Source organism: Homo sapiens, chromosome 12 (assembly GCF_000001405.40).
Source record: "Homo sapiens chromosome 12, GRCh38.p14 Primary Assembly".
Taxonomy (NCBI): Eukaryota; Metazoa; Chordata; class Mammalia; order Primates; family Hominidae; genus Homo; species Homo sapiens.
In genome coordinates this window covers 8,663,383-8,906,557 of record NC_000012.12, presented here as the reverse complement: position 1 = coordinate 8,906,557, position 243,175 = coordinate 8,663,383, and the positions used below count along the sequence as shown (strand labels likewise).

At 43.2% G+C, this 243,175-nt stretch overlaps 2 protein-coding genes, 2 long non-coding RNA genes and 2 pseudogenes across 54 annotated transcripts, besides 21 other annotated features; 1 reads left to right on the top strand and 5 right to left on the bottom strand.

Moving 5' to 3' along the window:
• Nucleotides 926-1,582: an enhancer, noted in NCBI's record as "H3K27ac hESC enhancer chr12:9057572-9058228 (GRCh37/hg19 assembly coordinates)". NCBI's record gives its function as "activates a minimal SCP1, AML or CMV promoter by ChIP-STARR-seq in primed H9 embryonic stem cells {active_cell/tissue: H9 hESC(primed)}" and the evidence as "EXISTENCE:reporter gene assay evidence [ECO:0000049][PMID:30033119]".
• A2ML1 (alpha-2-macroglobulin like 1) lies at nt 19,099-83,937 on the bottom strand. Of its 9 annotated transcripts, none has more exons than XR_931275.2 (37): nt 83,845-83,937; nt 83,193-83,376; nt 82,676-82,838; nt 76,779-76,831; nt 71,876-71,896; nt 70,892-71,051; nt 70,219-70,303; nt 68,992-69,118; nt 68,108-68,222; nt 67,336-67,445; nt 65,022-65,189; nt 63,197-63,424; nt 61,056-61,116; nt 60,336-60,481; nt 58,860-59,048; nt 57,644-57,838; nt 56,799-56,889; nt 56,284-56,398; nt 54,546-54,774; nt 54,222-54,348; nt 52,309-52,430; nt 51,727-51,778; nt 50,966-51,049; nt 49,218-49,394; nt 48,970-49,051; nt 48,456-48,612; nt 45,603-45,677; nt 45,261-45,423; nt 42,550-42,764; nt 38,501-38,716; nt 38,201-38,328; nt 37,931-38,021; nt 37,355-37,423; nt 32,031-32,133; nt 31,546-31,587; nt 25,942-26,034; nt 19,099-20,051 (listed from the first exon to the last, which is right to left on the bottom strand). XR_931275.2 is itself a non-coding variant. In XM_011520566.3 (36 exons), the coding sequence occupies exons 1-35, from the start codon at nt 83,904-83,906 to the stop codon at nt 31,547-31,549; spliced, it is 4,404 nt and encodes a 1,467-aa protein (XP_011518868.1). In that variant the 5' UTR covers nt 83,907-83,937; the 3' UTR covers nt 29,771-30,500; nt 31,546. The 9 variants fall into 9 exon arrangements, 7 of the variants coding, with proteins under 7 accessions (XP_011518868.1, NP_653271.3, XP_047284343.1 ...); XR_001748594.2 differs by having other exon boundaries at nt 58,860-59,009; XM_011520566.3 differs by lacking the exons at nt 19,099-20,051; nt 25,942-26,034 and adding an exon at nt 29,771-30,500.
• Nucleotides 73,730-74,473: an enhancer, noted in NCBI's record as "H3K27ac-H3K4me1 hESC enhancer chr12:8984681-8985424 (GRCh37/hg19 assembly coordinates)". NCBI's record gives its function as "activates a minimal SCP1, AML or CMV promoter by ChIP-STARR-seq in primed H9 embryonic stem cells {active_cell/tissue: H9 hESC(primed)}" and the evidence as "EXISTENCE:reporter gene assay evidence [ECO:0000049][PMID:30033119]".
• Nucleotides 75,252-130,347, top strand: A2ML1-AS1 (A2ML1 antisense RNA 1). Its single transcript, NR_046715.1, has 2 exons — nt 75,252-75,896; nt 130,174-130,347. It is a non-coding gene; the product is annotated as an A2ML1 antisense RNA 1 (long non-coding RNA).
• Nucleotides 77,446-78,188: an enhancer, noted in NCBI's record as "H3K27ac-H3K4me1 hESC enhancer chr12:8980966-8981708 (GRCh37/hg19 assembly coordinates)". NCBI's record gives its function as "activates a minimal SCP1, AML or CMV promoter by ChIP-STARR-seq in primed H9 embryonic stem cells {active_cell/tissue: H9 hESC(primed)}" and the evidence as "EXISTENCE:reporter gene assay evidence [ECO:0000049][PMID:30033119]".
• Nucleotides 86,891-87,185: a silencer, noted in NCBI's record as "tiled region #8322; K562 Repressive non-DNase unmatched - State 23:Low". NCBI's record gives its function as "represses a minimal TATA promoter and a strong SV40 promoter by Sharpr-MPRA in K562 cells {active_cell/tissue: K562}" and the evidence as "EXISTENCE:reporter gene assay evidence [ECO:0000049][PMID:27701403]".
• Nucleotides 91,605-92,131: an enhancer, noted in NCBI's record as "H3K27ac hESC enhancer chr12:8967023-8967549 (GRCh37/hg19 assembly coordinates)". NCBI's record gives its function as "activates a minimal SCP1, AML or CMV promoter by ChIP-STARR-seq in primed H9 embryonic stem cells {active_cell/tissue: H9 hESC(primed)}" and the evidence as "EXISTENCE:reporter gene assay evidence [ECO:0000049][PMID:30033119]".
• Nucleotides 95,018-95,759: an enhancer, noted in NCBI's record as "H3K27ac-H3K4me1 hESC enhancer chr12:8963395-8964136 (GRCh37/hg19 assembly coordinates)". NCBI's record gives its function as "activates a minimal SCP1, AML or CMV promoter by ChIP-STARR-seq in naive H9 embryonic stem cells {active_cell/tissue: H9 hESC(naive)}" and the evidence as "EXISTENCE:reporter gene assay evidence [ECO:0000049][PMID:30033119]".
• Nucleotides 95,760-96,500: an enhancer, noted in NCBI's record as "OCT4-NANOG-H3K27ac-H3K4me1 hESC enhancer chr12:8962654-8963394 (GRCh37/hg19 assembly coordinates)". NCBI's record gives its function as "activates a minimal SCP1, AML or CMV promoter by ChIP-STARR-seq in naive H9 embryonic stem cells {active_cell/tissue: H9 hESC(naive)}" and the evidence as "EXISTENCE:reporter gene assay evidence [ECO:0000049][PMID:30033119]".
• Nucleotides 99,452-100,159: an enhancer, noted in NCBI's record as "H3K27ac hESC enhancer chr12:8958995-8959702 (GRCh37/hg19 assembly coordinates)". NCBI's record gives its function as "activates a minimal SCP1, AML or CMV promoter by ChIP-STARR-seq in primed H9 embryonic stem cells {active_cell/tissue: H9 hESC(primed)}" and the evidence as "EXISTENCE:reporter gene assay evidence [ECO:0000049][PMID:30033119]".
• Nucleotides 100,866-101,573: an enhancer, noted in NCBI's record as "NANOG-H3K27ac-H3K4me1 hESC enhancer chr12:8957581-8958288 (GRCh37/hg19 assembly coordinates)". NCBI's record gives its function as "activates a minimal SCP1, AML or CMV promoter by ChIP-STARR-seq in naive H9 embryonic stem cells {active_cell/tissue: H9 hESC(naive)}" and the evidence as "EXISTENCE:reporter gene assay evidence [ECO:0000049][PMID:30033119]".
• On the bottom strand, nt 108,309-118,305 carry LINC02972 (long intergenic non-protein coding RNA 2972). Its single transcript, NR_186118.1, has 3 exons — nt 117,798-118,305; nt 110,331-112,253; nt 108,309-108,760 (listed from the first exon to the last, which is right to left on the bottom strand). It is a non-coding gene; the product is annotated as a long intergenic non-protein coding RNA 2972 (long non-coding RNA).
• Nucleotides 110,586-111,196: an enhancer, noted in NCBI's record as "H3K27ac hESC enhancer chr12:8947958-8948568 (GRCh37/hg19 assembly coordinates)". NCBI's record gives its function as "activates a minimal SCP1, AML or CMV promoter by ChIP-STARR-seq in naive H9 embryonic stem cells {active_cell/tissue: H9 hESC(naive)}" and the evidence as "EXISTENCE:reporter gene assay evidence [ECO:0000049][PMID:30033119]".
• Nucleotides 115,900-116,577: an enhancer, noted in NCBI's record as "NANOG-H3K27ac hESC enhancer chr12:8942577-8943254 (GRCh37/hg19 assembly coordinates)". NCBI's record gives its function as "activates a minimal SCP1, AML or CMV promoter by ChIP-STARR-seq in primed H9 embryonic stem cells {active_cell/tissue: H9 hESC(primed)}" and the evidence as "EXISTENCE:reporter gene assay evidence [ECO:0000049][PMID:30033119]".
• Nucleotides 116,578-117,255: an enhancer, noted in NCBI's record as "NANOG-H3K27ac hESC enhancer chr12:8941899-8942576 (GRCh37/hg19 assembly coordinates)". NCBI's record gives its function as "activates a minimal SCP1, AML or CMV promoter by ChIP-STARR-seq in primed H9 embryonic stem cells {active_cell/tissue: H9 hESC(primed)}" and the evidence as "EXISTENCE:reporter gene assay evidence [ECO:0000049][PMID:30033119]".
• Nucleotides 117,334-117,873: an enhancer, noted in NCBI's record as "NANOG-H3K27ac-H3K4me1 hESC enhancer chr12:8941281-8941820 (GRCh37/hg19 assembly coordinates)". NCBI's record gives its function as "activates a minimal SCP1, AML or CMV promoter by ChIP-STARR-seq in naive H9 embryonic stem cells {active_cell/tissue: H9 hESC(naive)}" and the evidence as "EXISTENCE:reporter gene assay evidence [ECO:0000049][PMID:30033119]".
• Nucleotides 117,874-118,413: an enhancer, noted in NCBI's record as "NANOG-H3K27ac-H3K4me1 hESC enhancer chr12:8940741-8941280 (GRCh37/hg19 assembly coordinates)". NCBI's record gives its function as "activates a minimal SCP1, AML or CMV promoter by ChIP-STARR-seq in naive H9 embryonic stem cells {active_cell/tissue: H9 hESC(naive)}" and the evidence as "EXISTENCE:reporter gene assay evidence [ECO:0000049][PMID:30033119]".
• Nucleotides 118,414-118,953: an enhancer, noted in NCBI's record as "NANOG-H3K27ac-H3K4me1 hESC enhancer chr12:8940201-8940740 (GRCh37/hg19 assembly coordinates)". NCBI's record gives its function as "activates a minimal SCP1, AML or CMV promoter by ChIP-STARR-seq in naive H9 embryonic stem cells {active_cell/tissue: H9 hESC(naive)}" and the evidence as "EXISTENCE:reporter gene assay evidence [ECO:0000049][PMID:30033119]".
• On the bottom strand, nt 123,467-237,920 carry RIMKLB (ribosomal modification protein rimK like family member B). Of its 43 annotated transcripts, none has more exons than NR_147946.2 (10): nt 208,261-208,567; nt 205,944-206,773; nt 192,517-192,747; nt 156,466-156,696; nt 154,515-154,601; nt 152,465-152,668; nt 133,092-133,237; nt 128,756-128,968; nt 125,819-125,983; nt 123,467-123,646 (listed from the first exon to the last, which is right to left on the bottom strand). NR_147946.2 is itself a non-coding variant. In XM_047429196.1 (10 exons), exons 2-7 carry the CDS (start codon nt 192,689-192,691, stop codon nt 128,888-128,890), a joined length of 924 nt encoding a protein of 307 aa, XP_047285152.1. In that variant the 5' UTR covers nt 192,692-192,747; nt 224,740-224,958; the 3' UTR covers nt 123,467-123,646; nt 125,819-125,983; nt 126,446-126,523; nt 128,756-128,887. The 43 variants fall into 43 exon arrangements, 36 of the variants coding, with proteins under 36 accessions (XP_047285152.1, XP_047285139.1, XP_024304862.1 ...); NR_147948.2 differs by having other exon boundaries at nt 125,819-125,980; XM_047429196.1 differs by lacking the exons at nt 205,944-206,773; nt 208,261-208,567 and adding exons at nt 126,446-126,523; nt 224,740-224,958.
• Nucleotides 133,450-133,949: an enhancer, noted in NCBI's record as "H3K27ac hESC enhancer chr12:8925205-8925704 (GRCh37/hg19 assembly coordinates)". NCBI's record gives its function as "activates a minimal SCP1, AML or CMV promoter by ChIP-STARR-seq in primed H9 embryonic stem cells {active_cell/tissue: H9 hESC(primed)}" and the evidence as "EXISTENCE:reporter gene assay evidence [ECO:0000049][PMID:30033119]".
• Nucleotides 133,950-134,451: an enhancer, noted in NCBI's record as "H3K27ac hESC enhancer chr12:8924703-8925204 (GRCh37/hg19 assembly coordinates)". NCBI's record gives its function as "activates a minimal SCP1, AML or CMV promoter by ChIP-STARR-seq in primed H9 embryonic stem cells {active_cell/tissue: H9 hESC(primed)}" and the evidence as "EXISTENCE:reporter gene assay evidence [ECO:0000049][PMID:30033119]".
• RPSAP51 (ribosomal protein SA pseudogene 51) lies at nt 163,482-164,200 on the bottom strand (annotated as a pseudogene).
• Nucleotides 207,772-208,738: an enhancer, noted in NCBI's record as "H3K27ac hESC enhancer chr12:8850416-8851382 (GRCh37/hg19 assembly coordinates)". NCBI's record gives its function as "activates a minimal SCP1, AML or CMV promoter by ChIP-STARR-seq in naive H9 embryonic stem cells {active_cell/tissue: H9 hESC(naive)}" and the evidence as "EXISTENCE:reporter gene assay evidence [ECO:0000049][PMID:30033119]".
• Nucleotides 207,772-208,762: a biological region, named in NCBI's record as "H3K27ac hESC enhancer GRCh37_chr12:8850416-8851382".
• Nucleotides 207,963-208,132: a silencer, noted in NCBI's record as "silent region_4217". NCBI's record gives its function as "represses an Ori minimal core promoter by ATAC-STARR-seq in GM12878 lymphoblastoid cells {active_cell/tissue: GM12878}" and the evidence as "EXISTENCE:reporter gene assay evidence [ECO:0000049][PMID:35858748]".
• Nucleotides 208,663-208,762: a silencer, noted in NCBI's record as "silent region_4216". NCBI's record gives its function as "represses an Ori minimal core promoter by ATAC-STARR-seq in GM12878 lymphoblastoid cells {active_cell/tissue: GM12878}" and the evidence as "EXISTENCE:reporter gene assay evidence [ECO:0000049][PMID:35858748]".
• On the bottom strand, nt 226,641-227,944 carry LOC101060064 (Fanconi anemia core complex-associated protein 24-like; annotated as a pseudogene).

Below are 243,175 nucleotides of genomic sequence, written 5' to 3'. Positions count from 1 at the left end.
ACCCTGTCTCTACTAAAAATACAAAAAATTCAGCCAGGCGTAGTGGCGCATGCCTGTAGTCCCAGCTACTCAAGAGACAGAGGCAAGAGAATCGCTCAAACCTGGTAGGCGGAGGTTGCAGTGAGCCGAGATCACACCACTGCACTCCAGCCTGGGTGACTGAGCCAAATTCGGTCTCAGAAAAGAAAAAAAAAATTTTTTCACAGTTGTGATGCTGCTTGGCCCCAAAATTGTTTAGAATCTGAAATTTACTGTCTAATCAGAAAGTGGGATGGCGTTGCATGTATCCAGGCTTTTGTGCTGCTGTTCTAAGCAGGGGGCCTGGTTAACATGTGACACCCTCCTTTGGTACTGTTTGGCCCCGGTGCTCCTTGAAGTCTAGGGAGGCTGGGAGGCTTTAGCCCTTCAATATCGAACTGCCATGGAGGCTGCTTTACCTGAAATTTTGGTTCAGAGCCGTCCTTGTATTTTCTATTAGGTTGAAGTAAAACCGCAAGCTTGTATTGCTATCTCGTGGCTAAGGTTCCAAGGTATTGGATCTTCGTTGATGTATGTGTATACATGTCTAGATGTGTTTATTTGTTTGTACACCTACTGTTATATGTTGTGTCTACCAAATTGGCTTATAAGTAAAAGTGCGCTCATAAATCAAGTAAATAAGTCTAAGCAATTTTCAAGTTCACGTGACTTAAAGTGTAACTTAACAAGCTAGCTTTAAAATTATTGGCAGAATAAAAATAGAAATGCCTTCAGAATTGTCCGCATACCTTCCACCGTTAACAGCGCCACTGCATTCCAGCCTGGATGACGGAGAGAGACTGTCTCAAGAAAAAAAGAAAAGACCCAAAGAGGCAATTGCTTGAACCTGGGAGGCAGAGGTTGCGGTGAGGCAGAGGTTGCGGTGAGTGAGATCGTGCCATTGCACTGCAGCCTGGGCAACAAGAGTGAAACTCCGTCTCAAAAAAAAAAAAAAGAAAGAAAGAAAGAAAGAAAAAAATACAAATTTATAAAAAACCAATTCACTATAACAACAACTTACACAGCATTTACATTATATTAGGTATAAGTGATCTAGAGATGATTTGAAGTATACAGGAGGGCCAGGTGCAGTGACTCATGCCTATAATCCCAGCACTTTGGGAGGCCAAGGCAGGTGGATTGCTTAAGGCCAGGAGTTCAAGACCAGCCTAGCCAACTGGTGAAACCCCGCCTCTACTAAAAATACAAAAATTAGCCAGGTGTGATAATGCACGCCTGCAATCCCAGCTACAGGCTGAGGCACAAGAATCACGGGAACCCAGGAAACAGAAGTTGCAGTGAGCCAAGATCACTCCACTGCAACCCAGCCTGGGTGACAGCAAGACCCTCTCTCAAAAAAAAATAAGATAAAAAAAATGTATACAGGAAGATGTGCATAACTTGTATGCAAATACTATGTCATTTTATATAAGAACATCCTCAGATTTTTGTATATGCAGGGGGTGGCAACTAGAACCAATACCCTGTGGATACCAAGGAACTACTGTATACCTTTTTACACAAAGAATTATAAATTATGGGGATGTGACAAAACAAAGGGGCTTGGTGTAATGGCAGTAAATTGTGGGACAGTGACTAGGAAATATAAAGGGGGAACCAGTGGAAGTTAAAGGTTATTTTAGTAAGACTATTTGCATAGATCTATTTCAGTGTCAGTTCCCTTTCTATGGTGATAAGAATGTTCTCTTCCTTGTACACAGAGGGCATGTTTCTCATGGAAAATTGTATGACCTGCTTTCAGGTAGAAAGGGAGAATCAGAGAGCTTTTCCTGCATCAGCTGTTTCTCCAGTGTCTTCAGCTCAAATGAATATGCCAAAACAACATATTTTGGGGTGGCATAATCTGAAGCCCTTTATTTATTTTTCAAAAAGCAGCAAGCAGCTGAACGTTCTCTGCTGCCTGAAGTTTAGCCGGTTGCCAACTGTATTAGTGCGCTGGCAACAGGGAAATTCATGTTGTCACAGGGTTGGACTAATCAATGGGTAAGTACTCAGGTATCATTTTGAGTGGCAGCATTTTAGTTCTGTAAAAGTGATATTAAAATATAATTTTCAAAAAGCTAGAATCATAACTCATGCAAATATAAAACGAACACGTCAAAGATTTTATACAACTTATTAATTAATGAAAGAATCTATAAGATATCAAAATCAGTTCAAAGTGCGTTTGAGAAGCATGGGTGTTTCTAGGCAATTTAACAAAGGAATGTTAGTGAGATTGCTGTATTGGATACAAAAGTGGTTAATGTCCTATAGGACCATGAAACATAACCTTCAGGATTATCCTTTCCACCACCAGACAGCAGCCAGTTGCAGCTATGAGTTAATCTCTGCCTCTTCTGACTTGTGAAGTGACTGAATTGATGGGAATCAATCAAAGACACAAGCCCAGTATTGAACTGAAAGAACACCTGGTAACCTCTTCCTTTTCCAACTTTCAGAGGATATCTGTGGCAACTGTAAATCTGACTAAGGAAACTGTTAGAGTTGCCAGAGTCCGAGAAAATGGATCACCCCATCAGTGCACTCTGCCTCAGTTCTTTTTCTTGACGACACTGGAGATAGCCAGTCATCACACCTTCAGCAAACCTGCTCCTCCCTTAGACTTCCCTGATTTGGAAAGTGGCAATCCCAATTGCCCAAGCAAAAAACGTTGAAGTCATTCTTGACTCTTCTCTTTAGATCACCCCCTACATCTGAGTCATCCATTTATTCAATATTCAACAAAAATACATTGAGGGCCTCCCCTAAGACAGTCACTTTTTTTTCTGTCATGGGTGGCCATCAGTAGACAAAACAGACAAAATGTTTACCCTCATGGAGTTCACATTGTAGTGGGGGAGAAAACAAACAAATCAGTAAAATCTAAAATCCATGGGAATTCGCATGATGAGAACTGCTATGGGAACATTTTTTTAATGGAAAAATGTCAGGAGAATTGGAAGATGGGGCTTAGAATTTTAACAGAGTGGTCAGGGAAGACTTCACAGAGAAAGTGGCATTTATGAAGAGATGTAAAGGGAACAAGAGAGGGGGCATGTGTGTATCTGCTCCAGGTGGAGGATTGTGTGCCCGGTGTGTTAGAACAGCAAGCAGAGTGTGCCTGGACCAGAGTGAGTGAGATGGTTTAGCTGTGTCCCCACCCAAATCTCAACTTGCATTGTATCTTCCAGAATTCCCACGTGTGGGCTGGGCGTGGTGGCTCAAACCTGTAATCCCAACACTTTGGGAGGCCAAAGTGGGTGGATCAACTGAGGTCAGGAGTTTGAGACCAGCCCAGCCAACATGGGGAAACCCCATCTCTACTAAAAATACCAAAAAAAAAAAAAAAAAAAAAAAATTAGCAGGGCGTGGTGACAGGTGCCTGTAATTCCAGCTACTCGGGAGGCTGAGGAAGGGGAATTGCTTGAACCCAGGAGGTGGAGGTTGCAGTGAACCAAGATTGCTCCAGCCTGGGCAACAAGAGCAAAACTCCGTTTCAAAAAAAAAAAAACAGAATTCCCACTTGTTGTGGGAGGGACACAAGGGGAAGTAATTGAATCACGGGGGCCCGTCTTTCCCATGATATTCTCGTGATAGTGAATAAGTCTCACAAGATCTGATGGGTTTATAAAGGGTTTCCGCTTTTGCTTCTTCCTCATTTTCTCTTCCACTGCCATATAAGGAGTGCCTTTTGCCTCTGGTCATGATTCTGTGGCCTCCCCAGCCATGTGAAACTGTAAGTCCAATTAAACTTCCTTTTCTTCCCAGTCTCAGGTATGTGTTTATCAGCAGCATGAAAACAGACTAATACAGTAAATTGATACCAATAGAATGGGGCATTGCTGAAAAAGATACCTGAAAATTTGGAAGTGACTTAGGAACTGGGTAACAAGCAGAGATTGGAACAGTTTGAAGGGCTCAGGAGAAGACAAGAAAATGTGGGAAAGTTTGGAACTTCCTAGAGACTTGAACGGCTTTGCCCAAAATGCTGATAGCGATATAGGCAATAAAATCCAGGCTGAGGCCGGATGCAGTGGCTCACGCCTGTAATCCCAGCACTTCGGGAGGCCCAGGTGGACAGATCACTGAGGTCGGGAGTTCAAGACCAGCCTGACCAACATGAAGAAACCCCGTCTCTACTAAAAATACAAAATTAGCTGGGCGTGGTGGCACATGCCTGTAATCCCAGCTACTTGGGAGGCTGAGGCAGGAGAATCACTTGAATCCAGGAGGCGGAGGTTGCGGTGAGCCAAGATCGTGCCATTTCACTCCAGCCTGGGCAACAAGAGTGAAACTCCATCTCAAAAAACAAAAAACAAAAAAAAAATCCATGCTGAAGTCGTCTCAGATGGAGATGAGGAACTTTTTGGGAACTGGAGCAAAGGTGATTCTTGTTATGTTTTAGCAAAGAGATGGGCAGCATTTTGCCCCTGCCCTAGAGATCTGTGGAATTTTGAACTTCAGAGAGATGATTTAGGGTATCTGACAGAAGAAATTTCTAAACAGCAAAGCATCCAAGAGGTGACTTGGGTGCACTTAAAGGCATTCAATTTTATAAGGGAAGCAGAGCATAAAAGTTTGGAAAATTTGCAGCCTGACTATGTGATAGAAAAGAAAAACCCAAGCCAGCTGCAGAAACTTGCATAAGTAGCAAGAAGCCTAATGTTAATCCCCAAGACCATGGGGAAAATGTCTCCAGGCCATGTCAGAGACCTTCACGGAAGTCCCTCCCATCACAGGTCCAGAGGCCCAGGAGGAAAAAGTGGTTTCGTGGGCCAGGTGCAGGGTCCCCATGCTGTGTGCAGTCTAGGGACTTGGTGCACTGTGTCCCAGCCACTCCAGCCATGGCTGAAAGGGGCCAACGTACAGCTCAGGCTGTGGCTTCAGAGGGTGGAACCCCCAAGCCTTGGCAGCTTCCATGTGGTGTTGAGCCTGCAGGTGCACAGAAGTCAAGAATTGAGGTTTGGGGGCCGGGCACAGTGGCTCACGCCTGTAATCCCAGTGCTTTGGGAGGCCGAGGCAGGCAGATCATGAGGTCAGGAGTTCGAGACCAGCCTGGCCAATATGGTGAAACCCTGTCTCTACTACAAATACAAAAATTAGCTGGGCGTGGTGGCACATGCCTGTAGTCCCAGCTACTCAGGAGGCTGAGACAGAAGAATCGCTTGAACCTGGGAGGCGGAGGTTGCAGTGAGCTGAGATCGCGCCACTGCACTCCAGCCTGGGTGATACAGCGACTCTCCATCTCGAAAAAAAAAAAAAAAGAATTGAGGTTTAGGAACCTCCGCCTAGATTTCAGAAGATGTATGGAAATGCCTGGATGCCCAGGCAAAAGTTTGCTGCAGGGGTGGGGCCCTCATGAAGAACCTCTGCTAGGGCAGTGCAGAAGGGAAATGTGGGGTTGGAGCCTCCACACAGTCCTTACTGGGACACCACCTAATGGAGCTATGAGAAGTGGGCCACCGTCCTCCAGACCCCAGAATGGTAGTTCCACTGACAGCTTGCACCAGGCACATGGAAAAGTTGCAGACACTCAATGCCAGCTCGTGAAAGCAGCCAGGAGGGAGGCTGTACCCTGCAAAGCCACAGGAGTAGAGCTGCCCAAGACCGTGAGAACCCACCTCTTGCATCAGCATGACCTGGATATGAGACCTGGAGTCAAAGGAGATCATTTGGGAGCTTTAAAATTTGACTGCTCTACTGGATTTCGGACTTGCATGGGCCCTGTAACTCCTTTGTTTTGGCCAATTTCTCCCATTTGGAATGGCTGTATTTACCCAATACCTGTATACCAGTTGTATCTAGAATGTAACTAGTTTGCTTTTGATTTTACAGGCTCATAGGCAGAAGGGACTTGCCTTGTCTTGGATGACACTTTGGACTGTGGACTTTGGGGTTAATGCTGAAATGAGGGCCGGGCGCGGTGGCTCATGCCTGTAATCCCAGCACTTTGGGAGGCCGAGGCGGGCGGATCACCTGAGGTCGGGAGTTCGAGACCAGCCTGACCAACGTGGAGAAACCCCGGCTCTACTAAAAATACAAAATTAGCCAGGCATGGTGGCACATGCCTGTAATCCCAGCTGCTAGGGAGGCTGAGGCAGGAGAATTGCTTGAACCTGGGAGGCGGAGGTTGCAGTGAGCCGAGATCGCGCCATTGCACTCCAGCTTGGGCAATAAGAGTGAAACTCCATCTCGAAAAAAAAAAGAAATGCTGAAATGAGTTAAGGCTTTGAGGGACTGTTGGGAAGGCATGATTGGTTTTGAAATGTGAGGACATGAGATTTGGAGGGGCCAGGGGCAGGATGATATGGGGTTTTGCTGTGTCCCCACCCAAATATCAACCTGAATTGTATCTCCCAGAATTCCCACGTGTTGTGGGAGGGACCCAGGGGGAGGTCATTGAATCATGGGGGCCCATCTTTCCCATGATATTCTGATGATGGTGAATAAGTCTCGTGAGATCTGATAGGTTTATCAAGGGGTTCTGCTTTTGCTTCTTCCTCATTTTTCTCTTCCACTGCCATGTAGGAAGTGCCTTTTGCCTCTCGTCATGATTCTGAGGCCTCCCCGGCCATGTGGAACTGTAAGTCCATTTAAACCTCTTTTTTCTTCCCAGTCTCAGGTATGTCTTTGTCGGCAGCATGAAAATGGGCGAATACAGTGAGCTAGGAATAGAGGAGCTGGAAGTAAGGTCAGAGTTATAACAAAGTGTGGGAGTGCCAGGGGAGAGGAGAACGGGGAGGAAGAGAGCAAATAACAATTATAAAAACTGACTTTAGCTTTGTTGGAGCTCAGAAAATGATACCCCAAAGTATGGCGCTTTGGCATGCTGAGTACTTTAGAGACTAAAAAGCCTCAGAAGCAAAGTCTCTGACCTTCTCCTGCCCTCCTGTCTCTCACCTCTCTTTCTCCCCTGAGGAGTCACAGAAACCATAATTCCTCTTCCCCAAGGTTGGTCAGAGAAACTAGAACTTCTCTCCCCACAAACAAGCCATAAAACCTAGAAAGGTCACTTTCTCTGTTGTCCATTGAAGACCCTCACTCCAGAAGGGTCCTGCCCCAAACCCAGGAGGAAAGAATGCTGCACAGAGAGGCCAAGAAGGATCTGAACAGAGAGACCTTGCTGGGTTTCCCCGCTTAGTCCATTACCATTAGATCATACCCTTTTGTCCAATCACATTCCTACACCGCTGCCCATTCTTCATCAGACCTAAGCACAGAGACACAGTGTTCTCTGGGTCTTTTGGTCTTCATTTCTGAAGACACTGGTGTCACCTAAAACTTTGATGAAGTACATTTGTTATGCTTTTCTCTTATTAACCTGTCTTTTATTATAGGAGTGCCAGCCACAACCCTTATGATGGGTGAGGAAATATATCACACTTTTTTACCCTTACAGCTTTTATTGCGACTGGGAACTGTTGGAAGGATTTGAATAGAGCAGTAATGTGGTTTGACTTACATTTTAACATCATCACTGTGGCTGCTGTGTTAAGAATAGGCCTGAGAGACAAGGATGGAAGCAAGTAAATGTTAGGAGGCTGTTGCAGTAGACCAGAGGAGTAACAATAGAAGTGGTGAGAAGTAGTTGGATTCGGAATATATTTTGAAGCGAGTCAACAGGATTTGGAGACACGGTGCATGTGGGATGTGAGAAAAAGAGAAAAAACAGGGTACCTCCAAAGTTTTTGGCCTAAGAATAAACTTTAGAGATTATCCTATAAGAGGATATCTAGAGCTATCATTTTTTTTTTTTTTTTGAGATGGAATTTCACTCTTGTCGCCCAGGCTGGAGTGCAATGGCGCAATCTCGGCTCACCACAACTCCCGCCTCCCAGGTTCAAGCGATTCTCCTGCCTCAGACTCCTGAGTAGCTGGGATTATGGGCATGCACCACCACGCCTGGCTAATTTTGTATTTTTAGGAGAGACAGGGTTTCACCATGTTGGCCAGGATGGTCTCAATCTCTTGACCTGGTCATCTGCCCACCTTGGTTTCCCAAAGTGCTGGGATTACAGGTGTGAGCCACCGCGCCCGGCGAGGCGGAGTCTTACTCTGTCACCCAGGCTGGAATGCCGTGGCATGATCTCGGCTCACTGCAACCTCTGCCTCCTGGGTTCAAGCAATTCCACTGCCTCCATCTCCTGAGTAGCTGGGATTACAGGCACGTGCTAGCCACCATGCCCGACTAATTTTGTATTTTTAGTAGAGACAGGGTTTCACCATGTTGGCCAGGCTGGTCTCAAACTCCTGACCTCAGTAGTAGAATAGGAGGCATATGGCCTCCCAAAGTGCTAGGATTACAGGCACGAGCCACTGCGCCTGGCCAGTGTTAGATGACTTATTGTGTAACCCTTAAAATTTTTATAGTTGTCTTTTTCTTTTAAAATTCTTATTTTTAAAAAATTCGTTTGGTTTTTTTTTTTTTTTGAGACAGGGTCTCGCCCTATTGTCCAGGGCGTGATCTCGGCTCACTGCAGCCTCTACCTCCCAAGTTCAAGCAATCCTCCCACCTCAGCATCCCTAGTAGTTGGGGTACAGGCATGCACCACCACACCTGGCTAATCTTTTTTTATTTTTTGTAGGGATAGGGTTTCACTATGTTGCCCAGGCTGGTCTTGAACTCCTGGGCTCAAGGGATCTTCCCAGGCTGGCCTCCCAAAGTGCTGGGATTACAGATGTGAGCCACCGCCTGGTCTCCATCTTGGTTCTAACCTCCAAGCTGCCCTTCTTAATCTCTGGGTGTAGGTTGAGCTAACTTTGGGAGGAACTTAGTTTATAGCTTAACTGTGTATGACTACTTGAGACTGAAAAACGACTTCTAAGCACTTAGTCTACTACAGGCAATGAGCAAGTTGTCAAACCTGCTCAGTAGTTCAGTTTCCTGCAGGAAAGTATATGCCACTCTGGCATAAGAATTATTTTGAGCTGAAAGCAATTCAGAAAAACCAAACACAGGACAAGCTCCCTACCCTCCCTATATGAAAAGAGGGCATATATTCTCCTTGTGCAGGCGACCGCCCCCTTTCCCATATCAGGAAGGGAAGAACAGCCCTTATTACCAGAGATGGAAATGGCAAGAGAGAGATGACGTAAGTGTCTACATGAATAAACCTTACTAACTAGCCCTAATCTCCCATTAGTATTTCCCATATATTTACCTCCCCACAATTTACTACCTCCTAGAACTAGAAAGTTAGAAACCCCCTTCCTTTGCCTTGTTACTTCTCTATAAATTTGTTGTCCTTCCTCTAAATGGCATAAAAACCCCCAAGCCTCGCTGCCTCTTCGGGGAGTTTCTCTTCTCTGTGGATCACCCCCACGTTTTGCCACATTAAACTTATAAAATAAAACCTGGGGCCGGGCATGGTGGCTCACATCTGTAATCCCAGCTCTTTGGGAGGCCGAGGCGGATGGATCACCTGAGGTCAGGAGTTAGGCCAACACAGCAAAACCCTAGGAGAGGAGAGGAAAAACCTTTTTCCTCCTCAGCAACCCTCTTTAGATATGACCAAGGAAGATCTTCCAGAGGGTGGAGTGATAGGCACAGAGAACACCAACTGGTGAACCCTTCCTGGGGGACAAACTGGGACCTGATTAGGAAATTCCTCATCCCTAGGGTAAGAAACCCTTTGCTCATTTGTCTAGAATTTCTACAGAATGCTTTGTATTTCCCTTTCCTAATGGGAGGGTTTTCCTGGCCCCATTCCACCATTGTACATTGGTGGGAGACGAGGCACAGATATCTTGTCTTTTTAGTTCGTACGTCTCCAGATCAAAACGGCCACGTCTGAACGTGGTGCAAGCACTGCCTCACATCATTCCCAAATATAGGGGCTATCACATATCACCTAGAGATTCTGAACTTTGAGCTTAATGCTGTAACTGGACAGGACTTGAGGGTTGTCTCTCTTTGTGGGGTATTTTGCATATGTAAAGGAGAGAGAAACTAATATGTATGGTGATAAATAGATAAAAGTGGGCTGGGCATGGTGGCTCACGCCTATAATCCCAGCACTTTGGGAGGCCAAGGTGGGTGGATCAATTGAGTTCAGGAGTTCAAGACCAGCCTGGTCAACGTGGTGAAACCTCGTCTCTACTAAAAATTCAAAAAAAAATTAGCTGGGCGTGGTGGCCTGCACCTGTAGTCCCAGCTACTCGGGAGGCTGAGGCACAAGATTCACTTGAACTCAGGAGGCAGAGGTTGCTGTGAGCCAAGATTGTGCCACTAGACTCCAGCCTGGATGACAGAACAAGAGTCTGTCTAAATATATAAATAAAACCTCTGAAAGATAATACAGAAAACTATCTTCATGACCTTGCAGTAAGGAAGGAGTTCTTAAGCAAGTCATAAAATATACTAACAATAAGGGAAAAGATTGTTGTTTTGAGCATTAAAGTTGAAAATATTTATTTATTAAGGCACCATTAAAAGGCAAGCTACAAATGTCAATCAAAACCACAATGAGATTCCTCCTTACACCAACGAGGATGTCTAGAATCAAAAAGAAAAACAATAACAAGTGTTGGTGAGGATGTGGATTAATCAGGACTGTTATATACTGCTGGTAGGAATTTAAAATGGAAGAATGGCTGTGGAAAACATTTTGAGTTTTGCTTTGTGGCAAGCCACAAAGTAGAAAAAAAAAAATTTGTGTAAGTCATGTAACCCAAAGAAGCTCATATCTAGAATATATAAGAACTCCTAGGCCAGGTGCAATGGCTCACGCCTGTAAACCCAGCATTTTGGGATGCCAAGGTGGGCAGATCACCTGAGGTTGGGAGTTTGGGACCAGCCTGGCCAACACAGGGAAACCCCATCTCTACTAAAAACACAAAAATTAGCCGGGTGTGGTGGCGCATGCCTGTAATACCAGCTACAGGCTGAGGCATGAGAATTGCTTGAACCCGGGAGGCAGAGGTTGCAGTGAGCTGAGATTGTACCACTGCACTCCAGCCTGGGTGACAGAGTCAGACTCTCTCTCAAAAAAAAAAAAAAAAAAAAAAAAAAAGAAAAGAAAGAAAGAAAAGAAAAAAAATCAGAGAACCCAAAAGAAAAATGGGCAAAGGACTCAAGCAAAATATGATATCCAAATAGTCAAAAATGTAGAAAAATCCCTCAACCTCATTAGTAATCAAATTAGGTAGAAGTGCAAATAAAAACATAATGAAATATAATACCATTACACATGTTCCAAATTAGCTGAAATTTTAAAATGTGATAGTGCCAAGAGTTAAAAGCATTTGACATTATCTAGTAAAATTTAAGATTCAACTATTTGTGACCCAGTCATCTCACTCTTATGAATGTGTGCTTGTGTCCACTTGGAGTCATGTACAAGGATGTTCCCAGCAGCAACTGTTTATCAGCAATAAAATGGCTACATTGTCATCTGTTCATACAATGCTAAAAATTCGACACTATAGTGAAAATAAATGAAGTATAGCTATAGGCAACAATATATATGAATCTCAAAAACCTAATTATTAAGTAATGGAAGCCCAGACAAAAGAATACATGCTGTCTGAAATACTTGTTCATTTATATCAAGTTCAAAGCCAGACAGAACTAAACTTCGATGTTTGGAAAGGCATACATGGGTATTATAACCAGAAAGTAAAGCAAAGAAGTTATTACTTTTAATGTCAATGTAGTAGTTTCCTCTGGGGGCTGGGAAGGGGGTTTGATTGGGAATTGGTACGTATGAGCTCTGGGTTGCTGGCAATCTATTTCTAGATCTAGGGAGTGGCTACACTCTTTATATTAACCTAAATTAATGTTTAAACACTCTTCCTTTAATAAATGGTTTTCTAAAGTAATCTAAAAAACCCAAAACAACAAAAAACTTCCCAGCAAGGAAAGCCAGAGTTAGAAATTGTGGCTGTGAGTGATAAATCTGCTGCTTAGCATAGACATTTGTGTAGGTCTCTTGTCTATTTGTTGACATTTTTGTGGTCACAATGGGAAAGAGAGAGAGCTAAGTAAATGTCATCCATTTCTATAGCATCTCTATGTTTTAAGATGAAGCTTTGTGGTTTGTAATGTATTTCCCCTAAAGGAAATAAAATTTTAAGAGTTAACATGAGAATTCAGAGAATCACCATTTGCAAAATTAATTTTTTAATATTAAAGTGTATATCAAAATAAAATACTTTAAATGTGCCCCTGATATATTTTTAAGTTGACATCTAAAATTTGACATCATAAGCTGGGCACAGTGGCTCACGCCTGTAATCCCAGCACTTTGGGAGGCCGAGGCAGGCGGATCAGGAGGTCAGGAGATCGAGACCATCCTGGCTAACATGGTGGAACCCTGTCTCTACTAAAAATACAAAAAAATTAGCTGGGCGTGGTGGTGTGCGCCTGTAATCCCAGCTACTCAGGAGGCTGAGGCAGGAGAATCTCCTGAACCCGGGAGGTGGAGGTTGCAGTGAGCTGATGAGCTGAGATCACACCATTGTACTCCAGCCTGGGCAACAAGAGTGAAACTCCATCTCAATAAATAAATAAATAAATAAAGTAATAATAATTTTAAAATAATTAAAATTTTTAGAAAGGAATTCTGCACTTTGGGTCTTATTTTCCTCATTTTTCAGTTGAAGAGACCTGATTGCATGATTTCTAAAGACATTTCCAATTCTAAGAAATTCTAATTCTATTTTCTGCCAATGATGGGCATTTCTTGAACTTTATCAAGAGTGCAGAAAATAGTCTTCACTCCATCTCCTGAGAACTAAAAAAGGTACAGGGTCTTGTCTCCCTAGGACCACTAACATGAGAGGCTCTCGCTGATGAGGGACTTTAGTCATAGGATGGATTCTTATGCATTTAGGATGGTGACTTCCTCACTTGGAAAGTCTATGTGTACATTCCTATTCAAAATATCTGGAAAGCTGGGCGCAGTGGCTCACGCTTGTAATCCCAGCACTTTGGGAGGCCGAGGCGGGCGGATCATGAGGTCAGGAGATCGAGACCACGGTGAAACCCCATCTCTACTAAAAATACAAAAAATTAGCCGGGCGTGGTGGCGGGTGACTGTAGTCCCAGCTACTTGGGAGGCTGAGGCAGGAGAATGGCGTGAACCCAGGAGGCGGAGCTTGCAGTGAGCCGATATTGCGCCCCTGCACCCCAGACTGGGGGACAGAGTGAGACTCCGTCTCAAAAAAAAAAAAAAAAAAAAAAATCTGGAAAGCAGACCACAAGATGTACAGAACAAATGGCGGAACACAGAAACCAGAAACACGGAGAAAAGTAATCTCGGTTCCAGAGAAGGCATAGGCTATCTCCCCTTACAAGAACAATCCTCCCACACCGCACCCCTCACCTGTCTCATTCCTGCTTATTCTTCATCTTGCAACTTGAGTGTCACTTCTGGGAATTCTTAATTCAGCCCAAAGATTAGGTTAGGTTCCCACAACCTGACTGTGCTTTGTCACATTCATCCCCCTAATGAAGGGCAGGCAGTGTTGCTCTCCCTCACTAAGCTGCAAGCCTGGGAAGGGCAGGGAGTGTGGTTGTCACATTCATCCTGTTCACTACTCAGTGGGTGCCCAACAGATTCGCACTTAATGAAGGCCCCTCTGCTGGCCTTCAGATTTCAGTGCTTATGGAATAATTATTTCTGTCCCCTGCCACTCAGCCCTGTACTCTGCTTTGTGATGGAAAAGAGGAAACCAGGAATAAGAAAATGTGCCCCACAGATTTTGCCAAAACCATAATCTGTTAGATAAATTGCTGAGAGGGAAAACACTAGAATACCTCAAACGGTAATTCCATTCAACACAAAATACGTAAATATACGTACTTTGGGAAAGTACATCACATATCACCACAGAGCAAACGCTGTTGGATCGCCATTATTTAAGGAATATCTCATACTCAGTTTCTGGATTTCTGCAACAACTGGTAAAGGGGAAAATATCACATTTCTTAAATTTATACATGTATAGGCTGGGCACGGTGGCTCACACCTGTAATCCCAGCACTTTGGGAGGCCGAGAGGGGAGGATCACTTGAGGTCAGGAGTGTGAGACCAGCCTGGCCAACATGGTGAAACCCTGTCTCTACTAAAAATACAAAAAAGTTGTCTGGGCTTGGTGGTGGGAGCCTATAATCCCAACTACTTGGGAGGCTGAGATAGAAGAATCACTTGAACCTGGGAGGCGGAGGTTGCACTGAGCCGAGATCGTGCCACTGCACTCCAGCCTGGGTGACAGAGCAAGACTCTGTCTCAAAAAAAAATAAAAAGATAAAAATAATAATAAAAGAAATTTATACATGTATAGTTGAATAAGCACAGAATATCTCTGAAAAGATATACCAGAAACTGAGAATTAGCCAAGCCCCACCCACACACTTTACTGCCTACATTAGCTTGACTTTGCTATTCTACTGTCTTTACCAACAAGACTTTAGTATTTCAGGAAGCCCTTGCCCCAAAAATAAAAGCTGTAATGGGAATGGGTAATGGGTACAAAAAAATAGAATGAATAAAATGTAGTATTTGATAGCACAACAGAGTGACTCTAATCAATAATAATTTAGTGTGCATTTTAAAATAACTAAAAGTACAATTGTATTATTATTTTTTCTTGAAACAGAGTCTCACTCTGTCACCCAGGCTGGAGTGCAGTGGCTCAGTCTTGGCTCACTGCAACCTCTGCCTCCCAGGTTCAAGCAATTCTCCTGCCTCAGCCTCCTGAGTAGCTGGAATTACAGGCGCCCGCCACCACGCCCGCCTACTTTTTGTATGTTCAGCAGAGATGGGGTTTTGCCATGTTGGCCAGGCTGGTCTCCAACTCCTGACCTCAAGTGATCTACCCACTTCAGCCTCCCAAAAGTCCTGGGATTACAGGCGTGAGCCACTGTACCTGGCCTAATTGTATTGTTTGTAACACAAAGGATAAATGCTTGAGGTCATAGATATCCCATTTACCCGGATGTGATTATTACACATCACACGCCTGTATCAAAACATCTCATGTATCCCATATACCTACTCTGCACTCACAAAATGAAATTTTTAAAAACTTTTTATTTCCATAGGTTATTGGGGCACAGGTGGTATTTGGTTACATGAGTAAGTTCTTTAGTGGTGATTTGTGAGATTTTGGTGCACCCATCACCCGAGCAGTATACACTGAACCCAATTTGTAGTTTTTTATTCCTCTCTCCCTTCCCACCCTTTCCGCCCAAGTCCCCAAAGTCCTTTGTATCATACTTATGCCTTTAATTTTTTTTAACTGAAAAAACTTTTTAAAATAAAACTTTTAAATAATGTTATTGTTCATTTCAGGAATATCCAGACAACGTATTTTAAATTGCTTAGCTTTCCAGTACAGTTATCAAATGATTATTCATGCTCCAAAACTTTTTTAAGCCCTCACCTTGCTAAATCATGATCCGTACCCAAACTTAATCAGAGCCCTTCACTGAAAGACCCACCTTAATCCAACCTAGAACCTCATAAATATCCTCCCTTTGCCCTCCCCTCCCAGATGCTGCTCAAGTTTCCGCAAGGCGGTGTGCTCCCTTGCTAAGACATGAATAAACTCCAGCTTTGCCTATCTGTGAGATTTCGGGTGGTGTATTTCAGGGCGCTGACATTTGGCAAAAGTAATAGTATAGGTTACATCCGAGGAGGGAACTGAGAGAAGAAATGTGGAAGGTGTCTCTTAGGACCTTTGAATTTTTACGTGGGCGTGTATTGTCTATTCGAAAATAAATGCTAAAACAAAACAAAAAGTTTAAAAGCAGGACACCATTGTGTAATCTCCTTTCTGACCAGAAGGTGGCGCCTCCACCTTTCCTGGGGCTGGGGAAGGGGAAAGCTGTAGAGAGGGGAGAAAGGTCCCAGTGAAACAACAGGGGCCTACATTGAGAGTGGAAATTTTACCTCCTGGCAAGAAAGGTCCAGAATCTCTCTTCACAATAATAGCTAATATTTATTGAATATATATTAAATGCCAATTAAGATTTTTAAAACAGGCCGGGCACAGAGTCTCAAGCCTGTAATCCGAGGACTTTGGAAGGCTGCAGCCAGTGGACAGCTTAAGTCTAGGAGTTTGAGAAAAGCCTGGGCAACACGGTGAAACCCTGTCCCTATTTTTTAAAAATAAAAAATGAAAGATTTTAAAACAGCATTCTTCTTTTTTTCTTTTCTTTTTTTTTTTTTTTTGAGACGGAGTCTTGCTTTTTTACCTAGGCTGGAGTGCAGTGGCGTGATCTCAGCTCACTGCAACCCCCGCCTCCCAGGTTCAAGCAAATCTCCTGCCTCCCAAGTAGCTGAGATTACAGGTGTGCACCACCACTCCAGGCTAATTTTTATATTTTTAGTAGAGATGGGGTTTCATCATGTTGGCCAGACTGGTCTCGAACTCCTGAGCTCAAAGTGATCCACCTGCATCAGCCTCCCAAAGTGCTGGGATTACAGGCGTGAGCCACTGTGCCCAGGTTTAATACAGCATTCCTAAGGTAAAATTGGTATACAATAACAGCACATATTTAGTGTACAATCTGATGAATATTAACATGTATTCAACCATGAAACTATCACCATAATCAAGATAATGGAACATATCACCCCCAAAGCTTTCTTGTGCTAATTTGCAATCCCTCCCTTCCTCCCTATCAGTTTTAAGTACTTTACGTAGATAATTTTATCTTCACTACCACTCTTTGAGGTATTATCACTCCCATTTTACCAAGGAGGAAACTGAGGTATAGTTAGGCTAAATAAATTGCCCAAAGTCATTCAGCTAGCAAGATGTAGAGCTGTTATTTGAACACAGGCTGATTGACACTAGATACACACTACATCAGCAATTTTCAAACTGGAGTACATGTATCTCTGGGGTGTACAAAGCCTTTCCAACATGGACAGGGCTGAAATTTCCAGATTTTGACTTCCAGATGCAGTCTCCATCTTGACACTTCACCAAGAATGTTCTCTACGTGTCAAAGCATCTTCTTTCCCCTCTCCCTGCTCACTTTACAAAAGGTTACTGCAACTCTCATTCCTTCCATGGTATGCTGTTCTAGGGCACACACATACACACACACACACACATACCCCCTCTTGACCACCAAAGATAATTTGAAATATTGTCACTTTGTGTAGATAAAGTACTTTCATGAAAAATCTTTTTGGAAGTCAAGATTTATAATTCTTTCAACCAAATTAAAGGAGCATCTAATCAAGTTGAGTGCTGATAAATCAGTTTTTGATGAAAGATTATTATAAGGTTTTGGTATATAACTTGAAAGAGTTCACAAAATTCACTGGCATTGCTAAAGCTAAATGCCTTCTACTCTTATTTATATGAGTGAGATTTCTCAAATAATATACCTGAAGAAATTAAAAATTGGAATACAATTAATCTTGATTCTTGTCTCATTCTAGAAATAAGCAAATTATGGGCCAGGCATGGTGGCCCACACCTGTAATCCCGGCACTTTGGTGGGCAGATCACTTGAGGTCAGGAGTTCGAGACCAGCCTGGCCAACATGGTGAAACCCCATCTCTATTAAAAATACAAAAATTAGCCAGGCGTGGTGGCAGGCGCCTGTAGTCCCAGCTACTCAGGAGGCAGAGGCAGGAGAATCACTTGAACCCAGGAGGTGGAGGTGGCAGTGAGCTGAGATTGTGCCACTGCACTCCAGCCTGGGGGACAGAGTGAGACTCCATGTCAAAAAAAGAAAAAAAGAAATAAGCAATAATCATCTGTGAATGTATGCACTAATATATTATTGGATAATTGAAAAAAATCCCAACCACATTCATGTCATTAGAAAATGTGCTTCTAGTTTTTACTTTTTATTATGTGTAATATTTTTTGGCCAGGTGCAGTGGCTCATGCCTGTAATCCCAGCATTTTGGAAGGCAAGGCGGGAGGATCACTTGAGGTCAGGAGTTTGAGACCAGCCTGGCCAATGTAGTGAAACCCCCTCTCTGCTAAAAATACAAAAATTAACTGGGTGTGGTGGCACGCACCTGTAATCCCAACTACTAGAGAGGCTGAGGCAGGATAATTGCTTGAACCCCGGAGGCGGAGATTGCAGTGAGCCGAGATTACACCACTGCACTCCAACCTGGGCAACAGAGCAAGACTCCGTCTCAAAACAAAAGAAGTGATATTTTTTAACTTCTTATTTTAAAAATGTGTGCTGTTTTGATCCAATATGTCTAATTGTGATGTTAACTCAATCCACAAGAAGCCTTGAATATATTTGAGCCTTATAAAATAAAAATGTTTTGATATCTGAAGTTATAGACATATTTTTATGGCAGAAACTCTGATAAGATGATCAATAAAACTTTTAAGCATAAAAACATATTAAATAAAATTCTCTGATAAAAGTGGATGAAGGCTAGGCATGGTGGCTCACACCAGTAATTCCAGCACTTTGGGAGGCTGACATGGGATGATTGCTTGAGCCCAGGAGTTTGAGACCAGCCTGGGCAACATGGTGAAACCTTGTCTCTACAAAAAATGCAAAAATTAGCCTGGTGTGGTGGCAAACACCTGTAGTTTCAAGTACTCGGGAGTCTGAGGCAGGAGGATAGCTTGAGCCTGGGATGTTGAGGCTACACTGAGCCATGATTGCACCATTGCACTCCAGCGTGGGTGACAGAGACACTGTCTTAAAAAAAAAAAAATTAAATGTTGACCAAAAATATGCAAAAGAATGTATGCTTTTTAAAAATTATTTTAAAAAATTATTTTAGGAGGTAGGCAATAAAAAATGTTTGAGTCTATAGGTTTCCTTATGTTTGCGTCACAGAAAACACAATTATTATTTTTGATTGGTCAAACCAAAATCTCTTCAGGGATGTGTTATTGTAGTGGGAAATCAGAGACTGGAGAGACTAAGCGGAGTTCAGGAGGGAATATTTTAAGTGTACACTAGCTCAGCGGACATGCATCTTGAAAGTCTGAGCAGCAAACAAAGAAAATGAATGTCTTTTATGCACTTTGAGGTGGGAATTATATGATGCAGGAAGCTGGTTTACAAAAGCGAGAACAAAGCAGTTAATTATCAGGTGACATTCTTAGGACTCAGCTTACATCTTGGGAAAACATGTCTTGCGACTCATGCTTATCTATCTTGTGACTTTGCAGCTGCACAGCAAGAAAAACAGGAGCTTACAGAACTTACAAAATATGTGGGGGAGAGATATGGTTAATGCTTCACAGACCTTACAGAGGAGCAGTTAATATTCTTTCTTAACTCTTATTTCAGGGGGGCTACTTCATGTCTATTCTAGCATAACTTTAAACTGTAAATTTAATTTCTTTTAATTTTTCCACTTTATTATGAACTGAAATGTGTTCCCCAAAATTTATATGGGTTTTTTTGTTTTTTTTGTTTCGTTTTGTTTTGTTTGAGACAGGGTCTTGCTCTGTTGCCCAGGCTTGAGTGCTGCAGTGGCGTGATCTTGGCTCGACCTCCTGGGCTTAAGTGATCCTCCCACTTCAGCCCCCAAGTTTCTGAGACTACAGGTATGCACCACCACACCCAGTTAAATTTTTTTGTTTATTTATTTATATTTTTTTGTAGAGATGAGTCTCCCTGTGTTGCCCAGGCTGATCTCTAGCTCCTGGGCTCAAGCAATCCTCCTGCCTTGGCCTCCGAAAGTGCTGGGATTACAGGCATGAGCCACCACACCTGGCTTCCAAATGAGTATGTTGGAGCCATAACCCCCAATGTGACTGTATTTGGAGACAGGGCCTTTAAAGTGGTAATCAAGGTGAAATGCAGCCATAAGGGTGGCTAATCCAATGTGACTGATGTCTTCAGAAGAGGAAGAACACAGTTACAAATGCATAATCACAGAGGATAGGCCACTATGGGCAAAAGTCCAGAGCGGGCACAACTGGTAGCTATCAGTTGTTAACACTCCCAGGAAGTGAAGGAATAAATGCTTCTGTCTTGAAAGGGGGTGGTTCTGGGTGCCGTGCCACAGAGTCCACTATGCTGTCATTGTTCATGGACCACACAATTGTGTACTGAGATAATTTAAAAGAACCTAAGGAAAAAACCAAGACAATAAGCAAATTTAGCAAGGTTGCTGGATTCAAGGTCCAAATACAAAATAAATAGGAAATTAGATGTTATTACTGAAATTGTTTACATAACATCAAAAGAACCAACTGCCTAGGAATTAATTTAATATAAGATGTGCAACACCCACTACACTGAAAACTACAAAACACTGCTGAGAGAAATTGAGGATGGACTTAATACTTAAGGGATAGAGCATGTTCATAAATTAGAAACTTAATATTATAAAGATGTCAGTCATCTTCAACTCTATAGCTCCAAAGCAATCCTCCCAAATTCCCAGCAGGTTTTTTGAGGAAATTAACAAACTGATTTAAATTTATATGGAAATTCAAAATGCCAAGAATAGCTAGGGCTATCTTGAAGAAGAATCACAAAATCTAGAGGATTATACTACCCAAAATCAAGAACTATAATAAAACTATAGTGTGTGTGTGTGTGTGTGTGTGTGTGTGTGTGTGAGATATTGTTGAAGGATAGGCGAAGTAAACAATGAGACAAAACAGAATCCAGGAATAAACTCTCCCATGTATGGCTACCTTATTTATGATAAAAGCAACATGCTGTAATGTAGTGGGAAAAGGATGGTCTTTCAATAGATGATCTGAGCCATATTAAATATCCATGTAGGAAAACAAAGTCTCTTGACCTAGCTCATACCATGCGCAAAAAGCAATTTCAGATAAAATTAAAACAAAAACAGCTTTTAGCTGGGTGCAGTGGCTCACGCCTGTAATGTCAACCCTTTGGGAGGCCGAGGCAGGCAGATTGCTTGAGCTCAGGAGTTCGAGACCAGTCTGGGCAACATGCTGAAACCCCAACTCTATCAAAACAATACAAAAAATTAGCGGGGTGTGGTGGCATGTGCCTCCTGTGGTCCCAGCTATTCAGGAGGCTGAGGTGGGAGGATTGCTTGAGCCCGGGAAGCAGAAGTTGCAATGAGCTGAGATTGCACCACTGTACTCCAACCTGGGTGACAGAGTGAGAGAGTGAGACCCTGTTTTCTAAAAAAAATAAAATAAAATAAAAAGCTTTTATTTGAAAACATAAGGAAAGCATTTTTTGACCCTGAAGTAAAGATTTCTTTCTCTTTATTTTGATTTTGATTTTGTAGAGACAGCTGCCTTCAAACTCCTGGCCTCAAGTAATCCTCCCACCTCAACCTCCCAAAGTGCTAGGAATACAGATGTGAGCCACCACACCCAGGCAAGATTCTTAAATAGAATAATAAAATCACTCACTTGAACTATATTAAAATTAAGAACTTTTGTTCACCAAAAGACATTATTGAAAGAGTGAGAAGGCAACCCATAGACTGAAGAAGATATTTGCGGTACTGAAGTTTATTCTGAACTTTTTGCAAGTCTGAAAATCTCACAAAGTCCTCTGATCTAGACATATAAAGAATTTCACAAGCCAGCAATCCCATTACTGGATATATACCCAGAGGAATATAAATCATTCTACCATAAAGACACATGCATGCAAATGTTCATTGCAGCACTATTCACAATAGCAAAGATATGGAATCAACCTAAATGTCCATCAATGAGAGATTGGATAAAGAAAATGTGGTACATATAAACCACGGAATACTATGCAGCCATAAAAAGGAATGAGACCATGTTTTTCATGGGAACATGGATGAAGCTGGAGGCCATTATACTCAGCAAACTAATGCAGAAACAGAAAACCAAATCCCACCAGCCTGGCCAACATAGTGAAACCTCGTCTCTACTAAAAATACAAAAATTAGCCAGGCATGGTGGTGCATGGGCACGGTGGCACATGCCTGTTGTCCCAGCTACTTGGCAGCCTGAGACAGGAGAATCACTTGAACCCAAGAAGTGGAGGTTGCAGTGAGCCAAGATCGCGCTACTACACTCCAGCTTGGGCAACAGAGTGAGACTTCGTCTTAAAAAAAGAAAAAAAAGAAAAAGAAAACCAATTCCCACACATTCTCATTTATAAGTGGGAGCTAAATGGTAAGAACTTATGAACACAAAGAAGGGAAAAACAGACACTGGAGTCTACTCGACGGAGGATAGTAGGAGGAGGGAGAGGAGCAGAAAAGATAACTATTGGGTACTGGGCTTAATACCTAGGTGATGAAATAATCTGTACAACCAACCCCCGCGACACGTGTTTACCTATGTAACAAACCTGCACAGGTAGCCCCAAACCTCAAATAAAAGTTAAAAAAAAGGAAAATAGTTAAAAAAAAACAAAACAAAAAAAAACAAAAAATAAAAAAAAGAATTTCAAAAGAAAGTCAATCCAGAATCATAAACAAAAGCCTTGAACAGATCCTTTTTCATCAGAGGATATCCAACCACAATGAGATACCACTTCACACACACTAAGATGGCTAGAATTCAAAAAACAGGGCCAGGTGTGGTGGGTCACGCCTGTAATCCCAGCACTTTGGGAGGCCAAGGCAGGCAGATAACTTGAGGCCAGGAGTTCAAGACCAGCCTGATTAACATGGCGAAACCCTGCCTCTACTAAACATACAAAAATTAGCCAGGCGTGTTGGCGGGCGCCTGTAGTCTCAGCTACTGGGGAGGCTGAGGCGGGAGAATCGCTTGAACCTGGGAGGCAGAGGTTGCAGTGAGCCAAGATCGTGCCACTGCACTCCAGCCTGGGTGACAGAATGAGACTCTGTCTCAAAAATTAAAAATAAAAATAAAAAACAGGCCAGGTATGGTGGCTCAACCTATAATCCCAGCACTTTGGGAGGCCGAGGTGGGCAGATCACCTGAGGTCAGGAGTTTGAGACCAGCCTGACCAACATGGTGAAACACCGTCTCTAGTAAAAATACAAAAATTAGCCAGGCGTGGTGGTGGGCACCTGTAATCCCAGCTACTTGGGAGGCTGAGGCAGGAGAATCTCTTGAACCTGGGAGGTGGAGGTTGCAGTGAGCCAAGATCGTGCCATTGCACTCCAGCCTGGGCAACAAGAGTGAAACTCCATCTCAAAAAAAAAGAGAGAGAGAGAAGAAGAAGAAGGAAATACTTTCCAGGGACTTCCGGTTACTTTTTGTAGGCTGGAATTCTGCCACATGGCCAAACCTAACTGCAAGCGATTCTGAGAAGGTGACGATTTTAGTTGGGCACGTGGCTGCTCCAAATAAAATTGTACTTTTTGTCAGTGATAAAGAGAATAGATAATGGGGTGTGGTGGTGGGGAGTTGGAAGCACCCAGCACAGGGTCCAGCTTTCCAGAGATCTTACACTCTGATGGGGGAGATGGGAGGGTCAACAGAAAACAGGAACCCAGCTTGGTAAATCCTCCGCTGGAATCACAGGTGCTGTAGGAGCAAAGAGCTCTTAAGGAAGCCTTGCCAGAGTAGGAAACACACCTTGGAGGCCATTCCTTGAAGGACCAGTGGAAGTCCTCCAAGCAGAAGAGAGAAAAGCTTTTCAAGCATGATAGAAAGCATCTTTGAAAGTTATCGGAGATTTTAGTGGAAATTGGGAACCAAATGTTCCGTGTTCCTGAAGTGTGAGGGTCAAAGGCCGAAGATGGAGCTGGCGGGGAGGGGGCAGGAAGAAAATAGTCATGAAAGTCTGCTATGCCATGAACAGGAATAGAACTTTACCCCTAACAGCCCCTGAAGGGTTTTAAGCAAATGAATGTCATAATCAGATTAGGATTTTATTTTTTAAAAAGAATGAGATTGGGTCTTGCTATGTTGTCCAGGCTGGTCTTGAACTTCTGGGCTCAAGTGATCCTCCTTCCTCAACTTCCCAAAGTGCTGGGACTACAGGTGGGAGCCACTGCACCTGGCCCAGATTTTAAATAGCTGGCAGTACATCACCTGACACAATTCTAAGGGTTAGTTGAATAGAGGCAGCCTTGTGTATAGAGAATATGTAAAATAAAATAATAGACATAGGGGTGGAGGAATGTTCTGACATAGAAGGGGCAGCAACTGGGTTTTTGCAACAGTCTGGATGAGATATGATAAATATTTCAACAGGGCTACAGGAAGAAGGATAGAAAGTTCTCTGTGCTCCAAATGTGACATATTTTGCTTATTAAGGTAGGATTCTTAGAAAGAAAAAAAAGTAGGATTCTTTTCTGATACTGGTTCCTTTCCACTTCCTACCAAATCCTTGATGAAGGCGGGGATTCAAGGGGGAGGTAGGAGAAGGGAAAGCCTTCAAGAGGCCATTGTTATGGGAAGAAATATTGGTGAGATCCTGGGTTCTGAAGTCCCTTCTCTTCCTTTGCTGTTGAAATGTTGGCACTCCCTTTCAGTCTCTCCTCTTCTCATTTCCTGTTCCCTAGCTAGTCCTCAACACTCTTGGCTTCTCACTACTTATTTGCTGCTAACTGCCAGTCTTTATCTTCAGATTTCTTTCTTTAATGGTTGACATGACCCTTTATATCCCACTATCTCAACATCTTCACCATCAGGACTTACACATTCTCAAACTTTTTTCTTTTTTTTTTTTGAGACAGAGTCTCGCTCTGTCGCCCAGGCTGGAGTGCAGTGGCGCAATCTCGGCTCACTGCAAGCTCCACCTCCCAGGTTCACGCCATTCTCCTGCCTCAGCCTCCCGAGTAGCTGGGACTACAGGCACCCACCACCACACCCAGCTAATTTTTTGTATTTTTAGTACAGACGGGGTTTCACCGTGTTAGCCAGGATGGTCTCGATCTCCTGACCTCGTGATCCACCCGCCTCGGCCTCCCAAAGTGCTGTGATTACAGGTGTGAGCCACCACACCCAGCCACTCAAACTTAATGTAGTAAACTGAACACACTATTTTCTCTCTTTCTATATCTGTACCTGCATGGATGGCACCATCCACCCAGTTAAAAGGGATCAAAATATGCCAGTCCAAATTGTGCCACTTTGGCATAAGTAGGATTTTGTGCTGGAAGGCAATTAAGAAACACTTAAAAGCAGGATATAAATTTCCCCTTATGAAGGAAAGTGTCTCTCTCCCCCTCTCCCATATCAGGAGAAGGAGAATAACTTATATGACAAGAGACAGAAAGTCAGCACCAACTTGAATCTGCGTAAACAAATCTTACTAAAATGGTCATTATCTTCCATTAGTGCCTCCGATATATTTACCTTCCCATAACTTACTGCCCCAAATGCCCAGATCTCACTTCCTTGGTCTTGTTAATGTTTCCACAACTTGTCCTTTGTTAAAATGGCATATAAGCCCCCATTCCTCATTGCTTCTCTTATTTTCACTTCTTCCCTGTGAAGTTGTCACATGCTTGTGAAATAAGCCTTTCCCTTTCATCTGTCTTTTCTCGGTTTCATTTGCAGGCCCCGTATACTAAACCTAACAGGTAGAGGAAAAGGTTTTTCTCCTGTATGTAATCCACAGTCTAGAATTCTGGCAGTCTTCCCAGCCTCTTCCCTTACTCTCCTTTCTTGCATTCACTTAGTCTCTGACACTGGTGAACCACCTGAACCCTGTGCTTCTGTAAAACAGGTCAGTTAAGAAATTTACCCATCGTGTTGTTTTCCAAAACCCTCCAACCTTTTGTGTTCCAACAAAAAAGCTAACTGCAAAGAATCACTCTGCTCACACATATTCCATAAAAAGCCTCATCTCCATCCTTCATTATGGCTCCCATAAGATCCATGTATGACTCTTTTGTTTGCTGCCTCTATGAAACCTCAGGTCCCCTTCCTTTTCTCTGAGATGTTATTAATTAATGAACATGTGTTCTTGATTGCAATGGCCCGAATAAAACCACCTGTGTAATTGTCTGGTACGTTTTGTCTTTGATGTCAGTAAGTCTTCCTGATTCTATCAGCTAAGCTGAGTAGCTGCTGAGTGTCCCCTCCTCCCCCTCCCACTCCCCGTTCACCAGCTTTTACCTGGATAACTGTAGCAGTCTCCTAAATGGTTTCAAGGACTTCGGCTTTCTTCTTCTCCACCCCATTCTTCACATTACTGCTAGAATGATCTTTCTGAAAAGCAAGTCATTATCCAATCTCTGTTTCCCAGTCTAACTTTGAGGAGACACTACCCACGCCCCCACCCCGCCCCACACATACACACACATAATCCATGAGTACACTGAATTACTTGGGTGAAATACCGTGCTTTCTCCCCACCTCTTTTTTTTAGACAGTCTTGCTCTGTTGCCCAGGCTCCTGGAGTGCAGTGCTACAATCTCCGCTCACTGCAACCTCCACCTCTCAGATGCAAGCAATTCTCATGCCTCAGCCTCCCAATTAGCTGGGATTATAGGCACCTGCCACCACACTCGGCTGATTTTTTTGTATTTTTACTACAGACGAGGTTTCACCATATTGGCCAGGCTGGTCTCGAACTCCTGATCTCAGGTGATCTGCCTGCCTCGGCCTCCCAAGGTGCTGGGATTACAGGCATGAGCCACCACACCTGGCCTTCCGTAGCTTTTTGTGCTTTCTTCTATCATTTTTTTGGTCACACTGTATTATAACTGTTAATTTGTTTGTTTCCTTCCTCCCTCCACTAGTCTGTGAGCTTTTTGAGAAGAGAAACTTCATTTTATTTATCTTTGTATTCCCAGGCCTGGTGTAATACCTGACATATAATAAATGTATGTATCAGTATTTACTGTAAGTACTGTAATACCAAGTGTCACTTGAATGCTAAATGCCACCTAATCCTCACAATCACCTTCTCAAATATGCACAAATATTTATATTTCAATGAGTTGGACAATGTACATGTTCTCATTAACATCCTTTTATTCAGCGTAGTTGATAATTTAAGCATAAGAATATTCTTTTTATCCTATCTGAAATCCCAAAGATACAAGAATAAAGAGTTTTCCTAATCATTTAAGATGTATTCTGCCCGCATAACCTCTTAAGTCTTGAGGATCACCATTTCCTTTCGTTCCAAAAGAGGGGATGCTCTGGTAAGTGCTGCAGACCCAAAATGTACATGGGATGGAGCTTTTAGTGAGTGGAAGGGGCTTTCATGATCATGACTACCTTCTTTTTTTTTTTGGACACCAAGTCTCACTCTGTCCCCCAGGCTGGAGTGCAGTGGTGCAATCCCAGCTCACTGCAACCTCCGCCTCCCGGGTTCAAGCAATTCTCCTGCCTCAGCCTCCCGAGTAGCTGGGATTACAGGCGCATGCCACCACGCCCAGCTAATTTTGTATATTTAGTAGGGACAGGGTTTCACCATGTTAGCCAGGCTGATCTTGAATGCCCGATCTCTAGTGATCCGCCCGCCTAAGCCTCCAAAACTGCTGGGATTACAGGTGTGAGCTGCTGCACCTGACAACTACCTTCTTTTCTTTAGAGTTCCCTCTGCTCTCTTCCTTTGATACCCAAGAGGCAAGCTTGGGAATGACCTCCTTTGCATATCTTCCCCCATCTGCCCTCACTATAGGAACTCCTAGAAGGACCAGGACAGACACAAGGATGGAGGAGAAAGGTACAGAACAATTAATGCAACTGTGACCCTGGGCTTGGGGGAATATTCTCTTCAGTATACGCTTTTATTTATTTTATTTTATTCTATTTTTTTGAGACAAGGTCTCACCCTATCACCCAGGTTGGAGTGCAGTGGTGCAAACTAGGCTCACTGCAACCTCCTCCTCCTGGGTTCAAGCGATTCTCCCACCTCAGCCTCCGGAGTAGCTGGGACTACAGGAACACGCCACCATGCCTGGCTAATTTTTGTATTTTTGGTAGAGATGGAGTTTTGCCATGTTGCCTAGGTTGATCTCGAACTCAGAGCTCAAGCGATCCACCCACCTTGGACTACCAAAGTGCTGGGATTACAGGAGTGAGCCACCATGCCTGGCCTTTTCAATTTTAAATTCAGGAGATACATATGCAGGTTTAGATTCAGGGGGTAAATATGCAGGTTTTGTTACATGGGTATATTGCGTGATGCTGTGGTTTGAGTTAGTGATCCCGTTACCCAAATAGTGAACATAGTACCTGAATGTAGGTTTCAACTCTTGCCCTCTTTCCTCCCTTCTCCCTTTTGGAATCTCCAGTGTTTATTGTTTCTATCTTTGTGTCTATGTGTACAACAGGTTTAGCTCCCACTTAAAAGTTAGAACATGCAGTATTTGGTTTTCTGTTTCTGCATTAATTCACTTAGGATAATGGCCTCCAGCTGCATCCATGCTGCTGCAAAGGACATGATTACATTCTATTTATTTATTTATTTATTTAGATACGGAGTTTTGCTCTTGTCGCCCAGGCTGAAGTGCGATGGCATGATCTCGGCTCATTGCAACCTCCACCTCCCAGGTTCAAGCAATTCTCCTGCCTCAGCCTCCCCAGTAGCTGGGATTATAGGCACCTGCCACCACACCCTGCTAGGTTTTTGTATTTTTAGTAGAGATGGGTTTTGCCATGTTGGCCAGGTTGGTCTTGAAGTCCTGACCTCAGGTGATCCACCCACCTCGGCCTCCCAAAGTGCTGGGTTTACAGGTATGAGCCACCGCACTGGGCCGATTGCATTCTTTTTTATGGCTACATAGCATTCCATGGTATACATGGACCACATTTTCTTTATCCACTCTACCATTGATGAACATCTAGGCTGATTCCATGTCTTTGCTATTGTGAATAGTGCTGCGAAAAACATACAGGTGCATGTGTCCTTTTGGTAGAAAGATGTATTTCCTTTGTGTATATACCCAGTAGTGAGATTGCTGGGTTGAATGTTAATTCTATTTTTAATTCTTTGAGAAAACTCCAAACTGCTTTCCACAGTGGCTGAACTAATTTACCTTCCCACCAACAGTGTGTTAGCATTCCCTTTTCTCTGCTACCTCGCCAACATCTCTTATTTTCTGACTTTAATAATAGCCATTCTAACTAGTGTGGATGGTATCTCATTGTGGTTTTGATTTTGCATTTCTCTGATGATTAGTGATGGTTAGCATTTTTTCATATGTTTATTGGCCACTTGTACTCTTCTTTTGAGAAGTGTCTGCTCATGCCCCTTGCCCACGTTTTAATGGGATTATTTGTTTTTTTCTTGTTGATTTGTTTAAGTTCCTTATAGATTCTGGATATTAGTTCTTTGCTGGAGGCAGTTTGTTAATATTTTCTCCTATTCTTTAGGCTGTCTGTTTACTCTGTTGATAGTTTCTTTTGCTGTGCAGAAGCTCTTTAGTTTAAGTAGGTCCCATCTGTCATTTTTTATTTTTGTAGAATGTACTTATTTTCCCTGACTTTTCAGTCAGAATTTGCAATCAAGGGGAGCATAATGGATCCAGTGGATACCCAGGATAAAAGGGTGTAATTGCCTAGAGAATCTTTTCTGTTAAATATCATTCATCTTACTTCCCTTATCCCTTTGCCTCCAAACCTGTTTCCAAAACAAAAGCATTCCTCTGAGGAAGTGCTTGCACGGTGATAGGTGATAGATAGCCCATGTGGGGAGAGGTTGGGAGAATCATGCAGAAGAGAAACCGAGAGAGATGGAAACGGCATTCTGGCCAGCCACTTTTCTTGTAATCCATCACTGTTTGCCCTGCAGTAGCGGGCTGGTTGAGCAGAGCCCCATAATTAAAATTCTCTATTCTAACCTGTCCTCACATCTTTAAGATGATTCTTTGAGAAGTCTGGGTTAAAAGGTTTAAGGAAGAAACCAAACTGTGAGTTTTGGGGGAAAGGATGATCATCACCTTTAAAAGAACTTTTGGTTTCCAAAGAAATATGCATAGAACTAAATGCACAGATTTTCTTTTCCATTTTTATTTTTTTAGCCAATTTCCAAAGCCCTAAATCACATTTTCCCTTAGACTGAAACTCTAGAAAAACATTATTATTATTATTATTTATTATTTTTTGAGACAGGGTCTTGCCTCATTGCCCAGGCTGGAGTGCAGTGGCACAATCTCAGCTCACTGCAACCTCCACCTCCAGTGTTGAGGCGATTCTCCTGCCTTGGCCTTCCAAGGGGCTGCGATTACAGGCCCGTGCCACCACACCAGGCTAATCTTTGTATTGTTAGTAGAGACGGGTTTTACCATGTTGGCCAGGCTGGTCTTGAACTCCTGACCTCAAGTGATCCGCCCACCTCGCAATCCCAAAGTGCTGGGATTACAGGCGTGAGCCACCGCATCCGGCCTAGGAAGACATTCTTATCTTCTCTAGTTCACCCTCTACCACCGTCTCCTCTCTGGAGAGCCCCCTGAATGGCTAAATAAAACAGCTAAACCACCTTTCTTCCCCCTATGACCCTGCCCATGCAACGCCTCCTCTGAGTGATTGTTCCTATCCCATCTCCTTGCAAAGGTAGTAGAAAGTATTATAGCTGAGGTTCAGACATATTCATTTGTTACCCATATACTAGTCAGAGAAATTAAATTATTTGATTGAATGAGTTCTGCTTCAAGCGACAGAAGAATGTTCCACCCTCCAGTAAATGTCACAGAGGACTAATTGAGTTTCCAGCTCCTATCCTGAAAAGCGAACAATCAAACAAAAAATAGAAGACACTGTGATACTCAGAAGCTCATTACATACATAGAGGATACTTGACCTCTCTATATATATACAAAAAAATCTCACAAATGCACAGTTGGATTATTAATAGTGTTATCTCACAGGTGTAGAATCAGGTAACCTTTACTTTTGTCTTAGTATTTTCATATAACAAAGATGTATCATGTAAAAATATCAGGAAAAATCAATCCATTTTCAATCTGATAGAAAAAAGTATTGTTTTAATACCAAGCATTAGCTTTTTCTTCTGTAAACTATTTTCAAGAGTTTAGGACAGGCCGGGCACAGTGGCTTACACCTGTAATCCCAGCACTTTGGGAGGCTGAAGTAGGCGGATCACCTGAGGCCAGGAGTTTGAGACCAGCCTGACCAACATGGCGAAACCCCATCTCTATTAAAAATACAAAAAAAATTAGCTGGGCGTGATGGCACGTGCCTGTCATCCCAGCTACTCAGGAGGCTGAGGCACAAGAATCGCTTGAACTTGGGAGGCAGAGGCTGCAGTGAGCTGAGATCACGCCACTGCACTGCAGCCTGGGCAACAGAGCCAGATCCTGTTTAAAAAAAAAAAAAAAGTTTAAGACAAAAAAGGAAAGCTCACTTTCTATCAACAATAGCTTCCAAAAGACAATAACAGGGCTGAGTGTGGTGGCTCATGCTTGTAATCTCAGCACTTTGGGAGGCCGAGGTGGGCAGATCACCTGAAGTCAGGAGTTCGAGACCAGCCTGGTCAACATGGTGAAACTCTGTCTCTACTAAAAATACAAAAATTAGCCAGGCATCATGGTGGGCGCCTATAATCCCAGCAACTCAGGAGGCTGAGGCAGGAGAATCGCTTGAAGCTGGGAAGTGAGCCACTCAACCTCCGCCACTGCCCTCCAGCCTGGGCAACACCGCGAGACTCTATCTCAAAAAAAGACAATGACAGTAACTCGAAAAGAGGCTCCTCTTAACTTCTGCCACCCTAACCCATAACTCCACCCATTTCTCCGCTGGACTTACCTCATTCACAGGGATCAGAATACTGAATTGTTGCCTGTTCATCTGTGAAATGAAATAAGTCATATTATTACTTTGAGGGCCTCCTATATTCAGAGGGAAAATGCTTCAGAAAAGCTACTGCTTGAGCCCCTTCCAGAGAATCTCTACAGGTTATGAGCATATTCAGAATTACAAGAAAGTTTCAATCACTAATATTTGTACATTGTGACAAACTATTAATCATACCAAAAATAATAGAAATAGCCCTTTGAGAACAATGGTTCACATTGTTCTCCGATCACATAAAATGTCTCTAGTGTACGCAACTTAAAAATGGCACACAACTGAATTAAAATATTTTAGGAGATTAGATAATTTAATTATGTGCTACTTGGCTTGGGAAGGAGTATTTGTAAAATTAAGAGAGAAGCCATGAAGAATGAGGCAGAAGTAAGTTGGGAGATGCAGGTAAGATCTCAGATCTCATTTCAGCTCAGCCCTCTCACCTGGTAGGTAGTAGTCATAGACCTTGATGGTTGCTGGTTTCAAGTTGGTGACCAGCACACTTTGGCTGATGGTGAAGGTGTAAGTCTGAGTGTTCTTAATGAGCTGTGGGGAAGACAGATGAAACAGTACCTTAGAAGTAAAATGAAAATTACACTGTATGCAATGTGGAATAAAAGACCCTTGCTGTCTTCATGTAGATTTTCTGAAGCCCCGCCAGGCACGGTGGCTCATGCCTCTAATCCCAGCACTTTGGGAGGCCGAAGTGGGTGAATCACCAGAGGTCAGGAGTTCCAGACCAGCCTGGCCAACATGGTGAAACCCCATCTCTACTAAAAATACAAAAATTAGTCGGGCATGGTGGCTGGCACCTGTAATCCCAGCTACTCAGGAGGCTGAGGCAGAAGAATCGCTTGAACCTGGGAGGCAGATGTTGCAGTGAGCCGAGATGGCGCCACTGCACTCCAGCCTGGGCGACAGAGCGAGACTCCATCTCAAATTAAAAAAAAATTTTTTTTTTAATTAAAAAAAGATTCTCTGAAACCCTCTATGTACCGCTACTGCCCTATGAGTCTTAAAGACATTGCCTCCTGCTGACTTCCTGGCTCTTTCTTCTTAGGATCTTACAGCTCTCTGGCCCTCTTGTGAACTGGTTCCCTTTGTTCATGGTCCACCCTGACCCATGGCTTCTCCACTAAATTAGTCAAAGTGGCCAGAGAAACAGAGGCTTGCATTTTACTCCAACAGTTCTATGCCCCTTACTGGTTTGCTTTCTTCAATCTGGTCCCTGAGCAAATGATACCTCCTCAAAGAGGCTTTCCTTGAACACCTTATTTAAAAAGAGTCACATCCCTGGCCTGCCCCACCAGCACTCTTTATCCCCTTATGCTGCATAGCACTTATTACTACTGAAAAAAAATGTGTGTGTATACACATATACATGTAATTTTTAAAAACCTGAATATTGTTGTCTCTCCACTAGAATATCAGCACTCTTAGGCCAGGTATCATATCTATTGTTTTCATTGCTACGTCTCCATCACTTAGAAAAGTGACTGGCATATGTTGGTTGTTCAGTAAATATTTGTTGAATAAATTAGCAAATGGAGAATCTAAGGCAATTGTATAAGTTACTTTAATATAAAAAAATAAATCCTAGCTACTTGGGAAGCTGAGGTGGAAGGATCATTTGAACCCAGGAGGTGGAGATTATAGTGAGCCAAGATCGGGCCACTGAAGTCCAGCCTGGGCAACAGAGTGAGACCCTGTCTCAAAAAAAAAAAAAAATCGTATTATAAATTTAGATATAGCGCTATTAACGCCTAATTGGAAGGGATTTCCAAAGTTCTTCAGGTATAGTGCTTCTCAAAGTGTGGTCGAGGGACCTCCCCTACTCCAGGGATCCCCGAGATTGCATCAGAATATCTGAGAGGTCAGAATTATTTTTAGAATGATATTAAGACTTTTTTTTTCCACTCTCATTCTCTTACAAATATACAGGAGATTGTTTCCTTCTGGGGAAAGTGATTTAAAAAAATAAAAAACAAAACAAGTATACAGGAGAGTTATCAGAGGCTACTTTATGTGTAATATTGCAACGGTTTGAATGTAGGAGTAAATAGGAAAATTTCATTCTCTTTGATTAAGCCAGATATTAAAGCAAAAATGCAAAACAATGTCACCATTCTTATTTTTTTGTTTTGGAAAATAGTTATTTTCTTTTTCTTTTTCTTTTTTTTTTTTTTTGAGATGGAGTCTCACTCTGTTGCCCAGGCTAGAGTATAGTGGCATGATCTCGGCTCACCGCAACCTCTGCCTGCCAGGTTCAGGCGATTCTTCTGCCTCAGCCTCTCAAGTAGCTGGGACTACCGGCACGCACAACCATGCCCAGCTAATTTTTGTGTTTTCAGTAGAGATGGATGGGGTTTCACCATATTGGCCAGGTTGATCTCGAACTCCTGATCTCGTGATCCACCCGCCTCGGCCTCCCAAAGTGCTGGGATTACAGGCATGAGCCACCACGCCTGGCCAGAAAATAGTTATTTTCACAAAAATTTTATTTATATTAAGATGTAGTGAGTTTATTATCATTTTTAAATTAATTAATAAATATTTTAAGATTGTCTCAGTTTTAATTTCTAATATGATAAAGACCAATAGTTAAAACCCACTTCACCGAAAGCTGTTTGAGGTCCTCAGTAAATTAAGAGTATAAAGGGACACTGAAACAAAGAATTTTTAGAACCACTGTTCTTTTCTATCATTTGGTCACCATAATGAATTAAAGCAAATGACTAATATGAACCAAAAGAAAGCTGGGGTAGCAGTTTTTTTTTTTTTTTCTTTTTTCTGAGATGGAGTCTTGCACCGTTGCCCAGGCTGGAGTGCAGTGGCGCAATCTCGGCTCACTGCAAGCTCTGCCTCCCAGGTTCACGCCATTCTTGTGCCTCAGCCACCTGAGTAGCTGGGACTACAGGCTCCTGCCACCACGCCCAGCTAACTTTTTGTACCTTTAGTACAGACGGGGTTTCACTGTGTTAGCCAGGATGGTCTTGATCTCCTGACCTCATGATCTGCCCGTCTCAGCCTCCCAAAGTGCTGGGATTACAGGCATGAGCCACTGCGCCCGGCCAGGTAGCAGTTTTAATATCTGACTAAATGGCACCCAAGGCAAGGGAAAAAAATTGTGTGTGTGTGTGTGGCGGTGGGGGAGTGTAAGAATCTAAGGCAAAAGTAAATGATATAAATATATACACATATATAGTAATGGGGAAAGGATAGTATGTACTAATATAAGGAAAATTTAATAAGAAGATATGTTCATAACATATATATCTAATTATGTAGTCTCAAATATATCAGGAAACAATTGGCAGAAATGTATGGATAAATGGATAAATCAAATATCATAATTAGAGGCCAGGCGTGGTGGCTCACACCTATAACTCCAGCACTTTGGGAGGCCTAGGCAGGCAGATCACTTGAGGTCAGAAGTTCAAGACCAGCCTGGCCAACATGGTGAAACGCTGTCTCTACCAAAAAAATACTAAACAAACAAACAAAAACCATCATAATTGGATATTTTAACACATGCTTTTCAGAAATTGTTAAATCAAGCAGAAAAATAAGCAGAGTTATCAAACACATGAACAACAGAAATAATGATCTCAGACTTCTAGATCAGAATCCAAGCCCAAGAGAAAAGAAATAGATGTTCTTTTGGAGTGCACACTGAACACCTGCAAAAACAGATCATGGATTAGGTCATGGAAGAAACTTCAGCACATTCCAGGCAATCAGGATCATGAAGACTGTATTCTCAGACCATAATGCAACAAAATTAGACATCAGGAACAAAAGGATGGCTTTAAAAATTCCATGTGTTTCCCAACAAATTAAGAAATAGTTAGAACTGAATGACAGTAAAAACATTGCTTGTCTGAGATTGTGGGAGAGGGATGGCATGTACCTAGAGGGACGCTTATAGTGTAAGTTCATCAAAAAATAAGGAAGACTATATATGTGAATAAGGTCATCCTCTGGTGAAATTGATCAAGAACACAAGGGAGAAGACACACAGAAAAGAGGAAATAACCACAGATACAATGATTAGCACTGGCTTTTAGATCATTAGGCCTGTTAACTCAAATTAGAAGCCAACTGGCAGATTTGGCAGGACACACTGAGGAGCAGTTCATTGCAGTCTCAGGCATGGTGTCATGGAAATCAGACTCCCCAGGTTCTGCTCCCACCCTAGACACTGACAGATGGTATGACTTGGACAACCCACTCTCTCTCTCCAACTCTGTCTCCTTATGTCTAAGGAGGGTGGCTGTAAGACTTGAATAAGTCATGTATGAAAGCATCATAAACTTGGCAAAGTTTTAAACAGCAACATCATGATTACAGGGTAGTGCCAGATAAGCTAACCCGAGCTGTCTCAAAAGAAACTATACACAACTCGGCTGGGTGCGGTGGCTTACGCCTGTAATCCTAACACTTTGGGAGGCCGAGGTGGGTGGATCACGAGGTCAGGAGATCGAGACCATCCTGGCTAACACGGTGAAACCCTGTCTCTAGTAAAAATACAAAAAATTAGCCGGGCATGGTGGCGGGCGCATGTGGTCCCAGCTACTCGGGAGGCTGAGGCAGGAGAATGGCATGAACCCGGGAGGCAGAGCTTACAGTGAGCTGAGATTGTGCCACTGCACTCCAGCCTGGGTGACAGAGCGAGACTGCGTCTCAAAAAAAAAAGAAAAAAGAAACTATACACGGCTCACACAACATAAAAAACCCTGGCTCCCTGGAAGACAGGAAACACAGTTAGATGATGGGGTTGGTGGGTGGGCAGGGGGTTGGAAATGGATGTTACTAACAACAGTATGTTTTGATTTGGGATATTCTTGTCTTTTGGTTATATTCAATAAGGATAACTTTGTTCCTTGTGTGGAATGGAATATCATGAAAAGGAACATTGTAACAATCTTTAGAACATTGTTAGTCCTTGAGAACTTCTTGTTTTGTTAAAATGAAAGGTTACATACAATGTCTGATTAATATTAAGTAATATTAACATTATGTTAAAATGATAGGAATAGCTATAAAGTGATGAGGGCTTACTCTATACCAGGTACAGTTCTAAATATTTTTACATGTCTTAAATAATTTAGTTTTTTCTATAACTCTAAAAGAACTATTTTGACCCCTACCCACACACATTTTACAGCTAACTTTCAACAGCTTGTCCAGTTACTCAGTCAATGCTAGAACCAAGATCACAGCCCAGGCAGTCTGGCTTCAGAGCTTCTGCTATTAACCACTATAACATACTCTAGAGTTGCAATGTCACTTGTGGCTATTGAGCACTTGAAATGAGGTCAGTCAGAATTGAGATGCACTGACAGTGTAAAGTACATACTGGATTTCAAAGATGTGGTACAGAAAAAAAAAAAGAATGTAGATATCTCATTAATACGTCTGTATATTAATTGTATGGTAAAATGGAAATATTTGGGGTGTATAAGCTTGCATAAAATATACCGTTAAACTTAATTTCATCTGTTTCTATACTTTTTAAATGTGTCTACCAGAAATCTTCAAATGTCGTAAACGGCTCACATTATAGGTCTGTTGGACAGGGCTCCTCTAGAGGCACAATGGGGTGTTTTACGGTATACCAGCATGGAGGCAGAACTCATGGCATGGTGTGGACTCACTCCCAGGCCCCTCATCCCCATGTGTGTGACACCCGTATATACAGATTAGAAGGGAAGTCATGAAGATCCGTAAGCAATCCAGCTCTTTGATCTGGTTCCTGAATACCTACCTCATCCAAGTAAATGTTAAGTGTGTCAGTTCCAAATTCAACCTTCTTCACCAGGGGTTGCTGGAGAAGCTGAATAAGAGAGGGAGAAAAAAAAGATACTAAGAGCCAGAGCCTTCCCTGGGGTAGTCTTCCAAAGCTCTGCCATGATCAAGGAAACAATATATACTGTGGAAAAGGTAGGAAAAGGGAACCAAGACTATTACAAGTTGCATGTCATATATCTGCTACAACCTTGCAGCCCATTTAAATAATCCAATCATGAGTTTGTGTGTATGAATATATACATATATGCACACATATATGTACATACATGCACATATATACATGTATATATACCTACATATGTATACACACACATATATATAATCACATACTGTGTATATGGATGCCATATATATATATGAAAACTACTTTTCTTACAAGTGTACATACATATACATACATATATATGTATGTATATACATGCCTTGTGTGTGTGTGTGTATACACGCCATGATGCCCATTTTACCAGTTTTTTAAATTATAACGTTAGGTCCCCTCACAGCTAGATAAATGAAGAAAACAGAAGTAACTTACTAACTGATTGGTGCCCTCCATGGGACTGAACCCAGATAGCATCTTCACTTCCACAATAGCCATATTGGAAGAGCTACGGCTCCCCACATAACTGAGAGCAGGAAGAAGAAAACACATGTGAGCCTATTACTTCAGTGCACTCTGCATCCCCAACACACACACACACACACGTACACACACACATACACAGACACACACACACACAAGTGTCCCAGCTCAGCTCCTATGACCAGGTGCTCTGCCGGCCACCAGCACCCCAGCTTTAATCACCTGGTGTGAATAGTGAGAGTCAAGGATCGAGGTGAAGTCGGTTGCTCACATCTAGCTTTTCCTATTTCCACACTAAGACTAAAGGTCTTCATATTTGTGGGAGGGAGAATATTGTATCTCAACACCGTCTGGTAGGAAGAAATAGGTAGCCAAATCAGACTTGGAAAGAACTTTAAAGATTGTACAGTTCAAACTACTTTTCTTACAAGTGAGAAAGAAAGAGAGAGAGAAGGCCTAAGGGGAAGATGCTCTCCGACTCTCCTTCCCAATGTCCGCTCATTCTCATGGATCTCTACTTACCTGCACATAGACACAGCCCTGGCCTGAGGCCTCCAACGTGTACATTCCAGGGACATTGGGCAGGGTATCCTGCTGAAATACCAATCTGTTAACTGACTGTATGTTGAATGTGCGCTGGAAATTCTCAGTGGATTTTACAACCAGGTTGATCTCCTCAGATGGCATGTAGGCGGTAGTGGCATATTTGGCAAGAGCTTGGAGAGCAACTACAGTATCCTGAGGGAAACAACCAAACGTATACTTACCATTTTGTGAGCCATTGGAATTAACCTTGAACAACTCTATAACCCACACATCTGGTTGTTGTTAGTTGGCTTGGATGATGACTTCTTTAAGTATTTAGAGAACTATACCCACCTCCTCTGGAGAAGCTGGCCTAGAAATCACAGTAGCTTGCTTTTTTTTTTTTTCAGATGGAGTTTTGCTTTTGTTGCCCAGGCTGGAGTGCAATGGCACGATCTCAGCTCATTGCAACCTCCGCTTCCTGGGTTCAAGTGATTCTCCTCCCTAAGCCTCCCAAGTAGCTGGGATTACAGGCGTGTGCCACCACATCCGGCTAATTTTGTATTTTTAGTAGAGAAGGGGTTTCTCCATGTTGGTCAGGCTAGTCTTGAACTCCCAACCTCAGGTGGTCCGGCTGCCTTGGCCTCCCAAAATGCTGGGATGACAGGCATGAGCCACCATACCCAGCCAGTAGCATGCTTTTATAGAAAATCACCATCAACAAGGTACTACTGAACATCCACAGATTACTTGGTTAACCTAATCAATTCATGTTCAGAAACCAACAGTTTCAGAATGAGTTATTGCTAGAAGCAAGTGGATAATTGTTCAGTATATATTTTACAGCTTCCTTATTTGGGGGAGAAACAGTAGTAACTTGATAGCCCTAGAAATTGCAGTCTATGAAGTCATTTAACTGTGTAATGATCTTCTACATGACAGTTGGAAGGAGTATAAGGGACCCTAGGAAAGTCCTTCCCTGCAGGCTGGCTTCTTAGCCATTATACCATGTGACAATCTTTTATTTCTCTGGGAATAAGACAGATAAACTGTCACTAAGTGAGCATGGTACAGTGATATTTGAACTGTTTCATTCTGAAAACATAATTCATATAAATTACAAGGGGAAAGAAAAATGAATGAAGTGTTCAACAAAATTGTTATATCTCACTCGTGTAAAATATCTATTACAAAAAATATCTATTACAAAAAAAAACCCGATTTCTTCATCTCACAAATGAAAAATACATTCTTATTTCGACATTATCACTGTCCTACAAAACAGGAAGACAGGTCACCCACCCTGGTGAAGCTGTGAAGAAGTTCTATCTGTGCAGCTTCACCATCTACAAACAATTTTTGTTTACCTTTTGTGGACTGGAGCCAGGGAGGTTTTTTACTGCTTGAACATATGGAGACAATTCAAAGAAAGGGACCTCACTGTCAGCTGAAAAACCAGTGTGGGTAATATATGATATATGACTTCTTGTGATAGCCAAGGATTTCATTGAAAAAGGATTCTGACATATACCTGTCACTGAGAGTTGTAAACATTTCACCCACTGCTTTCCAAAAATATTATTATATATTATAATTATTCAGGACCGAGCAAGAAGGAGTATTTTGTGATCTTTGGCCAAGAATTTCCCTGAAACAGGGAGGCATAGTACCATATAATTTTTTTAAGTTTCAATTAAGTCATTACCATATTTAAACTTGGTGCTTTTTTTTTTTTTTTTTTTTTTTTTTTGAGATGGAGTCTTGCTCTGTCTCCCAGGCTGGAGTGCAGTGGCGCGATCTTGGCTCACTGCAAGCTCTGCCTCCTGGGTTCACGCCATTCTCCTGCCTCAGCCTCCCGAGTAGCTGGGACTACAGGCGCCCACCACTGTGCCCGGCTAATTTTTTGTATTTTTAGTAGAGATGGGGTTTCACCGTGGTCTCGATCTCCTGACCTCGTGATCCACCTGCCTCGGCCTCCCAAAGTGCTGGGATTACAGGCGTGAGCCACCACACCTGGCCTAAACTTGGTGCTTTTAACATTTTTACCAAACATGCAACCTATTAAAAGATGTTCATTCTTTCAGGTCTGATTTACATGTTATATCTTCAGTGAAATTGGCTAATTTCAACAAATCAGAATATAATCTTCATGAGAACAAGAAATATATTTTCTTAGTTATTTCTGTAGCCTCATCAAAGTGATTTGGACATGGTAGATATTTAATATTTTCAGAATACATAGATTAATGACTACTCTCTTCATTATAATCTAAAATAATTTTTTATGATTTGAGTTTATCATACAATTCTACCCCTCTGTTTTTTCCATACTGCCACACCACTCATTCAATTTCCCAATTTCCCCTTACCCCTAACCTAGATAAAGGAAACAGTCTCCTGATCTCTTCAAGTCCAATGTTTCTCCTCTCTAAATTATCTCACACACCAAGTGGCTGATTAATCTTTCTGAAACAAAGTTAAAATTGTTGTTGTTGTTGTTGTGTTGTTGTTGTTGAGACGGAGTTTTAACTCTTGTTGCCCAGGCTGGAGTGCAATGGCGCCATCTCGGCTCACCGCAACCTCTGCCTCCCGGGTTCAAGCGATTCTCCTGCCTCAGCCTCCCAGGTAGCTGGGATTACAGGCACCCGCCACCACGCCTGGCTAATTTTGTATTTTTAGTAGAGATGGGGTTTCTCCATGTTGGTCAGGCTGGTCTCGAACTCCCGACCTCAGGTGATCCGCCTGCCTCGGCCTCCCAAAGCACTGGGATTACAGGCATGAGCTGCTGTGTCCAGCCTAAAAAATTTTTGTTTGTTGTTGTTTTTGTTTGTTTTTGTTTATTGTTGTTGTTGACACAGAGTGCTGCTTTGTCACTCAGGCTGGAGTGCAGTGGCACGATCTCAGCTCACTGCAACCTCTGCCTTCCGGGTTCAAGCAATTCTTCTGCCTCAGCCTCCCGAGTAGCTGGGACTACAGGAACATGTCACCACATCCAGCTAATTTTTGTATCTTTAGTAGAGATGGGGCCACATCCAGCTAATTTTTGTATTTTAGTAGAGATGGGGTTTCACCATGTTGACCAGGCTGATCTTGAACTCCTGACCTCCAGTGATCCAACCGCCTCAGGCTGCCAAAGTGCTGGGATTATAGGCGTGAGTCACTGTGCCCGGCTAAGACTTTTCTTATCCCTCAAGCTGATATGAGCTTTCTCTCCCATTTTGAAATTCGATATGTTGTACCTTTTGCATGTTTCTTATATTATAAACCAGATCCTCTTTGTAATACATAGACTTTGTCCTCGCTTTTCTTCTAGACTGTAAACTTTTTAGAGTTCAGACTATATCTTATTAGCTTTCTAATACCTGCAATAGCAGAAGAAGGATAGAAGGATATGTGCCCATGAATCTTGGTGTTATCTTTACAGACCCCATAATGGTCTTCCTAGTTTATTAATATGTACATTTAGCCATAATTATATATATCCTACTTGCATGTAAAACATGGACCTCATGATGTTGCTTTTTTTTTTTTTTTTTTTTTGGAGACAGAGTTTCACTCTTGTCACCCAGACTGGAGTGCAATGGCATGATCTCAGCTCACTGCAACCTCTGCCTCCTGGGTTCAAGCGATTCTCCTGTCTCAGCCTCCTAAGTAGCTGGGATTACAGGCACCTGCCATCGCACCTGGCTAATTTTTGTATTTTTAGTAGAGATGGGGTTTCATCATGTTGGCCAGACTGGTCTCGAACTCCTGACCTCAGGTGATCCGCCTGCCTCGGCCTCTCAAAGTGCTGCGATGACAGGCATGAGCCACCATGCCCGGCCCCAATGTTTCACATTCAACAAAAAAAAAAAGAAAATTAAATACATCTGGTACTATTAATGTGCTCTTATAACCCATTTTATGAATACTTCCATATATTGTTCACAGGCTTTTCCTCTCTCTAAGCCCCTGGACCGAGAAGGCAAGGACAATATGTTTTCCTCTATCTCCACACAAGATCTAATTCTACCTGATAAGTGGCAGTGGGAGAACAGGCTGTTTACCTGAGTAGAAGAGAAGCCCCCATATGCATTGTGTTGCTTGGCCAACCAAGCCACTATGCTAGTGGCCTTCGCTATCTCCTTTTGAGTCAGGCTGGGCTTGGTAAGCTGGGCCAACAATGCATATGCTGTGAGTTCCACATCTACAGCCGCAGGCTCAGACCAAGGGCTGGCGTTCGATGATGGAGTAGGTTTCTGGCTCCAGTAAATGGATTCTCCTATGGAAAAAGAAACATAACTAGGATGTCCTTAGAAGGAACTGGCTTTCCCACATTCACTTTGTAAATGCAGCATCTTAGAGCAGAGTAAGTACCAACTGAGAATTAAACAGAGTAGAAAAAAAATTTCTTAGATTTAGCTGATTAATTGACCTTGATGTAAATGCAAGGATGCATGTGCGTGCCTGTGTGTAAAGCTAGAAGCATCGATAAATGTTCCTGCCTCCAGCAATTACATGAAAACCACCCTTGTTAATTTATCAGTTTTGATGCTAATGGAAATAGGTAAATAGAAGCTTCTTATAAGAATCTCTGTGTTTGGGGGCAATTTTTGTTTGCTTACAGTTTTATGAATTTTTCAGCATTTATTTCATTTAATCAAAGATTTAGGCCGGGTGCGGTGGCTCACACCTGTAATCCAGCACTTTGGGAGGCCGAGGCGGGTGGATCACCTGAGGTCGGGAGTTTGAGACCAGCCTGACCAACATGGAGAAACCCTAACTCTACTAAAAATACAAAATTAGCCAGGCGTGGTGGCGCGTGCCTCTAATCCCAGCTACTTGGGAGGCTGAGGCAGGAGAATCATTTGAACCCGGGAGGTGGAGGTTGCGGTGAACTGAGATCACGCCAATGCACTCCAACCTGGGCAACAAAACAAGAGCGAAACCCAGTCTCAAAAAAAAAAAAAAGATTTAACATTTTAAGTAGAATAAAAATGGCAGAGTATATGAAAGAATTCTGAGAAACCATGAAGAAATGCTAATGAGGCCAACTATATGAAACATGCTTAGAAGGCAGTCCAATAGAATGAGACCAAAAGAAACCTCTGTGACAGCCAAGATGACAGATAATGGATAACTTGAAGAAAAATAAATAAGAAATGAGAAGACTGTACGTTAGAAGACTAATTAAACAGAATTTTAGAGATAATAAGTAACCACAGAAGGGCAATCTAATTGGAAGAACGTAACAGGAAACGTGAGCTTGCAATACAAGATAATGGAAAAGAGATCATCACAATAAACCAATACACGGTGGAACAGGTGTATTTAACCCATTGTCTCGGACACACATTTCATGACTGGAGTTGCTTAGACACAAGAGAAAAAACTACCTGACCCCCTGTGAGAGGACAGCTCAGCCATGACGCTCATATAAATGAAGGCTGAGACTGCACTTCTGCCTGGAAGAATAATTTTAAATACACAGCCAGATAAATGAAATGCATTAAAATTTTATTTACAAGATCTGTCATACTTCAAATAGTATTCTAAATATATTTAAAGTGGTCCAGGCCAGGTGCAATGGCTCACGCTTGTAATTCAGCACTTTGGAAGACCAAGAGGGGCGGATCACTTGAGGTCAGGATTCTGAGACCAGCCTGGCCAACATGGTGAAACCCCCTCTCTACTAAAAATACAAAGATTAGCCAGTGTGGTGGCGGGCACCTGTAATCCCAGCTACTCGGGAGGCTGAGGCAGGAGAATCACTTGAACCCAGGAGGCAAAGGTTGCAGTGAGCCAAGATTGCACCACTGCACTCCAGCCTGGGTGACAGAGCAAGACACCGTCTCAAAAAAATAAAAAGTAAAATAAAAAATTTAAAAAATATTTAAAGTGGTCCTACATCAAAGCACTTTCAAAGATCTCCAAAAGGGTGATTCCACAATGCCAATATATTTTCCGACTAGCTTCTTCAATGTAGTTTCTCTTCACATTAAAAGTATAAAAATGTGGCCAGGCATGGTGGCTCACGCCTGTAATCCCAGCACTTTGGGAGGCCGAGGCAGGTGGATCACCTGAGGTCAAGAATTCGAGACCACCCTGGTCAACAGGGCGAAACCCCTTCTCTACTAAAAATACAAAAATTAGCTGTGCATGATGGCACACACCTGTAATCCCATCTACTCGGGAGGCTGAGGCAGGAGAGTTGCTTGATCCTGGGAGGCAGAGGTTGCAGTGAGCTGAGATCACGCCATTGCACTCCAGCTTGGGCAAGAAGAGAGAAACTCGGGCGTGGTGGCTCATGCCTGTAATACCAGCACTTTGGGAGGCCGAGGCGGGTGGATCATGAGGTCAGGAGATCGAGACCATCCTGGCTAACACGGTGAAACCCCGTCTCTACTAAAAATACAAAAAATTCGCCGGGCGTGGTGGTGGGCGCCTGTAGTCCCAGCTACTGGGGAGGCTGAGGCAGGAGAATGGCGTGAACCCGGGAGGCGGAACTTGGAGTGAGCCGAGATCACGCCACTGCACTCCAGCCTGGGCAACAGAGCAAGACTCCGTCTCAAAAAGAAAAGAAAAAAAAGTATAAAAATGCCCTTTGAGCACTTGCGTGTGTTTCTCACAAACCTCCCAACAATAATTTGATGACTTAATAACTGTTACTAAAATGAATCCTAGAGTACATGTGTGGGACAGAGGTTACTAGGGAGATTATAGATAACTCACAGCTTATGTTCACAATTTCAAAGAACTCTCAACAGGACCAACATACCTGAGATGATAGCCTGTTGATCTAACTGTTTAAGGAGAATGTTTCTGATGTCCATTTCCCCAGCCAGGGAGAAAATGTAAGCCAACAGGGCCTGTGTGTAGAGGTTGGTCGTGGAGGTGGCCGAATTCTTGAGACACCGTAGACCCTGACTCACCATTGGGTCCTAAAAAGTGAAGATGAAGACTATAACTTATAAGGCATTCCTTTAAAAATGGCAAGTAATCAGGAAATCATCTTATCCTTCTTGACCTTAAAAGGGTGACTAGAGACAAAGATGGGTGAATGTCTCTAGGAATACGCATGAGAAGGAGGGTATCAAGAGCAGGAGCCAGGAGAACTTACATCTACATCCTTTCCCATCTCCAGCAATGCAGCTGTGACATACGCAGTCAAGGAGACCTCATCATCAACACCACCCTAGAGGCAAACAGGGAGGCAGTGAGTCAGGGCAGCAGGCAGCAGCTGCAAGAATTATGTGCAGATTGCAAAACAGCCTCCCCTCTGAATAGATGAATAATTTTTAAAAAGAAAAAAGAAAAGAAAGCTCTTTTTTCCACAGGCTTTCTGCAGCTCCAAGCCTCCAGGACACACAAAGAGGGAACAGTTTGGACTTCATAACTGCACAGCCTTAAACAGCCTGCAGGAGGCAGCATGTGGACTTCAGCTGAGTGGGTATTTAAGAAACCCAAGAGAAGGAGTTAGGAAGGGTAAGAGCTTTAAAGAAGGGAGGAATAAGGAGAGAATCTGCCGCATCACCGCATCTGAGCCTCCTCACATGCAGCTCCCCTCAAGCAGCACAATACCCAGCCCTTCTCCAGCAGAGATTAGGTGAGACCTTCCCTGCTTATCGCCTTTCCCAGAAAGAGCTAAGCAAATTTTTAAAAATATCTACTCAAATTATTATCCTCATTCTATAAATAAGAAAACAAACACTTAACAAGATTAAATAGCTTGTGGTCACGCACAGTGGTTTATGCCTATTATCCCAGCTTGAGGCCAAGTCGGTGGGGAGGATCGCTTGAGCTCAGGAGTTTGAGGCCAGCCTGGGCAACACGGTAAAACCCCAACTCTACAAAACCTGCAAAAATTAGCCAGGTGTAGTGGCACGTGGATCCGTGGTCCCAGCTATTCAGGAAGCTAAAGTAGGAGGATCATCTGAGCCCGGGGAGGTCAAGGCTGCAGTGAGCCATGATCGTGCCACTGCACTTCAGCCTGGGTGACAGAGTGAGACCCTGTCTCAAAAAAATGAATAAGTAAATAAATAAAAAGATTAAATAGCTTGCTCACGGTTACATGGCTCATCTGCAGCAGGACTGGAATTTGAACCCAGGACATTTAACTCTGGAGCTCATGTGCCACACCACTAACCTTGGCTACACAGAGGATGGATTTCTCAATGGACTGGCCTGCTCTCAAAAGAAAGTAGGAAGAGGCTGGGCACGCATAGGTCACGCTTGTAATCCCAGCACTTTGGGAGGTCAAGGCGGGTGGATCACTTGAGGCCAGGAGTTCAAGACCAGCCTGGCCAAACATGGTGAAACCCCATCTCTACTAAAAATACAAAAAGTAGCCAGGCATGGTGGCACATGCCTGTAGTCCCAGCTGCTCAGGAGGCTGAGATCACTTGAACCCAGGAGGTAGAGGTTGCAGTGAGCTGGGATTGCGCAACTACACTCCAGCCTGTACAACAGAGTAAGACTCTTGTCTCAAGAAAAAAAGAAAAGAAAAAAAAGGGAAAGAAGGAAGAATACCTCTGAGATCTTGCTCTAGTCAAGTCCTTTATCTTAGTAGAGACAGGGTTTCAGACTGGTCTCTAATTCCTGACCTCATGATCCACTCGCCTCAGCCTCCCAGAATGCTGGGATTACAAGCATGAGCCACTGCGCCTGGCCCCCACGCATATTTCATACAGTGTATAAGAGAAGAAGAAGACAAAAACTTAGGGGAGACTAATAAGATCCTGCAGAGGAAGACTAATGAATCCTATAAATAGATTTTTTTTTTAACACTCAAGATTTTTAATCCTTGCCCTGGAATAGCAATGTAAGTGATCTCTCTAGAAAAGTTTATACAAGTCTTTCTTGCACTGAGTGTGTCCTGAATTGAACAAGTTATCCTGCAGGATCTACGCCTCGCCCTCTGCTTGGGACAGGTACAGACAAGGTAGTGAACAGAAGAAAGCAGTGCCTCTGGAGTGCAACTGCCTGGTTCAAATCTCAGTCCTGCCACTTATTAGCATGCACCTTGGGCAATTTACTTAGTCTCCATGGCTTAGTTTCTTCATCTGTAAAATGGGATTAATAATGGCATACCAATACCTAGCTCATTGATTTGTTGTAAACATGAAATAATATCAAATAAACCACGTGCCTAGAATAGTGCCCAATAGAGTAAACTTCTTACAAAAGACGTTGGGCTGCCTACTAGTCCTCACCACAGGAAATGGCTTTCCCAGATGGATTTGGTGACACAGTAAGAGGCCCAGAGATCTTTTAGTCCAGTAGTATCAAATTTCAGTGTGTATCAGAATAATCAGGAGGGCTTGTCAAAACACAAATTTCTGGCCCACCCTCCCAGAGTTTCTCATTCAGTAGGTGTGGGCTGGGAGTCAGAATCTGCGTTTCCAACAAGTTCCCATGTGATGCCAATGCTCCTGATCTGGGAACTATGCTTTGAGAACCATGTTCCAGTCCACATTCTCTTTTTCTTTTTGAGGCAGGGTCTCACTCGGTCACCCAGGTTGGGGTGCAGTGGTGCAATCACGGCTCACTGCAGGCTTGACCTCCTGGGTTCAAGTGATCCTCCAACCTCAACCACCCAAGTAGCTGGGACTACAGGCATGCACTAACAAGCCTGATTAATTTTTCATATTTTTTTTGTAGAGATGGGGTTTCACCATGTTGCCCAGGGTGGTCTCAAACTCCTGGGCCCAAACGATCTGCCCGCCTCGGCCTCCCAAAGTGCTGGGATTACAGGCATGAGCCACTGCACCCAGGCTTCATCTGTATTCTCATTCTACAGACATGAAAACTGAGGCCCAGACCAGCTAAGCATTTTGATCACGGTCACCCAGAGCCACAGTGGAGATCAGGAGAAAACTGATTCCCAGGCCAGTGCTCTTTTGCTTCTACTCGGTCAGAGGTGTGGGGTCCTTCGAGACAGTGGTTGGCTGCAGGCTCCTGGACAGATCCGCACCTTCATAGCTGTGTGAAGGAGATTTCCCACGTTGGCATAGCAGCCACTGGGGAGCTGGTTTCCTGCCATCCACTTGAGAGCATCCTGGATGTTCTTGGGATCAATGAAGATGAATTTCTGAGCTTGGCCAAAGCATTTTGTGACAAACGCTGTCAGCCTACATGGGTAAAGAGGAAAATATGGCATGAAGAGGAATTTCCAGGTGAGGGTGCAATCATTTCTTCATTTATTTGGGTGTATACTTCCAGAAGGGGAGCTGAGGGAACATATGCCATAGCAGGCCTAGAAAAGAGAGGCATTAATGGGCACCAATGAGGACAAGAACAGGGGAGGCACAAGCTCAGGAAGATCGAGGGACTTGACCATCCATGAGGGTGAAATAAACAGTATTAAAGAGGTAGAAGACTGAGTGCAAGAAGGAAAGGGGTTAAGGGGAGAGGTAGTGGAATAGTTCCAGAGGGCTCAGGAATTATGCTCTGGAGTACAGAACTCATTGGGAATTGGGTGATATTACCATGTGTTTCCATTTCCATCTCGCTCCCCAAAGGCACTGTATGAGCCATTGCTGTGTTTGTACATCAGCTCCTTCTGGTACCCTGGGAAGCCAAATGTGGTTTTAGATCACAGCGACAACTTCAGAAAACACCCCCATGCCGTTCAAGGATATGGGACACTTGAGGGGCTGGAATTCCCTGTATCATCAATCTGTCATAGGGCCTAGTGGAGGAGAGTGTTCAAGAAAGAAAGACTGAACCAACTTACCTATTTCCAGGAAACCCACTGCCCGAGACCTGATCTCCTCCGTCAGCAGCCCTGCCTTCTCCAGGTACTGCAAGACATAGATGATGGGAGCAAACAAGACCATGTTCTGCTCGCCACAGCCACTGGGCATCTGCACCAGACCATCCAGGTTCTGCAGGGCTGTGCCCATAATGTCTCCTGGGATCCAAAAGGAGAGAGAGAAGGTAGGGGTACAGAGAAGAAGGGACCCTCTAAGAGTTATCATCATTCACTGAACAAACACGTATTAGCTATCATTTAATAAGTACCTACTATGGGCCGGGCGTGGTGGCTCACGCCTGTAATTCCAGCAGTATGGGAGGCCGAGGAGGGTGGATCACCTGAGGTCAGGAGTTCGAGACCAGCCTGACCAACATGGACAAACCCTGTCTCTACTAAAAATACAAAAAAAAAAAAAAAAAAAGTACCTACTGTGTGTCCTGGGAAGACCACAGTAAATCAAACTCGGTCTCTACCCTCAAAAAAACTCACAGAGGAGCAAACCATTACAACACATTACAATTTTTATTCATTATAAACAATTTTAATACAGTACTACAATGTCATACTGGATATGTACGAGGTGCTAGGGGACACGGAGAGGCACATAAGCTATCTAAGAGAGTTCAGGGCTTTTAAGAAGACATGTCACTGAGCTGATGAGTGATGTGACAAAACTTATAACACTTAGGATCAATCTCTTAAGCTCCTCTACCACTGCATGTACGTTCCTCACCCTCCAAATCACCAAGTTTCTCTAAAACACAGTTCTGACACTCTTTTCCAAGTTGTCACTGACCCCTTCATATACTTCCCAAGCCAGTGAACCTGACATAAGTGACTCATTAACATCTGCATTGTAGCCAACAAGCTCAATTCAATCTATAAATGTGTCCTGAATGTCAACTATGTTGCAGGAACTGTACTAGGAACACAAAAGAAAAAGATGTGGCCCTTCCTCTTCAGGAGCCCCCAACACAGTGTGGAAGACAGATATAGACAGTGAACTCTAATACAATAAGATAAGTGCTATGTCAGACTTACGAATAAAATAGACAAAACAGAGACACTGTGACTGCAAAGGATCTCAATAGAGGGTGAGGGAGTAAAGAAAGAGCCTAACATTCATAGGGCTCCTACTACATGCTAGATATTGTGCTGGGGACTTTATATTGCATTTAATCTTTACACCAGTCTGAGAGGTAGGTTATTATCACTGTTTTACAGAAGAGGAAAGAAGGCCCAGAACTGTTCACTAACTTGTTCAGGGTCACATGGCTATTAAATGACAGGTTAGATATGATTTCTACGTTCATGCTTTTCAACCCACTTCCTCCCTTGCCCCAAACAGTAAGTGTGCTGCCTATTGTAAATATGGTTGTATCTTCCCTAAACTATACCCAAATTCCTCAGTTTTGAAAATGGTTGCTGCAAATATTCTGTTTTCCCTTCACCCAATTTATAGACTGTCTAAACCTAAAATCAAGCATCAGCGACCTTACCTTCTTCCTACCCTGACTCTCTTCCATTTTTAACTAGAGTACAAGTCTAATCCCATCTGTACTGTTGCCTACACTGTATTTCCCTCCTATATAAAATACGCTCTTTTTCCTTCATCACTTGTTATTAGTTACACTCTCCGGATAGGTCCGTATGTCCCGCCCCACTCCACACCTTTGCAGCCTCCATTCGCCTTTTCCTTTCTGAGTCAAGAATCTCTAACTGCTTACCCAGAACCGTAACATAAGCCTTGGTCGAGTCAGGAACAATGTCCACTGGGAGCTCCAGGGAGACAGATTCAGATGCCACCTTTCCTGTGAGATGCAGAAAAAAAGGTGACACAATAGAAGATGGGGAATGGCAGGGGTTCTCAAGACAAAATTTTAGAAGAACTTTCTATAATCCAGGGATTTCTGTACTCGGTGCTTTCTCTGGGATGCAGAAAGCACTGGGTACTATTCATAGTGATCTTGCTGAAAATAAATTCCACAGAGAGTCATCATCGTGCTGCACACTTTCTCTTCTTCCTCCTGCCTCCCAGTTAATCAGCCCCATGAGGAATGGCACTTCAGACTCTCCTATTCCTTCTGGTACTATGCATTCCTCCTTTTGCCTATGAAAATCTCCTGCTGCCGGGTGCAGTGGCTCACGCCTGTAATCCCAGCACTTTGGGAGGCCAAGGCAGGAGGATCACAAGGTCAGGAGTTCGAGACCAGCCTGGCCAATATGGTGAAACCCCATCTCTACTAAAAATACAAAAATTAGCCAGGCATGGTGGCATGTACCTGTAGTCCCAGCTACTCAGGAGACTAAGGCAGTAGAATCACTTGAACCCGGGAGGCAGAGGTTGCAATGAGCTGAAATCGTGCCACTGCAATCCAGCCTGGACGACGGAGCGAGACTCCGTCTCAAAAAAAAAAAAAAAATGAAAAGAAAATCTCCTGCCCTCTAAGGGAATTCTCACCACCAATCCTGCTCTGAGTCCACCCACCTTTTGGGCACAGCAATGAGCTGTGTGTCTTCTCCACCAGGACTCCCTCAGGCTGCGATGAAGAGAGACACAGATAAAAACAACAAAGATGAACATCAGGAGGGATGGCACTAAAGGAAAGGGAAGGGAGGCCCCTCGCTGTGCCCCCAGGGCTTCCCTCAGAACTGCAGACAAGAGCTTCTCACTGAAGCTCAGAAGAACTCTGCGTCAACCCAAGGATGGGCCCTTTCTGTAAAGTTCTTTCTGGGCAAGTGCTAGAGCCAAAGACACATTTAGGCAACTTCTAAGAGGCAAGATTGACAATGGGCTTCATGATGGGACGAAAAAGGCAGCTATTGATGAAGACAGACATTTTAATTAGGTAAACTAACATTTGTTGAGTGCCTATGAGGTGCCGGGTTTTAGGTGCTTTCATAGGCCGTGGGTGTGGATTAGGCAAATGTTCAAGGGGCCAGGGAAGGAGAAAGTTGAAGCTGCCTGGTTGGACTGGAGTATGGTTGCTGTGAGAGACTAACTCACAGCAAGACGAGATGCTGAGCATCCCTCGGTTGGTTGCTGTCTCTACCTCTGAAGAAAACTCACTTTGACGAGAACTGGCTTGATGAGCGTGTCACTTCGGCCCTTTTGGGGAACAAACCCCTTCTGGCCCCCACATGGTTCATTGCTGTCCAGAATCTTTGTACTAATAGTAAAGTTAATGTGACCTGAGAGAAAGAAGAAGGGAAGCCATTAGCCCTATTGCCAGAGGTACCAGTGAGGTCCATTCCCATTTGGATCAGCATTTCTGAAACTTTAATGGGGATCTTGCAACAGTGCAAACTCTGCTGCCATAGACCTGGGGTGGGGCCCATATTCTGCATTTCTAACAAGCTCCCAGGTGATGCCAGAGAGGCTAGTCCAGTGTGGTAGGTAACCTCTAAGGGCCCTCAGAGATCCCTGCATCCTGATATTTACATCCATTGAGTGTGAGCTGGATTGAGTGACTCGCTTCTGTTAAAGAGAACAGGGTGAAAGTAATGACTCTTCTGGGATTAGGTTACAAAAAAGACTGCAGCTTCCATCTTGGGTGCACCCCTTTTCTCAAACTGCTTGCTCTGGGGAAGACAGCTGTTGTGTGATGAGGCAGCCCAGCAGAGAGATTCATGTGATGAGATACTGAGTGAGGCCCCTAGCCAAAAGCTGAGGTCAAGAACTGTGTCCTTCAGTCTAGCAGCCTGTAAGGATCAGAGACTTTGGGATGAGCTTGAAAAATCAATCCTCTCCTAGTCGAGTCTTCAGATGAAACCAGAGTCCTGACTGACAGCTTGATTGCAACCTCATGAGATACCTTGAGCCAGAGGTACCCAGCTAAGCTGCACCCAGATTAATGACCCATAGAATCTGTTTGATAATGTTTGTCCTTTTATGACACTTAAGTTTTACAATAATTTGTCAAGCAACATGAGATAACTCATACATATGAAAATCAAACTTTGAGTTGCAAGGATTTAATCTATGAGTGACTGACATCCCATAGGGTTGGGGGTGAGGATTAAACAAGTTAAAGGTGCAGTGACTCATTCTTGTAATCCCAGTACTTTGGAAGGGTGAGGCGGGAGAATCACTTGAACCCAGGAGTTTGAGAACAGCCTGGGCAACAGAGCAAGACCGCTTCTCTGCCAACTGAATTAGCCAGGCATGGTGGTGGCATGAGCCTATAGTCCCAGCTACTCCGGAGGCCTAGGTGAGAGGATCGCTTGAGCCTGGGAGGTTGAGGCTGCAGTGAGCAATGACCACACCACTGTACTCCAGCTTAGGTGACAGAGTAAGATCTTGTCTCTCTAAAAAAAAATAAAAGGCCAGGCGCAGCGGCTCACGCCTGTAATCCCAGCACTTTGGGAGGCCGAGGCAGGCAGGTCACCTGAGGTCAGGAGTTTGAGACCAGCCTGGCCAACATGGCAAAACCCCACCTCTACTAAAAGTACAAAAATTAGCCGGGTAGGGTGGCACGCGACTGTAATCCTAGCTACTTGGGAGGCTTGGCAGGAGAATCACTTGAACCCAGGAGGTGGAGGTTGCAGTAAGCACAGATTGCACCACTGCACTCCAGCCTGCGCAACAGAGCGAGACTTCCTCTCAAAAATAAATAAATAAAATAAAAATTAATTAGTCAATCAATTTAATGAGTTAATATATGTAAAGCAGTTAGAATAGTGCCTGGCCCAGGGACTCTTATAGTAAGTCCTTGATTAGTTACATGACCATGTATTCCTTGTCCAGCTATAAATATTAAAAGCTCTCCCTTTCACACTCAAAATATTCCGGTTTGAACAAATTTGTTTGGTCACCTATCAAAGAGTGTTTGTGTATTGACTTATAACAGCCTTAGGAGGGAGAAAAATAGTGGAAAATGGAGGAGGAAGCAAAGCAGATGTGGCAGAGGAAAAGACTGAGTGCTCAGTCACTGGTCTTCTGCTGCTGGCTTTCCTCGCCCGTCTACCACTTCCCTCTCTTACCCAATTTGACAGCTGTGATGTTCCAGTGGTGGGTTTTTGCGTCATCAGCACAGAGACAACTGGAGGTCTGAGAATCTGCCCATGATTCTAGCTGGTACTCATGCGATTTAGCCAGGTCAGTCTGAACCTACGGAGGATGTTTAAGAGACAAAGGGTACAAACAAAGGAGGTAGTGCATAGAGGCCTGGGGAAACCTGGGGGCTGAGACGCCGACATCTCCTCTCTTTCCCAGGGAAAATTGGGATGCTTCCAATTTAGAGACAAACTTATGGGGGAGGTGTGATTCCAGGGCTGACACCTGATTCCTGTATCCCCAGCTCTCACCCTGATGCAATCCTTTAGGTAATTGAAGATGGTGGCAGTAAGACGAAAGGATTCCCCACGGACTACTGAGTAAGGGAGAGTCAGGTCAACAAAGAACGGCTTGAAAGCAGTTAGTCCAACAGTGGGTGAAAGCCCGAAGCCTCTTGACTGGGAAGTGCAGAAACTCATCGCCTTCCACTCGGTGATGGCGTCAGGAACTGTGACGTGGACCGCCTCCTTCCCCGAGTTACTGTGAAAACACAAGGACCAACATGAGGCAGAGGTAGCGTGGGGCAAGGAGAACATTTGTGAATTAAGCCACAAATTCGGTGGGGTGTGCTGGCTTACACTTGTAATCCCAGCTCTTTGAGAGGCTGAGGTGAGCAGATAGCTTCAGCCCAGCAGTTTGAGGCCAGCCTGGGAAACATAGCAAGACCCTATTTCTACCAAAAATTTAAAAATTAGCCAGGTGTGGTGGTGCATGCCTATAGTCCCAGCTACTTAGGAGGCTGAGGCAGGAGGATTGCTTGAGCCCAGGAGTTTGAGGCTGCAGTGAGCTATGATTGCACCACTGCACTCCAGCCTGGGTGACAGGGCAAGACCCTGTCCAAAAAAAAAAAGCTACAAATTCATCTGCAGAAGTAAAATTGTTATTGTTATTGTATGGGGAGAAGTAAAGAGGCAACTGAACAGGTGAGTCTCAGTGTGAGTGAGGCTGCACTCATACGGAGGAGGGGGACTATGGTGGGGAGTCGGGGTGGGCATCTCTGTGCAAGCACATCTGACAGAGAGGCTGGTGCCCTCTGAGTCTGAGGATGTGTGGTCTCAGGGCTTGTCAAAATGGATATGCAAGCAGTGAGCAAAAATTGATGTCAATATATACCTTTAAATGTGTGTGGTTCTGTAGTGAGAACACAGGGCCTGCAATGTGTGAGTGTGGAATTGTGTGGATTTGTTTTGAGTGGTTGTATATGAATGCATGAAGAATTCAGGTAGGCCGGGCGCAGTGGCTCACACCTGTAATCCCAACACTTTGGGAGGCCAAGGCGGGTGGATCACTTGAGGCCAGGAGTTCAAGACTAGCCTGGCCAACATAGCAAAACCCTGCCTCTACTAAAAATACAAAACTTAGCCAGGTGTGGTGGCATGTGCCTATAGTCCCAGCTACTTGGGAGGCTGAGGCACAAGAATTGCTTGAACCTAGGAGGTTGAGGCCTACAGTGAGCCAAAATCATGCCACTGCACTCCAGCCTGGGTGACAGAGCAAGACTCTGTCTTAAAAATAAAAAGAAAAAAAGAATTCCGGAAAATAAATAAATTCCCACACCCCATCAAGCTTTCTTTGCTTAAGATTTAGATCCATTAGGAATGCGTCTGATTCTGAGTTTTCTACAGGCTCTACATTGCAGAATCTTACTGTTTTTTTTCTGGGTTTGTTGTTGTCGTTGTCGTTGTTGATTTTGAGAAGGGTTTTGCTCTGTCACCCAAGCAGGAGTGAAGCAATGTGATCTTGCTTCACTGCAGCCTCCACCTCCCAGACTCAAGTGATCCTTCCACCTCAGCCTTCCAAGTAGGACACAACTACCATCTGGCTATTTTTTTAATTTCTTTTGTAGAGACAGAAGCTCATTATGTTGCCCAGGCTGGTCTTGAACTCCTGGTCTCAAGTGATCCTCCCTCCTAAGCCTCCCAAAGTGTTGGGATTACAGGCGTGAGCCATGCACCTGGCCCTTTACTGTACTTTTGAGTCATCACTTACCCAATAGGAAACAGATCCCAGAGCCAGGTCTCTGGGAAGTACTGGCGGACCTGAGAATCCTCTGCTTGATGTAAAGGAGTTGATGACTCAAAAGCCTCTGGATGACCACCGCCTGCTGATGAAATTGAGAATACGAAAACTTTAGGAAACAGGAGACTTCTTGTTGTGACATAAATTGGGATGGAGGGATTACTAGAAAGAAATTTAGAGGGAAGCAGAGAACATCCAGTCAGAGGCAAGGAGGAAGGACCAAAGAGGAACTAACTAGTCACAAAGGCCATCGAGGGAAGTGATAGCCAAGGAGGTTTGGCCGGGGAATGGATACATAAGCTTCAGGCTTCAAAAGCTCTCCCCAGAGAGAGAACACTTGGGAAACTGTCCTGCATCTGTGACCCACAACCCATTAGCATTCTCGGGCTAGAGGCTCAGTGCAAGAACAGGAGGCAAGAGGAAATCTGCAGAGTTCCAGGACTGTTAACATCTCAGAGAATCCACAGACCACAGAGGTGGCTTACCACCCATAGCAGTGCTGTATTCTGGAGATCTGTGACTGCAATCTACTGGCTTCTTGATTTTGGCATTGGACAGTATTTTCAGGCCCACGTCCTGATAGGCATCAGAGAAATAAGTATTAAGGTGGTCCCTTCCCCAACTACAAGGGCTACTGCCCAGGAATTCCACCATCAAAGAGTTGAAACAAAACATTCTTTTTGAATTAATGGTGAACCTGGGTGTTCTTACCTGAAACTCAGCCACTGAGGCTGGTTGGCTTCTGTTCCAGCTAGCATGAAAGGCTTTCAGTTAAACTTATTTCATCATTACATACATGTAATGGTTCTGCCAAATATTATTCGCTATGTCCTTACTATTTGACTTACGCTGTAAACATGCTGAGGGTAGGGACCATATCAGCGTACTCAATTCAACAAAAATACAATGAGCCTTATGAAGGGTCAGGCATTAGAGAGAATACAAAGATGAACAAGACCTAGTTCCTGACCTCAGGGACCTCCTGGTCAGACTTGGGTCACACAGCATCCCAAATCCTGCTCATAGAATAGGTGCAAATTATTTTTTATAATAATGATAAGAGACCTCTGGTCTACCTTCTCTAATTTTCCCTCCTGATTGATCTCATGGAAATCAGTGTTTGAGGACAACAAAAAGAGGAAGACTAGGTTGGACATCTTCTTCAAGCATAAGGGCCAACAGAGGCGACCTTACACGTCAGAAGCTTCTTTCAAGATTTTGTTCCCATCAGTGCCCATATGAGTCTCTCTGCTTTCTTAGATATGAACTTTCCTTTGCCCATTCCCACCACCATCTTTCCCATAAGAACAAAATGGGTAAGAAGACCTACCCGGAAAAAGCTGAAAAGGTCCGTGCCTTCAGAGAACGAGGGCCTCCAGATAATGGAACGCTGGCTCGAATGCCCTTGGGGCATTGGGTCAATGAGGGGCTGAGGAAAGTCCCATGGGCCAGACACTGGACACTGATCATACTCAGCCACTTGATAGGGGTAGTGACCATACCAGAATGGAAACATCCCATAGACCTGGGACAAGAGGGGGAGAGGAAATAAAGCATTGATATAGTGATATCAGTTGAGAAACTTCTCTCAGATTCTGGTGCTCAGTTCACTACTCCTGTATCATTTCTCTTTATTACTTCAGAATTATTTTTATATTCATTCTGTCATAATTACCTTTCTCACTGTCTAAAACTTTAACCTCTATCTCACCTATTTTTTCATAATCCTATCCCCTATTTCGTTCTCTTTCTTGTTTTTTTTTTGAGACGGAGTCTTGCTCTGTCGCCCAGATTGAAGTGCAGTGGGACGATCTCGGCTCACTGCAACCTCTGCCTCCCGGGTTCACGCAATTCTCCTGCCTCAGCCTCCTGAGTAGTTGGGATTACAGGCATGCGCCACCATGCCTGGCTAATTTTTGTATTTTTAGTAGAGACAGGGTTTCACCATGTTGGTCAGGCTGGTCTTGAACCCCAGACCTCAGGTGATCTGCCTGCCTTGGTCTCCTAAAGTTCTGGGATTACAGGCTCATTCTCTTTTCTTGTCTCTGCATTCATACTAACCATGCCTTTCTCTTATCCTTTCTTTTTTTGTTTTTGTTTTTTTTTTTTTGTTTTTGAGACAGAGTTTTGCTCTTGTTGCCCAGGCTGGAGGGCAATGATACAACCTCCGCCTCCCAGGTTCAAGTGATTCTCCTGCCTCAGCCTCCCCAGGATTACAGGCATGGGCCCATGCCCAGTTAATTTTTTTTTTTTTTTTCTGGATTTTTAGTAGAGACAGAGTTTCTCCATGTTGGTCAGGCTGGTCTCGAACTCCCGACCTCAGGTGATCTGCCAGCCTCGGCCTCACAAAGCACTGGGATTACAGGCGTGAGCCACCGTGCCCAGCCCTCTTACACTTTCTAACTTCATTTTCACACCAGCCTTTTTACCGCCTTATGGCAGTGCATTATTTCCCTAAGACTTTCTCTCCCCTGCCTGAAACCTACCTCTTAATTGTCTTCTCCATCAACTCCCTCCTCCCACTCTGTCAGCAGACAGTTACTCACAGAGCGGTTGCTCAGCTCTCTGTCTGGCCTAAGCAGTAAGACACTCTCATCCACCGCCCGGAGCGCACACAGGGATCCGGGAGCTGCCTGCAGCTGCAGCTCCACTTCTGCTCCTGGAAGCTGCTGGGAGGGGGAGAAGCCAAGGGAAACCTGGGGAAGGGAAAGGTATAACTTGGGGATCAGGTCAGCCTGGAAAGGAAGGGAAACAACATAATTTGGGTCATCAGCAAATATGCCCCAGCTATGACATCCAACCCATTCTTTCACTTTTGTACTTATCTTTCTTTGTAAAGTCTAGCTCTTCAGGACGTGTATGCCGTGATAGAGTTGGGAAACGTGAGCAGCACAGTAGAAGGATAGAGAAAGTTTAGAAGACAAAAAGTAGAGAGAACATGTGGAATAACTATATAGAACATGTGGCTTCCCAGTATGGCTTTTTTTTTTTTTTTTTTTAATAGAGACAGGGTCATGCCTGTAATCCCAGCACATTGGGAGGCCAAGGCAGGTGGATGACCTGAGGTCAGGAGTTCAAGACCAGCCTGGCTAACATGGTGAAACCCCGTCTCTACTAAAAATACAAAAAAAAAAAAAAAAAAAAAAGCCAGGCATGGTGGTGCATACTTGTAATCCCAGCTACTCGGGAGTCTGAGGCAAGAGAATCACTTGAACCCAGGAGGCAGAGGTTGCAGTGAGCCGAGATCGCACCATTGCACTCCAGCCTGGGCAACAAGAGGAAAGCTCTGTCTATAAAAAATAAAAAAAATAGACAGGGTCTCGCTCTGCAGCCTTGAACTCCTGGGCTCAAGCGATACACCTGCTTCAGCCTTCCGACTAGCTGGGACTACAGGTATGCATCACCACACTCAACTAATTTTTTTTTTTTTTTTTGAGACAGAGTCTCACTCTGTCACTCAGGCTGGAGTGTAATGGTGTGTTCTTTGCTCACTGCAACCTCCGTCTCCTGGGTTCATGCAATTCTCCTGCCTCAGCCTCCCAAGTAGCTGGGATTGCAGGCATCCACCACCATGCTTGGCTAATTTTTGTATTTTTAGTAGAGACACGGTTTCACCAGGCTGGTCTTGAACTCCTAGCATCAGGTGATCCACCCACCTCGGCCTCCCAAAGTGCTGCACACCCAGCTAATTAAAAATTTTTTTGTACAGACAGGATCTTGCTATGTTGTCCAGGCTGGTCTTGAACCCTTGACCTAAAGAAATCCCTCTGCCTTGGCCTCCCAAAGCACTGGGATTACAGGAGTGAGCCACTGCACCTCAGCCAGCATGACTTCTTAAAATAAAAAGTAGGAGAGAGATGGATTTCAACACAAACCCCAAACACTAAAGATATAAATATAATACAACATCCAACGTCAACACTATCTTCTTTCCCTGACTTGTCTTGTTTCCAACCGCAGCACACACAAGATCTTTCTCTATGCCCAACTTTTATCTTCACCCTTCTCCGCTATCATTTTACCTGATTGTCAAAGCACATCTCGACTGAGAACTGAATTTTGTCAGCTACAACACCTCCACTGGGAAAAATGGCATAGATCACCAGGGAAGGATCAGGGGCCAGTCTCGAAGTGAAGGTCAGTGAGAGAGAGAAGGAGGCTTTCAGTCCTGAAAGAGAAGAGGGAATATACAGGAAAATCAGAATGCACATTCACCTGCCAACGGCATCTAACCATATGTACTTTTCACTGAGCCAGTGCAGGCACCATGGTGCAAGTTACTTCTCATTTTTCTCTTCTCCTGTGATAACTGTTAGTGCTCCAATTCCATTACTTCTGTGGATAAGAATTTTTTTATTTTATTTTATTTTATTTTATTTATTTTTTTTTTTTTTTGAGACGGAGTCTCGCTCTGTCGCCCAGGCTGGAGCGCAGTGGCATGATCTCGGCTCACTGCAAGCTCCGCCTCCCGGGTTCACGCCATTCTCCTGCCTCAGCCTCCCGAGTAGCTGGGACTACAGGGGCCCGCCCCGACGTCCGGCTAATTTTTTTTTGTATTTTTAGTAGAGACGGGGTTTCACCATGTTAGCCAAGATGGTCTCGATCTCCCGACATCGTGATCCGCCCACCTCGGCCTCCCAAAGTGCTGGGATTACAGGCATGAGCCACCGCGCCTGGCCAAGAATTGTTTTCTGGAATTTAAAAATATCCTGTTTGCTTCCGGGAAAAGCATGTACACTCACCTTTCTTCTTAGAGTTCAGGTGTTTCTGCCCCTCCATCACCAAACTTCCTTTCCCTATTAACTAAAGAAGAAAAGAAAAGAATCAACTGCACAGAAGTTACAGTAATTTCACCTTGGACCAACTTCCAGAGCATCTCTGCATCCCTTCATGAGGAGAGGTTCCTTTCACAGTTCAGAGTCCGGGTCAATACCTCACCCAGCATCCACTAGCTTGACAAATGCAGGATGCTGCCAACGGGTCCTGGTGGCTCCTCCTGCAGTTGGAGGTCTGGCTGAGAACCACGCAGGTGGATGGGAGGAGTCTGACAGCATAGAAATTGTTCCTCACCATAGATAACTGTCTGCCATTTCTTGAAGATCTCCAAATTTTATTTTCTTATAATCTTTGTAACAGAAAGTCAGCGAAAATCTATCCTCATAAGTGTTTTTTAATTACAGCTCAATTTAAAATTCAGTGGAAATAATTTCATCCTAAACCACCCTGAGCCCTTCTGACATTGAACCCTCTAGAGGAGAAATCTCCTCTTCTAACTCCCCCTTCCCGTCCACTCTCACTTGAAACAGAACTCGGTGATCTTGTTTGCAAGCAGGCTCTCATCCCACGCTCCTGCAGGGCTCCAAGGTCGGTTCCTTGGACGCCTGCCCAGCATTAGCCATTCCACGTGGCTCGGCCCTAACTTCACTTTTGTCCTACACCTCCCCACACTTCGGTCCTGAAGACAGAGCCCGCTTTATCACTGGACTTGTTATTTTCCACCTATCTTTTCTCTTTTCGTTGTATTAGGATGATTTTTTTTTTTTCACTTAACGACAACACTGAAACCATGGAAGCTACTGCAATGATCCAGAGGGGAGAAAGTCTCTCATAGACTGACAGGAGGATAACGGAACAAAGAGGCTCCGAGCCATCAAACCTGAGGTTTCCATTCTACTTCCTGACTGTCACCAAGGTGACAGGAAAGCTGCTTATCCTTATACATTGCTTTCAGGCTACCAAGTTATGATTTTATTTCCCCAATGAGGCTGCTATCGATGTGAATTTAACCCCATATCATCTATTTGATAATATTGACCAATGGAACACAGAATGAAATGTATCCTGGCTGGGCTCGGTGGCTCATGCCTGCAGTCCCAGCACTTTGGGAGGCCAAGGTGGGCAGATCACCTGAGGTCAGGAGTTCAAGACCAGCCTGGCCAACATGGCGAAACCCTGTCTCATATAAATTAAAAAAAAAAAAAAAGTATCCTGAGTCCCATCCCTCCCCACTCTCCCTCCCAACCACCCAGCTGGTTTTGTTTTTGTTTTTGTTTTTTTTGGTCCTGGCCAGCACTATTTTCTCAGGTAATTCCTCATTTTATTTTCCCACACAATTTTCCTGTGTTCCTGCTCAGAATCTCTTTCTTCCCCCAATGTTTTCCATCTCTTACACCTATACTGGGCCATGCAGTATCTCATAGCCACATAGGAATATTGAATACTTGAGGCCGGGCGCGGTGGCTCATGCCTGTAATCCCAGCACTCTGGGAGACTGAGGCAGGTGGATCACGAGGTCAGGAGATCGAGACCATCCTAGTTAACATGGTGAAACCCCGTCTCTACTAAAAATACAAAAAAAATTAGCTGGGCGTGGTGGCGGGCGCCTGTAGTCCCAGCTACTTGGGAGGCTGAGACAGGAGAATGGCGTGAACCTGGGAGGTGGAGCTTGCAGTGAGCCAAGAACACACCACTGCACTCCAGCCTGGGCAACTGAGCGAGACTGTGTCTCAAAAAAAAAAAAAAAGAAAAAAAAAGGAATATTGAATACTTGAAATGTGCTCAGTCCAAACTGAGATACGCTTTAAGTGTAAAATACATACTGAGTTTCAAAGACACCGTTGAAACAAGAATGTAAAATATCTATTAAAACTTTTTATATGGCTTTCGTGTTAAAATGTTAATATTTTGGATATAATGGGTTAAATAAAAAATACATTTAAAATTAATGTCAACTGTTCTTTTACTTTTTTAGTGTGGCTTTAAAATTGTTTTTAATTAGATGTGCATCTGCAATTCAGATAGCCTAGGTGCACCCTCTGGCTGACTCTTCTCATTCTCTTTCCTTCCCAGCATACTCTCACCCGTCCCCGTTTCCCGGTCTCACATAGTAGGAGAAGCTGATCTCTTGGTCAGGGCTTGCATCGGCCGGGTCGATGTAATAATCCACCAGCACTTCCTGGGGCTGGCCACATTTCAAGGGGCCGTTTAGCCGGTGGATGCCAAGGAAGCTGCGGGTTGTGCTGTAGAAGGGTCGCAGGTGCAGGTAGGCATTTTGGTAGTAACGTGGCACTTGTTCCGGATTATATACTAAGTCTTCCATTTGAAACTTTCCCTGAGAATAAAAGAGAGAGAGAGAATTTTAGCATGTGCTCCAACCATGGAAACCCCACGGACTTGTTACGGTTTTCAAATAGAGCTCTTTCTCTCAAATCTTCACTGCCTGAGAATGGCATGTGGGTATTTCATTAGCGGTCCAGCCAAGGATGGATAAAGAATCCATAAACGTAGCTGTGTACAGCAATATTTTGGTATGTAGGAGAGCGACAGAAGGGCTGAATTATAGTTACTAAATGAGAGGAAATTGTGGGTGATGTATCTTCACAGATATTCCTGGGATAGATGAACGTGACTTAGATTATATAGAAATCAAAGATTATATTTCAGGGATAAGAAAACTAGGCACAGAAGACACTAAGATTGAAAAATAATTATTTCTGAGTAACTGAGTCATGCCTAGAGTAAAGAAATAGTCAAATTAGCCACAAGGCAAGTAGTATGTGTTTGCTTAAGTCCTGAGGTTGAACGATCTCATTAATGGCTCCAATTCCTCACACGCACCCCGCCCCCTCCGAGATCAGCATCCTTGAGCATGTGGTCTTCCAGTACCCTCCTAGTCTGTGCCCACTGTTCGATTTGTTGGGAAAGGGGTGTTAACATATGCAACAGGGGCCGGGCGCGGTGGCTCACGCCTGTAATCCCAGCACTTTGGGAGGCCAAGGCGGGCGGATCACGAGGTCAGGAGATCGAGACCATCCTGGCTAACACAGTGAAACCCCATCTCTACTAAAAAATACAAAAAATTAGCCGGGCGTGGTGGCAGGCGCCTGTAGTCCCAGCTACTCGGGGAGGCTGAGGCAGGAGAATGGCGTGAACCGGGGAGGCGGAGCTTGCAGTGAGCCGAGATCACGCCACTGCACTCCAGCCTGGGTGACAGAGTGAGACTCTGTCTCAAAAAAAAAAAAAAGAAAAAAACATATGCAATATACAGAGGTTTGGAAAAGCCCTGAACATCAGCTTTTGCACTTGCACCTCATCACTGCCATAAGAATATACCTGGGCTAGCTGGCTCCTGCATGAGAGGCATGCGGAGCAGCAGCTTATGGCCAGCCGATCTGCAGACAGTTCTGGAAATCGAAATCAGCAGAGCTGCCTGACTGAATGCCCCAGATGCACAAGCAGTGAATGCTTTCTGCTGCACGATACTGAAGTTTGTAGCTGTTTGATAAGAAGCATTGTTGTGGCAGTTGATAATTGATACTTATAAGTTATCTAGAATCTAGAGTTCTCTTGTTTGCTGTTTTTATTAAGTAATGAGGGGATGGGAAGGGGAAAGAGAAAGAAAAAGACTCTGAGTCACCTATTCCTCCCTGCTCTAACTTCATATATAGATAGGATCAGATAGAGATGGGGGTAAGTTAAAAGATGTATTAGTAGAAATAGTAGTTTTCATCCAAGTAAGGACTATTTATTTGATTGATATTAAAAACAGAAAGCATCTAAGGAAAACTTTTTGTCAACGGGAGAGCAGGACTTGTGAGTGAGAAAGATGTAATTCCAAGCAGAGGGGAGAATAGGAAACAGGAAAATTCTGAAGTTTTCCTTCAGGGAAGCCTTCCTTTCTAGGAAGCTGGTCCTCCGTCCATGCTTACCTCCAGAGAAACGTCTGTCCCATTCCAACCGGATGTCTCCAAGGTAAAGGGAGCTAGGCCATTGTTATCAGTAACCAGGGTCTGGTTGAAGGTTCCATTTGTGCCATAAATCACCAGAAACACTAGATGGTTCTTGAGGAAGGAGTCATCATGGCCCCTAACTCTTATCTGAAGGACAAAGATCATTACGGATTAGAATTAGGTTTGGAGTAAGCTTGAGTATGAGGTAAAGTGAAATATTAGGTTGGTGCAAACTAATTGTGGTTTTTGGCACTAAAAGTAATAACAGAATTTCTAAGAATACATTTCAGGAAAGAGTCCTGAAAAAGATAAATGTGATTCAAGCTTTTGAACTAGGATCTGTGAGGAACCGAAAAACAAACAGAAGTAACAGCCCAGAGCAGAGCTAGATTTGCCCGGTGGCTAATGAAGCTTCAGGGCTCTTCATATGCACAGGCTCCTTCAAAGGTTCTGCACGTTGTTTTGCTTTCTTTTTTCTTTCCTTCCTTCCTTCCTTCCTTCCGTCCTTCCTTCCTTCCTTCCTTCCTTCCTTCCTTCTTTCCTTCCTTCTTTCCTTCCTTCCTTCCTTCTTTCCTTCCTTTCTTCCTTCCTTTCTTTCTTTTTTTTTTTGAGATGGAGTCTCAGTCTGTCGCCCAGGCTGGAGTGCAGTGGGACGAGCTCAGCTCACTGCAACCTCTACCTCCTGGGTTCAAGCGATTCTCCTGCCTCAGCCTCCCAAGTAGTGGGACTATAGGCCCGTGCCACCATACCTGGCTAATTTTTGTATTTTTAGCAGGGACGGGTTTTCACCATGTTGGTCAGGCTGGTTTCGAACTCCTGACCTCGTGATTCGCCCGCCTCAGCCTCCCAAAGTGCTGAGATTACAGGCATGAGCCATTGTGCCCAGCCTATTTTGCTTTCTTTTTCTTAAAGCGAATCCCCTACCCTCCCAAACTGTGTAATCCTTAGGCTCTAAAAATAATTTGCACCCACCCTTGGTCTAGAGAAATGATAACTGAGGAATAAATGCATCTCTATGTGTGCAATATTATTGTGTGGACCAGCTGTACAAGAAGTAAAGAAAGATAAGCTGAACAAGAGAGAAATTCAGTTAGATATCAGAAAGAAAACACTAGCAAAGAAAATTTAATTATGTATTTATCTTTTTTTTTTTTTTTTGAGACAGTCTCGCTCTATCGCCCAGGCTGGAGTGCAGTGGCATGATCTTAGCTCACTGCACCCCCTGCCTCCTGTGTTCAAGCCATTCTCGTGCCTCAGACTCCCGAGTAGCTGGGATTATAGGCATGCGCCACCATGCCTGGCTAATTTTTGTATTTTTAGCAGAGACAAGTTTTCGCCATGTTGGCCAGGCTGGTCTCGAACTCTTGGCCTCAAGTGATCTGCCCACCTCAGCCTCCCAAAGTGCTAGGACTGCAGACGTGAGCCACCACGCCCTGCCGGAAATTTTAAAATCTCTAAAGAAAATTGCTAGTCAGGCACAGTGGCTCACTCCTGTAATCCCAGCACTTTGGGAGGCCCAGGTGGACGGATCACCTGAGGTCGGGAGTTCAAGACCAGCCTGACCAACATGGAGAAACCCCATCTCTACTAAAAATACAAAATTAGCCAGGCATGGGGACACATGTCTGTAATCCCAGCTACTCAGGAGGCTGAGACAGGAGAATCGCTTGAACCTGGGAGGTGGAGGTTGCGGTGAACAGAGATCGCGCCATTGCACTTCAGGCTGGGCAACAAGAGCGAGACTGTCTCAAAACAAAACAAAACAAAACAAAAACAGAAAGAAAAACAAAATTGCTTACAGAGCTATACATGGCTGTCAAGGAAAGTTTCATATTAACCTTGCCTAGATGCAGGAGACCAGGCTGGATGATTTCTCTAGAAACCCTGCAGCTCTTAAATATGAAGATTTAGACATTAGAAGATCAGCCCCTGGCATTAGAAAGACCCCTAAGGTGTCATTAATATTCAAGGCACTTCTTCTATGGGATTGGGGCAGCAGAGTACAGGGAGTGGAGAGTGTATACCCGGGAGGCAGGCTTCCTGGATTTGGTCATAGTTCCCATCTATTTGTGATCACCTTGGAAAAATCACTTAGCCTCTGTTGCCTGTCTCAGTATCCATAAAATGGGGCCAATACAGTGCCTGCCTCATTGCATTATTCTAAAGATTAAAATGAATACACATAAAGTACTTGGAACAGCACTAAGTTAGCTATGTGGCTATGGCTGCAGGAAGGAGGCAAAGTAGATGGTTATGCATTTTTTTGTCTATGCAGAGAAAAGTTTTAACATACCTTCCCACTGAAGGGGAAATTTGGATGGTAAAAATTGCTGGTGTCTTCAAAGGTCATTGATCCCATTTGTGGAGAAATGTAGATATTCTGAGTGGCATTGGCCTCCACACCTGCAGAGGGAAACCAGATGTATAAAGATCTAGGCACCTGATATTCTCATCTTCACGTTTAATGTCAAGTCTCTGAGAGAATGGTGGCAGAGGGATGAAGTTGAATGTATTTCTGGCCAAAGATCCAAACCAACCTCACCTCCCCAATCTTTTGGAGAAGTATGTAGTATTTCTTCTTTTTTTTTTTTTTTTTTTTTTAAGATGGAGTCTCGCTCTGTTGCCCAGGCTGGAGTGCAGTGGCACGATCTCGGCTCACTGCAAGCTCCACCTCCTGGGTTCACGCCATTCTCCTGCCTCAGCCTCCCCGAGTAGCTGGGACTACAGGCGCCCCCGTCACCATGCCCGGCTAATTTTTTGTATTTTTAGTAGAGACAGGGTTTCACCGTGTTAGCCAGGATGGTCTCGATCTCCTGACCTCGTGATCTGCCCGTCTCGGCCTCCCAAAGTGCTGGCATTACAGGCGTGAGCCACCATGCCCGGCCCGTAGTATTTCTTATAGATGGCAAGATGGGATCTGGTATTTCCCCTTGACTATGAACTAGGAACAAGGTACCATCCAAACACTCAAGAGGGTAGGTCTTGTATACTTGGAGTAAATCTGTCCCTGGGACCAGCCCTTTTTCTTTCTCTTTTCTTAATGAGCCAAGGAGCACCCTACTTACCTGTCCCTTCCTCCACAACAGTAGCCACAATATTGATTTGATGGCTGTACGCATATCCAATGAGGTCAAAGGTGGCCATGTCCACAGGTGCTGAGAAACATCCTGTTTTGTCAGTCTAGTGAGGTGATCAGAGACAGAGATAGAGAGCAGATGAGGAATCTAATCTCTACATCCATTTTATAATGTTCTGTAGAAGGAAATAATTTCTCATCTCCACACTTCAGTTTCTAATATAGAAAAACTCTCCTACAACATGAAGTATACACTTGCACATAGATAATCATGAAATGACTTTGAAGCTCCAAGATTTGGGAAAGGGAAAAAGAAATGCCTTCAAAACTGGAAAATTGTACCTTACTGGGGTTTAGGTCAATTTCTTGGTTCCAAGGCAGACTCTAAAACACTCCCTGTTTAGGATAAAGATCCCTGCTTTGTTCTTTGGAACTGGGATGATAATTCTGGGAAATGCTTTCTACTTTGGGCTGTTTAGCTCTTTTCTAGATTGTTGCTTCCTTACGCTTTAGGACATGTGGATACGTTCTTTTTTTTTTTTTTTTTTCGGTGGGGGAGGGGGACTGAGTGTTGCTCTGTCACCCACGCTGGAGTGCAGTGGCACCATCTCGGCTCATTGCAACCTCCGCCTCCCGGGTTCAAGTGATTCTCCTGTCTCAGCCTCCAAGTAGCTGGGATTTCAGGTGCACACCACCATGCCCAGCCAATTTTTTGAATTTTTAATAGAGACGGGGTTTCCCCATATTGGTCAGGCTGGTCTCAAACTCCTGACCTCGTGATCCGCCCATCTCGGCCTCCCAAAGTGCTGGGATGACAGGCGTGAGCCACCGTGCCTGGCCGATAGGTTCCTTTTTAACCTGTCATTTACTCACCTGTCCAGAGAGGTTCCTGCATTTGTCAGGAAGCTGTTCCCGTTCCACCTCTCGATACCAGTAAGTATTTGCCTTCTGACACACAGATACCTGCACTGCCCCTAGCATGGGCTTTCCATAGGTGTACCTAACCAAGAAAAGCATAAGGAGTCAGAGTTGGGAAATTCCACTTGAGATCCAACTCTTCCCTCAAACACCACTTCTTCCCTCTCACACTCCAGCCTCTGAAAGAAAGCTCTGACAATCTGGGCCAGTGCAGTGGCTCACGCCTGTAATCCCAGCACTTTGGGAGGCCGAGACAGGTGTATTACTTGAGGCCAGGGGTTCAAGACCAGCCTAGGCAACATGGCAAGATCCTGTCTCTACTAAAAATACAAAAATTTGCTGGGCATGGTGGCTCACACCTGTAATCCCAGCTTCTCCGGGAGGAAGAGGCAGGAGAATCGCTTGAACCTGGGAGACAGAGGTTGCAGTGAGCTGAGATCTCCCCACTGCACCCCAGCCTGCGTGACAGAGACTCTGTCTCAAAAAAAAGAAGAAAGCAAGCTCTGACAATCCTACCTTTCTCTAGCTCTCTTCCCCTTCCCTACTTTACTCAGAGTCTTAGAGTAGACCCACTTCCACAATTAGCACCATACTAAGGACGGAAACAGTATCTTTCTTTCTCCTGATCCATATTTATCTATGGGATTCAATATTGTGTCTTGTAAAGACTAAATCAATAATACTATCTGAGTGAGCAATGGAAAAAAACAGCAGAAACACAACTATAAAATATGTTCTTGGCTGGGCGCGGTGGCTCACGTCTGTAATCCAACACTTTGGGAGGCCAAGGTGGGCGGATCACCTGAGGTCAGGAGTCCGAGACCAGCCTGGCCAACACGGCGAAATCCCATCTCTACTAAAAATACAAACATTAGCCAGGCATGGTGGCGCGCGCCTGTGATCCCAGCTACTCTAGAGGTTGAGGCAGGAGAATCGCTTGAACCCATGAGGCGGAGGTTGCAGTGAGCCGAGATCACGTGATTGCACTCCAGCCTGGGAAACAAGAGTGAGACTTTGTCTCAAAAAAAAAAAAAAAAAAAGGTCTTGGATAAGCCATGACTCTGAATTACATAAAATGCCCCAAGTTTTGGCCCACCCATAATCCCACATCCCATGTCATCCCCTCATCATGTCTCTCGATGCATCTTTAATCTCCACCAGATCCCAAGCTTCTGCTCTTACCTACAACAAATTTTTACTAAGAAAGATTCCTGCACCGTTGATAACTCCTTGGGTTCCACCACTTCCACCTTAAACTTCGGCAGCACTGAAGAGAGTAAAAGGAGAAATGGAGAAAGCACTGGAGGAGGAATCAGTCAGACAGGCAGTGAGCAGAGGGGTATAAACAGTGAGAATTAAATTAATGGATCTAATGAAGGAGGCATTATTTAGGTAGCATGTTCCTGAAGTAATTAGCTGGTTCAGCATCGATTCAAAAATGAGTAAATAATCCTTTCCCAGAGTACATTTTACTCCACCTTTGCTGATTTTTTTTTTTTTTTTTTTTTTGAGACGGAGTCTTGCTCTGTCACCCAGGCTGGAGTGCAGTGGCGTGATGTCAGCTCACTGCAAGCTGCACCTCCCAGGTTCACGCCATTCTCCTGCCTCAGCCTCCCGAGTAGCTGAGACTACAGGCACCTGCCACCACGCCCGGCTAATTTTTTGTATTGTTAGTGGAGACAGGGTTTCACTGTGTTAGCCAGGGTGGTCTCGATCTCCTGACCTCATGATCTGCCCGCCTCGGCCTCCCAAAGTCCTGGGATTACAGGCGTGAGCCACTGCGCCCGGCTCCACCTTTGCTGATTTTAAGATGAGATTATGCCCAATACTTTGGCCTGTCCATTTCCCCACCTACCATATTCCTCCACACTGAAAGTACCAAAGGTCTTGCCCTCAGCCACTGCCACAGTGTAGGTGCCCAGCATTGCCTCTGGTGCCAGTTGGAAGGACAGGTCTACAATGCCTTGCTCAGGTACCACTTCCAGCCACTGTGCAATCCTGTTGCTATTTGGATCCTGTCCAATAGAGAAACTGCATGATGTGCCTGCCCGTTTGCTTCCCACTCTGCATTGCAAAAAGCAGGTAAAGAAGCAAAAGGCAGGTAAAAAACCCCACCCATTGTTCATGACCCCTGTGGTCTGTGTCCAGGAAGAGCAGCTCCCTGTGTTATTTATAACTTTCTTTATGGCGGAATGAGGTAAATATTTCTATAGATCCAGCCCCCATTTGGTAGGAAATCTTGTGGATTTTAATGATCAGACTGAGCCCTCTAAAGTGTTATCTCCAGTTTTAGAAAGTAGGACCCAGGATGTCATTTACAAAGAATGTTTACTCTGTTTCTGGTCACTATTAGGGGACAAGGCTGAGGAGATTGATTGTAAGATACCTAAAACATGGGTGATTTAATGGAAAAATGGAGAAGATATTGTGGAGAAATCACCTTCTAGAGCCTTTCCTTTAAAATACTTCTCACAGGTGTTTATGTTATCACGTACCTGTTGAGAATGCCTATGGCAAGGGCTATTACCTTACACTAAGGGGAGTATGGAACCAAGCCTGGTTAAGTCATCTGGGCACAGAGAAGTTAGGGGAATGAGAGAGCGGTGTAGTCATTACAGAGGCTGGTGTCCTTGTCTACTGAAATGTAGGTGTGAGAGACTAGGAGGGCAGAGGCAAGAAAGCAGGCACAGCTTAGGTGGATGTGGGCGCTCGGTGCTGGGCAGAGTCATGGGGCTCTGGGCCAAGATCTCAGAGTTGCTTCTGTCTTCAAGGTGTACCACCAAATTCTCATTCTTCCTCTTCCACAACTGACAGAGAAGAGAAAGAAACTTCCGCTTACCTGTAGTTCCACCATGGAGTACTGAAAAGGAAAACCAGATAATGCGGGTTAAAGAAGGTTGACAGCAATAAGAATAAGTTTGCTGAAAGCAAAAGTTCACAAAGAATTCTTCCTTTCCCTCTTGCCCATTTCTTCATTTCTTCCTTTCTAAATGGCTCTTTTGTGCCCTGAAAAGAATAACAATGGGGGCACAGACTTCTTGGGAGGGAAACAAGGCAGGAGGAGGGTAAGAGTGGGGGCAGGAATCTCAAAGGAATTGCCAGTCTCCAAAAGATTTGAAGAACTGGAGCGTCAGACCAGTCTCAGTACCCTGTGACTGAGCTCTTGCACAAGAAACATGCCCTAAAAGAAGTATTAGCACCAGGGGGTTCCTCAATGTTTAAACCTCTTCTTGGTAGCCAACCATCTCCTGGCTTCTTCCTTTACCATCTGAATGCTTGTGGGCAGGAAGCTTACTTTCAAGCATTGCAAATAATTATTTTTAAAATTGTTTGAAATAGTTCCATTGGAGAATCATGTATCACTTTCCTCAAGACAGTAGTTGCTAAATAGATGTGAAACCATTAAGTTTGTGAGGAACAGGTCATTGTGCTTGCAACTAGATGAGATTGAAAGCTGGAATTCAGTGAATAGCAGGAGAGGGGCTCAGAGAGACTGCAAAGGTATTCAAAAGAGAAGACCAGTTTGGATCTAACTTGGAAAGAAGAAAATGAAATCAAGACAGTCCTTGATTTTTTTATTCTTGGGCCAAGTGTCATGTGATGCCAACCAGTGAAGAAGCTGAACCACTAAATACAAATATCAGCCTTGATAGTAGGGATAATGGCAATTCTTCAAAAAAAGCAAAAAATAAGGAGATCTAAGGATCACGATGAGCTAGGACTTCCACAAACCTGGGCTATATAAACATCAGGAGGAGAATATCACTAAGATTGCTATAAATTTCCATAAAGTCAAAACAAAACAAAACAAACAAACACTTCTTTAGGCCAGACACGGTGGCTCACACCTGTAATCCCAGCACTTTGGGAGGCTGTGGCGGTTGGATCACCTGAGGTTAGGAGTTCAAGACCAGCCTGGCCAACATGGTGAAACCCCTCTCTACTAAAAATACAAAAATTAGCCGGACATGGTGGCACATGCCTGTAACCCCAGCTACTCCGGAGGCTGAGGCAGAAGAATCACTTGAACCCGGACAGTGGAGGTTGCTTGAGCCGGGATCATGCCACTGCACTCCAGCCTGGGTGACAAAGTAACTCAAAAACAAAATACAAAACAACAACAACAAAAAACACTTCGATAACAAAGTACTTTTCTCACACAGGGATCAAGAATCAGGAAAGACATCAGTTGGCCAGAAATAGGCTCTGGAAGAAAATAAGTGTTTCACTAGGAAAGTAGCATTGCTGAGGCCAGGCATGGTGGCTCACGCCCATAATCCCAGCACTTTGGGAGGCTGAGGTGGGCAGATCACCTGAGGTCAGGAGTTTGAGACCAGCCTGACCGACATGGTAAAACCACATTTCTACTAAAAATACAAAATTAGCCAGATGTGGTGGTACATTCCTGTAAACCCAACTACTTGGGAGGCTGAGGCGGGAGAATCCTTTGAACCCAGGAGGGGGAGGTTGCAGTGAGCTGAGATCCCGCTACTGCACTCCAACCTGGGCAACGCAGCGAAACTCCGTCTCAAAAAAAAAAAAGGAAAGTAGCATTTCCGACTGGAAGTTGCCTGGAGTTTCTGAATAACTGAGTATAGCAATCAAGTTAGACAGGGTCAGTTAATATCAGGCTTACTTTACTTGTTTGGGGATTAAATATTGTGCTGTGTAAATGAAACTGACTTTGCAAAATTAAAACTGAGGAAACGATGACAGTGAAAGAAATCAGACCTAACCAACGCTATCTTGCTTCTAAGCAGTTCCACTCCTCTCACCTTAGGTACCCTCACTACGCCCCCTCTCAGCAGGAAGAAGCCAGAACAATCGACAGCCTTTTCCCATCTTCCTAGCCCACACCTGAAGATTAAGGTGTTATAAAACCCAAAGGGAGGGACTGAAGCCGCCTTTGCAAAATTATAACTGAGGAAACTATGAAAGTGAAAGATGTCAGACCTAACCGACTCCATCTTGCTTCTAACTTGTAAGCTGTCCTTGTGGATTCCTGGGTGTAAGCCAGACTAACTTTGGGAAGGAATTCAGTTCATGGTTTGACTCTGAAACAAAATTGATAACAGCCCTTTCCCAAAAAGACCCCCTTCTTGCCCGGGGACCAGTCTGCCTTTGCAGGACTAACAAATTAGCTACAAGATTAGAAATTACACTTTAGGGGTCATGCAGCCTCTGACTCCAAGAGTCTGAACCTCTTCAAATTGCTCCTGGGGAGAACATCACTGTTGTAAAACCCAAGATCAGCGCCTGAGATGTTCTGCAGACCCTGCATTCAGTGGATCAGCTGACACCACCCAGACCAGTAATCTGGCTCAACCAGTTCTGCCATCCCACCCAGGAGGAGGAAAACAGCAAGAAAACCTCACTTTGACCATCTATGACTCCATCTCCAACCTGACCAATCAGCACTCCCCACTTCCCAAGCCCCTACCTGCCAAATTATCTTTAAAAACTCGATTTCCTGGCCAGGCGCGGTGGCTCACGCCTGTAATCCCAGCACTTTGGGAGGCCGAGGCGGGCGGATCACTTGAGGTCGGGAGTTCAAGAACAGCCTGACCAACATGAAGAAACCCCGTCTCTACTAAAAGTACCAAAATTAGCCGGGCGTGTTGGCGCATGCCTGTAATCCCAGCTACTTGGGAGGCTGAGGCAGGAGAATCACTTGAACCTGGGAGGCAGAGGTTGCGGCGAGCCGAGATCGCGCCATTGCACTCCAGCCTGGGCAACAAGAATGAAACTCCGTCTCAAAAAAAAACAAAAACAAAAACAAAAAAAAACTCGATTTCCAAATGCTCAGGGAGACTGATTTGAGTAACAGTAAAACTCCAGTCTCCCACACAGCCGGCTCTGGGTGAGTTACTCTTTCTTCATTGCAATTCCCCTGTCTCGATAAATCAACCCTGTCTAAGCAGCAGGCAAGGTGAACCCATTGGGTGGTTACATAAACACAATTTTTATCCTAGCTTTCTTGGTAAAATTCCTTTTGTTAATCTCAGTGTTTCAACTGAATTTGGAGGGAGAGTTTGGCTGGAGAAATAGAGTGGGGAGGAAGGAGTAATTTCACAAGAGAAAGAGCCTAACTGCAGAAAACAGAACACCTGGAAGTAATCCCGCTTCATTTGAATCGTAACAGGGGTAGTTAATGAGATCAACCCTGAGGGTAAGTGAGTCTAAAATAGTGCTGCTGCGGGCCACGCTTTGAACCCAGCACTTCCTTGTTGCAGCTCTAGAGAAAACAGTCTGTTAAGAAGTAAGCACTCAGGCCGGGTGCAGTGGCTCAGGCCTATAATCCCAACACTTTGGGAGACCAAAGCGAGAGAGGCCAGGAGCTCAAGACCGGCCTGCGCAACAAGGTGAGACCCCCGCCCCCCACAACTCTACAAAAAAATAAAATAATTAGCCAGGTGTGGTAGTGCACACCTGTGGTCCCAGCTACTGGGGAGACTGAGATGGGAAGATTACTTGAGCCCGGGGCAGGGTCAAAGCTGCAGTGAGCCATGACTGCCACTGCACTCCAGCCTAGGTGACAGAATGAGACCTTGTCTTAAAATGTTAAAAAAAAAAAAAAAAAGTAAGAAGTACTCAACGTTATACCTACCAAAGAAAAGCCATAGGTGATGGGAAGGAGGAAGTAAAAGGAAATCTATATTGGGAAAGAGAGTAGCGGGTAGGGCATTACCAATCATAACAAGCTAATAACTCCCCTGCACATAGGGAAAGGAAACAGCAGCTCTGAGAACACGGAGATGGAAAATGGAAATCATGCTTTCTCTATGTTTATCTCTAAAAGTTTCATTTGAATACACAGGCTGGGACAGACGGAAGAGGAAGAAAGCAGGGGTGTCCGGGAGGTAAGTGTCTCAGAAGCATGTAGAAATGACACATGCTCCAACTTGAAATCAAACCTGTGGTAAGGCTTATGATTCTAGGGATGGGGAGTCCAAGGAAAAATCAAATATTCGCAAAATGTTGCTACATTTTAAGCTTTGGCATGTATTTATTTAATGTTGCCCTAAGAGAATTACCTACTTTGTAAATTATTTTGCCTCATAGAAACAGAGTGGAAGCGGACATTCTCCTTTCTGCCTTAAAAAAAAAAATGCTTTTGTCAGTCCTGAAGAAAAGGTCTTGAAGTTTGCGAAAACTCTTAAAATGAAAGGGGGCTGAGCATGGTGGCTCTTGTCTGTAATCCCAGCACTTTGGGAGGCCGAGGTGGGTGGAACACTTGAGGTCAGGAGTTTGAGACCAGCTTGGCCAACATGATGTAACCCTGTTTTTACTAAAAATACAAAAATTAGCCAGGCGTGATGGTGCGCGCCTGTAATTCCAACTATTTGGGAGGCCGAGGCAGGAGAATTGCTTAAACCCAGGAGGCAGAGGTTGTAGTGAGCTGAGGTCACGCCATTGCACTCCAGCCTGGGCCACAGAGCGAGACTCTGTCTCTAAATAAACAAATAAATAAAATAAAATGACAAGGAGCATAACCATCTCTCAAGAACCTGATGAATGTGTAGATACTGAAGCTGAGAACTGGTTACCTCTGCTTGTTCCTAGGCTGATTTAGGCTAGCTCCCTGAAGCTCGCCCAGCACTTCCAGTCCCACGCACACAGCAGTCTCCAACCCAGAGGGCCTCGCCTTGCCACGCCCAGGCTGAGAGGACTTCCACCCTAGAGAATCTCTCATCCTTTTCCCTGTTCTCCCTGCGCCACTCCTTCTCCTCCTCCCAACTCACCTTGTCATTCACTGGAACGAAGTTGCTATCCATGGTGACAATGCGGAAATACACTGGAAAGGAACAGGCATCATTAGCAAAGGGGATGTTTCCTGGCTCAGAATTTTTTTTTTTTTTTTTTTTTTGATACAGGGTCTCACTCTGTCACCCAGGTTGGAGTGCAGTGGCACAACCGTGGCTCACTTCAGCCTCAAACTCCTGGGCTCAAGTGATTCTCCCACCCCAGCCTCCGGAGTAGCTGGGACCACAGGCAGGTGCCACCACACTTGGCTAATTTTTGTAGAGACAGGGTTTCACCATGTTGGCCAGGCTGGTCTATGAACTCCTGACCTCAGGTGATCCACCTGCCTTGGCCTCCCAAAGTGCTGGGATTATAGGCGTGAGCCACCGCGCTCCGCCTCCTGCTCAGAATCTTTCCTCTATCCCTCCTCCTTCCTCACACATGCTCTGAGTCAGCAAAACCCCAACAGGTTTTACTTTTTTACAAAACCTGCTCTGAGAGTAAGGTAAAGTCCAAACACAGGCCTGGAGCTCAGGAGGCAGAGCAAGAGGCAGAATAGAAGCCTCCATTGACCACCCTCCTCATCCCCCACAGTAACACCAAACTGAACAACTGCCCACGCAAAACAGCACTGTCATAAGAACCAAAAATCAGAAGAGTGATCACAGTGCCTGGTTTTAACTTTATATCACTGAAAGAGGCACTGAAGAGGGTAGAAAAGACACACTTGAATTGCTGATTCACCCCCTCCCCGCCATCCCCCAGCAGTGACTGTGGTACAGAGACAGAATCGATGAGCTTGAGGGCGGGAGAGCACAGTGACTGTGGGACTTGGCTTTAGAATGCAATGCTGCCCAATCACAGGGGAAAGCACACAGGGCAGAACTCAGCCAGTGCCCATGGAGGGAGCATTTAGACCAGCGTTAGCCAGGGGTGAACTGCCCATCCCAGCGGTTGGAAGCTGAGTTCCGATTAGCCCCTGGGGCTCTAAATACTCAGCAGTGATAGCTGGGCAGTACTTGTCGTGGGCCTTGGGTGAGACTCAGAGACATGCTGGCTTCCAGTGATTCAGCACATTCCCAGCTGTGGTGACTATGGGGAGAGACTCCTTCTACTTGAGAAAAGGAGAGGGAAGAGTCAAGGGGACTTTGTCTTGCAGCTTAGGTACCAGCTCAGCCACAGTGGGGTACAGCACCAAGCAGGCCCTTGGGGTCGCCAGTTATGGGCTGTGGCTCTTGGATGCCATTTCTGGACCTGCTGTTTGTCAGAGGAGAGCTCACTGCCCTGAAAAGAGAGTCCCAGGCCAGGCACCATTCACCACAAGCTGGTGAAAGGAGACTTTGGGCCTCGAGAGAATACTGGAAGTATCCAGGCAGTACTCCTGTGGGCCTGGAGTAGTGGTGGCCACAGAGAGAGACTCCTCTGTGAAAAGGGGAAGGAAGAGTGGGAAGGACTTTGTCTTATGGCTTGGGTGCCAACTCAGCTGCAGTAGAACAGAACACCAGGTAGATTCCTAAGGTTTCTGACTCCAGGCCCTGGCTCGCAGATTACATCTCTGGACCTTCCAGGGTCATGGGGAACTCACCACCCTGAAGGGGAGGACACAAGCCTGGCTGGCTTTGTCACCTGCTGACTGTAGAGCCCTAGGGCCTTGAGCAAACATGGGCAGTAGCCAGGTACTGGTTACCACAGGCCTTGGGTGAGACACAGTACGGTGCTGGCTTCAGATCTGACCCAGTGCAGTCCCAATGCTGGTGGCCACAGGGGTGCTTGTGTCACCCCTCTCTCCAGGCAGCTCAGCACAAAGAGAGAAACTCTGTTTGTTTTGGAGAAAGTAAGGGAAGAGAACAGGAGTCTCCTCCTGGTAATCTGGAATTCTTCCAGATCTTATCCAAGACCATCAAGGAGGTACCTCTATGAGCCTTCAAGAGCCACAGAGATACTGAGCATGGGGTCCTCCCTAATGCAGATGAACTGCAGAGTCCAAACACTTAGATTACGACACCCAAGTCCCTTCAAATACCTGGAAAGTCTGCCCAAGGAGGACAGGTACAAACAAGTCCAGAATGCCAAGACTACAATAAATACCTAACTCTTCAATGCCCAGACACCAATGAACATCCACATCAAGACCATGTTGGAAAAAATTACCTCACCAGATGAACTAAATAAGGCACCAGCAACCAATCTCCCAGAAACAAAGATAGTGATCTTTCAGATCGAGAATTCAAAATAGCTGTTTTGAGGAAACTCAACAAAATTTTAGATAACACAGAGAAAGAATTCAGAATCTTATCAGATAAATTTAACAAAGAGAAAAAAAAAGAGGTATTGACTTTAAAGAGGAGGTTGAGAGAGAAAATGAGATGGAAAGTTTATTCAAAGTGAAAATAACAGAGAACTTTCCAAACCTAGAGAAAGATATCAATATTATTATTATTTGAGACAGTCTCGCTCTGTTGCCCAGGCTGGAGTGCAGTAATGTGATCTTGGCTCATGTGACCTCCGCCTCCCTGGTTCAAGTGATTCTCCTGCCTCAGCCTCCCCAGTAGCTGGGATTACAGGCACAGGCCACCTTGCTTGGCTAATTTGGTATTTTTAGTAGAGACAGGGTTTTGCCATGTTGGCCAGGCTGGTCTCGAAATACTCATCTCAGGTGATTTGCCCACCTCAGCCTCCCAAAGTGCTGGGATTACAAGCATGAGCCACTGAGCCCAGCTGAGAAAGATATCAATATTAATTACAAGATTATAGAACACCAAGCAGATTTAGCCCAAATGAGTCTACCTCAAGACATTTAATAATCAAACTCCCAAACATCAAGGAATAAAAAACAAAAAAGAATCCTAAAAGTGCAAGAAGACAGACGTGGTGGCTTACGCGTGTAACCCCAGCACTTTGGGAGGCTGAGTGGGGAGGATAACTTGAGGTCAGGAGTTGGAGACCAGCCTGGCCAACATGGCGAAACTCCATCTCTACCAAAAATACAAAAATTAGCCAGGGGTGGTGGCGCTCACCTGTAAACCCAGCTACTCGGGAGGCTGAGGCAGGAGAATCACTTGAACCCAGGAGGCAGAGGCTGCAATGAGCAACCATTTATTGCATTCCAGCCTGCGCGGCAGAATGAGACTCCATCTCAAAAAACAAAAAAACAAAAACAAAAATTAGCTGGGCATGGTGGCGCATGCCTGTACTCCCAGCTACTTGGGATGCTGAAGCACAAGAATCACTTGAACCCAGGAGGCAGAGGTTGCAGTAAGCAGTGATCCCGCCACTGCACTCCACAGCCTGGGCAACAGAGGGAGACTCTGTCTCAAAAACAAAAAAAATTCAGTAACATTTCTATATGCCAACAGGGAACAATCTGAAAAAGAAATTAAGAAAGATAATTCCATTTACAATAGCTATAAATAATATAAAATACCTAGGAATAAACTTTACCAAAGAAGTGAAAGATCTCAACAATAAAAACTATAAAATACTGATGAAAGAAATTGAAGAGGACACACAAAAACATGAAAAGAGATTTCATGTTTCTGGATTGGAAGAATTGATATTGTTAAAATTCCGTACTACCTAAGGCAATCTACAGGTTCATTGCAATCCCTATCAGAATACTAATGACATTCTTCACAGAAATTCTACATCCTAAATCTTAGGACTTTTGTAAAAAAAATCATAAAATTTTTATGGAACCATAAAAGACCTAAAATAACCAAATCTATTCTGAACAAAAAGAACAAAGCTGGAAGAATCACATTACATGACTTCAAATTATACTGCAAAGCTATAGTAACCAAAACAGCATGGTACTGTCATAAAAACAAATACATAGACCAATGGAACAGAATAGAGAACCCAGAAACATGTCTAGGGTGAACTCATTTTTGACAAAGGTGACAAGTGTATACACTGGAGAAAGCACAGGCTCTTCAATAAATGGTTCTGGGAAAATTGGATATCCATATGCAGAAGAATGAAACTAGACCCTCATCTCTCTCCATATAGAAAAATCAAGTCAAAATGGATGAAAGATTTAAATCTAATACCTCAATCTATGAAACTATTATATATAAGAAAACTTTGGGGAAACTCTCCAGAACATTGGTCTGGGCAAAGATTTCTTGAGTAATACCCAAGGAGCACAAGAAACCAAAGCAAAAATGGACAAACAGGATCACATCAAGTTAAAAAGCTTCTGCACAGCAAAGGAAACAATCAACAAAGAGACAACCCACAGAATGAAAGAAAATATTTGCAAACTACCCATCTGACAAGGGATTAATAACCAGAATATATAAGGAGCTCAGACAGCTGTATAGGAAAACATCTAGTAATCAGATTAAAGAACGGGCAAAAAGATCTGAATAGACATTTCTCAAAAGAAGACATACAAATGGCAAACAGGTATATAAAAAAGGTGCTCAAATCATTGACTGTCAGAGAAATGTAAATCAAAACTACAATGAGATATTATCTCACCCCAGTTAAAATGGCTTTTTTCCAAAAGACAAACAATAATAAATGCTGGTGAGGATGTGGAGAAAAGAGAACCCTCATACACTGTTGGTGGGAATGTAAATTAGTACAACCACTATGGAGAACAGTTTGGAGGTTTCTGAAAAAAACTAAAAATAGAGCTTCCATATAATCCTGCAAGCCCACTGCTAAGTATATATACAAAAGAAAGGAAATCAGTATATCAAAGACTATCTGTGCTGCCATGTTTATGGCATCAGTATTCACAATAGCCAAGATATGGAAGCAACCTAAGTGTCTATGAACAGATGATAAAAAATGGATTAAAAAATGTGGTACACATACATAATGGAGTACTATTCAGCCATAAAAAAGAATGAGACCCCATCCTTTGCAACAGCCTGAATGGAACAGGAGGTCATTATGTTAAGTAAAATAAACCAGACACAGAAAGACAAACTTTCCATGTTCTCATTTATTTGTGGGAGCTAAAAATTAAAACAATTGAAGTCGTGGAGATAGAGAATAGAATAATAATTTTTAAGTGTGTGGAAAAAAATAAGGTAAAAGGAAAAAAATTTTTTTGAAAGAGAGAGAGAGAACAGAATGATGGTTACCAGATGCTGGGAAGGGTAATGGTGGGCAGGATGAGGGGTGGGGTGGGAATGGTTAATGGGTACAAAAATATATTTAGCTAGAATGAATAAGATCTAGGGATCTTGTAGTTTTTAGCACAAAGAGTGACTACAGTCAACAATAATTTATTGCACATTTAAAAATTACTAAGAGAGTATAATTGGATTGTTTGTAATACAAGGAAATGATAAATGCTTGAGGTGATGGATACACATGTACCCTGATGTAATGATTACACATTGTGTGTGTGTATAAAAATATCTCATCTACCCCATAAATATATATACACCAGCTATGTACCCACAAAAATTTTAAATAAAAAAATAAAAAAAACCCAAACATAGTTTCTTTTCAGGGTGCCTGACTTTGAAATCTCAGAATGAAGTGCCCCTGTAAGGACGAATGAACAAATACAAAAAAAAAAAAAAAAAAAAAAAAAAACCCCAGTAGCTCAAGCCAAATGCCCTCAGTGCTTTCTTAGCCATTTACAAGCAGTTTGTTGTAAGGCCCAGCAACCCAGTTATACTTGCCAAATTCTATTCCAGAAGAAATGTGTACTTTTGTTTTAGATACACAAACTCAGTAGCAACCCCCACCTACTTCTCTTGCTTGTGTAGCGCAGCATGTATTCAACACTTGCACTACTTAATCCCCCCAGATTTTCCTCTCCTCTGCACTCCTTTTTTTCCAAAGCCTACTGTCAAACCACAAATCCCCTCTTTACCCCTGTGCACAGCGGTTTCCCCAGGTTTTAGTCGAACCCCAAATATGTGACTCTTACCTTGCTGCCCTGGGGTGTAGAGAGGTTTGTCAGTCTGTACAAAGGTGCCGTTCCCCTGCCTCTGAATTAGAACCTTTTTCTTCTCCTCAAAGCTGATGTTATTTCCAACTCCCGACACCCGGATTGTGGCCACTTCTTCTGTGCCACCAGCAGGAGGTGGTACCTGACCAAGAAAGGGGACTTCTGGGGAGGGGTAAGGGATTGGGGGAACAGAATCAACTGGTCTCAACCCAACAGTGAGTTAAAGGAAAGAGCTGAGTTAGATGGGGGTAGCAAGGATAGAGACATAAAACAAATTACCACGAGGAAGAATTAAGGTCAGGAACTAAAGGGAGAAATCCTAGGTCGAGGAAACCGTGGGTGAGTTATAGCCGGGGATTGAGGTTAAGTTGAGAAAAAATAGGTTTAGAGGCCGTGGCAAAAGATAACAGAAATTATACTTAAAGTAGATTATAGTGAGCCTAGGGAGGAGAATAGGCAAGTAAGGGATTCGAGTGAGGGCTGAGTCTGTGCTTACAAGAAAGGAGATACAATGTAAGTGCCTCTTCTTCAGTCCAGAGTATTCTAGCAACTTCTGGGTCTTGTCCTTGGTCTCCAGAGTAACCGTGAATTTAACATCACTGTACCCAGGGCTCAGGTCCAAACAAACCTTCTGAACGGAGGGGAAATTTAGCCGGGCTGGTAATGTCACCAGGTAGTTTCTATTAAAGGAGCAGAAGGATTTCAGGGCAATAATGATTCATTCACTCGAAAAATCCAGCACTCTCCTAAGCGCTCAGCAAGTAGCAGTGAATTAGACAGACCAAGCCCCTGCCTTCCTTATGCACCTCATTTTCTACAAGAAGCAGAGGGGCAACGACTCAGTGCACAGTCTTCAACTTCCGCCATCAGGAGGCCCTCACCGAGCACACATGCCTAGAGCACCAAGGAGGAAATTAGGCCTATTTCAGAAAACAGGGCACATTTTAATATTTATCTTTTTTAAAGCTTCCTCTTCATGCGTCAGCCTCCCTCTCTGGGTAAAGGATCAGTGGAACCAAAGAAGAGAAAAAAGGAGGAGGAAATTAAGATAAACCAAAGTTGATCTCCCCATCTCCATATAAATGTTTGAGAAAGTTAGGCGAAGAAGCCGCTGCCCTAATAAACCAATTCTGACACCAAGCACTCACGGAAGTTCTTCTGCAATGGCTGGTGATAGGGCCAACATTCCTAGAAGGAGCTGAGCCCACATCTTTGTGGGTGAGACAGATTTTTCCAGGGTCAGGGGCAGAGATCGCTCCGCGTAGCTTTATATACTAATTCCAGGTAGGGTGTGCAGTGATGACTGATGCTATAGTCAGTCACCTCCTGGCACCTGGAACACAGGAGGACTGTGTTCCTCCTTCTGTAACCACCAGGTTAGGTGGTGGACCAGGGTAGGGCCACTATTCACTTCTTTAAAGTTGTTTCTGCCTGGAACATCCATACTGGTTCAGCCAGTTTTGGGGGAAAACCAGAGCTGAGTATTCATAATGGTAAAGCTCTCAGAACATATTTTGAACTCCTCCCTTTTTTTCTGGTCTCATTCCAATTCCTGTTCTCATTTAATGTCCTTATTTTCTTTTATTATTCAATTAAGGTGTAGTTGGGAACACGGGTATGAGAACAGTTTCAATAGAAAAGCAGTAAACTTGGCCGGTCACAGTGGCTCACGCCTGTAATCCCAGCACTTTGGGGGGTTGAGGTGGGCAGATCACCAGGTCAGGAGTTCAAGACCAGCCTGGCCAACATAGTGAAACCCTGTCTCTACTAAAAATACAAAGAAAAAAAAATCAGCTGGGCATAGTGGTGGGTGCCTATAGTCCCAGCTACTTGGGAGGCTGAGGCAGGAGAATCGCTTGAACCCGGGAGGTGGAGGTTGCAGTGAGCCGAGATCATGCCACTTTACTCCAGCGTGGGTGACACAACGAGACTCTGTCTCAAAAAAAAAAAAAATTAATACTACTCAGTATTGTTGTGACTGTATGGAAATAGGGACACACACAGTCCTAGAGAAAATAGAATGTGGATAACTTTCTCATGGCAATTTTGTAATACACACCAAAGCCTTTGAGATTTGCATATTCTTTCACTCAGCAACTCCTACTCTGGAAATGTTTCTTAATGAGGAAAAAAAGGACAGCATGCATGTATGCACAAGTGTAACACTGAGTTTTTTCACACTGTTCTTTCTTTTTTTTCTTTTCTTTATTTTTTATTTTTTTGAAGTAGAGTCTCACTTTATCACCCAGGCTGGAGTGCAGTGGCACAATCTCAGCCCACTGCAGCTTTGACCTCCTGGGCTCAAGCGATCCTCCCACCTCCACCTCCTGAGTAGCTGGGACCACAGGTAGGCACCAACACTCCTGGCTAATTGTTTTGTATTTTTAATAGAGACAGGGTTTCACCATGTTGCCCAGGCTAGTCTCGAACTCCTGAGCTCCAGGGACCACCTCAGCCTCCCAAAGTGCTGGGATTACAGGTATGAGCCACCGTGCCCAGCCCACAGTGTTCTTTATGATGGTAATACTTAGAAGTCACCTAAAATATAAATTAGTCTAAGTGCAGTGGCTCATGCCTATAATCCCAGCTTTTGGGAGTCAGAAGCTGGAGGATTGCTTGAGCCCAAGAGTTTGAGACCAGCCTGGGCAACATAGTGAGACCCCGTTTTGTAACCACCCAATGGATTCACCTTGCTTGCTGCCTAGACAGAGCCGATTTATCAAGACAGGGGAACTGCAATGGCAAAAGAGTAATTCACGCAGAGCCGGCTGTGTGGGAGACTGGAGTTTTATTATTACTTAAATCCTTGAGCCTTCGTGGATCAGAGTTTTTAAAGATAATTTGGCAGGTAGGGGCTTGGGAAGTGGGGAGTGCTGATTGCTCAGGTTGGAGATGGAATCATAGAGGGTCGAAGTTAGATTTTCTTAATGTCTTCTGTTCCTGGGTGAGATGGCAGAACTGGTTGGGCCAGATGACTGGTCTGTGTGGTGTCAGCTGATCCCATGGAGTGCAGGGCCTGCAAAATAACTCAATTACTGATCTTAGGTTTTACAGCAGTGATGTTATCCCCAGGAGCAATTTGGGGAGGTTCAGACTCTTGGAGCCAGAGGCTGCATGACCTCTAAACTGTAATTTCTTTTTTTTTTTTTTTGAGACAGAGTCTGGCTCTACCGCCCAGGCTGAAGTGCAATGGCGCGATCTCGGCTCACTGCAAGCTCCGCCTCCCGGGTTCACGCCATTCTCCTGCCTCAGCCTCCCGAGTAGCTGGGACTACAGGCGCCCGCCACCACGCCCGGCTAATTTTTTGTATTTTTAGTAGAGACGGGGTTTCACCGTGTCAGCCAGGATGGTCTCGATCTCCTGACCTCGTGATCCGCCCGCCTTGGCCTCCCAAAGTGCTGGGATTACAGGCGCGAGCCACTGCACCCGGCCTCTAAACTGTAATTTCTAATCTTGTAGCTAATCTGTTAGTCCTACAAAGGCAGACTGGACCCCGGGCAAGAAGGGGGTCTTTTTGGGAAAGGGCTGTTATCAATTTTGTTTCAGAGTCAAACCATGAACTGAATTCCTTCCCAAAGTTACTTCGGCCTATGCCCAGGAATAAACAAGGACAGCTTAAGGGTTAGAAGCAAGATAGAGTCGGTTAGGTCTGACTTCTTGCACTGTCATAATTTCCTGTTACAATTTTGCAAAGGCAGTTTCAGTCTGTATAAAACATTTCTTTAAAATTAGCTGAGTGTGGTGGTGCACGCCTGTAGTCCCAGCTACTCTGGAGGCTGAGATGGTAGGATTTGCTTGAGCCCAGGGGTTCAAGGCTGCAATGAGCCATGATAGCACCACTGCACTCCAGCCTGGGCAACAGTGAGAACTTGTCTCATAAAATAAAATAATAAAATAGATTAGCCAGGATGCTCTCTGGGACCAATGATCATCCTATATCAAACCAGCCTAAACAAAAAAGTGTTTTTGGTAACTGGAATGGATCCAACAGGAAGAATGAGCTTATGGAACCAGAGCACCTTGAAAAACTTGACAGCCCAGGAGTGGAGACGTGGTGCAGCCAGGGCCGACTCCTCCCAGTCCTTCTCTCTTGTGTACTTGTCTCTGATTGGTTCATTTTCTCCTACTGCACACAAGCTTTTCTTCAAGTCGTAGGGAGGACGGCAGCTGGGAGCCCTCAAGCCATATTCGTTCAGCTCCACGACCCCAACTGACAAAATTTTTCACCTATGTTATAGAAATTCCCGAAGAAGGACTGTGTTCCTCCCTCTCTCGCTGGCTCACCTCTGAATCAGTCACTGTAGTCAGGAGGGTATGATAGGCAGGGCCTGGGTCATTCTCCCACCTAAAGGCCAGGGTGATGGGGTACTGTGATTGGCCACCCCTTTAGAACCACAGGGAGTTGGGGAGGGGAAATTGTTCAAAGAAATCACTACAGTAGGAAAAGTGTTGGTGTAAAGAGCTGCAAACATAAAACATTAAGTCTATTACAATGCCCCATAAAGAGTTCGGTTGAATAAACTGTCATGTTAATATAAAGCAATACTCTGCTGCCATTAAAAATAATGTTTTCATGATAAGGGGAATTATTTGCAATGCTAATTGAAAGGGGTTGGGGCTGGTGCAGCGGCTCACACCTGTAATCCCAGCACTTTGGGAGGCCGATCCGTAGGAGCTCGAGACCAGCCTAGTCAACATGGCGAAACCCTGTCTCTCCCAAAAATACAAAAATTAGCCAGGCATGGTGGTGGGCGCCTATAATCTCAGCTACTCGGGAGGCTGAGGCAGGAAAATCACTTGAACTGGGGAGGTGGAGGCTGCAGTGAGCTGAGAGCATAACATTGCACTCCAGCCTGGGCAACAAGAGTGAAATTCCGTCTCAAAAAAAAAAAAAAAAAGAAAAGAAAGGGGTTGGGGAAAGTGATACAAAACGACATGTGGCAAGTTCCACTTTAACTTGGAATTTGAAAGGCTAGAAAGAGTGTGGCTTGGTGGCTCGAGCCTGTGATCTCAACACTTTGGGAAGGCAAGGTGGGAGGGTTGTTTGAGGCCAGGAGTTCGAGATCAACCTGGGCAGTATAGTAAGACCCCATCTCTACCAAAAAAAAAAATTAAAAGTTAGCTAGGTGTGGTGTCACATGCCCAGCTACTTGGGAGGCTGAGGCAGGAAGATCACTAGAGCCCAGGACTTCAAGTCTGCAGTGAGCCATGATTGTGCCACTGCACTCCAGCCTGGGCAACAGAGCAAGACCCTGTCTCTAAGAATAAAAAATAAAAATAAGCTGGAAAGTGCATTGCCCCCTCTCTGACAATATGAAAAAGCCAGACAAACTGCAAAATCACTTTTCTTAAACCAAAAGTTGAACCTAAATGCTGAGCTGGGCCGGGGGCGGTGGCTCACGTCTGTAATCCCAGCACTTTGGGAGGCTGAGGCAAGCAGATCACAAGGTCAGGAGTTCGAGACCCGCCTGGCCAATATGGTGAAACCCTGTCTTTACTAAAAATACAAAAAAATTAGCCAGGCATGGTGGTGCATGCCTGTAATCCCAGCTACTCGGGAGGCTGAGGCAGGAGAATTGCTTGAACCCAGGAGGTGGAGGTTGCAGTGAGCTGAGATCACGCCATTGCACTCCAGCCTGAGTGACAGAGCAAGACTCCATCACAAAACAAAACAAAAGAAAACAAAACAGCTGAGCTGAGGTTGCAGGTAAGCTAAGTAGCCTGAAATTCAAGGACATGCAATCCTCATGAGCAGAGACCAGATGGGTGGAGTGTCTCATCAGTGCCAGAGTATGGGAGGTATTTAGGCCATCATACAAGCATGCAAGAAGAAAGCAGCTACATTTTTCATAAATTGCTAGAGGCCTAGTGCAGACTAGAGTGACTATAAGGAGCCTCTGGGTGTCACAGAAGCAAGGAGGGCTTTACTTACCCACAGGCTCCTTTCCATGACCTCTACCAGGTGTTCACAGGAAATACTGGGGGCCAAGTGGGAGACTACAAAGAGCCCCCTCAGTACTATGGGCATCAAGGACCGTATTTGCTATCATTGCAGAAAAGGCCCCAGCTGCCCATGCTCCTCTCTCGAAAGCCTTAAGACCCTGGGGAGGACTGGCAAATACTGTTGCTCCCAGGGCACAGGTGTTACCAAGGGAAGAGCAGGGAGGACCCTAGTCCGAGGGAGGGACAAGGAGCAATTGTGAGCCCAGAGTTCTAAGCTAATACTTTTAGAGGTCTCCTGAAACTGAAGGAGGAGCACAAAAAAATCTTTCCCACCCAAGACCAGCCACAAATTCAAAGCAGGGTTTGGCAGCCTGGCATAAGGAGTGGGGCAGAAATACTCATCCCCCAGGGCCCAGGCATATAAACCTACCTAAGATAGAAGATGAAGAGGGCAACAGAGAAGCACCCTGTCCCCTCACCATTACCCGAGCAAGAGCACCAAGTAACTAAGCAGTCCGCCACTGGCAGAGGGCATGAACGTGCAGAGAGACGACCTCTGTGGGGTCTGCTGTGTGGTGTACAGAGGAGAACGAGAGCTGAGGGTGGGGCACAAACACTGAGAAATAGCCAGCACTCCAGATGCCACCCTAAGCATAAGGCATCACAAAAGGAATTTGAAGCCTATGATGTACCGAAAGTAAACTTGGCAATTACAAAACCTGCACAGTTCACCTTTTAACTAGATTAACTCAATCCACCAAGCTAACTGCCTGAGAAGAGGTGTGTCCATTTCTAGTCACAAATACTATTTATTTAAATCTCTCCTGTTCTACACAAGATGTTTGGCAATCAATGAAAAATTACAAGTTGTATCAAAAGAAGAAGAAGATGACAACAACATCCTGTGAAGATACAAAGTAATCAATGGAACCAGGCTCAGAGCTGCCCTCCATGTTATAATAAAAGAGAGAGACTTTAAAATGCCCAGGAGTCATATGTCAAAGGAGCTCATGAAAAAAAAAAAAGGACAACAGACATGAGGAGATGGTGTCAGGGGTGGATTTCAAAAGAAAGGTGGAAGTGATCGACTTCCTGAAATACTAAACATGACAGACTTTATAGAAGTTTCAAAAATAAGATATGCAATATCAGGCCAGGAACAGTAGCTGAAGCCTATTAATCCCAGCACTTTGGGAGGCCAAGGCAAAAAGATCACTTGAGCCCAGGAGTGTGAGACCAGCCTAGGTAACATAGTGAGGAGACTTTGTGTCTATGTAAGATAAAGACATTAGCTAGGTGTGGTGACTTATATCTGTAGTCCCAGCTACTTGGGAGGCTGAGGTGGGAGAATTACTTGAGCCCAGGAGGCCAAGGTCGCAAGCAAGCTGAGATCGCACCACTACACTCCAGCCTGGGCAACAGAACAAAATCCTGTCTCAAAAAAAAAAAAAAAAAAAAAAGAAAATGCTGTATCAGAGATGAGCAGCTCCTTCTTCAGGCTCATTAATAACCTTGACAATACGAATATAGCTGAGGAAATAATCGATTGCCTTGAAGTTAGGTCAATAGAAATTACCCAAACAAACACAACAAGAAAAAAGAGTGAAAATCATTTGAATTCTTTTCAAATAATTTGAATTTTTATAGCACTTGAATTATCTTCAAGTGCTATAAAACAATATCAAATGGCTTAGCATACATATTATCAGAATCTTAGAAGGAGAAACGAGAAAGAACAAGCAGAAGACATGTTTGAAGAGACAAGAAATGAGAATTTTCCAAAAATAATGAAACACATCAAAGAATAGATTCAAGAATTATAAACAATTTCTCCATGTTTCCCCTAATTCACACACACTAGGCACATACATACATGCACGCACCGTCTCTTGGTTAGGTTGTAAAATTGTGATGGTCTCTGGAGGCTCTGTTTGATTTGGACACAGGGAAAACCAGTATATTCAATTGAGTTTTGGGTCACTCTACCACTCTACATAAACTCCATAAACTTTTTTTTTTTGAGACAGGATCTCGCTCTGTCACCCACCCTGGAGTACGGTGGCGTGATCTCAGCTCACTGCAACTTCCACCTCCCAGGTTCAAGAGATTCTCCTGCCTCAGCCTCCTGAGTAGCAGGGATTACAGGTGCGCGCCACCATGCTGGGGTAATTTTTGTATTTTTAGTAGAGACAGGGTTTCACCATGGCCTCCCAAAGTGTTGGGATGACCGGCATGAGCCACTGCGGTCTTGTTTTCCTTGGTTCCCATCACTCTTCCTGCTAAGAGCAATCGCCCAGGTCTGTGAACACCCACTCCTCCGTAGATGGTGAGTGCCCCTCCAGCTAGAGCTGCTGACTCCCTTTACCACTTCCATCAGTCAAATCGGCCCACCAGTGATTTTTATCTCTTCTGATCCATTTTAAAATCTATTTAAATGCAGCTATCAGTCTGATAACCTGTCTGGAATTTGGTGGGAGGAAATGTCCAGGGTTTAATAATCTCCCAAAGTTAGGCTGCATAAAACCCTACTGTTGACATCTCATGTGGTGCATATGGGCGAAACGGAGCCGTGTGGAAGGCTATTCTGTAAAGGGGTTAGCGTGCTTGGATTTGCTCTGGGTATCAGAATCCTGACTTGAGACTTTTAGCTTAGATAGACACCATAATATGTTACTTCGAAGGCTTCTTACACTTGGACCTTTATTGTAAATAATAGAAGTATTTCTGGAGTAAGAATTACATCAATTATATATTATCATGTTATGCTACATATTAGGCATAACATATATATATATATATATATATATATATATATATATATATATATAGTTTTTGTTTGTTTTTTGAGACAGAGTTTCACTCTTGTTGCTCAGGCTGGAGTTCAATGGCACGATCTCAGCTCACGACAACCTCCGCCTCCTGGGTTCAAGTGATTATCCTGCCTCAGCCTCCCAAGTAGCTGGGATTACAGGCGCCCCCCCACCACCCCCGGCTAATTTTTTTTGTATTTTTAGTAGAGACAGGGTTTCACCATGTTGGTCAGGCTGGTCTCGAATTCCTGACATCAGGTAATCTATCCACCTCGGCCTCCCAAAGTGCTGGGATTACAGGTGTGAGACACCACGCCCGGCCTATAATATATATTTTTTAATTATTATCCAAGGGTGCTGACATAAATTTCCAATTTATTCGTGCCAAAAAATTAGTGATGATAACTGCCAATCAGTACAGCTAAAGAAAATGTTTTCATTCTGGTGTATTTGGAAGTCTTCTGTCTTTATATTATCCCAGCCTTCCTCACTCATTTCTGTGTATTTTATACTTTGTTTCACACCATTCTGCTCAAGGGTATTATTTTCGCATTTCCATATTATTTCTATTTTTCACAGGTAGTCTTTGGTCTTACATCTGTGAACATCTTCTTTGACTATTTTGCTTTTCCACGAAGGGCTTTCCAAAAACTATTAGCCCACTTTACTTGGTAACCTCCCAGGAGACAGCTTAGTCCTGTCTGCTAAGGGATGCTATTCTCAGCAAGTCAGTTTTCTGCTCTCCTCACTGCAAGGGAGGCCAGAGGAGAAGAGCCTGTTTCTGTTCCACCCAGGACTGTTGATTTGAGGTTCTACCTCCAGAGAGCATGGGGCTAATCAAACCAAGACACAACACTAAGGAAAAGAAAAGAAAGAACAAGCAGAAGCTGGGGCCACTCCTTGCTTGCCACTGTCTCCTCCCTCCTTCTTACTAATTATAGGCTTCACTCTGTTCCTTTTTCAAATGTATTCAAGTGAATATGCAATGTACCAAAGTTTGCATATGAATGCATCAGGGAAAATAAGGGTGCTACCCAACCCCACCCATGCTTAGACAGCACATAAACCAACATTTGGCTTCCTAAAGTCAGAAATGACAGAAAACTGAAAGTTCAAAGAGGGAAAAAAGAAACATGGAGATCACATGCTCAGATTATACCTAGGGGGAAAAACCTTTTTTTTCCAACAAATATTTATTGAACACTGCTATGGGATAAATTGTATCCCCCTCAAAATTTATATGTTGAAGTCCTAACTCCTAGGATCTCCGAGTGTGACTTAATTTGGAAATAGGGTCCAGCCTGCCCTGGAGATATTGGACTTGCCAGCCTCCACAATCATGTGAGCCAATTATAAATCTCTCAGGGTGTGGGGCAGGCCCTGCCCCACACCCTGAGAGATTTAAAAAATAATATATATAAACAAGCCGGGTGCAGTAGCTCACACCTGTAATCCCAGCACTTTTGGGAGGCCGAGGTGGGCGGATCACCTGAGGTTGGGAGTTTGAGACCAGCCTGACCAACATGGAGAAACCCCGTCTCTACTAAAAAAATACAAAATTAGCCGGGTGTGGTAGCACATGCCTGTAATCCCAGCTACTAGGGAGGCTGAGGCAGGAGAATCGCTTGAACCTGGGAGGCAGAGGTTGCAGTGAGCCGAGATCGTGCCACTACTCCAGCCTGGGCAACAAGAGCAAAACTCCATCTCAAAAAAAAATAAACAAGCAAAGTATATACATATATACAAACTATATACATACACATATATAGTTTGTTTCATGTGCGTCCGTGTGAAGAGACCACCAAACGGGATTTGTGTAAGCAATAAAGCTTTTAATCACCTGGGTGCAGGTGGGCTGAGTCCGAAAAGAGAGTCAGTGAAGGGAGATGGGGTGGGGTCGTTTTATAGGATTCGGGTAGGTAAAGGAAAATTACAGTCAAAGAGGGGTTGTTCTCTGGCGGGCAGAGTGGGGGTCACAAGGTGCTCAGTAGGGGAGCTTTTGAGCCAGGATGAGCCAGGAGAAGGAATTTCACAAGACAATGTCATCAGTTAAGGCAGGAACCGGCCATCTGGATGTGTACGTGCAGGCCACAGGAGATATGATGGCTTAGCTTGGGCTCAGAGGCCTGACAGCTTGTATATATATACATATATATAATACATAATATATGTATTATATAATTTATATAATACAAAATATGTGTATTATATAATGTATTATATAATACACATATATGTATTATATATGTATAATACATATATGTGTATTATATATGTATAATACACATCATATATAATATATATAATATTATATGACACATATATATAATATATGTGTATTATATATGTATATATAACACATATATAATGTATTATATAATACAATATATAATGTATTATACAATGTATTATATAATATATAGTGTATTATATAATACATATATAATGTATTACATAATACATATATAATGTATTATATATGTGTATTATATAATACATTATATATGTATTATGTAATGTATTATATAATACATAATATATACTACATATATAATACTATATACATATAATATTATACACATATATGTATATAGTTTGTATATGTGTATACAGTTTGCTTGTTTTTTATTGGAAGAAACCTGACTGTGCAAACCTTCAGCATGTTAGACACTATAGGAACCATATGTGAAGGTGTTTTCTTTGACTTCAAGGGAAACATTTCAGAACGTAAGATATTCACATATGAAAAGTCCAGTAACAAAATACTAAAGAAATGCTACTTAATAACATATGACTGAGTCCCTAATATGTGCTACTGATGATAAATATGACTCATTTTCAAAGACTATAAGCTGGGTTACAGTTGTCAGAAAAAGTTTAATGGCATGTAAATCAGCAAGCAACTGAGAAGTTTCAGGGACCCTCTTTCATCCAGATGTTTCTTATTCTTTATCCTTCTTACTCTTCTAACTTTAAATCCTTCTTACTCTTGTAACTTTAAATCTTTCAAAGAAACAGAAATCTCTCTTTCTTCTTTGAAGGACAGGGTCCTTCTCCCTTAGTCCTAGCCGTATCATTTCCTCTCTGAGACACTGCCTTGTCTATACTAAGCCATTTTTCTGATTTTTCTGAATTAGATGGTATTATTTTGGGGGATGGGAGAGAGGAGGAGAAGTAGTAGAACAGATGGAAGTGCTTCCTGTAAAGTATAAACTGTTTCAGAAAAAGAAATCTTTTTTTTTTTTAAATGAGACAGAGTCTCGCTGTGTCGCCCAGGCTGGAGTGCAGTGGCGGGATCTCAGCTCACTGCCAGCTCCGCCTCCCGGGTTTTCCTGCCTCAGCCTCCTGAGTAGCTGGGACTACAGGCGCCCGCCACTGCGCCCGGCTAATTTTTTGTATTTTTTAGTACAGACGGAGTTTCACCGTGTTAGCCAGGATGGTCTTGATCTCCTGACCTTGTGATCCGCCCTCCTGGGCCTCCCAAAGTGCTGGGATTACAGGCGTGAGCCACCGCACCCAGCCAGAAAAAGAAATCTATGAAAGGGTTGATGGGAGAAAGGAACAAAAGGTTTCCTTAAAATTCAGCAATATCTGGCACATAGTAAGCATTCAATACATTTTTGTTGACTGCCTTAAAAGAATAAGTGGGAAATAAATTTTTCAAAACTAGATATTTAGATAAAGCTACATAATATCACCAATCACTATCTTTTTCCTGTGGTAATAAGATGTTAGATTTACTAGACAAATATTTTATTTTATTTTTTTCTTTCTTTTTTTTTTTTCTTGAGACAGAGTCTTGCCCTGTCACCCAGGCTGGAGTGCAATGGCAAGATCTCAGCTCACTGCAACCTCCACCTCCCAGGTTCAAGCGATTCTCCTGCCTCAGCCTCTCAAGTACCTGGGATTACAATGGTTTAATCTCAGCTCACTGCAACCTCTGCCTCTTGGGTTCAAGCGATTCTCCTGCCTCAGCTTCCTGAGTAGCTGGGATTACAGGCGCACAACCACCATGCCTGGCTAATTTTGTATTTTTAATAGAGACAGGGTTTCTCCATGTTGGTCAGGCTGGTCTCGAACACCCGACCTCAGGTGATCTGTCTGCCTCGGCCTTCCAAAATGCTAGGATTACAGGTGTGAGCCACTGATCACGAGGTCAGGAGTTTGAGACCAGCCTGGCCAAGATGGTGAAACCCCGTCTCTACTAAAAAATACAAAAATTAGCTGGGCACGGTGCAGGCGCCTGTAATCCCAGCTACTCAGGAGGCTGAGGCAGGAGAATCATTTGAACCTGGGAGGCAGAGATTGCAGTGAGCCGAGATGGTGCCACTGCCCTCTAGTCTGGGCAACAGAGCAAGGCTCCGTCTCAAGAAAAAAAAAAAAGATAGGGATCAAGCGACTTGAACTATGAGAAGCAGGACCTGATATTAAGTTTAGCTTGAAATACTCCAAAAACATGATTTCAAAGGGCAAACATGTCGAACAGAAGAATTTCAGGAGTTTAGATGTGTACTTGGAAAATACTATTCCTTTCATGCGCGTCCGTGTGAAGAGACCACCAAACAGGCTTTGTGTGAGCAATAAAGCTTTTAATCACCTGGGTGCAGGTGGGCTGAGTCCGAAGAGAGTCAGCAAAGGGAGATAGGGGTGGGGCCGTTTTATAGGATTTGGGTAGGTAAAGGAAAATTACAGTCAAAGGGCAGTTGTTCTCTGGCGGGCAGAGTGGGGGTCACAAGGTGCTCAGTAGGGGAGCCTTTGAGCCAGGATGAGCCAGGAGAAGGAATTTCACAAGACAATGTCATCAGTTAAGGCAGGAACAGGCCATTTTCATTTCTTTTGTGGTGGAATGTCATCAGTTAAAGCAGGAACCCGTCATCTGGATGTGTACGTGCAGGCCACAGGGGATACGGTGGCTTAGCTTGGGCTCAGAGGCCTGACATTCCTGTCTTATATTAATAAGAAAAATAAAACGAAATAGTGGTAAAGTGTTGGGATGATGAAAATTTTGGATGAGGGTATGGAGAGATAATGGGCGATGTTTCTCAGGGCTGCTTCGTGCGGGATTGGGGCGGCGTGGGAACCTAAAGTGGGAGCGATTAAGCTGAAGGGAGATTTTGTGGTAAGGGGTGATATTGTGGGATTGTTAGAAGAAACATTTGTCATTTAGAATTATTGGTGATGGCCTGGATACAGTTTTGTATGAATTGAAAAACTAAATGGAATAAAAGAAGGAGAAAAACAGGTATTAAAGGACTAAGAATTGGGAGGACCTAGGACATCTCATTAGAGAGTGCCTAAGAAGGTTCAGCATAGCCTTGCCAGCAAAGATTATTTATTTACTTTAAGAGTTAAGAGTGGCGGTTTGGGGATAGCACCAGGAGATATCAGCTGTGATGGCTTGGAGAAACAGTGTAAACTGGCAGTGTAAACAAGAGCAGGGCATGTATGAGTAGTTGAGAACGCTGAATAAGAGTATGACTAGACAGAAGATAGTAGGGATGACAGGTTTTTGGGGGCACAGTCTAAGTTGGTCTGGTGTCTGGAAGGAGACTGGGGCCTAATAAAAAGGAGCGTCTATACAGGAGCTTAAATGGGCTGTACCTTGTAGCATTCTGAGGACAGGCCTGAATTCTGAGAAGCGAAAGTGGTAAAAGTATTGTCCAGTCCTTTTTGAGTTGGTGGCTGAGCTTCGTGAGGTGTGTTTTTAATAGACCATTAGTCTGTCACTGGATACTAAGAGCCTGAAAAAAGGCTTGGCTGATTTGACTAATAAAGGCTCGTCTGTTATCAGACTGTATTGAGGTGGGAAGGCTAAACTGAAGAATTATGTCTGACAGAAGGGAAGAAATGACTGTGGTGGCCTTCTCAGACCCTGTAGGAAAGGACTCTGCTTATCCAGTGAAAGTGTCTACCTAGACTAAGAGGCATTTTAGTTATCTTACTCGGGGCATGTTGAGTAAAGCTAATTTGCCAGTCCTGGGTGGGGGCAAATCCTTGAGCTTGATGTGTAGGGAAGGGAGGGGGCCTGAATAATCCCTGAGGAGTAGTAGAATAGCAGATGGAACACTGAGAAGTTATTTCTTTGAGGATAGATTTCCACAATGGAAAGGAAATGAGAGGTTCTAAGAGGCGGGCTAGTGGCTTGTACTATAGCATAGCCTGCCTTTGCTGGTGTGTGGCGATTAGGCCTGGTGGAACCGCCATCAATAAACTAAGTGTGATCAGGGTGAGAAACAGGGAAGAAGGAAATGTGGGGAAATGGGGTGAACGTCAGGTGGATCAGAGAGATGCAGTCATGGGGGTCAGGTGTGGTATCAGGAATAATGTGGGAGGCCGGACTGAAGTCCGGGCCAGGAACAATGGTAATTGTGGGACTTAACAAAGAGTAAGCACAGCTGAAGGAGCCCGGGAGCAGAAAGTATATGCGTCAGGTGTGGGTCAGAAAATAGATTTTGGAAATTATGAGAGCTGTAGAGAGTGAGTTGAGCATAGTTTGTGATTTTGAGGGCCTCTAAAAGTATTAAAGCAGCAGCAGCCGCTGCATGCAGACATGAGGGCTAGGCTAAAACAGTAAGGTCAAGTTGTTTGGACAGAAAGGCTACAGGGTGTGGTCCTGTCTCTTGTGTAAGAATTCTGACTGCGCTAACCATGCCTAGGAAGGAAAGGAGTTGTTGTTTTGTAAGGGATTGAAGTTTGGGAGATTAATCGGACATGATCAGCAGGGAGAGCACGTGTGTTTTTATGAGAATTATGCCGAGATAGGTAACAGATGAGGATGAAATTTGGGCTTGACTGAAGTAATGGGGGCTGTCTACTAAGCCTTGCAGCAGTACAGCCTAGGTAATTTGCTGAGCCTAATGGGTGTCAGGGTCAGTCTAAGTGAAAGCGAAGAGAGGCTGGGACGAGAGGTGCAGGGGAATAGTGAAAAAAGCATCTTTAAGATCAAGCACGGAACAGTGAGTTGTGGAGGAAGGTATTGAGGACAAAAGAGTGTACGGGTTGGGCAGCACAGGGTGGATAGGCAAAACAATTTGGCTGATAAGGCGCAGATCCTGAACTAATCTGTAAGACTTGTCCAGTTTTCGGACAGGTAAAATGGGGGAATTGTAAGGAGAGTTTATAGGTTTTAGAAGCCCATGCTGTAGCAGGCGAGTGATAACAGGCTTTAATCCTTTTAAAGCGTGCTGTGGGATGGGATATTGGCGTTGAGCGGGGTAAGGGTGATTAGGTTTTAATGAGATGGTAACGGCCATGTGATCGGTTGCCAGGGAAGTAGAGATGTCCCATACTTGTGGGTTAAGGTGGGGGGATATGAGAGGAAGACGCGAAGGAGGCTTTGGGTTGGGGAGAGGGGCAGCAATGAGATGTGGCTGTAGCCCAGGAATAGTCAGGGAAGCAGATAATTTGGTTAAAATATCTTGGCCTAATAAGGGAACTGGGCAGGTGGGGATAACTAAAAAAGAGTGCATAAGAGTGTTGTCCTAGTTGGCACCAGAGTGGGGGAGTTTTCAGGGGTTTAGAAGCCTGGCCGTCAATACCCACAACAGTTATGGAGGCAAGGGAAACAGGCCCTTGAAAAGAAGGTAATGTGGAGTGGGTAGCCTCCGTATTGACTAAGGGGACAGACTTAACTTCCACTGTGAGAGTTACCCGAAGCTCGGCATCCGTGATGGTCTACGGAGCTTCCGAGGCAATCGGGCAGCGTCAGTCTTCAGCTGCTAAGCCGAGAAGGAGTCAGTCAGACAGCCTTGGGCCAGAGTTCCAGGGGCTCTGGGAGCGGCTGCCAGGTGAGTTGAACAGTCTGATTTCCAATGGGGTCCTGCACAGATGGGACACGGCTTAGGAGGAATCCTGGGCTGCAGGCATTCCTTGGCCTGGTGGTCAGATTTCTGGCACTTGTACAAGCTCCTGCCGGAGGAGGTTCTGGAGGAATGCCTGGACACTGTGGTTCAGGCATTTGGAAGTTCTTGTGTGCTGGAGATGTGGCTGGGGTTTGTCTCACAGTGGAGGCAAAGAATTGCAACTTTTTTCTATTATTGTACACCTTGAAGGCAAGGTTAATTAAATCCTGTTGTGGGGTTTGAGGGCTGGAATTTAATTTTTGGAGTTTTATTTAATGTCGGGAGCAGATTGGGTAATAAAATGTATATTGAGAATAAGACGGCCTTTTGACCTTTTAGGGTCTAGGGCTGTAAAGCGTCTCAGGGTTGCTGCTGAACGAGCCATGAACTGGGCTGAGTTTTTATATTTGATGAAAAAGAGCCTAAACACTATCTGATTTGGGATAAAGAAAATGGCGCATTAACCTTGACTATATGCCTTTAGCTCCAGCCACCTTTTTAAGAGTAAATTTCTGGGCAGGTGGGGGAGGGCTAGTCATGGAACGAAACTGTAAGCCGGACCAGGTGTGAGGAGGGGAGGTGATAAAAGGATTATAGGGTGGAGGAGCAGAGGCTGAGCAAGAATTGGGACCTAGCTCGGCCTGGCGAGGAGCAGCCTGGGGAGGAAGGGAGAGGTCAGATGGGTCTGTAGAAAAGGAAGATTAGAAAGACTCAGCGACACTTGGGATTGGTACTGAGGGGACAGGCAGGAGGGAAAGAAGGAAGATTTGGGACAAGTTGCACTGGGCACAGAGACTAGGGAGGGACTGATGTGTAAAACAATGCCTGGTTGTCAGGCACCTCAGACCGTTTGCCCATTTTATGACAAGAATTATTTAGATCTTGCAGGATGGAAAAATTGAAAGTGCCGTTTTCCGGCTGTTTGGAACTACTATTGAGTTTGTATTGGGGTCAAGCAGCATTGCAGAAGAAAATAAGGCATTTAGGTTTTAGGTCAGGTGTGAGTTGAAGAGGTTTTAAGTCTTTGAGAACACAGGCCAAGGCAGAAGAAGGAGGAAAGGAGGGTGGAAGGTTGCCCATAGTGAAGGAAGCAAGCCTAGAGAAAAGGGAGAGTAGAGACATGGAGGGAAGGGGTTCGGGGGTTCTTACCTTCCAGAAAAGTGGGAAAGGGGTTGGGGCACAGATATAAGGGGTTGGGGCACAGAGATAAGAGGTTGGGGCATGGAAATAAGGGGTGGGGCACAGAGATAAGAGGTCGGGGCATGGAAATAAGGGGTTGGGGCACAGAGATAAGAGGTCGGGGCACGGAAATAAGGGATTGGGGCGCAGAGATATAAGAGGTTGGGCCACGGAAATAAGGGATTGGGGCGCAGAGATACAAGGTTGGGGTACTTGCCCCTCCTCTACAAAAGCGGGACTTGCCACTAAGAGTGAAGGAGAAGGGGTTGGGGGTTTCTTGCCCCCCAGAAAGGTGGAGAAGGGGTAGAGACACGGAGAGAAATGGTTGGGGTACTTGCCCCTTCCCCAGAAAAGCGGGACTTGCCGCTAAGGGTGAAGGACCAATGCAGGCGTCCCTCCTGCATTGACACCTCTGAAACGTGTGTAAATAATCAGAGAGGTGTCCCTGCAATGACTAAACACCAAGGGAAGGCTGCCTTCCCTAGTCCGTGACCGGCGCCGGAGTTTTGTGTCCATGGATAAAACGTGTCTCCTTTGTCTTTACCAGAAAATGAAAGGAATTGAAATTAAGAGAAGGGAGAGATTGAAGAGTGGAAAGGAGAAAGTGGTTGAGGGACAGTGAGAGAGGTTGGAGAAGAGAGTAAGAAGAGGCCGCTTACCCGATTTAAAATTGGTGAGATGTTCCTTGGGCTGCTTGGTCTGAGGACCTGAGGTCGTAGGTGGATCTTTTTCACAGAGCAAAGAGCAGGAGGACAGGGGATTGATCTCCCAAGGGAAGTCCCCGGATCTGAGTCACGGCACCAAATTTCATGCACGTCCATGTGAAGAGACCACCAAACAGGCTTTGTGTGAGCAATAAAGCTTTTAATCACCTGGGTGCAGGTGGGCTGAGTCCGAAAAGAGAGTCAGTGAAGGGAGATAGGGGTGGGGCCGTTTTATAGGATTTGGGTAGGTAAAGGAAAATTACTGTCAAAGGGGAGTTGTTCTCTGGCGGGCATAATGGGGGTCACAAGGTGCTCAGTAGGGGAGCTTTTGAGCCAGGGTGAGCCAGGAGAAGGAATTTCATAAGACAATGTTATCAGTTAAGGCAGGAACAGGCCATTTTCACTTCTTTTGTGGTGGAATGTCATCAGTTAAGGCAGGAACAAGCCACCTGGATGTGTAGGTCACAGGGGATATGATAGCTTAGCTTGGGCTCAGAGGCCTGACAGTTTGTATATATATACATATATATAATATATATAATACTATATACATATAATATTATACACATATATGTATATAGTTTGTATATGTGTATATAGTTTGCTTGTTTTTTTATCAGAAGAAACCTGACTGTGCAAACCTTCAGCATGTTAGACACTATAGGAACCATATGTGAAGGTGTTTTCTTTGACTTCAAGGGAAACATTTCAGAACGTAAGATATTCACATATGAAAAGTCCAGTAACAAAATACTAAAGAAATGCTACTTAATAACATATGACTGAGTCCCTAATATGTGCTACTGATGATAAATATGACTCATTTTCAAAGACTATAAGCTGGGTTACAGTTGTCAGAAAAAGTTTAATGGCATGTAAATCAGCAAGCAACTGAGAAGTTTCAGGGACCCTCTTTCATCCAGATGTTTCTTATGCTTTTATTCTTCTTACTCTTCTAACTTTAAATCCTCTGACTCTTCTAACTTTAAATCTTTCAAAGAAACAGAAATCTCTCTTTCTTCTTTGAAGGACAGGGTCCTTCTCCTTTAGTCCTAGCCATATCATTTCTTCTATGAGACACTGCCTTGTCTATACTAAGCCATTTTTCTGATTTTTCTGAATTAGATGGTATTATTTTGGGGGATGGGAGAGAGGAGGAGAAGTAGTAGAACAGATGGAAGTGCTTCCTGTAAAGTATAAAGTGTTTCAGAAAGAGAAATCTTTTTTTTTTTTTTAAATGAGACAGAGTCTCGCTGTGTCGCCCAGGCTGGAGTGCAGTGGCGCGATCTCAGCTCACTGAAAGCTCCGCCTCCCGGGTTCACGCCGTTCTCCTGCCTCAGCCTCCTGAGTAGCTGGGACTACAGGCGCCTGCTGCCACCCCCAGCTGATTTTTTTTTTTTTTTGTAGTAGAGATGGGGTTTCACCGTGTTACCCAGGATGGTCTCGATCTCCTGACCTCGTGATCTGCCCGCTTCGGCCTCCCAAAGTGCTGGGATTACAGGCATGAGCCACTGAGCCCGGCCCACAGTGGCTTTTTCAGCAAAATGTTCTTTTTCTTTTCTAGAAATCAGGATACATGGACACATGTTCTGCTATGCAGCTCTGTACTTTTTTAGGAAAACAAATAACTTGTGCTCTTCTGAAAATACCAAAAATACTAATTTCATATAATGTAGGGTTCTTTTGCAGGCTACTTGAAAATGTCTATGAAAGCACAGGAAACAGCATCACTTGATACTGACATAATGATGTATTATTGTTGTAGGTGTGATCTAAGTCCTGTGCTCCGTTTTTTAGGTTTTGCTATATCCTACAAATATTCTCTCCTGAATTTATCTTTTTGTTTTATTATTTAGTTTTTATTTCATAATCATAAACTTAACTCTGCAATCTGTTGGGAACAGGCCCCAAAATCTGGCCATAAAATGGCCCCAAAACTGGCCATAAACAAAATCTCTGCAGCGTCGTGACATGCTTGTGATGGCCTTGACACCCATGCTGGAAAGTCATCAGTTTACCAGGATGAGGGCAAGGAACACCTGGCCCACCCAGGGTGGAAAACCGTTTAAGGTATTCTTAAACCACTAACAATAGCATGAGAGATCTGTGCCTTAAGCATATGTTCACGCTGTGGATAACTAGCCAGGCTCATCCCTTTATTTCGGCCCATCCCTTCATTTTCCATGAGGAATACTTTTAGTAAATCTTATGACTGGCTTGCTGTCAATAAATATGTGGGTAAATCTCCGTTTAAGGCTCTTGGCTCTGAAGGCTGTGAGATCCCGGATTTCCCACTCCACACTCTATATTTCTGTGTGTGTGTGTCTTTAATTCCTCTAGCACCGTTGGGTTAGGGTCTCCACGACCAAGCTGGTCTCGGCAGCAATCCAGCTAGGCATGGATGGGAATAAGGAACATATGGAACCCAAAGGGAACTGCAGCGAGAGCACAAAGATTCTAGGATACTGCGACCAAATGTGGTGGAGGGTGCTTTCCAGAGCGGCAGAAGGAATGCTCCGGTGATTAAGATAAAAAAAAAAAGTCAAACTTTAATTAGAGTTGTCCACAGTCAGTGATCTTCTTGCTGGTCTTGCCATTCCTGGACCCAAAGTGCTCCATGGCCTAGGGTTATTAAAGACTATTGTGCAAATAATAGACTTGGTGGGTCTTACTTATTGCTTGACTTCATGGCAAATGCCCTTAACTGGGAAATCTGCTCTGGGGATAACATAATATGTTTATGTTATCAAGAGTTAGTTCTGTTCAACCCAGACTAGGAGCATTATATTTCATGCTTTCTGGCAGAGATGCTTTACATGAAGTGATCTAGAATTACTCTGCTTACACAAACACTGAATTTTTTTTTTTTTTTGAGACAGTTTTGCTCTTGTTGCCCAGGCTGGAGTGCAATGGCATGATCTCAGCTCACAGCAACCTCCGCCTCATAGGTTCAAGCGATTCTCCTGCCTCAGCCTCCTTAGTAGCTGGGATTACAGGTGCCCAACCATGCCCAGCTAATTTTTTGTATTTTTAGTAGAGACAGGGTTTTACTATGTTGGCCAGGCTGGTCTCGAACTCCTGACCTCAGGCGATCCACCTGCCTCGGCCTCCCAAAGTGCTGGGATTACAGGCATGAGCCACTGTGCCTGGCCCACATACACTGAATATATAAATATTTATGAAATATTTATGATCTGTGCCCAATAAATACATATTGTTTTTGACTGGCTGATCTTGGTGTGTATTTTCACTTGAATGGGTTTTCCTGTAGAATTAGGTATAAAGTGGGGAATATAATGAAATAAAAATTGCTTTGGAAATATTGAATTGGCAGACTTTATGCTTCCGTTATGATCTCATATTCTAATTATACCAAAAATGGATTTTGATTACAGTCCCCAAGTGTGTGTTCAAATATTCAATTGATTTTTATTGAACTGGTACAAATGACTTTTCTTTTTGATACGTTATACTCCCTAGACGTTAATTAGATTTGGCAATTCTTTAATCCTACTACATCCCTACGATGGTGCAACTATCCTTCACTAGATCTAGTGTCACTCAGGTCAATCCATAACTTCTACTGGTTTGTGAAAGCAAGGCATTATTATTATTATTATTATTATTATTATTATTATTATTATTTTATTATACTTTAAGTTCTAGGGTACATGTACACAATGTGCGGATTTGTTACATAGGTATACATGTGCCATGTTGGTTTGCTGCACCCATCAACTCGTCATTTACATTAGGTATTTCTCCTAATGCTATCCCTCCCCCAGCCAACCACCCCACAACAGGCCCCAGTGTGTGATGTTCCCCGCCCTGTATCCATGTGTTCTCATTGTTCAATTCCCACCTATGAGTGAGAACACATGGTGTTTGGTTTTCTGTCCTTGTGATAGTTTGGTTAGAATGATGGTTTCCAGCTTCATCCATGTCCCTGCAAGGGACATGAACTCATCCTTTTTCATGGCTGCATAGTAGTCCATGGTATATATGTGCCAAATTTTCTTTTTTTATTATTATACTTTCAGTTCTAGGGCACATGTGCACAACGTGCAGGTTTGTTACATGTGTACACATGTGCCATGTTGGTGTGCTGCACCCATTAACTCGTCATTTACATTAGGTATATCTCCTAATGCTATCCCTCCCCCCTTCCCCACCCCACGACAGGCCCCGGTGTGTGATGTTCCCCACCCTGTGCCCAAGTGTTCTCATTGTTCAATTCCCACCTATGAGTGAGAACATGCAGTGTTTGGTTTTCTGTCCTTGCAATAGTTTGCTGAGAATGATGGTTTCCAGCTTCATCCATGTCCCTACAAAGGACATGAACTCATCTTTTTATGGCTGCATAGTATTCCATGGTGTATATGTGCCACATTTTCTTAATCCATTCTATCATTGATGGACATTTGGATTGGTTCCAAGTCTTTGCTATTGTGAATAGTGCTGCAATAAACATATGCGTGCATGTGTCTTTATAGCCACATGATTTATAGTCCTTTGGGTACATGCCCAGTAATGGGATGGCTGGGTCAAATGGTATTTCTAGTTCTAGATCCTTGAGGAATCGTCACACTGTCTTCCACAATTGTTGAATTAGTTTACAGTCCCACCAACAGTGTAAAAGTGTTCCTATTTCTCCACATCCTCTCCAGCACCTGTTGTTTCCTGACTTTTTAATGATCGCCATTCTAACTGGTGTGAGATGGTATCTCATTGTGGTTTTGATTTGTATTTCTCTGATGACCAGTGATGATGAGCATTTTTTCATGTGTCTGTTGGCTGCATAAATGTCTTCCTTTGAGAACTGTCTGTTGATATCCTTTGCCCACTTTTTGATGGGGTTGTTTGATTTTTTCTTGTAAATTTGTTTAAGTTCTTTGTAGATTCTGGATATTAGCCCTTTGTCAGATGGGCTAATATCTGACATTATTATTGTAAACATTTTCTCTCATTCTGTAGGATGCCTGTTCACTCTGATGGTAGTTTCTTTTGCTGTGCAGAAGCTCTTTAGTTTAATTAGATCCCATTGGTTAATTTTGGCTTTTGTTGCCATTGTTTTTGGTGTTTTAGTCATGAAGTCCTTGCCCATGCCTATGGCCTGCATGTATTGCCTAGGTTTTCTTCGAGGGTTTTTATGGTTTTAGGTCTAATATTTAAGTCTTTAATCCATCTTGAATTAATTTTTGTACAAGGTGTAAGGAAAGGGTCCAGTTTCAGCTTTCTACGTATGGCTAGCCAGTTTTCCCAGCACCATTTATTAAATAGGGAATCCTTTCCCCATTTCTTGTTTTTGTCAGGTTTGTCAAAGATCAGACAGTCGTAGATGTGTGGTATTATTTCTGAGGACTCTATTCTGTTCCATTGGTCTATATCTCTGTTTTGGTGCCAGTACCATGCTGTTTTGGTTACTGTATCCTTGTAGTATAGTTTTAAATCACGTAGTGTGATGCCTCCAGCTTTGTTCTTTCAGCTTAGGATTGACTTGGCGATGTGGGCTCTTTTTTTGGTTCCATATGAACTTTAAAGTAGTTTTTTCCAATTCTGTGAAGAAAGTCACTGGTAGCTTGATGGGGATGACATTGAATCTATAAATTACCATGGGCAGTATGGCTGTGTTGCACAGGCTAGCCTCAAACTCCTGAACTCAAGTGACCCTCCTGTCTCAGCCTCGCAAATAGCTGGGACTATAGAAATATGCCACTGTGCCTGTCTCCTATTCTCTTTTCTTGTATTAGAATTTTGTGGCTGCATGTTACAAATGTAAGCAAAGGAGAAAAATCCATCAGGCATAGTGGCTCACATCTGTAATCCCAGTACTTTGGGAGACTGAGGTGGGAGGATTGCTTGAGGCCAGGAGTTTGAGATCAGTCTGGGCAACATAGCAAGACCCTACCTCTATAAAAATAAAATTTTCAAAATTAGCCACGTGTGGTGGTGCATGCCTATAGTCCCAGCTACTCAGGAAGGTGAAGCAGGAGAATCTCTTGAGCCCAGGAGGTTGAGGCTGCAGTGAGCTTTGATCACATCATTGCACTCTAGCCTGGGTGACAGAGTGAGACCCTGTCTCAAAAAATGGTGGCGGGGGAGGGGGGAGTGAGAATTTATTGGAAGAATACTGAGTTATTTCATTTAACTAAGCCAAGGAAATAAATTATTGTAGAAACAAATAATAAAATTTTATGTTGCTGTTTAAAAAATTGAGACAGCAGTATACCTGCTTGTATGGCAAGACAGTCAAGATGTAATGTTAAGTTAGGGAATACTGCTTATATCATGATCCCACTGGGTTAAGAAATGTTTATAAATGGATATACAAATTTTGGAAGTATATGCAAGTAAATATTAACAATGATTTCTGTAGGGAGTAAGGTCACCAGAACGGGAGGGGTGTCAGTGGATTTTACCTTCATTTATTCTCTTCTTGAGAACTATTTGTACATTGTGAGCTTTGACAGCCATAGAGGTATGCCACCCAGACCTCCCTTAAGAAAACCTGCTGTAAAATGGTGCAGCTGCTATGGAAAACAGCATGGAAGTTTCTCCAAAAATACAACTACGATATGATTCAGCAATACTACTTCTGGGTATTTATCAAAAAACAAACAAACAAACAAACAAATACACACACAAAACTTGAAATCGAGATCTTGGATGTCTGCCCTTCCGTGTTCATTTGCAGCACTATTCTTAGCCAAGGACTGGAAACAACCTAAAGTCTATTGACCAATGAATGGATTTAAAAAATGTAGTATATACACACATGGAATATTATTCAGCTTTAAAAAAGGAAATCCTGCAATATGCAACAACATAATGAACTTGAGGACATTATGCTAAGAGAATAAGCCAGTCCCAGAAGGATAAATACTCCATGACTCCACTTATATGAGGTCTCTAAAATACTCAAACTTATAGAAACAGAGAGTAGAATGGTGGTTGCAGGAAATGGGAAGTTGCTAATCAATGGATATAACATTTCAATTATGCAAGGTGAATTCTAGAGCTCTGCTATACAATATTGTGCCTGTAGATGACAATACTGCATTGTGCGCTTAAAATGCCATTGAGTAGAACTCATGTTAGGTGTTCTTGCCACAGTAAAACAATGTTAATGCATACATAATGAAAATTATTTTTTAATTCATGTCAAAGAAAAACAGAGAAGGAAGGAAAGAAGGAAGGAAGGAAGGCAGGCAGGCAGGCAGGCCTCTATGAGAAACATAGTTCCCTGGCCAGCCTCTAGCTGCTGTTTTTTTTGTGGGGGAGTGGGGATGGAGTCTCACTCTGTTGCCCAGGTTGAAGTGCAGTGGTACAATCTCAGCTCACTGCAACCTCTGCCTGCCAGGTTCAAGCGATTCTCCTGCTTCAGCCTCCTGAGTAGCTGGGGTTACAAGCATGAACCACCATGTTTGGCTAATTTTTTCTTTTTCTTTCTTTCTTTCTTTCTTTCTTTCTTTCTTTCTTTCTTTCTTTTTTTTTTGAGACAGATTCTTGCTCCGTAGCCCGAGCTAGAGTGCAGTGGTGCAATCTTGGCTCATTACAACCTCCGTCTCCCAGGTTCAAGTGATTCTCCTGCCTCAGCCTCCTGAGTAGCTGGGACTACAGTGGCGAGCCACCATGCCCAGCTAGTTTTTGTATTTTTAGTAGAGACGGGGTTTCACTGTGTTGGTCAGGCTGGTCTCGAACTCCTGACCTCAGGTGATCTGCCTGCATCGGCCTCCCAAAGTGCTGGGATTACAGGCATGAGCCACTGTGCCCGGCCACGCCTGGCTAATTTTTTGTATTTTTAGTAGAGAAAGGGTTTCACCATGTTGGCTAGTCTGGTTTCAAACTCCTGACCTCAAGTGATTTGCCTGCCTTGGGCTCTCAAAGTGCTAGGATTACAGGTGTGAGCCATCATGCCCAGCCAGCTGCCATTTTTGGATCCACCTCAGTTCTCACACTGAGGCCACTTTCTGGTTTACTTCCACTCAATGACTGCACACAGTAGGGGTACTAAGTGTGAGGTACATAATACACAGCCACTGATTTAGTAAATGCATTTTTTCCCCTACTTCTATCAGGAAAGAGACTAGAAATAGTTCACATCCATGTGGGACGACAATATTTACTCAGTTTTGCCCCAAGAATAATATTTGCTCCTTTGATGATAAAATGTGAATTATAGGCTGTTATAGTTTGGATATTTGTCCCCACCCACATCTCATGTTGAATTGTAATCCCCAGTGCTGAATGTGGGGCCTGCCCAGAGGTGTTTGGATCATGGGGGTGGATCCCTCATAGCTTGGTACTGTCTTTTCAGTTCTCTCGAGATCTAGTCATTTAAAAGTGTGTAGCATCTGCCCCCTGACCTTGTTCCTGCTTTCACCATGTGATGTGCCTGCTTCCCCTTTGCCTTCTGCCACGATTGGAAGTTTCCTGAGGCCTCCCCAGAAGCAGATGCTGCTATGCTTCCTGTACAGCCTGTAGAACCATGAGCCAATTAAACCTCTTTTCTTATAAATTACCCAGTCTCAGCTATTTCTGTATAGCAATCTAAGAGAAAATTGGCACCGGGGTGGGGAATTACTATAAAGATACCTGAAAATGTGGAAGTCATTTTGGAACTATGTAACAGGCAGAGGCTGAAAGAGTTTGGAAGGCTCAGAAAAAGACAGGAAGATGAGGGAAGGTTTAAAACTTCTTAGAGACTGGTTAAATTGTTGTGACCAAAATGCTGATAGTGATATGGACAGCGAGATCCAAGCTGCTGAGTCTCAGATGGAAATGATGAAGAAAGTTGGAGCTTACATTTAAAAGGGAAGCAGAATATAAAAGTTTGGAAATTTTGTAGTCTGCCCATGTGGCAAAGAAAGAAAAAGCTTTCTCAAAAGAGGGATACAAGCAGGCTGTGGAGCAACCACTTGCTAGAGATATTTGCGTAATTAAAAAGGAGTGAGGCCGGGCGCGGTGGTTCACCCCTGTAATCCCAGCACTTTGGGAGGCCGAGGCTGGCGGATCATGAGGTCAGGAGATAGCGACCATCCTGGCTAACACGGTGAAACCCCATCTCTACTAAAAATACAAAAAATTAACCAGGTTCAGTGGCGGGTGCCTGTAGTCCCAGCTACTCGGGAGTCTGGGGCAGGAGAATGGTATGAACCTGGGAGGCGGAGCTTGCAGTGAGCCGAGATCGCGCCACTGCACTCCGGCCTGGGCAAAAGAGCGAGACTCCGTCTAAAAAAAAAAGGAGCCAGTGCTAATGTGTCTGGAATTGGTGGGTTCTTGGTCACACTGACTTCAAGAATGAAACTGCGGACCCTTGCGGTGAGTGTTACAGCTCTTAAGGTGGTGTGTCTGGAGTTTGTTCCTTCTGATGTTCGGATGTGTTCGGAGTTTCTTCCTTCTGGTGGGTTCGTGGTCTCGCTGGCTCAGGAGTGAAGCTGCAGACCTTTGCGGTGAGTGTTACAGCTCTTAAGGCGGCACATCTGGAGTTGTTCGTTCCTCCCGGCGGGCTCGTGGTCTCGCTGGCTTCAGGAGTGAAGCTGCAGGCCTTCGTGGTGAGTGTTACAGCTCATAAAAGCAGCATGGACCCAAAGAGTGAGCAGTAGCAAGATTTATTGCAAAGAGCAAAAGAACAAAGCTTCCACAGTGTGGAAGGGGACCCAAGCGGGTTGCCACTGCTGGCTGGGGCAGCCTGGTTTCATTCTCTTATCTGGCCCCACCCACGTCCTGCTGATTGGTAGAGCCCAGTGGTCTGTTTTGACAGGGCGCTGATTGGTGCGTTTACAATCCCTGAGCTGGATACAAAGGTTCTCCACGTCCCCATCAGATTAGATACAGAGTATCCACACAAAGGTTCTCCAAGGCCCCACCAGAGCAGATAGATACAGAGTGTCCATTGGTGCACTCACAAACCCTGAGCTAGACACAGGGTGCTGATTGGTGTGTTTACAAACCTTGAGCTAGATACAGAGTGCCGATTGGTGTATTTACAATCCCTGAGCTAGACATAAAGGTTCTTCACGGCCCCACCAGAGCAGCTAGATACAGAGTGTCAATTGGTGCACTCACAAACCCTGAGCTAGACACAGGGTGCTGACTGGTGTGTTTACAAACCTTGAGCTAGATACAGAGTGCCGATTGGTGTATTTATGTCTAGCTCAGGGATTGTAAAGGTTCTCCAAAGCCCCACCAGATTCAGGAGCCCAGCTGGCTTCACCCGGTGAATCCCGCACCGGGGCTGCAGGTGGAGCTGCCTGCCAGTCCCCTGCGTGCGCCCGCACTCCTCAGCCCTTGGGTGGTCGATGGGACTGGGTGCCGTGGAGCAGGGGGTGGCGCTCGTCGAGGAGGCTCGGGCCGCACAGGAGCCCATGGAGGGGGTGTGGGAGGCTCAGGCATGGCGGGCTGCAGGTCCCAAGCCCTGCCCCATGGGAAGGCGGCTAAGGCCCGGTGAGAAATCGAGTGCAGCGCCGGTGGGCTGGCACTGCTGGGGGACCCAGTACACCCTTCACAGCTGCTGGCCCAGGTACTAAGCCCCTCACTGCCCGGGGCCGGCAGGGCCGGCTGGCTGCTCTGAGTGCAGGGCCCGCCAAGCCCACGCCCGCCCGGAACTCCAGCTGGCCCGCAAGCGCCGCACGCAGCCCCAGTTCCCGCTTGAGCCTCTCCCTCCACACCTCCCTGGAAGCTGAGGGAGCCGGCTCTGGCCTTGGCCAGCCCAGAAAGGGGCTCCCACAGTGCAGCGGTGGGCTGAAGCGCTCCTCAAGTGCCACCAAAGTGGGAGCCCGGGCAGAGGAGGTGCCAAGAGTGAGTGAGGGCTGAGGACTGCCAGCATGCTGTCACCTCTCAATCCCCCCTCTAAACAGGACACCCCAACTGCTGTTGGGAATTTGGCCGATGACCGCTCTAGCTACTTCCTGCTGGATGGGGTGAAGAAGGGGCCTTGCAGTTGTAGTGTCCTTCAGAGGGGAACTCTAGGCCAGGGGAAGTGCCAGTGGGTCGGTCCAGGGGCCCTTGGTAGAAGTTGTTAGTTGAACTCATTTTGGGTTCCATTTGTAAGCCCATCTGTAGCTTGATGGCCTTGATTCTAGAGGAAACAAATTTGACAAGAAGGTTAAAAATACAGGGCCTAAAGGCGAGTAACAGCAAGATGGCTACCACGGGACCTAGAAAGGGGAGAAGCCATGTTGCCCAACTCCAGAGGTTGGTATAAGAATTTGAAAGGCGTTGTCTGATTTCAGAAGCCTTTTCCTGTAAACGCTGGGCAGCATCTTGTACTATCCCTGACTGGTTAGTGTAAAAACAACACTCTTCCCCTAAGAAGGTGCAGAGTCCTCCTTTCTCAGCAGTGAGGAGGTCTAGGCCTCGGTAGTTTTGGAGAGTCACTGCTGCCAAAGAGTCTATTTGGGATTGTAAAGTAAGGATAGATTTCGTTATTTCTTGCAAACTGTCTGAGAGGCAGATATGGGTTGAAGATCCACATAAGTAGAATATGCCTTGGCTGGGTAGATAGACGTTTACCCCGGCTTTTAAAGGAATAGGGTACACTGTTTTTTCTTTACTACTTCCATCTCTTTTTCTCTCCTTGACTTTGTCTTTCTGTCTCTCTTTCACTCTGACTGCTTCTCTTTGTTTCTTACTCTCTGTCTCTTTCTTTGACTTCCTGTCTCTTCCTTCCTTTCTGCTGCCTCTGCCAGCTGCTTATGTTGCTGTTCTCCCCTCTCCTTCCCATTTTGATGGCTTTGTCAGTGTAAGATTCCCACCTCTTTGTGTTTTTGCATTGTGTGCAATAACTCTATAATTTCCTTGTGGTATTTAATGGGGGTTTCCCCAGAGGTTAGGAACTCCCTATTTCCATATTGCAGCATAGGCATGTAGGATTAGATAAGCATACTTGCTATCTGTATACACATTTATTCTTTTTCCCTTTCCCAGTTTTAAGGCTTGGGTAAGTGCCACTAGTTCTGCTAACTGGGTACTGATCCCTGGGGCAAGAGGCTTACTTTCAAGTATGGTTACATCACTAACTATGGCGTAACCTGCCCTTCGTGTCCCATTCTCCACAACTGAACTTCCATTGGTATATAGGTTAAGGTCAGGATTAGTTAAGGGGACTTCTAAGAGATCATCTCGGGCGGCATAAGTCTGGACTATAATTTGTTGGCAGTCATGCTCAATTGGTTCCCCATCCTCTGGGAGAAAAGTGGCAGGGTTGAGGGCCACACACATGTGTATTTGAAGCACCGGTCCCTCAAGGAGTAGTACCTGGTATCTAAGTAGGTGGTTGTCTGATAGCCATAAACTTCCTTTGGCACCTAGTATGCCATTTACATCATGAGTAGTCCAGACAGTGAGATGCTTTCCTTGTATTATTTTGATAGCCTCTGACGCTAAGACGGCCACTGCTGCAACTACCCTTAAACAGTGAGGCCAGCCTTTTGCTACTACATCAATTTCCTTACTTAGGTATGCCACTGGTTGTGGGGTTGTCCCACGAGTCTGAGTAAGGACTCCAAGAGCTATCCTGGCTCTCTCTGTGACGTATAAAGAGAAGTTCTGTCCTGTGGGAAGGCTTAAAGCTGGAGCTTGTACTAGGGCCGGCTTTAAGGTTTTGAAGGCTGTTTCTGCCTCTGGTTCCCATTCTACTAGATGAGTATTTGCCCTCTGGGTTTCCTTGATTGGAGTATAGAGGGGCCTGGCTATCTCACTGTATCCGGGGATCCATAGTTGGCAAAGCCGGTAATTCCAAGGAACCCCCTCAACTGTTTTAAAGTCTTAGGGTGAGAATAAGCCAGTATAGGCTGTATTTGTTCCTTGCTGAGGGCCCTGGTCCCTCTGGCTAAGATTAGGCCTAGATATTTGACCTGCTGTAGGGAAAGCTGGGCCTTCGACCTAGACACCTTGTACCTTTGATTAGCTAGAAAGTTCAAGAGGTCTAGAGTAGCCTGCTGGCATGAGGCTTCTGAACTGGTAGCGAAAAGTAAATCATCTGCATATTGAAGGACCAGAGTGCCTCGACTTGAGAAGTGGCCTAGATCTTGGGCCAGTGCCTGACCAAACAGATAAGGGCTATCCCTAAACCCTTGGGGCAAGACCATCCACGTAATTTGGGACGTGTGGTCTGTGGGATCCTCAAAAGCAAAGAGGAACTGGGAGTCAGAGTGCAGGGGAATACAGAAGAAGGCATCCTTGAGGTCCAGAACCATGAACCATTCTGCTTCCTCTGGTGTTTGAGAGAGCAGGGTATAGGGGTTGGGTACAACTGGATATAGTGGAACTACTGCCTCATTAATGAGTCTAAGATCTTGCACTAGTCTCCACTGACCGTTCGGTTTTTGTACTCCTAGAATTGGGGTGTTGCAGTGACTGCTGCATTTCCTTACTAAGCCTGGAGCTTTCAAATGTTTAACAATATTCTGTAATCCTTTATGAACTTCAGGCCTTAAGGGATATTGCCTTTGATAAGGAAAAGTGGTGGGATCTTTTAACTTGATTTGGACTGGGCAGGCATTTTTTTGCCCTTCCAAACTGTCCTTCTAATTCCCAGACTTCAGGGTTGATTCCCTCCTCATGTAGGGGACAACAAATGGGTAACTTGTTCCCCATATTCATGTAGATAATAGCTCCAGCCTTGGCTAATATATCCCTCCCTAATAAGGGTGTGGGACTTTCAGGCATAACAAGAAAGGCATGTGAAAAGAGCCAAGTCTCCCAATTACAACTGAGGAGGTGGGAGAAATACCTGGTTACAGGCTGTCCCAGGATTCCTCGGATGGTAACGGACCTTGAGGACAGTCGTCCAGGACAGGAGATTAACACTGAGAAGGCGGCGCCAGTGTCCAGGAGGAAGTCAATTTCCTGGCCCTCAATAGTTGAACATACCTGGGGATCAGTGAGGGTGATGACATGAGCTGGCACTTGCCCTGGGCCCCCTCAGTCCTGTTGTTGGATCATCTGGTTGGGGGCTTCTGACCCAGGGAACCTTCGTCCTCTGGGGCAGTGCACCTTCCAGTGATTGCCTCAGCATAGTGGACATGGACAAGGGGGCAGCTTGTTTCTCATTGGACAATCTTTTTTAAAGTGTCCTAGTAAACCACACTGATAACAAGCCCTACCAGGTGATTGGCCTGCTCCATTTTCTGTCCTCTCTGAACCACCAAGGTTTGCTTGTCTGAGGGCCATGACTAAGGCTGCAGCCTTTCTCTGATCTCGCTTTTCCTTTTGGGCCTGTTCCTCTTGGTCCCTATTATAGAACACTGAGGTTGCCAGGTTTAATAATGACTCTAGGTTTTGTTCAGGGCCCAGGGCTTGCTTTTGGAGCTTTCTCCTGATATCTGAGGCTGATTGGGTAATAAACTTATCTTTCAGAATCAATTGACCCTCGAGTGATTCGGGTGACAGGGGAGTATATTTTCTTAAGGCCTCTCGTAGCCACTCAAGGAAGGCAGGAGGATTTTCTTCTTTTCCCTGAGTTATGGTGGATATCATGGAATAATTCATGGGCTTTTTCTAATTCTCCTTAGTCCTTCTAGAACACAGGTCAACAGATGTTTACAACTCCAGTCCCCATGATCTGAGTCAAGGTCCCAGTGGGGATCCATACTGGGGATGGCTTGCTGACCGGTAGGGAATTTGTCCCTTTCTTCGGCTGTCATTCTATCATTTACTTGACTAAGATACCAGGTATCTCCAAGCTCTCGGGCTGCAGCTAAAGCCACATTCTTTTCCTTAAAGGCCAGGGTTTTATCTAACAGTAGCATGACATCTCTCCAAATGAGGTAAAAGGTTTGCCCTAGACCCTGTAGGAAATCTATGTACCTATCAGGATCATCTGAAAACTTCCCCAGGTCTGCCTTGACCTGCTTTAAATCAGAGAGGGAGAAGGGGACATGTAGCTGGGTTGGGCCAAATTCCCCTCCCCCTACAGCTTAAGGGGACATAACCGATAGCCTGGGGGTTTTTGTGGACCTTTGGAGATTTCTTTGCTTATTTCCTTCTGGGCAGGGGAGATTAGAGGAGGATTATCATTCATAGGAAGGGGAGCTATAGGGAGGCTAGGATATGGGGGTAAGCTGAAAGGTCCTCCTGTGGGATGTAAATTGCAAGCTTTGCATAGTTGTGTATTCACCTTCAATGAAAAGAAAGCTTGGACATAAGGTATTTCACTCCATTTGCCTTCCCTCTTACAGAAAAGGTCAAGCTGCAGGATAGTATTGTAATTTGTACTTCCCTCAGGTGGCCATTTTTCCTCATCAGAGAGAGAATATTGGGCCCAAGCCATAGTGCAGAAAAAAATGAGCCGCCTCTTTTTCAAGGTTTGTGGATCAAATTGGTCCCAATGGCTTAGGATGCATTTCAAGGGTGAGCCTGTTGATGCCTGAGTGTTTCCCATCTGAAAGACAAAACCGCCCACAGTTTTGGTTTGTTTCTCCCCCTGCCCAAGAACCCACAAAGGTCCCTGGACCCTGCTGATCGGAATAGTTGCGCTCACCGACGCAGCAGCAGAAACAACCCCTGCCCAAGAACCAGCAACAGTCCCAGGACCCTGCTGATCGGAATAGTTGCGCTCACCGATGCAGCAACAGAAACACTAGTTTTCCTCCCAGACCACATGGAGGACCAAGGAACGTTGGATTTAGTGGTCCTTACTGATGCAGTCTTGAAAACCTGCACCCTTGCCTGTCCTCCTAGACCACAAGGAGGACTGACCGAGAAAAATCGGATTTGGTGGCCCTTACCGACACATTCTCAAAAACCTGTCAGAGTCCTAAGCATTCTCCTGTCAGTATTGGTACTTTACCCCTTTCCTATAAAGATGTTATGCCCCAAAAATGAAGTGGAGGGCCATGCCCTGAGGGAGGGAAGGGATCTTCAGGATTGGAAGAGTGACACCTTTTGTCCTCGCTTACATGAATAGGAAGGATACAATTTCTGAGGCTCCCCATATCCTAGCTTCAGGAATAGCTTTTGTTAGGCCTGTTAGTCTGAGGAGGGATCCTAAAATTCCAGGTAGTCCCCACTACAATGGGGCTTTGGGCAAAAATTGTGTCTTTCTGATTGGTGAGCCCGGGTGCCTACAGAAAGTAGCAGAGACCTGGAGTTTATACTAGAAATCATTCTTATAGGAGAAACTAGAAAAGCACCAGAGACAGGTAGCAATTTTTAGAAGCAGGACTAACCTCAGAGAAGAGAGGCGAGAGGAAGTTTGTCTGGCAGGCATTAGGACCCAGGGGGCAAGGGTCAGGATAGATAGGATAGATGGGCGAGTCTCACTTGGGCGACAGGCCTTTGAGAGTTCCACTCATGGCCGCAGGGTCAACCAACTTGTTGTCGGGACCCTGGAGCTGCATGGCTTTCCTCTCTGTCGACCCTTGGCTCAGCCCAGAAGTACAGGAAAAGTGGAAGCTGGTGCTAGGCAAACCAATGGTCCCAACTCTGAAGAGTTGGGGTTGTTAGCCCTTTCCCAGAAAGCCTGACACCCATGTCTTTAGTCCGGCAGCCGTGCTAGTCACTTTTAACTGGCCGACAGGTGCCCGGTATTTAGCCCCCGAATTCTAAGGAAAGATAGGACAGAATAGCAAGTGAAAGGGGTCCGTGGTACTCACTGCTTGGTGATAGGTGATGGTCTCGCCGCTCAGCTATAGGTGATGGTCTCACCGCTCAGCTATAGGTGATGGTCTCACCGCTTGGTGATAGGCGAAAGTCCCATCTGGGTCGCCAAAATGTGTCCGGAATTGGTGGGTTCTTGGTCTCACTGACTTCAAGAATGAAACTGCGGACCCTTGCGGTGAGTGTTACAGCTCTTAAGGTGGTGCGTCTGGAGTTTGTTCCTTCTGATGTTCGGATGTGTTCGGAGTTTCTTCCTTCTGGTGGGTTCGTGGTCTCGCTGGCTCAGGAGTGAAGCTGCAGACCTTTGCGGTGAGTGTTACAGCTCTTAAGGCGGCACATCTGGAGTTGTTCGTTCCTCCCGGCGGGCTCGTGGTCTCGCTGGCTTCAGGAGTGAAGCTGCAGGCCTTCGTGGTGAGTGTTACAGCTCATAAAAGCAGCATGGACCCAAAGAGTGAGCAGTAGCAAGATTTATTGCAAAGAGCAAAAGAACAAAGCTTCCACAGTGTGGAAGGGGACCCAAGCGGGTTGCCACTGCTGGCTGGGGCAGCCTGGTTTCATTCTCTTATCTGGCCCCACCCACGTCCTGCTGATTGGTAGAGCCCAGTGGTCTGTTTTGACAGGGCGCTGATTGGTGCGTTTACAATCCCTGAGCTGGATACAAAGGTTCTCCACGTCCCCATCAGATTAGATACAGAGTATCCACACAAAGGTTCTCCAAGGCCCCACCAGAGCAGATAGATACAGAGTGTCCATTGGTGCACTCACAAACCCTGAGCTAGACACAGGGTGCTGATTGGTGTGTTTACAAACCTTGAGCTAGATACAGAGTGCCGATTGGTGTATTTACAATCCCTGAGCTAGACATAAAGGTTCTTCACGGCCCCACCAGAGCAGCTAGATACAGAGTGTCAATTGGTGCACTCACAAACCCTGAGCTAGACACAGGGTGCTGACTGGTGTGTTTACAAACCTTGAGCTAGATACAGAGTGCCGATTGGTGTATTTATGTCTAGCTCAGGGATTGTAAAGGTTCTCCAAAGCCCCACCAGATTCAGGAGCCCAGCTGGCTTCACCCGGTGAATCCCGCACCGGGGCTGCAGGTGGAGCTGCCTGCCAGTCCCCTGCGTGCGCCCGCACTCCTCAGCCCTTGGGTGGTCGATGGGACTGGGTGCCGTGGAGCAGGGGGTGGCCCTCGTCGAGGAGACTCGGGCTGCACAGGAGCCCATGGAGGGGGTGGGAGGCTCAGGCGTGGCGGGCTGCAGGTCCGGAGCCCTGCCCCACGGGAAGGCAGCTAAGGCCCAGCGAGAAATCGAGCACAGTGCCAGAGGGCTGGCACTGCTGGGGGACCTAGTACACCCTCCGCAGCTGCTGGCCCAGGTGCTAAGCCCCTCATTGCCCAGGGCCCGCAGGGCCGGCCGGCTGCTCCGAGTGCAGGGCCCGCCAAGCCCACGCCCGCCCGGAACTCCAGCTGGCCCACAAGCGCCGCGCGTAGCCCCGGTTCCCGCTCGCGCCTCTCCCTCCACACCTCCCTGCAAGCTGAGGGAGCCGGCTCTGGCCTTGGCCGGCCCAGAAAGGGGCTCCCACAGTGCAGCGGTGGGTTGAAGGGCTCCTCAAGTGCCACCAAATTGGGAGCCCAGGCAGAGGAGGCGCCAAGAGGGAGCGAGGGCTGTGAGGACCACCAACATGCTGTCACCTCTCACTAACAGTCAAGACAATGAAAAAAGGCCTTGAATACATTTCAGAGACCTATGCAGCAGCCCCTTCTATTGCAGGCCCTGAGACCTAGGAGGGGAGAATGATTTCATGGGCCAGGCCCAGAGCTCCACTGCCCTGCACAGCCTTGGGACACTGCTCCCTACCTCTCGGAAGCTCCAGCTCCAGCCAGGGTTCAAAGGGGCCGAAGTACAGCTTAAGCTACCACTTTGGATAATACAAGTTGTAAATGGCTTCCACATGGTGTTAAGCCTGCAAGTACAAAGAGTGCAAGAGTGGTGGGTTCTTGGCAGCCTCTGCCTAGATTTCAGAGGATGTATGGAAAAGCCTGGGTGTTCAGGCAGAAACCTGCTGCAGCAGTGGAGCCCACATAAAGAACCTCTACTAGGGTAGTGCGGAGGGGAAATGTGGGATTGGAGGCCCCACATGGAGTCCCTTCTGGGGCATTGCCTTGTGGAGCTGTGAGAAGAGGGCCACCATCCTCCAGACCCAAGAATGGTAGATGCACCTGCAGCTTGCACCCTGAGCCTGAAAAGGCCACAGGCACTCAACAACCTGTGAGAGCACCTGAGAGGGGTGAACCCTGCAAAGACACAGGGGCAGAACTGCCCAAGGCCTTGGGAGTCCATCCCTGCCAGCAGTGTGCCCTGGATATGGAATATGGAGTCTAAGATTTAATGACTGCCCTGCTAGGTTTTGAACTTGGATGGGCTCTGTAACCCTTCTTTTGGCCTATTTGTCCCACTTGGAACAAAAATGTTTAGCCAATACCCAAACCCCCATTGTATCTTCAAAGTAAATAACTTGTTTTGATTTTACAGGCTCATAGGTAGAAGGAACTCATTTCCACATAAGAATTTGGATTTGAAACTTGGAACTTTTGAATGAATGCTGGAATGAGTTAAGACTTTGCGGGGACTGTTGGGAAGGCGTAATTGTACTTCGTAATGTGAGGACGAGATTTGGGAGGGGCTGGGATGGAATGATATAGTTTGCATATTTGTCTCTGCCCAAATCTCATGTTGAACTGTAATCCCCAATGCTAAAGGTGGGGCCTCGTGGGAGGTGTTTGGGCCGTAGGCGCAGATCCTGCGTAGCTTGCTGCTGTCTTCATGACAGTGAGTTCTCTGGAGATCTGGTCATGTGTGTGGCATCTTCCCCCATTGGCTCCTGCTTTCACCATGTGATGTACCTGCTCTGTCTTTGGCTTCCGCCATGAAATGCAAGCTTCCTGAGGCCTCCCCTCAGGAAGGAAGATGCTGCTATGCTTCCTGTAGGAACATGAGCCAATTCTTTTCTTGTAAATTAACCAGTCTCAGGTATTTCTTTATAGCAATGCAAGAATGGCCTAATACGTGGGCCATCTGGGCATTCCATAGAACATTACATCAATGACATCATGCTAAATAAGCAAAATGAATGTAAGGTAGCTAGCACACCGGAAGCCTTGCTATGTGTCCCAGGTGAGAGAGAAACTCTACATAGATTTGGGGATCTGCAATTCCTTTTTTTTTTTTTTTATTTTAAGATGGAGTTTTGCTCTTGTCGCCCAGGCTGGAGTGCAATGGTACGATCTCGGCTCACTGCAACCTCCGCCTCCTGGGTTCAAGCAATTCTCCTGCCTCAGCCTCCCAAGTAGCTGGGACTACAGGTGCGCGCCACCACGCCTGGCTAATTTTTGTATTTTTAGTAGAGACAGGGTTTCACCATCTTGGCCAGGCTGGTCTCAAACTCCTGACCTCATGATCCACCCGCCTCGGCCTCCCAAAGTGCTGGGATTACAGGCTTTGTAATCCCAGAGCCACCGGGTGAGCCAATGCTCCCGGCCAGGATCTGCCATTCCTTTAAGGGTTCTAGGAGACCAGGGGACATGGGCATGCTGGAATACTCTACAAAGTAAAAAGACACACTACATTTTGCATCACCTGCTACAAGGAAGCAAGCACTGTAACTCTGGGGTTCTCTAGATTCAGAAAGCAAGACATTCCACCTAGAAACACTACTCCAACCCATATAGTAAATGACATGAAAAAAATGTTAGGCTTGAGTAGGGCCTTGGAGCAAGAAAGGGCTGTTGAAAATTAAGATTCAGGCTATGATGCAAGCAGCCCTACAAACTGGACCACATGATCTGATAAACTTTATAGTATAAGAGGGTATCAGTGGCAGGAAAAGATGCAATGTGATGTGGAGTTTATATCAGAAGCTCATGGAACTGTGGAGGGGCTACCCAAAGGTGTAAAGTGGATCTGTGCAGTGTTAAGGAGTGGAATTGTGCCACTCAGTTCTCAAGAAAACTGGATGCAAGTAACAAATCTGACAGCCACCAGCTGCTAGTCCTCCTGATCTGTTACAGCACTCACATGAAAACCATGTGTTCTCCCCAGGCTGCTCTGGACTAGTAGTCAGGCCATCTCTGCCCAATCTGGGACTGCTCTTAATAGGTAATCTGCTCTGAGATTCCTCATCAGGCTGGGAGACTCTCAGAGCAGCTGAGGTTTGAGTTCTCTTCTCTCTCTTCTGTCACATGCACATTGCATTCTGAAGGCCTTCCCTGCCTACTGATCCCTCTCCCTTGTATCCCTCACAGGCATTTCCCTCAGTACAGCTCTAGTGTATCTGACTCCACCTTGGTGTCTGCCTTTTGGAGGATCCAAGGTGACACTACCATGCATGCTTTAACAATAAACTTGTTAAATGATGATAATCAAAGTGTTTTTTTTTGAGACAGGGTCTTACTCTGTTACCCAGGCTGCAGTGCAATGGCATGATCATGGCTCACTGCAGCCTCGATCTCCTGGGCTCAGGTGATCCTGCCACCTCAGCCTCCTGAGTAGCTGGGACAAGTGTGCACCACCACGCTGGGCTCATTTTTTTGTAGACACCGGATTTTACCATGTTGCCCAGGCTGGTCTTGAACTCCTGGGCTCAAGTGAGCCGCCCACCTCAACCTACCAGTGTTGGCATCACAGGCGTGAGGCACCATGCCCAGCTAAGGCTTTTCAAGCGATTCTCCTGCCTCAGCCTCCTGAGTAGCTGAGATTATGCGCCACCATGCCTGGCTGATTTTTATATATATAATTTTTAGTAGAGATAGATAGGGTTTCACCATGTTGGTCAGGCTGGTCTCGAACTCTTTGACCTCAAGCAATCTGCTCACCTGGGCCTCCCAAAGTGCTGGATTACAGGCGTAGGCCACCATGCCCAGCATCATGCTTTTTTTTTTTTTTTTTTTGGTGACGGAGTCTCACTCTGTCGCCCAGGCTGGAGTGCAGTGGTGTGTTCTTGGCTCACTGCAACCTCTGCCTCCCGGGCTCAAGGGATTCTGCCTCAGCTTCCCAAGTAGCTGGAATTACAGGTGCCCGCTACCATGCCCCACTAATTTTTTGTATTCTTAGTAGAGACAGGGTTTCCAGGCCAGGCTGGTCTTGAACTCCTGACCTCAAATGATCTGCCCGCCTCAGCCTCCCAAAGTGTTGGGATTGCAGGCATGAGCTACCGTGTCCGGCCATTAAATTTTAATAAGATAGTTGCCATTGCGTTGCAATTGTCTACAGTATTCACATGCTCTACAGGATAGTAGCTTACAAGCAGTAAGCTATACCACATAGCCCAGGTGTATAGTAGGCTGTACCATATAGGTGTAAGTACACTCTATGATGTTCAGGGTGAAATTTTTAAAAAGTTTGCATTTCTTCAGAGATTAAAAAGTACAGCAACAACTATTCAGCATGGACAGATAAAAGTGTGATTAAAAAGGACAGGGGAAAATCCATTGAATAGTGCTCACCTATGTGCCAAAAGAGGAGTAATCATTTTAGAAGGTATCATAGAAATCAGTCTGTTAAGAACCAAAGGACTCAAGAGCAAAAGGCGAAGAGTAGAAAAAAAGGGAATGACATGTGGAGCTAGAAATCAAGTCTAGATATCTGGACCAAAGTGAACTGATATAAAGAACAAGTCACACGGCATGCTATGTTATTTCCAGCGCATAGTGTCTTTATTTAGAAAACAGACGGAATCAAACAGGTTGGAGTTATTGCTTTCTTGTTCTGTATATTCATATTCTCCACTTGAAAAAGCACACAGTCAAATCTATCTTCATCCATTCTGTTGATGAGGGTAAGCAAAAAAGATCACTGGTTACTTCAAAAGAACCTAGGGGGGAAAAACACAACTTATTTAAATCATAGATTTTAAAAGTCTCTATAACCAGGATAAGAAAAAATACAAATAAAGACAGAAAATCAACTAACATGACAATAAAACATTCTAAATTGATTAGACTACCAAAAACCACAGTTTTGTGTTATTATCACTTTGTCTTGGTGAGCTCAGTTAACAAAGATATACTCTGATTCTGACTTAGAAGACATTTAATGTTCTTATCATTAAAAAATAAAAGCTAAATCTATTACTGTTTTACAAGAGCAACCTTATTTCCCAAATTTATTTGACTCTCCTTCAGGAAAAACTATTCTAACTCCCTGGAAATTGTTCTCTCTAGTGAGTGAACAGTCGCAAGTTCAATTTATAGGTCCATAATATTTTCTACTTAATTAAGATGCTGACACCAAAACAGCCAAAATGTGCTTCCTTTTCTAATCTGCAAGTTTTGTGACTTATTTTAGACAGCTTATGTTAAATATATATATGTGTGTGTGTATAAAACCACAAAGATGTCTCCGTACTATTACTCCTTAGCAATCCTATAATAAAGACAATTATGCTGCATTTTAGTCAGAAAAATTGTACCAAAAGAAAAAATCTAACAAAAATTCCTTGTAGAACATACAAAATAAAACAAAATTATTGTGCCAATATGCCTAGACAAACAAAATTCAAGTTAAATGCTCTCTTGTGTTCCAGGTTAACTTAACAATAAATTACAGAAAAAAACAATTTTTGATTCAGATTAAAACTCAAGTTTATCATTTTCTTTCAGTTCTAAAGCATTAAAATTTTTATATAGTAATCAAAATTACTGTTCTGTCACCCAGGCTCAAGTACAGTAGAGAAAGAGTGAGACCCTGTCTCAAGGAAAAAAGGAAAAAAAAAAAAAGCTGAAATAAGATAAGAACCATATGCCTTTCATTTCTGTCCAACTGATCATACACAGCTTGGTTGCCAGAAACAACAGATACTATAGTTAAATAAGTAGTTGGGTGAATAAACAGGTCTGCATCTTATAAATTTAATTGACATTTACATTCTATAAATTTAATTGAAATTTACATTCTTTAATTCTAGAGAACTTCAAAGTATCATTTAATTTCTATTCAGTCTAGTCAAATTCTAATGAAGAATGCAAATGAAAAGTGGGGAGAGAGGGAGGAAGAGAAAGACAGACATGCACACTCTCTTAGGAAAAACAGGCAGGCAGAGATGGAAAATGGCAACATCGGATAATTAAAATTCAGGACTGAATGTGAGAAAAAGCAGCTTACAAACAGACTTGGATAAGGGAGAGGCACAAAGACAGGGAGAGATAGAGGAACAGGGGAAAAGCCCAGCCAGATAAGCAAGAGAGAAAGGTGAACAGGCAGGGTGGAACTGATGGCAGAGTGGAACATGGCACAGTGACAAAGAAATGGGTCTTGACCTAGATAGCCAGCTGGAAGAGATCACGCCACCCTCAGTAATTTTTTTTCCAATTATACTCTTTGTTATCTCCCAAAGCTCCCACTAAAAAGGGAAGAATCTTTTAGTTTTGATTTTTATTTATTTGAGATGGAGTTTTGTTCTTGTTGCCCAGGCTGGAGTGCAGTGACTTGATCTCCACTCACTGCAACCTCTGCCTCCTGGGTTTCAAGCGATTCTCCTGCCTCAGCCTCCCGCGTAGCTGGGATTACAAGTGCCCGCCACCACGTCCAGCTTATTTTTGTATTTTTAGTAGAGATGGGGTTTCTCCATGTTTGCCAGGCTAGTTTTGAACTCCTGACCTCAGGTGATCCACTCTCCTCAGTCTCCCAAAGTGTTAGGATTACAGGCGTGAGCCACAGTACGTGGCCAGAACCTTTTATTTGTATAAAATGATTAACAATGCATATTTTATTTATCTTGCAAATTAAAAACATTCAGATTTACTGTCCACATAATTTTGCCATAATTAAAGGTCACATATACCAACATGCTGAGGAGAAAAATCCTAATTTTACATACTATTAGTTATTATTCAAAGTAAAGAATGACAGTTTACCAGTGAGGTCAAATTCAACGTTAAGGCAAGGACCTACAGGCATTTATGATTACATGCCATAGTACCAATCATATAATTTATATAACATTGCTATCAGACTAAAAACACATTCTTAGTTAAAGATAACTTACCATTTAGAGTCAAAATGCAGGAATCTTAGTCCTGTTTCCATTTTTGTCCCCCTTGCTTCACTTGGTATGTCATGCTCTATCTCTTCTCCTATGCAGACTTTAAGTCAGTAGCCATCAATCTGAAGAATTCCTTCCTCTGCTGCCACCTACCAGTTTAGTTGTCTGCTGCAGCAGAAGGGTATATAGAAAAAGTTCTTGCTTACCATTCAGATTAAATAAGAAAAAATTCCTTTGTTTAACATTTCGTATTTTTGCACATACACCAACTTTTTAATGTTTCTCCAAGACCTTCCCTCCAAAAATAAAAAACAAAAATCTCAATCACATAAAATCAAACACTGTATGATCCATGTTCATGCTAAGCTGGGAAAATTTCCAAAAAAAGTAGAAAGAAAGTGGTAAGATTTAGCCACTCAGCAGCTGCCACCTCAAGAAGCCATTTTCTTGTCTGTTTCCTTCTTTACCTACCCCTACAACCTATGAACAAATACCATAACTTAAAAATTTAGGTAGTCTACAACTCCTACAAATTTTAAGTTCAGAGACTACCCAAAGAACTGTGGAAGATGCAGCAATATAAAAGTTTTTTAAAGTAATTCTAGAAACTAAGGGTGTTAGGTGCTTTACCTGCTTGAGTTTTCAATGTTCTGGACTGCTTATTGCCCAATGGCTCTGAATACATTAAAACACGAACACATACGCCACCTACATTTAAAATAGGGTAGCATTTGTATGCCCATATAAGCAGTGGGTATATTTTTTGCAAAAGAGTAATAAATTCATTAAGTCTTTTAAAAAGGACTGACCATAGATGCACATTTCCTCAAACTGTATACATACATACATAAAAGAATTAGGGGAAAAGGGGAGACAGAATGACAAATGTAATAGCAGTTGTAGAACTGGGCATCAACACAGCATAAACGTCTTCTGTTTGTTCAAATCCTGAGATTCATTTCTATTCCCATTCTTTTTGTCATCTAGGTCTATGTTTCAAATTTATTCTACATTAGCTATTAAGGGACAGTCTCCAGTAAATGAACTAGAAATAGCAGTAATGGCTTGTTTTTGTTCCACCCTCCCACTGCCTTCATCAAGATAAAAATATGTAGTTTTGCCAACTTTAAAAAAATCAGGAAATAAAACAAATACTGACATAAGCACCAAAGACTAGTCAACAGTGGCACTGAAGTGACATTGCTTCTACTTTCTCATTCCTTCCCCCGATCTCAAACCCCACCCTTTGACCTCTGTATATGGGATGAGCCTGAGCAGGAGAGTTGGTGATGTCAGGACTGCGCCGTTCCCACGGATGCTCCTAGAGGCCTGCTGTGCTTCTGGGAACTGAGGCACAGGGATGTCTGTCTGACTGAAACCTAAAACAACAACAGTTCACCCCACCCCTCATGTTCCCAAACCCCACAATAGCAGCCAGGTATATATGCTATATAAGGCTCACCTAATAAGTTTGAATATGGTAAAATCTAAAAGCAAGATCATTCTTAACAAGTCAGTGGTATTCAAACAGGCAGCTGACTGGAGGTTGTTTAACTCTCCATGCCTTATACAATCACATAGTCTGTATGCTCTAATGTTAGCCACTCTTGCTGAGTACAAGGCTCTCCTGAATGAGCCTTTTTTTATTTTTTAGTATACATCACAAATTCTTGCATGAGTGCAGCTGGAAGTAAATTCCAATTCAAATTCCCTCTGTTAGTAAATTCCAATTCAACAGATAAATATTTTTGTCTTAAGATGCTTAAAGGGAATGACTGTCCTTATAAGAGTCAACTGAAGCACAGAACAGGTTAATCACTTATCACATGTCTTCCTTCAGCTACAAGAAATGGCATTACACGCCAAGAATTCCTATTCACTAACTAGTGACTTGCTGGATGTACAGCCTCTTTGGATAGTACGTCCAAAGCCACAGGATGAAATTATGCAGAAGTCTATCTTGAAAAGGTCCTGATTACTTTCACTAAAATTCTACCTATTAGAAAGATGACAATATCCCAAAATAATAAAAGCTCAGAACTAAAACTTTAGGAAGTATAGGAGAAAGGAAGAATGGGTAGGTAGACTGGGGTAAAGACGGAGGAGAGGATAGTTTAGTTTATTACCTAACAGAAAGGCTATTAAAATGGACGAGTTGTAGTCCTATCCCTGACATTTTATGTCCTTGGTTAATGTGCTTAGCCATCTTGTGCTTCAGAAATGTCCTCCTATCTGTTCAAACCTGTAATTTTTGAAGGTTTAAACCATGATTTTCTGATAATCTCAAACTGCTCACATCTCCTTGTTAGAACTAGTATCTTAGAAATGCTAAAACGATTAGTTCTGAAATCACATTGCTCCTAAAAGAACTAAATTTTTTTGTATTATCTTCGTCTTACTATTCCCTTTCACTTTTATAAAGTCACAGAGAGAAGCACTAAGGTAAAATGAATGCTATGTTGAGTTTTTACCATATATATAACCTAGAGCCTAATTTTACCTTTCAAAACTCTAGTTTTCCATACCTGTCAACTCCTAATTGATGTCTTTATACTGTGAGCTCACTGTGTATTCGGAACACCAACCCCTGAAAAAGCTTAAGCCAGAGTAGCACAATGGAAGAAACAAACAAACCCAAAACAAAAACAAAGCCAAAAAATTCACACTCTGAAATACTTAATTATAGACATATATGCAAGAAATGGAGTCATCTAAATGGCTAAACAAAATTCCCAAGTCTTGAGTATATCATAACCAAGTCAAACTTTACCCCCAAAAGCTCTTCTTTAATCATATTATTTGCTAGATACATTTATGCATTATTTTTAAGTGAGAATTATGACAAACCCATGGTTACTTTTTAAAGTACGTAAAGAAAGGAAGTTTTAAAAAAAGAAAGTTAGCCTAGTGATGGAAAGAAAGGAGAAAGAGTTAAATTACCTGTAGGCAGACTGGGGCTGTGCCTGAATCCAAACCGGTGCATTTACCATTCATTATACAGCTGCATTATTGGGGGAAGGGGAGTTTAGAAGGGCACTGACCCCGAAAGTTCTCAATACTTCTCACTCATCATCAGGAAGGGGGAAGAAGGAAAGTTTTTTCTCTGGGTATTTTTTTGTTTGTTTGTATTTGTTTTTTTGGCTCCTGAAAAGGCTGGTAAAGAACAGTAACAGTGCAAGCAGTTAGAATATTTCTTTAAAAACAATGTAAAAAATGCAAAACATTAAGGATCTTCAAAGGCCAAACTTTCATTAATATAGAAAGAATTTTCACTAGAGTTAGGCAGCCACCCCAAAACAGCATGGCAAAATGGCATTGGTATAAAGGAAATAAAATACCACACAAAAATCCAAAACAAAACTAAAAACATTTCAAATTAAACCTGGAAGACTAGAAGATTCCAACAGCAGATTTCTGTCCACTACTGAAACATTCCAAAATCCAAGCTCCAAAGGTGCCTAAATGTATTTTAAATGAAACTTTGTTTTGTTTTTTTAAGAAGAAAAAAAAAAAAAAAAAAAAAAAAAGAAAGCAAGCAAGCAGTCAGTGAACCTGGTTATAAATCCTGCAATATATTACATTTTTTAAAATCCTAGTACAACAAAAACAAATCTTAAATAAAATTGAACAAACAAACAAATAAAAACAGTAGCAGCAGTGGTTACCTGTCTGAGCACCTACATTTTCTTAGGAGGGGATCGTGTCTCACCAGCCAAATAGCCCATAAACCTTCTCAAAAAAAGTGAGCCAGGAGAAAAGTATAACACAAGATTTGATTTCACAATGTCTCTAAGCCCCACAAGCCCCAAACTGGGGATTCACTGAATGAAACAAATTTGCTTCTCCATTGCTTTCTTCTTGAGAAAAAGAGATGATTTTCAAAGTCAATGCCTTCAATATGTTCTCAAAGTCTGATAATGTGCTTGATGAATGCCAAGTCTCTTGTTGGGTTTTTCTACTGTTCCAGGGTAGTTTTCTTATTGGTAACATATACAGGAAGATTTCAATGTTCATTGGAGAAAAGCCAGCAGAAATGACCAATCAATTATAGGCACCAAAAAAGAAAAAAACTATTAAAAATTTTAAATAGAATAGTTCATACTTGTATGTTTAGATATATAAAGTCCAGTTTTCATCATGGGTGACATAAAAACAATATCAGAAATAATCATTTTTGAAATACAATTTAGAATTACAATTTTAACAATATACAAAAATTTTACAATTCAGATTTTATCATTACACATATTTGATATATACATTCTCTCTCATAATAGCAATGAAGATTATACAAAAGTTATTAAACAATTATGAAAATAAGTTTAACCTAAATATCTGCTGCTGTTTGTTTCCTTAAGGTACTTCCAGAATGATTTGCTCTTATTCTCTACCTCAATCTTGAAGGAATTCAAGAAGATATCCATGTTTTTAAAATCTAAGATAACTACTGCTCTTTTCATTCTAACATGTGAGTGTACGTTTTAATATCATGTGAATGCATAATAGTGAATAAAGCTAATGAACTAATTTCACATATTTCCTATAATATAGTTGGTTAATTTGGTATAAGTTAAGAAAAGACTAACTACATTTTTCCTGATGCCTTACCCCACCAACACAAACATGAACTACATACTTGTGATATGTAACTATTCAAAGTGTATGTGTCATAATACACATGGCAACCAGATGGTCTCTATATGAACATATGAATGATAATTTAATTAAGCAGTTCTTTCTTCCTCATTTATTTCTCTATACCAAATAGTATGCATCCTCCACAGTATGGTCATTCAGCGAAAGAAGTACCAAGTATTTCTTTCTGTTAATGAGTCAGAGGTATTAATATATGTATGTGAGTCCCCCATTTACCCTGCGCAAGATAAGTTCTTTTAAATGCAATTAGAATATCCTAAGATAAATTACAAACTCCTCTTATGTATCCTTTTCTCTGAGGTGAAATGAGACACTGCACAGATGAGAGGTACTATTCTATTCATCAACAATCAACCTTTCACTCAATTTTAATATTATTTAATTCTATGGAAAAAACAAATTTTATTACATTCCTTTTTAAAACGGGGGAAAAACTGTACAAGTAAGCATGATCAAACCTCTGTTATAGCTGGTTAATACTGATCTTTTATTATTGCCTCGAAGTCTCTCTAGTAGTGTCCAAGAAATTATGTTTAAGGTCCATCTGAAGGAAAATAGCACTGGAGAGGCAAGAAAGGGCTTGGGTAAAAGCTTCAGAGGATTCGTAGGGAGATGGAAAACTTGCTGTTTAAAAAATTACGTTGGGCTCTGCAGCATCTCCATTTCTTAACATACCATCCAAACCCATCAATGGGATTAGTTTTACCCATGTTTTAAAGGCTCATATTATATGCAGTTTGGGGGCTTTTATAAATTCTGCAAGTAAAGGAATATAAAGAGTGGACAGTATTGAAGGCTTAAGAGTAGGGCTATAAGAGACTCAATACTACTAAATAAGTCCCCAAACAAAAACATCCAACCCACCCCCAATCCCAAATCCTATATGTAAAAAGAGAAAATGCATAGCCAGAAGCATTAAAGAAAAGCATGTAGCCTTGAATAAACTGTACACTGAACAGGCTAGAAACAAAAGGAAAAAAACAAACAACGTACATATACACAAAAAGGCCTAAAAAAGCATCTACTCACCCTATGTTTTAAGGTGAATACCTCTACCCCAGTGGAGTCTACTTATGAAAACAACTCATCTGTTTTTTAAAGTCAAAAACTCTGTTTCCCATCATGCTCCATTTTCTAAATTATCCTTTTTGATTAGTTGATGGAAACAAAAAGCAAAACACATACACATGCATGCGTGCACACACATACACATATACTCCCTCGTAAAATGTGAAAAATGCAAATATATAACGCTGGCATTCGAAATCACTTCAGCTTTATACTTAGAACTCATAGGCTCTTGATTTGCCCCCAAAAATATTTTTCCTTGTCCTTATTTAAATGCCCAACTACCAAAACAAAAAGGGAAAAAATAAAAGGCTTTAAATGTACATGTTTCAAGTCAGTGTCTTGTTAACAAAAAAGGTAGCATTTTCTTCACTTTGGCCATTGTTAAAGATGCAGGCATAGAGCAGGAAATGTTAGACTAGCATGTATTAAAAAAAAAAAAAAAAGCAACATTAACAGAGCACATCTTTCAAAAAAGACTAAAACACTAACAAATACAAGTGAATGCACATATTTTAAACTAGTGTAATTTTATCTACATTGAATTAATGTTATTTTGTATACCGGACATTGCAATACTGTTCATTTCCATTTCATCATGCAAACATGCCAATTTTGTCATTAAGAAGCCTTTATTGGGTTATATTCAATTTGACCTCCCACCAAATTAAGCGGGAAAAAACAAAAAAATAAGAAATCCCAGTAAAAGAGCCCCTCAAGATTTCATAAACTACAAACTAAAGCTGCTAGTTAATAAGGAAATGGCAGAATTTTCAGAGCTGTATAATACAAAAATTCCTGTAATTTATGCAGATGTTTTCCTCACTGATGACAAATCTTCCAACACAATGTGAAGTTATGCTACTTGGATATTTGTAGCAAAACCATTTTTTTTTGTACAAAAACAAAAGCAAGGGACCATGAAAAAAAAAAAGTATTTGTTCCTCATGGCCTATGAGCATACACATTTTTTAGCAATTTAAAAGGGTAACTATGAGAGCCTGACATTTTTCTATACCCCACCTATTCTGCCTCTCTATTTGTAGGATTTGTAAATGAAAGTAACATCTTACTAGCAGAGGTCTCATCTATCTCCCACTCTCTCCAACTAATCCTACTAATTTTCTCTCATCTTCCTGAGCATCCTCCATGAACAGCATTGCAAGTTGGTTTTAAAAATAGAAAAGAAGAAAGAAAGTTTTACAAGGGTTTTGTTGGTTAATTACCAGTGGAGTCAGTCCACCAGTAGTTTGATTTCATTGGCTAGCAGCTGGTTCATGTTGAACAGGCCCCCTGGGAGCTTGGTGAGCAGCTCTCGCTCCGTGCTTTCAGGGTCGCTGTCAACAGAGCTGGAACTTGCACTCATGTTGTCAACAGCAGTGCTGGCTGGGGGACCCAGCTCCGGCTCACTAGTCTCACTGGCAGTGGACACCACGGAGAGCAGGGACATACGCCGGGTGAGCCGGCCAGAGGGTAGAAGGGAGGCGGCATAGTCTGCTATGATACCAGCTACATCTAGATTACAAGCCTTATCAAAGGCGATGAAACCTACATTTGCATTGGCCTCACAGACGCAGAAGGAGCCGTCATCTTTCATCAGCAGATCAATGCCACACACATCCATCCCCAGGATATTAGACACCTGGATAGCTAGCTGCTTCCCTTGTTCACTCAATGAGCACATCATCCCCACACCACCTGGCAAAAGAAACAAGACAGGAAATTAACAAAATCATAAACTTTTGAAATAAAATTAAAGTTGGCCTCCAAGGCTAAGCCTTTCTTCTAAATTAATAGTGAAAACAAAGGCGTTATTCTAGTGTAAAATTAGGACTTCTAAGTCTAGATTTCCTTAATCAGGAATCCTCTCCCTATCCAGTCTCCCAGGAATTGATGATTTCGTAAGTTGTCAATATTTTTTCCAAGTCTATCTTACTTGCAATAATATAAACCAAGTATAAGGAAGTTCAGCATAAATACAATTAGACCACTTGATAGATGGCAAAAGTATTATTGGTTTTTGATTTATAAAAATAATAAAAATGCATAACAGAACGGAGGATGGGGTGAAATCTGGGAAGGTGGTGACGTGAACACAGTTTTCTTCCTCTATAGCCCCCACTTCAATCTAGCTGTCATTCCTAAACCAAAAGGCTTCTGGGTTATAAGGTAGCTGGCTGGATATAAGTGAAGTCTTTGGCCTTGCCAAAAGGAAGGAAGAGAAAGGAAGTAGAACTTGATTTTCTCACTTGGAGATCAGCTTCACGAAGCTCTGAACTAAGGACAGGAAAGTAAAGAACTTTAAGAAGAGCTTGGTTCCAAGAGCTCTGTGTATCCATAGGAGTGAGGATGACATGTGAGTTTACCCGTAGTGTTTGACCCCAAAAAGGCCAGAAGTAGCTGGACAGGTGAGGTGGATCCTCCCTACCACTGAGGCTGTAGGAATAAAGAAGTCAAGGAAACAAAAGGCTTCTTTTAGGTACCTCCGTAGAAGACTGGCCCGTGAATTAAATGATTCTGCTTCACAGCACTTCTAAGACTGAGGCCATGTAGAATACTACAAATAACCCAAGCTGAGTGAGCCCTGATGTAAAAACAAAACAATAATAATCCATCTATGACTTTGATGAAAGAAATAAGAGCTCTTTAAGGAGATTCAAGTTCAGCACAAAAAGATTTTCTGAAGTTAAAACAAAAACATGATTACTCAACTAAAAAATCCAATAGAGAAACTCAAAGAGAGTACAGTCGCTTTGAGAGTTGACTTAGAAAATCAAGTAATATGCAAAGCATAGCTAAAAATGTGAGGTGAAATCATAAAGATAAAAAATTTGGGCCAGCTGTGATGGCTCATGCCTGTAATCCCAACACTTTGGGAGGCTGAGGTGGATCACTTGAGGTCAGGAGTTCAAGACCAGCCTGGCCAACATGGTGAAACCTCGTTTCTACTAAAAATACAAAAATTAGCCCGGTGTGGTGGCAGGCGCCTATAGTTCCGGCTACTCAGGAAGCTGAGGCACAAGAATCGCTTGAACCCAGGAGGTGGAAGTTGCTGTGAGCCAAGATTGTGCCACTGCACTCCAGCCTGGGCGACAGAACGAGACTCCATCTCAAAAACAAAAACAAAAACAAAACAAAACAAAAACAAAACTGGAGAACTGAATCAGAAAAATATTCCTCAGAAGGACAGAAACAGATGGAGAGGCAATAATTAATGAAGACATTTTCCAGAAAACTGTATAAGGAAGAAATTTAGTCTGCTGACTAAAACAGCTAAAATCCAGGTTGAACTGATAAGACACAAATATATCTACAAAATCCCAATAAAATGTGAGCGCCACTAAAAAAATTTACAAAGAATAAATTACCCACAAAGGAAAAAAATGAGAGTAGATTTGGACATTAAACTGCAACAATAAAATCTTCAAGGCAGTAGAATTGAAGCTAGACTCTTACAATATAAGAATTATATCTCAGACAAAGTATTATTCTTCTTCCAAGGAGAAAGATGTGTGATATTCTGATCTAAATTATATATTGGTTTTTGTCCACAGTTCCTGGCATATCACTCCAACAGCCCTTGTTATAGTCTTTTGTTATAATGTTGGGGCACTTTCCTTAGAAAATAGAATCTAACCTTCCCCTGTCCTCCTTTCACCTACCCCACAGCAGGACTCTAATCTTTCACAGCCTTTCTGATTGTGGGTCATAAGACCTCATTCCAGATGAGGTCCTGCCCCATACCCTGGAGGAAGGAATGTGGCACAGAGAGGCCAAGAAGAATCTGAACATACAGGCCTTGCTGGGTTTCCCTACTCAGTCTACTAGTGTTAGATCATACCCTTTTGGTCCAATTACATTTTTACATGGTTATCAATTATGTCTATCCAATTGGATATCAAAAAGGGCAAGGTTCAGAAAACTTCTGGATAGCTGGACACGTAGAGGCTCCTGAAGGGTGGCAAGCCGTGGGAGGGCATGGAAGCTCCATATCCTTTCTCCCATACCTTGCCCTATGCATCTCTTCACCTGTATCCTTTGAAATATCCTTTATAATATACAGATAACACAATGTAAGTGTTCTTTGAGTTCTGTGAGTTGCTGTAGCAAATTAATCAAACCTAAGCAGAAAGTCACGGGAACCCCAACTTGAAGCCAGTTGGTCAGAAGTTCTGTAGGCCTGGACTTGCAACTGGTGTCTGAAGGGGGTGAGGTGGGAAGTTGGGGATATTCTTGGTGACTCCTGGTGACTGAGCCCTCAACCTGTCAGATCTGATGGTATCTCCAAATAGAGAAATCCCCCACACGTGGTCAAATAAGTGTTCCATGTGAATTGTTGTTGAATGAGAGAATAGAAAAAGCACTTTGAGTGTATTTTTTGTATTAACAGAATATGTGAGGGTATCTATGACTCTGATAGCCCACCAGGAAAAATAATCAAGAAATGATACTAACATACTAGTAAATGGCTAACAGAGATCTCAAGATATGGGAAGATGAATATGAGGAGTAAACCATGGTGAGTACTTTGCAATATAGGTATAATTCATTTTAAGTGGATAAAGACAGACTGCCTGGGAATGGATAAAGTGCTATATAAGGGTTCATGAAACAGAAGAGACATACAGTAAAACAAATTCCAAACAGATGAACTAAAACTATTAGATGATTTCAGCAAAACTGGAATATAAGGTCAATGAGACTAGGGATTTCTGTCTGTTTTGTTCACTAGTATATACAAAATACTGCTACAATAGGCCAGGCGCGGTGGCTCATGCCTGTAATCCCAGCACTATGGGAGGTCGAGGCGAACAGATCACCTGAGGTCAGGAGTTAGAGACCAGGCTGGCAAACATGGTGAAACCCCGTCTCTACTAAAAATACAAAAATTAGCTGGGTGTGGTGGCAGGTGCCTGCATGTGGGAGGCCAAGATAGGAGAATCACTTTAACCCGGGAAGCGGGGGTTGCAGTGAGCTGAGATCATGCCATTGCACTCCAAGCCTGGGCAACAAGAGCAAAATTCCATCTCCCAAAAAAAAAAAAAAAATTATTGCTACAACAGTACTTGACGCTTTGGAGGTACTTGAAACTATTTACTCAATAAATGAGTCAATCAAGTGGAAAGAGTAGGAAGGAAATAAAATTGTTCTAATATTCCCATTGGAGGGGAGAGGGAACAAGGAACACCAGGGGAAAGTAAAGGTATTCCAAAGACTTCATTATTATTATGATGATACAGTGAAGTAGTAAATAAAGTATCAAGGAAAATTATCTTCTCAAGTAACTGTAGAGAATCTGTCTGATTATGAGCATAAGAAAATAGAAGGTAACCATTAATGGAATGCAAAACCCTGGTTGATCTCCCAAATTAACTGGGTTTGGTGGCAGGAGTGAAAATAAAATGGTACCTTACTAACCAGCAAAAATTAGAAAAGAAAAAGAAAAAGGAACAATTTGAGTTAAATAATAAACACAAAATAAGATGGAAGAAATTTTAAGTATATTAGTAATTACACAAAAAATGGACCAAATCTTCCATTAAAAGATGGAAACTAGTCCGATTTGAATAAAAAACAAAACTTAGCTATATACTGCTTATAGAAAACACGCAAAATAAACTTACTTCACAGCTTTATTTCTCCTGACCAGAGTATATATCCATATATACATTTTTTCCTTTGTTAAATATAAAAAACAATTATGCTAGTCACACACCAAAAAAAATTAATGAAATTAAAAAAAAATGTTACAGGCCACATTCTCTGACAACATTAGTAAGTCAAGAAAATCAGAAGGTAATAGGGTAATGGTAAAGGTAGCCAAAAGAATATTAACTACTTTGAGGTTGCAAAACTGATCCCTTGGATCAAAGAAATCACAAAGGAAAATGAGAACCAACTGTAAATAAAAGAGAAAAATGCTTTGTATTAATACCTTCCAACACTGTGAAAATTCTCCAGAGGAAGATGTTTAACATGAATTGCCTTCATTTTGAAACAAGAAACTAAGTGTTCTAGCCAAAGAAACTAGGAAGAGAGATATAATGAAAACAAAAAGTAAAATGAATACAACAGAAAGATAGAATTTTTTAAAAATACAAAAGCTATTTTGACAAGAATAAGAATGACAATAAAGAGAATCACATACAAAGCAGAGATTAAAAGCAGCATATGCAAATATCTCACAAAACTCTTTGGCAAAAAACTGGAAACCTAAAAGAAATGTATCATTTTCCAAGCAAATGATAAATTTCCAAAACCGCCCCCAGAAGTGGCAAACTTTAACAGGGCAATTATTACAGAAGGGTTTCAGAAAGTGATAAAAGCTATTACTGCAAAAGGAACTAGGATGAGAAAGGTTCACGGCTCAGTTTTACTTAGCTATCCTTTATTCCAATGTTACTTTACCAATATAGAATGCCCTAGGAAAAGACTGAAAACTCCCCAATACATTAAATAAAGCCAGCATAACCTTAATATCAAATGTGATAAAGTTTTTTAAAAATAATAATATTGGCCAATCTTATAAAAACAGATGAAAACATTCTAAGGCAACCCCCTTTGGGTCCCCTCCCTTTGTACAGGAGCTCTGTTTTCACTCTATTAAATCATGCAACTGCACACACTTGTGGTCCGTGTTTGTTACGGCTCGAGCTGAGCTTTTGCTCACTGTCCATCACTGCTGTTTGCCACTGTCCCAGACCCACCGTTGACTTCCACCCCTCCAGATCCAGCAGGATGTCCTCTGTGCTCCTGATCCAGTGAGGCACCCATTGCTGCTCCTGATCGGGCTAAAGGCTTGCCATTGTTCCTGCACAACTAAGTGCCTGGGTTCTTCCTAATCGAGCTGAACAGTAGTCGCTGGGTTCCACAGTTCTCTTCCGTGACCCATGGCTTCTAATAGAGCTATAACACTCACCACATGGCCCAAGATTCCATTCCTTGGAATCCCTGAGGCCAAGAACCCCAGGTCAGAGAACAAGAGGCCTGCCGCCATATTGGAAGTGGCCCTGCCGCCATCTTGGGAACTCTAGGCACAAGGACCCCCTGGTAACATTTTGGTGACCACGAAGGGACCTCCAAAGCAGTGAATAATATTGAACCACTTTGGCTTGCTATTCTGTCCTATCCTTCCTTAGAATTGGAGGAAAATACCAGGCACCTGTCAGCTGGTTAAAAATAATTAGCATGGCCGCCAGACTTAAGACTCAGGTGTGAGGTTGTCTGGGAAAGAGCTTTCTAACAAACCCAAACCTTCTGGATTGGGAGCGTTGGTCTGCCTGGAACCAGCTTCCGCTTTCAATTTTCCTGGGATAGCTGAGGGCCGACTAGAAGCAGAAAGCTGTCATCCCGAACTCCTGGTGTTAGCCGGTTGAGATCATGGCGCAGACAGAAGTCTCTACTCAACAGATGCCCATGCGTACACCCCTACTTTTCCTTCTGACCCATAGCTTCTGGGTCCCGACCACGACTTTCTTGAAAGTGTAGCCCAAAATTCTCCTTACCTCTGAATCTACTTCCTCTGATCCCTGCCTCCTAGGTACTAATGATTCAGACTTTCATTTCCTCTAGCAAGCTGTATTTCCAAAGGGATCTAAGGAAGCTCTACACTGCGTCCTTAGGCCCCTAGGCTACGAAGCCAGAGAGTCTTGTCCCTGGTGTCTCTCCCAATTTAGGCATACAGCTCTCGACATGGGCAGTTATGTGGGACCTGTTCCCCACCACCCTTGCCAGGGCCCCAAGTTTGTAAAGGGCTAGGAGAAAAGAGAAAGAGAGACAAAGGGGGCCAAAGAGAGAAAGAGAAAGATAGAAGTAGTAAAGGAAAAACAGTGTGCCCTATTCCTTTAAAAGCCAGGGTAAATTTAAAACCTATAATTGATAATGGAAGGTCTTCTCCGTGACCCTGTAACACTCCAATACTACCTTGTTGTCAGGGTAAACAAGGGCGTAGCCCGAAAACACTGAGACCACTGACAACTCCGTAGCCTTCCTATCAAAAATCTTTCACCCAGTGACCCATGGATGGGCCAAATGCATTCAGTCGGTAGCGGCAACTGCATTGCTAAAAGTAGAAAAATAATCTTTAGAGGAAACCTCATTGTGAGCACCTCACCAGTTCAGAATTATCCTAAGTCAAAAAAGCAAAAAGTTAGCTTACTAACTCAAATCTTAAAGTATGGGGCTATTCTGTTAGAAAAAGGTGATTTAACATTAACCACTGAAAATTCCCTTAACCTAGCAGATTTCCTAACAGGGGATTTAAATCTTAATTACCATACAAAGGTCTGACCAGACCTAGGAGGAACTCCCTTCAGGACAGGAGATAGAGGGTTCCTCCCGGTGACTGAGGAAAAAAACACAGTGGGTATTCAGCAATTGATAGGGAGAATCTTGTGGAAGCAGAGTTAGGAAAATTGCCTAATAATTGGTCTGCTCAAACCTGCGAGCTGTTTGCACTCAGCCAAACCTTAAAGTACTTACAGAATCAAAAAGACTCTATCTCAATCCCGACTCAAAAGGTTACCTACACCCTCTCTGAAACAAATTTGCCTAAGAACTGTTGTTTATGGGAATGCATGTTGATGGGGCAGCTGGGGTGTTATGAAATGCTCAGGAACCCAGCCCAGCTCTAGAATTCACCTCTGAGTGCAAAGGCAACGTTGGGCACGCTGGTAAAGGACCACTAGAATCCAGCAGCCGGACCCCTTTCTTTGTGGTCAAGAAAGGCGGGAAAACAGGTGCAGGACTGCTACATCAGTGAGCGTAACTAATCCGATAAGCAGAAGTCCATGGGTGGTTACACACCCTGGAAAGGAATAAGCATTAAGACCATAGAGGACGCTCTAGGACTAATGCTCATCAGAAAATGATTTGGGGTGCTGGCATCCCTATGTTCTTTTTTTCAGATGGGAAACATTCCCCCCAAGGCAAAGTACATCTCCTAAGATGTACTTTGGAGAATTGGGACCAATTTGACCCTCAAACGCTAAGAAAGAAATGACTTATATTCTTCTGCAGTACTGCCTGGCCACGATATCCTCATCAAGGGGGAGAAACCTGGCCTCCCGACGGAAGTATAAATTATAACATCTTACAGCTAGACCTCTTTTGTATAAAAAAAGAGGCAAATGGAGTGAAGTGCCATATGTACAAACTTTCTTTTCATTAAGAAACAAGTCACAATTATGTAAAAAGTGTGATTTATGCCCTACAGGAAGCCCTCAGAGTCTACCTCCCTATCCCGGTGTCCCCCCAGCTTCTTCCCCAACTAATAAGGACCCAAAAGGAGATAGACAAAGGGGTAAACAATGAACCAAAGAGTGCCAATATTTCCCGATTATGCCCCCTCCAAGCAGTGCGAGGAGGAGAATTCGGCCCAGTCAGAGTGCATGTACCTTTTTCTCTCTCAGACTTGAAGCAAATTAAAATAGACCGGGGCAAATTATCAGATAACCCTGATGGCTATATTGGTGGTTTACAAGGGTTAGGACAATCCTTTGATCTGACATGGAGAGATATAATGTTACTGCTAAATCAGACACTAACACCAAATGAGAGAAGGGCCGCCATAACTGCAGCCCGAGAGTTTGGTGATCTCTGGTATCTCAGTCAGGTCAATGATAGGATGACAACAGAGGAAAGAACAATTCCCCAAGGCCAGCAGGCAGTTCCCAGTGTAGACCCTCACTGGGACACAGAATCAGAACATGGAGATTGGTGCCACAGACATTTGCTAACTTGCGTGCTAGAAGGACTAAGGAAAACTAGGAAAAAGCCTACAAATTATTCAATGATGTCCACTATAACACAGGGAAAGGAAGAAAATCCTACTGCCCTTCTGGAGAGACTAAGGGAAGCACTGAGGAAGCATTCCTCCCTGTCACCTGGCTATTAAAGGCCAACTAATCTTAAATGATAAGTTTATCACTCAGTCAGCTGCAGACATTAGAAAAAAACTTCAGAAGTGTGCCTTAGGCCCTGAGCAAAACTTAGAAACCCTATTGAACTTGGCAATCTCGGTTTTTTATAATAGAAATCAGGAGGAGCAGGTGGAATGGGGCAAACGAGATAAGAAAAAGGCCACTGCTTTAGTCATGGCCCTCAGGCAAGCAGACTTTGGAGGCTCTGGAACAGAAAGGCTGGGCAAATCCAACGCCTAATAGGGCTTGCTTCCAGTGTGGTCTACAAGGACACTTTAAAAAAGATTGTCCAAATAGAAATAAGCCGCCCCCTCGTCCATGCCCCTTATGTAAAGGGAATCACTGGAAGGCCCACTGCCCCAGGGGACGAAGGTCCTCTGAGTCAGAAGCCACTAACCAGATGATCCAGCAGCAGGACTGAGGGTGCCTGGGGCAAGTGCCAGCCCATGCCATCGACCTCACAGAGCCCCGGGTATGCTTGACCATTGAGGGCCAGGAGGTTAACTGTCTCCTGGACACTGGCGCAGCCTTCTCAGTCTTACTCTCCTGTCCCGGACAACGGTCCTCCAAATCTGTCACTATCCGAGAGGTCCTAGGACAGCCAGTCACTAGATACTTCTCCCAGCCACTAAGTTGTGACTGGAGAACTTTACTCTTTTCACATGCTTTTCTAATTATCCCTGAAAGCCCCACTCCCTTGTTAGGGAGAGACATTCTAGCAAAAGCAAGGGTCATTATACACCTGAATATAGGACAAGGAACACCCGTTTATTGTCCCCTACTTGAGGAAGGAATTAATCCTGAAGTCTGGGGAACAGAAGGACAATATGGACAAGCGAAGAATTCCTGTCCCGTTCAAGTTAAAGGATTCCGCCTCCTTTCCCTGCCAAAGGAAGTACCCCCTTAGACCCGAGGCCCAACAAGGACTCCAAAAGATTGTTAAGGACCTAAAGCCCAAGGCCTAGTAAAATCATGCAGTAGCCCCTACAATACTCCAATTTTAGGAGTACAGAAACCCAACGGACAGTGGAGGTTAGTGCAAGATCTCAGGATTATCAATGAGGCCGTTGTCCCTCTATACCCAGCTATACCTAACCCTTATACTCTGCTTTCCTAAATGCCAGAGGAAGCAGAGTGGTTTACAGTTCTGGACCTTAAGGATGCCTTTTTCTGCATCCCTGTACATCCTGTCAATTTTTGTTTGCCTTTGAAGATCCTTCAAACCCAACGTCTCAACTCACCTGGACTGTTTTACCTCAAGGGTTCAGGGATAGCCCCCATCTATTTGGCCAGGCATTAGCCCAAGACTTGAGCCAGTTCTCATACTGAAGGACACTCTTGTCCTTCGGTACGTGGATAATTTACTTTTAGTCGCCCATTCAGAAACCTTGTGTCATCAAGCCACCCAAGCGCTTTTAAACTTCCTCGCCACTTGTGGCTACAAGGTTTCCAAACCAAAGGCTCAGCTCTGCTCACAGCAGGTTAAATACTTAGGGCTAAAATTATCCAAAAGCACCAAGGCGCTCAGCGAGGAACGTATCCAGCCTATATTGGCTTATCCTCATCCCAAAACCCTAAAGCAACTAAGAGGGTTCCGTGGCATAACAGGCTTCTGCTGAATATGGATTCCCAGGTATGGCGAAATAGCCAGGCCATTATATACACTAATTAAGGAAACTCAGAAAGCCAATACCCATTTAGTCAGATGTACGCCTAAAGCAAAAGCGGCTTTCCAGGCCCTAAAGAAGGCCCTAACCCAAGCCCCAGTGTTAAGCTTGCCAACAGGCCAAGACTTTTCTTTACATGTAACAGAAAAAAAACAGGAATAGCTCTAGGAGTCCTTACACAGGTCCGAGGGACCAGCTTGCAACCTGTGGCATACCTGAGTAAGGAAACTGATGTAGTGGCAAAGGGTTAGCCTCATTGTTTATGGGCAGTGGCAGCAGTAGCAGTCTTAGGATCTGAAGCAGTTAAAATAATACAGGGAAGAGATCTTACTGTGTGGACATCTCATAATGTAAACAGCATACTCACTGCTAAAAGAGACTTGTGGCTGTCAGACAACCATTTGCTTAAATATCAGGCTCTATTAAAGAGCCAGTGCTGCAACTGTGCACTTGTGCAACTCTTAATCCAGCCACATTTCTTCCAGACAATAAAAAAAAGAACATAACTGTCAACAGGTGATTGCTCACACCTACGCCGCTTAAGGGGACCTTCTAGAGGTTCCCTTGACTGATCCCGACCTCAACTTGTATACTGATGGAAGTTCCTTTGTAGAAAAAGGACTTCGAAAAGCAGGGTACGCAGTGCTCAGTGATAATGGAATACTTCAAAGTAACCCCCTCACTCCAGGAACTAGCGCTCAGCTGGCAGAACTAACAGACCTCATTCAGGCACTAGAATTAGAAGGAAAAAGGGTAAATATATATACAGACACTAATATGCTTACCTAGTCCTCCATGACCACGCAGCAATATGGAGAGAAAGGGAATTCCTAACTTCCAAGGAACACCTATCAAACATCAGGAAGCCATTAGGAGATTATTCTTGGCTGTACAGAAACCTAAAGAGGTGGCAGTCTTAAACTGCCGGGGTCATCAGAAAGAAAAGGAAAGGGAAGTAGAAGGGAACCACCAAGACGACACTGAAGCCAAAAGAGCCGCAAGGCAGGACCCTCCATTAGAAATGCTTATAGAAGGACCCTAGCATGGGGTAATCCCCTCCGGGAAACCAAGCCCCAGTACTCAGAAGAAGAAATAGAATGGGGAACCTCACGAGGATGTAGTTTCCTCCCCTCAGGATGGCTAGCCACCAAAGAAGGAAAAATACTTTTGCCTGCAGCCAACCAATGGTAGTTACTTAAAACCCTTCACCAAACCTTTCACTCTCGCTGCACCTCCTCCTTGCCGCTGTACTACCAGTAGCTCCCTTTACCAAGAGCTTCTATGGAGAATGCAGCTTCCCAGAAATATTGACGCCCCATTGTAGTTTTTCTAAAGGAAACCCCACTTTCACCACCCACACCCATATGCCCCTGCACTTCAGGTCATACATTTCAATTCCTGTATCTTTAACCTCCTTGTTAAGTTTGTCTCTTCCAGAATCAAAGCTATAAAACTACAAATGGTTCTTCAAATGGGGCCCCAGATGCAGTCCATGACTAAGATCTACCGCAGACCCCTGGACCGGCCTGCTAGCCCATGCTCCGATGTTAATGACATCGAAGGCACCCCTCCCGAGGAAATCTCGACTGCACGACCCCTACTATACCCCAATTCAGCAGGAAGCAGTTAAAAGCAGTCGTCAGCCAACCTCCCCAACAGCACTTGGGTTTTCCTGTTGAGAGGGGGGACTGACAGACAGGACTAGCTGGATTTCCTAGGCCAACTAAGAATTCCTAAGCCTAGCTGGGAGAGGTGACTGCACTCACCTTTAAACACAGGGCTTGTAACTCAGCTCACACCCGACCAATCAGGTAGTAAACAGGGCTCACTAAAAGACAAATTAGGCTAAAGCAGGCGGTAAAGAAATAGTCAAATCATATTATCGCCTGAAGAGCACAGGGGGAGGGGCAATGATCGGTATATAAACCCCAGGCATTTGAGCAGGGAGCGACAATCCCCTTTGGGTCCCCTCCCATTTTATGGGAGCTCTGTTTTCGCTCTATTAAATCTTGCAACTGAAACAAAAAAAGATCTAAATAAAATATGAAAAAAACAAATTCGGTAATTTTTGAAAGAACAGTAAGCTATCCAAAGAAGGTTTATTTTTAAAATGCAAAGGGCAATTTGGAAAAACAAATTCTTTTTTTTTTTTTTTTTTTGCTATCTCCCCCTCACCCTCTCGTCTCAACCACCTGAGTTAACCGGGTTTACAGGCATGTGCCAGCATGCCAAGCTAATTTTTGTATTTTTTGTAGAGATAGAGTTTAGCCATGTTGCCCAGGCTGCTCTCAAACTCCCGAGCTCAAGGCCCACCCTGGCCTCCCAAAGTGCTGGGATTACAGGAATAAGCCACTGCACCCGGCCAGAAAAATTATTTTTAATCTAAAATATATCAACATAATCCATCACACCAAGAAATTAAAGGTCTTAAGGATCCTTATTAGGATAGCTAAATAAAACTGAGCTGTGAACCTTTCTGGTCCTAAATTAAAGATGCCAAGATGGCACAGCAAAAGAAACTACCATCAGAGTGAACAGGCAACCTACAGAATGGGAGAAAATTTTTGCAATCTACTCATCTGACAAAGGGCTAACATCCAGAATCTACAAAGAACTCAAACAAATTTACAAGAAAAAAACAACCCTATCAACAAGTGGGCGAAGGATATGAACAGACACTTCTCAAAAGAAGTCATTTATGCAGCCAACATACACATGAAAAAATGCTCATCATCACTGGCCATCAGAGAAATGCAAATCAATAACCACAATAAGATACCATCTCACACCAGTTACAATGGCGATCATTAAAAAGTCAGGAAACAACAGGTGCTGGAGAGGACGTGGAGAAATAGGAATGCTTTTACACTGTTGGTGAGACTGTAAAGTAGTTCAACCATTGTGGAAGACAGTGTGGCAATTCCTCAGGGACCTATAACTAGAAATACCATTTGACCCAGCCATCCCATTACTGGGTATGTATCCAAAGGATTATAAATGCTGCTGCTATAAAGACACATGTACACGTATGTTTATTGTGGCACTATTCACAATAGCAAAGACTTGGAACCAACCCAAATGTCCATCAATGATAGACTGGATTAAGAAAATGTGGCACATATACACCATGGAATACTATGTAGCCATAAAAAAGGATGAGTTCATGTCCTTTGTAGGGACATGGATGAAACTGGAAACCATCATTCTCAGCAAACTATCGCAAGGACAAAAACCAAACACCGCATGTTCTTACTCATAGGTGGGAATTGAACAATGAGAACACTTGGACACAGGAAGGGGATCATCACACACGGGGGCCTGTTGTGGGGTAGGGGAAGGGGGAGGGATAGCATTAGGAGATATACCTAATGTAAATGACGAGTTAATGGGTGCAGCACACCAACATGGCACACGTATGCATATGTAACAAACCTGCACGTTGTGCACATGTACCCTAGAACTTAAAGTATAATAAAAATAAATAAAAAATAAAGATGCCAAGATGGCACAGGATAAAATCTGACAATCATCCCTCCTAAACACTCTAATAGAATCTCTAATAGAATCAATCTCCTTAAATATAGTATCCTAAATAGCAAAACACTAAACCTATTTCAGTGGAAATCAGAAACTAGACAGAAATCACTGCAATCCTTATTGCTTAACACTATACTGGAGGTTCTAAAGCAGTGGTTCTCAACTGGGGAGAATCTGGAAATTGTATGGTGGCATTTCTGCTTGTTTGAGATCTGGGGCGGACATATTGGCATTTAGTAGTCGTTGGTCAGAAATGCTATGCAAAAGACAAAACTGCCCAATTTAAAACTAAGCAAATATAATGAAGAGCAATACATACACAAGTAAATACAAATGACCAAATAAACTATGAAAAGATTCTCTCATCGTTCATGGTGAGAAAAATACAAATTAAAATAGCCATAAGATAGCAATTAATTCTCATCTGATTGGAAAAAAAATTGCAAGTTGAAATGCAAAAAGTTATGGGCTTTTTAAAAAGTAATCTGATTGATTATTTAGAGACGGAGTCTTGCTCTGTTGCCCAGGCTGAAGTGCAGTGACACGACCTTGGCTCACTGCAACCTCTACCTCCCAGGTTCAAGTGATTCTCCTGTCTCAGCCTCCTGAGTAGCTGGGACTACAGGTGGCTGCCACCATGCCCAGCTAATTTTTGTATTTTTAGTAGAGATGGGGTTTCACCATGTTGCCCTTTGGTCTCAAACTCCTGACCTCAAGTGATCCTCCCACCTCAGCCTCCCAAAGTGCTGGGATTACAGCATGAGCCACTGTGCCTGGCCATACATTTTTTTAAATATGTATTTTGTTCCATCAATTCCAACCTTGATGAGACTTATCAAGACAAAGGCACCAGTATATAAAGCAAAGCATATTCACAGGATGTTTATAGTATTATTGCTCACAATAGTAAAACACTGAATACAAATTGCAATTCAATTCTGGCAAACAAGGTAGAGAGGCTCTTGCTCTATCAGATATCTACCCATAGTACCAAAAGAATAAAGACTGGTATTCATACATAAAAAGCACGATACAATAGACTAAGGGACCTTGCAATAGACCAATGCACATATGGAAATTAAACACGTTACAAAGTAGTAATAAACAGACTATTCAATAAGTAGTGTTCAGACAACCGGTTATTCATTTCGAAAAAAGAAAACAGGATCTCCTTCATGATGCTGAACAGCAAAATCAATTTCAGGTAGATTAAAGTCCTAAACACGGAAAAGCTTTTAGAAGACTATTCAAGAACTGAACATGACCAAAGGGTGGAGAAGAATTTCTTCAATTTAAAAATAGTAGAGAATATAAAGAAATAGATGAATATGCTTGACATTAAAAGGGACAATTTTTGTCCATCAAAATCTATAATCAAAAAAAAGAAGAAGAAATACCACAGACTGGGATGAAAATACTGTACTTACAATTCATATAACTGACAGAAGAATTTGAAGTCAGATTAGATAAATCTGGTCAGGTGCAGTGGCTCAAACCTGTAATCACTGGACTCTGGGAGGCTGAGATGGGAGGATCACTTGAGGCTAAGAGTTCAAGACTAGCCTGGGTAACATAGCAAGACTTCACCTCGATAAAAAATAAGGTATTTTTATAAAGGAAAAAAAGAAAAAGAGCCTGCAGATCAATACAAAAAAGGAAAAAAAAAATCTCGATTAAAAAAGGACACAAAGGACCTGAACAGGCAATTCATAGATGAGATACCAGAATATGCACTAAAAAAAAGCAAACAGATGCATAATCTCAACAGTGAGAGATAAATTAAAATAATGACATGACAGGCCAGGCGCAGTGGCTCACGCCTGTAATCCCAGCTCTCAGGGAGGCAAGAGGCAGGAGGATAGCTTGAGCCCAGGAGTTCGAGACCTGCCTGGGCAATATAGCGAGACCCCATTCTCCAGAAAAAGGAAAAAAAAAAAAAAGACAAAAGTTCACATTATTTTGGCAGGTTTAATGTCTACCGACCTTACAGGTTGGCAAGAAGTTGGCACTATAAGAAACTATTCAATGAGGAGAAATTCTAAGGTAGTATGCTCACTTTGGAGAATCATTTGGCAATATCTAGTAGAGCTGAAGTTATTGTAATACACTACAACACAGAAATCCCACTTCTGGGTGAATGGGCTAACCCAGAAATACTCTTGACGATGTATCTAAGGATGAAGTTTTATAACATAAAATAATAACTAGTTTAGGAATACAGACAGAAGAACTAAAAGTACATTATAGGAAAGATAAATACCAAGTTCAGGATGTGGGGAAGAGAGAAGAAAATGATCAGAGAGAGTAAACAGATAACTATATTGACAACTTATTTCTAAAGCTGGTTAATGGGTGCAAAGGAATCCTTTATACCTTTTTGTAAGCCTCAATGATCTCAAAACAACTTTTTTTTTTTTTTTTTTTGAGACAGGGTCTTGCTGTGTCACCTAGGCCAGAATGCAGCCTCCCAAGTAGCTGGGACCAGAGGTGTGAATCACCACGTCTGGCTTATTTAATTAATTAATTTTTTATAGAGATGGGGTCTCTCTACATTGTTCAGGCTGGTCTCAAACCTCAGGGCTCAAGCCATTCTCTTGCCTCGGCATCCCAAAGTGTTGGGTGGGGGACTACAGGACTGAGCCACAGCACCTGACCTCAAAACAAACTTAATGAAAAAAGTATACTTCTTAATATAAAACTAAGTTACTTTCTAAAGTTCCTTTTGCCTGAACTATGAAGAGTAACTATTAATTAAATCTCAATGTAGTAAAGTAAAAGTGACTCATAAAAGAAAAGATGCCATTTAGCTCTCTTCTAGCTAGTCAGCAGGACGTGTTATAATGAAAAATTAAAATGAGACATGAAGAGCTAATTCAAGGAGGCAGAAGTCATTTTTCAAGAATAGGAAGTAGGCTGGGCACGGTGGCTCACACCTGGTGGCTTCCAGCAATTTGGGAGGCTGATCACTTGAGGCCAGGAGTTCAAGACCAGCCTGGTCAACATGGTGAAACCCCATCTCTACTAAAAATACAAAAATTAGCCCAGCATTGGGGTGCACACCTGTAGTCCCAGCTACTCAGGAGGCTGAGGCACGAGAATTGCTTGAACCTGGGAGGCAGAGGTTGCAGTGAGCTGAGATCACACCACCGTACTTCAGCCTGGGTGGCAGAGCAAGACTCCATCAGAAAAAAAAAAAAAAAAAAAAAAAAAGTAGAAAGTAAAATTAATATAACCAATATCTTTCAAATCTTCACTGTGTTCTTACTCTATCATGTATTCTGAATAAGCCACCATATTGAATTTCATACTTATCAATATATTGCCTTTTCTTTAGTTTTACTAAATGTTTGTATTCCCAACACTGCATTGTTTAGTTTTGCATATATTTAAATTTTATATAAATGCAATACATGTATTCTCTTCTTTGACTTGCCTTTTTAAATGAACATTATGTTTCTGAGATTCATCCATGTGATTATAGATCTCAGAGAGATAAGTAGGAATCTGGGGCCTGGTAGCCAGGGCAAGAACTTAAAATTTTTCTGGGAATGAAACTGGGGAGCTATTGGAGGAATTTTTTTTATTTTTGTTTTTGAGACAGGCTGGAGTGCAGTGGTACGATCATGGTTCACTGCAGCCTCGACCGCCCAGGCTCAAGCAATCTTTCTGCCTTAGCTTCCTGAGCAGCTGGGACCACAGGTGCATGCCATGATGCCCAGCTAATTTTTTTTTTTTTTTTTTGAGGCAGAGTCTCACTCTGTTGCCCAGGCTGGAGTGCAGTGGTGCAATCTTGACTCACTGCAACCTCTGTCTCCTGGTTCAAGAGATTCTCATGCCTCAGCCTCCAGAGTAGCCGGGACTAAACAGGAATGTGCCACTGCACCTGGCCAACTTTATATTTTTAGTAGAGATGGGGTTTCACCATGTTAGCCAGGCTAGTCTTGAACTCCTGGCCTCAAGTGATCCATCGACCTTGGCCTACGAAAGTGCTGGAATTACAGGTTTGGGCCACCAAGCTTGGCCCCAGCTAATTTATTTTTATATTTTGTAGAGACAGGGTCTCTCCCTCGATTGCCCAGGCTGGTTTTGAACCTTGAGGTCAGGATGATCTTCCTGCCTCAGCCTCCCCAAGTGTTGGGATTACCAGTGTGAGCCATTGTGCCCGGCCCTATCGGAGGATTTTGAGCAAAGGCTGATTTGACTTGCAATGTAAAAGCATCCGTCATATCACTGCGGTGTTAGGAAGAGATTAGGAGGGAAGGGTAGAAGCAAGAAGACCCCTTAAGGGGCTACTGTAGGTAATCCAAATAAGAGAAGGTGGTATTAGGAGTGCAGATGGTAAAAAATGGTCAGATTTGGAAACATTCTGAGTAGAGATTTCAAGGGGTTCCTGACAATTTGAATATGAGGTATAAGAAAAGAGAGGGACCAGGATGCCTCTAAGGATTTGGGTCTAAATCAGAAAAACAGAGCTGTCATTAACCAATAGAGAGAGGCTGGATGTGGTGGCTCTCATCTATAATCCCACAAGTTTAGAAGGCCAATGAAGGAGGATTACTTGAGCCCAGGAGTTTGAAACCAGCCTGAGCAACATAGGGAGACCCTATCTCTACAAAAAAAAAAAAATGTAAAAAATTAGCCCGGCGCTGGGTGTGGTGGCTCATGCCTGTAATCCCAGCATTCTGGGAGGCCGAGGCAGGCATATCACCTAGGTCAGAGGTTTGAGACCAGCCTGGTCAACATGGTGAAACTCCGTCTTTACTAAAAATAAAAAAATTAGCTGGGCATGGTAGCAGGTGCCTGTAGTCCCAGCTACTCAGGAGGCTAAGGCAGGAGAATCACTTGAACTCATGAGGTGGAGGTTGCAGTGAGCTGAGATTGCACCACTGCATTCCAGCCTGGGTGACAGAGTGAGGCTCGTTTCAAAAAATAAAATAATTAGACGGGCATGGTGGCATGTGCCTGTGGTCTCGGCTACTTAGGAGGCTGAAGCAGGAGGATCGCTTGAGCCTGGGAGGTTGAGGCTGCAGTGAGCTGTGATCCTGCCACTGCACTCCAGCCTGGGAGACAGACAAGACCCCATCATTCACTCACTCATACATACATACATATATACATATATAAGAATAAAATGATAAGGAGATAACTACAGGTAGAACACATTGTAAGGAGTTCAGTTTTGGAGATACTGAGTAAGCAATTCCTTATATAAACCTGGAGGTGGAGCAGGGAAAAAAGCCTAAATTGGAGATAGAAATTTGGAAATAATAAACATACAAATGGTATTTAAAGTCATGAGCTGTACAAGATTACTAAGGAAGTGATATAAACAGAGAAGAGGAGGATAAAAACCCAAAGCCTAAGCTCTGATGTACCTAACAATAAGAGATCTGAGAAAATACATATTTAAGAAAATCAAAATCAGCAATCTTGTTTGGACCAATGGGTAAAATGGGTTATGACATCTTATAGGAACTCCAATTATATACAAAATAAGTACATCACCAAAGAGGGAATCTCTTAACTTTTGTCAGATAACCAATACATGTGTAAATTGGGTTACAAATTGAGAACGGGTGAAGGCAGATTTAATATGATTCAGTGAAACAGAATTATATTACTAGAAAAATAACTCAAGAGTTTAATTACATTGATGGCATGTGTAAAAATCATATTTACATGTAAAAGGAAATACGTTTTTCAACTTATTAAGAAGGTCTAGAGTTACATACATATGAATACTCACTGGACAATTATAAATGTTACTTTATATACTAGAAAGATAATTGCATTATTTTTACCTAATGAGCAGTTGCTTTGCATTCTCCCATCTGTTGAACAACGTAACATGGTGCCAACCACACGGCCTCCCACGACAATGACACGTACATCCCGTCCATGAGACTCTTTAACATACTTCTGGAACAGGTATGGCGCTTCATGGCGAATAAGATGGCTTAGATCAGCCAAATGGTGCTTATCTCGAGCCAAGAAAACAGCTTTACCTATGATTGAAAAGAATAAAAATACATGTTAAGTCATCAATTGTGGGCAGATGATACCTATTATCTGAATCTTCTTGTATCACAATCTGCTATTTCAGAACCAACTACATTTTTTTTTTAAGTTTTCTTTGTTAGAACTGTTTTAACAGTGAAATAATACAAAAATATATAAAGACAAGGTAAATAGTCTCCTTTTACTACTCCCTAAACTCTTTCATGACAAACTAAAATTTATTTTGATATATGCTGAGGCAGGGGTCTAGATTTGTACTTCTCCCCAGGTTAGCCAATAATGAAACCTTATTCACTAGCAAATCTTTTTATCTCTGAATTAAAACATGTGTGATATATTATTATAGAATACATTAATATACGATATTAGGATATAGTAATATAGCAGTATGTTACCTCAATTTATTTCTGAATTCTCTAGCCTGTTCCACTGCTCTATTTGTCTATTTCTGTGCCAACGGAAGTGGCTGTTTTTGATATATGGTTCTAAATTCTTCCCATGGTGGGGAGGGGAAAGGAGGGATACTGAATCTATGTCACTTCTGGCTGAATCTAGGAGGGCTTGTGATTGCTCCAAACAAGAGAATATAGCAGAAGTAATTCTATTATGACTTATGAGGGTAGACCATAAAAGGTCATACAGATTCTTTGTTCACTTTAGCATTCACTGCAGGAGGCCTGAGACTCTTGGCTGCTCTACTGGAGAAGCCAAATATAAAGAATCCAGTCAATAGTTCCAGTTGAACTCTGATCCAGCCATCCCTGCCGAAACACAAAATATGTCACTGTACTCAGACTGATATATCATTTTATGCCTTAAAATCCTACCTTAGGCTGGGCGCAGTGGCTCACACCTGTAATACCAACACTTGGGGAGGCCGAGGCAGGTGGATCACCAGAAGTCAGGAGTTCGAGACCAGCCTGGCCAACATGGTGAAACCCCGTCTCTACTAAAAATAGAAAAAACAAAGTAGCTGGGCGTGGTGGCAGATGCCTGTAATTCCAGCTACTTGGGAGGCTGAGGCAGGAGAATCGCTTGAATCTGGGAGACAGAGGTTGCAGTGAGCTGAAATCACGCCACTGCACTCCAGCCTGGGCAACAAGAGCAAAACTCCATCTCAAAAAAAAAACAAAAAACAAACAATAACAACAACAACAACAACCTACCTAAACTACCTTAATTCAAAGTCATTAAGATATTTTCATATGCCATCTTGTAAAGTGTTATAGTTTTACCTTACGCATTTAAGTCTTCAAACTATATATCTTTAGAGGGCAATGACTGGAGTTAGTGATCTAAGGTCTTATTGTTTCTTTGCCCTTTTTTAGACACAGTCTGGCTCTATCGACCAGGTTGGAGTGCAGTGGTGTGATCTCGGCTCACTGCAACCTCCGCCTCCCGGGTTCAAGCAATTCTCTTCCCTCAGCCTCCCGAGTAGTTGGGATTACAGGCGTATGCCACCACATCTGGCTAATTTTTGTATTTTTAGTTGAGGCGAGGTTTCACCACATTGGCCAGCTGGTCTTGAACTCCTGACCTCAGGCGATCCGCCTGCCTTAGCCTCCCAAAGTGCTGGGATTACGGGCGGTCTTTACATTATTGAGGAAGATACAGACATTAACTTGAGACTCAGTCTAAGTATGTATGTTAAAATCTCTAGGTAACCACTAAACAAATAGCTTTTAGCCAAACTGAACAACTCATAGTAGCCTTCTGTAAGTCTGAGGTATCATGCATCTAACAATTTCCCTCTAACTATTCTTCAAAGTCACTCCATATTAATAAGCAAGAATAGTTTCAAAACTATATACCTTACCAACAACTCATACATACCTCTGTGACCCCGCGTATTCTTTACTACCATTGGGAACTCCAGAACTTCAGCCTCATCAATCATTTTAGCAAAATTTTCGTGGCCACCTGGTTTGAGCAATACAAAAATTTAAGACAAACAGCAGCAGAAGTATTTTGTGATCAATTTTATCAACGCTAAAGACAACCAACAGCACAAGGAAGTTGAAGGTAAGAGCCTGATGGCTAACTTTTTTTCTTGGAGAAAGTATGTGTAAGTTGAAAATATAACAGAATATCAGTTTAAAACAAATAATAGCTCCCTTAATCTATACATATTCTGATATCTAACTTAAGTATCTTTCAGCTAAAGAGTTTCCTAATTCTATGCCATTTCTCATGTTTTTATCCTTATTATTCTCCCACACAAATAACAGAAGCCCCAAGATTTACTTTAATATATTCAATTCCCTGCTTGGATTAAGGAACTGAAGAATGAGTTGGTTAAGATCTATCCAAGGTTGAAGAGATGCTGCACACACTGACACATTCTCTTTTTATTATCAACAAACACACACACACCAATTTTTCTTATCTCCATTACTAATCAGAGTTCTTTCTACACTAGGGTAACTAAGCATCCTGGGTTAAGTCTCCTTTCTTATTCTTTTTATTGCCCAAAAACAAATGATACAATAACAAGGTTAGAGCAAAAATAGACTGTAGCTACAAAAATCAGCATGATTAGAGAGAAAAGCTGAGACAGGAAAAAGTCCATTAAACAAGTGAAATACGAGAAATGTGTAGCGTTGCAAAATTATGACTTGGTCACCAAATTTTAATCCTTCATCAATAGAACAAAGGTAATACTTGTTAATTTGGTTAACCTTTTTTTCCTTCTTTCCATTCTCATAAAATCAAAATTGTACAATCATGTTATAAACTATTAATATCCCCAAAGCACTAAAAACACAGAATTCTCAACTTATATTAATTCTGTCTCTTCTTATGCAATTGCTAAAAACAGAAACTGCGTCCACACATGCCATACAGGCTTGGTGGGGGTTGAGGGGGAAGAGTTCCTTTTTTTTAAAATATTAACAATAAGGAGAGGACAAGGGTTCCTTTGTAAAGCCTCATGAAATCTCCAAGCACTCTACTGGATATTTATTTGGAGAAATACCTTTATGGAAAACTCTGATTTAAGTTTGATCTTTTCCAAACAAGAAAATTAAAGGCAGGAAATACATTAGCAAAATATTGTTTAAAGCAGTGCTACTCAGAATGTGGTCCTGTAACCTATGCCTGGATAGGACTTGTTCACTACTGTTATGTGGTCAGATAAATACAAAAAGGGTAGGCAGCAGAAGCTTTTATAGCAATCTGGCACTGCTGTGATCATTTTATTATATTTTACATGAGTATTAATCTACCACAGATTGATCTTTTAAAAAAAAAAACCCTTTTACCAGAAGTTCGAAAGCATTGCTACACCTACTAAAGTGTTACTTTCTTTAAAAACATTAAAATATTTGAGTTATCAAAATGGTAATGAAGAAAATGAAAAACTAATGTCATAAAATTAGAATTATCTTTTACCACAGAGGTTGGCAAACTAAGGCCTGTGGGTCAAATTTGACCTATCAGCTGTTTTTATAATAATAAAGTTTCATCGGAACAAAGCTACTCATTTGTTTAAGCATTGTCTATAACAGCTTTCATGCTACAACAGCATTACGGAGGGTTACCAGAGAACTTAATGGCTTATAAAACCTAAAATACTTACAATCTTGCCCTTTACAGAAAAAGTTTTCTAACCCTATTTTCCCCCATAATATGAAACAAATCTTAAGATATAATTTATAATTATCCTGTCCAGTGTGTTAAAACTGAAAGACACTTCTATAAGGTGTTCTTTCATGTCTGTAAATTTATCCTATTAAAACTATCAGTGGTTAATATTCAGGCTATGTATGCTCTTTAGTAGGCTCACCATAAGAGAAAGTATCCGGCAGAGGAACACCATGGCCAGCCAACTCTTGAAATGTCCAGAACTTATTAACGCAGTTCAGGATGGCTTGAGGTCGGTTCATTAACCGACATCCCATCTTCTCTAGATGGCGCAAAACAGTGATGTCACTATCACTTTGCACCCAAGGGGTTGGTACTCTGACTACCACCACTTGTGGGTAGGCAGTGATTAGCTCTCCATTGATCCGCAGACCTGAAATATATAAATACAAGACCAACACAATTAGAGGGAAATATACAACAAAATAGAGGAATAGTAATACGCCAAAGTTTGGATCACAAAATGAAATGTACTATTTTGTTAATATTAAATTGGGATAGAGATACTCCTAAGAAAAAAGAAAATTTAATTAGAAAAATCTCTGATTAAAGAAATTATAGTACACATCACTACAATGAATTACCACATAGCCATTAAAAAGAATGTCATAAACATATATGTTCAGAGATGAACAAATGCCCAGATACATAATGCTGAGTTTTTATTTTAAAGGGCAAATCTGAGAAAAAGTTTTATTTGTGCATACACATAAAAAATACCTAAGTGGGCCGGGTGCAGTGGCTCATGCCGTAATCCCAACACTTTGGGATGCCAAGGTGGGTGGATCACGAGGTCAAGAGATCAAGGCCATCCTGGCCAACATGGTGAAACCCCAACTCTACTAAAAATACAAAAACTAACTGGGTGTGGTGGCAGGCACCTCTAATCCCAGCTACTCGGGAGGCTGAGGCAGGAGAATCACTTGAACCAGGCAGGTGGAGGTTGCAGTGACCAGAGATAGTGCCACTGCACTCCAGCCTGGTGACACAGAGAGACTCAAAAAAAAAAAAAAAATCTAAGTGGTTTAACAATTTAAACTGGCTTCCTCTGAATATGACTGGGTGTCAAGACAGGAAAAAGGTTGAAGAGAAAAGTTTAATATTGTGCCCTATGCAATTCTCAATCTATATTATGTTTTGTATGTTTTTTAAAAAGTGAGAACATATGCCTCTATAATGAAAAAAGAAAATAATTTTTTAAAATAAATGTTTCTTGAACATTTATCCAATACCATTCTATTTAGGAAGACCCCAAATAATACACAAACAAGGTATTTATATGAGTTGCTTCTTTTTTTGAGACAAAGGCTCACTGTCACCCAGGCTGGAGTGCAGTGGCATGGTCTCAGCTCACTGCAACCTCTGCTTCCTGGGTTCAAGCAATTCTCCTGCCTCAGCCTCCAGAGTGGCTGGGACTACAGGCGTCCGCCACCATGCCTGGCAAATTTTTTTGTATTTTTAGTAGAGATGGAGTTTTACCATGTTGGCCAGGATGGTCTTAAACTTCTGACATTGTGATCTGCCTGCCTCGGCCTCCCAAAATGCTTACAGGCATGAGCCACCACGGCCGCCCCGAGTTTCTTCTTAAACCCTATTTTCATTAAAAAAAAAATTATATATATATAAAAAATATATAAATTGTGTATGAATATAAATTTTGTGTATATATATATATGCACACACACACACACACACACACACACACACACACACACGAATAATCCCACCTTGTCTGTGGGGGACGTTTCAAAACCCTCAATGGATGCTTGGAACTGTGGAAAGCCTAAACTGTAAGAACTATATATACTGTTTTTTTTCCTATACACACATACCTGTGATAAAGTTTAATTTATAAATTAGGCATAGTAAGAAATAATAACTAGTAAAACTGGACAATTATAACAATTACTGTAATAAGAGTTATGTAAATGTCCTTTTCTCTCAAAATCTTATTGTACTGTACCATGGGTAACTGAAAACTGCAGAATGCAAAACCATGGGAAGCAAAACTGTGGCTAGGGAAGACTACTATAGTTGTTTAAAACATTCAAACACAAAAATACAGAACATATTCACCTTCCATACAACATTCTAGGTACTTAAGGTTATTAGTATGTATTTTCCCTACTGTCATCTAAGTATACAGAAACATATATAGATATATAATCACTTAAAGTTATTGGCTGGGTGGTGGCTCACACCTGTAATCCCAGCACTTTGGGAGGCAGAGGCGGGTGAATCACCTGAGGTTGGGAGTTTGAGACCAGCCTGGCCAACATGGTGAAACCCCATCTCTACTAAAAATACAAAAATTAGCCAGGTGTGGTGGTGCATGCCTGTAATCTCAGCTACTCGGGAGGCTAAGGCTGGAGAATCGCTTCAACTCGGGAGGCGGAGGTTGCAGTAAACTGAGATTGTGCCACTGCACTCCAGCCTGGACAATAGAGTGAGACTCTGTCTCAAAAAAAAAAAAAATTGTACCAGAGACATCTTTCTGTATCAGAGTATATATAGCTTTATTTCATTACTTTAGGTGGGCTGAATGGAATTACATTTTATAGATACACCATATGATCAATTCCTTACTAATAATTGATATTCATCCAGTAAATATTAAGTACTATGTGTCAGATTCTTTTCTATATGGTCAAAATAGATTAATAAATAAAATAAGGTCCTTGCTCTCAAGAAGCTTTCTAGTGGGAGACAGACAGTATATTAATTTTTATGGTATTAACTTTTAAACATGGTAATAGTTCTGATGGAAGAAAAATCAGGGAGGTAGAACTAATGGCAAAATTAAGGCATAAACCATGAGCCGGGGGTGTGTGTGTTTAAAAAAAAGAGAGAAAGGACAATTCAAATGTAAGGCAGAGCATAAATCACGGGGCAAAAATGTTAACAATATGCGTGTCTCTCTGCGATTTGTATTGATGGTATTGATGTACAGTAAAAGATATGGTTGGTCAGGTAAAGTGTCAAATATGCAAAGCCGTATGTTCTGAACTAAAGAATTTATATCTGTTCTGATTAGGAGAACTGAGAGTCTGTGCTGGATATTGCCTGCTGATAGTCCATGCCATCCCATCTTTCAATTCTTCCCCTGTACGTATAGTAGGGACCAGAAGCATTTTCCATATACTCCTCATTCCATCTTGAGAATCCACCACCAAGATGACAATTATACAAAATTTTGGCCAGGCCTGGTGGCTTACTCTGTAATCCCAGCACTTTGGGAAGCAGAGGGAAAAGGATTGCTTGAGATTAGGAATTCGAAACTAGCCTAGGCAACATGAGATCCACGTCTCTACAAAAAAACTTAAAAAATTAGCCAGGTGTGGTTGTGTGTGTCTGTAGCCCTAGTTACTCAGAAGGCTGAGGTAGGAGGATAATTTGAGCCCAGGAGTTTAAGACTGCAGTGACCTATGATCAACCTGGAGGACAAAGACCCTGACCCTAAAAGGGAAAAAAAAAGTTTTTTGAAGGTGAAAAAAGTAGAAATTATTCTCCAGGAGCACCCATGGGTAGGTATGTGGTCATCAGCAGATGTGAGGTTTGCCTGTGGCTAACACCATTCTCCTCACAATCATTTGTTACGAGCATCTTGATATCTTTTTCTTTTTTTTTTTTTTTTTTGAGACAGAGTCTCAACTCTGTCGCCCAGGCTGGAGTGCAGTGGCACTATCTTGGCTCACTGCAACCTCTGCCTCCTGGGTTCAAGCAATTCTCCTGCCTCAGCCTCCTAAGTAGCTGGGACCACAGGCATGCACCACCGCGCCCGGCTACTTGTTTGTATTTTTTAGAGATGGGGTTTCACCATGTTGGCCAGGCTGGTCTCAAACTCCTGACCTCAGGTGATCTGCACACCTCAGCCTCCCAAAGTGCTGGGATTACAGGCATGAGCTCCCGGCCCTTGATATCATTTCTTAGGCGTTAGCAGTGACTTGCCTAGATAAGCAAATCTAAAGAGCATTCTAAAAATTGAAAAAAACCTCGGCGCCAGTTTGAGGATGAAAAATTTTGAGATAAGGATATAGAGAATGGGAATGTTAAGAAGGGAAGCTGGTTTGGGGCAGAAGATGTTGGATTTGGATCTAGATAGGAAAGACGTTGGTAATGACATAAGGATTTTAAAGTAGAATTACTGTACTTGAAATGTAGACTGGAACTATACATATATGTATACAGTCATACTGGTGGAGTGAAAACTGTGTATTTATGTTTAAATATTAATTTATGGGGTCAGGCTCAGTGGCTCACGCCTGTAATCCCAGCACTTTAGGAAGCCGAGGTGGGTGGATCACCTGAGGTCAGGAGTTCAAAACCAGTCTGGCCAACATGGTGAAACCCTGTCTGTACTAAAAATAGAACAATTAGCCAGGCATGGTGGCAGGCGCCTGTAATCCCAGCTACTTGAGAGGCGGAGGCAGGAGAATCACTTGTACCTACGAGGCAGAGGTTGCACTGAGCTGAGATCCAGCCACTGCACTCCAGCCTCGGCGACAGAGTGAACTTCTGTGTTTAAAAAAAAAAAAAAAAAAGGCTGGGTGCAGTGGCTCACGCCTGTAATCCTAGCACTTTGGGAGGCTGAGGAGGGTGGATTACCTGAGGTCAGGAGTTCAAGACCAGCCTGACCAACATGGAGAAACCCCATCTTTACTAAAAATACAAAATTAGCCAGGCATGGTGGCTCATGCATAAAATCCCAGCTACTTGGGAAGCTGAGGTAGAAGAACTGCTTGAACCAGGGAGGCGGAGGTTGCGGTGAGCCAAGATCCTGCCATTGCATTCCAGCCTGGGCAACAAGAGTGAAACACCATCTCAAAAAAAAAATTTACGGGAATCAGCCTGAGAACAGCTAAAGAAATAGGAATATATAAGTTGAAAATATGAAAGTAAAAAAGGGACACCTAGGACCTCAATAAGAGCCAGGAGAAGAAAGTAAAACTTAAAGGAAAAAAATCAGTTAAAAAAACAAACCAGCAAGGCCAGCCACAGTGGCTCACGCCTGTAATCCCAGTACTTTAGGAAGCTGAGGTGGGCAAATCACTTGAGGTCAGGAGTTCAAGACCAGTTGGCCAACATGGCAAAACCCGTCTCTACTAAAAACACAAAAATTTCACAAGGACAGAAAACCAAACACTGCATGTTCTCACTCACAGGTGGGAGTTGAACAATGAGAACACACAGACACAGGGTGGGGAACATCACACACCGGGCCCGTTGGCAGGTGAGGGGCTGGGGGAGGGATAGCATTAGGAGAAACACCTAATGTAAATGACCAGTTGATGGGTGCAGCAAACCAACATGGCACACGTATACCTATGTAACAAACCTGCACGTTGTACACATGTACCCTAGAACTTAAAGTACAATAATAAAAAAAGAAAGAATTTTAAAAAATGCAAAAATTAGACATGGTGGCACACACCTGTAATCCTAGCTACTTGGGAGGCTGAGGCAGGAGGTACACTTGAACCTAGGAGGCAGAGGTTGAAGTGAGCAGAGACTGTGCCACTCCACTCCAGCCTAAGCAACAGAGCGAGACTCCATCTCAAAATAAATAAATAAAGTTTAAAAAACTAGCAAAATCTATAATTATTAAATAGTATTATAAAAAATAAGAAAATCAGGAGAGAACAATCAAAACCATTAAATGAAAGAAACAAAACAAGAAGATTAAATTTTGAGAAAAGCTTGAGTCATCAGGAAGAAAGACAATGTAAATTGTCAAGAAAAAATTCAACCATTATTACCTTGTCATTATGCTAACCTGGAAACAGCTTTTGCTCCTTTTTAAAAATGGGATAAAGAAAGCAAAAAACTGTTCCACTCTCCAGTATAAACAGCCTATCTGTTGCCACCGGAAAATGGGAGTGCTCTACCCAAAGTATAGTTGGATCTGCACAGTGTACTATGGGGGTATTAGTGAGGATGGAAAGAAATTCAATGCCTCCTGTAACAAATACCTGATGTTATTCTAGGAAAACAGAAGTGATCCAAGGCTGGAAAGATGAATGTGAGCCAAAAAGGCAAAGTGGCATCTCTTAGGACTCTGCCTTATGAGCTACTGATCTCTTGAGCACTCACCAAATATCACTCATGCCTTTGACGTAGAGCTTATAAATGGATATAAAAGGAATGGTTTCTTCCCTTAGACCCATGTTATTTAGTAAACAGATGCACATAATTGTTCAAAGAACTTTACCCACGATTCCACTCTCATTGTAAAAACATGTATTCCAACTGAATGTGCTTTGTTTTCAACCCCATTTCCTCTAACACATATTGTCTTTTTAATAAACATCTTAAACCCCAACTTATAAAATTTTTCATCTAGCTTGTTGACTTAATACTGAAATTAAGATTTTGGTACAAATATTTTAGATATAAGTTTCGGATCAGTGTATAATAAAGTGCTAACGTAACAATAAGGTTAATAAGTTAACCCTCGAACAGCAATGGGGTGGGGAAGCAATCTTTGTTCCTGTTGATTAGGATATAAAAGGTATTGTGTGTATTAAAAGGTTGCTGCTGTTGTCAAAGCAGAGTGACAGTGTTAAGGGCTGATTATGCTCTGATCTGAATGGTAACAATCTCTCCCTCCCCATAATTAAGTGGGGGAACTCCTCATATGACCTACCATAAACTTCTGTTTTTTTGAAAGCAGAGTTTGGCTATACTCTTAATAATAGTAAGTACTAGTGGACAGTTTGGCTATACTCTTAATAATAGTAAGTACCAGTGGTTTTCTTCTCAGGAATCAAGGAACAGACAAATGGCAGCCTCCTTCCTTACTGATATTTACTTTCATTCCATCCTTGAGCATTCCAGATTATTTTTTAGGACTTCCGGAATTTTTTTTTTTTTTTTTTTTTTTGAGACAGACTCTTGGCTCTGTCACCCAGGCTGGAGTGCAGTGGCGCAATCTCAGCTCACTGTAACCTCTGCCTTCCAGGTGCAAACAATTCTCTTGCCTCAGCCTCCCAAGTAGCTGGGATTACAGGCGAGCATCACCACACCCGGATAATTTTTGTATTTTTAGTAGAGACAGGGTTTCCCTATGTTGGCCAGGCTGGTCTCCAACTCCTGAGTTTAGGTGATCCGCCCGCCTCGGCCTCCCAAAGTACTGGGATTCCAGGCCTGAGCCACCGTGCCCAGACTGCTCTTCTTTTTCAATCTCTTCAGAATCTCTGCAGAAGTAGAGACCAGACATAATCTACCATGGGTGTTCACAGGAGGTGGTGCCATGCGTTTGCAGAACTTCCCAGGGCCAACATCTACCACATTGGACCCCCTGAGAGAGCTCCCTTGTTGCTGCATGGGATGCCAATGTCCACACAGTGCAGAGAATCTGTTACACAGAGTAATGGTCGGCAGGTTAACTAAGATGTCTCTGTGAAAGGTTGGTGGTCAGCCTTGGGATCAATAACCATCAGAAGGCACAGCTCCTGGAAAGCTGCCTGGACTTGGTTAGTGAAGGTTCCAAGAGTCAAGCAACCAGCAACAGGAGTGGCTCCAGTGGTGGTAGCAAACTTCAGCACAGGCTGCCAGCCAGCATTCCTAGAGGATATATCACTGACATCAATACAGTTTTCAATGGCAACAACAGAAGGAGCTGCCAGTAGAAGCTTCTCCCAGGTCCTCTTCAAATTGATGATGCAGATGCCATCACTTTTTCTTTTATAGATACATATTCCATCTGAAAGTGAAGGGTGGTGCCCCCTAAGTGGGTTCCTGCTGCAAGGAACTTGAGGACATCCTCCTCCTCCATGTGCTCTTTGTAGGACATAAAGGTTCCAGACACCATGAAAACTTCCCTGTAAGTTACAATGAGAAGGCCACATGGACCCCTCCCTCTCTAGGTAGCGTAGAAAGGGACAGTGTCATTCTTTAGGATGGCAGTAGAAACCACAGAATAGTCAAATGAAAAGCATTAAAATCCACATGCTTTCCCTTCTACTTTTTAGGCTAAAACTATTGATGATTAATGATTTTTATGTTAAATGTGTAACAAATGTTATTAAAAGGCTCTCCAGCCGGGCATGGTGGCTCGTGCCTGTAATCCCAACACTTTGGGAGGCTGAGGCGGGCGGATCATGAGGTCAGGAGCTTGAGACTAGCCTGGCCAACATGGTGAAACCCCATCTCTACTATAAATACAAAATTAGGTGGGCATGGTGGCGCATGCCTGTAATCCCAGCTACTTGGGAAGCTGAGGCACGAGAATTGCTTGAACCTGGGAGGCGGAAGTTGCAGTGAGCCAAGATTGCACAAGAGCAAGACTCTCTCAAAAAAAACAAAAAAAAAAGCTCTCCTTTTTTAATAATTTAAACTTTTATTTTAGATTCGGGGGTACACATGCAGGTTTGTTACATGAGTATATTTGCATGATGCTGAGGTCTGGGGTATAACTGATCCTGTCACCCAGGGAGTGAGCACAGTACCCAATAGTTAGTTTTGGTCTTGCTCTGTCGCCCAGGCTGAAGTGCAGTGGCGCCATCTCGGCTCACTGCAAGCTCTGCCTCCTGGGTTCACACCATTCTCCTGCCTCAGCCTCCCGAGTAGCTGGGACTACAGGCACCCGCCATCACGCCAGGCTAATTTTTTGGATTTTTAGTAGAGATGGGGTTTTCACCATGTTAGCCAGGCTGGTCTCGATCTCCTGACCCCGTGATCCACCCGCCTCACCACCCAAAGTGCTGGGATTACAGGCATGAGCCACCGCACCCAGCCCCAACAGTTAGTTTTATAACCCTTGCGCCGCTCCCTCCTGGTTCTTCTATTTTATTGATTTATTTTTTCCTTCCATCAAGTTATACTTCAAATTGAAGAACTGATTCTCCTTTTTTTTTTTAAGGTGGAGTCTTGCTCTGTCGCCCAGGCTGGAGTGCAGTGGTGCGATCTCGGCTCACTGCAACCTCTGCCTCCCAGGCTCAAGTGAATCTCCTGCCTCAGCCTCCCAAGTTGCCAAGACCATAGACACACACCACCACACCTAGCTAATTTTTTTATTTAAAAAATCTTTTTTGACAGAGTCTCCCTCTGTCGCCCAGGCTGGAGTGCAGTGGCTCAGTCTCGGCTCACTGCAACCTCCGTCTCCCGGGTTCAAGCAATTCTTCTGCTCCAGCCTCCCAAGTAGCTGGGACTACAGCACACACTACCACACCCAGCTAATTTTTGTATTTTTAGTAGAGCTGGGGTTTCACCATATCGGCCAGGCTGGTCTCGAACTCCTGACCTCATGATTTGCCCGCCTCAGTCTCCCAAAATGCTGGGATTACAGGCGTGAGCCACCCCGCCTGGCTAATTTTTGTATTTTTTAGAGGGGATGGGGTTTCACCATGTTGGCCAGGCTGGTCTTGAACTCCTGACCTCAAGTGATCTGCCCACCTCAGCCTCTCAAAGTGCTGGGATTATGGGCATGAGCTAACACATCCAGTCGGGTTCTCCTATTTTTAAGAGTAGCTCAGTTATCACTGTTAGGTCAAACAACCATGAGAATTCTCTAAGTGCATGTCAATTGTAGAGAAAACAGCAAAAGTAGACATATGCTCTTTAAAATATTAATAAAGAATAAAGCATCTTCCTGGAGTTGGAGACCATTATTTTAAGTGAAGTAATTCAGGAAAGAAAAGTCAAACATCGTATGTTCTCACTTACGAGTGAGAGCTACGCTATGAGGACGCAAAGGCATAAGAATGATATAATGGACTTTGGGGACTCAGGGAGAAGAGTGGGAGGGGGTGAGGGATAAAAGACTACACACTGGGTACAGTGTACACTGCTTGGATGATGGGTGCACCCATCTGAGAAACCACCACTAAAGAACTTACCCATGTAACCAAACACCACCTGTTCTCCAAAAACTACTGAAATAAAAAACACTGTAAAAAATAAGTCTATAATGACCATCGGGGAAAAAAGTATTCTAAAAGAGGGGACACAAAATAGAATGTGTTGTTATTCACCATGTTGGTATTATTATTTACCGTATCAAAGAATTCAGAAACTAGAAAATACAAATATGGCTGGGTGTGGTAGCTTACACTTATAATCCCAGCACTTTGGGAGGACGAGGCAGGCAGACCACTTGAGGTGAGGAGTCTGAGACCAGCCTGGCCAACATGGTGAAACCCTGCCTCTACTAAAAATATAAAAATTAGCCAAACGCAGTGGTGAGCGTCTGTAATCCCAGCTACTGGGGAGGCTAAGGCAGAACTGCTTGAACCCAAGAGGCGGAGGTTGCTGTGAGCTGAGATTATGCCACCACACCCCCAGCCTGGGTGACAGAGCGAGACCCTGTCTGGGAAAAAAAGAGAAAATATAAATACATCAGTCATCATTTCAATGTTTGTGTCCCCCAAAATGTTAAGTGTTGAAATCCTAACCCTCAATGTGATGACACAAGGAGGTAGAGCTCTCATCAATGGGATTAGTGCCTTTATAAGAAGAGACAAGAAGCCAAGTGTGGTGGCTCACACCTGTTAACTCCACTTTGGAAGGCCGAGGCAGGAGGGTCGCTTGAGCCCAAGGAGTTCAAGATCATCCTGAGCAACATGGTGTGACCTCGTCTCTACAAAAAAATTTTTAAAAATCAGTCCAGCATGATGGCATATGCCTATAGCCCCAGCTACTCAGGAGGCTGAAGCAGTAGGATAGCTTGCACCTATGAGGTTCAAGCTGAGCTGTGATTGCATCATTGCGCACCAGCGTGGGTGACAGGCCCTGTCTCAAAAAAAGAAAAGAGATGGCCCTGCATGGTGGTACACACCTGTAATCCCAGCACTTTGGGAGGCCAAGGTGGGATGATCACTTGAGTCCAGGAGTTCAACACCAGCCTGGGCAACATAGTGAGAACTCATCTCTCTAAGAAAAATAATTTTTAAAAAGAAAGGAAGAGATGAGAGCTTGTACACATGCTTTCTTGTGCACGTGCTCTCTCTCTTCTCCATGTAAGGACACAGCAAGACGGCCATCTGCAAACCAGGAAGTGGGCCCTCATCAGAAACAAATCTGCCAGTACCTTGATATCGAACTTACCAGCCTCCAGAACACTGTTCTTCAGAACAACAGAAACAATTTCTGTTGTTTAAGCTATCCAGTCTATGGTAATTTGTTATAGCAGCCCAAACTAAGATCATCAATTTAAAAAAGTCTTTTCTAGAAGCAAGACTTTCAGAATGGTGGAATGAAAAGGCATTTTTCTAGCTCACCAGCAATACTAGAATCCTAAGTGTTAACCTCAAATGTGACAAAGCTGTATGGTAGATCTCTAATTCACAGAGAAGGAACTGTCCTTGTCTGTCTTACCACACACAAACTACCAAGATCTCTTAAATGTTCTGATGGAATGGACTATTCCAACAAAACTACTAACTCAGAAACTATCCAGTTGAGAAGTAACATGCCAGTCACTTTTTGTAACATCTTCCATCTATATAAATGAAATTTCTTGGAGCTTCCCTCACCAATTAGCTTGGCTGGGGGACGGGGGGTATCACTCCTCCCACCCATTCCCCATGAACACTGTAATTCTCAATAAGAAAACTACAACTTTTCTCTCTACTCTCCTTTTCTTATTTAGACTAAATACATTTTTGCAATCGTGTTGTGTGTGTGTAATCAGACAAAAAGATTTAAAAGTCTTATGAAATAATGAATAGTCAAGAAGAAAACATCACGGATGACCATACAAATACTGTCCAGGAAAGAAGACATTTTAATGGACTTCACATAGGTCATTACTTCAGGCCTTGGTTACTGCATTTTCAAAATGAGTTCTAAGAAACAGCTCGTTATTACTACATCAACTTTTTATGAAGAATGCTATTTTAAGCTTTGCGTTCTCCAGCAGAAACACTTAGGATGTATATTCAAAAACCATTAATTGCACGGTGTGGTGGTTCATCCCTGTAATCCCAGAACTCCAGGAAGTTGAGGCAGGCAGACTGCTTGAACCTCAGGAGTTCCAAGGTAGGCTAGGCAACATAGCAAAACTCTGTCTCTACAAAAAAATACAAAACTTAGCTGGGCACAGTGGTACATGCCTGTAGTTCCAGCTACTCAAGAGGCTCGGCTTGGGATCACCTGAGGCCAGGTAGGTCGAGGCTCCCACTGTCCCTAACCCTGACAATTTAAGCAAAATGAATAGTGACAGTAATGGATTATAATTTTTTGAATGAGACCATAAATCCAGAAGATAATAGAGAAAATTCATGGGCCAGGCGCAGTGGCTCACACCTGTAATCCTAGCACTTTGGGAGGCCGAGGCAGGCGGATCACCTGAGGTCATGAGTTCGAGACCAGTCTGACCAACATGGAGAAACTCCGTCTCTACTAAAAATACAAAATTAGCCGGGCGTGGTGGCGCATGCCTGTAATCCCAGCTACTTGGAAGGCTGAGGGAAGAGAATCGCTTGAAGCTGTGAGGCAGAGCTTATGGTGAGCCAAGATCACGCCATTGCACTGCAGCCTGGGCAACAAGAGTGAAACTCATCTCCAAAATAAAAAAGAGAGAGAGAGAAAATCCTTCCTTACAGTACAATACCAACTAATAAATACAGAATGAATAATAGAGATGAGGGGGGGAAAATCCATTTTGTAACAACATCATAATTGATTGAGGCAAGATTCATCAATGGAGGCTAAAACTATTCAAAGTCTGATATAAAAATAGGATATTTACAGTCTCAATCTCCCCACATATTATTAATAAAGAAAAACACTATATCTATATAGTAAGGAAACTTGGAAGACCTTAACCAAGTAATCAAATGTTGAGAAAAATGGGTATATGCCTCCTGATCTAAAGAATTATGAAGTACAGCATTTCACTTATGTGATATTCTTACCAAAAATGCATAACCTAACTCTAATCCTTAGTATATATCAGACAAATCCAAACTGAGGGACATTCTGCAGAAAAGCTCACTTGTACTCTACAAAAATGTCAAAAAAGACACAGGCAAAAAAAAAAAAAAAGTCATGATTAAAGGAAACTAAAGACACATGACAAATACAATGTGTGATCTTGAAATCCTGGATAAAGGAGAAAAAAATGCTAAAATGATATAGCTATTTTTGAGTATGAACTATATATTAGTTAATAGTAATTAATAAGGCTGGGCACGATGGCTCACGTCTGTAATACCAGCACTTTGGGAGGCCAAGGCGGGAGGATCACCTGAGGTTAGGAGTTCAAGACCAGCCTGGCCAACATGGTGAAACCCCGTCTCTACTAAAAATACAAAAAATTAGCTGGGCGTGGTGGCACATGCCTGTAATCCCAGCTACTTGAGAGGCTGAGGCAGGAGAACTGCCTGAACGCGGGAGGCAGAAGCTGCAGTGAGCAGAGATCGTGCCATTGCATTCCAGCCTGGGCAAGAAGAGCGAAACTCCGTCTCAAAAAAGAAAGTAATTAATAGCAGTATTAAAATTCCTGAAACTGGCTGGGTGAGGTGGCTCACATCTATAATCTCAGCACTTTGGGAGGCTGAGGCAGTTGGGATTGCTTGAGCCCAGGAGTTCAAGACCAGCCTGGATAACATAATGAAATACCTCATCTCCACAAAAAACAAACAAAAATTAGTTGGGTGTCATGACACACACCTATACTCCTACCCAGGGAGGTCAACGTTGCAGTGAGCTGTGATCACACCACTGCACTCCAGCCTGGGAGACAGAGCAAGACCCGTCAAAAAAAAAAAAAAAAAAAGGAAATACATGCTTAAGAATTTGGGGCACCTTGATCTAAATAGCTCAGAAAACAAACAAACAAACTACACGGAGTGGCAAAGCAAATGTGGCCAAATATTAACAATGGGTGAAAACTGAATAAACAGTATATACGAGCTATTTGTATTATTTTTGCAACATCTCTATAAATTTCCAACTATTTCAAAATAAAAAGTTCTTAAAAGAAAGACAAAGCTAGTAGACTTTTCATTTTAACTGCTTGGAGAAAGAAATTACCCAGCCTCCCTAAATAGCACCTTATAAAAAGAAAATAATTTTCAAGCAGACACCAAACTTGTAGCTTTCTAAAATTAGGCCCATCCTTAAAACTAAAATAGAACTAACAATGGTTTTCCACTCCAAAACTGGAAAACACTACCATGTGAGGAAGAAATCTTTCAGTTGTAACAAAATTGGTTAACTTGCTGCACTGAAGAGATTAATACAGACAATAAAAAGTCTAAAATTAGGCCAGGGCAGTGGCTCACACCTGTAATCCCAGCACTTTGGGAGGCTGAGGCAGGCAGATCACCTGAGGTCGGGAGTTTGAGACCAGCCTGACTAACATGAAGAAACCCTGTCTCTATTAAAAATACAAAATTAGCGGGGCGTGGCAGTGCATGCCTGTAATCCCAGCTACTCAGGAGGCTGAGGCAGGAGAATTCCTTGAACCTGGGAGGCAGGGGTTGCAGTGAGCCGGGATCCCGCCATTGCACTCCAGCCTGAGCAATAAGAGCGAAACTACGTCTTAAAAAACAAACAGACAGACAAAAAAAAAAACGAAGAAAGTCTAAAATCAATAACCATTCCCATAAATATGTCATTAAACAAAAACAGGCAAAAGTTCAGTGAATAAAGTTTTAAAATTTTTGACCCAAAGCTAATTATGTATCTCATCTACTTAGCAATACTTCCCCTCTGTTTTAAAGCTTAATCTCTTGGTATTTACATTAAAAAAAAAAAATTTAGGCTGAGCACAGTGGCTCACGCCTATATTCCCAGAACTTTGGGAGGCTGAGGCTGGCAGATCACCTGAGGTCAGGAGTTCGACACCAGCCTGGCCAACATGGCAAAGCCCCGTCTCTACTAAAAATACAAAAATTAGCTGGGCATGGTGGTGTGCGCCTGTAGTTCCAGCTACTTTAGAAGCTGAGGCAGGAAAATCACTTGAACCCAGGAGGTAGAGGATGCAATGGGCCAAGATTGTGGCAATGCATTCCAGCCTGGGCAACAAAGCAAGGATCCATGTAAAAAAGAAAAAAAAAAATTTTAGCCTGCTTGATAAATATTGCTGCCTGATAAGTAGGCAGCAATACCCCACAGCTGACATCATTACCAAATATTCTGCAGCTCTCTGACCAAGGAAAACAAAATTTTTGATTTGACCTACAAACTTTCTGTACCCATATAAGGACAGTTTTTCTTATTGCCTATTAGATGAAATTTAAGAAATATAATCCAGAAGATGACAGAAGCGAGAAAACTACCTCAATTCTCCTCATTTTCCCCTGAAGTGAAATTTCTGATCCTTAATGTATTATTTGCTTAGCTGACATCAAGTCTCATAAAAGGACTACAAAGAACTCCAAAGGTTTTAACCAATGGCTAACTGGAACATCGAAGATAGAATTCAGTTTGCCTCTTGGCATTTATTACTTTCTCCATCTGGAAGATGCTTTTTATTTTAAATAAATAAATATATCTATTTTTATAAAATAATTTGGAATACAAGTTAACCCCTTCCTACTTCCTGTGTTGAATTAGTTAATAAAAAGAAACAACTAAAATAAACTTTGAGAAGCTACACAATACTATGGGCAAGTAAAACATGACAACATCTAAACCCAGTGGCCACCAACAAAAACAAAATCAAGGATTTTTACACCCATGAGTACCACTAAATGAACTCACATTCAGTCCAAATATAGCTTGATTCCTTAGATGTCATTAAATACTATATGATTTAATAAAATATTTTTCATCTATGAGACAAAGCTTCTTATGCATACATAATAAAGGTATTAAGGTGAGGGTAGTAGGCACTAACTTCCTGCTCATAAGAACATAAACAAACTTTCTAAGCGTCAATAGGTCACCAGAACCAATATATTTACTTTCAAAATACCTTTCAGGTAAACTAGCTCATTCTATTTCCAGCCATGTTAAAATACAAGATTACTGTCTCCCATGAACAGCTTTGAACTGCTCCCCTAGTTCAAACCCTTATATTTCTGAATTTGGCAATAATTAGGTCAAATTATCCTTTCTCCAAGTTCTCCTTCCTTCTCCCATATCTCAGATTTAGGCTCCTTTCTTTGCCTTAAGTCTACTTTGGTACCATTAGGCCTAGGTAAAATACAACTTTTCCACGAAACTTCACCATTCCTTTGCCTTACCAGATAATTCCTCTGTGTTCTCCAAGTACCTTATTTGTACTTCTATTATAACCACTATTTTATTGTCCTCTAGTAGACCTACAAGCACTTGATGGGGTGAGGACAGTGTCCTCCTCAAACACTGTACCTTTCAAAGTGTCAATATATAGTAGACACTCAGTAAGTAGTCATACAATCTACCTAAATCAATCGATCAATCTAACAATCACCTATCATCTATCCAGAGACAGGGTCTCACTGTGTCACCCAGGCTAGAGTGCAATGGTCATAGCTCACTTCAGCCTCCAATTCCTGTGCTCAATCAATCCTCCTACCTCAGCCTCTCCGAGTAGCTAGGACTACAGGTGTGCACCATCACGTCCGGCTAATTTCTTCTTTTTATTTTATTTTTTGTAGTGACAAGGTCTTGCTATGTTGCCCAGGCTGGTCTTGAACTCCTGGCCTCACATGATCTTCCTGCCTTGGCCTCCCAAAGTGCTGGGATTACAGGCGTGAGCCACCATGCCCAGCCTGAATCAATTTTAATTAACAAACTCTTTTCTTCACATGAATTTAAAATCTCAACTTATTCTAGTTTCTCACTTTTTCAGACTTAAAGCAATTTCATGTTTTTCCTTATATTCAGGTTACTTAATAATAGAACATTCTCCTCCTCCGTGTCTATTCATGGCTATGGTAGTAAACAGATACTACACGATGGATCTCATCTTGTAACTTTGAAATAATAGTAGATCCTGAGTTAAGATGTGGCAATGATCTGAGCAAAGGTTTTAAAATGAGTCTTTTTTTTTTTTTTGCTTTAACAAGAAGCATTTGTTTTCTAAATAAAATATGTATAATATAAATTCAAGAACTGATATTTCTGAACAGAATAATTCTTTGTTGTTGGGGGCTGTACTATGCCTTACGAGATATTTAGCAGCATCCTTAGCCTCTATCCATTAGCTGCCAAGAGCAACCTCCTGCCCAGTTGTTTCAAACAAAATGTCTACGGGTATTTCTAAATCACAATTCTATACAACTGAATAGTATACAGCCATACTAAATATTGGGTACATTCCCAAGAAAAACAACAATAAACGTCATCAAAAAGATTTGTTTATAGCTGACTTATTCAAAGTTGCAAACTGGAAACAACACAAACGTCCACCAATAAGAAGACCTATGCGGTATATTGTATGAATTATACCTCAACTAAAAATGGAAGAATAAAGAATTTTGGCTGGGCTGACATATAAAAACCTCTAAAATATTAAGTCAGGGAAAAATAATATTCAGAGCAATGTGTATGATTCTTTTGCGTAAAAAAATTAAAGAGAGTGTGTGTGTGTGTGTGTGTGTGTGTATATATATATAATTTTCTGTTGCATGCATAACGCTTTCCCCCGGAAGAATATTCAAGAAGGCAGGTGATGGGCATTATCTTCACAAAGTGTCTGCATTTTAATTATGCCATTAGTACTTTTTGACTCTTAGGATACGCATACAATAGTTATTAATGTTAAAATGTCAGATTATCTGAATGCTAAGATTCTGAACCATTTTTCCTTCTTCCTTATTAAAGAAGAGGTAACACCACCCCAAAAATACACAATGCAGTAAATATACAGTTTTTAATTTTTTAAATACTCAGCCATGTTAAAACACAAGATTACTATCTCCATAAACAGAAATGGAATAGGAAAGCGTGACTGTGACTTCAATTAATGGACCTAAATGTGTTGGGCTCCATATATTACAAAGGGCAGAAGAGTCCAGTAATTTGATTCCTTAGGATCAAAAGTGCTCCAAATGAGATAAGCAACTAAAGTCTTGATCAATGGCAGAAACAAAGGGCAAGTAGGAATCACCTGCTAAGTAAAAGCTAAAGGCTAGAGTGGCAAGAGAAAACAGCCTCACATTATACAGACCTGTGCCCATTTATGTGTTGATTTGGTCATTAAATCTACAAAAATCTCCAATACCAACAGGGTCTCAAGCTCCAGTCCACAATAAAAGTTCTAGTTCTAGTTCTAGGCCAAGGGACCCAAGACACCAAGCAGAAGCAACCAAAGTTACTATTCAGCAAGAAACAAACTTGGGCAGGGGAAGAGGAAGGAGAGTACTTCATACTCTAAAATAAGCCTGCAAAGTAAAATGTTAAGGCACATGAAAAAAGTAAGAAAAACAGGCAATAAACTTAGTAATCAAGAGATGAATTCTATCCTGATGAAACAAACATGATAAAGCAATCTGAAATGACTTTAAAATAAGTATGCTCAAGATCCTCAAAAGGATAAAATATATATCCTCGCTTGAGATATTGTAAAAGCTAAAAAAGTTAAAAAAAAATCCGCAGGTATCCAAGAGGAATATCAGATTAACTACAAATGACAGGAGACTATTCTACATATATAAGATGCCAAAATAAAAACAACATCTTCAAAACACTGGAGTACAAAGTAACTGACTCTCCACAATTTAAAACCCAACGAAACTATCATTGAAGAATAAAGCAAATAAAGACATTTCCAGGCACACAGCAAAGATTGTTTACCAATTGCTGACCAGAGCTTAAAGAACCACTAAAGGATGTCAGCAAAGTGGTGGAATAGGAAATTCCAAGCCCTCATCATCCCCTCCTTGCCTAACATTAAAAAAAAAAAACCACCACCAGGAACTGGCTAAAATAATCTTACTGAACCTCTGAAAAACAGTGAAAGGAGGCCCAGGGCAGTGGCTCACACCTGTAATCCCAGCACTTTGGGAGGCCGATGTGGGTGGATCACCTGAGGTCAGGAGTTTGAGACCAGCCTGGCCAACGTGGCGAAACCCTGTCTCTACTACAAATACAAAAAATTAGCTGGGTGTGGTGGTGGGAGCCTGTAATCCCAGCTACTCAAGAGGCTGAGGCAGGAGAATCACTTGAACCCAAGAGTCAGAGGTTGCAGTGAGCCGAGATTGCGCCACTGCACTCCAGCCTGGGCGACAAGAGCGAAACTCCGTCTCAAAGAAAAAGAAAAAGAGAAACAGTGAAAGGTCTACAGCACCAAGCAAATGCCCAATCAAGAAAGCTGCATTGAGGCCGGGCACGGTGGCTCACACCTGTAATCTCAGCACTTTGGGAGGCTGAAGTGGGCAGATCACTTGAGGTCAGGAGTTCAAGACCAGCCTGGCCAACATGGCATAACCCCATCTCTACTAAAAATATAAAAATTAGCCAGGTGTGAAGGCATATGCCTGTAATCCCAGCTACTTACAAGGCTGAGACAGGAGAATCTCTGGAACCTGGGAGGAGGAGGTTGCAGTGGGCCGAGACCACGCCACTGCACTCCAGCCTGGACGACAGAGCAAGACTCCGTCTCAAAGAAAATTTTAAAAAAAGAAAGAGCTGCATTGAAAATGGTAGAAAAGATGGTATTTTATTCACCCTTGCCCTACCCTTTCCACAATGCAAAGTTGTCTTGATCTAGAAGACTTTAGGCAGCCCAATTCCCTACGTAAAATTGGAGGGTGTAGGGCAGATCTCATTAGCAATATTCAGATCTGTCTAAGGTCTGGTCTGTTTCACCTAACTAGGTTCTCAGGTTGGAAAAGCTGCAAGCCAGCTACAGTCCAGCAGAGGCCTGAGGCAAGCTATTATAGCTGGAGACATGCAATGGACCATCTTAGGCCCTGTGACCAAGCTGGAGTGAGATGATTTGGGAAATTAAGACATCTAAAAGCAGCCAGGGTGGCTGAGCACTGTGCCTCATGCCTGTAATCCCAGCACTTTGGGAGGCTGAGGCAGGACTGCCTGAGCCCAGCAATTCAAAACCAGCTTGGGCAAGACAGCAAGACCTGTCTCTACTGAAAAATAAAATAAAATAATTAGCCGGATGTGGTGATGCATGCCTGCAGTCTCAGCTACCTGGGAGGCTGAGGTGGGAGAATCACTTGAGCCTAGGGGTTGGAGGCTGCAGTGAGCTATGACTGCAACATTGTACTCCAGCCTGGGTGACAGAGTGAGAAACCCAGTAACACACACACAAAGAACAAAAGCAGCCAAGGCCAGTCAAAACACATGCTCAGAAAAGGCTTGACAATTTCTTAAACTCTTGTGTCAGTATTATCCCAAGGACTTGAATACACATATTTCTCCAAAGATATACAAATAGCCAATAGGTCCATGAAAAGATGCTAAAAATCACTAATCATTAGGGAAACACAAATCAAAACCACAATGGGATAACCCATTAGGATGGCTATTATAAAACAGAAGTTGACAAAGATGTGGAAAGTTGAAACCCTTGTACACTCTTGATGGGAATGCAAAATGGATAAACAAAATGCAGCAAACACATAAAATGGACTATTAGGTCAGGTATGGTGGCTCATGCCTGTAATTCTAGTACTTTGGGAGGCTGAGGTCATAGGGACAGGAGGCAGGGAAATTCTGGACAAAAGAGGGCAGATCCCTGGTGAGGGCCCAACCCTCAAGCCAAAAAGCCTGGTACCATGGCCCAAAGTAAGAATTTACATCCCTGTTTTCCTGCTCGAATGCTGCCTTTTCCAAAACCACCCATGGCCTGCCCCTCCCCACTCTCCATCTTGTGCCCACAAAAACCCCAGGCTCAGCCAGCACAGACAGGAGAAGCAGCTGGACGTCGGAGACTATGGTTAGATATCAGAGAGAAGCAGCCTGACTTCAGAGGGACAGCTCGAGAGCGCAGCTTCAGAGAAGAGTCCAGCCACCTCTGGCTGGACACCAGGGGAAGATTACCTTCCCGCTCCATCCCCTTTTCAGCTCCGCTTCCCACCGAGAGCCACTTTCATCTGCAGCAAAATACCCCACATTTACCACCCTCAATTCACTTATGCGACCTGATTCCTCCTCAACACTGGACAAGAACTTGGGTGCCAAGAGTGTGGGTGCAAAATGCTGTCACACTGACCCTCCATTGAGCTGTTAACACTTAAGCCGTCTGTGGATGGCAAAGCTAAAAGGGCACTGTAACACTTCCTTTGGGGCTTTAGAGGGTTGTGGGTACCCTCCCCTACACACTGTGGCGGCGCCAGTATGAAGTTTGCTCTTGCCAGCACCCAAAAGCACTTGCCCCCAGCTCCTGCACCCGCTTACCTGTGCTCCCCCTCCCATGAGGGGTGGAGCAGTAAGTGAGTGGAGTTCACCCCTGCTGGAGCCCATGCACTCCAGTTCCCATCCCACAAAGCGGTCAGGGAGATACTCTGCTTCAGAGGCAGGTGGAACATTTGAGCCTAAAAGTTCAAGACCAGCCTGGGCAAAATGGCAAACTCCATCTCTTAAAAAACAAACAAACAAACAAACAAACAAAAACACACACACACACACACACACACAATTAGCAGAGCATGGTGGCAGACTACTAGGGAGCCTGAGGTGGGAAACTGCTTGAGCCTGGGATGTGGAGGTTGCAGTGAGCCAACATCATGCCACTGCACTCTAACCTGGGAAACAGAGTGAAACTCTTGTCTCAAAAAATAAAAAAAGCCTAAGTAGGACTTCCAGTTTCTGGTAAGCTTAGAAGACTAAGCTACCAACTTGCTGGGATTTTACTAAAATCTAACCTACCTAGGGGGAGAAAAATACAAAACTCCAGCCCCCTCTGGACATTATGTTCCACCTAAAGGGAAATAAAAATAATTGGGATACACTAGTTATGTTTGTAGTCCAGTAGCAAAGGCTCATCAAAAGGCAGAGACCTAATCATAGGATGCTTTACCTCCCCACACACCTTACCACTATACCACTAAAGGCCTATTTACTCCAGTTCCTTTTACACAATTCCCACCTTTCAACCAAAAAATACAAGTTATCTGAAAAGGCAAAAACACAGTCTGAAGAAACTAAACCAGAGTCAAAAACTAAACTAACCAGAGACAGATGTAGCAGGAGTGGTAGGATTTTAAAAGACTGTGATTTATAGGCTAAAGACTTCCACAAAAATAGTAGACAACAAGCAAAAACTGATGGATAATGTAAGGAGAGATATGGGAATTGTAAGAAAGAACTAGTTCCAGGATCCCCCACAGATACCAAAATGCATACAACAAGTTCAAGTTCCCCTAGCTGGCAATGCAGAACCTATGGATACCAAAAGTTGGCCCTAACTGTGGGTTTTGCATTCCACGAATGTATGCATGTATAGATAGACAAATATATTTCATCATGTGTTCAAAAATACTAGATTTTTTTTTTTTTTTGAGACAATGTCTCACTCCGTTGCCCAGACTGGAATGCAGTGGCACAGTCTTGGCTCACTGCAACCTCCACCCCTGGGGTTCAAGCAGTTCTCTCCTGCCTCAGTCTCCTGAGTAGCTGGGATTACAGGTGCCCGCCACTATGCCTGGCTAATTTTTATATTTTTAGTAGAGACAGGGTTTCACCATGTTGGCCAGGCTGGTCTTGAACTCCTGACCTCAACTGATCCGCCCGCCTCAGCCTGCCGAAGTGCTGGCATGAGCCAACAAGGTCCGGCCAAAAACACTAGATGTTTGATCTGCATTTGGTTGAATCTGTGAATGTGAAATTCAGATGCAAAACCCATGGATACAAAGTGCCTACTTTGGCTGAGTGCAGTGGCTCATGCCTGTAATCCCAGCACTCTGGGAGGCCGAGGCGGGTGGATTACCTGAGGTTGAGTTCAAGATCAGCCTGATCAACATATAGTGAAACCCTATCTCTACTAAAGAAATACAAAAATTAGCTGGGCGTGGTGGCACACGCCTGTAGTCCCAGCTACTTGGGAAGCTGAGGCAAGAGAAATGCATAAACCTGGGAGGCAGAGGTTGCAGTGAGCCAAGATCATGTCACTGCACTCCAGCCTGGGCAACAGAGATTCTGTCTCTCTCAAAAACAACAATAATAACAACAACAACAACAAACCAAAGTGCCAACTTTATTTGATTGCGTGTATAATCACTCTGTGTGTGTGTGTGTCTGTGTGCACGTGCAGGCACACACATACAGTTACATATAACACTTAAAAGAAATGAATAACAGCAATGATCTCAGGGACTGGTGGGAGGAATTAGCAATATTTTGCACTACCCATGAGGTGGGTATTTAAAAGTGGACTTAGATTAATTGTAAATGTATATTGCAAACCCTAGGGTAACCACTTTAAAAAGCTACATAAATGAAATGCCAAGAAAGGAGGGAAAACAGAATTAAAATGCTCAATTAAAATGACAAAGGGCAAAAAAAGAATGGAAGACAAAAATAAGAAAAACAGGGGTAACAAAGAGAAAACAGTAACAAACATGATATGTTAATTTAACCATATCAACAGCACTGTAAACGTCAATGGTTTAAATATTCCAATTAAAATACAGAGATTGTCAGTGGATCAAAAAACAAGACCCAACTACGTGCCATCTATAAGAAAATTTACTGTAAATATAGACAAACATACATTTTAACAGTAAATAAAATGAAAAAAAAAAGAATAAAATGGCCCAGTAAACTTGTGGGTAAAAAATAAAAGAATTAAAAGTTTAAAAATTAAAAATAAAAAAGCAAATGGATAGAGAAAGATATACCATGCTAGATATACCATGCTACACTAACCAAAAGAAAGTGTAGAAAAACAGCTGTATTATTTTCAAACAAGCTATAGTCTGGGAGAAAATATGTGCAAATAATATAACTGACAAAAGATTGTTATGTAAAATATACAAAGGGATCTTAGAATTCAACAATAAGAAAATAAACCACCCAGCTAAAAAAACGGGCAGAAGACCTGGACACCACACCAAAGAAGATATACAGATGGCAAATAAGTATACGAAAAAGTGCTTCATGTCATGTCTTCAGGTAACTGCACATTTTAACAGTGAGAGATACCACTACATCTTACTGGCCAAAATCCAGAACGCTGACAACACGAAACAATGAAGAGGATGTGCAACAACAGGAACTCTCATTGCTGGTGGGAATGCAAAACAGTACAACCTGGGCCGGGCACAGTGGCTCATGCCTGTAATCCCAGCACCATGGGATGCTGAGGCGGGCAGATCACTTGAGGCCAAAAGTTCAAGACCAACCAGGCCAACATGATGAAATCCTGTCTCTACTAAAAATACAAAAATTAGCTGGGCATGATGGCACATGCCTGTAGTCCCAGCTATTCGGGAGGCTGAGACAGGAGAATCGCTTGAACCTGGAAGGCGGAGGTTGCAGTGAACCAAGATCGCACCACTGCACTCCAGCCTGGGTGACACAGTGAGACCTTGTCTCAAAAAACAAACGAACCAAAAACAGTACAACCACCCTGGAAGACAGTGTGGCAGTTTCTTACAAAAGTAAACATACTCTTACCATATGGTCCAGGAAAACTGTGCTACTTGGTGTGTACCAAAAGGAGTTGAAAATTTATGCCCACACATACCTGAACATAGATGGTTAAACCAGCTTCATATGGCGCTAAAGCCCTACCCAGCAGCCACTCCAGAGCAGGGCTCCCCTTGGCTCCTACCTGCCCCCTTGCAGCCTCTGCCAGGGCTGGTGTGCCTCGCAGGCTGAGAACATATGCAAAGGGGCCGGGGCAGACTTTGGGAAGATGCAACTCTAGGATGACTTGAAAGTAGAGCATCCTGACGTCAGGTGAGACTAGCCTGGCCAACATGGCAAAATCTCATCTCTACTACAAACACAAAAATTAGCTGCGCGTGCTGGCGTGCACCTGTAATCCCAGCTACCCAGGAGGCTGAGTCAGGAGAATCGCTGGAACCGGGGAGGTGGAAGTTGCAGTGAGCCAAGATCGCACCACTGCACTCCAGCATGGGCAACAGAGCAAGACTCCATCTCAAAAAATAATAATAAAAAAAAGAAAGTAGAGCATCCTTTGCCTTCCTGGGAGAGAAAATTGTAACTAGCACACAGTCTACACATGGAGTTTTCAGAAAAGTCTTCACCTGAATGAGAAGCCTACCTCCATCAGGACCTGGAATGTCTGATGTCTGTGTGTAACAAGTAATTTTCTTCTGGATGTTAGCAAGCTGGTGAAATAAGATGGTCCAGTGTTTGTCATCTCACAGAAACAACAGTTTAAACAACTACCACAAAAATACATTTATCAGAGCTAAAAAATCGACTGAGAAATTATAGTACCTGGGTGTAGCATGGAAATAAGACAAATGCATTAAAGAGGGTAAGAAGGACAGTGTCACATTACCTACATCAGCCCTCCACTAACCCTAAGCAGGAGAATGAAGCAAGTAACAGATGTGCCTTAGATCCCAACACCAGCCCTATATCAGTAAAACCCAGTGACAGGCAGTTCCCCACAGCACCATATCCCACACTGGTAACTGAGGACTTAGTTTCCAGGCCAGGACCTGCAGATCCAGCCTCCAGCCCTATCCCACTGTCAGGTCAGCAACTGTAGACCCAGGTGCCAAGCCTATCCCAACACCTGGCCAGCTCCTGCAGACTCAGGCTCAGGGTCTAAGTGAAGCACTTATGAAGCTAGACTCCAGGCCCAGTGCTGCAGACCCAAGTGGCAGTCCAAACCACTCAGACACCACACCATACAGAAATCTCTGCATGAGCTGACTATTCAAAGGCTTTCTCTGCTAAAGCCACTGGACTGGAATAAGTGTGCACATCACCAATTACACAAACACGAACACTTGGCCTCAGGATCAGGAAACAAAAAAAATCAGAAAAAAGGACACCATCAAATAATAACATACTGCAAAAGTAAATGATCCTAAAGAAATGGAGATTTACAAAGTACCTGACAAAGAATTCAAAATAATTTTACAGATACAGATAAACAAGATCAGGAAGAAAAAAAATCAATGAATCAAATGAGATGTTCAACAAAGAGAATCATCTTTAAAAATCAAACGAATTTTACAGCTAGAGAAAACAAATGACAGAATTGAAAATCTTCCCTAGGGAGCGAACTTGAAAACTGACCATCCAAAATTACCAAGTCAGTGAAACAGAAACAAAAAAGAATGAAAACGACTGAAGAATGGCCAGGTGTGGTGGCTCACACCTTTACAAACCTAGCATTTTGGGGGCTGAGGTGGGCAGATTGCTTAAGCCCAGCCTGGGCAACTTGACAAAACCCCAACTCCATAAAAACAAAACAAAACAAAACAAAACAAAACTTAGCCAGGCATGGTGGCGCGTGCCTGTAGTCCCAGCTACTTGGCAGGCTGAGGTGGAAAGATTGCTTGAGCCCAGGAGGCAAGAGGTTGCAGTGAGCCAGGACTGCACCACTGTACTCCAGCAGCCTGAACGACAGAGAAAGACTCTGTCTCCAAAAAAAAAAAAAAAAAAAAAAAAGGGAACTGAAGAAAGCCTATGAGAATTACAGGCCAGTGTCAAGTGAACCATAATATGCATTATGGATATTCCGGAAGGAGTAGAGAAAGACAAAAGGACAACAGTTTATTTTTTTTTAAGTTCCCTAATCTAGAGAGAAATAAACATCTAGATTCATGAAGCCCAGCAAACTCCAAATAGATTAAATATACAAGCATGCCTCATTTTATTGTGCTTTAACTTATTGCCTTTTGCAGTTATTGTGTTTTTTACAAATGAAGATTTGTGGCGACCCTGTGTCAAGCAAGTCAATCAGTGTCATTTTTGCAACAGCAAGTGCTCACTTTGTGTCTTTGTGTCACATTTTGATAATTTTCACAGTATTTCAAACTTCCATTTTGATCATATCTGTTATAGTGATCTTTGATGTTACTATTATAAATGGGCGACACTAACTGCAACCACATAGAGGGCAAACTGAATAAATGTGTACATTCTCACTGCTCCACCAACTGGCTTCCCCATCTCTCTCCCTCTCCTTGGGCCTCCTTATTCCCTGTGACAACAATATTGAAATTAGGCCAGTTAATAACCCTACAGTGGCTCTAAGTGTTCAAGGGCAAAAAAGAGTCACACAATCTCTTACTTTAAATTGAAAGATTAAGCTTAGTGAAGAAGGTATTTTAAAAGGTGAGACAGGCCAGAAACTAGACCTCTTGTGCCAAAGTTAGACAAGTTGTATATGCAAAGGAAAAGTGCTTGAAGGAAATTAAAAGTGCTACTCCAGTGAACACATGAATGATAAGAAAGCAAAGCAGCCTTATTGGTGATATGGAGAAAGTTTTAGTGGTCTGGATAAAACATCCAACCAGCCACAACATTCCCTTAAGGCAAAGCCTTATCTAGAGTAAGACCCTAACTCTCCAATTCTTTGAAGGCTGACGGAGGTGAAGGAAAGTTTGAATCTAACAGAGTTTGGTTCATGGGATTTAGGAACAGAAGCCATCTGTATAGCACAGTGCAAAGTGCAAGGTAAAGCGGCAGCTGCTTATGTGAAAGCTTCAGCAAGTTATCCAGAAGATCTAGCTAAGATAATTGATGAAGGTGGCCGCACTATACAATGGATTTTCAATGTAGACAAAACAGCCTTTTGCTGGAAGAAGATGCCCTCTAGGACTTTGATAGCAGCTAAAGAGAAGTCCATAACTGGCTTTAAAGTTTCAAGGGAGAGGCTAATTCTTTTGTTAGGAGCGAAGGCAGCTGGTGACTGTAAGTTGAAACCAATGCTCATTTAGCATTCCAAAAATCCTAGGGTTCTTAAAAGTTATGCTAAATGGACTCTGCCTGTGCTAAGTGGAACAGCAAAACCTGAATGACAGCACATCTGCTTGCAGTATGGTTTACTAAATATCTTTAGCCCACTGTTGAGACCTACTACTCAGAAAAAAAATATTCCTTTCAAAATATTACTACTCACTGATGATGCACCTGGTCACCCAAGAGCTCTGATGAAGATGTATAAAAAGATTAACATTATTTTCATAGCTGCTAACACAACATGGACTCTGCAAGCCCATGGATCAAGAAGTAATTTTTTTTTTTTTTAGCTCTGTGAGACAGCTGACAAACAGGAGTAATTTCTACTTTCAAATCTTATAATTTAAGACATACATTTCATAAGGCTATAGCTGCCACAGTGATTCCTCTAAAAGATCTCGGCAAGTAAACTGAAAAAGTTCTGAAAGGCATTCATCATTCTAGATGCCATTAAGAACACTCATAGGCCAGGCGCGGTGGCTCACACCTGTAATCCCAGCACTTTGGGAGGCCGAGGTGGGTGGATCACCTGAGGTCAGGAGTTTGAGACCAACCTGGCCAACATGGCAAAACCCCATCTCTACTAAAAATACAAAAATTAGCCAGGCATAGTGGCACACACCTGTAGTCCCAGCTACTTGGGAGAGTGAGGCAGGAGAATCGCTTGAACCCAGGAGGCTGAGGTTGCAGTGAGCCAAGATCGTGCCACTGCACTCCAGCCTGGGTGCCAGAGTCAGACTCCATCTCAAAAAAAAACAAAAAACAAAAAACACTCATAATTCATGAGAGAAGGTCAAGATATCACCATTGATAGGAATGTGGAAGAAACTGATTCTCACCCTCATGGATGACTATGAGGGCTTCAAGACTTCAGTGAAGGAAATAACAGCAAATGTGGTGGAGATGGCAAGAGAGCTATAATTGAGAGTGTAGCCTGAGACGGGATTAAACTGCTGCAGTCTCATGAAGATTGCTGAACAGATGAGTTGCTTCTTACAGATGACCAAATGGTCATTCCAATGGAGATGGAATCTATTCCTGTGAAGAGGCTATGAACATTGTTGAAATGACGACAAAGATTTAGAATATTACATAAATTGAGTTGACAAAGCAGCAGCAGGGTTTAAGAGGACTGACTCCAATTTTGAAAGAAATTCGGTGGGTAAAATGTTGGAAAATAGCATCACATGCTACAGAGAAATCTTTAATGTCAATGGGGCAAATTTCATTGTTTTCGTATTTCAAGAAAATGCCACAGCCACCTTCAGCAACCACCACCCTGACTAGTCAGTAGCCATCAACCAAAAGTTTGTGTTACTCGCTTTATTGTGATATTTGCTTGACTGTGGTGGTCTGAAACCAAATCTGCAGTATCTCCAAGGTGTGCCTATAAAGAGATCTTCATCAAAACACATTACAATTAAACTCTCAAAAGGCAGACATTACCTATTAACAGTCTCCTTTTTAAACCATATCCTAGCACTTCTGGAAGAGTCACTGGTTAACATTTTTGTTTTTAAATAGTCTTTTAAAAATTACCTGGTTCCAGGGTATTAAATCTGTCCCAGTAGACTCTGAGGCAGCATAACATAATATTCAAAGGGGTCTCACTTTGTGTCTAGCTACAAGGCCATAGGCAAGCTTCTTAATCTCTTATTTAAAACGGGTAGGCCAGGCGCGGTGGCTCATGCCTGTAATCCCAGCACTTTGGGAAGCCGAGGGGGGCGGATCATTCAAGGTCAGGAGTTCCAGACCAGCCTGGCCAACAAGGTGAAACCCCATCTCTACCAAAAATGCAAAAATTAGCTGAGCGTGGTGGCAGGCACCTATAATCCCAGCTACTCGGGAGGCTGAGGCAGGAGAATCGCTTGAACCCGAGACAGAGGTTGCAGTGAGCGAGATCGCGCCACTGCACTCCGGCCTGGGCGACAAGAGCCAAACTCCGTGTCGCACACACACACACGAGGGATAATGATACTTTACCCTCAAAGGGAATTAAAATGCATCCTCAGCTGCTTAGTATAGTTTATAGTCTTTAATTCTACTAGACTCCTGAGCTCCATGTGAACAGAGACCCTTTATTTACTATTATACACTGGAAAGTATCTGGCACATAAAAGTTTCTCAAATATTAGTTGACCACTAAGCGTCAAAAGATTGAACTCAAAAGTATGAATCCAACTTTGTACCTTTTAATTAGGTCTTTTACCCATCAAAAGAAACTAAGAAAAAGAATGTTACTGATGATATGACTTCTCATATTCTCCTAATGAATGTGTTTTAATATGGATTTTGTGGTGTCAAAATATATGTCCTCAATGTCTTAATGTTCTATATTCTACTCACAACTGAAAAATGTCTTCATTACTGGCTCAAATCCGGACTCTATCCTGGCACTGAAAGTTCCATCATCTAGCTATACCAAACTTATCACCAAGTCTCAGTACCAATCTTGCTTTGAATGAAGGCTTCATTCTTTACCATCCTTGGTGCACACCTACACTCACTCCCAAGTAACCCAAATATGAAAACAGCTCATGATCTATCTCTACTCACAACCAGGCCCTACCTTGAGGCCAGACTCCTTGTCAGTCTCCTTTATCAGAACAAGAACCTCAGGAGTTGACAATTTTGTCTTTTCCATCCTTGTATCCACAACCTTGTACATTGTCCTTTATGAAACAGGCATTTCATGAATGCAATTTTGTATTTTTACTTGGTTTTCTATATATCTTTTTGCTGTTAAGCATCTAAGCACTTGTAATAGTTATTTTGAATCTCCCACATTACTAAGTAGATCCTCAATAATTATTAAATTGGAAGACAAAAAACCCAGCTTAGGCTGGGCACTGTGACTCATGCCTGTAATCCTAGCACCTTGGTAGGCCGAGGCGGGCGGATCACCGGAGGTCAGGAGTTCGAGTCCAGCCTGGCCAACATGGTGAAACCCCGTCTCTACTAAAAATACAAAAATCAGCTGGGCGTAATGGTGGGCGCCTGTAATCTCAGCTACTTGGGAGGCTGAGGCAGGAGAATCGCTTGAATCTGGGAGGTGGAGGTTGCAGTGAGCCGAGATCGCACCATTGCAGTCTAGCCTGGGCGACAAGAGCGAAACTCCATCTCAAAAACAAAACAAAACAAAACAAAAAAACCCAGCTTAATTTATAATCCCAGGGCTTAGAATTAGAAGCAAGGTGTCTTTTAGCAGTTGAATAAATAAACTACAGTATATGAAGGCAATGAAATATAATTATACAATAGAAGAAATGAGCTCTCAAGCCAGGAAAAGACGTGGAAAAACCTTAAATTCATATTACTATGTGAAAGATCCTAATACGAAAACACTACATACTGCACAGTGCCAACTATAACATTCTAGAAAAGGCAAAACTGTGGAGACAGTCAGAGGGTCAGTGGTTGTCAAGAGATGGGTGAGAGGGAGGGAAGGAGGAGGATGAACAGGAGGGAGAAAGAGAAAGGAATGAACAGCCAGAGCACAGGATTTTTAGTGCAGGGAAACTATTCTGTATGATACCACAGTGGTGGATACATGTAATTATGCATTTGCCCAAAGCCACAGACTATAGAACACCCAAGAGTAAGCAGTAATGTAAACTATGGACTTTGCATGATGATGTGTCATGTCAGTTCATCAAGTTCAACAAACATGTCCTTCTGGTAAGGGATGTTCAAAATGGGGCAAAGATATCCATGTATGTGGGCAGAGGATACATAGGAGATCCCTGTACTTTCTGCCTAATTTTGCTGTAAACCTAAAATTACTCTAAAAATGATTATACACACACACACACACACACACACACACACACACACACACATATATATATATATATAGAGAGAGAGAGAGAGACGGAGTCTCGCTTTGTTGTCAGACTAGAGTGTAATGGTGCTATCTCAGCTCACTGCAACCTCCACCTCCGGGGTTCAATCGATTCTCCTGACTCAGCCTCCTGAGTAGCTGGGACTACAGGCGCATGCCACCAGGCCCAGCTAATTTTTGTATTTTTAGTAGAGACGGGTTTCACCATGTTGGCCAGGATGGCCTCGATCTCCTGACCTCGCGATCTGCCGGCCTCGGATTCCCAAAGTGCTGGGATTACAGGCATGAGCCACTGTGCCCAGCCGCAGTTATATTTTTAAAAAGAGGTCGACAAACCTTCACCCCAAAGAACAAGCATAAAACTGGAAATATTTTTGTCAATTCTATTTCAGAGCTCTGGTAATTAATCAAAGACAGACAAATTAAGACACATTTAAAACAACAACAACAAAAACCTGCTAGAACACTGGGTATCAACAATGGAAATCTATGGTCTTTTTTACCTAGATCTGATTCCATTTCCATAGAGGAAATGGAATAGCTGGCACAGTAGTTTGACTACAGTGGGATAGTTGTGAAAAATCAGCACACTTGCTACCGGGAGATGGTTTTAATTTGAGGCACAGAGGCTGAAAATCCAAGGCCACACTGTCAGTAAAAGAGATGAACAAGGAAAATACAATTCTGCTAGCCCAAGGACAGTGCTACAACAGGCAACAGCACAGTACATTATTCGTTATTTTAAAATAGGCGTATATTGGGGTGAATGTTTCAAAAGTTTTTAACCGATGAAGATACTCAACAACAACAAAAAAAACTTGGAGGATTAGGCAATAAAAACATAAAGGGGATTTGGGAAAGGCAAATATAACTAGAGCCATAATTCCGAGAGATTAATTTGACTACAGTACGTTAGAAGATGAGTTTAAAGTGGAAACAAATTTAGAGGTTACTGTAATAGTTCAGGCAACTTTGATTTCATTAGCAGTAGTAAGAACAGACATTATGTCAGATATACTATGAACAAAACAGACAAGCCTTTTACATTATATCTGGAAGTAAGGGAGAATGAAGAAGAAAGTTGACTCCATGATTTCTTCAAGCTTAGGCTAGGAATAGGACACCATTAATAGAAAAGACTAATATTGGAGCTAGAACAGATTTGTAAGAGAAGTTCAAGAGAGCAGTTTTACATACACTGACACAAAGGGAGAGGCAATGAGGGAAAAAAAAAAGGAAAAGGAAAAGAACTTCTATGCCTTCTACTCATTTACAACTATACCCTCTCTTTAACCTGACTGTGAAAACATTGCACAGATAATGTGTAAATGACGTGTAACATTTTTTAAACGGCTTTGAGATATAATTCACATATTGTAAAATTCATCCATTTAAAGTACAGAACTGTGGTTTTTAGTATTTTCACTGTATTATGCAAAATAGCCACAATTTTAGAACATTTCCCTTATCCCAATTTGTTTAAGTTTCTCCACTTAATTCTGTGAAAGAGGCTGTTTCCTCATCTGCATAATGGTAATATCACCTCCCTTATAAGATATGAGAGTTAAATAATACATAAAAAATGTAAAAAAAAAAAGAAAAAAAAAAAAGAAAAACCCTCCTAGAAATGCCTGAATATATAGGAGACACATCAACAAAAAGTCTGAAAAATTTTTAAATTAGATTTAACACTACAGGGGAAAAGTAAGCTTCTGAAGATTTTTAAAACAATATTAAGATGATAAAAGTTGTGTTTAATGAAGATGTGAAAATGCTAGAGAGGAAAACACAATTTTGAAAAAGAAAGAGCTACTGAGGTGGGAAGATCGCTTGAGCCTGGGAAGTTGAGGCTGCAGTGAGCTAAGATCGCACCACTGTACTCCAGCCAAGGTGACAGAGCGAGACCCCGTCTCAAAGTAAAAAAAAAAAAAAAAAAAAAAAAGAAGGAAAAGAAAGAAAAAGCTAGAGGGCTAACTAAAGTCATTAAAATTTGAAGCCATGGGAAGCCCCACTCAGGTGCCCCTCTCTCTCACAGGAGAGCTGATCTCCTTTCTCTTTCTTTTACTATTAATTAAAACTTCACTCTTAGTCTAAAAAAAAAAAAAAAAAATGAAGCCATGATAGCCTGAGCCAGGATAGTGAGAAGATAGAACAGTTATGGCTTAGAAGGAAAAAGCAACAAAAATTTTGTAGCATACTGGCTCTTGTGAATTAAAAAAAAAAAAAAAAAAAAAAAGACATGTTAATGGTAAGGCTAGGTTAATGGGAGAAAGGTGATATTACAAACAGAGACAGAGAAGCTGAAATAACAAGACAGCTTTGATGGAAAAAAGCAAGTTCCACTGTGATAGAATGGCACAGAAATGCCACTTGAGAATAAAGTGAAAATGTTCACTAGGTAACTGGGAAAAATATCAAGAGCAATGGTTTTCAACCCTAGATCCTTTTCAACCTACACACTTTTAAAAAATAGAGATGCCCATTTCTACCTCCCAAATTTTGTGTTATTACTTAGTAGCCACTAGATTTCATAAGGAACTATGGCTGTAACCTTTGGTTTTCCAACCACCAGAAGCCTTGTAGGAGTAGTGTTGAGTGAACTAACGTTTTACACTGGCATGTCTCTTCTCATGCAGACTTCAAGAACATGGCTCCCAATACACTAAGTGTCTGAGTTTCTGACTCCAATTTCAATAATAACTGTACATACACACTTACACTGAAAAAGCTGTGTAAGTTGAACAAGCATGTCACAAATATTGAGTTTTAGAGATTTACCTTGATTTGATCAAGGATCTTCGTCACAAATGTGAGAGGGGTTCAAAGTGACATTCACATTTTTCATTCATAACTTACCAGTTATAACTTTACATTTATTTGTGTGATTGACTAATGTTGACCTCATCCTTTAGAATATATGAGGACTTTATTTTATTTCGTATACCATACCACTATCCAGCACATAGTAAATGCTCAAATAATACTTAATGAAAAAATGAAGTAGACTCTTATCCCAGATTTCCTGAATCTAAATAACTAGGTATTGGACCCAGGCAGTATATACTGAAAAGAGAATTACACTGAAAATAAAATAGTGAGCATCATCCTGATAAAGGCAGTAACTACATTCAAGAGAACAAGAGTAGGTGGGCATGGTGCCTCATGCCTGTAATCTCAGCACTTTTGGAAGCCGAGGTGGGTGGATCACTTGAGTTCAGAGTTGGAGACCAGCCTGGCCAACATGGTGAAACCCGTCTCTACTAAAAATACAAAAATTAGTCGGGCGTGGTGGTGCACATCTGCAATCCCAGCTACTCAGGAGGCTGAGGCACAAGAATTTACTTGAACCTGGGAGGCAGAGGTTGCAGTGAGCTGAGATAGTGCCACTGCACTCCAGCCTGGTGACAAAGACCCTGTCTCCAAAAAAAAAAAAAAAAAAGAACAAGAGCACTTATCCATTTAAGCAAAACAACAAAGAAACATTTCTGGCAACAATAACTGATCAAAAGTACTGTGGATGAAATAAATAAATGTTACAAGAGGATTGAAAATAAAAGTGATGCTTGCTAAGAGATTATACTTAGTGTGATACTCAACCTATGGTAACATTTTTAATTTAGACAAGATTCTGGATCTGTTAGCCTGTGAATGAAATTATCCTACCATGGCAGATAAAGGTAAGATTTTATTGTACTTTGCATAGCCTTAATTCTCACAAAAACTGTCTTTCTCCATTTCATTGATGAGGAAATTAAATCATGGGGCTTAGTATAATTCTAGTCACAAAGGAAGAAAGTGATCTAAAATGTATTTATACTATCATTAAATTATGAAGTATTTTCTGAAAGCCAGTCAAAAAGTCCATTTATATGACACCATATAATGCTCCCTGACAGAAACTACCAATTTAGCTATAGTAAGCCATAAAACTTTCAAAAGCAAAAATTTAGTTTTCTGAAAATTAATACTAAAGAATTTCTATACTTTTCTAGGATATCTTCCCCTACAATCCCAAAACAAATATGAAATATTAAAAATACTAGAAAAATTTATCACCAATTGAGTTAAATCATTAAGACACTTTCACCTATAAAACCGTATTAGTTTATATTACATGTATAGTGTTTTATAAAAAGGAATCACATGGATCTAATTTATTAATCAAGTACTAATCAAAGAACCTCCAAAGATACAAATTTCCTTAGCAGCACCTTATAAACAAGGTATTTTAAAAATAGAAGACAGTAAAAATGAAAGGAACTTGAGAATCATCTTTACTTTTATTTTTAAGAAACTGTGTCTTACAATGTTGCCCAGGCTGGACTCGAACTTGTGGGTTCAAGTGATCCTCCCACCTTAGCCTCTGGAACTACAGATATGCGCCTACTTTGTTTTATTGTTTATCTGTTTTGAAGGTCACCTTTAATTTCCCTCACAACTGTTTCCTAATAAAGTTAATAAATATTAGTGTTTATATTACTTTCATAAAATATATTAGACCTTATAATTAGAAGATACTTAGTAATGACAAGGCTAAGAATTCCTCTGTCCTAATTATTCCTAAAACATGCAGATTCATCATATTCTAGGTAAAAATCCAAAAGATCACTTAGTATACAGACTTACCCAGGTTTCCTTGCTCGATTGTCAGCACCACCTCATCCATCACCACAGCCCTAAAGTCCAGTTCCTCCTCACAACATTTGGCCTTCAATGCTCGTAAAATCTCTTTTTGAGGATAGTCTTCCCTGATGCGACGATCTGTCAAAAACCACAACTTGGCAGCCACAGAACTACACATCTTGATCAGCTTGTGCTTCCTTGCCTGGATTATTTCCTCTTGGATGTAACGTCTACCTAGATGGAAGAAAAAATATACATAAAAGGTAAATCAAGAAATCTACTTGATTTCTGGATTTCATACAAATAAATGCCGTGATTATATACTAATTATATAAACAGGAAAAAACACGTGTAGAGATATTGTTTCCTTTTCATTCAAACTAAAATTTTTATACACTAGTAATATGGAAACTGACCACCTCTTCAGAAATATGATTTCTCCATTTTTCCTTGGGGAAACTGGCACTGCAACTTAATAACTGTAGCTCGTCACTTAGCAGAAAGTTTAAATACCCTTCCCAATATTATATATTGTCTAGGAATATACTTTAATCTGATCACTGACTTTTTGTTTTATCTCCTCCCTCAACATTCTGTTCTTGATATGAAATGAAATGCCAATCAATATATTTCCATCTTTCCCATCACTAGAAACCCCGCTTAAGTATATTTTTGTATCTGTGGTTAATTTTACATTCAATTTTCTTCCCTGGTTTTGTTATAGGTATGTAGAAAAAAAAAATAGGTAGTAGCACTTATCTTACTAGGTAAGCTTCAATGATGAAGTCATTTACACAGTAGCTTTAGTGAAAATAAATAATTGGAGAATGAGCAAAAGGGCTCTCAATAACCAAAATAAATGTCCAGGTCTATTCACTAAATTTCATTTATTCCAGTCAGAGGACAGCACGCTCTTACTCAATGTTTTTATTCTTCCTATAAATAGAATTTTTAAAAATAAATGCAGCTTGTTTACTAAAATGCAAAAAAGGACTTTTTTTCCAGATGGTGTTGCTTCTCTGAGTTTGTATCATGAACAATGCAACATTAAAAAATCACCTTCCTGAGAAGCAAAAAAGTTACAAGTTTCAGAACAAGCAACAAAACGATTTTTTTTAATGTTTACCAAAAAAACAAAATGTCAAGTATCATTCAAGTATTATTCCAGATAACATGGCACATCTAACACAAAAGGAAAGGTCCTGGGCAAAAACTACAGGAAGGAAAGGCTGTACAGACCAGCAGCTTCCTGAATAGTGGCAGCTGGACATGGTCCACCCTCCCAGGTACCAGCAAGAAGGGCCTGCTCCACAGTGCACACGGTTTGAAACCAGAGCATTGCTGGGCAGAGGCCCCATCAGAGCCAACAGCACACATTCCCAAGCACCTTGAAATGCCATGTCTGCCACACTTGACCACCTACCTCTCTCTTGACCCACCTACTACCCCACAATCCACTGCCTCAAAGGCCTAAGTCTCTGTTAAACAAGCAGGGTATCTAAACTGGATTATGGTAGTAACTCAGCTTACACACATGCTAGGAAGGAACTATGCTAACTTAATGTCGGATGCTCTAGGGTTAGCAGTTCTGAATATTTAATAACTTTTTATTTTTATTTATTTATTTATTTTGAGATAGAGTTTCACTCTTGTCACCCAGGCTGGAGGGCAATGGTGTGATCTAGGCTTGCTGGAACCTCCGCTTCCCGGGTTCAAGTGATTATCCTGCCTCAGCCTCCCAAGTAGCATGTGCCACCATACCTAGCTAATTTCTTCCAGAAGGCGGAAAGGTTGCAGTGAGCCGAGATCACGCTATTGCACTCCAGCCTGGGCAACAAGAGAGAAATTCCGTCTCACGCGCACAAAAAAGAAGATAAGGACCAGGCTCATTAAAATGAAAAATATATAAACACTATGGCTTCCCTACAGCAGGATATTCCATGCATATTACAGGCAGTAAACCTTATCCTCCCTCCTCCTTAAACAGAGTGTTTCTGATAAACTTTTTCTCCTATGAAACTTTTCTTGAAAAGAGATTTCCATTTTAACCACAGTATGGGAAAGGTACAGTGCAAACCTGCACTGTCAATTCAACCTGATGGAACGACTTTTTTTATGGGTTGCATTTCGGTCTCTTCCCTGCGGACAATCATAGGGAAGGCCACAGTGTGTCCCTGACCAGACGCTGTACCCAAAGACATACTATGCTCATTAGAAAAAAGTTATAGCCACACAGTGCCTTCCAGGCCACTTGGGAAGGTCTCAGAAAGCAAAGCTCCACAAAAGAAAAAGTCACGCCAGAATACCTGACGTAGAATATCCCCAGCTCCCCTTGATGAAGGAATTGTAAAAATGCCCTTAAAATGTTTGGGGGAGGGGGGAGGGATAGCATTGGGAGATATACCTAATGCTAGATGATGAGTTAGTGGGTGCAGCGCACCAGCATGTCACATGTATACATATGTAACTAACCTGCACATTGTGCACATGTACCCTAAAACTTATAATAATAAAAAAAAAAAGTTTGTAATCAGTAGTGATTAAAAGACTCTGTCACTGACTTCCAACACTCTGAAGCTATGTCCGTGCCTTGGCCTGACACTCGGCTCTTGAAACTCATCCGTTTGCAGATGATTTTTTTTTTCTTTCTGAGACATGGTTTCAGTCACCCAGGCTGGAGTGCAGTGGTGCAATCATAGCCCATTGCAGCCTCAAACTCCTCGGCCTAAGTGATCCACCTGTCTCCTCTGCCTCCCAAGTAGCTGAGATGACAGGAGCAAATCACATCAGGCTAATTTTTTTTTTTTCCTTGAGATGGAGTCTTGCTCTGCCACCCAGGCTGGAGTGCAGTGGCGCAACCTTGGCTCACTGCAACTTCTGTCTCCTGGGTTCAAGCAATTCTCCTGCCTCAGCCTCCTGAGTAGCTGGGATTACAGATGCCCACCACCATGCCCAGCTAATTTTCGTACTTTTCTCTTTTTAGTAGATATGGGGTTTTGCCATGTTGCCCAAAATGATGGAATTATAGGCGTGAGCCAACAGGCCCGGTCTCTAATTTTTTTTTTTTTTTTTTTTTTTTGGTAAAGATGTGGTCTCACTACGTTGCCCAGACTGATCTCAAACTCCTGGCCTCAACCAATCCTCCCACTTTGGCCTCCCAAAGTGCTGGGGTTATGGCTGTGAGCCACCATGCCTTGCCAATCAATGATTAATTTCATTGCACAGTGGGTCTTCACCTGAGTGTGGCAGTTGCTGCCCCAATAGCAGTCAGGATGGAATGTTATAGTCACTAGCAATTGGGAAGCAGAAATGTTCCGCTGCTGATACATCAGTAGTCAGAAATTACATGGGCTACAACAGTGTTCCCGATGATTCTGAAATCAGAAAATAATATTCCCCTCTGAAGAGCCACAAAGCCTTCAGTCAACATGTTTTTCTAGGCCAGGCATGATGGCTCCTGCCTGTAATCCCAGAACTTTGGAAGGCCAAGGTGGGCGGATCACTTGGTCAGGAGTTTGAGACCAGCCTGGCCAATATGGCAAAACCCTGTCTTTACTAAAAATACAAAAATGAGCCAGGTGTGGCAGTACATGCCTGTAATCCCAGCTACTCGGGAGGCTGAGGCAGGATAATCGCTTGAACCCAGGAGGCGGAGGTTGTAGTGAGTGGAGATCGTGCCACTGCTCTCCAGCCTGGGTGACAGAGCGAAACTCCATCAAAAAAAAAAAAAAAAAAAAGAAGGAAACAAACAAACAAACAAACAAAACTGGCGGGGAGCGGTAGTTCATTTTGGGAGGCTGAGGTGGGCAGATCACTTGAGGTCAGGAGTTCAAGACCAGCCTGGCTGACATGATTAAGACTCCATCTCTACTAAAAATACAAAAAAAAAAAATAGCCGGGTGTGTTGGTGCATGCTTGTAAACCCAGCTACTCAGGTGGCGGAGGCAGGAGAATCACTTGAATCTGGGAAGTCGAAACTGCAGTGACCCCAGATGATGCCACTGGACTCCAGCCTGGAAAACAGCAAGACTCCATCTCAAAACAAAACAAAACAAAAACCACATTTTTCTACATTAAATCTCTGATTACCAGGTACAGTAGTCCCTCCATATCCACAAGGGATAATTCCAAGACCCCCAGTGGATGCCTGAAACTGCAGATAGTACATATACTATGTTTTTTCCTAAACATACATATCTATGATAATTTGCATATTAGGCACAGTAAGATGTTAGCAATAAAATAGAACAATTATAACAATATACTATGATAAAAGTTATATGAATGCGGTGTCTCTCCCACTCTCAAAATATCCTGTTGTACTGTGTCAGGGCGTAACTGAAACCACAGAAAGTGAAACCAGGGAAAGTGAAACCTGTCCAGTGGTACACTGCCATTCCCACAGGAGGACATGCGGCTAGCCTTCCTCGGTGCCCAAGCGATGGGGCCTCCCCAAGGGCTGCTGCAGCAACAGCTGCTTGCCTTCTTAGGGGTGCTCCAACTGGATTCACATCTGAGATGCCAGAAGTGTTGGGTGAAGACTTCAATCCCAAAGGTAGAGGCTCCAGGCGTGCCTGCCTGCTTCTGCCCCTCAATGGTTCTCTCCTAGCCTTGGGCACAGCTGTTTCCTCTTAACAGAATTTCAAAACATCTACTTTTCTATTTTTCCCATCTGCTAACATAAAGAAAAAAGAAAAACAGGAAAAAACAGAAATGCTGACAAGTCAAAAGGATTCCAGTAAATCTAAATAGTACAGGAGCTCAAAAGTGCACCAATAAAATGACAGTCCTGCTAATGATCCAGAATCTTAAAATTCAGACAATATTCACTATTTTAAAAGACAGTAGAGTCCTCTATAAAATAAAATGGCAAACTTTTTTCCTAGTAGTTTAAAGGAGTAAACTTGGTTACCCAATAAGATAACTGTAAGAAAATATTCTCCAGTAGCGAAACATAAACGCAGCAATTGCAAATGTCCACATATAGTATAGATGAGTACCGTATAGTATTTCCTCTCTTAGAATGTAAGCTCAGGTCAACCAATCCCATCCTCTCTTTATTTCCTCCAGTGCATCAAGAAAAACAATGTATAAATATCAGATGCTGAATAAATACTACTGACAAAAGTACCTTTTTTGAAATAAAGAGAAATTCTACAAAGAGAGTTTATTTTTGAGAGTTTTCCCACACAAACTTCTGGATCAGCATACCAATAAAAAACAGCACTGCATCTTGGAATACTCAGGCAAAACTGAGTATATGGGAATCTTAAAGTGCTTCATTCATCTTCTGAAATAGGAAATAAGCAGACATTTGTTTCACTGCTTAAGATTTCCTAAATTTTTTCTAAGGTAATAGTTTAGAAAGTACCACTTTGTTTCTCCCAACTTTTAGTTCCCTTATTAGACCAACCCGAGGAATAATTTTTCTACTTTAAAAGTTTTTCAAGTCAACATCCTGGGATCTAAAACTTAGTGTTGTTTCTTACTGGATCAAATTTCCTTAATAAACAAAGGAAAAGTTCAATGTTTAGAGTCAAAATCTCAAAATACATTACAAATATTTAAAGCTTCCAAAAGGATGTGTCAACCTATTCTGTACAGAGGACAAATGAGAGCATAAAAGATTTCTATTACATCACAGAATAAAAGAAAAAAAGTTAAAATGAAAGTCATTTCTCTCCCTCTCATCTTTCTTGTGAGGACCCTTCCCAAAGGTATTTATTCTAGTACAGAAAAAGCAAAAAATCACAATCTACCATCTGAAGATATTAAGGTACCTCTTACTAAGAAAATCCATTAACATATGAGCTCAAAATCCCAAATACTGAAGAAAAATAAAGCTAAAGGAAAAAAATACACTAATATAAAATAGAATATGTATAAAACTCTAACACACAATAGAATCTGTATAGAACTCTACTGTAACACATAATGGAATCTGTATAGAACTCTATTGTAACACACAGTGGAATCTGTATAGAACTCTACTGTAACACACAGTGGAATCTGTATAGAATTCTATTGTAACATACGATAGAATTTTAATAGCATTTATTCCATTTGTCAGTTAATACAGGCTTGCTTCGGGAAAGACTGTACATAGGATAAAAAATAATAATACTAAAGACTTGTTTTCAACACTATCCCCTCTTGGATAGGAATCACGGGAGTTGAATCAGGTTTGTGGAGAAAAATAACAAATTTGTGTCTCTTAAAAGTGTGATATTACAAAATATATACTTGGTCTTCAACCCTGTTTCCTGGCATACAACTCCTAAAATCATAAGAATCTCCAAAATGATGTCTTTCTGTATGCTAATAATTGACTGATGGCTGGCAGCCCCTAGGCAGCTTTAGTATGGAGGCTGGTCACCAGAAAGACCAAGGCATGATTAGAGGGTTGGAACCTTCCGTCTCATCCCCTAACCTCTGGAGACGGGAGACGGGCTAACAGTCAAGTTGATCACCAGTGGCCAGTGGTTTAATCAATCATGCCTGTGTAACGAAGTCTCCAAAAAACCCAAAAGGATTGGGCTCAAAATGCTTCCAGATAGCTGAACACGTAGCAGATCCTGGAGGGTGACGCACCCAGGAAGGGCAAAGAAGCTCCGTGCCCCTTTTCCATACTTTGCCCTAGGCACCTTTTCATCTGTATCCTTTATAACATACACGTAAACATGTTTCCCTGAGTTATGTAAACTGCTCTAGCAAATTAATCAAACCCAAAGACAGGGTTGGTGGGAACTCCAACTTAAAGCCAGTCAGCCTTCTGGCTGAAGTCCAGAGGCCTGTACTGGTGGGGGGCATGGTACGGGGTCGTTTTGGCAACTGAGCACTTAACCTGTGGGAGACAGTGTCAGAAATTAGAGGACACCTAGCTGGTGTCCGTTGCAGAAATGACTGTTGGTGAGGAGAAATCTCCATCAGTGGATCTTCTGTGTTGATTGGTGTTGCTGAAAGAACAGGAAAAAGCACATTGAATGTTGTTTTTCCACGCTCTCTCATTAAATTTTAGGTATGCTATCAAGCCTCTTTTTCTGTGACTTTCCTCCTGACATCTCTCCTTCTGCATATGATCCCCCGAGTTTCATTCTTAAACTCTGCTTTCCACTTTCTAGAAATGTCATCCGAATCCAGGTTTCAACTTTATTCCTTCTGAACCACTGACCCACTAGATATTTCTTTCTCAACTAAATTTCAGAATCCATTTCAATGAGCCTACTGGGCATCCCTAACTAAATGCCACCCACTGTTGCCTCAGTTAAGCATGTTTTTTAAAACAAAAAAAGGACAGGCATGGTGGTTCATGCCGGTAATCCCAGCACTTTGGAGGGCTGAGGTGGGCGGGATCACCTGAGGTCAGGAGTTTGAGACTAGCCTGGCCAAAATGGTGAAACCCTGTCTCTATTAAAAATACAAAAAAATTAGCCGGACGCAGGGGTGCACACCTATGGTCCCAGCTACTCAGGAGGCTGAGCCAGGAGAATCGCTTGAACCCAGGAGGCAGAGGTTGCAGTGAACCAAGATTGTGCCATTGCACTCCAGCCTGGGTGACAAGAGCGAAACTCAGTCTCAGGAAAAAAAAAAAAAAAAAAAAGTCCAGGCGTGGTGGCTCACACCTGTAATTCCAGCACTTTGGGAGGCCGAGGCAGGTGGATCACCTCACCTGAGGTCAGGAGTTCAAGACCAGCCTGGCCAACCTGGTGAAACCCCATCTCTACTAAAAATACAAAAATTAGCTAGGCATGGTGGTGGGCACCTGTAATCCCAGCTACTTGGGAGCCTGAGGAAGAGGAGTCACTTGAACCCAGAAGGCGGAGGTTGCAGTGAGCTGAGATCGCACCATTGCACTCCAGCCTGGGTGACAAGGGCAAAACTCCGCCTCAAAAACAAAAAACAAAACAAAGAATGTATTTTTATTCACAGAAATGTTTCAGCACCTATATTCCCCATTGTGATCATTAAATTTTACATCAACCTGGTGAGGCAATGGTTCCAAGCTATTTGGGCAAACAATAGTCTATACATTGCTGAAGGTATTTTCTATACGTGATTAACATCTAATCAGTTGACCTTAAGTAAAGGAAATTACCCTCCATAATGTGGAGGGGCTTCATCCAATCAGTTGAAGGTCTTGCTAAAAAGTAAAAACTGAGGAGGAACTCTTCCTCAAGACTCAGGACTTATAGACAGACTCACAGAAATGCTACCTGAGTTGCCAGTCTGCTGGTCTCCCCAAAAATTTCAGACCCAAGACTGCAACATCAAGTCCTGTCTGAGTTTACAGACTGCTGCTTACTCTACAGATTTTGAACTTAGCAACTCCGCAATCATAAGCTAAATGCTTAAAATACGTATACAATTAAAAATACATATATAAACATATCTTATTGAGTCTATTTCCCTGGAGAACCCTGACTGATATACCTATCCTTATTAAGGCACTCGATTCAGACAACTGGGCATCAATTTTTATTTCCATCCTTCTTTCACTGTTTACAAAAAGCTAATTCTAACTTCTAAATATTAATATCACCGGCATTTTACTTTTTTTTTTTTTTTTTTGAGATGGAGTCTCAATCTGTCACCCAGGCTGGAGTACAGTGACGTGATCTTGGCTCACTGCAACCTCTGCCTCCCGGGTTCAAGCGATTCTCTTGCCTCAGCCTCCTGAGTAGCTGGGACTACAGGCGTGTGCCACCACACCCGGCTAATTTTTGTATTTTTAGTAGAGATGGAGTTTCGCCATGTTGGCCAGGCTGGTCTCGAACTCCTGACTTCAAGTGATCCTCCTGCCTTGGCCTCCCAAAGTGCTAGGATTACAGGTATGAGCCACCATGCCTGGCCCACTTTACTCTTATCTCCAGTATATTCAACACTTGGACTACTATAAAAGCCTCCAAATAAATCTTCTGCCCTCTGTCACTTCCAATTTTCTAAACACATTATATTCGTCCATGCTTCCTGTTGCTTGGAATATATACCCCAAACACTTACCTATTTAGTAAAGTCTGAGCTCAAATGGTTTTAGTTTGGGGTTTTGTGTGTGTGTGTGTGTGTGTGTGTGTGTTTTAGAGGTGAGGTCTTGCTCTGCACCAAGCCTGCAGTGACGCAACTGCAGCCTTCAATCTTGGGCTCAAATAATCCTCCCACCTCAGCCTCCCAAGTAGGTGGGATGACAGGTATGTACCACCACACCCAGCTAATTTTTTCCTCTTCTTTTAGAGGCAGGTTCTCACTATGTTGCCCAGGCTGGTCTCAAACTCCTGGCCTCAAGCAAAATTCTCCTGCCTCAGTCTCCCGGATAGCTGGGATTACAGGCATGAGCCATGGCTCAAGTGTTAATGCATTAGTTAAATAACACATCCTCCGGAAGAATGACTTTAGGAGTCAGGGAACACTTAACAGACGTGCTAACATTTGCACCCAAGCCATTATCATAGCATATAATTAAGGTTTACTTTTAAAAACTAGGGTCTGCCAGTGCTATAAGATGAATTCTTAAAGTCTATGTTTAAACAATTCTATTTGTTACAAAGACAATTTCTCTTTCTACAGGTTAAGTCATGATTGAAAACATGTTCAACAAATAAGCATGTTTAAGTGATCTGAGTTTATAAAATGCCATTTTCCTTACCAAATCAATTTTTTTTTTTTTTGAGACAGGGTCTCACTCTGTCACCCAGGTTGGAGTGCAATGGTGTGATCTTGGCTCACTGCAACCTCCGCCTCCTGGGTTCAAGTGATTCTCCCACCTCAGCCTCCTGAATAGCTGGGACCACAAGCACACACCGCCACACCCGGCTAATTTTTGTATTTTTTGGTAGAGACAGGGTTTCATCACGTTGCTCAGGCTGGTCTCAAACTCCTGACCCCAAATGATCCGCCTGCCTCAGCCTCCCAGTGTTGGGATTACAGGCGTGAGCCACCACGTCCGACCCATAAAACACTTTCTACATATATTTTGGCACTTAATCTGTATATAATAATGTGAGGAACACAGGCTTCTATTATTCCAATTTAAAGAAAGACCAGCCCAAGATATCACAATAGTAGACCCAAGACTGGAATTAAGATTTTCTATTTCTCTATGCTTTTTTTCTACAAAGAAATCAGAACCATCAAAGCTAATTTGGATAAAGAAAATAAATTCACATACTGAGTAATTATATGTACCAAACACAATATGAGATGGTTTATTTTTATCATTTAATCCTCACAACCATCCCTCTGCAGTGTGCTATGGTCTTCATTTGGCAGTGACGCTGTTCTAGCAGAAAGGTTAGATAACTTGTTTAAAGTCACAATTAGAAAGTGGTAGGGGCCAGGCACAGTGATTCACACCTGTAATCCTAGTACTTTGGGAGTCTGAAGCAAAAGGATTGCTTGAGGCCAGGAGTTTGAGACCAGCCTGGACAACACAGTGGGACCTCATCTCTACAAAAAAATCAACACTTTAGGAGGCTGAAGTAGGAGGACAGGAGTTCAAGACTAGCCTGGGCAACATAGTGGGGTCTCATCTCTACAAAAAGTGAAAGAAAAAAAAATTAGCCGGGTATGTTGGCACAGGCCTATGGTGTCAGCCACTAAAGAGGCTGAGGCAGGGGGTTCGCTTGAGCCTAGAAGTTCAAGGCTACAGTGAGCTATGATCACATACTACTGTACTTCAGCCTGGGTGACAAAGCAAAACCCTGCCTTAAAAAAGTTCTTCTGGAATCCAAACAACATTTCTCTTTTTCTTTTCTTTTTCTTTTTTTTGAGAGGGAGTCTCACTCTGCTGCCCAGGCTGGAGTGCAGTGGTGCGATCTTGGCTCCCTGCAACCTGCCTCCTGGGTTCAAGCAATTCTCCTGCCTCAGCCTCCCGAGTAGCTGAAATTACAGGCACGTGCCACTACACCCAGCTAATTTTTGTATTTTTAGTAGACATGGGTTTTCGCCATGTTGGCCAGGCTGGTCTCAAACTCCTGGCCTTAGGTGATCCACCCATCTTGGCCCCACAAAGTGTTGGGATTACAGGTGTGAGCCACCATGCCCAGCCTCCAAACATTTCTAATGATTTCACTTAATAGAAGAAACTTACATCAAATTATTTCTGGAACATGGCACAGAAGACAGTTCCTAGGTTTAATGCACAGTACAAAGTCCCCAAGTTTCATATTTAACATGATAAATGTCTGGCCTTCTGTCTAAATTTTCTTCCCAGATATTACTTTGAAAAAGGAGTTAGAAAGCTATTCATTTACTCTCAAGCCCAAGGCTTTACAGATATGGCTAACTAAATCACATGTCAAAGGAATAAACTAACAACTGAGAACTCCAAAGCCTCAGGGAAGAATTCCAAGGTTGCTATTTGGGCAACCCTGCCTGACTTTTCAAAATGCAGTTTTCTGATAAAGTATGAAAAATTCAAATACTCCTCAAAATTGGAAAGCACAGTAGTAAGAAATGGTCTGATCTTATACAGCAATTCTATATTCCACTTTAGAGACCTTATTTCTAAATTTATAGGAACGTGAAGCCAAAAGCTAGTATCAGAAGGAAAAAAAAGAAATGTAAGAAGCTGAATACAGAATAAAAGCATTTAAGAAAGGAACAAGTTTGAATCTGTTTTGTCACAACTTGATATAGACACTTTTGAAATAAAAGGTAGTAAAATTAATCAGGCATGTAAATGTTTAAACAGATTTTTGTTTTGCCAGCTCATCAATTCACAAATTAGTACGCATTTCCTAAGAATCCAGTAGACTCCTTCAGACACTGCTCGGATAACTGATAGACAGATAAAAAATACAGAGATTACCAAAATTAGTCTGTAAACTCCATGAAGAAAGAACCGACAACCATTTTATTCCCTGATGTTATCCCCAGTGGGAAATGCATAACCTGACATGTAACACTGACAAGTTATGGAACAGAACATATTTTAATAATCTGCTATATCAAATTGTAAGAGAGTATCAAAAAATCATAGCTATTTTAATATTAAATACCAGGCAAATGGGTGTCCCCATAAGATCTATTTTTTTTTTTTTTATTGAGATGGAGTCTTGCTCTTTGACCCAGACTTGAGTGCAGTGGTACAGTCTAAGCTCACTGCAACCTCTGCCTCCAGGGTTAATGCAATTCTCCTGCCTCAGCCCCCCCGAGTAGCTGAGATTACAGACGCACACCACCACACCTGGCTAATTTTTGTATTTTTAGTAGAGATGGGGTTTTGCCATTTTGGCCAGGCTGGTCTCAAACTCCTGACCTCAAGTGATCCGCCTGCCTCAGCCTCCCAAAGTGCTGGGATTACAGGTGTGAGCCACCGCACCTGGCCCCTGTAAAATCTAAATGTAGCTATCCAAAATTCCTAATTAATGTTTTCGGGTTCTCTTAAAAAAAAAAAAAAAAAGAGATCAGGCCTGTGCTTACTTCCCATAACGGTCATATAACTGATCCAGAAATGATTAGCTTTGTTAACAAAGTTAGAAAAAAAACAAAAACATAATTTCAGAAAGAAGAAAAAAGATATAAACAGATGGGTTCCATGCAGACCAGCCTCTAGGGGAGTAGAGCTGGCTAGCTCTGTGGCTTTTGTCCTCCAAGCCAATTTTGAGAGGGGAAAAAAAAAACACTGAAAAAGAAAACATTAAAAATAACACCATGGCATTAGTTACCATGAAGCCAGAAAGTCAGTACTTTTCTACAAACCTAACATGTACACAGATACATATGGCATATAAATCTAAAATGTATTACGTAGATACTTTTGGAGGTACTATCTTATTTAACAATCCCTCATATGACAAGCAGAAAATTCCGAGACAATTAAGAGACAATTTCCAACATCTGTACGTAATCTCCCTACTCAACCTCTTGAAACAACTGCACATATCAGCACAGCTAACATTTAAAAATAATACTTTTTTCACTATCGCAGTCTCCTCCTCCCTCAGATTCTAATAACGTATTACAGTTTCTTTTTTCTTTTTTTTTGAGACAGTCTTGCTCTGTTGCCCAAGCTGGAGTGCAGTGATAAAATTTCGGCTCACCGCAACCTCCACCTCCCAGGTTCAAGCGATTCTTGTGCCTCAGCCTCCTGAGTAGCTGTGACTACAGGTGTGCGTCACCATGCCCAGCTACTTTTTATATTTTTCACAGAGACAGGGTTTCGCCATGTTGGCCAGGCTGGTTTCAAACTCCTGACCTCAAGTGATCAGCTTGCCTCATCCTCCCAAAGTGCTGGGATTACAGGTGTGAGCCACTGCGCCAGGCCACATAATTACAATTTCTAGAGGCTCTTTTCTCATTTGCTTGTGACTTAATCCCACTTGCAGAATACTCTTTGTAAACTAATCTGCCATAAAACAAAGTCTTTCTATGAATGTATATCACTGAAGCGCCCCCAAAACAGTTGTCAGCAAGCAACATACAATAAAACTCACCCTCCTTACTTTATGTTTGGTTCTCTCTCTTCACATGTTGTTCGTGGGTATAGAAGTTCTTCCTCCACCCATTTTCACTCAGTTTATGTCTCTATGCCTGCTCCCCAGAGGAAGATGATAAAAGCTACTCCTGCTTCCCAAAGTGTGGAACAACTGGCTCTGCTCTGTCCCCTTTCCCCATCCCCTACTAGTGTTCATGGTTGGTCAGTCTTTCAGCTCATAGAGAGGGGAGCTTTGAGAAATAAATCTAGTGACTTACCCCAGCAGCAAATCCTAGGTGGATACAAATTGTGAAAAGGGTAATTGGGAGATATTTTAAAAGAGATGTTTCTCCATGTGCCACAACAAACCAATGCCTGAAGCTGGGTTCGTGTTCACTGGTCAAATAATGTCCACTTTAGTGTGTTTCTTCACAGTATGACTGAGAAGGGGTGGAAGATTTAGAAGAGTTTACTGGTAATTTCCCTCTGGAGAGGAAAAGGGGCCTGAATGACAAGGGAAAAAAGAAGGGGCTAATTTATTGTCACTCTCCCTGCTACTCCTAGATACTACTACTGACAAAAGTATATTAAACAGGGATTCTAAGAAAACATGGGCAAAATAAGAAAGCTATCCACTAGAAACTAAGATAAGTAGAATTTTAGCTGGTAGCCAACCGGCTAAAGATTAAACGCTCAGTTCCTTACCCCCTGCGGGGGGGCAAGGCAGGAAGAGAAAAGTGGCTCTTGACCGAGTGGAGGATTGTCTGTGACTGAATTTGCTGTTCCCCTTCTTGGCTCTGTTCTCAGAATCACAGACTGCCCCCCTCCCTGACAAGCAGACTCCAGCACCTGGTAGGGGTAAGAGAAGACAAGAGAGAAAAAAGGGAGACAGAGAAAGATAAAAAACATCAACAGCCATGTTGCCAAACTAACAACTAAATCAATGACATGAAAGAAGGAAATTAACAGCACTAACCAAGATAGAAAAGAATAAAATAGGATTACCTCAAGACAAAATAGGCCTCCTCCCCTTTGACACACTAACCAAATAAAACAGTAACCATTGGAAAAGAAATTTAACTATGATTATTTTTAAAATTAGAGGGTTGCATACTAAAATTTAGGAAATAAATGTTAAATCTCTGAGACCGGAATTTCAGAGAGTGTTTTATTCCAAATGAATATCTTAAAAGTATTCTCATAATTGCTTTTAAGAAATCATTTTTTAAAATAGAAGAAATGACCTTTAAGGTACCCAATATTGTGAAAGTAACAAAAATGAGATTTAAAAACATTTCAATTTAAATGGTTATAGTTAATAATTAAGAACACCCATAAATATAATGAACATACCAAGCCCACAAAAAAAAATCTGCATAGTAGGCTGCCCATATACTTTCTATACCTATTTAGAGTTGAACCTAACTCCACAAAGATGTGGTAACAATATATATAACTAATGGGAAAATGACAGCATACTGAAAGAATTTACATAGCAGTTGCATTGAGCATGGTTAGTGCAATAACCCCTCACAGAACAGAATTACCACCCCATCGCTATTCGCCAATACAAATGGGATAAAACAGTGAAATAACAAATGTGTGATCAGAGATAAGGACATATTAATAAGGGGAGATTGAAATTATTACCACTCTGGTTTGGGTTTTTTTTGGGGGGGGGTGAGGGGCAAGTAGTGTAATATTTACATCATGCTCAAATTTTTAAAGAATCAAAACTGGACAAGCAATTATTTGGTCATCCCCTTCTCATTCAGAGACTGTCAAAGGAAAAGATGGAATGACTGTCACACTCTCTAAAATTTACACGTAAGGAGGAAAACGTGGAATCGAATACAGTAGCTGCGGGACCGCACCACGTGATCCTCCTCCCGCGGTCGCTCCATAGAATTTGTGGGAAGGGGGGGGAGGGGGAGTGTCGCCGCAATCCCGAGGACAGGTCAGCAGCCCGCGGGTCCGACTCCAGCCGGCGTTCCCGGGGTTACCACACCCCCTCGCCGGCGGGGAAACCATACTCCTTACACGCCCGAAGTCGCCGCCCCCTCGACACGGCTCGCCCGGTCGCACGCACACGCCACGGGCCGGCGCCTCCCGGCACACGCGCGAAGGCCGGGCCCCGCCTCGCTCCCCACCGACTCCGCGGAGCGGCGACCACCGGCCTCAACTAGCCCCGGACCCCGGGCGCGCTCGGGCCGGTCCCCTCCCCGGCCCAGCCCCCGCTAATCGGGGGATCCATTCCGCTGAACTCGCCCACTCGGGAGGGCGCGCCTTCGCCTCACTGCTCTACACCCGAGGGCAACAGCGGTCGTACCGCTCACCTGGGTCGGGGGGCTCCTCCCTCGCTCTCGGCCGACTGAGCCGGGCTGGGGCCTTCGAGGAAGCGCGGGCCGCCGGGCGGCTGGAAGTGGGGGAAGGAGAGGAGGGGGAGGGGGTCGGGATACCGGGAGCCGCCTCCTTTCTCCTCCGCCGACTGCGGCTCCCGCAGGCTGGCCGGGCGTCCTCGCACACTCGCCCAGTTTCTCACAGCCTCGCGTCCCGTCAGCTTCTCCCTCACCCCACTCCCACACACTCTCACTCCCACACACTCACACCCGGCCGCTCCTCGTTCCCTCACTCGCCTGCCGCGCGCGCGCGCGACCCCGCTCACACACAGCGCGCGCGACGCCGGCGGAGACCGCCCCGCTCCCTCAGACCGAACGCCGCCCGCCCGCTTGCTGAGGAGCGGCGCGCGCCCCGGCCCCGCCCTCCTGGCGCCGCGGCGCGGCGGGCGGGGGGCGGCGGCCGGAGGAGCTGGGGGCCGGGCCAGCGCGCCGAGCACTGCCGAGCGGATCTGACACCTGCGTCGAGAGCCGCCCTCCCAGCTCCTCGCCCGCACCCGAGCCATCGCTGGCCTCGGGGGAAGAGAGGCGATGGATCGCGCGCGGGGAGCGAAAAGGGAGCGCGAGGGCGCTCCGAGGACGCGCCTCCCCACCCGCCCCCAAACCGTCTTCACTGAGAAAGGGAAACGGATGGGGGGGGTGGGGGGCGAGGTTTGCTCCCAACTCGAAACCGCGAGATTAGTCCCTTCCGTTGTACGCCCTCCCCGCCCTCACATTCCCTGCTTAGGCCCCATCAATCTGCGCCTGGAACCCCGACACGAGCCCCCTACCCCCTCGGGCGCAGGGTCCTGCCGGCATCCCGACGCCTCCCGCCCAGCCCTTCCGCCGGCCGCCGCCCGGAGTCTCCGCTTACGGTGGTTCCTCCCTCCGGTAGGCAAAGATATGGAGACAAAGATCATTCATACCTAGAAGGTCTTTATCCGGGACTGGAGTAAAGACAGTACCTCTGTATATTGAGAGGCAAATTTAAAACCACATGATAAATTTCCTGGCTGAAGCGGGTTTGGAGATACAGGCGGGGTGGATAGCGCCAGCTCTGCCCCCTAGAAACCGGCGTAAACCTTGGACAAGTTAGTTGCTACGCTTCCTCTGAGCCTTTGTTGTGAAAAGATAAAAGAGTACAGTCCGGAGTCGTTGTGAGAATGAAATGAGATATTTTAAGAGCATTTTGTAAATTCTAAAACTATGTATAAAAAATAAAAGTATAGCCCAAAGGAGGCTAAGAATATGAATGTTCAACTACGCTATTACATTTTCTTAAGGAGAAAAAAAAAGGGCTACAGACGACCTCCCAGGTTTACATGGAAGATTCACTTCCAAATAACTTCAGTCACCAGAGACACCAGGTGTGAGGTACGGTAATGTGCTCACCAGTTTGCCTTCTTGCTGGTCTCAGCCCTGTCTCAGTGACCTCAGCCAACAACTTTTCACTGCTCCTCTCCCAGTCAATTGACAATATAATTTCATTTTCTGCTTTTAAAAAATTTTTTGACTAATTTCCTTCAGCGTCTCGAGAGTCCTTTAAAAGATGTAGCATAACCCAGGGTGGTAACTTCTGGATCCAGACTGCCCGGATTGGATTTATGGTTCCACTCCCTATGTGAACCTCTGCAGTAACTTAACCTCTCTGTATCTTTATCTGCTGAGCTGTAAAAGTGAGGATAAAAATAGTCACCTACTTCATGGAGTTGTCATAAGGAGTAAATGAGTTAATAAGTATATAATATTTAACAGCTGACACAGATCAAGTGCTGTTCAAAGTGTTTAGTGCTATTATAATGTTAGGTCAGTGAGAGTAACCTAGGATAGGCGTCTAGTTGGTTTACAAAATTTAGAGGAACAAACGCCCTATAAGATAGATACACTATCTTGAGAACAAAGGGGATAAGGTCTACAGAACTAAATTGTTGCTATTTACTTCCACTCTGATATTCAGCCCCCTGGGACATAAAGTATATTCAACTCCAAGACCAAGAGAAGCATTTTGTGATCAAGGGAAGCTTGAGCACAGAGATACTAACACTGAAAATCTGACAAAATAAACACAGTGAAATTGACACAGGGAAAAAAATGTACAGAGGATCAATAATAATATTTAATTAACCTATTCCTTCAGTCCCACTCTTAAGGAATCCAATTCGTGGTAACTGCATCCCCAGAAAAAGTGGGTTGTACTGGTGAAACTGAGGATAGGAAGTATGACTATTAACTCACTTGCCACTTGCCCTTAAAAGTTGTTATTCAGGGCAGGGCGCGGTGGCTCACGCCTGTAATCCCAGCACTTTGGGAGGCTGAGGCAGGCGAATCACCTGAGGTCGGGAGTTTTGGACCAGCCTGACCAGCATAGAGAAACCTTGTCTCTACTAAAAATACAAAATTAGCCAGGCGTGATAGCGCACGCCTGTAATCCCAGCTACTCAGGAGGCTGAGGCAGGAGAATCGCTTGAACCTGGGAGGTGGAGGTTTCAGGCCGAGATGGTGCCATTGCACTCCAGCCTGGGCAACAAGAGCAAAACTCTGTCTCAAAAAAAAAAAAAAAAAAAGTTGCTATTCAATTTATTGCTTCTATGTGCCATACACATTCTAAGATATTCTCATGTATGTAACAACGTTGCTTTTGACTTAAGCTAATAGGGAGTAAAACAAAGCTCAGGAGGGTATTTAAAAAAAGCCAATGATAAGGCTTAAACACATTACCATTATCATGATATTGTTAAGATAATGTTTATGTGAGTAATGATCAAATTCATACATCATACTTTTTATATGAAGTAATAAGGGGGCAAAAATTATTTACACCATTTCCATATTGGAAACCCAAGGTTCAGAAAGGCTGTACATACATTCAGTCATAATCTTTGAGAATTCATGGTTGATATGTTTAGGCGGCTGTGGACTCACATCTCCTTTGGGTAGCAACACCTGCTCAAAAATATTTTAAGTAGTTTTTCTTGACATAATCATGCACCACACATTTTTAACCAGTGAATTAATATTTTTCAGGAAGTTCGGAGGTGTCGGGGCCGGGCGGGGCGGGGCGGGGGGGCGGGGCGGTGCGGCAATTGAATCCCCTGGGAAGACATACTATAAGTAACCTAGCATGTCTGGAGTCAGATCAATCTGATTTGAAATCCTAGCTGTATTTACTAGCAGCATGAGATTGTTGCTTAACTTCCATAAACCTCAGTTTTCTCATCAGCAAAATGAAGATCATATTAGCACCACTTTATTAAGATAGAAGGATGAATGAGGTAACTCAAATGTAATGCATAACATAGTAAGTCTCAGTGAATGTTAGCTATTATTATTCAAGACTAACTGATACCAAAACAGTCAAATAGTAATCAAAGAGAAATTATACAATGTTTAGATATGTGTGATAATCATACAAATAGTTATATTTATTGCATATCCCTATGAGTGTAAGACCAACTCTATAGGTAAGTAATGTCTTTGAGATGAAGTTAGGGTTCATCCTTTGCCTGCACCAAAACACTTCCAGATTTTTGCTCTTATTCCTAGACACATGAGAATCAACAGGAGGGACCGGGCAGGGTGGCTCATGCCTGTAATCCCAGCACTTTGGGAGGCCAAGGCAGGTGGATCACCTGAGGTCAGGAGTTCGAGACCAGCCTGGCCCACATGGTGAAACTCTGCCTCTACTAAAAATACAAAAATTAGCCGGGCGTGGTGGCAGTTGCCTGTAATCCCAGCTACTGGGGAGGCTGAAGCAGGAGAATTTTTGAACCTGGGGGTGGAGGTTGCAGCAAGCCAACATTGGGCCAGTGCACTCCATCCTGAGCAACAGATGGGTACTCCATCTCAAAAAAAAAAAAAAAAAGAAAAAAAATTCAACAGGATGTTGAGTGTGATGGCTCACACCTGTAATCCCAGCAGTTTGGGAGGCTGAGACAACAGGATCGCTTGAATACACGAGTCCAAGACCAGCCTGGGCAACACAGGGAGAGCCTGTCTCTATTTTTATTGTTTTTTGTTTTGTTTTTTGAGACGGAGTCTGGCTCTGTTGCCCTGGCTGGAGTGCAGTGGTGAGATCTTGGCTCACTGCAACCTCCACCTCCCAGGTTCAAGTGATTCTCCTGCCTCAGCCTCCTGATTAGCTGGAATTACAGGCGCCCAGCTAATTTTTGTATTTTTAGTAGAAACTTGGGGTTTCACCATGTTGGCCAGGCTGGCCTCGAACTCCTGACCTCAAGTGATCCGCCCACCTGAGCCTCCCAAAGTGCTGGGATTACAGGCATGAGCCATCTCACCTGGCCCCTGTCTCTATTTTTAAAAAATAAATAGAATCAACAGGAGAGCTCCCAAAAACTGATTAAATCAGCATTGGCGTCCAGGCACCAATATTTTTTCAGAGCCCTCCAGGGGATTTTAATACACAGCCAGGGTAAAGACCCAAGTTTACACAACAGAGATGTTAGAATTAACTATCCATTTGGTTGTGCTGAAATACACATGTTATCTAGCCATTTCAGCTAGTCAGATTAGCTGATTAGAATATGACAACTAAATTTGCAGTACAGGCCCGGTGTGGTGTCTCCCATGTGTAATCCCAGCATTTTGGGAGGCTGAGGTGGGCGGATCACCTAAGGTCGGGAGTTCAAGACCAGCCTGGTCCAACATGGTGAAACCCCATCTCTATTAAAAATATAAAAATTAGCTGGGCGTGGTGGTGGGCACCTGTAATCCCACCTACTCAGGAGGCTGAGGCAGGAGAATCACTTGAACCTGGGAGGCGGGTGTTGCAGTGAGCTGAGATAGTGCCACTGCACTCCGGTCTAGGTGACAGAATGAGACTCCCTCTCAAAAAAAAAAAAAGAAAGAAAGAAAGAAAAAGAAAACAAATTGCAGTACAAAGCATTTTAAAGTTTTTGATGGGATAATATGAAGGTACTGGGGGAAGGCCTATAAAATTGAGGGTTTAATGAAAACAAAATCTTCCCTAACAGAGTTACCCAGGTCCAGTCAACCCCACGTCTCTGATTCTACTTGAGTACACAGTATATCTACATCAGCCAGAAAAACATAATTTACAAATGAAATAACAATAAATTGTTTGTCTGTTGCAGGTCAAGCGAAAACCTTTAAGTGCCCTATACACATCATCTGTTGCAAATCATTTCCCCCTGGGTTTGAAGACAAGGAAACTAGCGGGGATTTGATCAAAACTAGAGGCCTCGAAGTAGTAAAGAGAATTGTAAACAAGAATTTAATCTTTGAGATAGTTATCATCAGTACCTAAAATAGTGTTCTTTGTGGATTATCTAACGTTATAACTGCAAAATTCACGTGGCTGGAGAAAAGGTGGTTGGTGTCTAATGTTAGAACCTTGACTAGCAAATAAGGAACGGTAGCGGCAGCTGCAGTAAATCTAGCTCTCCCCACTGTTTCCTCTCCTGGAGCCAGCCGGCTAGAACCAGCCTGACAACAGTCTTTGCAGTAGAATAGCTAAACACTGATCTAGCCTTTCTCCACCCACATCCCTCCTCCTTTTCCCTGCTCCATCTCAGCACATTAAACTGAGCTTTCTCTCTATGCTAAGAAAATGCAGATGCCAGACACAAAGGGAGGAAAGACCATACATTGGCTGAATCACAGAAGAGAAAGAATGGGTGGAAAGAAAACACAGTCTTGGCAAGAAACATGATACAGGTTTTCCCCCTACTTCTTTAATTGTATCTGGTTAAGATTTTTTTTTCCTCTACCACATAGAAATTACCTGGAATGCTTGTTTAAAATGCAGATTCCTTGACCTCTGCCTCTGACCTGAATGAGCCTGTGTACCTGCATTTCTTGAGCAACTCAAAGCATCTAAAATCAGCAATTTATCTGCATTTGGAATAAGCATACTAAATGATCTTTAGACACATGAAAGTTTGAGCACAGTGTCTTAGAGACCAAAATAACCATTTGTAAAATGCTCTTTATTTAAAGCCCTCAACATTTATAAACTCATTGTAGCCTCAAGCAACATTCTAAGGTTGAGCAAATATTGTTAGTCCTCTCTGACTGAAGAGAAAATGAGGCAATGAAATTAAATCGTTGGCAGCAATTTCCTAGTCCTGATTTCCCTGTCTTTGGGAGGATCTTAGAAGTATAACAACCTGGGAAGAATGAAAGAAGAAAAAAATGAAATAAGAAAATATGGAAAGGCACATTAGATGTGTTCTCATTTAAAGAATAGAGGAAGCATCAAGTATTAAAGGAAAAAAAAAACCCTCTCTTGGTGCAGGGAAACATGACTGAATTTGTAGATAATGCATCCATAGAATCCAACCAGAGAAATGATAATATGCAAACCACATAAGGGCTGTGTGCATCTGTCACACATCTGTGTCACCAGCAACACCTTGAATGATTAGTGAACATTTACAGATTAAATGAATGAATGAAGTCTGGAAGCATCCTAATGGCCTGGCACCACCATAATTATCCTGATCTGCCTTGCTGTTTTTTGTACAATGAAAGACTTAGACTGGGGAGCCCTGTTCAGTAGTCTAAGTTCATGTGGTTATCCTATGTTCAAAGAAACATCAGTTTATTTCTATTCAATCTAAATTCTTAACCTGTCCTATTTCCTAATTCTTTTCTTTTTTGTTTGTTTGTTTGTCTTTTTGAGACAGTCTCACTCTGTCACCCAGGCGGGAGTGCAGTGGCTCGATCTCTACTCCAACCTTTGCCTCCTGGGTTCAAACAATTCTGGTGCCTCATCCTCCGGAGTAGCTGGGATTACAGGCATGCACCACTGCACCTGGCAAATTTTTGTATTTTTAGTAGAGATGGGGGTCTCACCATGTTGCCCAGGCTGGTCTTGAACTCCTGACCTCAGTTGATCTGCCTGCCTTGGCCTCCCAAAGTGCTGGGATTACAGTCGTGAGCCACTGCACCCAACCCCTACAAAAACCAAAAACTTTAAAAAAAAAAAATTTGGCCAAGTGTGGTGGCACATGCCTATAGTCCCAGCTGCTTGGAAGATTGAGGCAGGAGGATTGCTTGAGCCCAGGAGTTCTAGGCTGCAGTGAACCATGATCATGCTACTGCACTCATACAGGTTCCCATCTTTCGTATTGTTTCGCAGAACTTTTCTGGGTAACTGGGACAGACAACTTAGATACTTGCTTAATAAATAAATGGTAAAGGTAGACTTAGGCATGAGGATCACACCACAGAAATACTTGAAACACATAGTTACATCACTGTCCCCAGTCTCATAATAAACCTATCGTATCTTAGAACATGGAGTGTTCTAACCCTACTGGGTTTGGATTATCTTCTTTTTTTGTTTTGTTTTGTTTTTTGAGACGGACTCTCGCTCTGTCGCCAGGCTGGAGTGGAATGGCACAATCTTGGCTCACTGCAACCTCTGCCTCCCGGGTTCAAGTGATTCTCCTGCCTCAGCCTCCCAACTAGCTAGGATTACAGGCATGCACCACCACACCCAGCTAATTTTTGTATTTTTAGGAGAGAGGGGGTTTCACCATGTTGGCTGGGATGGTCTCGATATCCTGACCTCATGATCCACCTGCATTGGCCTTCCAAAGTGTTGGGATTACAGGCGTGAGCCACTGCACCTGGCCTGGAGTATCTTCTTTTTACAGATGAGCAAACGGAGACACAGTGAGGTTAAGTAACTTGTCCGAAGTCACTCAGCTAGCAAAATAGCAGAGCCAAGATTTGAATCCGAGTAGCAAAGTACATGCTCTTAACTGCTTTGTCAAACACTGTTTGTAATCCCTCCGAAGACTATAAAAAGGATTGTCTGCAGTTTCCCCCCACTTCTTAGTAAAGTTTTACTTAGATATCAATGCCTGCTGTTTGGGTTCATGCTTCAGTAGCATTTACTAACGTGAAAAATAATGGTACATACATTATAATTTGCCACAAAGGACCCAAGAATCCATTAACTGAGCATCACCTCTAAAGATTCAACAAAAAATTGTTACTAACACATACATGATTCTTCAAATATGTATGGATTCTATTTTGATAAAGTATAACTCCATTTAAGTCATAAATGGATTTTCTACAGTCATAGAATCTTTTTATCAATTATGCTTTTTCTCGAACTTCAGGCATGAAAAAATGACTGTATTGTAGGAAACTGTAAAATGTTTTGAGGTTTAAAAAGGGACCCACTGACATGCTGGGACAAAGAGGGTTTAGCAGAAAATCCTGAGTTTAGTGGAGAAAACATGGCTTATTGCCTAATAGAGTGGGCAAAAGTAGGTCAGAGTCCCTGACAGTCACAGCTGGTAAGGAGTGATGTCACTAGAGAAATGGGGATGGGGGAGGTGGAATTTAAGGTGGGGAAGTAGAGAGACCCTTTGAGGGCGCAGAAGAGGGGGGATTTACAGAGGCAGGTTTTAAGTCAGCCTTTTGTAGGCTGATTGCAGAAACAGCTGAAGCCCCATTTTCTCCTACCTATACCCAGCCTGCGTTCTCCCAGGCCTCATTCCCCACCTCCGCATCACCACCATACCCTCTCTGCTGGAGACAAAGACACCGGAGAAAGGACTGGGGAGAAAGACAAACCTGAAAAGGAGTGATTTCAATAAAAGAGAGAAAGGTGAGGAAAAAGTGAAGGAGACTTTAATCAAATCCAGGGAAACGTGACAGAGAGGAAGAAATAACAAAGAGAGGCAGATGGAAAAAAGAGTAGGAAGTACAGGAGGAAAATATGGCTGAATGAAACAAGACAGATTAATGAATAGAGCAAAGTAGTGTTAGAAATATAATTTCTATTAATTATTTTGGTTTAAAATATTAATTGAGCAAAATGCTGAGAAAGAGAGATTGTAATGGTTGCAGTTTGAAGTCAAAATATATAGTTACAATGTTTTGGCAACAAAGCAAAACTAGGCTGCTCCCAACGAGGACGTCTCTTTTCAGCCCACATTCAGTCTAAAAGTTATGCTGTCCTTGTGTTTACCAAATCTAGAAGAAAATCTCATGACTAAGTTAAATATCTTATTCCAGGTATAAGTAGCCCCTGTTAAATTTTGCTAATAAAGTAATAACCATAGATCTTTAGAATGTGGAGATAAGGTGTATTTTATTATCCCTGTTTTGAAATATGTCATGCATGGCCGGGTGCAGCGGCTCACGCCTGTAATCCCAGCACTTTTGGAGGCTGAGGCAGGCAGATCAGCTGAGGTCAGGAGTTCGAGACTAGCCTGGCCAACATGGCGAAACCCTGTCTCTACTAAAAATAGAAAAAATTAGTCGGGTGTGGTGTCGGGCACCTGTAATCCCAGCTACTTGGGAGGCTGAGACAGGAGAATCTCTTGAACCCAGGAGGCCAAGGCTGCAGTGAGCCGAGATCGTGCCACTGCACTTCAGCCTGGGCAACAGAGCGAGACTCCACCTCAGAAAAAAAAAAAAGAAAGAAAGAAATACGTCATGCACTTCACACATTATTTTAATCACACACACAAAATTCTCTAATCCTGTTCAATTAATCCCTGGATCAAAACTTTCATTATGCTCAACAGCCCTCCTTTAACAACAACAAGTTTTTTTAATTATATAAAAACAGTAATGCTCATTTCTGAATAATTGTTAAGGTTTAAAAATCCTCTGGTATAACCAAAATATACCTGTAATATACATTATTTCAAGATAAACCATCCAGAAAGAAATGGGGGAGACTAAGAACTATGTCACTGGAGTACCAGGAGAACTAAAAGTATGCAGTGCCTATATCTGAAAGAATGTGTTGTTTTTCTTTCTGCTCTTCTTCAAAATTTTCCTTTCTAAGAAAATAATTTCTATTATTTATCTTCTGTTTTCTCATTCCCCTTTCCCTAAATCTCGCTTTTCTTGTCTCTTATTGTAACAGCTTCTGTTTCCCTCTCATGTTGCCCCCATATTTTCTTCTAAATTCTGACTTTGTTGTGTCTTGGCTTAATCTGCCAGACTTCCACTAAACTTTCAGAGCTGGAATCAGAACAGTGCATTTGGCAAAAAGCCACACATACCACACAACCACAAACAAGCACTCTGGCTGCAAGATCTTTTCAACAATCCACTCCCGTTTCTTGCAGTCAGCAATTCATACAGGTTCATACATGATCTGAAATAAGCAACACATACATTCTCATACATTTCACATGCACATGGCCTCTGCAGTCAGCTCACAAAGACACAATGTCTGCAGAAAGGTCTTGCAGCATACACAGGCAGTGCATTCTCCACCCCTTTCATAAGCTCTTCCTGAATGGCTGTTTCTTCTAGACACCTCCTCCCCTCATGCTGCCTGGCAATGACTCCCCTCCTTTTCCTGCAGTTCTCCAAGTCCTAACTGCAGTGCCATCCATCACTCTCCCAACAGATCCCCAGGCAAAGCAATTGTTTCTTGAAGCTCTCCCAGGTCACCTGCTTTTTTTTTTTTTTTTTTTTTCTTCCTGACTTGGAACTTGCTCTAGCAAAAGGACTGTCAGAACAGATTCTCCTTCTGGAACACAATAATGTAGGCTGGTCCCCAGTACCCTGACTCCCTAATTTGTTCCTACAGATTTTAATTTTGACATGGATGGCTTAGGGAGAAAGCAGAAAGGAAGGAAAAAGAGAAGAAAACAGAAAGGAAGAAAGGAAGGAGGGGAGCCCTGGTAGAAATTTCATTTTGTCCAGGGCAACTTGGGGACTTACAAAGGAAAGACGAGAGAGCAGAGGCAGAGAGAGGAAATGGAGCAAGAAGTGTGAAAATAAAAGGAGAAACAAAGAAAAGAGGAAAAAGTATGAAAAATAAGTTGTAACATTTCTCTGGAGCTTTTTGTTTCAGAAGTGACCACAGAAGGAGGATGGAGATACTAAGAAAAAGTTAACAGGAGAAACAGTAATGAAGAGGAAAATCCTTTGATGAGGTTGTATGTTTTGAAATGTCCTAAAAAGACAAAATCATCATCACAAATATCTGCCACAAGGGAGATTTAAACTCCTAATTTGAAAGTACTCATGATGCTTAGAGAGGAAGCACATTTGAATTTTACTTAGATTATTTGCCCAAATATTACAGTATTTGAGACACATACTAAAAAAATTATATTGTTTATCTGAAATTCACAGTAAACGGATCATCCTGTGTTTATCTGGCAATCATGCCCTCGGGGGATTCAGGTACATACTCAAATTTGAGAAATACTGGTATGAAGTAAGAAAGCCTGCATTTAATGAGATCATCTGAATCAGAATCACTTGAAGGTGGTCGCCAAGTACGTATTCTTACCCCACCACAGACACACCAGATTGAAATCCTTAGAGAAAGAGCTGAAGATTCTTCATTTTGTTATACATTGATGATTCTGATGCACTAAAGTTCATAATCGCTGATTTCTCCATAATTCCTGTGTGGCGCCCTCTCCAAATCTGCATAGGATTGAACACTGCAGCTATATATATGCAGCTGTCTATATAGCATTAACTTTTTAAAAGTCAGTGGAGGCCGGGTGTGGTGGCTCACACCTGTAATCCCAGCAATTTGGGAGGCCTAGGCGGGCGGATTACGAGGTCAGGAGATCGACACCGTCCTGGATAACACGGTGAAACCCCGACTCTACTAAAAATACAAAAAAAAATTAGCCGGGCGTGGTGGCGGGCGCCTGTAGTCCCAGCTACTTGCGAGGCTGAGGCAGGAGAATGGCATGAATCCGGGAGGCGGAGCTTGCAGTGAGCCGAGATCGCGCCACTGCACTCCAGCCTGGGCAACAGAGCGAGACTCCGTCTCAAAAACGAAAGAAAACCCTGAATAAAAAAAAAAAAAAGAAAAGAAAAAAGAAAATAGCTGGTCATGGTGTCACGCGTCTGTGGTGGGGAGGCGGAAGTGGGAGAATTGCTTGAGCCTGGAAGGCGAAGGTTGCAGAGATCGGGCTACTGCACTCCACCCTGGGTGACAGAGTGAGACTCCGTCTCCAAAAAGGAAAGGAAAGGAAATGAGAGGAGAGGAGAGGAGGGGAGGGGAGGGAAGGGGGAGAGGGCTCGGTGGCTCACACCTGTAATGTAATCCCAGCACTATGGGAGGGCAAGGTGGGTGGATCAGTGGATCAGCTGAGGTCAGGAGTTCGAGAGCAGCCTAGCCAACATGGTGAAACCCTGTCTCTACTAAAAACACAAAAATTAGTCCGGGCGCGGTGGCTCATGCCTGTAATCCCAGCACTTTGGAAGACCGAGGTGGGCGGATCACAAGGTCAAGAGCTCGAGACCATCCAGGCCAATATGGTGAAACCCCGTCTCTACTGAAAATACAAAAATTAGCCGGGCGTGGTGGTGGGCGCTTGTAGTCCCAGCTACTCGGGAGGCCGAGGCAGGAGAATCGCTGGAACCTGGGAGGTGGAGGTTGCAGTGAGCCGAGATTGCCCCACAGCACTCCAGCCTGGGAGACAGAGCGAGACTCTGTCTCAAAAAAGAATAAAAAATAGCTGGGCGTAGTGGCACACACCTGTAGTTCCAGCTACTTGGGAAGCTGAGGCAAGAGAATCACTTGAACCGGAAGGCGGAGGTTGCAGTGAGCCGAGATTTCGCCACAGCACTCCAGCCTGGGCTCCAGATTCCATCTCAAAAAAAAAAAGTAAGAAATGAAAGAGCAGGCATCACTGCAAATCCTATGGATATTAAAGTATCTGTCATAAATAAAGATGTAAAAATCCTCAAAATATTAGCAAACGGAATGCAACAATTTAATAAAAAGAATTATATACCACAACCAAGGCAGACTCAATATTTGAAAAATCAATTAATGCAATCCATCGCATCAACAGACTAAAGAAATATCACATGATCATACCAATAGATGCTGAACGAGCATGTGACAAAATCCAACACCCATTCATGATCAAACAAAACAAAACAACAAAGAAACCTCTCAGCATTTTGAAATGAAGTATGGGATAAAAATAAAAACTCTCCAAAGACTGAAAATAAAGAGGAACTTCCTCAACTGCTTAAAGAACATCTACAAAGAAACTACAGCTAACATCATGTTGGTGAGAAACTGGAAGCTTTCCCACTAAGACAAAGGACCAAGGCAAGCATGGCTTCTTTTACTACTTTCAATACTGAAAGTTCTAGCTAGTGCAACAAGACATGAAAAGGAAATAAAATGTGTACAGATTGAGAAGGAAGAAATAAAACTCTGTTCGCAGATGACATGATTGCCTATATAAAAAATCTAAGAGAATTTACAAAAAAGCTCCTGAAACTAATAAGCAATTCTAGCACAATTGCAGGATAAAAGGTTTACATACAAAAATTAATTGCTTTCCTATATATCAGTGATGAGCAAGTGTAATTTGAAATAAACACAGGCTGGGTGCGGTTGCTCACGCCTGTAATCCCACCACTTTGGAAGGCCGAGGTGAGCAGACTGCCTGAGCTCAGGAGTTCAAGACTAGCCTAGACAACGTGGTGAAACCCCGTCTCTACAAAACATACAAAAAAACTAGCTGGGCGTGGTGGCATGCACGTGTAGTCCCAGCTACTTAGGAGACCGAGGTGAGAGAATCACTTGAACCTGGGAGGTTGCAGTGAGCCGAGACTGTGCCACTGCCCTCCAGCCTGGGCAACAGGGTGAGACTCTGTCTCAAAAAATAAAAGTGCTGGAACAACTGGACATTTACATGAAAAAAAGAAAAAGAATCTACACAGTAGACACAGACCTTACACACTTCACAAAAATTTACTCAAAATGGATCACAGACCTATATGCAAAATGCAAAAGATACCACTCCTAAAAGATAACATAGGAGTAAATTTAGGCCGGGTGTGATGGCTCATGCCTGTAATCCCAACACTTTGGGAGGCGGGGGCGGGTGGATCACTGGAGCTCAGGAATTCCAGACCACCCTGGCCAACATAGTGAAAGCCCAGCTCTACTAAAAATACAAAAATTAGTTGGGTGTGGTGGCGTGTGCCTGTAGTCACAGTTACTCGGGAGGCTGAGGAAGGAGAATCGCTTGAACCGGGAGGCAGAGGTTGCAGTGAGCAGAGATGGTGCCACTGCACTCCAGCCTGGGTGGCAGAGCGAGACTCCATCTAAAAAAAAAAAAGAGAAAATTTAGATGACCTTCAGTATGGCAATAACTTTTTAGATACGACACCAAAGGCATAATCCTTTGAAAGAACTTAGAGATAATTGAGAACTCAAATTCATAATTTGACTTCATCAAAATTACAAACATTGGTGGGGCGCAGTGGCTCAAGCCTATAATCCCAGCACTTTGGGAAGCCGAGGGGGGTGGTTCACTTGAGGTCAGGAGTTTGAGACCAGCCTGGCCAACATGGTGAAACTCCACCTCTACTAAAAATACAAAAATTAGCTGGGTGTGGTGGCAGGCGCCTTTAAGTTCAGCTACTTGGGAAGCTGAGGCAGGAGAATTGCTTGAACCCGGGAGGTGGAGGTAGCAGTGAGCCGAGATCGTGCCACCACACTCTAGCCTGGGCGGCAGGAGCGAGACTCTGTCTCAAACAAACAAACAAAAAACCAAAATTACAAGCATCTACTTTGCTAAAGAGAATGTCAAGAGAATGAGAAGACAAGCCAGACCGGGAACAAATATTTGCAAAAGACACTTCTGGAAAAGGCATATTATTTAAAATAATACAAGAACAATTAAAAACAACAATTTAACCTAAATTTTTAAAATGGGCAAAATATCTGAACAGAAACCACATCAAAGATATACAGATGGCAAATGGGCATATGGAAAGGTGCTGCACATTATATGTTATTGGGGGCATAAAAATTAAAACATAAGATACCACTATGCCCCTATTAGATTGGCCAAAATTCAGAACACGGACACCACCAAATGCTGGGGAGGCTGTGAAGCAACAGAAACTCCATTCATTGCTGGTAGAACATAAAATGGGACAGCCACTTTGGAAGACAGATTGGTGGTTTCTTACAAAACTAAACATACTCTTACCATATGATCCAGCAATCATACTCCTTGGTATTCATCCATAGGAGAGGAAACTTAGTGCCCACACAAAAACCTGCACATGAATGTTTATAGCAGCTTTATTCATAATTGCCAAAACTTGTGGGCAATCAAGACGTCCTTCAGTAGATGAAGGAATAAATAAACTGTGGTATATTCAGACAATGGGATATTAATCAGCAATAAAAAGAAATGACCTATCAGGCCTCCAAAAGACATGGAGGAACCTTAAGAGCATATTACTAAGTGGAAGAAGTCAATCTGAAAAGTCCACATACTGTATGATTCTAACTATATGACATTCAGGAAAAACCCAAAACTATGGAGATGTTAAAAAGATCAGTAGTTGCAGGCCGGGCGCGGTAGCTCACGCCTATAATCCCAGCACTTTGGGAGGCTGAGGCCGGCGGATCACCTGAGGTCAGAGTAAGACACCAGCCTGACCAACATGGAGAAACCTCGTTTCTTTTTTTTTTTTTTTTTAATTTATTTATTTTTATTTTTATTTTTTTTTGAGGCGGAATCTCGCTCCCTCCCCCCCGGCGGGGCTGCAGTGGCGCGATCTCGGCTCACTGCCAGCTCCGCCTCCCGGGTTCACGCCGTTCTCCTGCCTCAGCCTCCCGAGTAGCTGGGACTACAGGCGCCCGCCACCACGCCCGGCTAATTTTTGGTGTTCTTAGTAGAGTCAGGGTTTCACCGTGTTAGCCAGGATGGTCTCGATCTCCTGACCTCGTTATCCGCCCGCCTCGGCCTCCCAAAGTGCTGGGATTACAGGCGTGAGCCACCGCACCCGGCCATTTCCCAGTAAATTCTTGACTCCTTGACTGACTCATCATTTTAAAATATCAGTACTCAACGCAGTGCCTGGCATTGAGAAGGAAACCGACTATAAATGAAGTACAGGTCTTAGTTATTAGGAGCCTTTCATCCTGTCAGGCATAGTTCAATATTCTTGCTACATGAACTATATTAGCAACCAACGGGAAGTGTAAACCCCTTGGAAAGAAAAGCAGTTCGACGACAAGACTCTGGAGGTTATTTGTTGCCCTCTCGTGTCCCGATTTAGGAACTACATGTTCTTCCCTCCACTTTGAAGAATTCTGATTCCTTTAATTTTATGTGTTTTTTAATGCATGTATTGTAAGAAATACACTTGTTTCTTTACACCCTCACACAGAACACTTTTGACACCAGATGTGCGAGTTTTTTTCCCCACACTGACCTATTCTCCAACACCAGCTGGGTGTCCTACAATCCAACTCAATACTGACACTATCTACCTGCAGTCAATGTCAGATCCCACAAGTTTAGAGCTGAGTCCCACAAGACTGCTCCCACCCAGATGCCAGTTGAAAGTCCCGGTACTTCCGACTGACCAGCTATAAATTTGGGGGTTCCCATGACCTTCTCCTTGAGTTCCATCATTTGCTAGAATGCCTCACAGAATTCAGGAAAACATATTACTTACCAGTTGATTATGGAAGATGAACAGCCAGGTAAAGAGGTCTGCAAGAGTCCTGAGCACAGACAGGGGCTTCTGTCCCTGAGTTAGAGTACACCACCCTCCTAGCAGGTGGAAGCAGCCCACGAATCCATAAACCCGGAAGCTCATCAAGACCCACTGTTCATGAGTTTTTATAGAGCTTTATTTCCAGCCCCCTCTCCAGCCTGCTTCCCGAAGGTCAGTGGGTGGGGCTGATAGTTCCAGTCCTCTTATCCCTTGGTCTTTACGTGAGCAGTTTCATCCGGAATAGGAGCCACACCTTACGTCATGCATTAACGTAGCACAAGTTCAGGTGTGACTGATGGTTACGCAACATCAGGGGCTTGTTGTGAATAACAAAAGACACTCTTATCACTCAGGAAATTCCAAGGATTTTAAGATCTCTGTGACAGGAACCAGGCCCAAAGACCAAATGTATTTCTTATTATACCACACTTATTCAACATATTTTTTTTTTGTACAATTGTTTGTTTACATTGGCAGCAGCCCTCAAAGCACTGGTATATGAAGACCAGAACCGCCAGACACAGTGGCTCATGTCTGTAATCCTAGTACTTTGGGAGGCGGAGGAGGGTGGATCGCTTGAGCTCAGGAATTTGAGACCAGCCTAAGAATGGTGTCCCTATGCTATGGTGAAACCCCATCTCTACAAAAATTAGCTGGGCGTGGTGGTATGGACCTATAGTCCCAGCTACTTGGGAGGCTGAGGTGGGAGGATCATTTGAGCCCAAGATTGTGCCACTGCACTTCTGCCTGGGTGACAAAGTGAGACCCTGTCTCAAAAAAAAAAAAAAGACCAGACCTGAAGAACAGCAGCTCTGACCCCAGGAACAAGGGGCTTGTAATACACAATGCTTCATTGTAAGTTTGTTTCCTTTAGATGGATCTTTTAGATGTAGCACACAAAACTTTTTAGAAGACCTTTCCGTAATAGATGAAGGTCAAGGTCACACATTAAAATCTGCCGTAATTGGCATTTTGCTGGGAATGAGAGTCCCTGGCTGTCTCAGGAAGATCTCTAGCGACGCTTTTCATCTTAACTGAATGAGGCAGTGCCCTCTGCAGTCCAATAACTTCAATGCCTGAACCCAGACAGTATAGCGGTGTTACAGGAAAGGGGTCCCCATCCAAACCCCCGGAGAGGGTTTTTGGATCTCGCGCAAGAAAGAATTCAGGGCGAGTCCACAGTGCAAAGCAAAAGCAAGTTTATCAAGAAAGTAAAGGAATAAAAGAATGGCTACTCCAAAGACAGAGCAGCCCCGAGGGTGACTGGTTGCCCAATTTTATGGTTATTTCTTGATGCTATGCTAAATAAGGGGTGGCTGGCTGGGCGCGGTGGCTCACGCCTGTAATCCCAGCACTTTGGGAGGCTGAGGCAGGCGGATCACGAGGTCAGGAGATGGAGACCATCCTGGCTAACATGGTGAAACCCCGTCTCTACTAAAAATACAAAAAAAGATTAGCCGGGCGTGGTGGCGGGCGCCTGTAGTCCCCAGCTACTCGGGAGGCTGAGGCAGGAGAACGGCGTGAGCCTGGGAGGCGGAACTTGCAGTGAGCCGAGATCGCGCCACTGCGCTCCAGCGTGGGCATCAGAGTGAGACTGTCTCAAAAAAAAAAATAAGGCGTGGCTTATTTATGCCTTCCCTTTTTTTGACATATAGGGTAACTTCCTGATGTTGTTATGGCGTTTGTAAACTGTCATGGTGTTGGTGGGAGTGTAGCAGTGAGGAGTACCAGAGGTCACTCTCATGTCCATTTTGGTTTTGGTAGGTTTTGGCTGGCTTCTTTACTGCAACCTGTTTTATCAGCAAGGTCTTTATGACCTGTATTTTGTACTGACCTCCTGTCTCATCCTGTGACTTACAATGCCTTAACCATCTGGGAATGTAGACCCGTAGGTTTCAACCTCATTTACCCAGCTCCTATTCAAGATGGAGTTGCTCTGGTTCACATGCCTCTGACAGCAGGATGACTCGCAGGCTTCGCTCAGGCCTCACCTCATCTTTCACTAGTTGCTGTGAGAAGAAATCTTTTTCTTGGTTTTTAAATATGAATACAAGACCTTATTGTTCGTGGTCTAAAAGAGAATACATAGTAGATAAGAGGCCGTGCATCACTTGGACTGTGTGAAGAAGGCAAGGATTTGCTGTGCTACCTCTTGTCCAAAAAGCTGCTTGAGTTCTCAGATGGAATCATTACTCAGTTCCTGGGTACTTGGAAACTTCTGAAGCAAAAGGAAGGCTTTAACTTTTCCAACTCCTGGAATCTGCTGCACATTTCAAAGAAGGAATGGGCTGGGCGCACTGGCTCATGCCTGTAATCCCAGCACTTTGGGAGGCCCACACGGGCGGATTACTTGAAGTCAGGAGTTCAAGACCAGCCTGGCCAAAATGGTGAAACCCCATCTCTACTAAAAATACAAAAATTAGTCAGGCACGTGGTGGTGGTGGCGGGTGCCTGTAATCCCAGCTCCTCAGGAGGCTGAGGCAGGAGAATCACTTGAACCGAGAGGGGGAGGTTGCAGTGAGCCAAGATCATGCCACCACTGCACTCCAGCCTGGATGACAAAGTGAGACTCCGTCTCAAAACAAAAACAAAAACAAAGAATAAATGGCTCAGAAAACAGAGCCCCTTTCTTCCTGAGAAATGATTTTTCCAGAGCTCTTTGGTTTGCTCTTCAATTCACCGGATGGTGAGGCAGGATGCTTCCATCTGGCTGGCCATCCCAAGGTAAAGCACAGTGAACTTCTGTATGGCTGGAAAGTATTGCTCACTCAAATGAGTTTTTTCAACGAATACAACCCCTTGAAGATTACTGGAATTCCTAACCTGACCAAGCCTCTTCATGTAGCTATTATCTGGCTACTGAATCATCTTCAGTGACATAAAGAATGCAGAATCTGCTAAATAGGTAAAAATCTGATGTCAGATCATCCTGAAAAATGAGCTTAATTTTCCTTTGCATCCCCTGCACCAGCTGGAATCCATGCCATTTCTCAGTGACCACAATGAGGGAAATGCAAGACAGAACTTGAACAGTCTCTCCTGAACACAGCCCCGCATTCCAGAAGTTAGGGCCTCTGGCAGCATCTTGTCTGCAGAGCATTCTTTCAAAGACTGAAATTATTTGCCAATGTCTTAGACATAAGAAAGACCACTGGGCGCAGTGGCTCATGCCTGTAATCCCAGCACTTTGGGAGGCCGAGACAGGCGGATCACCTGAAGTCGGGAGTTCGAGACCAGCCTGACAAACATGGAGAAACCCCGTCTCTATTAAAAACAAAATTAGCAGAGCGTGGTGGTGCATGCCTGTAATGCCAGCTACTCGGGAGGCTGAGGCAGGAGAATCGCTTGAACCCGGGAGGCGGAGGATGCGGTGAGCCAAGATCTCACCATTGCACCCCAGCCTGGGCAACGAGAGCGAAACTCCATCTCAAAAAAAAAAAGAAAAGAAAAAAAGAAAGACCGGCCAGGTGTGGCGGCTCACACTTGTAATCCTAGCACTTTGGGAGGCCAACGTGCGAGGATCACTTGAGTCCAAGAGTTCGAGACCAGCCTGGGTAACATAGTGGGACCCTGTCTCTATTTTTAAATTAAAAAAAAATTTTTAATTAAAAAAAAGAAAAATAAGAAAGACTTCTGAGCTTTTGAAGAACTGCAAGTAATTCAGTATGGCTAAAAAACAAGGGGCAAGGCTGGGTTTGTGAGCATGGTGGTTTACACCTGTAATCCCAGCACTTTGGGAGGCTAAGGTGAGCTGATTGTTGAGTCCAAGAGTTTGAGACCAGCCTGGGAAACATGGCAAGATGCTGTCTCTACAAAAATAAATAAATAAATAAATAAATAAATATAATAAAAATAAATTAGCCAGGCATGGTGGCGCATGCCTGTAGTCCCAGTTACTTGGGAAGCTGAGGTGGGAGGATCACCTGAGCCCAGGAGGTGGAGGTTCCAGTGAGCCGAGACTGTGCCACTGCACTCCAGCTTGGGTAACAGAGTGAGACCCTGTCTCAAAAAAAGAAGAAAAAAAAAAAGGGCAAAGGTTCTGGGGTGGGTGGGTTGGAGCTCTGATGACACAACATAAAAATATTATGAATAGCTATGTATGTCATGCTAAGGAGTTTCGTCCGCATCCTAAGGATAATGAAGAGTCTTTATAGTTTTTAAGCCAGGGAATGACTTAATCAGATTAGTGCTAAAGAGATTACTCTGGCTGCTTTGTATCACAAAGATGGGGAAGTGTGGATGGGAACTGGGGGATCACTTAGGACTCTGTTAAGAGTAATGACTGAACAGAGCTGAAGCCGTGTGGAAAGAATAGAGGATGGATGGATTTGAACAATATTAAGGAGGTAGGCTCAATGGGATTTTGGTGATTAAGGGTGTGGTGTGTGTGATAAAGGGTGTGGTGTATGTGCTGGGACTCAAGTTAGGCAAAGAGAGAAACTGAGGAAAATGAGGATGATTCACACATATTTCAACTGTGTAACTTAGTAGATCATGGCACCAGTTTAGCTGAGGGTGGGGGTGCACTGTGCGGGAAGATGACAATTCTGTCCCAGACATGTTGAGCTATTAGGGATTTAGCTTGCTCAACATTTATCCACACTTTTTCCTTGAGCTTTTCCTGTACTACAGGTGGTGGAAAACGAAAAACTACATATTCAAGACTCTCCTACAGCTAGAGTTTGAATGTGATTTAGATTCCAGACTGTATACCCTAGAATGAGACTTGAATTAAAAACCAAGCTCAGTGAGAACAGCAGCAAGGAGTGAGCATCTGATTTCTTGGTGTGGACTATAGCACGGCCAGGGTGGCTCTCATGCCCGAGTGGTGACATTCCAATTTTGGAAGGTGGCCCCTAGATGGTGGAGAAGCAATAGAGTCCCTTGGTAGTCACTCCTGGGGGCTCAGACTAGAGTGTTTCTTTAGCTTTTCCCCTTCCTGAGTCGGTTTCCTGTAATTAAAGCCTGTCTGACTCAAGGTGCCTATGGGATGTTCAAACAATGATGTGCTATTGCATATTCAGACTTAGAGTTGAGGACATAGATATGTAAAAATAAATATAATTTAAAAGCTGTTGGGCTGCATGTGGTCGCTCACACCTGTAATCCTAGCACTTTGGGAAGCCGAGGCGGGTGGACCACTTGAGGCCAGGCGTTCAAGACCAGCCTGGCAAACATGGTGAAACCCCGTGTCTACTAAAAATACAAAAATTAGTCAGGTGTGGTGGTGCACACCCGTAGTCCTGGCTACTCAGGAGGCTGAGGCAGGAGAATCACTTGAACCCGGGAGGCAGAGGTTGCAGTGAGCCGAGATTATGCCACTGCACTCCAGCCTGGGCAACAGAGCAAGACTCTGTCTCAAAAAAAAAAAAAAAAAAAAAAAAAAAAAAAAAAGCTGTTGGGGGTTGAGCACAGTGGCTCACTCCTATAATCCTAGTACTTTGGGAGGCCAAGACTGGGGGATCACTCAAGCTCAGGAGCTCGAGACCAGCCCAGGTAACATGGTGAAAACCTGTCTCTACAAAAAATACAAAAAATTAGCTGAGTGTGGTGGTATACGCTTGTGGTCCCAGCTACTGGGAGAGCTGAGGTGGGAGGATAGCTTGAGCCCAGGAGGTCGAGGCTGCAGTGAGCCAAGATCACGCTACTGCACTCCAGCCTGGGTGACAAAGTGAGACCCTGTCTCAAAAAGAAAAGCTGTTGGAACCCCCCAAAACATTTAAACCTTGACAGAGATGAGATTGATCTGAGTCACATATGGCTATAGCATGTTTCTCAGATTATAGATTAACTTGTTTTCTTATTTTTCTTGTCCTGCACAATGACTAGAGAAAATTTAACGACGTCAGGGACAAAAACCTCCTGCCTTCTTAATTAATGACCTTTGTTACAGATTAACTTTTTCTTTGTTGTTCTGCCTTGCTTAGACCAGATGACAGAAAACCCATGACTATTACACTTCCGTTAAAAAAAAAAAAAAAGAAAAACAAGAAAACAACTATATGTACTCTCCCAAAAAGAAACACTTTTATAACCAATCAGTTTGCTATAACTATGTGCCAACCTTGTCTAAAAAAAGTTGTAATCCTGCTAAAGGCTCCTCTGTCTATATAAATGAACCCTTAACTTCCTGACTTCACAAAGCTGACTTCCTTCTTTTGGAGTTGATGTTTCCACTCTTTGTACCAGAATAAACTGTTTTGAAATTAGATCTTGACCCTTTTGATTATTTTAGGTGATAGATAGAGGTTAGACTGAAGCATAGATCTGGGAGAATAAACCAATAGATGGTAAATGAAGAGTTGGGAGTGGATTAAGGAGAGGGAGAAAGTACAGTAAAAAGAGAGGTGGCCGGGCCAAAACCTTGAAAACCAGCACTTAAGAGTAAACAGAAGAAGAAGAAAAAAGAAATGTAAAAGAACAGTAGAGAGGTGTTAAGAGGAAGACAAGGACTGTGATATTATAGATGTCAAGAGGAGGGGACATTTCAAAAGTAGGGACTGGTCAGCAATGACTAATGTTTCAGAAAATAAGAAAATAAGACTGAAATGTGTCTGTATTATTCAGCAACAAAGAGGTTCTTCTGTGACAGCTTTTCTTAAAATTGTGAGAAAAGGGCCAGGTGTGGTGGCTTACGCCTATAATCCCAGCATTTTGAGGCCAAAGTGGGTGGATCACCTGAGGTTGGGAGTTCAAGACCAGCCTGGCCAACATGGTGAAACCCTGTCTCTACTAAAATACAAAAATTAGCTGGGTGTGGTGGCAGGCACCTGTAATCCCGGCTACTCGGGAGGCTGAGGCAGGAGAATTGCTTGAACCCAGGAGGTGGAGGTTGCAGTGAGCCAAGATCGTGCCATTGCACTCCAGCCTGGGAGACAGAGCCAGACTCCCTCTCAAAAAAAAAAAAAAAAAAGAATTGTGACAAAAGGCTGGACGCAGTGGCTCATGACTGTAATTCTAGTACTTTGAAAGGCTGAGGTGGGCAGATCACTTGAGGTGAGGAGTTCGAGACCAGCCTGGCCAACATGGTGAAACCCCATCTCTACTAAAAACACAAAAATTAGTTGGGCATGGTGTCACATGCCTCTAATCCCAGCTACTTGGGAGGCTCAGGCAGGAGAATTGCTTGAATGTGAGAGGCAGAGGTTGCAGTGAACTGAGATATCGCCACTGCACTCCAGCCTAGGCAACAGGGCGAGACGCCGGACCCCTGGTCCCATAAAAAAGGAAAAAAAAAGGGCTGGGCGCGGTGGCTCACGCCTATAATCCCAGCACTTTGGGAGGCCGAGGCAGGCGGATCACAAGGTCAGGAGATCGAGACCATCCTGGCAAACACGGTGAAACCCCATCTCTACTAAAAATACAAAAAAATTAGCAGGGCGTGGTGGCGGGCACTTGTAGTCCCAGCTACTCGGGAGGCTGAGCCAGGAGAATGGCATGAGCCCGGGAGGTGGAGCTTGCAGTGAGCCGAGATCAGGCCACTGCACTCCAGCCTGGGCAATGGAGCGAGACTCCGTCTCAAAAAAAAAAAAAAAAGGAAAAAAAAAAAAAAAAGAATTGTGAGAAGAGGTGAGTTAGGCTTCAGGGAAAGGGCAAAATGTAAATGTTGACTATCTGACACTTAACCCTAGTCTGTTAAAACGATGAGGCTTAACTTCAGAGATGCTGTGGAGGACTAAAGATGACTGCATGTTTGTTTTTTGCCACTCTTCCCAGTAAAAGGTGGAGTTTATTTCTCTTTCCCTTAAATTGGAACCGACCCTGTGGCTTATTTGAACCAACAGAACATGGTGGGGACTTCTGAGACTGTGCCTTAGGAGATGTGATGTTTCTTCACATACTCTCTCAACCCATGATTGTGCTGTCAGAAGGCCAAGTGAGGCCGGGTGCGGTGGCTCACTCCTGTAATCCCAGCACTTTGGGAGGCCAAAGCGGGCGGATCACCTGAGGTCAGGAATTCGAGACTAGTCTGGCCAACATGGTGAAACCCCATCTCTACTAAAAAATACAAACATTAGCCAGGCATGGTGGCACGCACCTGTAGTCCCAGCTACTGGGGAGGCTAAGGTAGAAGAATTTCTTGAACCTGGGAGGCAGAGGTTGCAGTGAGCCAAGATTGTAACACTGCACTCCAGCCTGAGTGACAGAGCAAGACTCCATCTCAAAAAAAAAAAAAGAAGCTCGAGTGAGTTGAGTTGGTGGAGATACTACATGGAAGATAACTGAGGCTTCTGCCAACAACCCTATTTGGGATTCCCACTGGCAGCTAGCACCAACTAGCCATTCAGCCATCCCCGCAGCCCAGCTAACACTATGTAAAGCAGAATTCCTGCCTGATCAACACACAAAATCAAGAAAAATAATCATTATTGTTGTTTTAGTCACTAAGTTTTTGGTGTAGTTTGTTAAATAGCACCATTCAGGGAGTTGAGGAGAATGCTCTTCAAATGGAAAGGTATCAGTGATTCACGAAAACTTGTCAGTAAGGAGTATTTGAAAGACCAGCACTGTACCTCTACCTGTCACTGCTCTCAGCATAGCTCTGTCACTGTATTAGGCTGTTCTTGCATTACTCTAAAGAAATACCCGGTCAGAGGCCAGGCATGGTGGCTCAGGCCTGTAATCCCAGCACTTTGGGAGGCCAAGGCAGGTAGATCACCTGAGGTCAGGAGTTCAAGACTAGCCTGGCTAACATGGTGAAACCCTGTCTCTACTAAAAATACAAAAATTAGCTGGGCATGGTGGCGGGCACCTGTAATTCCAGCTACTCAGGAGGCTGAAGCATGAAAATCTCTTGAACCCGGGAGGTGGAGGTTGCAGTGAGTCAAGATGGCACCACTTAACTCTAAGACTGGGTAATTTATAGACAAAAGAGGTTTAATTGGCTTATGATTCCACAGGCTATACAGGAAGCATAGCGGCATCTGCTTTTGGTGAGAACTCAGGAAGCTTTTACTCATGACGGAAGGCAAAGCAAGGGCAGGCCATTCACATGGTGAAAGCAGGAGCACGGGGAGGCGGGGAGGTAGCACACTTCCAAACAACCAGATCTCATGAGAACTGATATGGTTTGGTTGTGTCCCCACCCAAATCTCACCTTCAATTGCATCTTCCAGAATTCCCATGTGTCATGGGAGGGACTCAGGGGGAGGTAATTGTATCATGGGGGGGTCATCTTTCCCATGCTATTCTCGTGGTAGTGATTAAGTCTCATGAGATCTGATGGGTTTATCGGGGGTTTCCACTTTTGCTTCTTCCTCATTCTCTCTTGCTGCTGCCATGTAAGAAGTGCCTTTCTCCTCCCGATTCTAAGGTCTCCCCAGCCATGTGAAACTGTAAGTTCAATTAAACCTCTTTTTCTTCCCAATCTTGGATATGTCTTTATCAGCAGCATGAAAATGGACTAATACAGTAAACTGGTACCAACAGAGTGGGGTATTGCTGAAAAGACGCCCGAAAATGTGGAAGCAAATTTGGAACTGGGTAACAGGCAGAGATTAGAACAGTTTGAAGGGTTCAGAAGAAGATAGAAAAATGTGGGAAAGTTTGGAACTTCCTAGAGACTTGTTGAATGACCTTGCCCAAAATGCTGACAGCAATATGGACAATAAAATCCAGGCTGTGTGGTCTCAGATGGAGATGAGGAACTTGCTGGGAACTGGAGCAAAGGTAACTCTTGTTATGTTTTAGCAAAGAGACTGGTGGCATTTTGCCCCTGCCCTAGAGATTTGTGGAAATTTAAACTTGAGAGAGATAATTTAGGGTATTTAGTGGAAGAAATTTCTAAACAGCAAAGCATTCAAGAGGTGACTTGGATGCTATTAAAGGCATTCAGGCTTTGTTTTGTTTTGTTTTGTTTTGTTTTGAGATGGAGTCTCACTCTGTCACCCAGGCTGGAGTGCAATGGCGCAATCTCAGCTCACTGCAACCTCTGCCTCCCGGGTTCAAGCAATTCTCCATCTCAGCCTCCCGAGTAGCTGGGATTACAGGCACCCACCACCACACCTGGCTAATTTTTGTATTTTATTAGTAGAGATGGAGTTTCACCATCTTGGCCAGGCTGGTCTTGAACTCCTGACCTCGTGATCCACCCACCTGGGCCTCCCAAAGTGCTGGGATTACAGGTGTGAGCCACCACGCCCGGCCAGAATTCAGTTTTATAAGGAAAGCAGAGCATAAAAGTTTGGAAAATTTGCAACCTGACTGTGCAATAGAAAAGAAAAACCCAGCTGGGTGCGGTGACTCACACCTGTAATCCCAGCACGCTGGAAGGCCGAGGCGGGCAGATCACCTGAGGTTGGGAGTTCAAGAACAGCGTGACCAACATGGAGAAACCCTGTCTCTACTAAAAAATACAAAATTATCTGAGGTGGTGGCACATGACTGTAATCTCAGCTACTCAGGAGGCTGAGGCAGGATAATTGCTTGAACCTGGGAAGCAGAATTTGCGGTGAGCTGAGATCGTGTCATTGCACTCCAGCCTGGGCAACAAGAGCGAAATTCCATATAAAAAAAAAAAGAAGAAAGAAAAGAAAAAACTGTTTTCTGGGGAGAAATTCAAGCCAGCTGCAGAAACTTGCATAAGTAGCAAGGAGCCTATAAGCCCCAAGACCATGGGGAAAATGTCTCCGGGCCATGTCAGAGACCTTCATGGCAGCCCCTCCCATCACAGACCCAGAGACCCAGGAGGAAATTGTGGTTTCATGAGCTGGGTCCAGAGTCTCTGTGCTGTGTGCAGCCTAGGGACTTGGTGACCTGTGTCTCAGCCACTCCAGCCGTGGCTGAAAGGGGCCAACATACAGCTTGGGCTGTGGCTTCGGAGGGTGGAAGCCCCAAGCCTTGGCAGCTTCCATGTGATATCGGGCCTGCAGTTGGACAGAAGTCAAGAATTGAGGTTTGGGAACCTCTGTCTAGATTTCAGAAGATGTATGGAAATGCCTGGATGCCCAAGCAAAAGTTTGCTGCAGGGGTGGGGCCCTCATGCAGAACCTCTGCCAGGGCAGTGCAGAAGGGAAATGTGTGGTTGGAGCCCCCACACAAAGTCCTTCCTGAGGCACTGCCTAGTGGAGCTGTGAGAAGACGGCCATGGCCCCCCAGACCCCAGAATGGTAGATCCGCCAGCAGCTTGCACCTTGTGCCTGGAAAAGCTGCAGACACTCAACACCAGCCTGTGAAAGCAGCTGGAAGGGAGACTGTACTCTGTAAAGCCACAGGGGCAGAGCTGCCCAAGACCATGGGAACCCACCTCTTGTATCACTGTGGCCTGGATGGGAGACCTGGAGTCAAAGAGATGATTTTGGAGCTTTAAAATTTGACTGCTCCACTGGATTTTGGACTTGCATGGGCCCTGTAACCCCTTTGTCTTGGCCAATTTCTCCCACCTGAAACAGCTGTATTTACCCAATACCTGTACCCCATTGTATCTAGGAAGTAACTAGCTTGCTTTTGATTTTACAGGCTCATAGGTGGAAGGGACTTGCCTTGTCTTGGATGAGACTTTGGACTATGGACTTTGGGGTTAATGCTGATATGAGTTAAGACTTTGGGGGACTCTTGGGAAGGCATGATTGGTTCTGAAATGTGAGGACATGAGATTTGGAGAGATCAGGGACAGAATGAGATGGTTTGGCTGTGTCCTCACCTAAATCTCAACTTCGGTGAATTCCCACATGTTGTGGGAGGGACCCGGGGGAGGTAACTGAATCATGGGGGTCTTGATTCCTTCTTTTTTTTTTTTTTTTTTTTTTTTTGAGACGGAGTCTTGCTCTGTCGCCCAGGCTGGAGTGCAGTGGCGTGATCTTGGCTCACTGCAAGCTCCACCTCCCGGGTTCGCACCATTCTCCTGCCTCAGCCTCCCGAGTAGCTGGGACTACAGGCACCCGCCACCACGCCCGGCTAATTTTTTGTATTTTTAGTAGAGACGGGGTTTCACTGTGTTAGCCAGGATGGTCTCAATCTCCTGACCTCGTGATCCGCCCGCCTCGGCCTCCCAAAGTGCTGGGATTACAGGCATGAGCCACCGCACCCAGCCGATTCCTTCTTACTTTCCATGTCTCTTCCTTCTGTCCTGTCCCTTCTCCCTTATCTCTTCTTTATTTTTTCTTTTCATTTCCTTCTTTTCTCTCTGCTTTCCTATGAATGTATTATTTTCCAAAGGAGGTATATAATTTATGTAGCATAATCATACTGTACTTACTTTTTAGCTACCATAGCCTAACACATGACAAATTCTCCATAAATATTAGCCATTATTACTAATTTACATTAATATTTAATATATGAGGTAATTTATAGTATTTCATCTTAATATAACTGTGTTGATACTATATTGTATAATTATTATATACTGCTATGGTTTGGATATGGTTTGGCCCCTCCAAATCTCATGTTGAAACTTGACCCCCAATGTTAGAGGTAGGCCTAGTGGGAGGTGCTTGGATCATGGGGTGAGATCCCTCATAAATGGCTTGGTGTTCTCCCCATAGTAATTAGTGAGTTCTCCCTCTATTAGTTCTTGTGAGAGCTGGTTGTTAAAAAGAGCCTGGCTCCTCCCTCCCCTCTCTCTTGCTTCCTTCCTCTCTTGCCAGCTCCCCTTCCCCTTCATCCATGAGTGGACGAACCCTGTGTCCCTCACCAGAAACAGATGCTGGCACCATGCTTCTTGCACAGCCTGCAGAATCATGAGCCAAATAAACCTCTTTTCTTTATAACTTACCCAGGCTTGGGTATTCCTTTACAGCAACACAAATGGACTAAGAAATATACTATATATAGTTACAAATATATATATATTAAATTTATATAATAGATAAAAATAATCCTGTATTGTAGTTATACAACATATTAGTTATCTATCTAGCCCAAAATTTAACAGCTTAAAACAAAAACATTTATTTTCCCAACGTTTCTGTTGATTAGTAATCCAAACATGACTTAGCTGGGTACCTTTGGCTCAGGGTATCTCATAAGGCTGTCATCAAGGTGTTAGCTGGTGCTGTCATCATCTCAGGGCCCAATTGAGAAAAGATCCACTTCCAAGTTCATGCACGTGGCTTTTGGCAGGCCTTGGGTTGCTGGCTTTTGGCTACAGACATCAGTGCCTTGCCACTTGGGCATCTTAATAAAGCAGCTCACAGCATGGCAGCTGGCTTTGTTCAGAGCAAAGAAGAAAGCAGGAGAGCAAGAGGGAGCACCAAAAATAGAAGCCAGAGTCTTCCTGTTACATAATCTGGGAAGTCACACCCCATTACCTCTGCTATGTTCTATTTGCTAGTAGTACCTAAGATCACACTCAAAGCAGGAGGATCACACAGGGGATGAAGAACGGGAGGTGGGAGGCCAGGCACAGTGGCTCACGCCCGTAATCCCAGCACTTTGGGAGGCTGACGCAGGCAGGTCACTTGAGCTCAGGAGTTCAAGACCAGCCTGGCCAACATGGTGAAACGCCGTCTCTACTAAAAATACGAAAACTAGCATGGTGGGGTGGCTGGCACTTGTAATCCCAGCTACTCGGGAGGCTAAGGCATGAGAATTGCTTGAACCTGGGAGGTGGAGGTTGGGAGTAAGCCAAGATCGCACCACTGCACTCCAGCCTGGGCAACAGAAAGAGACTCCATCTCAAAAACAAAACAAAACAAAACAGGAGACGGGGATCATTGGGACTGTCTTACAGGCTGCCTAGTATTAATACATATAATTTATAAAACTATATTATATAGATGTGCTGAAATTACTAATTATATGAGTTATTATTAATAACTATATACATTGAACTTTCCTGTTTTAAACCATATTTGCAAATTCCAGAGTTTCTCTCTCTCTTTTTTATTTTGGCAGGTAGAATGAGAAGATGGATGAATGAATTTTTAGAACTTGTCCTGTTTTGTTTGTCTATAGCCAGTTTTATCAGAGTTATTTATATCTTTTTAGTTGTGGGTTCAGGAACTTGAGCAGAATCTTAAACCTGGATCAAACATTTTACGTCTGTGTGGTCAAGAAAGTATGACTGTAACAGTGTAAGACCGACTACCAGTGCCATCAGAAAATTTACACAAAGCAAAATGATGAGACAGAAGCACTAATTATTGTAGATATAAATTATATATGTTTTACGTGAAATAACTTTTACAGTCTTACTGCTAAAATTCCTTTAAGACTAGCTGTTGCCCAATTTTTCTGCTTTGGGGGAGCCTATTCCTTTTTGTTCTATTGCCCCCATATCACTTCAATACATTGATTGCTTGTTCCATTTGCTGAACTCCATGTATACTCTCAAACTGCTTACTTCCCTAAAACGTTATCCTCTACCCCCTTGCATTTGACTAAGTCTTTGAATGTTAATATTTCAAAAATAGGAAGTTACTATTTCAAGTCTTCATCTCAATTCAATCCAGTTGACCAAATTTAGATAATTTTTTTTTTTGAGACAGGGTCTCACTGTGTTGCCCAGGAGGGAGTGTAGTGACACAGTCATAGCTCACTGCAGCCTAGACCTCCTGGGTTCAAGTAATCCTCCTGCCTTAGCCTCCTAAGTAGCTGGGACCACAGGCATATGCCACCATGCCTAATTAAAAACAATTTTTTGGCCAGGTGTGGTGGCTCATGCCTGTAATCCCAACACTTCAGGAGGCAGAGGTCGGTGGATCACCTGAGGTCAGGAGTTTGAGACCAGCCTGGCCAACATGGTGAAACCCTGTCTCTGCTAAAAAGTACAAAAATTAGCTGAGTGTGGTGGCAGGTGCCTGTAATCTCAGCTACTTGGGAGGCTGAGGCAGGAGAATCGCTTGAACTCGGGAGGCAGAGGTTGCAGTGAGCTGAGATTGTGCCATTGCACTCTGGCCTGCGTGACAGAGTGAAACTCTGTCTCAAAAAAAAAAAAAAAAAAAAAGGCCGGGCGCGGTGGCTCACATCTGTAATCCCAGCACTTTGGGAGGTGGAGGCAGGCAGATCACGAGGTCATGAGATCAAGACCATCCTGGCTAACACGATGAAACCCCGTCTCTACTAAAAATACAAAAATTATCCAGGCATGGTGGTGGGCACCTGTAGTCCCAGCTACTCGAGAGGCTGAGGCAGAAGAATAGCGTCAGCCTGGGAGGCAGAGCTTGCAATGAGCTGAGATTGCGCCACTGCACTCCGGCCTGGGTGACAGAGCGAGACTCTGTTTCAAAAAAAAAACAATTTTTTTTTTTTTTTTTTTTTTTTTTTTTTTTTTTTGTAGAGACAAGGTCTTGCCATGTTGCCCAGGCTGCAAATTTTGAGTTTTAATGTGCTAACCATTATGTCACCTAAAGAGGAGTAAGACAGCCTCTTCCATCAAGAAACACTCAGCCTAGGCTAGGGGCAGTGGCTCACGCTTATAATTCCAGCACTTTGAGAGGCCGAGGCAGGGGGATGACTTGAGCCCAGGAGTTCGATACCAGCCCGGGCAACATAGTGAGACCCCATTTCTATAAAAAATAAAAAACTAAGAAAAGAAACCCTCAGCCTAATAAGGATTAAAGATATGTAAAAGAGTTTAATAAAGTGGATTATATAATTATACAAATAAACAAAGAGTTGGTTTAATAGAGGGAATGATGAACTCTTTAGAGGCAGAGGAGACCAGGAAAGGTTTCTGGCAGGAGGCGACATCTAGGCCGGATTTTGATGGACAAACAAGTGTTCCCTAGCTTCAGTTTTCTAAGGACATATGTCTTTTGGCATCTAAGTCCATCTTTTGTGTTTGGCTGTTACTACTTCATTGCTTCATTCCTCTACACACACCACTCCCTCTCCCTGCCCTCCCTGCCTCATATAACCTTCCCCCTTTCTTTTCCTTCCTTTTATGGGAAATTTTTTGTGTGTGTGTTTAGCTCCTGGGTTTAATTTAGTTGGATGGGACTGTAGTAATAACGTTTCTGTACATTTGCCCAGAGGCCTTCAGCTAATGGGTGTATTCTTTACAAGCCAATAAACAGATGAATAAAACCAGCTTGACATCTCGCATCTCTGTCTCTCTCCTCTTTCTTTGCCCTTTGCCCATCTTTCACAGACATTTTATAAAAACGAAAATTTTCCTGGGTAACTCAAACATAGATTGCCTTCATTAAGTCACTTCTACACGCGCCAGTCAGTCCCATGAGGGGCTTTCTTATTGCTGGAGAATGTGTTGTCTACCCTCAGGAGATCCAGCCTATATGGGATGGAAGTATGGATTGCTACTCAGTGAGTCAAAAAGAACCCCAGAAAATTATGGACTTGTAACTCTGGATGGCATTTGCTCGTTTCTGACCATTGGTGCTGATTTTGACTTGATGTCATTAAATGATTAATTAATGTACAATGCAACAGAGGCTGACAAAATCACCCTGAGAAAAGCAAATCTGAGGATCTCTAAGCCTGGGGATCCAAACCTGGGCTCTGAGAACAAATGGGGAACTGTAGTAGAATAAAGGGCCCGCCATAGTTGCCATGAAAAAATTAACCAACCTTGGCCAGGTGTGGTGTCTCACACCTGTAATCCCAGTACTTTGGGAGGCTGAGGGGAGCAAATCACTTGAGGTTAGGAGTTCGAGACCAGCCAGGCCAACATGGCGAAACCCCCTCTCTACTAAAAATACAAAAATTAGCCGGGCCTGGTGGCGGATGCCTGTAATCCCAGTTACTAGGGCAGGAAAATCACTTGAACCCAGAAGACGAAGGTTTCAGTGAGCCAAGTTCACGCCACTACACTCCAGCTTGGGCAACAGAGCGAGACTCTATCTCACAAAAAAAAAAAAAAAAAAAAAAAGAAACTAACCAACCTTGAAACAAACTGCATTCTCAAAAGTCTTTAAAACCCAACAATATATGGTTGTCCTGCTCTTCTGCCAGTTCCTGTCTCACTACCTCTCCTTTCCTTCTAGGATGCTACTCCCTGCCTGTTCTCTTCTTCAGCCCTGCTCTGAACATTCTGTTCCTATTTTCACTGCCCCAACTCCAGACTACCTCCTACAACCCCAGGAGAACGCCCCCTCCCACTGCCTGGGGAGGCTCTCCTAAACTATAGCCTCTAGCCAGGCCAGCACATTGAGGTCATTGCTCTCCCTGCCAAATGACTGGCCTGAGTTCAGTGTCTCCATCTGTCTGAGCTTCATGGAAAACTTGATTGTTGCTCTAGGCTCTCTATTCTATGTCCTGCCTTAGCTATGTCCTGCTTTGCATCTGCTTTTTTGTTTCTTCTCCCAACACCCTTTTCTTCCCCTGACTCTCCTCAGACTAGAATCACATCTGTTTTCTAGTCTCAGCCCCTTCACTGGGGAGCAGATGGAAGAAGAGCAAGTTCTGGGGCAGGAAGATCAGGAAGAGCTGGGCGTAGCACTCAGCTTGTTCTGCGGACTGACCAGATTCCATGTATCTTAGAGATGTAGCACTTACAGCTCCCTCGGAGGTCCCAGAGGTGCTTACAAAGTGCGATTTGCTTATTTCTGTGTCCACTGCTCTTTTTTCCTCTCAACTAGACTCCTTCCTTCCTTCTTTCCTTCTTTCCTTCCTTCCATCATACCCCCTTTTATTTTCTTCTAGTATGTAATTTATTAATACTATCTGCTCTCTGTCTACCTGTACTCTTCTCTAATTTATTTCATCAGGGAGATATATAATGTAGACTAAAGGGGAGCCAACAGGAAACCTGAAACTTACATATTTCTATGGCATACAAGGTCCACCATTCCTCAGACTTGAGTTTCTGTAATTCAAGTTTGCTCTTGAATCCAAAGCGGGAATGTTTTAGTGGTTGAACCACTAGAGTCTCTGTGAATAAGAAGAAATACAAAGCCTTTAAAATTCCTGAATCAAGGCTGAGCAACATAGCAAAATCCTGTCTCTACAAAAAAATACATCTAAATTCGCCTGGCATAGTGGCATGCACCTGTAGTCCCAGCGACTTAGGAGGCTGAGGCAGGAGGATCACTTGAGCCCAGGTCAAGCCTGCAGTGAACTGTGATCATGCCACTGTACTCCAGCCTGGGTGACAGAGCAAGACCCTATCTTAAAAAAAAGAAAAAATCCTGGATCAGAGAAAGTGTTATCTACACATTATATGATCTAAGGAAAAATATTGGTAGAAAATGAGGCAAGCATAATAACCTTGCCTTTCAATTTTCTTTGGGCATCTGATTGCATTTTATCCTTAAGAGCCCAGAAACCCAGATTCTTAGTTAAGCTCAAACAAAGCCAAAAGACAAAGTAAGGCTGGCACCCCTTTCACAGAGCTTCTCTACATTTGAAAATGATTTGGAGAGTTCTGAAAAGTTCCTCAACTTTTTATAACCCTAAGGTAGCCAGCCTTCCTCTTGGACAAAACTCATAAGGTATCTGTGTTCGCTTGGTTGTGAGAATACATAGGATATTCCAAGGGGAAAAAAAACAAGAA

Bases quoted from the DNA above. Each gene is read 5' to 3' on its own strand.
- A2ML1 (XM_011520566.3), bottom strand. From the start codon at position 83,906: ATGTGGGCTCAGCTCCTTCTAGGAATGTTGGCCCTATCACCAGCCATT. The intron at 82,839-83,192 runs GTAAGCACAGAC...TTTCTTGGTCAG, and splicing joins TACATTGTATCTCCTTTCTT to GTACCACCTCCTGCTGGTGG. The intron at 61,117-63,196 runs GTGAGACCGGGA...TTTCTTCTTTAG, and splicing joins AGATCAGCTTCTCCTACTAT to TTAATAGGGAAAGGAAGTTT.
- RIMKLB (XM_047429188.1), bottom strand. From the start codon at position 192,691: ATGTGTAGTTCTGTGGCTGCCAAGTTGTGGTTTTTGACAGATCGTCGC. The intron at 154,602-156,465 runs GTGAGCCTACTA...TGCTCAAACCAG, and splicing joins GCCGGATACTTTCTCTTATG to GTGGCCACGAAAATTTTGCT. The intron at 133,238-152,464 runs GTAAAAATAATG...TTCTTTTGCCAG, and splicing joins GCAAAGCAACTGCTCATTAG to GTGGTGTGGGGATGATGTGC.